This window comes from Sus scrofa, chromosome 9, assembly GCF_000003025.6.
Source record: "Sus scrofa isolate TJ Tabasco breed Duroc chromosome 9, Sscrofa11.1, whole genome shotgun sequence".
Classification (NCBI taxonomy): Eukaryota; Metazoa; Chordata; class Mammalia; order Artiodactyla; family Suidae; genus Sus; species Sus scrofa.
The window spans coordinates 88858053-89101845 of record NC_010451.4 but is presented as its reverse complement, the minus strand read 5'-3'; the positions used below and the strand labels follow the sequence as shown (position 1 = coordinate 89101845).

At 35.3% G+C, this 243793-nt stretch overlaps 1 protein-coding gene and 1 long non-coding RNA gene across 5 annotated transcripts in view; both read left to right on the top strand.

Annotated features, from left to right (window-relative positions):
- On the top strand, positions 297-214505 carry LOC110255482. The gene is made up of 4 exons (XR_002335851.1): positions 297-640; positions 79688-79800; positions 191920-192003; positions 213852-214505. It is a non-coding gene; the product is annotated as an uncharacterized LOC110255482 (long non-coding RNA).
- TMEM196 (transmembrane protein 196) overlaps positions 243576-243793 on the top strand; it is a 60176-nt gene continuing 59958 nt past the window's right edge. For 2 of the 4 annotated variants that reach the window (XM_021063413.1, XM_021063414.1), the window contains exon 1: positions 243576-243793. This exon is cut by the window's right edge. The gene's annotated coding sequence lies outside the window, so the exon portion shown is untranslated. The other 2 variants (XM_021063416.1, XM_021063415.1) reach the window with 1 other exon arrangement.

Below are 243793 nucleotides of genomic sequence, written 5' to 3'. Positions count from 1 at the left end.
ATGTATCTTTTTGAATGAAAGTTTTGTCTGGATGTATGCCCAGAAGTAGGATTGTTGAATCATATGGTAGTTCTATATTTAGTTTTCTGAGGTGCCTCCATACTGTTTTCCATAGTGGTTGTAGCAATCTACATTCCTACCACAGTGTAGGAGGGTTCCCTTTTCTCCTCACCCCCTCCAGAATTTCTTATATGTAGAATTAATGATAGCCATTCTGACGGGTTAGAGGTGATACCTCACTGAAATTTTGATTTGTATTTTTCTAATAACTAGCAGTGCTGAACATTTTTTCAAACAATAAGAGCTTAATCTCCAAAATATGCAAACAACTCATACAACTCAATAGCAAAAAACAAACAACCCAATTGAAAAATGGGCAGAAGTCCTAAAAAGACATTTCTCCAAAGAAGACATACAGATTTTTCAAATCTTTAGAGCAGATCACCTCCACCTGATAGCTTATCAAAGGAGTGGTGAGGGGCGTGCCCCTTGCTAGTTTCCTTGGTAATTAATGAGCCAACCTGACGTCCATTGCGCCGAAAGTAGTAACCTCCCCTTCCCTCCGGTGAAGACTTCAGCCTTGCCTAGTCCTGCTCTCCAGTCATCTACAGCACCGGCTCCAGGATATTGCTTCAGGCAGGTAAGTTCCCCTCATTCCTTAAACGATTGACGTCTCTGTCACTAACCTGGGGCTCTTTCTTCAGTCTTGAAGCAGGGTGCAAGTATAAGGCTTGCAGGCCTATGAGGTGTAGCCCAACATTATTCATATAATATTTTTGAGAGAAAGAGATCTTAAGTGAAAATTAGGTTGAATGCTATTTGTAATGTGATTCTGGTTGGTTAAAATTAACCTCCAAATGAATATAGTAATTTTTTTTGGTAAGAAGCAAGATGTAGAAGTCATAGGATGTTGAGAAATGTTAACATTGATGACTTCAAGAAAATGGAATAGGAAATATTTAATAGAGGAAATTTTCATTTTTTGTGATATCTTTATAATTTTTCTTTTGCAACAAGGAGCATATCTTATAACCATATGAATAACCTTAAAGCAAGTCAGTGCTATACTGGGAGAGTACTTGTAGGAATCACCTGAGAAAGATCTACTCAGTATGAAAACAAAAAGGGTGGATTTCTGGATGTGAGTAGAATGGGGGTAATCTAAAATAACAGCTGTGGGGAGTTCCTGCTGTCACAAAGTGGGTTAAAAATCTGACTGCAGAAGCTCTGGTCCCTTCAGAGGTATGGGTTTCCTGCCTGGCTGACAGCAGGTTAAAGGATCCGTAGTTGTCACAGCTGTGGTGTAGGCATCAAATGTGGCTTAGATTCAATCCCTGGCCCAGGAATTTCTATATGCCACAGGTGCAGCCACAAGAAAAGAAAAATATAAAATAAAATAACTGGTGGAATACTAAATTGCTTTTGAAGGGGGAAAAGACTAAGGTGAAAGTGAATGGGATGAGCCTTTAAAAATTCTCAATCTATACTCATGTCTCTTGTTCATTAGTAGCCAGTAACTTTGGACTAAGAATTTTGAGCATAATACAAAACAAATTGTAGATTATCTCAGGGTTGAGGATGAACAGGGTGGGTCAGGAAGTTAGAAGGTCATAGAGTATTGATGAAAGTATGATTGATTTCGTTCTGCATGGAGGTGCAGACTGAATAGAGAGACAAGAAAAGCATTAAACAATAAGCTAGGAAAATAGGCAAGGAGCAGTACTTAATGGTAATAGAGAATATGTTTAATAAGAGTGAGAATAAAATGAATAGGAACAGTGGTTATCTTTTGTTTGTTTGAGATAATCCCAGTAAAATTACAAATAAGGTCCTCTTTGACTCTCAAAAGTGTCCTTTTCTGCAAAATAATTAAAAAAAAGACTGGGGAATAAAAGGATCATGAAGTATAGTTAGCAACACGGTGTGGGGGTGGGGGGGATCTCACCTGATTAGGAGGAAGAAGAAGGTGGGGGGATCTCAGCTCATAATGTCCACTTTGAGACAGTAATCACCCACATAAAGGTGGTTTACACTAACTTTTGTGCAGTGGAGATTGACAAATGGGGTGTTTACCCTAGTTATTTTAGACCGTATTTCTCAAACTCTGAGATTATCTTCAAAATTCATGAGATTTTGAGAATTTTCTCAGGCACTTAAAATGTCAGAACAATGGGTCCCGTCCCTTCAAAACATTTTGGAACCATCTGATAAGGGAATCTGCATAAGCCAATAAACATCTCTTCACCTTGATGTTCCATCGTTTATCTTACAAAATACTGCCATTGTCTTTGCTCTCCTGTTGTCCCATAAAATACTATATATCTGGATGTTGTAGTCCATAGTATGTGGTGATTTAAACATTGTGGGTAAATGAAAAACAAAGTATTTGAATTTAAACCAAATGTGATAGTAAGCTTTCCATTTAGAATGGCAAGGGTAAGAATTTTAGCTCTGGCAAGTGGCACAGGGGCAAGAAAATGACTAGTGCTTAAAAATGTTACTTCATTTTTTCTTAATTGTGTTTTTTGAATTATGTTTTAACTGGTTGTATTCATTTATTTAGCATTCTCAATTTTTCTTTCTATAATGGGTATTGAATGCCTATAATGGGTATTAAATGCTATAATGTTTAATGCTAACACCACCATTTGATTTTAAAATCAAAATTATACACAAGAAAAGTTATTCCTGAAAGAGGGACAGTAAACTCATCATTACATATCATTTCATATATTTGATTTTAAACAAATTTTCAAAGTGACATTGAACATTTTTCATCTTGCCTCCTAGTTTTATAAAATAATTAACATCAGTTTGTTTTAGACTGTTTACTTTTAAGAGACTACAAAGACTATGAAAAAAAATTTTTTTTCCAGACTCAAGACAGTAGTGTTTCTTAATTTAGAACCTACATGCTGAAATTTACCTGGAAAAAAAAGGATATTTTATGCAAGTTTATCAGTATATTAGTTTTCTACTGCTATGTAACAATTTATCAGAAATTTAGTAACTTAAAACAACATCGATATATTATCTCACATATTTTGAACTTCAGAAGTCTGTGCACAGAGTGGCTGAGTTCTCTTCTATGGTCTCACAGAATTGCGTTCAAGGTCTCAGCCAGGTTGCCTTCTTATCTGGAGCTTGGGGTCCTTTTCCAAGCTCATTCATATTACCCACAGATTTTGTTTCCTTGCAGGTATATGTTGAAGCCCTCCCTCCTTGCTAGCTATTGCCAGGGAACTTCTTATAGCAACTATAGACTGCTCTGAGGTCCTTGCCACATGGTTGCATCCATCCTCTCTTACTCAACACAGAAGCTGGTTTCTTTGAAGCTGCAATGAAAAATCTTTCTCACTCTGAATTTCTTCCTTCAGAAGGGAGAGGGTCTCTTTTAAAGGCTCTCTTGCTTAGGTCTGGTTCACCCAGGGTAGTCTCTCTTTTGATCACCTCAAAGTAATTAAGTTGGGACCTTACCTGATCTGAAAAGTCCCTTCACTTTTATGACAAAGCATAATTATTTTGTTGTGTTATCTTGTCAATCAGATAATGGAATTGCATGGTATTCGGTGCCTCCCACACTTAGGGGACTGGAGTGTTATACTAGGAGTGTACACTAGAGGGTGGCAATCTTAGGTGCCTTCTCAGAACTCTGCCTACCGTCATTCAGGTTGAACATACTGAATCTGTTTTTGTAGCAAGTGATAAGTACATGAAAAATCAAATTGAATATGTGTGATGAGATTCCTTGTTTGTCTTTCACTTTTTTATTTTTAATAATTCACAATTGAAAACATGTTTTTCCTGTTTTATATCACATATGAAGAAATAATCTTTTCAACTTTTAGTCCATATGGAATTTAGACAGAAAAAAATATCCTATGGGGGACTTATTAACTTATGGTCATAGTTCTTTTATTTTGTTGTGGAATATTTAAGAATGGCAAAGCAAAAATTACTGCCATTTATTTTTCAGTTATAAGGAAGGACTCTGCAAATATGATATAAATTGGAAGTTTAACATTTCCTATTTAGACTCCTAAAAAAACAGACACTGTGCCATTAGATAAAAAGTGAATATGTGAAAAAAAATTAATTTTAGCATTTTTAACTAGTGCACCATTTTCACCATTATTTCTGCTTTGGTCATATTTGTTTACTTGTTAAATTTTAGGTATTTCTGTCAAAAACATGTTTCTATGGAACTTAGCATTTATAATACTACTGGGAAAATGGTTAGAATTAGCATAGAAATGAAAATCAGCTAAATTGTTTAGAAATGTGTATCAGTTAATAATTTCCCTGAAAAAATAACTATTTTACTTCTAAAAATTATCGGTTTGACCATCAATAGAGAACAAGTAAGGTAACAACCTCTGCTTTTATTTTGAATTTATTATTTCTAAGGAGAATGTATTTTTCCTTTTTAAAGAATTGTAATTATCTGGAACACTTTAGGTTTATGGTCAATTGCTATATTTATCAGGGGGTCCTAATGTCTTAGGTACCTCAAAAAGCATAGCAGGAGAAAATGGCTTGCCTGAAGGAGTTCGTTTTGCTCATAGAGTCCAAGGAACTGAAGGGGGTGGGTGGAAAGAGCGAGACATGAAGGAGGAAAATCCATTCCAAGAGCATGTTACTGAGCTGATCACATCTCTGGACAACTGAAATTTCACTATACTATGGCCCTTTTAAGGTCCTATGTATAATGCTCCTCAAAATTGTCTGCCTAAGGAATAAAAGGTGTTTATTCTCTAGCTCTATCCCATTAGCAGTCAAGTATTCTCTCATAGGGTTTAAATTGCCTTGCCTTTCCTGATTTGTGGATGCACCAGAATGGCCCAGCAAGTCAAATACATCCCACATGGTGGTGGTAGAGAAGCATGGGGGCAGGAAGTGAGCCACTTGGGGATATAACTGAAGTGAGATGCCATCAAATTATACCCACTTACAATTGATAGTTTAGAAAGAGTTAGTAACACTGGTAGAATCTTTGGTTGTGTACCCAGTTTTGTGACTTCTATACTATAAAATGGGTTCCTTGATTTGAGGCAATGTTATATGGGAATCCATGCTAGTAAAGTAAGCTTCCCATGTTGATGCTGTTGGACCCACTAGAAGCAGGGAAGGAAAACTAGAGCGAGATCAGGTGTCAGCTCCATTAAGGAGGATTTCCTGTGCCTTCTGGGGTTAGCATATTTCCATAGTATTTTATTCCTAGTGTCAATGCAAGAATTGGTTGTAGACCTCAGGATTCCCTTGATTATTTTAATATACAGTAACTAAGTAATCAAAGGAACTTCAAGGCCTCATCAGTGCTAGAACAGTCTCACATTAGAGACTGACAGATGGCATGCTCACATTCTTCAACACTGAAGGCATTCATTTAATAGAGGAAATTGAGAGTTGGAGAATTTGTAGAAGGAAATTCTGCAAAGCTGGTTGGTGTTTATCTTTGTGACTACATTGCCATGACCTCACCAGAGCCATTAAGTGAGGGAAACAATAATTATTTAATTAACCACAGCTGCTAAAGTTGAGTCACCTTCAGCTTCTATGTATTAGAGAAAAACATGCCCCTTTACTACATAAAAGTTTATGGGAATTCACTCTACGTTTATTCATTAAAATTTTAGTAGGTGTTCCACTATGTGCTGATAGATGCAAACTTACATGTGGGGACACACCAGTGAATCAGAGAGATATGGCCCCTGCTCTCAGGGAGCAATCTGCTTATGAGGGAGGTATATGTGATTAGGTGATCATTTGCAGTGTGGATGGTTTTGTTTTTTTAAAGGATGTGGTGTGTTTACAATAATTTAGGGTGTATGTATAAGATAAGTATTGACCTTAGTGAATAGCTCATTGGACTGATGATCTTCCAAACTCTGATTATTGCTATCCAAAACAACATATATCTTTCAAGTATTCTTTGAAAGGAAATATATGTCATTTCATGTCATCAGTAAAAGAGGTGTAGGAATGAGAGTATGTGAAATAACTGTTGGATGTTGGACTGCCTTGTCTGGTATTCTGACTTTGATTTTTTTTACCATTTCTTTGTCTTTTTGCTATACCTTCTGGAACAATTCCTGACGTTGTCTTCCAAATATACACCTATTGACTTTTTCATTTCTATACTCATACTAATTCTTAAGAATTCTTACTTGTCTCTTTTATTAAAGCAACCTGAATTAATTTAAGTAATAACTTTTCATATCTTTTCCATATGGTTTCATATGTGAACAATATCAAAGTTTTCTTGTCACTGTTTTTTCCAAATTGTTTTTGTCCCCCTTTTGATTGCTTAAACCACCATACTCCACTTTAAATGTATCTCTTCTCTGAAAGGTCAGTCAAGACTTGGCATTGTGCTCATGGATTAGAGTGCGAGACATAAAATTGACTGGAATTCCCATTTGATTTAAGTTGCCCTCTAAGTTTATCTGAATGGGTTGTTCCTGAGAAACCTCTAGGGTCAACATGTTGAGACAGTGAGATTGTTCAGGGTTCTGTGTCTGCAATTTTGGCAGCCAACTGAAGAGGAAGGCCTGGGGATGTTTCTGCCTTCAATGCTGAGAATGTCAGTGGTCACTTAATCTTCATGTTCCAGAAATATATCCTCGGAAGTCTTCCTAGGGCTCCCAATACAGAGACGTTCTTTTTCTCCTGGGCCAGAGACTAAACCTCCAGACTTTTGCTGGGGATATACGTCAGTTCCCCTGAGGTGTGGTGTTGAGAGGGACTCAACTTCACAGACAGTATTCACTGTAGTCCCTTGAGTCATTACCCATTTTCACACTTACTGCTGCTGTCACTGTGCTTCTTGAAATACAAATTATGTTGGTTCTTTGTTTTCCTTACTGCCAGCTTTAATTTTGGCCTTCTTTGAATGTGCTAAGCCAGTTATTCTTGTGAATCAGAAAAGTGTTTTCTCTAAAAGGACACAGGTCTTCCTTGATGAGGGTAGAGTGAAGAGCTGGATTTTATATCCCACTGGCTCTCATCCCAGCCTTATATAGTAGCCATTGTCAGCACAGGCCCATCTGCTGTTTATACCTCATCCTTGTAAATTTTTACTTTTTAAAACTTTCCTTTGCAAATGCTTAAATGAGTATGTGTGTTTTCTGGAGGAAGCTAAATTACATATATTAATTCAATCTGTTATGATAACCCAGAAAAGGCATTTAGAAATTTTAAAAGTCATATAGATAGAATATTCTGGAAACATTATCTCAACAGATCTGTTCAGAGATTTGTATTCTACCTCTGTGGCTAAATACTATTATCTGGTCAGAATTCTTAAGACAGATCCTGTAGCAACTGAGGTCAGAATATTGCTGCATAAGCAACTCTAAAGAACATACTATTTGCAAAGCCAATTCAAAACCACATACTTGGCTTGAATCAGATAATATTAAAGCTTAGATGTCAACTCAGATAAGCTTGATATTTCAAACTAATTAAGGAGTCGTACAGATTGCACATAAATATATTGCTCAGCATATCCTGCATGGCTCAGTGATTGCAGAGCATTATTCATCTCACTTGGTGACCTCCAATTGGGGTGAAAACAGATTTCTTTCTTCTCAATCATGGAAGCCAGGAGCTATTTACTTTTAAGCTAAGATTTTGCACATTCAAGCTCTTCTAATGGGTTGGAATTAGTACTATCATGAGGGACTCAACTTTTTCTTTGCCGTGAAAGTGTAGGCAGGAATGAATAACATAGATTATCAGAATCTAGGATTGTGTTTTAAACAGAAAATCTATAGATGACACAATTCTTTTCTTTCTCATTTATTCCCTCTCCATCTCTCGTTGTGTCTCTTTCTCTTTTTTTTTCTCATTTTATTTTGTTTCTTCAGATTAGAGAATGCTTTGACGACAACTTTCTCTGCCTATATCCAATAAGTGACATTACCTATGCCCACCTCTACAGTAGCCAACTCCCGTACACAAACTATATAAAGCTGATTTCCTGCTCTAGTAGCACATTACATTTCAGTGCTCACTCTTCTTTAGAAAAACTTGCCTATCTATTTGATGAACTCTATGGGCCCTTTTCTGAGCACAGCAACCAAATAGAATTTTCTAAAGTATGATTTAGATTTGTTTCATTTTCTCTTGAAAACTTTTATAGTTCCTTATCGCCTGTCCATTAAGGTTTATAGTCATTAGCTTAGCTGCTACAGCTCTCTGAATTTGTCTTCAGTATAGCTCTACCACTTAACAGTCTACATTTCCACAAAATCAGATGACTTTGTTTCTTTAAAAATGTAAATTTCCTTAGTTTCTTAGGTTCGCCCTTAACCAATCTCTCCATCTGTGAATTTTTTTCTTCTTTGTCCCTACCTTTATCTGTTAAATTTTATCCATCAATGAAATCTCAGATCAAGGGTCACATCTTAATCCAAACTAGTCTTCTTACTTGATGAACTTTGCAACATTAAATTTGATCTCATGTGAAATATATTTATGTAATGTCCCTTACTCAACTTCAGTCACTTTAGACAAATTAAAAAAAAATCCTCTTGGCAAATAGTAGATACTGAGTAATTCCTTCCTGAATGAGTGTCATACTGAGTCTTTCAGATATTTTTATCAGTTAGATTTATAATAGATTATGTTTGGATAAAGAAAAAATAATTTATATGGGAAATTTTATTGATTTCTATAATTGAAAGGTTTAAATGGGCATGTACATTGCTTCTTCCTGATGATTATGAGATATTTTGTGAATTGGCTGAGTTTCCTTTGTGCCCTAATATCGGCCAAATTTTTATAAATATTCCACATGTGTAATATTTTTCTTTGCTGGAAATGAGAGTTTTATTTAAAGAATATTTTGTTGAAGAACTGCTATATACCAGGCACTGTTTTGGGCCGTAAGAAATACAGTGTTATATAAACACATTATAATGCAATGTCACAGCATATTAATCCATCTATCAATGGACATTTAGGTTGTTTCCATGTCTTGGCTATTGTGAATATTGCTGCAATGAACATAGAGTTGCATGTATCTTTTTGAATTATAGTTTTGTCCAGATAGATGCCCAGGAGTGGGATTGCTGAATCATATAGTAGTTCTATATTTAGTTTTTTGAAGAACCTCCATACTGTTTTCCAGTGGATGTACCAATTTACATTCCCACAAAGAATGTAGGAACATTTTCTTTGTTCCACACCCTCTTCAGGATTTGATATTTATAGACTTAATAATAGCCATTGTGACCAGTGTGATAGGGTGCCTCATTGTACTTTTGACTTGGATTTTTCTAAAAATTAGTAATATTGAATATCTTTTCATGTGCCTGTTGGCCATCTGTATGTCTTCTTTAGAGAAATGTTTGTTTAGGTCTTCTGTATACTTTGGAGATTAAGCCCTCATGGATTGCATTGTTTGCAAAAATTTCTCCCATTCTGGGTTTTTTTTTTTTTTTTCATTTTGTTTATGGTTTCCTTTGCTGTGCAAAACCTTTTGAGTTTAATTAGGTCCTGTTTGTTTATTTTTGTTTTTATTGTCATTATTCTAGGAAATGGATCAAATAAGACATTGCTGCAATTTATGTCAAAGAGCATTTACCTGTTTTTCTCTAGAAGTTTTATAGTATCTGTCCTTACTTTTATGTCTTTGATCCATTTTTAGTTTATTTTTGTGTATGATGTTATTAACCGTTCTAATTTCATTCTTTTACATTTAGCTGTCCAGTTTTCCCAGCACTGTTTATCAAAGAGACTGTCTTTCCTCCCTTGTTTTTTCTTAGCTCCTTTGTCATACATCAGTTGACCACAGATGCTTGGGTTTATTCCTAAGCTTTCTATCCTTTCCCACTGATCTATATTTCTGTTTTGTGACCATACCATACTGTTTAGATTACTGTAGCTTTGTAGTATAGTCTGAAGTTAGGAAGCCTGATTCCTCCAGTTCCACTTTTCTTTTTCAGTATTGCTTTGGATATCTACTCAGCCATGAAAAAAGAATGAAATAATGGCATTTGCAGCAACAGGGATACAACTAGAGATTATTGTACTAAGTAAAGTAAGGCAGAAAGAAAAAGACAATATAATATATGAATTACCTATGTGGAATCTAAAATATGGCACAAATGAATCTATCTACAAAACCAAAACAGACTCACAGACATAGAATTAGTGGTTACCAATGAGGACAGGGGAGGAAGTGCAATGGATTGGGAGTTTGGGGTTAGTAGATGTAAACTATTACATTTAGAAAGGATAAGCAACAAGATCCTGTTGTATAGCATAGGGAACTAAATTCAGTCTCTTGGGATAGAACATGATGAAAGGTGAAAAGATGAATCTATGATTAGGTCACTTTGCTATACAGCAGAAATTGGCACAGCTTTGTAAATCAACTATACTTTAATAAAAATAATAATGTAATGTCACATCAAAAGCAGTTTTAAAGAAGTGTTATAGAAAGTGTTCAGGTAAGACTTCTGAAGAGATTTTTAAGAATAAATCTAAATATAATGAGAGCAAGGTATGTTATAATGTGGGAGAATATCATTCAGACAGAGAAACCAACCATAACCACAGCCTTGAGAGTGAGAATGAGCTTGGAATACATGGCTACAAGTGATTAATCAAGGAGATTGGGAGGAGTCAGATATAAGGATGCAAGGTCATGTAGCATCTTGTTTGCTGTGTAAAATAATTTGTATTTTACTTTGAATGAGTTGGAAGCCATTGGGTGGTTTGTGTAGGTATGTAGTATGCTTTAATCATAGGGGCCAGACACTGGGAGATTAGCTGGAAGGTGATTTTTAGTCTTCTAGATAAAATATGATGAGGTCTTGGGTTAGGGAGAAGGCACTGAATGTGGTCAAAAGTGTTCAGATTCAGGAGATATTTGGAAGTTATAGATGAGCAGAATTATTCTGATGGTTGTACATGGATATGTTGTAAATAGAGGACTGAAGCATGACTCAGAGGTTAGGATCGGAGGTCTAAACATTTTAGGAAAATGTGTTACCACTTAATGAGCTAACGGAAAGAGCCAGTTACTAATAAAAAAAAAAAAGAATCTGCTCTCAGATCTTTCTTTTTAAATGATTGATTTTAGGACTTTTTATTTGTCTTTGATACACTAGGTTTAACAATGATGGGCATAGGTATAGATGTGGAGATTTTTTGTTTTTTATTGAGCTATAGTTCATTTACAATGTTAGTTTTGGGTATAAAACAAAGTGATTCAGTTATGCATACATGTATATCTGTTTTTTTCAGATTCTGTGTTTATAGATCTTTTTTAATTTACCCTTTTCAGATTATCTTGTCTGCTTTATTAAAACTTTTGTAATTATTATTCTGGAAAGTTCTTTTGAAAGATAGCCATTATTGTTATTTTCTCCTTCTAAAATTCTTGCTGCATATATGGACCTTCTCTACCTTTTCTCCAAGCTTTTAAAAATAATGAATCTTTGACCTGATTATTGTTATTTTTAACCACTTTATCAATTTATAAATTTTTCTTTGGTTGTATCTAATCAGTTACTTTTTGGGAGTTCAACTTGTTTCTGTAAATCTGCTCATTCCTTGTCTCTCTTACTATATCCTTTGATTCATTATGGTATGCACTTTGTCCTTTACTCTCTAATGTACATAAAATAATATATAACTTTGAGATTTTTTCTATGATATCCAGTTCTTTCAGTTCTCTCATACTTCGATCTCACTCTTATTAGGACTCCCTCTTCCTCTTCCTTCTTCTTTGTCTTTTGTGATTGTGAATTCTTCCCCAGAAGGGAATATTTTTTCATATCTTTTTTCCATGTGCCTTAAGCCATGGAGTTGTATCTATACAGATGTTTTTCTGCTATAGGGGCTCACTAGTCTAGAACTGGTTTTTATACTAATTTCTCAATTTGAGTTTTACATACCATCCATATAACCAATTCTACTCATGCATATGATGGAAGCTTGGGGTTTTGATTTATCTAGATGACTGTCCTTTGAACTACAGCCTTGAGTAGAAGAAAAACTTCCCATTGGTTTTTTAGGGCCAGGAGTTCAAGTTTTTCTTGGAAGAGACAGTAAGTTCTTTAGCACCTAGCATCATGAGTTTCATTTCACCTTCAATGGAATTACAATCCTGTCCCAAGAGCTATAACCTGTGTTCGTTCAGGGTAATGTATTAAAGGATATTGCAATGCCAAATTCTACCCACCCACTTCTATCACTTGAGTTCCCAACATATTCCTGACACACAGCATGTATTATTCTCCTTTCCAGTTTAGACATTCATTTAATTTTATTGTTGTTGATATATGCTGTCCAGCATTTCCAGTATTTTTAGCAAGAGGGATTCATCCTTGTCAACATAGAGCACTACGTTGCCAAAAGTCAGAAACAACTTAATGATTACCACATGTCAGGCAGAGTATTCAGGAGGGCTCTTCAACACCCTGAAACACTGGAAAATATGTGTTAATCCACAGGCCCTTAGACTAACATCAGATTACATTTGTAGGTTGGTCTAGTGCTGGGTATGCTAATGTTCCCCTGAGAATGAAGTACAAACCAAATGAGCATCAAAAGTGTAACAGAAGTGAAGGGAAGAAATATACCTCATCTTGGTGTTAATAGCTTCATCAAATACAACACCAGGAACAAAAGAATTTCCCTAAAGACACAGGTGGTTCTTAAAAACAGCAATCATTCTTTATAAATCAAGGAAGAGTATGTATCTTCTTAAAACCTTCACTTACTTGTTCTTCATAAGATTGCTAACATTCTTGAAAGGAAACAGATTGTCTTTTCTGTGTTTTATGTGAATATCAAATAGTAACTAATTTTTGAGGTTGTATAAATTAGTTTGCAGTCTATTCCCATCAAAAGTCCTCCTCAAAAAAATAGTATCTGAATGATTAAATGAATTTCTTTCTTAATTGCCCCTTCTGTATAAATCACATAGTACCATTTTAGTAAAAACAGATCTGTTTCTCAGACTTTATAAGTCCAGGCATTCCTAGTCTCTTGAGTTCATGTATATTCCTCCCTGATTGAGTAGATGGGAAGGGAAACATATATCTCAGGCCCCACCCTGAGTTGGGCACTTCACAAACATGATTTTATTTAATCTTCACAACCACCATGTTACTCACTTTCAGTGGAAATGAGGAAATGAATTTCATAGAGATCGAATACTGTTCCCAATATCTGTGAATTATCTGGCAGATGAGCAGAGCTAGGACTTAAGCCCCATACTAATACCATGGTCTTAGGAAGCATCTAAAACAAGAGAAATACAAAACACGTTTATATAATCAGACTTTTCTAGGTCATTTCTAGGAAAAATATGGATGAACCTAGAACCAGAATTTAAACATCTTAACTACAGCATGTCTCATTTCCCTTAATTTCTACTTTAAATAAATGGTAGTACCTTTTGAAATTTATTTTGATTTCCATGAATTGCTCCAGAAATATCAAATCCATAAAATCTTTTTTTTAGGTATTCTAACCCTAAAATTCAAGTAGATACTTTTTTCCTTTTCCTTGTACATGTATATTCATTTGTCCGTATTTCAAAGTGAGAGTTTTATAGGGCTAATCATAGGTGACTATTTGAGCTATGTAAGTATTTTAATTGGTTTAATATTTTCCTTAATATCCTGAGATAGAGTAGTAATAAAAAATAACTTTCTATCTCATAGTAACTACTGATTTACTTTGCAATATTATGCACAACACATTTTCCAGGGACTGTACATTTATTGTCTCAACACACGAGTGATACATTAGACAATTTTCACTTCTCAGCCAAAGTTCTGCAGTTAGATAATTTTCCAAAGTTACTCTGATGATCAATGGAGACTGCAACAACCTGATCTATCTGACTCCAAAATCTAAGTTAGTGCTACTATAGTATACCTATGAAATACTCTTGGTGGAGGGAGTTCCCGTCTAGGCGCAGTGGAAATGAATCCAACTAGGAACCATGAGGTTGCAGGTTCGATCCCTGGCCTCTCTCAGTGGGTTAAGGATCTGGTGTTGCTGTGGCTGTGTCTGTGGCCAGCGGCTACAGCTCTGATTAGACCCCTACCCTAGGAACCTCCATATGCCATAGGTGCAGCCCTTAAAAAACAAACAAACAAAAAAAAACAACAAAAAAAGGAAAACGCTTGGTGAGAACACTTCTATTTTAATACGGTTCAGTCTCTATCTCAGAGATTATTCTGCTCCTATAGGTTTTCTTGAACCTGAATAAAATACAGATGCAATCCTGATTAATATTTAATACAAACCCACAGGGAAAAGTAGGTGGTGTTACTGCTTTCTACCTGTGTGTTGCCAGTGTAATCTAATTCTACTTTGCCTTTTTTTGTTGTGCTGCCTTTGTGGAGGAGAAAATGTTCCTTTGTTACTGGAAGCCATTACTGGAGTGTATGTTATGTATCATATAAAATAATAGTAAAGCCATTCTTTTTTTTTTAAAAAAAAATAGTGCATTAAAAAAAAAAAAAAATGGGAGTTCCTGTCGTGCCTCAGTGGAAGTGAACCTGACTAGGCACTGTGAGGTTGTGGGTTCTATCCCTGGCCTCGCTTCTTGGGTTAAGGATCCAGTGTTGCTGTGAACTGTCGTGTAGATCACAGATGAGGCTCGGATCTGGCATTGGTGTGGCTATGGTGTAGGCTACCAGCTGTAGCTCCAATTAGACCTCCAGCCTGGGAACCTCCGTAAGCTGCGGGTATGGCCCTAAAAAGGAAAAAAATAAATAAAAAATTGTGCATTTTATTTTGTTTTATTTAAATTTTGAGGTGTACAGCATATAATCAGTGTCTATGTGTATACCTGCAGAGTGATTATCAGCACAAATCTAGTTACTGTTTATTACCATATGGTTAACCTCTCCCATTTTGCTCACCCCCACCCCCTTCCTTTTTGGTAACCCCTAATCTAGTCTCCGTATTTTAGAGTTTGTTTTGTTTTGTTTTGTTTGTTCATTTGGTTTTTTGTTTGTATGTTTAGATTCCACATGTAAGTAAAAATGTACAGAATTACCTTTCGCTGCCTGGTTTATTTCACTTACCATAAGTAAATAACCTCAAGGGTAAAGCCGTCCCTTTAAGAGGCATCTCTTGACAGTGCTTATTTGGTGTTACTCATGTTTCCAATACCTTTTTTCACTGAATTAATGTTTGCCACCCAAATTTTCAGAGTTACACACAAAGAGACTTTAAAAATTTTAAATTTAAGTAAGGTTGGTAAAACAATGTTTTCTCATTGTATCAACTTGCCCTGCTCTTACATTTTGTTTTGTACCTTTTCCTTTCACCATTGTAAAGGTAAATTAATTACATCAGAATTTTCTATGCATATCTTTCTAAAATTATATATTTAATTGTCAATGTTCAAAGTCAAAATATTCCTTAGTTTTTTTATATATATAATGATTTTTATTTTTTTCCATTATAGCTGGTTTATAGTGTTCTGTCAATTTTCTACTGTACAGCATGGTGACCCAGTTACACATACATGTATACATTCTTTTTTCTCACATTATCATGCTCCATCATAAGTGACTAGACATAGTTCCCAGTGCTACATAGCAGGATCTCTTTGCTAATCTATTCCAAAGGCAATAGTCTGCATCTATTAACCTCAAGCTCCCCATCCACCCTGCTCCCTCCCCCTCCCACTTGGCAACCACAAGTCTATTCTCCAAGTCCCCGATTTTCTTTTCTGTGGAAAGGTTCATTTGTGCCGTGTATTAGATTCCAGATATAAGTGATACATATATTTTTAAAATAGCACCTCAACCATTGTAAATTTCTTTTCTTAGCACTACTAGGACTTTTATTCACAGGTATAATCAGACAAAGTTTAACTTGGTGGGGTTTTTTACTAAATCCAGCAGAAAGCACATATTTTAATATTTAACAGAACTATTATTTTATTGTATTTATTTATTTTTGTCTTTTTTCTTTCTATGGCTGCTCCCGAGGCATATGGAGGTTCCCAGGCCAGGGGTCCAATTGGAGCTGTAGCCTACACCACAGCTCACGGCAATGCCAGATCCTTAACCCACTAAGCAAGGCCAGGGATTGAACCCACATCCTCATGGATGCTAGTCAGGTTCGTTTACCACTGAGCCACAATGGGAACTCCAAAAGTATTATTTAAAGAAGAGGAGGCCTACCTATTTTGCTGTAGTTAAAAGTAATATAACTAATAATTAAGCTCATACAAAAGGGATAGTTTTTTGTCTATGTAGCACTGAAACAATAAATTTTAAACACATTATGGATTTCTCTCCTCTCCAAGACTAAAGAGATTTTCTTTCTGAGCTACAGATTGTTTGATTTCCTTTTATTGATACTTTTAATTTTCTATACACCCTAAACCCTACCTGACACTTTTTTTTTTCTTTTTAGCCTTGCTTTTTTGCATGTGGTCTTTGGACTTCATTAGCATTCTAAGTGCATAGGTATACACAAAATAGTCTGCAATAGCTCACAGACTCTTTTTTTTTTCCTTTTTTTTTTTTTTTTTGCATTTTGTTTTTTTTAATTTTTTTTTTTTTTTTTTTCCCACTGTACAGCAAGGGGGTCAGGTTATCCTTACATGTATACATTACAATTACATTTTTTCCTCCACCCTTTCTTCTGTTGCAACATGAGTATCTAGACATAGTTCTCAATGCTACTCAGCAGGATCTCCTTGGAAATCTATTCTAAGTTGTGTCTGATAAGCCCAAGCTCCCGATCCCTCCCACTCCCTCCCCCTCCCATCAGGCAGCCACAAGTCTCTTCTCCAAGTCCATAATTTTCTTTTCTGAGGAGATGTTCATTTGTGCTGGATATTAGATTCCAGTTATAAGTGATATCATATGGTATTTGTCTTTGTCTTTCTGGCTCATTTCACTCAGGATGAGAGTCTCTAGTTCCATCCATGTTGCTGCAAATGGCATTATGTCATTCTTTTTTTATGGCTGAGTATATATTGTGTATATATACGACATCTTCCGAATCCAATCATCTGTCGATGGACATTTGGATTGTTTCCATGTCCTGGCTATTGTGAATAGTGCTGCAATGAACATGCGGGTGCATGTGTCTCTTTTAAGTAGAGTTTTGTCCGGATAGATGCCCAAGAGTGGGATTGCGGAGTCATATGGAAGTTCTATGTATAGATTTCTAAGGTATCTCCAAACTGTTCTCCATAGTGGCTGTACCAGTTTACATTCCCACCAACCGTGCAGGAGGGTTCCCTTTTCTCCACAGCCCCTCCAGCACTTGTTATTTGTGGATTTCTTAATGATGGCCATTCTGACTGGTGTGAGGTGGTATCTCATGGTAGTTTTGATTTGCATTTCTCTTATAATCAGCGATGTTGAGCATTTTTTCATTGTTGGCCATCTGTGTATCTTCTTTGGAGAAATGTCTATTCAGGTCTTACCCATTTTTCCATTGATTGATTGGCTTTTTTACTGTTGGGTTGTATAAGTTGTTTATATATTCTAGAGATTAAGCCCTTATCGGTTGCATCATTTGAAACTATTTTCTCCAATTCTGTAAGTTGTCTTTTTGTTTTCTTTTTGGTTTCCTTTGCTGTGCAAAACTTTTCAGTTTGATGAGGTCCCATGGGTTTATTTTTGCTCTAATTTCTATTGCTTTGGGAGACTGAGCTGAGAAAATATTCATGATGTTGATGTCAGAGAGTGTTTTGCCTATGTTTTCTTCTAGGAGTTTGATGGTGTCCTGTCGTATATTTAAGTCTTTCAGCCATTTGGAGTTTATGTTTGTGCATGGTGTGAGGGTGTGTTCTAGTTTCATTGCTTTGCATGCAGCTGTCCAGGTTTCCCAGCAATGCTTGCTGAATAGACTTTCTTTTTCCCATTTTATGTTCTTGACTCCCTTGTCAAAGATTAACTGACCCTAGGTGTCAGGGTTTATTTCCGGTTCTCTATTCTGTTTCATTGGTCTGTCTGTCTGTTTTGATGACTGTGGCTTTGTAGTATTTCTTGAAGTCTGGGAGAGTTATGCCTCCTGCTTGGTTTTTGTTTCTCAGGATTGCTTTGGCGATTCTGGGTCTTTTGTGGTTCCATATAAATGTTTGGATTGTTTGTTCTAGTTCTGTGAAAAATGTCATGGGTAATTTGATAGGGATTGCATTGAATCTGTAGATTGCTTTGGGTAGGATGGCCATTTTCACAATATTGATTTTCCCAATCCAGGAACATGGAATATCTTTCCATTTCTTTACATCTTCTTTGATTTCTTTGATTAAGGTTTTATAGTTCTCGGCATATAGGTCCTTTACCTCCTTGGTCAGGTGTATTCCGAGATAATTGATTTTGTGTGGTGCAATTTTAAAAGGTATCGTATTTTTGTATTCCTTTTCTAATGTTTCATTGCTGGTATACAGAAATGCAGCTGACTTCTGAATGTTAATCTTATATCCTGCCACTTTGCTGAATTTATTAATCAGTTCAAGGAGTTTTGGGGTTGAGTCCTTAGGGTTTTCTAGGTATAGAATCATGTCATCTGCATACAGTGACAGTTTGATCTCTTCTCTTCCTATATGGATGCCTTTGATTTCTTTTGTTTGTCTAATTGCTGTGGCTAGGACTTCCAAAACTATGTTGAAGAGCAGTGGTGAGAGTGGGCATCCCTGTCTTGTTCCAGATTTGAGTGAGAAGGCTTTCAGTTTTTCCCCATTGAGGATTATATTTGCTGTGGGTTTATCATAAATGGCTTTGATTATATTCAGGAATGTTCCCTCTATACCCAGTTTGGCGAGGGTCTTGATCATGAATGGATGTTGGACTTTGTCAAATGCTTTTTCTGCGTCTATTGAGATGATCATGATTTTTGACTTTTTTTTTTGTTAATGTGGTGTATGATGCTGATTGATTTGCGTATGTTGAAGCATCCTTGTGAACCTGGGATGAACCCAACCTGGTCATGGTGTATAATTTTTTTGGTATGTTGTTGGATTCGGTTGGCTAAGATTTTGTTGAGAATTTTTGCATCTATATTCATCAATGATATTGGGCGATAGTTTTCTTTTTTGGTGGCATCTCTGTCTGGTTTTGGAATGAGGGTGATGGTGGCCTCATAGAATGTCTTTGGGAGTATTCCTTCTTCTTCAACCTTTTGAAAGAGTTTAAGGAGGATGGGCACCAATTCCTCTTTATATGTTTGATAAAATTCACCTGTGAAGCCATCTGGTCTTGGACTTTTATTTGTAGGGAGTGATCTTATGACCTCTTCAATTTCATTTCTAGTGATCGGTCTGTTCATTTGGTCTGTTTCTGCTTGATTCAGTTTTGGCAAGCTGTAAGATTCTAGAAAATTGTCCATTTCTTCCAGATTGTCAAACTTGTTGCCTTATAGTTGTTCATAGTATTCTCTTATGGTTTTTTGTATTTCTGCTGTATCCGTTGTAATTTCTCCTTTTTTATTTATAATTTTGGTGATTTGGGTTCTTTCTCTCCTCTTTTTAGTGAGTCTGGCCAGGGGTTTATCAATTTTGTTCACCTTTTCAAAGAACCAGCTCTTGGTTTTATTAATTTTCTCTATTGTTTTTTGAGTCTCTATTTTATTGATTTCTTCTTTGATCTTTATAATTTCCTTCCTTCTGCTGACTTTAGGACTTTTTTGTTCTTCTTTTTCTAATTCATTTAGGTGGAGGGTTAAGTTGTCAATTTGGGATCTTTCTTCTTTTTTGAGAAAGGCCTGTATTGCTATAAATTTCCCTCTGAGCACTGCTTTCGCAGCATCCCATAGATTTTGAGAGGTTGTGTCTTCATTATCATTTGTTTCAAGGTAGTTTTTAATTTCCGTCTTGATTTCCTCATTGACCCATTGGTTTTTTAGTAGCATGTTTAGTCTCCATGTAGTAGGTTTTTTCTCTTTGCTTTTCCCATGGTTGATTTCTAATTTCATGGCATTGTGGTCAGAGAAGATACTTGAGATAATTTCTATGCTCCTAAATTTATTGAGATTCGCTTTGTGTCCCAATATGTGGTCGATTCTTGAGAATGTTCCATGAGCATTTGAGAAGAATGTGTATTCTGATTTTTTTGGATGTAGTGTCCTGAAGATATCAATTAAGTCTAACTTTTCTATTGTTTCCTTTAGGATCTCTGTTGCTTTATTGGTTTTCTGAGCTCACAGATTCTTGATATTTAAAATGCTATTAGTCAATTTGGACAAAGCTAGTTGAAATATGGTATTATGTCCAAGAAAATTTGATGTTTTTAATCTCCTTAGTGACAGAGGTCTTTGTGTCTCTGAATAGCTTTTATTGAGGACTCTTTTATTAAAAAATACTTGATTCTCTGAACAGTAAATATTCAATGGATAGTCAGTAGGTTAAAAGTCTCAAATACTCTTTTGTTTTTGAGGAAAGTGAAACCATATTTAAATTGTTGTGGGAGCCATCAGTAGAATCTGGCTCACCAGCAGGAACTTACATGTGTTAAAATTCAAGCACTTCTGTCACTTACCTGTACATTGGAGAAAAATCTTACAAGGATTTATCGCTATTAATACCAACAGATGAAGTTACTTTATAGTATTGCCAAAGCACAAAGCAAGTAGGATTTCTTTACATTACTTATTATGTAATTTATGAGTTTCTAGGCTTACTTATTAAAAAAACACAAAAGGGTTTATTTGTCAAAGTGATTTTTTTTATTATATTCTTGATCCAGACTTAGTTTGAAGACTATTATTTCTAACAACGTCACTGAGATTTTATGAGAGAGATGCACTTCCCCATTGTTATTATTTCAAAATAAAAGAGATTGTTAAGGATTTTCAATGACGGTTCTTTTCTGTAAAATTAGCACATACCTGATGAGGTTATTTAGCAATGAACAGAAGTCGTTTAAAAATATCCATCTAAGGAAGAAGATGGGGGAGGGTGTTGATCACTATTTTATTTTCTAAGAGATACACTACCAGAGACAGTGTGCTTTGTAGAGCAAAGGTGAATATTGTGATGATGAAATAAATAAATCTCTTCAATATTGGTGAATAGTTTGCCATTCTATTTAATACAAGTACTTTTGTGAGTTTCATTAGAGTGACCCAATCTCTGAAAGACTGATAAATAGGAATCCACATACCTTGAATTCATTATACTACAAAGCAGAATTAGACCTTGGTTATTTTATCAAGATAACACAGCCTGCAAAGACAACCTGTGTAAAGTGACAAGGCTGCTGCTGCCAATTATATCTCTGTTTCATCTCTCCAACTATGCCAACACAAGATAACAAGTTAAATTATATCATACCAAATAATTTCTCCAAGCCATGTATGAGGAAAAGTACTTAAAAATAGAAGAAAATCAGGTAGGAGTAATAAATATAATGATGAAAATAATAGTAACAGAATAATAACATATTTGTGAATGACTGGGTACAAACCATTTTATTTTAAGTGCTTTATATATATTATTAATTATGTATTTTAATTAATAATTATAATTAATCTCAAGTGGATGATGTTATTTCCCATGTTTTATCATCATAAAACATAGATGACGAATCTGAGATACAAATAGGCACAGTAATTGCCCAAGGTCACACAGCTACTATGGGGTAGAATTAAGATAAAAAGTTTCTGTTCCAGGGAACATGACCTTAGAAACTATGCTTTACTGGCTGAGGAGTGGAGCTGAGATTTCAGAATCTATCTATAATTCACCCCCACCTGGGAAATTAATTACATGGATCACAGAGATCAAAAAATACACAACATCATAGAGAAAAATGATAAATAAACATCAATAAATTGGTGTCCATTGACAGATGATTGACTTGGAAGATGTGGTATATAAACACAATGGAATACTATTCAGCCATAAAAAGGAACGAAATAATGCCATTTGCAGCAACAGGGATGGAACTAGAGACTCTTCATACTGAGTGAAGTAAGCCAGAAAGAGAAAGACAAATACCATATGAAATCACTCATATCTGGAATCTAATATACAGCATACAAATGAATCTTTCCACAGAAAAGAAAATCATGGACTTGAAGAATAGACTTGCGGTTGCCAAGGTGCAGAGAGAGGGAATGGGAGGGATGGGGAGCTTGGGGTTAACGAATGCAAACTATTGCTTTTGGAATGGATTAACAATGAGATCCTGCTGTGTGGCACTGAGAACTATGTCTAGATACTTAAAACAGAGCATGATAATGGGAGAAAAAATTATGTGTATGTGTATGTGTGTGTAACTGGGTCCCCATGGTGAACAGTGGAAAAAAAATTGTGTTGGGGGGAAATAACAATAAAAAAATATATATATATTGGTAAATAACTGTCAATCTATGTAACAACTCAGATTAGCAAGCAAAAACTGCCTGGAATGCTGTGTTGAAAAAGATTATGAACCCAAGTTTAGACTAGTAAAAAATAGTACCGTGGTCAGTTAGTGACATCTCCCAGAAAAGGGGTCAGAGGAGTGTCCTTAATTAATCATATCTGTAGAATAGAGGGAAAGTTGGAAACTGTATCAACCATGGTGAATGAAATGAGTACCTATTTTTTAAATTTATTTTATTATTCATTTATTTATTTTTTGTCTTTTTGTCTATTTCTAGGGACACTCCTGCGGCATATGGAGGTGCCCAGGCTAGGGGTCTAATCAGAACTGTAGCCGCCGGCCTACGCCAGGGCCATAGCAACGGGGGATGCAAGCCACGTCTGCGACCATCACCACAGCTCACTGCAATGCTGGATCCTTAACCCACTGAGCAAGGCCAGGGATCGAACCCACAACCTCATGATTCCTAGTCAAATTCATTAACCACTGCACCATGAGGGGAACTCCTATTTTTTTTCCAGGCTACCATTATTTTATTATTATTAGTAGTAGTAGTAGTAGTATTTTAAATAGTTATTTCCCCAATACAACTTTTTTTTCTACTGAACAGCATGACCCAGTTACACATACATGTACACATTCTATTTTTGCACATTATGCTCCATCATAAGTAACTAGTTAATTGCAAGGGGTTTCTCAAGTGAAAATTCTTTTATTGAGTTGTGCATTGGTAGGGCAGTGATGGTGAAGGATTTATTTTCTTAGACCACAGGTAATTTATTTAACTGAATAGAAGAGTAGCCTATGCAAATTTGTTGTGTTAGTCAGTAAAATGTTAATTTCTAGATGCTTTTTATAAGTGGCCACATAGAGGCAGCCTTCTAATTTACCATCCTGAATGAGGTTGCAGGTCATCTTCTGAAGTTAAGCAGAGCATTTGTGGCCTATGCATGATGACCTAGTGCTTGCTTACCACTAAATCAGAAATTTCTCACTTTACTGATGAGTTAAGTGATTTGCTAATTTACTTAATTGATTTGCTAATGATTCATTATTGTTGTGGATCCTATCTATCTACCTATTGGTTCATCATATATTTTTATGGATAAGTGCATATACAGCAATCCCTATTCCATGGCACTTCTGAAACACAGGTGGGTACATGTTGTCAGGCCCTTTGTTAGGGCCCAGTACCCTACTTGGTAATGATTCTTCAAAGCTCTTAGCTATGCTCTCAAGGCTTCATCATCTGAGTCATTTTTCCTTTTCTATTAGAAATGATAGATGCGGAGTTCCCGACGTGGCGCAGTGGTTAACGAATCCGACTAGGAGCCATGAGGTTGCGGGTTCGGTCCCTGCCCTTGCTCAGTGGGTTAACGATCCGGCGTTGCCATGAGCTGTGGTGTAGGCTGCAGCCGCGGCTCGGATCCCGCGTTGCTGTGGCTCTGGCGTAGGCCGGTGGCTACAGCTCCGATTGGACCCCTAGCCTGGGAATCTCCATATGCCGCGGGAGTGGCCCAAGAAATAGCAAAAAAAAAAAAAAAAAAGATATATGCTTACAGTTAAGTAGGATAGCTGTTCTTTGCCCTCTAAGTCTGAGCTCTCTAGGACATGTTTTAATTTTGAACTATCTCTTTCCCTTTTAGTCCTAGCCCTCCAAACTTCTAGTAATGTTATTTTTTTATAAATGTTATTTTTTAAATAAAAAATGATCTTAATAGAAATTCAACAATATACATCATAGACATGTCTATATTTTTACCACTGTATCTTCACGCATTAAAATATATGCTCAAGGAAAGTCAGTGGTATCCTTAAATATGTTACTATAGGATCTGCATTATGCATACTATAGAAGATTAGAAAGAAAAATTTAAAAATCTAAATATTCAACAATAAGAGATTAGTTAATTACCATGTAGCTGTATTAAAAATAATTGAAACATTAAAATCATGCATTCTGAGAACACTTGAGCATATGTAGAAAAGCTCACAAAATAGCTAATGAAAAATCAAATTCACATGATTTGGCATAAGATAAACATATATGGAGTTCCTGTCATGGCTCAGTGGTTAACGAATCCGACTAGGAACCATAAAGTTGCGATTTTGATCCCCGGCCTTGCTCACTGGTTTAAGGATCTGGCATTGGTGTGGGCTGTGGTGTAGGTTGCAGACACCGCTCGAATCCCAAGTTGCTGTGGCTGTGGTGTAGGCCAGCGGCTACAGCTCAGATTAGACCCCTAGCCTGGGAACCTCCATGTGCCGGGGGAGTGGCCCTAGAAATAGCAAAAAGACAAAAAAAAAAAAAAAAAAAAAAAAAAAAAAAGATAAACATATAAGCACTGAAAAGAATTAGAAGGCTATTTATCCAATGTTGAGTGGTTATGTTTTTTTCTAATTTTTCTGCAAGAAACATGGATTACTTTGATAATGAAAGTGTTAACAATACTATGCAATGTTTCAGTCATGTGGTAGGTCCTCATTTAATGTAATCAATTAATGTCATTTTTTAAAAGGAATAGAAATTGTGACTCTGACCTTGCTAACAATGTAGCAAGACTAGAGTAATTTAGGGTTACGACTGATCAGGGTGTGGTTCCACTAGACTATAGGAAAGTAGAAAATGAAAGAAATTTGGTACCTGCTTTATAAAACAGTTGTAAGTAAATAAGAAATGAAAAAGAATTTTTATTTTGACTCTTGAAACATAAAATTCGTGAAAGAGCTTTGCACTTAGTAGAAAGTCTAAGGTTTACAAACAAAAGAAATAAAAGATATCTGAATTGGAAAAAGTAAAACTGCCACTGTTTGCAGATGATATGATACTATATATGGAAAACCCTAAGGATTCCATGCAAAAACTAATTGAACTGATCAACAAATTTAGCCAAGTAGCAGGATACAAGACTAACATTCAGAAATCAACTGCATTTCTGCATACTAACAATGAAATATTAGAAAAGGAATACAAAAATACAATACCTTTTAAAATCACATGCCCACTAATTTAATACCTAGGAATAAACCTGACCAAGGAGGTAAAAGACTTATATGCTGAGAACTATAAAACATTAATCAAGGAAATTAAAGAGGATTCAAAGAAATGAAAAGATAGTCCATGGTCCTGGGATGGAAAAAAAAAAAAATGATAGAAATGGCCATACTACTCAAAGCAATCTACAGATTCAATGCAGTCTTTATCAAATTACCCATGACATTTTTCACAGAATTAGAACAAACAATCCAAAAATTTATATGGAACCACAGAAGACCAGAATTGCCAAAGCAATCCTGAGGAACAAAAACTAAGCAGGAGGCATAACTATCCCAGATTTCAGGCAATATTACAAAGCTATAGTAATCAAGACAGTGCGGTACGGGCACCAAAACAGACATACAGACCAATGGAACAGAATAGAGAACCCAGAAATAAACCCAGACACCTATGGTCAATTAATCTTCACAAAGGAGGGAAGTACATAAAATGGGAATAGCTGGGAAACCTGGACAGCTGCATGGAAATCAATGAAAGTAGAACACATCCTCACACAGTGCACAAAAACAAACTCAATATGGCTTAAAGACTTAAATGTAAGACAAGGCACCATAATTCCTAGAAGAGAACACAGGCAAACATTCTCTGACATCAACCTTACAAATGTTTTCTCAGGTCAGTTTCCCAAAGCTACAGAAATAAAAGCAAAAATAAACCAATGGGACATAATCAAACTGACAAGCTTTTGCACAGTGAGGGAAACCCATTTAAAAAACCCAAAAAGACAACTTAGAGAATGGGAGAAAGAAGTTTCAAACAATGCAACTGGCAAGGGCTTAATCTCTAAAATATACAAACTACTACTACAATGCAACACCAAAAAAAAAAAAAAAAAAAAAAACAAAGTATGGGCAAAAGACCTAAATAGACATTTCTTCAAAGAAGATAAACAGATGGCCAACAGGCACAGGAAAAAATGCTCAACATCACTATTTATTAGTAGTTTTGATTTGCATTTATCTATGAGGTACCACCTCACACTGGTCAGAATGCCCATCATTAATAAGTCAGCAACAAATGCTGGAGAGGGTGTGGAGAAAAGGGTACCCTCCCACACTGTTGGTAGGAATTTAAATTGCTACAACCACTATGGAAAACAGTATGAAGGTACCTTAGAAAATTAAATATAGAAGTACCATAAGACCCAGGAATTCCACTCTTGGGCATTATATCCAGACAAAACTTTCCTTGAAAAAGACACATGTACCTGTATGTTCATTGCAGCACTGTTCACAATGGCCAAGACATAGAAACAACCTAAATGTCCATTGAGAAATGAAGGGATTAAGAAGATGTGGTACATATACACAATACTACGCATCCATAGAAAGAAGAAAATAATGCCATTTGCAGCAATATGGATGGAACTAGAGACTCTCATACTAAGTGAAATAAGTCAGAAAGAGAAAAACAAATACCATATGATATCACATATGTGGAATCTAATCTAATCTGCCAATGGCCCTTTCCACAGAAAAGGAAATCATGGGCTTGGAGATTAGACTTGTGGTTGCCAAGGGGGAGGGGAAGGGGGAGGGAGTGGGATGGAATGAGAGCTTGGGGTTAATAGATGCAAACTATTGCATTTGGAGTGAATAAGCAATGAGATCCTGCTGTATAGCACAGGGAACTATGTCTAATCACTTGTGATGGAACATGTTGGAGGATAAGGTGAGAAAAAGAATGTATATATGTGACTGGGTCACTTTGCTTTACAGTAGAAATTTGAGAGAACACTGTGAACCAACTATAATGGAAAAAAATTAAAATCATTTAAAAAAAAGTCTAGGGTTTGGAAAATGACTTTAGAAATATAAAGTTGAAAAATAGCATTAGAATATTAGGAAAAATATTTTTTTCCTTATCTGAAACATTGGGACAAAAACAATGATTATAATGTGTGTTGAAAATGCATCTGCTTTGTATAAAATCAGCCTTGGTACTAACCTCCAGTAAGGTTCACAACAAATCAATTAGTCCCTGATCATCCTGGCAGCACTGCCAAGTATCATTAGTGCTGGAAGCCATAAGCAGCCACTGAGGACATGCCCATAGTTACTTCCTGGAAGTCTTAGTTTTCAGTCTGTGGAATAGAGCTGGTGCTGACTGCACATTATAACACAAGTAATTATTCATCAAAACTTGTCTTGCTGCAAGCGATTCATTCCTCTCACCACAGATGTCCCCCACCCTGACCTAGAGCAAGCAGCAAGAGTGTTGGCAAGCAGCAGGCTGCCATGGTGAGACTGCATTTAAGAGGTTTTCATACCCTTGGTTTCAGAGCACTTTCTCATATGAATTAACCCTTGAAGTCCTAGAAGGTGAATACCATCTCATCCTTACTTGTGCTTTAGTCCCTGAAGTTATATAAAGCACATTTCTTTTTGTGAATAAACTCTGCTTTGCCCAATTTAAAATTCTTCCTTTTTATCTCTTTTATGCAATTACCGTTTTTTGTTTTCTTTTTTTTCTTTTTCCATAGCTGGAGTAGGAAAATGGGAGTGTCAGTTCCATGACTATCACTCTGACAAAACCACATGCTGGAGAGAACACATTCATTAACATCTATTATGTGCAAGTATGGTGCTAGGCATTGTGGAGGATAAACATATAACCCTTATCACATCAGCCTCAGGAAAATCAAGCATTAAAGTAACAACCAGAGAAGCGTTTGATTCCAGTCCTCCGTTTTGCTAACACAATTTTAATGTCCCTGATCTCCTCACCCTGTTTAGTTTAACATCTTCTAATGTGAAGGTCTGGTAAAAGAATCCTGATTAAGGACCCCATCAACATCATCCAAGTAAAATCCTGTTAAAAATGGTCTTCCATTTTTTTCCTGGCACATCTTTGTCCTGTTCATCCAGGACAAAGGACCCAATAGTTCCTTCACAATTACTCCAAAGTTCCTGGATTCCCTCATGCTATTAGAACTGTTGGACATCCCAGAGGTTCTAAGATGCTTAAACTGATTAATCTCAACTGTAACCCTTAAAAAGGAAGATGATGGACAGATGTGGTCTCTGCTTTCAAGGAATTTGTAATCTTACCATGTATGCTGGCAGTGGTAATACATAACAGCATCCCATATAATTCTTTTGACATTTAGAGGTTTAAGACTAGACACTTTATTTATATTAAGTCATTCAGTCCTCTTGATGAGCATATAAGATAGTAATTGTCCTCCCCCCCAGTTTTATTGAGATATAATTGACACATAACATTATGTAAGTTTAAGATGTATAATATGATTATTTGATACACACATATTGAGAAGTGATTGCCACTATAAGGTTACTTAATACATTCTTCACATCATATATTATCCATTTTGCTGTGGTAGTGGTGTGGGAACATCTATATCTCATGTAATTCTATTGCCAGATTTTTTGTGAATTGATGAGCTGTGAGATAGACCCTAAGTTCCATCAGGACCTGTAAGGGAACATGATCTCTACCTTGTGGTCCTTGCTTAGGCAACTTTTCTTAGTGATATTAATAGTTAATACTTTTGAGCACTTAACTGCAGGCACTGTTGACATGTGTTGTCATGTAAAACACTTTTTTGCATGTATTTAGTCATTTTGTACCCACAATAGCCATATTTTTATCATCTTTTGAAAGATACTTTTGGTGGGTGTGGGTAATCACTGCAATCATGAAAGGCTACTGGGCTTCCAGTAATGGTGTGTTTTGATCTGGATGCTGATGGCACACATGTTTTCACTTTCCGAAATTAATCTAGCTGATGAAAATTATATGTATATTTTCATCATTCACGTTCACACAGGAAAAAAGTAGCAGAAGCTACTTTTTCAAACCCAGATGTTCCAATTTGAAAACACATTTTAACTATTATAGTAAACAACCACATTTGGTATTCCATTTCTAGAATGTATATTCATCAAAATATTAGTCCTTTAGCATGCTCTTTGAAAAAGGTTCTGTGAATACATAAGTTTGAGAAATATTGCATATACCCTGTGTGGAATTCAGGGCACATTTTAACATGATTAAAGCTTATATATAAATAATGCATGGAGAAAAACAGTTTAACTTTGTATAACACAACTTTTCCAATCATTTTTGCCCCGAAACACTTTTCACCACATAGTTCTTTAACATGCTGCTGAAAAAGACTTTCAAAAAATCCACTTTGTGAAATAATGTCTTGGGAAAGGCAATATAAGAAAAAAAATGATGTCTCTGAAAAAGTATCAGTGATAAAATGGTTTTATAAATCAGGAATTTGAGAGAAGTTTCTATGTTATGTTTAAGTAAACATGATAGGAATATCACCTGAATAGGCTTTTTATTTTTCTCTATCTCTATTCCCATCTGTAATTCATCTTGTCTTTATGAAAAGTTGCTTGGAATATTTTATGTTGGTCTGTCTACACAGAGAAGGTAAACCTTGTTTAAAGAAGAAAAACATACATTTAGAAACGTATGTATATCATATGTGTCAGCTAAATTAATTTCAGAAGATGAACACTTGTGCCATCAGTATCCCAGATCAAAACACAGAGCATTACTGGGACTGCATAAGCTTCTTTTGCTTCTCATGACCACTCACATGCACCAGGGGTGTATACTATACTGACCTCTTTTTACACAGGTTGGTTTTTCTTCTGTTTCGGTTGGTTGGTTTCTTTTTGTTGTTGTTGTCTTTTTGTCTTTTCCAGGGCCGCACCCACGGCATATGGAGGTTCCCAGTCTAGGGGTCTAATCAGAGCTGTTGCTGCCAGCTTACACCAGAGCCACAGCAACGCTAGATCCATGCCACATCTGCAACCACAGCTTACGGCAACGCTGGATCCTTAACCCATTGAGCAAAGCCAGGGATCGAACCTGAAACCTCCTGGTTCCTAGTCAGATATGTTAACCACTGAGCCACGACGGGAACTCTGTTGGTTTCTTTACTGCTTCATTGAGGTATAATTGATAGCTATTATGTTTCATATATTTAAAGTCTATTTTTGTGAATTTTGACATGTGTATCACACACAATCAAGATAATGAATATAGCCACCAATTTTCCTTCTGAACTTTGTAATTCCCCATCCTCAAGTAACCACTGGTCTGCTTTCTGTCACTCTAGATTAGCTTGCATCTTCTAGAATCTTACATGAATGGAACCATACCTATGTATCTTTTCCTTTGGAGGGGTGTTGTTTATTTCATTCTGCATAAGTATTTTGAGATTCTTTCATTTTAATTTGTGCATTAGCAGTTGTTTCCTTTTTACTGCTTAATAGTAAAAATGAATTGAATGGATATATATCACAATTTGCTTATCTATTCACTTGTTGATGGCGATTTAGATTGTTTGGGGGGCATTACAAATAAGGTTTCTCTGAACACTTGCATACAAGATTTTGTGCATGGGTTTTCATACCCTCTGGTGAATACTTAGGAGTGATTTGACTGGGTCACATGGTTAGCATGTATTGAAATTTTTCAGAAACACGCCAAACTGTTTTCAAAAGTGGACATGCCAACATATGTTTCCACCAGTAGATATAGAGTTCCAGTTGTTCCATGTCCTCAACAACAATTCATATGGTTAGTTTTTCTTTTTAGCCATTTTAATGAGTGTGTAGTGATACCATATTGACGTTTTAATTTTTAATTTATTGTTTTGTGTGTGTGTGTGTCCATACATGAAACATATGGAAGTTCCTGGATCAGGGATTGAATGTGAGCTGCAGCTGTGACCTATGCCACAGCTATGGCAAGGCCAGATCCTTAACCAGCTGCTCCACAGTGGGAACTTGCATTTTCTTTCTTTCTTTTTTTTGTGCTGTTTTTTGCTTTTTCGTGCTGCACCTGTGGCACATGGAAGTTCGCTGGCTAGGGATCACTTCAGAGCTACTGGGGCTGGCCTACACCACAGCCACAGCAATGCCAGATCTGAGTCACATCTCCTACCTATACCACAGTTCACGGCAACACCAGATCCTAAAGCCACTGAGCGAGTGAGGCCAGGGATCAAACCTGCATCCTCATGGGTACTAGTGGAGTTTGATACTGCTGAGCCACAATGGGAACTTCCTGAATTTTCTTAATAGCATCTTCTCAGATGCTTATTTGCCATCTTTACATCTTTGGTGAAATGTCTGTTCAAATATTCTTCTCTTTTTGGGAGTTCCCTTCTTGGCTCAGTGGTTAACAAACCCGACTAGGATGCATGAGGACAAAGGTTCAGTCCCTGGCCTCATTCAGTGGGTTAAGGATCCAGCGTTGCTGTGAGGTATGGTGTATGTCGGAGACTTGGCTTGGATTTGGTGTTGTTGTGGCTGTGGTGTAGGCCAGCAGCTGTGGCTCTGATTCGACCTATAGCCTAGAAACTTCCATATGCTGCAGGTGCAGCCCTAAAAACAAGTAAATAAATAAATAAAATTCTTCCCTTTTTATTTTTTTATGTTTTTCATTTTTGGTTTCCCCATGGCATATCAAGTTCCCAGGCCAGGGATCAGATCTGAGCCACAGCTGTGACCTAAGCTATAGCAGCAGCAACACTGGATCCTTAACCCATTGTGCTGGGCCAGGAATTTTTTTTTTTAATCTTTTAAGGGCTGAACTTGCGGCAAATGGAGGTTCCCAGGCTAGGGGTAGAAGTGGAGCTGTAGTTGCCAGCCTACACCACAGCCACAGCAATGCAGGATCCAAGCCGCATCTGGGACCTACACCACACCTCACAGCAATGCCAGATCCTTTAACCCACTGAGCAAGGCCAGGGATCTAATCTGCATCCTCATAGATACTAGTCAGATTCCTTTCCACTGAACCACAAAGGGAACTCCAGGGCTAGGGACTGAACCCTTTCCTCTAATTCCTAAGATGCTGCCAATGCCATTGCACCACAGAAGGAACTCCTCAGACATTCTTCCCTTTTTAAATTGAATTGTTCATTACCTTATTTTTGAGACTTGAAACTATCTATTTTAGACACAAGCTCTTAGCTTAGTTGGGATCAGTTTTAGAATTGTTTTCTTCCAACCTATGGCCTACCCATATTTCTGTTTTATAACAGTATTTTTGGAAAGCAAATGCTTTTAATTTTTAGTGGGATCTATGATAAAATTATGATTATTTTTTGTTTGTGGTAGAGTCAATTTTTTCATTTGGTTTTGTGTTTTTGTGTGTGTGCGTGTCTGTGTGTGTGTGTTTAATACAAAGGTATTCAATTGCACTATTACCGTTTGTTGAAAAGACTTCTTTCTTCCGTTGAATTGTCTTTTGTAAAAAGTCAAATGACCATATGTGGTATTGATTTATTTCTGGGCTTTCTATTATTTTCCGTTATCTATTTGTCTATCTTTCCACTAAAAAATTATCCAAATTACTCTAACTTTCTAGTAATTATTGAAATTGGGTAGTGTACTTCCTTGAGAGTTAAGTACAGCATTCGAGGTGATTCACAATAGGAAGTAGCTGAGGCAGGATTCAAACCGAGATGATCTAATTGGTGAGCCCATATTTTAACTGTATTCTTTTACAAAGTTGTTTTGAGATCCTTTAAATTTACTTTAAAATTTCAGTACCAGCCTGTCAATTTCTTTTTAAAAAAAGGCATTCTGAGATTTTGATTGAGACTGTACTAGAGTTATAGATCAATTTGGGGAAGAATATATGTCTTAAAAATATTGAGTCTTCTAATTCAGATACTCAGTGTATTTCTCCATTTATTGAAATCTTTAGTTTATTGCAGCACATTTTTATAGATTTTAGTGTTTAGGTCTTATACATCTACCAAATGTATGCCTAAGAATTTTATATTTTGATGCGACTGTAAATGGAGTTTTAAAATTTCAAGTTCCTGTTATTCATTGGTAGTATAACATAAATATTGTCTGATTGATAAGGCATATTATTTTCTGAAACATCAGAGAACTCGTCACTAGTATCTGGCCTGTCTTTTGTAATATTAAATACTTTAAAAATATGTTGCAAAGGAAAAAATACAAAAAAGCTCACTGTGTTAAGACCATCTGCAAATCATTGTTGTGTTCACTCATTCATATTTCTTTTTTTTAATATAATGATTTTTTATTTTTTCCCATTATAGATGGTTTACAGTGTTCTGTCAATTTTCTACTATACAGCATGGTGCCCAGTTACACATACATGTATACATTGTTTTTTCTCACATTATCATGCTCCTAGTGCTAAATAGCAGGATCTCATTGCTAATCTATTCCAAAGGCGATAGTCCGTATCTATTAACCCCAAGTTCCCAATCCATCCCACTCCCTCCTCCTCCCCCTTGGCAACCACAAGTCTAATCTCCAAGCCCATGATTTTGTTTTCTGTGGAAAGGTTCATTTGTGCCAAATAATAGATTCCAGATGTGTGATATCATATGAGATTTGTCTTTCTCTTTCTGACTCACTTCACTCAGTATGAGAGTGTCTAGTTCCGTCCATGTTGTTGCAAACTCATTCATATTTCATTCCTTTATTCTTTCCCATTGAAGGAAAAGTTTTAAATATTCTTAGGTTTTCAAGAAACTTAAGCTCAGAGGTGAAGAGAATTTCTGTGAAAAGAAAGCTTCAATAAAAAGACCATTCTTTGGCTTTGAATTTAAGCTTACTATTGACCACACACAGATGGTTCAAACCAGGCTATTGAAACCGTGAACTATAGGTTTATTTACTTGAGTTTACTAACTGATGGAAAATCTTTCCAGTTAGCATTGGAAATGTTTTAGTAAAATTTTAACATTTTCATCTATTCTATAAAGTTTTTTTTTTTTTTTTTTTTTTTTTTTTTTGGTCTTTTGTTGTTGTTGCTATTTCTTGGGCCGCTCCCGCGGCATATGGAGGTTCCTAGGCTAGGGGTCGAATCGGAGCTGTAGCCACCGGCCTACGCCAGAGCCACAGCAACGCGGGATCCGAGCCGCGTCTGCAACCTACACCACAGCTCACAGCAACGCCGGATGGTTAACCCACTGAGCAAGGGCAGGGACCGAACCCACAACCTCATGGTTCCTAGTCGGATTCGTTAACCACTGCGCCATGACAGGAACTCCAGAGAAAGATTTCCTTTTTTTTTTTTTTTTTTTTTTTTTTTTGTCTTCTAGGGCCGCTCCCGTGGCATATGGACCTCCCAGGCCAGGGGTCTAATTGAGCCGTAGCCACAAGCCTACTCCAGAGCCACAGCAACGCAGGATCCGAGCTGCGTCTGCAAACTATACCGCAGCTCAGGGCAACGCCAGATCCTTAACCCACTGAGCAAGGGCAGGAATCGAACCCACAACCTCATGGTTCCTAGTCGGATTCGTTAACCACTGCACCACGACAGGAACTCCTAAAGTTCTTAATATAAATATTTTAGCAATATTAAATTCTCAGTCTCTTTTCTCCAATGCACACGCACGTGCACGCACACACACACACACACACACACACCCAAATGGCCAAAAATGTACATATTTTGAAGTCTTAAGCCTCAAAGTGACTATCTTTGAAGAAGTGGTCTTTTGGAGGTAATTAAGGTTAAACGAGGTCATAACAGTGAGGCACTAATCCTTATAGGAAAAAGAAGAGAGCTCCTTCTTGTTCTCTTTCTCTCCAATTACATAACTCTGAGGAAAGGCTATGTGAACCCACAGCTAGAAAGTGGCCATCTATAAGCCAAGAAATGAGCTCTCCCCAAAATGGATCATCTTGGCATCCTGATCTTAAACTTTGAAACTCCAGAACTGTGAAAAAAATTTTTTTGTTATTTAAGTTACCCAGTGTGTGGTATTTTGTTATGGCAGTTTCAGTAGATGAAGGTACAAGCCAAATCTAATCACAGTTCCTGTAGCTTCCCTTGTTTTATGGTTGCCTGATTTGCTGCATGAAGTGGAATGTGCTGATGACTCTGGCAGATTTCAGATTCACTTACAGGTAGCTCATTCTGATGATCCTGCTGTTTTCTCACTGCTATACTACTGGGTGTATTGCTGTTATTACCACAGGCCCATCAAATTGCAATTCATTCAGTAGTTTATTAAATGACATCTCTTCCTAGAGTGTTAAAATAAGCAACCCCTCTTAAAATAAGACATTTTAAAAGAAATAAACATTTATTTTATCATAGTTTTAGATTTGTAGAAAAGTTATCAAGTTAATACAGAGTTTTTAGAAGCTCAGTGCCCTTTCCCCTTTTGTTAGGATCTTACATTAGTATGATACATTTATCACACCTAACAAACCCATATTGATACCCTGTTATTATCTGAAGTCTATACTTCATCCCCATTTCTTTAGTTTTTACCTAACATTCTTTTTCCATCCCCGGATTCTATCTAGGATAGACAGCATGTGACATTAAGTTGTCTCACCTCCTCAGGCTTTTCTTAGCTGTGACAGTTTCTCAGATTTGCCTTTGTTTGTGATGACCTTGACTGATTTGAAGAGTATTAGAAATGTATTTTGTAGAATGTTCCTTAATTCTCATGTTGAGGTTGAAGTTATGGGTTTAGAGGGGAAAGCCTCAGAGGTAAAGTGCCATCTTCATTCCAACATATAGAGGGTGAATGTTATCAGTACCTATCACCTGAGTAAGATTGTGTTTGCCAGGCTTTTCCACTGTGAAGTCACTCTTTTTTTCCTCCATTTCAGACTGTATATAAAAGTCACTAAGACAACCTACACTTATGTGAGGGGTATTATATTCCACCTTTTGATGGGTATATGTGAAAAAAATATTTGGACTTCATCTATATGGGAGATTTGCCAATTTCCCCCATTTACTTATTTATTCAATCATTTATTTATATCAAAAGTATGGACACTTGTATATTACTTTCTACATTGGGCTATAATTCAATAGTAGTCAGTTGTTTTATGTTTTACTGAGGTATATTTGATGTACAATATTATATCAATTTCAGGTAAACATCTTAGTGATTCACAATTTTTAAATGTTATATTCTATTTATAGTTATTTTAAAATATTGGCCATAGTCCCCATGTTGAACCTGCCCCACAGCAGCCACGAGAGCCACTGCTGTGACAACACCAGATCCTTAACCTACTGTGTCATAAGAGAACTCGAGTAATTCTTAATCCCGTACTCTTATATTGCCTCTTCCCCGTCCCTCTCCCCAATGGTAACCTCTAGTTGGTTTTCCATATCAATGATTCTGTTTCTTTTGGTTATATTTACTAGTTTATTTATGGATTATACATGTAAGTAATATTATACACTACTTATTGTTCTGACTTCTTTCATTCAGCACAATACCCTCCAAGTCGATCCCTTTTGTTGCAGATGGCAAAATTTTACTCCCTTTATGACTGAGTAGTAATCCATTGTGTGTGTGTATCTATATTTATATACCACATCTTTTATAGCCATTCATCTGTTGATGAACATTTAGGTTGCTTCCATATCTTGGCAGTTGTAAATAATACTGCTATGTATGTATCTTTCAGATGAATGCCTTTTGCTTTTTTTTGGATATACACACAGGAGTAGAATTGCTGGGTCATTTTGGTAGTTCTATTTTTATTTCTTTGAGAAACCTCAATTCTGTTTTCTGCATTTACTGCATCAGTTTATGTTCCCACCAACAGTGCGCTCTTTCTCTTTTCTCCATATCCGTACCAGCATTTGTTATTTGATGATAGCTGTTCTGACAAGTGTGAAGTGTTACTTTACTGTGGTTTTGGTTTGCATTTCTTTGAGGACAAATGCTAAGCATCTTTGCATATGTGCTTTTTGGCCATCTGCATGTACTCTTTTGAAAAATATCTATTCAGATCTGCCCATTTTTAATCAGGTTGTTTGTTTTTTGGATGTAGAGTTGTATCAGCTATTTGCACATGTTTTGGATATTAACTCCTTATGGGTCATGCCATTTGCCAAGGTTTTCTGCCATTCAGTATGACTTATTTCCATTTTGTTGATGGTTTATTTAACTAGGTCCAAATATTTATTTGATTATTTCTTATAAACAAGTTTTTATTTTTATTTTTTTGGCCACATTCACAGTATGTGGAAATTATCATACCAGGGATCAAACCTGCACTCTAATTGCAACCTGCACCACAGCTCTGGCAATGCTGAGTCCTTAACCTGCTGTGCCACATGGGAACTTCCTGCTTACTTATTATTTGCATTTATTTCCTTTGCTTTAGGAGACAGATCTGAAAAAATTATTGCTATGGTTTATGTCAAAGGGTGTTCTATGTTTTCTTCTAGGAATTTTATGATTTCTGTTCTTACATTTAAGTCTTTAATCCATTTTGAGTTTATTTTTGTATAAGGTATTATAGGATGTTCTAGTTTTGTTCTTTTACATGTAGCTGTCCAGTTTTCATAGCACCACTTATTGAGGAGACTGTCTTTATCCACTGCACATTCTTGCTTCCTTTGTCATGGAGTAATTGACCATATAAGTGTGAGTTTCTTTCTGGGCTCTCTATTCTGTTGCTTTGATCTATGTATCTATTTTTGTGCTAATACCATACTGTTTTGATGATTGTAGATTATAATATAATGTGAAATCAAGCAGCTTTATATCTCCTATTTTGTTCTTCTTTCTTAAGATTGCCTATTCAGTGTCTTTTGTGTTCTAGTGGGGCCTAGGGCATCCCAGGGCTGATGCCTACTTCCTGGTGAATGAGACTCCCCAGGACTACTGCAATTACAATGGAGTGCAGGATCACATCTGACAGCTAGCTGAAGGGTTCCCAGGAGTCCTGGGTTAGAGTCTGCCCACTCATGGATGAGACCTAGTCTTGGCCCCTCTAGTGGGTAAGGCCAGATCATAGGTGGATAGGGGACCTGACTTGCTGGTGGTTAGGGCCGTTTCCCTTGCCAGCTAGCTGCCTGTCCTCAGGCATCCCAGGACTGGTGCTGATCAGCTGGGGAGTGGGTGTTCCAAAATTGTGCTTACCAGCAATAGTGTCCTCCTGAACTCCGCAAAATGCTTAATTCTAGCATCTGTGTCCCCTGGGTGAGTTTCAATTGATGACTGCATCTCTGGGAGGCTCTCCAAGATCATCAAGTGGGTCTGACCCAGGGTCTTTTCAAATTGCTGTTTCTACCCTGGGTCTCAGAGTGTATGACATTCTGTGTGTGCGCTTGAAGAGTGGAATCTGTATTTTCCATCCTGGCTTTCCTAAAAGTAAGCTCCACTGGTCTCCAAAGCTAGGGAGCCCAATGTAGGGCTTCGATCCTGCAATTTTTGGGGAGAACCTCTGCAATTATAATTATCTTACCATTCATGGGTAATATGCCTGGAGGTATGCATTTTGTCTACACCAGATCTTTACCCCTCCTACCCATCTTGTTTGGTTCCTTCTTTATTTCTTTAGGTATAGAAGACCTCTTCTGCTAGTCTTCATGTTGCTCTCATGGATAGTTTCTGTGGGAGGAGGTGAGCTCAGAGTCTTCTTACTCTGCCATCTTTGTCACTCCCCCAAACAAGGCATTATTTTGCTAAGAAATTATAGTGAATAGCTAATAGCATTTGGATTAAGAAGAAATGGATAAAACAAGATAGAGAATTCTATCATTAATGTTTGTTACTTTCAATTGATTGCTTAAGTGTCTGAATTTCTGGGCCTTATTCAGTTGCTTCTAATATTTTTGTTTCTTTGTTTCCCAATACATTTTGAACCTCAGTTCATTTTTATGAGAGAAGTAAACAATCAAGATTCTTCTCATGGAAATTCTTTTAAGTAATGCAAGCTAAGTAATAGAGCCACTGGAGCTGCCCATGACAATTTTTTGTTTGTTTGTTTTTGTCCTTTTTAGGGCCTCACCAGTGGCATATGGAGGTTCCCAGGCTAGGGGTCTAATCAGAGCTGTTGCTGCCAGCCTACGCCACAGCCAAAGCAACGCCAGATCCGAGCCACATCTGCGACCTACACCACAGCTCACAGCAATACCAGATCCTTAACCCACTGAGCGAGGCCAGGGATCGAACCCGCAACCTCAGGGTTCCTAGTGGGATTCGTTTCTGCTGTGCCACGATGGGAACTCTGACAATTCTTTAAATTTATTAATAGTGTCTTCCAATATAAAATTCCTGAGTAACTTGTCCATGTAGTACTTTGAAAGTCTGATGCTCCTGTGAATGCTCGCCTCTGTTCATTAATGAGAAAAATTGCATTATACTGTTTAGTTGGTACAACTGAGTAAGTCAATGCACTTTAAGTATTAGCAGACTTCCATTTGCTCATATTTCCAGGGAGATGGGTACTCTTCATAAAAACCATATTGATCAGGTATCCAAGCTGGAGTATTATTTCAAAAAGATGAGGGCTTTTTTATGGATAATAAATTCATAAATATTTGCATTGATCTGAAAGACTAACTTTTTAAAAATAATATTAAGCTATTACAGAAAATTGAGAAAGTAAAAAGGGAGAAAACCATCTCAATTGTGAAACATTCTAGTGAAAGAGTTACATTTAGTTTATTTCCTCCCAAAATTTTAATGTACATAATCTTAATACACTGTTATAACTAGATTGATGATTAATTAATGCAAGTTTAACAGGAATAAAGATTTATTACATAATTATAGGTATTTGGTTCTCTTTGCACTATGCTTCTCACAATATTAGCAAAAGGCCTTTGAAAAGACTTTTAAAATTTTTATTTATTTTTGTCTTTTTAGGGCCACATCTGCAACATATGGAGATTCCCAGGCTAGGGGTCCAATCAGAGCTGTAGCTGCCGGCCTATACCACAGCCAAGCAACACAGGATCTGAGCCACATCTGCCATCTACACCACAGCTCATGGCAACACCAGATGCTTAACCCCCTGAGTAAGGCCAGGGATTGAACCTGAGTCCTCATGTATGCTAGTCAGATTCATTTCTGCTGATCTATGATGGGAACTCTCCAGACCTTTTAAAAAATAATTAAAAATAATATTTTAAATAGTTCTTTAGGATAAAACAACTTCTCCTTATATTTCAACACTCCCCTCACCCTGCCCTTACTTACTGACAATGTGCCAAGTTAGACTGCAGCTACATGAAAAATAAGCATTGAGATAAGAAATGAAATATTTAAGTAATTGTGACGTTCTCTCTAAGCTTCCAGATGTTCAATTTTCTGTAAAGAAACTGTAATGTGATTGAATTTTCCACTTGACATCTGGCTGTTTTGCTACCACAGACCTATTCTCTTGGCTAATTATGTGAAATGTTCATTTCTTATCATAATTCTTTAGAGTAATGTTAAAATGACAGCAATGAAACAAATTGTCTCTTCCATGTATCAGTCAGGGCACAGATAAAATAATGTTTGAAAATAAATATTTAAGAGATTTAAGTGTAAATTTAGTATGCTTTTGTCCTTTTCCAGCTGTGCGAGATATGAACCTCATTACCTTATTTGTTGATACATGCTTGGATTGACAATTAAAAGTCATGATGCAACCACTAAAATATTTTAATATTTATTCCATGGGTAGCTCCTGGTGAATGGTATTCTTTGACTTGAAAAAGAATGCAATACCATGGATTCTAACTTAGCTGTCGAAATATCAAATGTTCTCCAAGGATCAGGGTAAGAAATAGTGAAGATTTTAGTGGGCTCAGTGAAGCACAAAGGAACTCTTTGGGAGAGTCTGGGACTGAACTAAGTTCCCAAATTCTCTACCATAAAATTTTTTTTTAAAAAAGATAGAAAATAAGAAAATAAGCCCAAGAACTGAAATATGTTCAGGTACTATTCTGTTTTAATGCTTTAAATTTAGTCTAACATCCATTTTTTTTATGGAAAAGGAGGCTGAGGTCCAGTTTATAATGCTAAAGAACAGCCTACAAAAAACTAGAACCCAGCAATTCTGATCCCTAATCCAGCATTCTCTCCACTCCCATTACTTTTCTTTTATGCTGTTTACAGTGTATTCATGTATTCCTTCACAGATTTTTCAGATTATTTCACAGAATTATTGAATTATCAATAATATTACCTTTAAGTAATAGTAATATAGACATGAGTTCAGATAGTCTATTTTTTAAAAATTACCATGTTATTTTTACATAATATGATTATTGCAAGCAAAAATTTTGAAGTATGATTCAATTAAAGACCAAAATCCATCATTTTGATGTTGTGTGACCATGGAAAAATGAGTCGCTTAACCTCTGTGAACCTTAGGAAAAATAAAAGCACTCCTTCTGAGGGTCATGAGAAATAAATGAGATGATGTCCATGAGGTACTTAACTCAATGCCTCGAAGGATACTAAATACTCAATAAATATTGGTAGGTATGGTTACATTATAGTAACTATCAACATAGAACTATTGTTTTAGGAATTAATTATCTATACTCTTATTTCTCAACATCTCTATTTTCTCTGCTATTTTAGATTTGGAAAATAGATTTATTCATCATTTGATATGTGCTAGGCATTTATTTAGATACTGGGTTTAATGTAAGAAGATACACAAAGTCCATGCTGTCACAACATGTGTAGCTTAGTGAAAGAAATACAGTAAATTACATGTGAGAAGGGAAGAAGCAAATGAGAGGGTCGGGAGAAGAAAGGAGGGAAGGGAAGAAGGATGAAGTGTTGATGCTTCTTTTTTATTAAAATTTTTATTATAGTTGATTTACAATGTTCTGTCTCTTTACGTAGATTTATTCCTAGGTATTTTATTCTTTTTTGTATGATGGTAACGGGATGGTTTCCCTAATTTCTCTTTCTGATCTTTTATTATTAGTGTATAGAAATGCAATGGATTTCTGTGTATTAATTTTGTATCCTGCAACTTTACCGAATTCATTGCTGAACTCTTAAGATTTTTCCGGTAGTGTCTTTAGTTTTTTCTAGATATGGTGTCATGTCATCTGCAAACAGTGATACTTCTTTTCCAATTTGGATTCCTTTTATTTCTTTTTCTTCTCTGATTGCCATGGCTAGACTTCCAAAACTATGCTGAATAACACTGGTGAAAGTAAACATCCTTGTCTTATTCCTGATCTTAGTGGGAATTCTTTGATCTTTTCACTGTTGAGAATGATGTCAGCTGTGTGTCACAAACAGCTTTTGAGGTAGTTCCCCCTCTATTCCCTCTATCTGGAGAGTTTTTATCAGGAATGGATGTTGAAAAAGCTTTTTATGCATATATTGAGATGATAATATGGTTTTTATTTTTCAGTTTGTTGATGTGGTGTATCCCATTGATAGATTTTCAGATATTGAAGAATCCTTTGATAAATCTTACTTAATCATAATGTATGATCTTTTTAATATATATTTGGATGCAGTTTGCTAATATTTTGTTGAGAATTTTTGCATATATATTCACTAGGATATTGGCTTGTAATTTTCTTTTTTTTTGTGGTATCTTTGTCTGGCTTTGGTATCAGAGTGATGGTGGCTTCATAGAATGAACTTGGGAGTGTTCCTTCCTCTGCAATGTTTTGGAAGAGTTTCAGAAGGATAGGTGTTAACTCTTCTCTGAACGTGTGATAGAATTCAGCTGTGAAGTTGTGGGTCCTGGACTTTTGTTTTTTGAAAGTTTTTTAGTCACATACTCAATTTCACTGTCAATTTCTGCTTCTTTGGCTGTTAGTAGTTGCCTTATATATTGTAGTGATCCTATGTCAGATGCATATGCATTTGCAATTGTTATATATTCTTCTTGGGTTGAGCCTTATGTCCTTCTTTGTCACTTGTGACCTTTATTTGAAAGTCTATTTTGTCTGATATGAGTATTTCTACTTCTGTTTTTCTGTAATTTCCCTTTGCATGTAGTATCTTCTTCCATCCCCTCACTTTCTTTCTCTCTTTCTTTTGATTTTTAGGGCCACACTTGTGCCATATGGAAGTTCCCAGGCTAGGGGTCAAATCGGAGTTACAGCTGCTTTCCTACGCCACAGCCATAGTAACGCAGGATCCAAGCTGCATCTGTGACCTACACCACACCTCACGGCAATGCTGGAGCCCTGACACACTGAGTGAGGTCAGGGATTGAACATGCATCCTCATGGATACTACTTAGATTCCTTTCCGCTGTGCTACAACAGGAACTCCCATCCTTTCACTCTCAGTTCATATGTGTCCTTAGATCTGTAGTGGGTCTCTTGTGAACACCATAAATATGGGTCTTGTTTTTGTATCCATTCAGCCAGTCTGTGTCTTTTAGTTGCAGCATTTAATCTGCTTACATTCAATGTAATTGTGGATAGGTCCTTACTTTCATTGTGTACTTGTGTACATATTGTCATTTTCTTAATTTTTTGCATTATTATTTTGGGTCTTATTTCTTTCCTTGCTCTTTTGTTGTTTTCTTTTGTGAGTTGCTGACCATATTTAATGTTATATTTGGCTTGCTTTTTCTTTTTTATGTGTGTGTCCATTATAGTGATTTGATTTGTGATTCCCATTGTATTTTGATATAACCATCTATATGTGTGCAGACTTGTTTCTGGTTGTTGGTCTCTTAATTTCAAATGCATTTTCAATGTTCTGCATTTGTCCTCTCCTCTTGTCATGCTTGCTGATTTTGATATCATATTTGTCAATGGGTGATTTCCTACTTTTATATTATCTTTGCCTTTACCAGTGAGCTCTTTCTTTTGTAATATTCTTGTTTCTACTCATGGCTTTTCCTTTTCGGCTTAGAGAACTTCTTTTAGTAGTTGGTGTCAAGCTGGTTTAGAGATTCTGAATTCTCTGAGCTTTTGCTTATTTGAAAAGCTTTTGATTGCTCCATCAAATCTGAATGAGAGCTTTTCTGAGTAGAGTATTCTTGGTCTAGATTTCTCCTCTTTATCACCTCAAATACATCTTGCCACTCCCTTCTGGCTTGCAGAGTTTCTACTGAAAAATCAGCTGTTATCCTTATAGTGGTTCCCTTGTATGTGATTTGTTGCTTTTCCCTTGTGGTTTTTAATATTTTTTCTTTGTATTTAATTTTTGACAATTTGATTAGTATGTGTCTCTCTGTGTTTCTTCTTGGGTTTGTTTTGTATGGAATTCTCTGTGCTTCCTCAATTTAAGTGAGTGTTTCCTTTTCCATATTAGGGAAACTTTCAGCTATAATGTTTTCAAATATTTTCTCTGGCTCTCTCTCTCTCTTCTTCTTCTGGAACCCCATGATGTGAATGTTGGCATGTTTAATGTTGTCCCAGAGGTCTCTTAGACACTTCTCAGTTCTTTTCATTGTTTTTCTTTATTCTTTTCTATGGCAGTGATTTCCATCTCTCTGTCTTCCACCTCACTTATTCATCTTCTGCCTCCATTAACTTGCCATTGGTTCCCTTTAGTGTATTTTTTTTCATTTCAGATATTGTGCTATTCATCTTGCTCTTGAAATCCTCTAGCTCTTTGTTAAACATTTCTTTTAAGATCCATGTCTTCATTCTTTTTCCAAGACATTAGGTCATCTTTATTATCATCACTCTGAATTCTTTTTCAGGAAGATTGCCTATCTCCTCATCATTTAGTGGATTTTGTGTGTCTTTGTCTTGTTACTTTGTCTGAAAGCTACTTCTTTGTTGTCTCATAATGCCTACCTTTCTCTTTATTGTCCCCTTGACAGCAGGTATGTAGATGCAGCAGCAGGTGCCCAGTCCTGAAGTTCTCAGGAGTGGTAGAAGTTCATGTGTACCCAGAGCATGGGTTGGGAGCAGCAGTATCACACTCCCCTTTTTGGAGCTGGGTGGCTGCTAGGGATGGTGTCTGTGAGGCAGGTTTTGCTTTTATAGTATGCAGAGACAGCAGTGGTTCCTCCAACCCCTCCTGTTATCAGATACCTTTCAGCACTATTTCCTATAGCTTGCAATGTCAGTATTTGCTCCTACAGCCCCTCCCTTTGTGGGTCTGTTTGGTTTCAACTTGTTTGGGGCCCTCTGTGCTTCCTGCATCTTGATATCTTTTTCCTTTAGATTTGGAAATTTCTCAGCCATAATTTCTTCAAATATGTTTTCAATCCCCTTTTCTTTTTCTTCTCCTTTTGAATCCCTATTATGTATAGATTGGCCCCCTTTATATTATCCTATAGATCTCATATTGACCTCATCTTTTTCATTTGGTTTTCTGTCTGCTATCCTGATGGGGTGATTTCCAGTATTCTGTCTTCCAAGTCACCAATTAATTTCTCTACCTTATTCATTCTGCTCTTCAGTGACTTTAACTCAGCTTGCATCTCTGCAAATGAATTTTTTAATTTTTCTTAGCGCCTAACTATTTTATAGTTCCTTTCTAAAGTAATCTGCATTACTGTTTTATCTACTCTTAATTCTTCAATTTCTTGGTGTCAGCCTGCAGAGGTCTATTTCATTGTTGGCTCCTCCAGGGGAATTCTATTGTTCTCATAACTGGTAATGGCTCCTGAACTTCTTCATTTTGCTTATTTTTCTTATTCTGTGAATTTAGGGAATTTAGAGAAAACAACTTCTGTAGTCTTGAGGGCTTTTTATATGTGAGAATGCCCCTGGGTAGTTCATGAGGGCTTACTGTTTCGTGTGTGTGTGTGTGTGTGTGTGAGAGAGAGAGAGAGAGAGAGAGAGAGAGAGAGAGAGAGAGAGAGAGCGAGCGAGCTGCTTTTGGTTTGGATGCTTGCTGTCTCTTTCCTCAATGTATGCAGACAGTTATTCCATTGATAAGAGGTGTGTTTGTGTACAGTCTGCACATGCTTTCAGGGAGATAGAAGCACTGGGAAAGTCCTGTAGCCAGTGCCTGGTTTCTGGGCCCTTGACAGTGGTAAGGACCTGAAAGGAGGTGGCATAGGCTGTTCCTGGTTGCAGGGCCCTGGGAAGTGGCAGTGAATAGCAGGCTGATATAGGTAGTGCCCAGAGCCTTTGGCAATGGCAACATCAGGGTGTGTGCATTCCTAGGGGATTGGGAGTAATGATGGATGGCTCTAGGTTTCAGTGCCCTTCTCTGCAAGTATCCTTGAGATGACTGGGGCAGCATGTTGCCTGTTCATGAACCCCTAGTACTGGCCATGCCCACTTCTGGAGTATTAGATGGCTGTCACAGTTTGCTCCTTGCTGCCTGTAGCCCACACAAGAAGCACTCTACTGTCCGAGAGGCCAGTGCACACAAAGATATTCCTACGGTGGTCCTGCCCCTCTTCCTCTCGCCCTCCTCAACAATAGCACCTTGCTTCTCCTGTGGTCTCAGTCCTCCTCCCATGCTCCCTTAACTGTGTTACTCTGCTCCCTAGCCTGTGGTTTGCTGCTCCCTAGACCCTCAGACTGTCTCCACACAGCCAACCCTAGTCTTCTCCCTGGAACTGACCTCTATCTAGAGTCTGACTCTCAGTGCCCAGCCCCCTCACAAGTGTCTCAGGCTATGGTGTCTGGGGGTGGTGGTATCAATGTTTTGTGTAGCTCTCTCTCTGCTTTCCATGCTTCAGTTCAGTTGCTGTGCTTTTCTCTGAGGTTTTGAGGTTCCTGCTGTGAAGTGGCTGATCTCCCCATTAATTAGGTGGCCTCCCAGAGTGGCGATTCCTTTCCTCTTTCACTGCTCCCTCTCAGAGTTCTGGTCCCATCCTTATTCCTTTTTTTCCTCTTCTCTTTCTCTCTCTTTTTTTCTACCCAGTTACATGGATGGTTTCTTGCCATTTTTGGAGTTTTAACGTCCTCTTCCAGCATTCAGTAGATGTTCTGTGCGAAATCAATTCACATATCAATTTTTTTTAATGTGTTTGTGGGAGAAGGTGAGTGCCACATCTTACTCCTTTGCTATCTTTTTTTTTTTTTTTTTTTGTCTTTTTGCCATTTCTTGGGCCGCTCTTGTGGCACATGGAGGTTCCCAGGCTAGGGGTCCAATTGGAGCTGTAGCCACCAGCCTATGCCAGAGCCACAGCAACACAGGATCCAAGCCGCGTCTGCAACCTTCACCACAGCTCATGGCAACGCCGGGTCCTTAACCCACTGAGCAAGGCCAGGGATCAAACCCACAACCTCATGGTTCCTAGTCAGATTAGTTAACCACTGCACCACAATGGGAGCTCCTCCTTTGCTATCTTTTTTTTTCTTTTTTTCTTTTGTGATATTTACTTTTTTTTTTTTTCTTTTTCTTTTTTTGTCTTCTTGCTATTTCTTGGGCCGCTCCTGCGGCATATGGAGGTTCCCAGGCTAGGGGTCGAATCGGAGCCGTAGCCACCAGCCTACGCCAGAGCCACAGCAACGCTGGATCCGAGCCGCATCTGCGACCTGCACCACAGTTCACGGCAACGCCGGATCCCCAACCCACTGAGCAAGGGCAGGGATCGAACCCTCAACCTCATGGTTCCTAGTCAGACTCGTTAACCACTGCGCCACAATGGGAACTCCCTCCTTTGCTATCTTGATCCTACTTCTCTGTTGATGCTTCTTTTGATGAAAAGGAATGATCTGGAAAGTTCATGGTAGGTCCAAAGTTGAAGAATTATAAAGTCTCAAGTATGAACCAGTTAGAATAGTCAAGAAATGAAATGAAGCTCAGTGAGCCTGGAGCTAAACAAAGCAGGAGATGAGAGGTCAAAGATGAAGTCATAGAGGGAATCAGGGACTAAAATATGTAGAGCTATAAGCCATGACAAAAAAAGTTCTACATTTTTCAAAATGTGAATAAAAGGTATTAAAGTGATTTGAATAGGGAAATGTTTTGTTCTGACCTTTTTTTAAAATATGTTTACTCTGACACCTGAGTGGTAGTTGTAGAAGGGAAGAATAGAAAAAGCAAACAATTAGAAATATATTGCAGGGTGTCCCATTGTGGTGCAGTGGAAACTAACCTGAGTAGTATCCATGAGGATGCAGGTTTGACCCCTGGACTCCCTCAGTGGATTAAGGATCAGGCATTGTATTGAGCTCTGGTGCAGGTTGCAGATGAAGATCAGATTCCACATTGCTGTGGTTGTGGTGTTGGCCAGGAGCTGTAGCTCTGATTTGACCTCTAGCCTGGGAACTTCCATATGCCACAGGTGTGGCCCTAAAAAAACAAAACAAAACAAAAAGAAAAGAAAAGAAAAAAAGAAATGTATTTCATTAACTGAGGCTGGAGATAATGGCAGCCTGGACTAATATCGGATATAGTAAGACGTGATAGAACTCAGAAGGTATTTTGAAGGCAGAGCCAATATGATGTGCTGATGTGTTGAAAGGATACAAGGAAAAGCAAGGAATCAGATTCATGTCATGAACTGCAGTAAATGCATTGATTTGGGGAAGAGGAGCTAGAAGGGAAAATGAAGAGTTCTACTCTGTCCTTGGTTGTTTGAAGTGCTTATTAAGCACCCAAGGGGAAACATGGCATGGGCAGAGTTTGGTGGAGAAATGAGGCTGAGATTTCTTTGGGAAGCATCAGCATATAGGTCTGGATGAGGTCATCTGGGGATGAGTATAGAGACAGCAAAGTTGAGAACTGTCCTCTGGCGCATTCCATAACTGTGAGATTCAGAAAAGAAGGTTAAGAAAGGGAGTCCATATTTTTCTCTCTGGCAAAATGAAACAACATTGTGTATTGCTTAATTTTTTTGGCCTTCTACCCTGGCTGGTTATTTCATACTAATTATTACTTCTAATTGCAGACTTTGCTTTTTTTGAGTCATTATTTACTTCTGGCCCTGTAATTGTGCGATAGGATTCAGTGAAATTGATTTTAAGCCATTATGTTCTCCAATGTATAGGGAATTTACTGGTGAAAGTGTACAAGACAATAGTCATACTCTTGCCAGACTATTTTATTCCCTGAGGCTGAATAGAAATCAAGGTAATTACTTTACAATTAATGGAAAATGATATAATCAAAACCTACTTAGGGGGATAATTTAAGTAAAGAGCTTTATGTGACATCTTTCGGTGAAATGAAGATTTCCCATGAGAAGGAAAAATGTCTTCAGTAGCAGAATGAATATAAATATTAATATTAATAGCTGGCAGCAGTAGAACATTCTCTCTTTAGGAAAATACCCAGAAAAGTTACATGAGTAGAATGTGAGACCATGAGAAGAAGAGTAGGAGAAAGGCCAGGAAACAAAAGAGATAGCTAAGCTCAACTGCATAAGAAATGCATAGGTTAAATACCTAAATATAAGACCGGATATCATAAAACTCACAGTGGAAAACATAGGCAGAACACCCTCTGATATCAACTGCAGTAATATCTTCTCAGATCCGTCTCCTAGAGTCATGAAAATAAAAACAAAAATAAACAAATGGAACATATCTAAACTTAAAAGTTTTTGCATAGCAAAGGAATCCATAAACAACAAAAAGACAACCAACAGAATGGGAGAAAATATTTTCCAATCATTCAACTGACAAGGGATTAATCTCCAAAATAAACAAACAACTCCTGCAGGCTCAGTATTAAAAAAAAAACCAAAAAACCCAATCAAAAAATGGGCAGAAGATCTTAAGAGACATTTCCCCAAAGAACACATATAGATGGCCAAAAAAACAAATGAAAAGATGCTCAACAACACTAATTATTATAGAAATGCAAATCAAAACTATTAGGAGGTACCACCTCACACCAGTCCGAATGGTCATCATAGAAAACGGCTATCATCAAAAAGTCTACAAATAATAGGAGTTCCTATTGTGGGTTCAGAACCCAACTAGTATCTATGGGGACGTAGGTTCAATCTCTGGCATTGCTTGGTGGATTAAGGATCCAGCTTTGTTGCAGGCTGTGTGGAGTAGATCACAGATGCAGCATGGATTTGGCATTGCCGTGGCTGTGGCCTAGGCCAGAGCAGCTGCAGCTCTAATTCATCCCCTATCCTGGGAACATCCATATGCTGCAGGTGAAGTCCTAAAAAGCTAAAAACAAAACAAAATAAAACACCAAAAAATAAAAACAGAACAAAACAAACTACAAACCAAAAATGTTGGCAAGGGTGTGGAGAAAAGGGAACTCTCTTACACTATTGGTGGGAATGTACACTGGTACAAACACTATGGAAAGCAATATGAAGTTTTCACAAAAATCTAAAAATTGAACTACCACATGAGCCAGCAATCCCACTCCTGACATTTATCCAGAGGAAACCATAATTTGAAAAGACACATGCAGCAACATGGATGGACCTAGAAATTATCATACAAAATGAACTTAGTGAAAGACAAACAGAAGATATCACTTATATGTGGACTCTAAAAAAGGATACAAATGAACTTATTTTAGGGACAGAAAAAGTCTCACAGACTTTGAGGACAAACTTATGGTTACCTAAGGTGGCAGGTGGTGGGGGGAAGGATGGACTGGATGTTTGAGCCTGGCATATGCTTACTCTGGTATATGGAATGATTGGTCAACTGGAAACTGCCATATTCTGTGATGGTCTGTTTGGGAAAAAGATCTGAAAAAGAGTTGTTGTGTGTACATGTATAACTGAATCACTTTGTTGTATAGCAGAAATTATCACAACATTGTAAATCAACTATACTTCAATAAAACTTTTAAAAAATGAAGAAAATAAGAAATGCACAGATACAAGGAGCAGAGAATTATGAGAAAAATATCCCATACCTGGGCAACATTTTGTGGTTGTCCAAGAAGTTTAGAAGCAACTATGTCTAATGATTATTGTTAAATTATTGTTGCTGTAGCCATTTAAGTGCCTTTTAATTTAACCCCCAAGCCTTCATCAAAGTGTGCTACACATACAATGCCTTCTGTAAGTGTTTTTGTATGTTGTGTCTGAATGTGTTTCTTATTTTTTTTAATGTGCAAAACAAGGTAAAGTGATGAGGTTAAATCCAAAATAGATGATAACAAATTCAAAACTTAGCATGGAAAACAAAATTCGTTAGGGTTATAAGTGGGAGCCAGAAATGGATAGAAGGCATAAATCTCTACCTCCATCTTTTTTTCTTCTCTTACCCATTTTAAAAATTAAAGTATATTTGATTTATAAAGTGCCAATTTCTGTTTTAAAGCAAAGTGACCCAATCATACATATAAATACATTCCCTTTATTATATTATCTTCCATTATAATCTATCCCAAGAAAAAAACTTGATATAGTTCCTTGTGCTATACAGTAGGATCTCATTTCTTGTCCATTCTTCCTCCATCTTCTTGTTTTTGAAACTACAGATATATTGGTAAGGATTTAACTAGGTATAGTTAATTGAGAATTAAATTATAATATAATTAAATTGAAGATTTGAACCAATCTTGGCTAATCCTTAGAAGCAGAGTATATTATAATTGTTGGTTTGTGATTTTTTATAAATTGTGCTGCCTGGACCTAGTTTTTGAGGCACTGGCTAGGGGCAGATCAGTTCCCCTTTTTGAGCAGTCAGTTAAGCACATACCTAAACCACTTCCCTTAACTGGCTTTCACACTCCAGATTACTCTGCACTCTTCCTTATGCTCCATGGCCAAGTACCAGACAGCTGGAGCCCCCAGAAACCTAGCCCTGCCATCCCACTTGGCTTACATAAGCTGCCTCTACAGCTCCAGGTTGCTGCTATCCTTTCCCTACAACACTTTGTGTGGTCCTTTCTTCTGGAACTAAGTAACAAGAGTTCTGACTTTCATCCATCCATGTGTCAGTGTGTTGTGGCCCACCGTCAAAAAAGAATCTTTAATTCTTACAAAATTCAAAGAAGTATCAGCTTGATACCTTGAATTTACTTCAAAATTTTAGAAATGTATACGTATTCCCTACTATATGGATGGCATTGATTTGGTGACCCTAAATAGCACATCTTTCTACAGGCTGTGTAAGAATCTTGTTAAGGGAGTTTTCTAACTGCAGTTCCAACCTAAACCACTTGAATCAGAGTCTCCAGAGAGTACAAAGTGAGAACAATGTTGTTAAGTTTTTCAGGTGACGCAGTGCACATGCTGATAGAGCAGAATGTAGATGATAAAAGATAGTGCCTCACCTTTAGGGATTTAAATTCTAGATTTCAATCCCAGATCTGCTTTTTACTACCATACTACATGGTGCAAGTTATTTAGCCTTTTTTGAGATTCAGAGTTCTGGTCTGTAAAATGAGAATAGTAACTTGCTGAATTAGTGTGATGATTAAATGAGCAGTTGTCTAAAACTACGCAGTAATATGCCCAGAGCTTGAAATATAGCAGCTATTATTAGCATTACTTAGAGAAAGCAAACACTAGAAAAAATATTTCGTGCAATGAGGGTCAGGAAAGCAGACATTTACAAACTGTGAAAATAGAAGGTAGTAATAGTAATATCCTTCAATACTTAAAAGTTTATAAGGTCCAGATATGTTCAACAGATTTTCCCCACCAAAAAGCATAGATATTAATTCAGCATGTAATCCTAAACATTTAATTCATGAGTATGGTGCCTCTGCTTATTTATTAGTACGTTTTCATCAAAGATCCACTGATGTGTTTTATTTCTGTTGCTTTACCAGCAGTTTTGACAGTCTACCTGATGGAAACTTTTCTTTGCCTGTGTTAATTACACAGTTGTGACGCATCAAGAGCAACTCTTTTTTCTCACATTCTCTCACAATTTTTTTTTTCTCTGCCGTCTTTATTTTCATCATTTAAAAAGATAAGAAAAAAGAATGTATACATGTGTGTGTGACTGGGTCACCTTGCTGTACAGTAGAAAATTGATATAACACTGTAAACCAGTTATAATGGAAAAAAAATGAAAATCATTATAAAAGTAAAAAATAAAAAGCACGTCACGGAGTTCCTGCTGTGACTGCAGTAACTCTAGTCACTGCAGAGGCGCAAGTTCGATCCCCAGCCCATTGCAGTGGGTTAAAGGATCTGGTGTTGCCACAGCTGCAGTTCCAATTCAATCTCAGCCCAGGAACTTTATGCTGCTAAAAAAAAAAAAAAAAAAAAAACAAAAACAAAAACAAAAAAACACATCACACAATCAAGGAGTGGCTAATCTCAAGTGACAAATGTTAAGTAATTACTAAGCAAGTTTTAGATAAAACATATACTTGGGACCCGCTGGAACAATTGGTAATGAAGTCACATCCAAATATGTATACTTTCTGGGCTGGTATACATGACACTAAGTTTTCTATACTTGCTCATTTGGCTACAAATTGTACAAAGGAAGGATTCTATTTTCTATTAGTTTTTATAAATGGTGACAGCCAACCTGTCTTGATATTAAGCACAACTCTCTCTTAGCTTTGAAAACATAATTAAGCTATAACGTTCTGCTTGAAGTTACCCACATTGCTCAAAACCACAACTATTAGTTTTTTTAAGTGGTGACAGCCAACCTGTCTTGATATTAAACATAAATTCTTTTTAGCTTTGAAAACATAATAAAGCTATAATGTTTTGCTTCAGAGTAATTGCTCTAAACTACAATTGCTGCCAGCACTCCCTATTTGCCCTTCCTTATTGCAAAAAGAAAAGGAAAGAAAAGACGCAAATTTAATGTTTTTTATTAAGATTATTGCTCTTTCTTTACTATTCCGTGGCTGGACAATTAGGTGCAAGTTATTAGCTTCTCTGAGTCCCTGTATTCATTTATAAGATAATGGCAATACTTGCTTCAAAGATAAGATCAAATAAATAGATGTATGTAAAAACTAATATGAACTTTCTAACATAACACACATTCATTACTATTTTATATGTAGTGCATGCATTTTGTGTAAGACTCAAAATGTTTAACTAGTCTAATCTTCCTGACATCTTCCATCACTTCCATTCAGACACAAATTGACCCAGTGTTCTCATCTTCTGCCCCTAGCCCCATACTGTTAGGGTCCTTATAGGTCACTGGCATTTGTTCACTCTACAGGGATGGAAGATTATCCAAGGAAAATTAGAGGGTATACTCTCCAAGTTCTCCATCTCTCAGGGGAGCACAAGGAAGGGCTGAATTCTTTGCATACCAAGCAGTCAGAGGTACTGTGAAGTTAGCAAAAGCTATTTTCTGTCAGTGTACTTGGATTCCTCCCAGGCCCAGTGATGGTAGTCCAACCTTGAATTGGGAGATCTACATTTTAATTTCAGCCCACCATGCGCAAAGAAATTTTAGTCATGTTATTTAAATTCCCTTTTCCTCAGTTCCAGCAGATTGCAAGTAAAGACGCTCATCCTACTCCTGGCCTGCCTCACAGAGACTCTATGAGAAATTTTTCTCATAGGCACAGACTGCTGTACAGTTGAGAGAGAGAGATTACTTTCATCTTATGAGCCCAGGTATTACAATTTAAGGCTCAGGACCATGTTTGAACCTCAGGTCATAATGTCAGTATATAGAGAGCAATTGTCTGTTTTCCTCACAAGGACACTTTCCTGGGATCCTTTTTATTCTTTTTAGGGCCTCACCCACAGCATATGGAAGTTCCAAGTCTAGAATTCTAATCAGACAGCAACACCAGATTCAAGCCATGTCTGCAACCCACACGACAGCTCACAGCGATGCCGGATCTATAACCTACTGAATGAGGCCAGGAAGTGAACCCACGTCCTCCTGGATACTAGTTGGGTTCATTACCACTGCCACAATGGGAACTCCTTTTATTATGCTAGTATCCAGCAATTGCAAAAATTTTATTTTTCTAGTTTTTTCTCAAGAAGATGGATCTATTTTGAAGGTCGCATCTTTAAAGAAGTTTATCAATTCACAAAACTTTTCCTTAGAACTGGCACAAACCCAGTGAAATGCTGACCCAGCTATCTTCTCCTCAGACAAGTTATCTCCTGTCTTTGCCTCAACTACTAGGGTGTAAAAACTTGGAGAAGGAACTAGAGCAGCATCATGACCTCACCCTCAGTTAAAATGGCAAATACATTTCTATTCAGAACTAAAAACAGTCACTTTAAATACCATTCAAGTGCAAACATTTATGGAGCCCTTCTTTGGTGCCAAAGATCTAAAAATGATTAAAATGTGGCTCCTGTCCTCTTTCAGTTAACAGTCAAAATAATTTCAGCAAATTATTTTGTGTACCTGGAATCTGGACTGATGTCCTTAATGAAGAAGCTTTTAAGAAATTAAGTAGGTTTCTGTCTTTAATACTATTGTGAATAAAAATCAGGAAAAGAAAGACTATGCAAATGGCACATTTTTGTGAATCTCCAACATATCTCTGATGATAGATACTGTAATAAACTCAGGAGACTCTGTAAGTTTTTTGCAGCATGGGTTCATATTTTATGGCCTTTAATTCCCATTCAGTGTATAAAGATCACAAATAGACACAAATAGGGTCAATATAATTCTGAAAAAAAAATTCCTTCAAAAGCAATAAAGCAGTAAAAGTCATGAAATGTATGGGATCAAATATGCAAAAAGTAAAATGCAATTATTGTGATGAAGAACAGGCTTGTTTTTCAGGAAGATAGTACAATCTTCTGCTTTATTGTGAAGGATTTCTAAAGTGGAAATGATTTCAACTAGATATTTAAATGATGAACAGAGAGCAGTAAATAAGCACTCTGGGTAAAGTATGACACTTTGGGATAATCACTTATTTTGGATTCTTCTCCATCTTCTTTGAGGTAGTTGTAAAGAAATAAAGTATTGTAAACTCACAAGGACAGAGAACAAAGAAAATGGGTGATAACATTTTGTGAAATGGAAAACTCAAAACAGAAAGCAGAGAGCTACAGAGAAGGCCACTAGAGAGAGGCAAGAAGATTAATTCTGCCTAACTGCCGTGAGACTCCCCAGTTAGAAGCTTTAGATAGCACAGAAGTTAGGGGTAAACTATAGGTCTGAGATCAGAATGATTGAAGGATATGGTGAATGTATAGTTTATTGAACATATTAGGATGCTCTTGAGCATAAAAGAGTGAATTATTAGCTATTAAACCATAAGTAACATACATTAGGGCTGTCCTAGACAGTAACACATTTATCCCACATTGACGTATTGGTTCAAATCTTGTCTCATTTGTTAAATGGAATTATATTCCTTCTCAAATTGATTTGTAGGGGTTTTTATAGGCAATGTTTTTGACTGATGGTGTTTTGCACAACTTCCCCTACTTAATGACTTACCATCTAATTCTTAGAGTACTCTATAAGGAACAGAAATTCTTCTTCTTCTGTTTTGTCTTGTTTTTTTTTTTTCCCTTTCTTGACCACCCCATGGCATATGGAGTTCCTGGGCCAGGGACCCGTATCCTTAACCCACTGTGCTGGGGATCAAACCTGTGTCTCAGTGCTCCAGAAATGCTGCCAATCCTGTTGCGCACAGCAGGAATTCCAGGAATAGAAATTCTTAATTTCAATATTGTTGAATGTGCTCATTTTCTCCTTTCATATTAACATTTTTGTGCCTTCTTTAAGAAATCTTCCTCTAAATAAGATAATGAAGATATTTGTTTATATTCTTTTCTAAAACTATAAGCCTAACTTTCGTATTTAAGTCCTTAATCCACTTGAAGTTAATTTTGTGTATGATATGAGATAGAGGCAAATTACATATACTTTTTTAATATTCATGTCACAACATCATTTTTCGGAAAGCTTGTGTTTGCTTATTAATTCTCATAAGTCAAGGGCCTATATATAAGCAATGGCTTTGTTTCTAGCCTTTTTAAACTTTATTTTAATTAATTTTATTTTTTCCTAGGTCTTTCATCTACATGCAACAATAACATGATGAATTTATTTATTTAATTTTTTTTATTAAGGTATGGTTGTTTTACAATGTTGTGCCAATTTCTACAGAGTAGCAAAGTGACTCAGTTATACATATATAGATTTTCTATCCTAGAATCCTGGATATTATTCCCTGTGCTATAAGGTAGGATCTTGTTGTTTATTCATTCTAAATGTAATAGTTTGCATCTCCTAAACAAACTCCCAATGCATCTCTCTCTTCCCCCTTCTTCTTGGCAACCACAAGGCTATTCTCTATGTTTGTGAATCTATTTCTGTTTCATCAATACGTTCATTTGTGTGATATTTTAGATTCCACATACAAATGATATCCTATGATGCCTGTGTTTCTCTTTCTGACTTACTTTGCTTAGTATGATAATCTCTAGTTGCATCCATGTTGCTGTGAATGGCATTATTTCATTCTTTTTTAATGGCTGAGTAATATTCCATTTATATACATACTACAACTTCTTAATCCATTTGATGAATTTATTTTTTGAATAGTTTTTTAAAAATTACTTACTAAAGCAGGTTTTCTCACTTGATTCTTCTTCAAGAGGGTCATGGATCCAATTGACTCTGCATTTTATTATACTTTTTATATTTCCACAAACATTTCTTGAATTTTGATAAGAATTGAATCTATAAGTCAAACTAAGAGAAGTGCCATTTTTGCAACAATGTGTTTTCCAATGATCAATTGATGAATTTTCTATTTATTTAGATTTTCTTTATTTTCTCTTAAAGTTTTATAATTTTTGCCATACAGATCTTGCCTATTTTCTTAGGATATTTTTAACACTATTTCAAATGTTATTTTCATTTTCTAAGTGTTTGTTCCTGGTGGATATTTGTATATTTGATTTTGATTATTTAGTTTTGAATCCAGCAATCTTGATAAATTTTTATGAAGGCTAATCATATATCTGCAGATTCTTCTGGATTTTCTTTTACACAATCATGTAACCAGGAAATAATGAAAGTTTTATTTCATTTCAAATTCTTATGTTTTTCATTGCTTTTTTGATTTACTGCTTCCTCTGTGTAGCATCTCCAGCACAGTACTGCACAGGAGAGAGTGGGCATTTTTGTCTTGGCCCCTATCTTAAAAAGGGCAGCTTTTAGTGTTTCAACATCAATTCTGAGGGTTGCTCTGAATTATAGTGCAGATATCCTTTATCAAATAAGTGAATTTTTCTTTCTTTTCTCTCTAGTGTCTAAGCATGATGAACATCTACTGAAACAACTCTATGATTATATTTTCTCCTTCAACATCTTTTTGTGTCAAAATACATTCAATTATTTTCTAATATGATCTAATGTTTTTAATATTAAAGTTCTGTTTCTCTGGGATAAACACAATTTTTTCTTGATAGCTTGTCCTTCCTACATAGTACTGAGATCTTGGCTTAGGAGTTTTATCAGCCATAAAAAAAGATGAAATACTGCCATTTTCAGCAATACGGATGGACCTAGAGAATATTATACTTAGTGAAGTAAGTCAAAGACAATATTATATGATATCACTTATATCTAAAAAATAATGCAAATGAATATATATGCAAAACAGAAACAGACTCACAGATTTAGAAAACAAAATTATGGTTACCAAAGGGGAAAGAGAGGGGAAGGAGGGGGCAAATTAGGAGTATAGGATTAACAGATACAAACTACTATACATAAAGTAAGGAATAAGAATTTACTGTATAGCACAGGGAACTATATTCAGTATCATATAATAACATAGTGGAAAATAATACATACACACACACACACAACTAAATCACTTTGCTGTACACCTGAAACTAACACAACATTGTAAGTCAAATCAGCTATACTTCCTTAAAGAAGGTGAATTTGTCCTCTAATTTTCCTTTTTTAAATTGTGTTTTTTAATATCAAGGTTATCTTAGCCTCATAAAATGAATTGAAATGTGTTATATTTTTTTCTTCTCTGGAAGTGTTTAAGTAGGGTCAAAATTATTTCTTCTCTGAATGTCTATTTTAACTTTGCAGTAAAGCCATATCTAGTCTTGGCATTTTCTTTGTGGGAAGACACTAAACCACTAAGTCTTTTTCTTTTATGTTAGTGGGAGTTTTTATATTTACTATTTCTCATTTTTTTCTAGAAGTTTGAAAAATACAAACACTTTTACTAATAGCCTCTTCATATTTATTTAATATTTACCCCATCCTGACATTGGCTATTGGTAATTTTCTTTTTCCTTGACTTATTTAAGATTTACCAATGTTATTAGTCTTTTCACAGGACCAGCTTCTGGCTTTGTTGTGTCTCTACATTCTGTGGTTTGTTTGTTTTTTTTTTTTCACATATTTCATTAATTTATGCTGTTTTTGTTTCTCTTTCCTGCTTTGCAGTTTCTGTTGGTATTTGGGGCTTATTCTACTCTCATTCTACTAACATCTGAAGTGAATTCTTAGTTATATAATTTCAATCTTTCTGATTTTTAAAAATATATGCATTTAAGGCTATGAATTTTTCTCCAAGTATTAACTTTAATCTCCTTTAACAATTTTCTTATACTGTATTATATTTGTCTTGTTATTCAGTTTATGGTACTCTATCTTCTAATTTCCATTATAACTTTTTCTGCTGTGTAATGGGTTATTTAAAAGTATATTTTTAAATTTCCAATTTAATTTTAATGCCTTGAAAATTTATTTAGCTTAATTCTATTGTGGTAAGAGAATGTGTTTCTGTCTCTGGTTAACTTCTGTGTCTTTTTCTCAGTCATCTCTCCTTCCTCCTGTTCTTTTGATTCATCATGTGTCATTCTTCTTTTGTACCTGCCAGTTCATAAGTCTCTTTTCTTTTTTTGTTTGAACTGTTGCTAAATATCTCCATTACCATCGTTATTTTATTTATTGTATATTTTTCTAGAACATCTGCTTGATAATTCTTTAAATCTGCAATGTCACTTATAATTTTTTGTTCCCTGCACTTATTTTCAGGTCAACTATGTTCACCATATTTAATGATATAAACACTTTTCTTTATATCATTAAATGTGATAAATGTAGTTTTTAACATATATGCTTATAACTTTAATGTATAACATCACATGGATGTGATTTTTGCCTGTCTTATTTTCAGCTGGTGTATATGTATAAGAAAGCAAGGTATATTAGCAAGTGATGGAATAATGGTTTTATATCAGTGTTATACTTAATTAGGTGGACTAGGAGAAATGGACTATGCTCTAGTAAATATTCTTGAGTCTTCAGTCAATTAACACCACAAAATGTATTTCTCATTCATTCTTGTAAACTTCTATTGATTTAAGAGAATTCCCAGGCCAGCTACCCCCCAGCTAATCAGAGAACCCACGAGTATATGTTTTTTTGTGTGTTTATTTTTGTTTTTTACATGGCAAATGGAAGTCTTCAGATTTGATTAGTTAAGGATCTTGATAGAGAAAGATTTTACTGTATTATTTGGATGTGCCAAGTGTAAGTGAAAGATAGTGCAGGAGAATCAGATTAAAAAGAGACTGAAGATGCTATGCTGATGGTTTTGAAGATGGAAAGAGTTACCAGCCAAGGTATCTAGGTACCTTCTGGAAACTGTAACAGGCAAGGAAATGAATTGTCCCGTAGAAATTTCAGAAGGAATATAGCCCTGCTAAAACCTGGATTTTACCTTGGGAAATCATTTTGGACTTCTCAGCTTGAAAATTATAAATCTGTGTGGTTCTATGCAATTAAATTTATAGTAATTTGTTGAAGTAGCAAGAGAAAACCAAATACAGTATTAGTGTATTGACAAACTAATTCATGTGTCCCTAGTAAATCGAATGAATTGGATTTTGTTATGCTTTGTTTTTAATCCAGTCTAGTAATTTTTGTCTTTTAATTTGATTATTTAGTCAATTTATATTTGATATCATTGATAGAATTGGGTGTAAATAAACCACCTTGCAATTTGTACTCTAATAATCTGATCTATCATCTCTCCCCGTATTTCTCCTTGCCTGCTTTATTAATCTAGAATGATTATTATTTTCTTTTATTTCCTGATTACCTTTTTAGTCATAAACATTGTATTATCATTTCAGTGGTTACCCGAAATGTTATAATATACACATATATTTTATTCCATTGAACTTCAGATTGGTGCTTTTAGGGCAAATTTGAGGACCCTAGAAGTTTAACTCCGTGTACCCCTACTTCACTTTTTTTTTTTCAATTTTTGTCTGCATGTTCTCTTTCTATATATTTTATATACCCCACAAAGTGCTATTATTACTGTTGTTATTGGTGTTTTAAACAGCATTTATTTATATTTACCTATATTTTACCCTCTTCACTCTTTTTTTACAGTTCTCTGTTTCTATGTGGGGTCATTTTCCTTCAGTATAAAGCCTTGAATTCAGAGTTTGTCATAGTGTATATGTGCTGGTAAAGAATTCTCTAGCCTTTTGTGTATGTGTGTGTGTGTGTGTTTGAAATTTCTCTTTTTTCCTCTGGAAGGCAAAACAAAAGCAGTAAGTAATTTATTAACATCGGAGAAATAAAAAGCAGTTAAAGAATTAAATGGAATCAATGTCCAGCATTGGCTTACCTGTGAGCATTATCTGTAAGTTATAATAATATGAAAACTGAATATTTAGTTTCTATATATTTGCCTGTTTGGTGAATGCTGAAAGTGGGGTGTATTGGAACTCAATATTTTCAGTAGTAGAAAGGAGGATGATATCATATTCCATTATAGATAGTCAAAAATTTTATTTAAAACTGGAAAATTAAAACACAGTATATGGGCATAAATTTGAAAATCATAAGACAGCTGAAAAAAGGGCCAAGATATTTGAATATTGCTGCTGCTATAGAGAGAGATTTGGTTGGAAGTTGGGAGAGAAAATGGCTATTTCTCCATATAAGCCCAATGGCCTATTTAAATTTCTAAATTGCATTCATGTGCTATTTGACAAAAATAAAAAGTAAAAGGTAAGTTTCCTTCTGAAGACTCATTTTTAGATAATATATAAAACTTCCAACAAAACATATTTGCACAAATTTGGAATAGGACAAAACTACCAGAGTAAAAACGAGACTGTCGTCAGAAAAGGGACTTATGGAGGTATCATTTCAGGCATTGCTGAAGCAAGCATTTTAGAAAGATTTATTTCTAGTATACATTTTAATGGAGATTATTACCTGTGCCTGTAGTCACAGCTAACATGGTAAAAGTGGAAAGTATACAGTCACTGTCTGAGAAATATCACTAAAGTGAGGATGCCATAAAATTAAGTAATTTGAAGAAAAGAAGACTGAAGGGACACTCCCTATTATATATGAACCAGATAATGGCAAATGCGTAGATATAAAAATAAAGCATCAAGAACTATTCTAATGAACAAAGGAGTTGGTTTGGATTTTTTAAGAAAAAGTAATAGTGAATTGATATGGGGCGTGTAAGCAGAAGGTACACTTTTACAGTATGATTGTCAGATATGACGAGTAAGTAGGTTCCATAGATGAGGAAAGAAAAACTAGTTTGTCCTTTTTAGGTTTTTGGTATTATTGCTATCATTGATTTAATATTCAAACAAAATGTCAAAATAAAACTAAGCCTCATCATGTGGACTTCCTTCTAGGTACAAATTGTGGCATAGTCCCTAATGACCAAACTTTTGGATCTGCTATTAATTTTCTTTATATTTATCCATAAATCCTTCTGAAAAATGAAATAACATCACATGAGAAAATTCTTTTTTTTCTTTTTGCTTTTTAGGTCTGCCCTCGCGGATACGGAGGTTCTCAGGCTAGAGGTCTAATCAGACCTATATCTGCCGGCCTACACCACAGCCACAGCAGTGCAGGATCTGAGCCACATGTGCAACCTACACCATAGCTCAGGGCACCACTGGCTCCTTACCTCATTGACTGAGGCCAGGGCTCGAACCTGAAACCTCATGGTTACTAGTCAGATTCCTTTCCTCTGCGCCACAATGGGAACTCACACATGTGAAAATTCTTAAGGGATAGTTAAGGGCAGTACATATAGAAGACATGCAATAAGTACAAATGCATAAGACAGACATTTTGTTGGTCAGATCATTGACATGATGTACATTTTAGACTTTGTTGGAGCATAGAAAGATCTGTGGCTATATGGAGTGTGGATAAAACTCTTGACCATGTAATTTTGGGGGACAATTTCTCTAAACCTTGATTTCTCACCTGTAGAAATAATGAAAAATATTTTGGGATTTTAATGAGTTTTAAAAGCACATTTATCTGTAACACATGTGTCATACTAATATAAAATGTTAATAATAGGGGATGCTGAGTGTGTGCGCCATATATGGAAAGTCTCTATACCTCCTCAATTTTTCTGAAAACCTTAAAGTGTTCTAAAAAATGAAGTCTATTTTTAAAAAGCACATATATAGCATTTGGAAGAAATTTTATCAAAAGAATGATTAAATGAGAACATATTTAAAATATCTAATAGAATGTTTGGCACATAGAATACCATGCTCAATAAATGTTATTTCCTTTTCTTTTGTCCTTAAGATATCAGGAAATTGATCTGCCATGTGCACATTAATCTCCATGCTTATTCAGCCTTCCTTCTTATTCTGTCTATTTTTTTTTAACCATTTGATTCACATTAATTCATCCCAACACACATCATTTTTTGGGTTCCTCATTTTGGACAACCTTCAAACAGCGATTTCTCTAACAGGGCATCTAGATCACTTTTCAAGTCTCACTTTTCTGTTTGTTAGAGTCTTTTAATAAAACACCTTGAAAAACCCATACTTCATCAATTTCTTTGAACATTTACCCTAATATTTCACTAAGGTACTAAGAAACAATAAATTATTAAAAATCCCCTGAATATCCTGTACAACCCAGATTTTTTACTCATTTAACTGAATGCTCACTATAAGACTAAATGAAATTTAGGCAAACAACAAACTTGTATTCATTCAAAAAAGAAAGGCAACATTTTCCAGTGTCAAGAGTGATGGTGATAATTTGCATGTCCTAAATGATAATTTGATTGTGCAGAAGTGCTTGTTGTTTTAGGACTTGACAAGAGCCTTCAAGTAGATCACAGCATGAGACTTCCTTTGCTTGGGGGCCACTTATCAGTCTTAGTCTCCTCTGTTTATTAGATGCCTTGTAGATATTTGTAAATTGATATTATAAATCATAAAACATGGCTAATTAGCAACATTAATATTGCCCATATTAGAAAACTATAAGGAATGATAAGTGAAATTTCCAGTGGAGCCCCCCTAATAAAATTTGGAGCATAACGAGTTCCCACTGTGGTTCAGTGGGTTAAGAGAACAATTAGTGTCCATGAGGATGCAGGTTTGATCCCTGGCCTCGTTCAGTGGGTTAAGTAAGTATCCAGTGTTGCCACAAGCTGCAGTGAAGTTCACAGATGTGGCTTGGATTTCTTGTTGCTGTGGCTGGGGGATAGGCTGGCTGCTGCAGCTCTGATTCTACCCCTAGCCTGGGAACTTCCATATGCTGTATGTATGGCCCTAAGAGAAAAAAAGCATTTTAAGTAAGAAGCATAAGTTTAAACAAAGCTGTTTGTTTGATGATGTATACAGTTATTCTTTCTCCTCAACACCCTTATGCCCCTCACTACTACCACGAAAAATTGAGAAAAAAAAAGAAAAATTTAAATACCTTTAGGCATGTATATATCTCTATTTTTTTACTCCAGGCAATGAAAAATGTTATGAACATGCCTTAATTTACACTGCTTGGAACTAATTGGAAGTAAAATATGACAGTGTAAGAAATGCAGTAAATACAGTTCACAGGAACAGATAGAAAAGAGGAGAAAGGAAAATAGAAGTTGTCCAGATTTTAGATAAATCAGTGACTTCCTCTTATGTATAGCTGTATACCCCATCTTGGTTCTGTTTCTCAGGAGAACCCTGACTCTCACAGTTGTTAAGCTGCAATGGATACAGGTTCATAGTCTAGGGATATGAAATGTGAGTGTTTCTCTAGGGTATCATTTCCTTCATTATCACAAGGAATTACAAGGGTAATTCATAGGGAGAGTTTATAACTGTACTTTCTTATACCATTTGGAATTTTGTTTTAAAACACAACTAATCTGTTCTTTTGTAATAATATATATATATATGTATAATAAATATATGTAAAATATATATCAGCTTCCAAAGTGTTGGAAAGAAGCCATAGGGAAATATATTGACAGTCCCTCCTGATAATAATAATTTTATATTTTTCAAAATATTTCATATACATTATCTTCATTTATGCATCTAATATTGTAGTGAAACATTCAGTTAAGTATAAATAACCCCCTTGAAATTCAGAAAGATTGTGTGACCTGCTCAAGGTAACCTGGGTAGATAGGCAGATTATATGCTATGAGAGAACACCAAAAAAATTTTTTTTACAATTTTAGGAGACTTGGGTTTCTAGGCTTGTTGTATAATTTAGTGTTTATTCTTAAACAAATGACTTTATCACATGAATCCTCAGTCTACTGCGCAAGGAAAAAAAATCTCTGCATAATCTAATAGTATTGTTATGAAAATAAAATGAGAAAGTAACTCTCTGCAATGAATTAGATGGGCTGCTCAGTTTTTAGTCTAGGTATTTAATGGTTAATTTAGAAATGAAATTTCTTAAAATCAATAAACTGACATTATTTCTTATGATCCTCCCTTTACTTCAAACATTTGGTCAGAACTGTAGCAAAATGTCAAAATAAGAATAATAGTCTAAGCATCCTGTTACTTCGATCTACCAGAGCCACACAACAGGAAAACCGAGATGAAAACACTAGAGACAAACTGGAGCACCATTAAAAATGATCAATGCCTTCAGAAACCTCTTGTTCCATAAGGCATTCTTTTGAATATGAGCCACAATTTCTCAACAAAGGAGGAAGAGATTTGTGGTTTTTTGTTATTGTTGTTCAGTGCTTTATGTCAGATAACCTGCAAATGCACTGCATGCATTGTCTCATTTCATCTCTGCAGTAACCTCTAGAAGTGATATATTATCCCCATTTTATCATAAAGATATTGAGGCCCAAAAATGTTAAACAGAGGACTTGGGTCACATATCAGGTGGGAAGAATTTAAACTCTGATTTGTGCCCTAATCATAGCTCAAAGGACCAAACAATCAAAACATTTGCCAGGTCTCTGATGTTATTCAACATATTCCTTTGTAAAAGAGTTATTTTTAATAACCATAGTTTTGTTGACCTTTGCCAAAAAAACGTCCCTGCTATCTTTTAAGGGCAATCAGTTCCTGAATGATACAAGCAATGGAAATTTTAGTACAGTTGGTAAGACAACCTCATGATGATTTGTAGCATCAGCCCTATGTTTCCAAAAATAGAGCTCAGTGAAGCCACACAATCTTTGGCTGACACGGCAGAGAGTAAAAGTCATTGCACCCCAGGGCTTCTAGATGGTCATCCCATTTGTTACATATTCTTATGGATCTCCACATTCCCTTTACAAGAGGGGGCCACCATTGCCCTCTTCATCACAGGCATTACCTTTGATTTTTTAAAAAAGAAAAGAAATAAATAAAGTGCCTGTAGACTGCTAAGCCCAAGGAAGTTATTTGGGAAAGCATTTTCATCTCTAGAAGAAAAATAAAATCTCTCCTGGAGGGAAATATCCAGTAGAAGTGACATTTTCAACATCTGCAACTCTGTGGGATGATCACTGTTGACTGCATTTTCTGTCCGAAAGAGTTTGATATAATGCAGGCGATGGATTTGTTTAGCTGTTCTCTTGAAAAGTGCTTATCTTAGAGTTTGGGTTCTAAAGAAATAATTGAATAGGCAAGCGAATGCACCAAACTTCTGAGGTGTCAGATTGATTTGCTGAGGAAATAAACTGAAGTCTTTAACTGTAGAGACAGCACAGGTCAAGAGGGATGTAAGGGGAGCAGTTTCTATCTCTCCTTCTTCCCGCCCTTGGATGCCTTCTCTTTGAATATGGGCTTAAGTGCTAAATAGAAATAGCAAAAGATATTAAGGTTTCATACTCAGTTACTTCACTGGTGTTTTATAGCTGAAAATAGCAAGGAATCATGCTGGGTTTCAAGGAAGTAAATATCTGTAAATGTCAGTCCAGTGGGAGGGAGATTTGTTTTTTCTGCCTATCGAGTGGATAGTGTTTTCCTTAACATCTGCAAAGGCACTCTAGATTTGCTCAATTTATTATACACAAATCAGTTTAAAATAATTCCACAAAATTTCCAACCCTCAATAACTTCCAATCTCTATGAGGCAGGGTAGTAGGATTTCTGTATAAGGGTCTATTTTTAACTTTTCAAATGCTTCAAAAGATGATCCATCTCTGGGGAATGGGGATGTGATACAGACTCTGCAACCGTTGGTGCCACTCTCATTACATAGTATAACCAAGTGGGATTTCAAAAGTGACTTCCAAAGTATCATTATAAGGACATTTATGTCTGACCAGATGGATCAAGATGTCAGATTCCCATGGCCTTTTCATTAATTCAAACAAAAGTAAGCCCTTCTTTAAGATTTTGAAATGTTCAGCTTCTTTTCTACTAAAATGTTGACTTTTGGACTAGAAAGTGATTGAAGTAAAGTTATGTCTTATTTACAATGTTGTGCAAAAAGAATAAGCAAAATGAAAAATCTCATTCAAAAGTATTTTGTGGTTTATTAAATAAAACAATACATTGTTAACAAAAGCAAGGAAAAGAATATCATGCCTTAGGAATTAAGAAATTTATTTATTAACTTATTCATGCCACAAATACCTTCAGATATCTGTTAGGTGCCAGACTCTGTGCTAGGCTCCATCAAGCCCAAAAGGCAAATGCCCTTCCTATTAAACTTGTGATCTAAGGTTATTTACCCTGAGAACCAGAACTACCATATAATAGGACCTCAGTTATATGTCCTTAACCACAATCAAAATCTGTACTTCAATGATACCATATATTTGATAAAATCAGGTATACACACTAAGTTGACTTTTTGGTGATCTGTGAAAATGACCTTATCTAAGTTAACGATTAAATAATTGAATATATACTCATATAACAGAATTTTAGCAGAAACATAAAGAAGGGTCAAGTAATAGGACAAATTGAGTTGAACATTTCAATTGGAGTAGAAAGCAGGAGAAGGGGGCCAGTATAAACTTGGTAGGTAGCTGGGCTAGATAGGATTGACTTGTGTTTATCTCATTAAATTGGGCTGATATCCTAAAATCTCTGGAATTTGCAAAATAGTTTGGGGTTTTAAAGGAGAGGAAACTTGCTGAATATGGGATAAGAGGGATATATGTTCAAAGCCTGTATACATCCCCTCTCACCCCCCACCACAAAAAAGAAAGAAAGAAAGAAATTATAGCCTGAGCAAAAACTAAATCTTGACATGGACTGAAAAGTATTACTATTAGAGGTATACTAGGAATATCTACTTCTGTCTTCCTAACAATCCATATTAGTTATGGCCCATAAACAATTATTTTAGTTATGTTCACAGCAAACACTGATGATCTGTCACGATAATCATTCTTCTGAATCTTTCTCAATGTCCTGGAAATATGCACCTGAAATCATCTGGGAGGTCAGGAAAAGTTTCACTGTAGTGACATTTAAATTTCAATCTGAAGAAAATTTGTTAGCTGAGAAATGGGAATTACAAGAGTATATCCTGGGTATTTAGAATAATTCTACTTTTGTTTGCATAGTTTTCAAGGTGAAAGGATATTCCAAATAGGAAAGGCTGGAGAGATCCACTTAAAATTCCTGTTGTCCTTATCTAGAGTGTAGCATTTTGTAATGTGCATTTATCTGACATTTGCTAACATGATTTATAAAAGGAAGGACAGAGCTAAAATTCCAAAATATGTGGTAGCAATTAAATGTTAGTTGTGACACCTTCCCAAATCAATTACTTCATAAATATTCATTTTAAGAAATATTGTAATGACAATTCTTAGGACTCTTTACACAGACTGAGGTTGGTAATAGTATCTATTCTTAGCACAGTTTTTAAAAGTCACCATTTATATAGTGTGTGACCACTATTGCCTTCTAAATTAAATCTGCTGAGAGAACTTTTAAATACACATTTTCACTTACGAATCTTAAGTTTAAAGACAGGATGCTAGAACCAGAAAAAACTTCAAGAAACCGCTTATTGTCTATTTAATCCTTCCTGTTTTCTTCTTCAATATTACCACTAAAGCTCACCTTTGTTTTAAGCCATTGGATTGATAGTCACCATTTTAATGAACACTGAAAAATAATTCCATAGTGTATAGATTTTATGGTATTTTTTAAATGAAACACTGCAACCACATTTATTTAAATATAAACCTTTAAATACATTTACTATAACTTAGTATGTAGATATGATTAAAAAATAGATGATCAGATAGGCAACAACAAAAAAGATAACAGAAAGCAAAAAAAGATAACAGTGTGTTTGAGTAAATGTTTAAGGGACTCCGTAGGTATTCTAACCAATATTTAATTTTAATCTAACCTCTTATCTACCCATGTGACAAGTGACACCTCAATTTCTTTCTTCAAAAAAATGAGACAGTACCCATTTCAATGTTTTGTTGTAAGGACTCAATCATTAGCAAAATGCCTAGCACAAAGGTCACAATTAAAGGTCATGTGGTTAAACCATAAGATAAATTTGAATTGCTCTGGCCCTCTCTTCCATTACCGCCTCCAAACTTGTGAAGCAAATGATCACCTACTAAGAACCTCACACAGAATCTTCTCCTGCTCTGCTCTGCAGTCATTTTTCATACCGTTCAACTTACCTACTCAGGACTGCAGGTAGAAATCTCATGTATTAAAAAAATTTCCTTCAGCATTTCTACTTTTTCCCAGCCGTCTTTGAAGCTTTCTTACCTCTTAGATAAAACTAGTTTTCCAGTTTTTTATTTTTTTCTTTGTAATAACCAACAGAGCTCTTGCTTCTAATTATCCTGACTCATGGGGAAAAGAAAGCCTCCTCTTTGCTCCCTATGGCAATGTTTAGCTCACTGCTTTCCACCATTTCTTTGCAATATCCCCTGGGATGAAATTGACATGATTTGTTCATCTGCTTTTCCTACTTTATTTTATACTGTGAAATTCAGGGACCTTTTCTGTACTCTTTAATGTTCCTATCTTAGTGTTTTGGTTTACTGTCATTCTGCTCTATGATTTCAAAGGCTGTATGATAATCAATTAATACATATCTGCCTTACAAATAACCAAATCTTCTTACACTTTGTTTTTTATTTGTTTCTGAATATTACTAGAAAATTTTCAGAAACACAATGGCAGAGATGGGCTGTCCATTCCTCAGCCATTTTTTTCTCTTCTTGGGCATGTAGGCATATGATATTTTATAGCTTCCCTTACTGTATGAGCACATGTCTGAATTTTGGCCAATGAAGTGAGTGGTACATGCCAGGTATGGGGCTGTATATTATTCTGCATGCTTTTACCCAACCATCCATTTAATAGTGATGAACACATAAAAATCAGAAGCCAAGAAAACAGAACTATAAAATAGAAGGTGCCTGGAATTTTAAATCACTGTTTAGAGGGGAGGCACTTACTAATTGGGATTTGGGTTTTATGTGAGTGAGCAACAGTCTTCTAATGCTTGTGCTTTGTTCATTTGGGGGGTTACAGTAGCTCAATTACAGTAGCTGGTATTACTTTAACTAATCCACATACCAATTGATTACATGAATATATTATGCAAAATTACATAAGAATGGACTGATATTTAGAGGCCATTTATTCATTTTTAATTTATTCCTGCTTTATTGACTTTTGGACCTTTGTTTTGGAAATTAGTGATGAATCTTTGTGAGGACAAGGTGGATAGAGAAATTCAAGAGGAAAGAACAGTATGTGCAACAAATGGAGAATTAAATTGATGGGTATTCAAAAAATCACACATAGTAGAGTGGAAGAAACTGGTAGGATATAAAGTTGTAGTGATAGTTTGTGGCAAGATCATGAAGAGTCTTTTATGGTAGGCAAACAGTTGGTAATGTGGTAATCAGAGTCAAGGGAAATGACTCAATTGTGTGCCCAAGTACTTTCTGTTCACTTTTATTACCACATTGCTCACATTATATCATTTTTTATGTCAAACATTACTTTCTGAGATTTAACTCTGATATCTCAGTGGTTCTAAATTGACTAGAGAATGAATTCAAAATCTTTACTTGAGTTGCCCTGGTTTCTGTTTCAAGCCTGCTTCACAGCTATTATTCTAGGACTGGTTTTTTCAACTTCCTTGGCATTATTCATATTTTCAGCTGAACAAAATATTTGTTGTAGGGGGGTTCTCCTGTAGATTGTAGATGTTTAGCAGCAACTTTGGCCTCTATATGCTAGATGATAGTAGCATTCTGCCTGACTTGTGATAATAAATTGTCTCTAGATATTGTCAAATGCCCCTTGGAGACAAAATCACCCTCAGTTGAGAAAAACTGACCTAGGTGTCTTATAACTATATTTTTGGGGACTCTTATCATTTACTTTTTGTAGGGGATCTTTTTTGTTCCTTGGATCCCTGGTTTTCTTCTTTCTTGGTTATCTCTTCATCTTAGTTGATTATATCTTCCTGCAGCTTTCTGAGATAGACTGCATGCATGGTAAAAGTATTGCAAATTCTCATGTCTTTAACTTGGGCTATTCTACATTTAATAGCTTGATTGGATATACAATTCTTAGTTGAAAATCAGATTCTCTGAGAATTTTGAAGGCATTCCTCCACTGTGTGCTAATCTCCAGAAGCCTTCCTGAGTATAGGCTCTTTTTACTCCTCGTGAGAAGGTTCTAGAATTTACTCTTTGTCCCCATGTGTTCTAAAATTTCACAGTGATATGCTTTTGTGTAGGTCTTAGGTAACCTTTTTGCTGAGCACTTGATGACCTGCCACCAATGCAAAAATTCATGTGCCTCAACTTGGAAAAAGCATTTTGTCTGACAGTTTTATAAGTCATCTTATTTCACCTTTTTTTTTTCTGAAATTCTAAATGTTTGGTGGTTAAAGTCCTGGAATTATATTCTAGTCTTTTCTATTCCTTTTTTTCCTGCCTTTTGAGAGGTTTCTTCAACTTTGTCCCTAACCTTTCTATGGTTTTCATCCAATTAACTGCTATAATTTCACTTTCCAAGATTTTGTCTGTGGATGACAGTCTAAGAAAGTTACCTCATATTTTCATTTTATGAGTATAATAACCCTAACCTACCTAAAGATCTAAAGTGCCAGGGTTTGTTTGTTTGTCTGTTTTAGTCTTCTGTTTCTTTGCTGAAATCCTTTTGTTCTTTATGTTTGCTTCAGTCTTTATTCTTATAGTTAGAGGCTTTCTTCAAATGCCTGATTCTATATGACTTTCTGTTTAGACTTATGAAATAGATATTAAAAATTTATTGAAGGTATATGTTGGTAGGTGGGTCTTGTCCATTGGTGGGACCAACTGTGCGGTGCTTAATTTGGTTTTATTGGGAGATCCACATTTGTCAGTATCTGCTATTCTAAACTTGTACCTTCCACAGGGAATATCATTCATCCTCCTGCGTAGGATGTATCAGCCCGCCTATAAGTATTCTTAGAGCCAAGTGGAGAAAGGTATCCAGGTTTCAATGATAATTATTGAATATCCTTATTTTCCCTAGCAATGTTCAGTATCCCTGAGTCCACCACGTTAGAGAAGGGGAGTGATCTGACTGCAAATGTTTGAAAAGATGATCTGAGGAAACTAATGATTTCTTCGATGGTTAACCAATTCTCTTGATTTTCACTCCACCAAATACCCTCAGTTGCCAAAGAACCTGGCTGATGTTTTCAATTCCTGTTCCTTACTGTGATTCTATGACAAAATATCCTACCTCTGTTATTTTCCTAACTGACAGTATAGTTTGCAGCTTTAATAAACTAAGCTCAGTACCACATATAGAATGTTGGATAATGGCTCCACAAGATAGTCAAGACTTAATCCATGGAACCAGGAAGTATAACTTTACATGGCAAAAGAGGGCATCAAAGATGTGATTAAGTTAAAGATCCTGAGATGGGGAAATTATTCTGGATTATTCAGGTGGCCCCTAAATGTAATCACAAGTATTCTTATAAGAGAGTCTGTGGGAGACTTGGCCACAGAAGAGGGAAAATTTAATGTGACAATGGAAACAGAGATTTTGCTGCTAGCTTTGAAGATGGAGGAGCCATGAGACAAAGAATACAAGGAAGGCAGCTCTAGAACCTGGAAAAGGGAAGAGATTTTTGTTGAAAATCTTTGTACCAGCACTTTGGTTTAGGCTAGTGAAACTGTTATAGATTTCTGATCTTTAGAATTATGAGAATAAGTGTGTGCTGTTTTAGCCATCACATTTGTATTTATTGTTCCAAGCAGTCGTCAGAAACAAATACACCTGCTTCCTAGTTTGCAAAACTGTGTTGTCATTTCCTTCTGACATTGTCCTTATCCTTGTGTGCTCCATCCTTTCAATCTTTCTTATCCCTTTTGTGGGATTTTGGTAAAAGAAATACTTAACACCTTTTAAATACTCTATGTATTTTTGTATAAGTTTTTTTTTCCTTTAGAGGTGTCCAGATAATGCCCTATGTATATAATTCATTGAAAATGATTGTTGAATAATAAATGTACATTTTTGTTTGCATTTTTGTGGGTTTCTAAGTTTCTTTAAATGAACTTTGGCTGTTTATGTGCCAAGTGTCTTAGCATTCAAACAAACAGATGTAATAGAGGAGGTAGACATAATTAAATAGAAAAACTATCAGAACTAAGACAAGAATGCTATAATTTTCAATGATATCCAACGTGGTTTTGGAATTAGTTAATGCAATTAGGCAAGAAACATGAAACAACTGGTATAAACATTGGAAAAATAAAAATTATCTCTCTATACTAACATTATGACCATATAACTAGAATACTTAAAATTCCACACTAGTAAATAATAATAGCAAAATACTAAAATTACAAAAAATGATCTCTGCAAAGTCAGATGGACATAGATTGCCAACTTTGAATGATCAGATATACAGAATATAAAATAAAATAAATACACCCAATGAGTTTGGAAATAAGAGTGAGTATTTGAAAAATAATTTTAAAAAAAATAAATAAAGGTCTATAGGAGTTCCCCTCATGGCGCAGCAGTTAATGAATCCGACCAGGAACCATGAGATTGAGGTTTTGATCCCTGGCCTTGCTCAGTGGGTTAAAGATCCAGCATTGCCGTGAGCTGTGGTGTAAGCTGTGGTGTAAGTTACATTTGCGGCTTGGATCCGATGTTTCTGTGGCTGTGGCATAGGCCGGTGGCTACAGCTCGGATTGGACCCCTAGCCTGGGAACCTCCATATGCCCCGGGAGTGGCCCAAGAAATGGCAAAATGACAAAATAAATAAAAAATAAATAAATAAAGGTCTATCAAAATGAGTTAGGGGAAAAATCAGCTAAATATACCAGAAAGGAATAGAGCATTGAAATTAGAAACTTAGTTAAGATGGTATTCTTGCTTAGGTATAACTGAGGAAACAATTAGTGAACTGATATCTGAAGAGATTACATAGAAATATCAGACAAATAAGATTGAAAATCTGAAAGAGAAGTTAAGTGACGTAAAGGATTGAGTGAAAACCTCTATCTCTAATATTCTAAACAGACAGATGAAGGGGAGAAAAGAGAAGCTTCATTAGAAGAGAAAAATGCTGATGTTTTGTAGAATTTATGAAAGACAAATTATATTTAGAATGTCCAATGAATCCCTAAACATGAAAAGCTAATCCAGAGAAGAACAAATCAGATAAATGTAAATCAAAATTAAAATGACATACTATTATACCTACCAAATTGTTAAAAAAAGTAAAATCTTGAATGTTCCAAGTGTTGGTAAGACAGAAGCAATGAGAACACTCATCAACAGCTGGTAAACTTTAAGTTGATATGGCTATTCTGGAAAGAAGTTGGGCAGTAGCAATAAAAATTAAAACTGTATGGATAGTTTGGCTTCAAAATCCTCCTTTTGGAATCTAATCTACAGGAGTGAAAGCACCAATATGCAATGTTCATATGCAATGTTATTTCAATGTTCTGTATAGAGACAGAAATTGAAGGAAGAAGAGAAGAAAAGAAGAGAAGGAAAGTATGTGATGACTGAAACATGGGTATAATATGGTTCCATTTATGTGAAGATTCATGAATTCATACAAATGCATCACGAGATTCATGAAAAGACTGTCACAAATATTGATGCTGATTATCTCAGGGGGTTGGAATTCCTTTATGTTTTATTCTTTTATGTATTATTTAATGTTTGTTAATAAGCATGCATTATAAAAGCATAGAATAAAAATAATAAAAGCTACTTTTTTTTTTCTTGTGGAAAAATAAGGACAAAAAGGAGAATATTTTATCAGGCCTAATGCTTTTTTGCTATGATGATGTGAAACAAGTTTAATTTTATTCAACCCTTTATATAATTAAAATTGGATCTAATCTTATAAAATGAGTAGTAAAACTTTAATTCGATTAATAAATACACAGTCATGAATCACCTTTCAAGGGCAAAAAGAATAGAGACAAAATTTTTAAAATAGTTCAGCATACCTAGTGATGGCTTTACTTATTTGGCAAAGAGGCAGCTACTTGATAACAAAGGTTATAATCACATTCCTTGGCATCCACAAAGTCATTGATACATTGATTCATCAGTTCAAATTTAAGGTTCATTACAACATAAGTGCCGTAAGTGCAAAGTTTTCGCTTGTTCTTGGTCTTTTGCCTGGTATCTAACACAGTGGCTGCCTCATCTAAAAGCTCAATCAATATTCACTAAAAGAGTGAATGTATTCATTCATTCATGGAAGACAATTTTTGTGCTTTTGTTATTTTGTTTTTTAATAACCATTCTAAATTCCTCCTACAATATATATTTAGTAATTTTAACATTCAGAGGATCTAAAAATAAATATTAGAGTAATAATAACAAATACTAATTTAATATTTCAAGACTTGTTCTAAAAGCTTTATGTATATTCATTCATTTAATCCTCTCAGCCAATATTACCCCCATTTTACAGATTGTAATACTGAAGCACTTAATTTATCTAGGGTTCCACAGCTACTGACTTGCACCTGCAAGGTTTAAGTTCAGGTGGACTAGTTCCAGAGTCAAGCTTTTCCTACAGTCATGTACCTCATCTCTGACAATATAGAAATGTCAACTATTAGATGAACTCATTCATAATTGATATACTTTGTTTTTATTTTCCCTGCTAAGATTTGTTTCATTCCTACATAGCACCAGAGATGTGCAGTACATGGAGGTGGTTGGCTTGAGTTGGGTATAGAACAGATGTGAACAATATGGCATGCAAACCAGATTGGTAAAGATAATTAACAAGAGAAAAACCAAATGGTGCTATAAATCTAGGGAGAAAAGGGGCAAAGACCAGAGCAGAAGGCCAGAGGCAGGAGTGAGGACAGATTTGGGAGGACAGATTTGGAAAGACAAGGATTGACCATGGTCAGGAGGAGTAAGCAGACATGCAGGCCCATGTACACATAAATGCAAACCAGAATAATGAGAAAGAGTTTAGCCAGGGAAAACTGCTGGGACTTAAGTGTCGGTTCTGGGTAACAGCAAGAATCAGAACAGCAGGAGTTTGGCAACATACTACTATTGGAAAATGATGTGAAACCTTGTGTGTTTTTTAAAAAAATGCTTTGAAAACATTTTAAACACTCAAAAGTAAAAAGGTTAGTATGATGTACTCTGATGAACTCGTTGCTCAGCTTCAGCTTTCTACCATTCTTGTTCGTTTCCTCTCCCACACCTACACATATGTGTGCTCTCTCTCACATACACACACACACACATGGAAGCAGAATAGATTGTTACAGCACTAAGAAACATCATAAATGTCCTTCTCTTAATACCATAATCATCAATAAATTGCCTTGTTAGTAAAAATAAATTTAAATGATTATTTTTTTCTGGCTTCATAACCCTGTACTCTCTGGATATGTCATGAATTTTATGTTTAGCTTGTTCCCAGTTTTTAAAGTAAATAAAAGTTCTGCCTTGATGTATAAGTATATAGTATGTACACACACACAAATGTACAATATGTATACATACATATCATAAAGCATTTACATTCTTGCACACATATACACGAGACATATATGTAATATTTTATATATATAATGTTTGTACATGATTCTAATTATGTCCTTGAATGAACTGTTAGACATGAAATTTCTGAGTCAAAGAGGAAGTCTTTTTAAATGTCATCAAGTAATATTCCAGAAATTTCCTACTCTTTTACACTCTTACCAGCAGTGTATAGATACACATAACCTTTCATTGCTTCAGTAATACTGAATAATTGAAATTCTTTGAAATGTTTTCAAATTTATTATTTTAAGAGGTCTCATTGTATAGATGTATAATTCTTTAAATATTACTAATATTAGATATTTTAATGTTTAAGGGCCAAGAGACACTTGCCAGCACAAATGACGAATGTATCTAAAAGGCTGATTTCATAAACTAAGCATTTCTTTTTGTTTCATATCTCGATTAACCTTATATGTGTATTTTTCTAGACATACTTCACAAAAAAATCTGCATTCCAAAAATAGTATATGTAATAGTTTATTTAATTTTCTGAGATGGTATGGATTGCTTTAAAGGAGATTGCCATTAAATTAGATTAACTGTATTCAGCATTCAATTCCAAAATCATTGAGTTTATATCCATTAAGTATGAATTTGCCCCCAAATTCATTTTTTTTGCTCTGTATTATTGTCACTTCATAATTGGCTTTTTTCCACTTAGGAAGATTTAGTTTTAAGTAGGTTAGATAATGCTTTGATAGCTTACGAAAACTTAAAAACCAGTCACTGGAGCACTAAGTAAATTGCATCTATATATAACCTCATTTCAAAAAATAAAACTATGTGATAGTAAAATAAAGTATGTAAAATATCATTTGGTCTAAGGTTTGTGTTTTTATATTTTCAAAGATCATTTTTCTGTGACTGTTAATGCTTTATGTGTTGAGAAGCTTTGCTATCAGTGTCATTTGTTAGAGCAGATTCAGCATGCTCAAATGTTTTCCTGAATAATAAAAGTGCCAAAAATAGAATGTAGCAATGAAAGTCAACAGAGAGGGAGTGATGGAAAGAGGGAAGCCAGGCAAGTTGTTTTGTATTTTGCATAACTGAAGAGCCAGATGGTTTAACTGGATCTTTATTTTCAGAACCGCCCACTGCAGGATTTTAACTAAGTCTCAAGTCAAATACAGTACTGCCAAATAGAGTTTAACAGTGTCTAGACCAGAGCCCATTACCTTATCCAGGCATTCCCAGGTTCCTTATTCTGTGATGCTGCCAGACATATCTACCATCCACATTTTTTTTTTCTGGAAATCTGCCCTCTTTATACTGGTTTAGAACCAATTTTGCTTAAAATTATCTACCTCTTGCAGGTAGAGATGAGATAAAGGGATAGATATGGTACGTGCTCAGGAAATGTTCAAGATTCTGCTTTTGACTTTTCTCAACTAATCTCATCTAGTGTGAAGTTGGCAGTAATATTTAATTATCTTATCCAGTTGGCATTTTTATTCCATTTTGCAGTATCTTATAAAGACCATCTTGCTCATCAAAGAGAAGGAAGAAAATTGATCCAAGATGTAAAACACACGCTAGTGACATATTTCACTGTTCAATTTCAGGGAATATTTGCTCTAATTTTTTTTTAATGATCAATTTTATAAAGCAGTAACCTAAAGTAAAACATAAATTTTGTAAAACAGATTATTTGTAAAACATTTACTTTCTTGCTGATGTCTTTTTAAATTCTTCACTTGATACTCCAAAAGAATTCAATTGTCCCTCTCCTAGTTTTGAAAATTTGTGCTATTTCTGTTTCTCGTTTTCTGCATCCCTTCATTCTTATCTTTAACATGTTTAAATTCTGGCAAAGAATCGGAAGCTAAATGGCCAAATTCCTCAGGAAAGGCTGTGCTTTTGGTATTTCCTGACCAACAATAAACATGTTGGACCATGAGTCTAGCCAGAAAAAACAAAGAGCTGTTGAAAATGATCCAGTCCAATTTTGTAGGTCTGGTCTGGAGAGGGATTCTGAGCCTTAGGTTAATATTCAAACTTTAGTGTATTTATTAGAATGAGAGCAAGTCTGCTAGGGCCTGTTCATCATCACTTAAACCCAGAGAGATGACTGGTGAAATATATGTATAATTTCATTCTAGTTGGCTAACACTGAATGTTTTTATGAGGTTGAGTCACTTTTCTAAAGAATTTTGCAATAAACCAGTTCTATGTCAGACTGTCATGAAGGAATTGACTTTGGCATTTGCTCTTTTGAGCTTCTATCTATTTGCATATCTCCTTTAAGGAATCTGGCTTGGATTTGCCCTACTAGCTTTCTCGTTTTCACTGTTTTATACTCCATTGGCTGCTTGAGTCCCTGGCCCAGATGGGAGAATCAGACAGCACTCCCCTGCTCTGGCCTCCCCATCAAGTACCTTCCAATGTAGCCAACTCCCCCCTGGAATACAACAACAACTACAACAACATTGAAAATGTCAGGCTTGGAATAAATTTGCAGACTCAATTCAGGATTGCATCGAAAGAAACAAAGCTGCCATTAACAAATTATTCTCTGTTCTATTACACTTAAGGATGAGAAGAATGTATAAAGGGGCTTAGACTGATCATGTTTATCATTTTACATACAGGAAGGAGATCCCTTGAGCCAGAGATATTGGTGTGCCTAAATGATAAAGCAATTAGCTTTTGGCTTTTGAGTATCAGCCCTGGCACTACACTGGATAGTCCCATTGAACAGAAGGTAAGTGTGACAGTTTCATCTCCAGATAATTCAGCCCTGAATTATCTTTTAAGCAGTTTTTAGTCCTACATATTCAGAAAAAGGATATTCCAAACTTATATTTAGCTATATGTAACTTTTAGGAGGAGCAATAGTGAAAAATCAAGTGGGGTGTCCCTGGGTTACAAATTTTCCAGTTAAGAAATTAAGTTGTGAAGAAACAAAATCAAGTTCACATGCCACTTTCACCACATACTAGCTGTGCAACTTTGGCCAAATTAACCTCTCATCATTTCAATGTATTTGTTGACAAATGAGTATAACAGTAGCATTTAATTCTTGTATTAAAATAATCCATATGAAAACTCAGGAGCATGCCCTTCTTAAGTGCTATGTAGGGAATCACTAAGTTTTAGTAGAATTGGTAGGGTGGGGGAAGTGGAATAAATCATAATTACCTTATTTTATTCTACCATCTCAGTCTCCATGTGCCTCCTGGTTTCATTAGACACACATGAATTGTCAAGAGTGAGTAGTGAATGTCTTAACTTGAATCTTTCATTCTAACTCAGCTTTGTTGAGAATACTTTAAACTTCTATGTAACACCTCAGAGTGCTAATAAATATTTCAAGTGCTTGCCTTTTTTTGGAGCTTGTGAGTATTTGGTGAACATGTGCTTTTTTCTTTTTTTGTCCCCCCCGCCCCCAGAATGTGTTTTCCCCTTCTATGGGATCAATTGCATGCTTATTGTTATGTCATTTTCTTTATTCTTTTCCTGTCTCTTTCTCCTTTCTTAATTCTCTCATGAAAATTTAATTTCCTCTTTCTCCTCAGAATCATATACCTTCATCTTTCCTTTCCAATATAATTCTATGCATTATATTTAAAATTTTTCATTTTTGCAATAAATCTTATTAAACATTTCTTAATTATCTTGATTGTCTTTTTGACAATGGCTGTTAGCTAGGAAAAAAGTTCTTATTCTCAAAGGGAAAAAGACAGCATTACTCACAAACTACAGACCAATGACTTTATCTCAGCAAGATTCTAGAGTGAATTTTAATTGTATAGTTTTTGAGCACCTAAAGAAAAAAATGATTGTAAAGAATCAGCATTTATTCATTTAGAACAAGTTATGATGGGTATGGTTTATTTCTTTCCTTGATAGGATTACTAAACAGATGCTCAGATAAGCATGACATATATATAGGCTTCATTATATATATATGTAGAAAGTGATGTAGAAAGATTTCTTAAAGTGTTCTTTTTAAAAGAAATACTGCATTTTTAAAAAGCAGTTTTAGGTTTACAATAAAATTGAGAAGGTGGTACAGGATTTCTCATTTACCCATGCCTATACACATAAATATCCTTCTCACCTTATCGCTATTACTCACTAGAATGATACATGTTTTTATCAAGGATGAACCTACACTGACAAATCATAATCCCTCAGTGAATAGTTTACTTTACAATTCACTCTTGGTGTCCTACAGTCTGTGGGTTTGGGCAAGAATACAATAATATGTATCCATAATTATACATCATACAAAGCATTTTCATTGCCCTAAAATTTCTCTGTGTTCTGGTTATTGATCTCCACTGCGTCCCTCTACCCTCTGGCAGTTCCCCACTGGCAAACATTAATCTTTTTATCTCCACAATTTTGACTTTTCCAGAATGTTATATAATTGGAAACATACAATATTTTTTTTTAGATTGGCCTCTTTCACTTAGTAATATGTGGCATTTCATAGCATGATAGGTCATTTCTTTTTAGTGCTGACTAATATTCCATTGTTTGGTATACCACAGTTTATTCATCCATTCAGGTTGCTTCCCAGTTTAGACAGTTATGAGTAAAGCTGCTATAAACATCTGTGTGCAGCTTTTTGTGTGAACATCAGTTTCTAATTCTTTTGGGTAAATAACAGATTATGATTGCAGAATCATATGGTAACAATGTGTTTTACCTTTTTTTCCTTTTTTATTTTAATTTTTTAATTTTTTTATTACTCAATAAATTTATTACATTTATAGTTGTACAATGATCATCACAATCCAATTTTATAGGATTACTTTTGAAAGAAAACTTTCAAATGTCTTCTGAAATGATGTGCCATTGTGCATTCCTGCCAGCATTATGTGAAAGTTCCCATTGCTCCACATCCTTGTCAGCATTTGGTACTGTCAGTGTACTGGAATTTGGTCATTCTATTAGATATATAGCATTATCTCATTTTAATTTTTTCTGGTGACTTATGATGTGGATATTCTTCTCATATGCTTATTTGTGTACCTTTTTTGGTGAGCAATTTGTTAAGGTCTTTGGCCTATTTTTAAGTGGATTGTTTTGATTTTGTTGAATTTTAGGATTTCTTTATATATTTTAGATAACAGTTTTTATCACATGTATCCTTTGCAATTTTCTCCCAAACTGTGGCTTATCTTTTAATTATTTTGATTTTTTTTTCACAGAGCAGAAATTTTACATGTTAATGAAATTAAAATTATCAGTTAATTTCTTTCATGGATTGTATCTTTGGTGTTTTATCTAAAAAGTCATCACAATAACTAAGGTCATCTAAGTTTTCTACTATGTTATCTTCTAGGAATTAGATATTTTTGTGTTTTGCAGTTAGGTCTATGATCCACTTTCAGTTAATTTTTGCTAAGGGTTTAAGATCTGTGTCTAGATTTTTTTTTCCATGTGGCTTTCCAGTTGATCCAGCATCTTTTGTTGAAGAGACTATCTTTGCTCCATTGTATTATTACCTTTGCTCTTTTGTCAAGGACCAGTTGACTATTTTATGTGGGTACATATCTGGGCTCTCTATTCTTTCCATTAATATATTTGTCTATTCTTTCTTCATTATCACACTGTCTTGAATACTGTAGTTTTATAATAAGTCTTGAAATCAAATAGTATCAGTCCTACAGTTTTGTTCTTCAATGCTGTGTTGACTGTTCTTGGTCTTTTGCCTCTCCATCTAAACTTTAGAATTAGTTTATAGATATTAAAAAGTAATTCAGATTATTTATAAATAATTGGAAAATAAAACCAGAGGATAATGTAAAGTTGAAATCTTTAAAATAACTTGAGACAAATTCATAAATCTTTCTGAACCTTGAATAAATTCTGTAAGATTGCAACGTAAAAAGCCAACACACAAAAGCCTATTGTGTTTCTATACATCAGAAATGAAAACAAAAACAAAAAGGAAATTATGAAAACAATCTCATTTACAATAGCAAACAAAGGAATAAAATTCCTAGAGATAAATTTAACTAAGGTAGCGAATGTTGTACAATGAAAACTACCAATTATTGGCATGTGAACTGGAATTGGGCACTTGCCATCACTTGCCATCAGCTTCTACATGGATTAAATCATGAGCCACTGCAGCTGCTGATCCATAGCACCCCCTGAGCAGAGTTCAAGGTGGAAATTAAGAGTGAAGCACTCTGTGCTCTGGGAATACTGGAAGAACAGGTCTTCAGATAGTCCGATTTTTTTTTTTTTTTTTTGGAGAAGATTTTATGTGTCCAATTCTTGCATCTCCTCATATCTATAAAACCACTAAAATGCTTCATAATGATGTCTGCTCCTCTTGACTAGTAGTAATCTTCACGAGACCACCAGCAAACTTTTGTAAAATGTGTGCATGGCTGCATGCAGTTCCCTCTCACCTTTATCAAGTACACCAATATTATTTCTGCCTGCCTCTTTGGGGCAGTATTTTAGAGCTATCTGAAATAGTGCCACCTGGGCTTAGTTAAGTTGACAAAACAAAGGATGCCACAGTCTTCTGGTATTGCAGCCACCTCCAAGGGTGAGCTGGTGAGCCCTGAGGGAACTCAGCAAAGAAACAAAGAATACCTGCCATCTATCTAGCAGCCTTCAGAATGCAGCCACTCCTAAGGTCAGTCCCTGAGGATACTGGCCCCAATAACTGAGGTGCATATCACAGTGATTACAGTCAGCCCAGACCTCTTTTTTTTTTTTTCCTTTTCTTTTCTTTTTTTTTTTTAGTCCAGACCTCTTTTGTTCCTACTATCTGCCCTCTGTTGCAAAAACTCCTGTATATCTTAGCTCTCCCCTTGCCTCCTCTGAGCAGATTTTCTCAGACTTCCCTGTGATGCTGTTCCTAATTTTGCACCCAAACTTAAAATTTAACCCTCATCTTTTTAAGTTGTGGATTTTTTAAGTTGATAGTGGTATGAAATTTTAAAAGATTTAAATAAATGGAAAATTATTTCATATTCATGAATATGAAGAGCTAATATCATCATAATGGCAATATTACCCCAAATATTATACAGATGCATTGTAATCCTTAATAAAATTATAACAGTTTTTGTTGACGAAATGGAAAAAATGATTTTCAAATTATAAGAAATTGCAAGGAGTCTGGAATAGCCAAAACAATCAGGAAAAATAACAAAGTTGGGAGACTCACACTTAACAGTTTCAAAAGTTACTACAAATAGAGTAGAGTTGGGGGCCAAGAAATAAACCTAACATCTATGCTCAACTTATTTTTCATAAGTTTCAGGATTATCAGTGGTTAAAGATATTTCTTCAATACGTGATGCTGGGGCAACTCTATATTTACATAGAAAACAATGAAGTTGGGTCCTTACCTCACACCACATGAAAAATTTACTCAAAAAATTCACTAAGCTAAATATAAGTAATAAATTTATAAAACTCTTGTAAGAAAAAAATAGGGGTAAATCTTCATGGCCTTGCATTTAGTAATGAATTCTTATACATGATAACAAAGGCAATGAAAGTAAAAAATTTAGATTTTATCAAAATTAAAAACTTTTGCACAAAAAGGGTACTGTCAAGAAAATAAAAGAACAAACTTACATAATATTGTAAATAAACTATACTTAAATAAAATGTTGTTTGTTTTGGGAAAAATAGAAAGTAAAAACATAACCTACAGAATGAGGTAAAATATTTGCAGACATTCATATATCTGATAATGGTCAAGTATCCAAAATATCTAAAGACCTCCTACAACAACACAACAACAAAAAATCAAACAATCCAATTAACAAATGGGAAAATAAATAGACATTTATCCAAATAGGATATAGGGAATTCCCATTGTGTCTCAGAGGGTTATGAACCCAACTGGTATCCATGAAGATTCTAGTTCCTCACCCAGTGGGTTAAGGATCAGGTGTTCCCACGATGTTGCAGACATAGCTTGGATCCTACTTGCTGTGGCTGTGGCCTATGCCAGCAGTTGCAGCTCCAATTTGACCCTAACCTGGGAACTTACATGTGCTGCAAGTGCAGCCAGAAAAAAGAAAAAAGAAAAGAATCAGGAGTTCCCGTCATCGCTCAGTGGAAACGAATCTGACTAATATCCATGAGGATATGGGTTCGATCCCTGGTCCTGCTCAGTGGGTTAAAGATCTAACATTGCCATGAGCTGTGGTGTAGGTCACAGATATGCCTAGGATCCAGCATGCTATGGCTATGGTTTAGGCCAATAGCTGTAGCTCCAATTTGACCCCTAGCCCAGAAACATCCATATGCTGTGGGTGCAGCCCTAAACAGGAAAAAAAAAAAAAAAAAAAAAAAAGCTATAGATGGCCATTAAGCAAATGAAAAGCTAGGCAACATCATTAGTCATCAAAGAAGTGCAAATCAAACTCATTATAAGATATTATTTCACATGCACCTGGATGGCTATAATAAGTAAAAGAAACATAACACATGTTGACAAGGATGTGGGGAATTGGAAACCTGAACATTGATTATGGATGTATAAAGTGATTCATCTGTGGAAAACAGTTTTATGTTTCCTCAGGAAGTTAAATACAGAATAACCATATCATCCAGCATATTCCACATCTGGATATATACCTAAAAAGAGTGTTAAAAAGTACTCAAACAAGATTTTGAACGTGAAAGTGCATAGCAATGTCATTCACAATAGCAGAAATGTTGGAAGCAACCCCAATGTCTGTCAATGGATGGATGGGGGGAAAATATGGTATATGTCTATCTCAACAGAATGGAATCTTACTCAGTTGTAAAAAAAAAAAAAAGTACTGATACATTGTACAATGTGGATATATCGAGAAAATACTAAGCTAAATGAAAGAATTGAGACAGAAAAAGTCAAACATGTAGGATTCCACTTACATGAAATGTTCAGAATAGATAAATCTGTATAAAAACAGTGAGTAGATTGGTGGTTGCCAAAGTCTGGAATGGGAGAGAAGGGTCAAATGAGGAATAATTGCAGATATTTATAAGGTTTTATTTTGGAGTAATGGAAACATTTTGGAACCAGAGAGAGATGGTGGTTGCACATTGTGGATGCACTCAATGCTACTGAATTGTTCATTTTAAAACAGCTAATTTTATGTTACGTAAACTTCACTTCAATAAAAAAATAAAATTAAACTAAAAAAATGGAGTTATAGTTGTCCCTCAGTATCTTTGGGACACTGGTTTCAGGAAATCCCTTCGATACCAAAATCCAAGGATGCTCCAGTCCCTTATGTAAAATGGCTTAGTATTTGCATATAGCCTCTGCACATCCCATATACTTTAAATCATCTGTAGATTATTATTATACCTAATACTATGGTATTGAATATGAGAATGTGGAACCCCTGAATTCAGAGAACCAACTGTGTACTCATTTCATTGTTACATTAGGATTTCCATTACAATACTGAATGGAATTGGTGAGTGGGATGTTACTGCCTTTTTCCTAATATGAAGGGGGCAAGCATCCAATGTCCCATCATTAAGTATCATGTTAGCTATAGGTATTTTGTAGAAGTTCTTTCTCAAGTTAATATTCCTAGTCTCCAGAGAGGTATTTTTTTTAAAATAAATTTCTCAAATTTTTTCCTTTATTAATTAATATAATCACGTAGATTTCTTTTTAGCCTGCTGATATAGTAGGTTATATTGATAGAGTTTCAAATGTTAAATGAGCTTTCATACCTGGAATAAATCCTGGTCATAGTGTAAAACTCTTTTTATACATTATTGGACTCAACTTGGTAATACTCCATTGAAGAATTTTGCATCTATATTCATAAGAAATATTGATCTACTGTTTTCCTTTATCATAATATCTTTATCTAGTTTTGGTATTGGGATAATTCTGACCTGACAAAATGAATGAGGGTGTATTTACTGTGCTTTTACTTTCTGGAAGATATTTTTTAGATTTGGTATCATTTTGCCATAAATGTTTGATAGAATTCATCAGTGAAACTGTGTGGACTTTTGCTTCCTTTTTTCTAGGTTAATAATTATTGATTAATATTTAATAGATGTAGGCCAGTTAAGATTATTTCTTCTTGTGTGTTTTAGTAGTTTCTGTCTCAAGGAATTGGTGTATTTCATCTAAATTATTAAGCTTTTGGACATAGATTTCTTCATAGTTTCTGTTTATTATTATTTTAATTTCCATGGATCAGTAAAAATGGCCACCTCTTTAATTTCCATCATTTTTAGGTTGTGTCTTCACTGCTTTTTTTCTTGGTTATTCTAGCTAAAGTTTTTCCAATTTTATTAGTATTTTCAAAAACCAGTTTTTGGATTCATTGTGTTTCTTCCCTGTTTTCCTATTTTCAATTCTATTGGTTTCTATTCTGATTTTCAATATGAACTTCCCTCTGCTTTCTTTATTTTAATCTTTCTTCTCTAGTTTCCTAAGGAAGAGTTAAGATTTTTAAAAGTTTAGATCTTAATTCATTATATATCCTTCTAAGCACTACTTTTGCTATACCCCACCATTTTTGATGTTGTATTTCATTTTTCAATTAAAAATGCTTTGAAATTCAATTAAAATGTTTTAAAAATTTCTCTTGAGTCTTCTTTGACTCATGTTGCTTGTTGTTTCTTTAACAATAGTTTGTGGTTCTTCCAGCTAACTTTCTGTTATCAATTTCCATTTTATTATCATCTGAGAAAAAACTTTGTCTGTTACCTATTTTTAAACATTTGTTAGGGTATGTTTTATGGCCCCAAATATGATCTATTTCAATGAATACTCCATGTTCACTTGAAACAAATGTATATCCTGCTATTTTTTAATGGTGTGTTCTGTAAATGTCAATTATGTAGAGTTGACTGATAGTGGTGTTCAGATCATTTGTATCCTTACTGATTTTCTGCCTGCTTGATATATCAATTACTGACAAAGGGGCTTTGAAATGACTTTAATCATGGATTTGTCTATTTCTATATTCAATTCTATCAGTTACAGCCTCATATTTTTGACACTTATGTTCTAGGGTGAATACAGAGTTAGGATTATTTTGTCTATTTGGAAAATTGACACTTTTGTTATCATAAAATGCCCCGATTTATCCCTAATAATATTTATTATTCTGAAATCTGTTTTGCTTGAAATTAATATGGCTACTTCAGCTTGCTTTTGATTACTGTTAATCTTCATAGTTTTTCTTTCTCCTTCACTTTCTCATTAACTTGAATATCTACATTTCAAGTGGTACTACAGCAGACAATATATGATTGAGTTTTTGGTTTTTTTTAAATTCACTGTGACAATATGTCTTTTCATTGGTGTATTTAGGTCATTTACATTTAAAGTGATTATTGATAGAGCTGGATGTTTGTAACTGTTTTCTCCCTGATGCATTTGTTACTTGTTTCTCCCCTTTGCCATTTTTATGCCTTCCCTTATTTCAAGTGAGAATTTAATATAATTCCATTTTATTTCTTCTCGTAGTGTATCAGTTATACTTTAAAATTTTAAAAATTGTCCTACAGTATACAATATGCATTTTAAATAATCTAAGTCTATTTTCAAATAATACTGTACCCAGTGACATGCAGTGCAGTTACCTTATAACAGAATATTTCCAATTCTTTCCCCTGACCATTATAATACTATGTCATTTATTTAACTTACCCATGTTCTGAAATCACCCAACACATATTATTTTTGCTTTAATCAATAATTACCTTTAAATAAATTATAAATAATAAACATGTAACATTTTATTTTACTCTTTATTCTTTCTCTGATGTCCTGTATTTATGTAGATCCAGTTTTCTAACACATATCCTTTTGCATCTGCCTGAATTACTTATTTTAACATTTCTTGCAAGAATGTATTTGTGATGAATTCCTTTTTTTAAAATTTAAAAAATTTTTTTTGTCTATTCTAGGGCCGAACCTGTGGCATATGGAGGTTTCCAGGCTAGGGGTCTAATCAGAGCTGTAGCCACTGGCCTACGCCAGAGCCACAGCAATGCGGGATCTGAGCCATGTCTGCAACCTACACCACAGCTCACGGCAATGCCGGATCCTTAACCCACTGAGTGAGGCCAGGGATCGAACCCGCAACCTCATGGTTCCTAGTCGGATTTGTTAACCACTGAGCCATGACGGGAACTCCTTGTGATGAATTTCATTTTTGGAGGGGTGCATTTTTGAAGGATAATTTCACTGATAGAAAATTCCACATTGTTGTTTTTCTTCAACACTTGAAATATTTCACTTTACCCTCTTGCTGCTTATATAGTTTCTTATAAGTTGATGTTATTCTTGTCCATGTTCCTTTGTAGGTAATGTGGCTTTTGTTTTCTGTCTTCTCTTTCTCTTTGTTTTTGTTTTCTTGCAGTTTGAATCCAACATGCATTGGTATGTGCAGTTTAATGTCTGCAATTAATTTGGGGAAGTTATTGGTCATTATTAATTCATGTCTTTCTTCTGCTTCATCTAGAGTTTCTTCTAATTCTAATTTTATGTATTCCAATTACATAAAAACTTTAAGTATTGGCCCACAGTTTTTGGATCTTGTGTTACATTTATTTCTTTCTACTTTGTCTTCACATTTCAGTTTAAGACATTTCTATCTTCAATTTCACAGGTTCTTTTCTCAGCTACATTAAATCTACTGATGAACCCATTGGAGGCATTATTGTTTATTTTAATGTTACATTTTGATCATTTCTTAGTGCTTCCATCTCTTTACTAAAATTATCCATCTATTCTTTCATGTTGTCTACTTTTTAACATAAAATTTCTTACTATATTAATCTCAGTTATTTTTAATGACTTGTCTAATAATTCCAAAGTCTATGTCATATCTAAGTCTGGCTTTGATGATTGATTTATTTCATTGCCTTCTAATATATCTTGTAACTTTAGATTTAAGGCAGTGTATGTCATATTCAATAATTCAAACTTATAAATAAACTTTAATATAAGGCTTTATGTTAATCTGTTTAGTAGTTGGGCTATGTTTAAAGTTTTCTGTAAATATAGGTTCCAGAGACTTCTAGTGCCTCTTTTGTTCTTGTTTTTATTTCTTCCTCTGGATATTAGGATTTCCTAAATAATCTCCCTCACAGAGAGTCTGTGTCATACAGCTCTTTAAGCTATAAGCCACTGGATCCCTGTTATTTCGTGTTAAGGTCTAAAAGCAGGGAAACATTTCATAATCTTATGATTAAGTCACAGTCTTTTAGTAGTCTGTGTTTCAGGGATGCAACCTTCATGAGTATTTCTCCAATAGTATAGCTTTTCCTTCTTGCCTCCTATCCCTTTCCCAGCTACAAAATTTCCTGATTCCTGTTGATTACATTTTGTTTTGTTTTGTGTTCCCAGTAGGTAAGACAAGAAGACTGGAGGGCTTGAGTGGGAAAAATTTCCTTTCTCCTGCTGGAATCAGTTCTGGAAAAGTGCTTTTCCTTATATATTAGACTAGGCAGTTTTTATGAAGAAGTTTCCGAGTTAATTTTAAAATAATAAACCTACTTTTTCTTTTTTCTAACCCCTGTTCTATTTAAGAACCATGAGGATATAGTTCCTGTACTGTCACCATGACAATCTGGTGGGATTCCTGGAAGCAAACAAAACATTTGGAACCCTTTAAGACTGAACCCCAGGAGCTTTTCATTCTTAAGCTAGTCTACACTCAGTCTCCCATGATGTGTCAAGATTACCATATAAGAGTTCTTACTAGGTCATTATTCCAGTGCTTTCTGTACCAGGTCTTTGCCTCTCTAGATATACGCTTTACTGATTTTGAGGTGGTAGTTTGCCCTGCAAACTGTGTTCTGTTGAATCAAAAAACAGAATCATTGATTATCTGTTGATTATCTATTTATCCAGTGTTTTCCTGTTTGTCAGTATGGTAACTTTAAGTCCTTTTCATATTGGATGTGAGACAAGTCCCTAAAACTCATGTTAAAAGAAGTTATAATACACATGCAATATAAACATTAGAAAATATACTAGCTAATTAAATACAAATTAAAACGATGAGATGCCATTTTGATTAATAAAAAGCAAGTTGCAAAATATGAGTAATGTGATTTTAATATTGAAAAAAGATATGTGTATGAACAAATATTTTTTGTACAAGAAAGTCTGTTTCTCTTAAAGAACTAAACATTGAACCTGAGAAGAATTTTTGGATCAGGTTCCCACTTCATGACATGTAAGATAAGTAGCCAATGGCTGGTACTAGCTTCCAGAATTAATAAAACTATCAGCTTGGTATTTGGCCAAAATCAGTCAAAACAACATTTCCCAACTGTAGCATACTACAATTTTTTATTTTGATATTTGTTGCAAATGATAATAAAAATACTTTATAGGTTCAAGAGTTCAAATAAAGTGCAATTCAGTAATGAACTATGTCAATCACAGCACAGGTTATAAATGGTGGGAACCTAATCATTTTTACCTCAAATGTGAAAAAATATGGAGGGTTTTTGTGAATCTCCACAAAGTAATAGCAGGCCATAAATTCTTTTATTTCCTCTACATTTTATATCAACTTATTGGGTGACTTTTTTGTTAATAAATATGAAAAGGGAAAATTTTCTGGATCAGAAAGGGGCCATGCCCTGTAACCCAAAGCACAGATTATAACCTCATCATTAATTTTACCTCCCACTCTCAATCCTAGTATTGATTGGTGCAGGATGATTGGTATCTCTGAAACCTGAGGAAAATTTTGAGTGTGATAGCAGCTTTTAATATCAGGGATAGCCCTCTGGATCATACTAAATTCAAGAACTAAAATGACACTTGAAGAATTTCTGAAATCTATTTTTTAAAGGTTTATTTTGTGAAAAATCTTTCATACCGAAAGCAGTCTAGAAGTCGGGAGAAAGGAACAATATTGGTTGAGAAATAAAAACATTTGTTCAGTCTCAAATTGTTCCTTTTTTATTAGCCCAATCTTCATGTTGCACAATTTAAATTAGTGGAATAGGTAACTGGTAGAAAGCAAAGACTTTGAGGGAATATTACACAAATTGGGTAAATTCAGAGATAGCTCTATCTCCAAATAACTAGTATATGAAATTGTTTGTGGGAAAGGTAGAGACAAAGTTGTCATCACAGGTTCCTTCTTGTTATTTACTTAGCACCATTTGGCAAGATGACCACTCCCTTCATTTTAAAACTTTCTTCTTATGGCTTATGCAATACCCCATTCTCCCATTTTTCTCCAATATCATCAGTTGCTCAGTTTAAATTTTCTCCTCAGGCTCTTTCTCTGTTTCCATACCATTTTCTGTTCTGGATGCATACACTTTACCTCAGCACGTCCCAAAGTTTTCAGTTCTCTTTGTGCCATGTCATCATTACCTACTTCTCTGTCTCTCACTTTCTAAAAAGCATCAGACTTGTGTTTTTGAGATGAGTACCTAGTGATTTGTGAAAACTTTACATGGAACTCTTGATTTCTTAGAATCCTAAATCTTCTCTTCTCACAGTATTCCACATCTCAGTCTATGGCATCACTCGTGTTAACTTAAGTCTCAAATCAGAGAGTCATCTATTATTCCTCTCTTTTCTTCATCTAATTATTCAGCTTGTCCTTTAGATCTAATTTTATATTATGTGAAAAACTCATCAGTTCTCTCTGTTTACACTATATATTCCCAGTATTGTACAAATTATGATTCCTTCTATGTGGATTATAGCACTTGCCTTTTAATTGGTCTCCCTACTTCTGTTATATCTCTGCAGTAATATTACCCATAGAACAGCCAGAGTGATATTTTTAAAACACAAATTGTATTTTGTCAATCCCTGGCTTAAAACTCTCCAGTGTCTTACTGTTTTACCATTTATTACTACACTTATTCCTCTGACTTACAAATCCTTAAGTATATGGGTCTTCAACTACCCCTGTAAATTTACCATTCTTCCCCTTTAGGTACACAGGCCTCCTCTCTGCTGCTTGAGCTCAGAGGCTTGCTTCTACAGGTTGATGAGCTTTATATGAAATAGTCTTTTACTATTGATGACTATTGGAAAACCTCCCTTTCATCCTTAAAATTTCAGTTTATACGTTACCTCCTCAATGAGGCCATCCCTTACCGCCCAAACCAAGGTAATCATTTTGTCTAATCCTATCATGTCACCTGTTTTAGTTAGCTGCTTAGCTTTTTTACTATATGATAAATGGTTTCATGAGAGCAAAGAATCTATCTGTCTTGGTCACTGCTGAGTGTTTAAAGAACAAAAGTCTCTAGTTATAGAAGTTGTTCAATAAATCCTTGCTTTATAAAGCAGGGAGGGGCAAAGTGAATTCATTGAACAATCTGTAAGGGCTCTAGAGATAAGGGGAGGACATATGACAAAGATGGAGAGGTTAGAGTAGAAAGCTGAAATTTTTGCATACTTCTCAGTTTAGCTGAAACCTAGCCCTTTGTACAGTTAACATTTCTTCTTAAGTGCGACATTCTGTTCTCACTCTAATCTCTTTCCATCCACACCCCTCCATTTTAATTTCTCTACCAAAATAACTCAGTTTTATATTTCTAGCCAAGGTCTCTCACCTGTTCTCCAAGTATTTATATGCAAATACTTACTAGGTATTTCTTCTTGAATATCTCAAACTCACTTCAGATCCAGCATGTCCCGAATATATTTATGACCTTTTCCTCTCTAATCTGATTGTCTTCCTATGACTGATATCACTCTATGCAAGGCTCCATCCAGAAATATTTCTTGAAATTATATCCTTACACCTAAAATCCGGTCTAACAGGTAAATCTTGCTTACTTGTCCTAAATATATCCTGATTTTCCATTCTAGCCTCACCTTTTCCTCTTTAAATGAAACAGCTCAAATTAATAGAGCACTTACTATGTGCCAGCGCTCCCCTCAGAGACTTTTATTTACTTATCCAATTAATCCTCTCAAATATTCTGTGAAGTAGATTCTGTCATTATTTCCATTTTACAGATAAGGAATCTTGTCACAAGGAGTTTATGTAAGTTGTTTGAAAGGAGTAAAGCTAGGTATAAATCTGAGCAGTTTGGAGCTAGAATCCATGTGTTTAAACATGACGGTCCCTAAGTCTAAGAACCTGGTTACCTTCAGCCTTGACATGCAGTCATCTTTTATAGGATGTACCATCACTGGCTCCAGCTTGTGTAGCTTGGATTTCCGATCTCCAGCCTTGTTAATGTTTTCAAGATACTTAGTCTCTTCATTTCAACTTATTGTTTAAAACATGTTAATAGTTTCCATTGCTTTTGAAATGAATGTTCTTATCATTACTGTCAGTATTTTCCCCTTGATGAATCCTGGGCCCTCCTGACTAGATCAAACCCCCTATGGTGTGTGTTGTTAGCTCATGATCCCAGCCTCCTCTGAGTTCACCTGCACCTCCAGCAGACAGTTTCTGTGCACATGATCTCCTCCCACCTCAAGTGCTTGCATCCTACTATTTCTCTGCTTAAGGGCTTACTTGGATGCCAATAGCAAAACCCTGGAGTTGCCTTGAATTTAGTTTTCCAAGGCAAACCTCAACCAGTGAGAAGCAGTGATTGATTGATAAATACCCCAGTTCCCCCATATTAGTGAGACACCCTGATATGTGTTCTACAGAACTCTTTCATGTAAAGGATCTCTAACGGAAATGAGTTTTACTTATCCACATGTAGTTCATTCATGAAAGCATTCTTCTTTTTTTTTTTTTTTTAAAGTGGCATCTGTGGCATATGGAAGTTCCCAGGCCAGGGGTCAAATCAGAGGTTCAGCTGCCAGCCTACACCATAGCCACAGCCATGCCAAATCCGAGCTGCATCTACCGCCTACATTGCAGCTTGCAGGAGTGCTGGACCCTTAACCCATTGAGCAAGGCCAGGGATCAAATCCTCATTCTTCTGGACACTGGTCGGGTTCTTAACCCATTGAGCCACAATGGGAGCTCCATAAAAGTGTTCTTTAATAATTTTTTTCCCTTCCCTCTGTCACTTTCTTTACTACCTTACTTGTGCTCTTGGGATCAGTTTGCACATAAACCACCTGCACTGAGCTCTTATCACAGGGTCAACTTTTGGAAACACCTGAAATATGGCATCTCCTTAGTTTACCCTTTCACACTACCATGTTCCTTTGCTTCACAGAATATTTAGAGCTTGTTCAGATGCACAGAAATAGGTCTAGAATAGTGTTCACCAAATGGTCATCTTTTGGAGGGTGGAATTTTTACTTTCAGAATTGCTTTTTTTTAATCCTTTTATAGGTACTATAATTTTAATAAAATCAGTGGCATAAAAATTTTTCCAGAGCCATAAAAAATTAATAAAATAATGTATTTTGTTTTTAACAGGAATTTCTATAGAATACTAACTTCTAATTTAAATAATCTTATTTGGCATGACATACTCATACACTTTATTTTTCATACACTGACTAAAGGAAATAGCTTCATCGTCCTTAGTAGTACGAACACTTAATTACAACAACCTAAAGAGAATCCCCTTCTTATGCTTTGTATGAAGTTTTGCTGAAGTGGAAATTGAAAAATGCAGGTGGCTAAAGATAGTATTTTGAATTTTTCTTAAAACAGATTTAAAGTGTCATTTGGTCTCTATTATGAAGTCTAAATTAAAAAGCAACTAATTATTTCGATGTCTGTATTTCTAGTTAAACCATTAACATTCTATAGCCACTTTTTTTTTGGTTGCTAAAAACAAACATTTTAGAGAGGAAGTAATGCAGCTATATTTAGGCAAAGTGGTATTGAAGTGTGGCCCACAGGCTAGTATGAGATTAATGGCTTTTCCTCCTTCTTAACAGAAGGTAAGGTAAAAATAGAAAATGGAAAGAATTGAATCTAAGTCAGTATGACCCCAACAGACACTCAAAATACTGTTATAGTTAAATTATCTACCTGGAAATAAGTTTTGTTTGCTGCTGATAATGCCATCACACATAAATCCCTGTTTTTTAATATAAAATCTTTAGAAGATAGGGTCCACTTATGCTTTAGAAAACAGATCTTTACAGATCACATATTTTTTTAAATGGTCTTTTAATCAATAGAAAGAAGAAGGCTTCTTTGGTTAAGAAAATGTTTCATTGAAGCCATGGAAAAACTTTGTTTTGACCCTAAAAGATTAATTTATAATAAATCACTAAAATTATTATATTATGGAAATATAAGTCCTAGAAGAACCTCTGGAGTCAGAAGATATGGGTCTAGTGATAAATCAAAGGCATTTTTCTTCTATTCAATGTTTAAAGATTAAAAATATTAATATTTTATGTTGGGAGGGTTTGGGGCAATGAAGACACTTGTGAATTGCCAGGGGCCTTTATGCAGCAGGAAAATCTTAATGTGCATCTTCTTCTACTTGAAAATATTTATCTTACAGAAGGGGCATGGAAAATACCCAAGACCTGGACATAAGAATGTTCTCATAGTATGACTTATTACAACTGGCATTTTTTCAAAAAGAAAATAACCCAAATGTACAATCACAGAGCAGGTAAACAATGATACATCTATATAAAGAAAGATTTGCTAGCCTTTAGAAATAATAAACAGTCATTGACAGAAAAATGTTCATGATCTATTGTTAAGTGAACAAATGTGTTCCCACATATATTAAGTGTGTTAAATGTACAGTCATGTTTAACAAGGACATATGTCTGCCTACTTGAATATGTAGACAAAATCTGAATGATAGAATACAATGGCCATTCTTTATCAGTAAGGGGTACATTACAAGATCCCCACTGGATGCCTGGAGCTGCAGATAGTTCGGAATCCTACATATACTTTGTTTTTTCTTGTACAATGAGGTGTTGTGTATAGAGCGTGGGGACATGAGACAAAGGGATGATTCATTTCCTAGGCAGGAGGAAGAAGGATGGCGTGATATTTCATCACACTCTTCAGAATGGCACAACATTTGGAACTTATGAATTTTTTATTTCTAAAATTTTCCATTTAATGTTTCAGACTTGGTTGACTATGTATAATTGAAATCAAGGAAAGCAAAACAGTAGATAAGGGAGATGGGGGGTGAATGTATACAAAATCGTAAATCATGATCAATTTAGTGTGATAAGATATTAGCATTCTTTTTTAACCTCTTTATTTTTACCTGTCTGTAATTTATAATGATAATTTATTACTTTTATGTAAAAGGAAAATAAAAATTACAAAATTAAGAAACAACTGCACTATTTATATTTGTGAGACATTGGACAAGTCAATTCCTTCTTTTTATATTACAGTGAAAATTAACAGAAAGGCAGCATATGTGAAAGCTTGGCAGAAATTAAGCATTTAATAAATCTTTGATAAATTTGACTTTCAGGGAACCTGACTTCTAGTAATGCCTCTGTCACAATTTAGGGACTTAACCTGGAGCATATTATTTAACTTCTTCATGTTTTATTTAACTTAATGGGTAATATTAAGGACCTATATTGATTTTAATGCTTCTGTTCCAGTCTTTATACTTTCTGGAGAATCTAGTATTAAAAAACTGGATGTAGCAATATTATTTTCAATCTGTTAAAAGTATGCATATTTAAAGATATGTTTATACAACTGGAGGAGGGAAAAAGTAAAGGATGGGCTTTTGTCAATCTGTAGAAACGTTTACCCTAAAATCAACAATACATCCCATCTAAAGCCCACCTGAGTATAATTCAGTGTAAAATATGGGAAAGCTAGGAGGAGAAAGGGAGATGAAGTAACAAGTTTGCTGGGACATCCTAGGAAAGAACCAGGCCAAGACAGGTCAACTATTGCAGCCACTTAAAAGGTGGCTGCCCTGCTGGCTACTTCCAAGGGTCCACTGTAATAATATTAAAGATTGACATTTCAAAGTTTAACCTTAATAATATTCAGAAACAAAAGTCAGTTTTGGCATTCCATGGTAAGATCCCAAGCAAGAGTCCCAAGGCAGCCACCCCAATTATTCTTGTCAAGGGATGGACAGGAAGGTTAACAATTAAAAATCTCCCAGCTTTGAGTAGCTTGGATATACTTTCTGTTCCTGGTTCCAAAATCCAAAATTTGGTCTGAAAAGGAAATAAAGGGAAATATATAGTCTCATCAGCCTCAAACATCTCCAGCTCTTTAGTATGAGCTAGATGAATACTATATCCTATTCAACATAAAATAATTTAAGTGAGAATAGAGACCTGGTGAAGGAGTATGGATATAACAGGAATATTATAGGACTTTCCAAGGGAGAAAGGTCATGGCTACCTCTAGTTGTGCCCAAATGAAATGTGAAGAGGAAGTGATGGTATAGTGAATGAAACATTCCTAAACTGGCAGTACAGAAACTTACTTGGTTTTTAGCCCTAGTTTTTCCACTAACTGTTCAACCTTACGTGAGTAATAGCACCTATATGAACTTTCATTTCCTTCTTTAGATAAAGAGACCTCACACTATGTATTAGTTTCTTATGGCTTCTGTAAAAAATATCACCAATTTGATGGCATAAAACTTTAGAAATGTAGTCTCACATAGTTGTGAAGGCCACAAGTTTGAGATCAGTTTTACTGGGTCAAAATTAAGTTAGCCAGAGACATACTCCTTTTGGAGGCGCTAGGGGAAAATCTGTTTCTTGCCTCTTCAGTTTCTGGTGGCTTCCAGCACTCCCAGGCTTGTGGGTACATGACTCTAATCTCTGCCTCCCCCTTCACCTTGACTTTTCGGGTGTGTTCCTGTGTGTATGGGGTGTGTGTGATGGAGTGTGGTGTGGTGTGATTCATGAAATTTTATTCTGTGTCCTTTTTATAAAGATAAGCATGAGGGAACTAAGGGCCCACCCAGATAATTGAGTAATCCTCCTGCCTGAAGTTCCTGAATTTAATCAGATCTGTGAAGATGGTTTATATAAAGTAACACTTACAGGAATTAGGACTTGGATATTTTCCAGGATGCCATGTTTGACCTACTATTACTGTTTGGTTGACAAGGTCCAGTTTTATAATTCACCAACTCTTTGGAAGAAGCACTTTGTTCTTTAGAAATTCACTGGAGTCCTAGTAACAGATTAAGAAATTAAAGAGGTTTTTCTGTTCCATTCTACTTTTCTTTCCACCCTAAACTATCTATTTCTGAAAAAAAGACATAAACGTTGGGTTTTGGTAAAATTTTAATTTACTCCTTTAGCTATATCAACGAATCTTTTAAAAAGGCATTCCAAAACCTCTTCTTGCAGAGGAAGCTTGTGTACACAGCCCATCAAGTATCTAAGTCAAAATAGTATTTATAAATTTTTTAATAATGAGTTTTTTTTTTTTTTTGCCACCTTTGCTACCAGATCTGAAAGTCATTAGAGTTCAAAAATCAGGAAAGGACCATGATATGTTTAATTTATTAGACCTCTAATATTAAATTAGCCCCCAAATTAGCCCTCTAATAACTGCTAAAATAAAAAAAATATTAGAATAAACTATGAAATTTAGACCTTATTTCAATTTCAAAAAAGAAGACAAATCCAGCGAATCAATAAAAATATTACCTTTTTAAAATTGGTAGATTATTTTCACAGGAGCTAAGAAAGAATAATAAATGGAAACTTGAGTTGCATAGTATAATTTCAATATCAGTTGTCCAAGGTCAAATGGAGGGATCTAGAACTCCTAGAAGAGATTTCCCGTGACTTTTCCGGACAACATGACAGATGGATGAGGTGGATTCAATGCAGATTCAGTAGAGCATTCAAAATTATAATGCAAAAGCACTAGGATTCCATTTATCATCCAACTGGGCTGTGAACTCAGGGTAAAAGAAGTAAGATCTGAGAATTATATTCACTCTTATACTTTGGAACTTTTAAAAGTGGTGAAAATGAAATATGAAATATTCTATCTAAATAGCATAGCATTACCCTCACCACAAATTTGGAATAATGAACCATTATTCTTATGGTAATTCTGGAGTGTGGTAAGGGGAGAAAAGCATCTAACATTCTCTTCCCTTCCACCCTCCCCCTGCCACAGGCTCTTTTTAAAGCCTTAACAATAAATATTCACTCATTTATTCATTCAGTATTTATAGAATGACAGCTCTACAAAATAGAAAAGACTGGGGATAATTTGACTTCATCTTTGTCCAGCAAATCAAGGTAGATGATAATAAAAATGACCACAGAACAGAGACAGGGTTGATTAAGTTTGCAAGGGAGGAGTTCCCATTGTGGGTCAGCAGTACCAAACCCGATTAGTATCCATGAAGATGCAGGTTCGATCCCTGGCCCTCCTCAGTGGGTTTAGGCTCCAGCATTGTTGTAAGCTGTGATATTGGTCACAGATGTGGCTCGGGTCCTTGGTTGCTGTGGCTGTGGTGTAGGCCAGCAGCTGCAGCTCTTATTCAACTCCTAACCTGGGAACTTCCATATGCTGCAGGTGCAGCCCTAAAAAGCAAAAGAAATAAAAAAATAAAATGAATAAAAGAGTTTACTGGGGAAAAGTAATTTATATGTATATGGGGCAAATGTCCCAAATAAGATGGGCTAGAATGTGAATAAGTAGAATAAGTACAGAGTTTGGAGATGTAGGGTAGCAAGGCAACACTATACTTCTTCCTTGAATACTGGAATTAAGGGGAAAAGGAGGGTGTATTATCAATGTTGAGGAATTTTGAAAATCTCACTCAAATGACTATTAAGTAAAATAAAATGTGAAATTGTCTACTGAACATAATAGAAAAGGAAATGTAATTGGTATTTAGAGAAACATAGGAATGACTTTAAACAGCATATAGTGGAATCAATGGACAATAGAAACATGGACAACAAAGCCACAACTTGCAAAAAAAAAAAGAATACTAGTAGTCATGAGGACACAACCTGAGAGTTTTAACAATGTAGTGGAAAATCGTAGGATCTTTAAAATAGAAAACATAACGGGTCAATGAATTAGAATAGATCAAGTATTAGAAATTTCCCACTATTAGGGATTGGAAAGGTTATAAACCTAAAGGTTTGCTAAAAGAAGAACAAATCAGGTGCAGTAATGTGGGTATCATTGTCAAAATGACTGGTTGTAGAACCTGTCCTAGGAGAGAAGGAGTTGAATGGGAAAAAAGAAGAGTAATAAGTAGAATAATAGCCTGGGAGACCAGGTTGAGGTTAAGTACCCAGTAATCATAATCAAAATAGTGACATTTGCAGTTGGTCAAAAACAAGAGAATAAGTGAGAATGTAAGTAGTTGCATTTGGAAAAGGGAACTGCAGAACTGGGAGGAGTTTTAAGTACAGCTTTTTCATTAAATAGTTTGAGACACTAAAGATAATGGAAACTCTGTGGCTAAGATAAGCAGATGTATTGGTGTTTAAAGCTTTTTAGAAGCTTCAGAATGATAGTTCTTACATTCACAATGAAAAGAAATGACGTCCTTCTGTATAGCACTGGGAACTAGTCTCAATCTCTTCTAATAGGTCATGATGGAAGATAACATGAGAAAATAATGCACATATGTGTGAATGGGTCACTTTGCTGTACAGCAGAAATTGACACAATATTGTAAATCAACTATACTTTAATAAAAAAATTTTTTAAAAGGAGAGGTGTTAACTCTTCTCTAAATGTTTGCATAAAATTTGCCTGTGAAGCCATCTGGTCCTAGATTTTTTTTTTTTTTGGAAGTTTTTTAATCACAGTTTCAATTTTAATATTTGTGATTTATCTATTCATATTTTCTATTTCTTCCTGGTTCAGTCTTGGAAGATTGTACCTTTCTAAGAATATGTCCATTTCTTCTAAGTTGTCTAATAAAATATTTTCATGGTAACAGTTGTAACTTCTCCTTTTTTGTTTCTGATTTTATTGATTTGAGTCCTCTCCCTTTTTTTCTTGGAGTCTGGCTGAAGACTTATCAATTGTGTTTATCTTATCAAAGAACCAGCTTTTAGTTTCATTGATCTTTTATATTCTCTCTCATTCTTTTCATCTTTCTCTCATTTATTTCTGCTCTGATCTTTATGGTTTCTTTCCTTCTACTAACTTTGAGTTTTGTTTGTTCTTCTCCCTCTAGTTTCTTTATGTGTAAGGTTAGATTGTTTATTTTGGATTTTTCTTGTTTCCTGAGGTGAAATTGTATTGCTATAAATTTCTCTCTCAAAACTACTCTTGCTGTATCCCATAGGTTTTGGATTGTTGTGTTTTTGTTGTATTTGCCTCTAGGTATTTTTTTTTATTTCCTCTTTTATTTCTTTAGTGATCATTCATTGTTCAACAGCATAAGAAACAAGGACATACTGTAGAGCACAGGGGAATCTACTCAATACTATATAATAAGCTACATGGGAAACTAATCTGAAAAGGAACGGATGCATGTACAACTGATTTTCTTTGCTGTGCACCTGAAACTAACATAAATTTGTAAGTCAACTATACTCCAATAAAATGGAAAAAAAAGAAAAAAATCACTGAGGTTAACAAAGGCCAGAGTTGAGAGAAATATGAAGTTGAAGAAATGTGAGAGAAATATGGCACTGAATTCATTGAAGATAGTGAAGAAAGAGATTTCATGGAGCTCAAAAGCCATTTGTAAACATTAGGCTAGAACAGGGAATTCATTCATCTATTCCACAAATACTTATTACCTACTCTGTGCATAGCACATTACAGTAGTGAACAAAAATATACAAAGTCCCTGCTCTCATAGAATATACATTCTAATTAGAGACACAATAAATAAATTAGCAAACAAAATAATGTGAGGTGGTGATAAGGCATATGAAGGACAATAAAACAGGGTATTATCCTGTGATACGTAAGCTTAGGGAAGGACTCAATACGGAATAACATTTGTCATTAGAGGTGAGACCTAATGGAAGAAAGCCAGGTTGATACCCATAGGAAGAGTGTTTCAGATAAATAAGAAAGCAAATATAAAAACCCAGGGGCATAAACATGATTGGAGCAGATATGAGTGACAATGAAGAGGCAAATGTCACTGGTATACAGAAGGCTTAGGGTTTGGAGGCAGGGGCAGAAGCAAGGGAGAGAGCAGAAGGAAGAGTATGTTGGGCTTTATAAGCCAAAATAGTGACTTTGGATTTTACTGTGGGCGAAATGGAAAGTTGGCAGTCTAATTAGTAGACTGTAGGAAGGGAAAGAGTGAACTAGGGAAATTATTAGGAAAGCAATTTAATAATCCATTGGCCAGTTTTGGTTGCTTGGCTACGGTGGCATGATGAAAATAATGAGAAGTCCTTGAAAACTGGGTACATATTACTGAGGGAATGGATGTAGGAGGGCGGAAGTGTTTAATGTTGACTCTAAGGTTTTTAACCCACATAAATTGCTACTATCCTGGAGGATACTGGAGGATACTGGAGGATGGGCAGTTTAGAGTGTGGAGAAAAATCACTAATTCAGTTTTGGTCATATTGTGTTTGAGATGTGACCAAAACAGCCTTAATATTCCCGTCAGGTTGACTAAACTTTAGACAGGCCCCTCACGTCCCTTTTAAAGGAGCATTTATTTTAGAAATACACAAAACTTCCTCTGCCCTTTTGAGATGCAAATATTTTATAATCCAGAAGTCTTTCTCAGGGACCTGGGATAAATCTCTTTGAAAGGTACTCATCAAGAAAGCACTCCTATCTGACAGTTTCTGTGGGAGAGTAGGAGCCCAACTGTGATAAGCACCAGTTACCAAAATTGCTGGCCTTGTCACACTGACCAGCCTCACACCAGTCCTTACCTACTCTCCTTCCTTTGGTTTCAACAGAATTGAGTCCAGTCTCTCTTCTCTTACGACAATAGTCTTGAATGAAGTCTTCCTTGCCTATTTTAATGTGATTTTTCTTTTATATATGTTTATTAGATATCTAAATCAAGGTATCAATATCTAAAGACATATAATTCTGATGCTCCAGGGTTAGAGGACTGAGTCCTGCAGTATTCCAATGCCTATAGATATGGGATATGGAAAGGAATAATCAAAGGAGATTGAGAAGGGACAGAGAGTTTGGTACTCTGAAAGTAAAGTACTGAAATTGTTACAAGTAACAGTAATCAACCCTATCAAATGATTCTGATTTATCCAACTGGATAACTGATAAATGACTACTTGATTATGTAATACAAAGGGTTTGTGTTCTCTTGACAAGAACAGCCCTGGCAGAGTGGCAGGTATATAAGTCTGAATGAAGTGGGAACAAAAGGGCCTGGGAGGAGAGGAAGGAGAAACTGACCTCAAAAACTCTTTTTTTGAAAAATGGTGCTTAAAAAAATCAGAGAAATGAAGCAGAAACTTCTAAGGGATGTAGAATCAAGGGAAAGTTTCTTTGAGATGGTGTGTATTTGTATACTAATAGAAATAAATCATTATAGAGAAAAGGATGATGAAGGAAAGAACATAGGCCACAGCAAAGACAGTGACCTTGAGTATACTGAAGTGAATGGATTCCAGTACTTAAGTGAATGGGTTGGACTTAGGAAAAAAAAGAGTAATTTTCTCCTTGACTTTTAGGCAGAGTATATGGGTATTGATATTGGCAGATATGGTGGCAGGAGCATCTAAAAGTTCTCTAATTGCTTCTACTTCAATGAGATCAGAAGCATACTCATTAGCTGACAATGTGATGGGGGAGAAGTTGGTGGGTGTTTAAGGGGAGAAAATTGTTTTTAACAATGAAGTTTAAGTATGACCATAGCTGAGGTGGTATGGAGGTAATATCACTGGAATAGTGAGGTCATGTATTTGAAGTAATACATTTTTGGATATTGAAATCACTAAGAAATATGAGAGGGATGGTCATAGACAGTAGGTAGGTGGGAACTAAAATTTCCAGGGAACTATAGTGAGCAAATCAGAGGCCTGTACATGGCTGCATCAGAAAGCATTACCAGGTGGTAAACTTGTTGAATAGCATCACATTCGTGGAAATGGGGAGTGTTAGGAAGAAGAGAGAGATCATCCATTGAAAAAGCAGTGAGTAGGAAGGATACCTTATCTTCAGGGTGCCCTTGACATATGAAGAGATATTGGAAAATATCTTTTCTGATAGATAATATATGACTTTCACCAAGGACTTGTTTTACAGTTATTATGTGGATTTATTCAATGTTCTGTGAAATGTTAAAATTTTTTATGGTACTTTGAAAATTAGTGGATATAAAAAACATCCAAGGAACTTGCTTTTAAACACGGATAGATACTAGGTAATCAACTTTAACACCATAAGTGATGCCTTGTTGATCGTATGTACCATTGCTATCTATGGTGTGATGAGAATGGCACCTTACCTTAGTGATCTCCTTTCCCCAAAACCATAACCACACTATAATTACTAGGAAAATGTCACACAAACTCAGTTGAGAACATATAGCAAAATGCCTGAAATTTTCCTCTGCCTCTTCCCAGTGAGTACGCCCTCCCTGAAGCAACAACTGATATGACTTCTACAACCACAAGTTAGCTGTAGTCTAGAAATCCATATAAATACATCACATAGTATGTATTTTTTTTGCATCAACTTCTTTCTCTCAGGAAAACATTTCTGAAATTTATATGTGTTAAGTATATAAGTTGATTGTTTCTTTTTATAGCTGAGTAGATCTCTATTGTGTGAATGTACTACAGTTTATTTAAAAATTCTTCTGTTGATTAAGAATTATTTTGGGGGGTTCCCACTGCAGCTTAGCAGTAACAAAACTGACTAGTATCCAGGAGGATGCAGGTCTGAACCCTGACCTCGCTCAGTGGGTTAAAGACTAGCGTTGCCATGAGCTGTGGTGTAGATCACAGATGGGGCTCAGATCTTGCATTGCTGGGGCTGTGGTGTAGGCCAGCAGCTGCAGTTCCAATTCAACCCCTGGCCTAGGATCTTCCGTATGCCACAGATATGGCCCTAAGTACACACACACACACACACACACACACACACACACACAATTATTTTTATTAACCACAGAAATGATTCTGATGCAGGTAGTCCACAGATAGCATTTTGAAAAACATTACCATACAAAATTTGAGAACCTTAATACACCTGCAAAATAATGTGTCAAGCCTGTCTCACTAGCCAGATAAAGCTGAACAGATAGCAGCTATACTCTCATAAAGAAAAAGCAAGCTATATTAGAATGTCCACACAGACAACAGAAAGAATTGGCAGTCTAAAATGTTCTAATTTGTCTTTAGTGAGGGGATAGTGTTGATTTGTTTATCAGCTTTCCGGGGCTGATGAGAACAAAAGATGAATGCAGGCAGTGTGTTTCCAATGAGGCAGTAAACATCACTGGCAAGAGCTGGGTTGGACTAACACCAATGACATGGTAACCTTTTGAGTTTCTGCAGCACTATGTATTAGACAGAGTATGCACACTGCACCGAGTGTTTATATGAATGATGTGGGAAAGGAAACAGCCTGATAAACTGTAGGGAAGAAAGAAAGGACAAACAGTTGGAAAGAATACACATCTGAATTCAAAAGACAGGAAGAAATAAGGAGTTAAGGATGCATACTTGTTACTCAGAACTCTCTAGGGTGCAATAATTGAGACTAAGAACACAAATAATATTCTGAGTAGGAAAAGAAGGCTGTTGCTGAAACTCTTGTTTAGAATGTGAACTATCACAGCAGTAAGCGTCTTCTGTTCCCATAGAGACCCAGATTCTCTCCATCCTGAGACTGACTAAGCATTTGGGACTATCTTCATCAGCTTCATGAGAAATTTAAGATTGAATTGAAATCTGTTTCGTAGTCTTTCCATACCCAGCAGCTACAGTTTTTCCCTTGTGTGTATTGTCTTGCTCACTCTCACTGTCTCTTTTTTCTCTTCTTTATTTGGCTGTTTCATCTTGTGTACATCCTTATAATTTTACATTTTCACTTTCTCAGTAGTATTTCTAAAGCTTATGTTAATATTCAAATGAAAATTACATTTAGCTTTTTGAAGTAGATTTGGGAAAACTAGGGAGTGCAAAAAAATCTAAGGCATCAGAGAAGTGATCTGTATGACTTTAAAATAACATTGGTCTCATACTGTAGCTTAGCAGCATGAATCTGAAATGGAGATACCTAGTAATTGACCTCAATCCCTAGGGAAAAACCTAAATGCCTTTTCCTAAATTTCACAACAGAGTCAGTTGATGAGAATCAGCCAGGAGTAGCCAGCCTTGCTTTCCAGAGTCAGTGATTTCATTTCATTAGCTGTTTACATTGGCTACAAAACACCCCTAAGATTATGTGCTCATTTAATGCTTGGCCTTGTTACACAGTAATAATTTGATTGCCTAATGGTTTATGGCTATTCCATATTCAGCCTGACTTTGTCACATTGGATTCAAGAGCAATTCCTACACAGCTGAAAATAAAATTCTCCAAATCCTAGAGTTTGTATAGAGGTAATTTTAATTACTGAAAAAAATAAGAATACTTTTTTCTTATTTTTAAGAATTGAGAACAATGTACTAAAGAATTGTGAACAATATCTAGAGTCAAATTTTTCAATGACTTCTCATTCAGCTCAACAAACTCGTCCTTCTTGGATATGCTTCTTTATGTCTACATGCACATTGTTACTGTGGCAATGGGTGTGTCAGGCTTAGGATTTCTTAAAATCTCTGACCATACAATGACTAGAAAGTAGGCCACAAGAATGCCTTACCTTGAGAGTTTGTTTTCTTTAGCCTCTATGCTGCATTTAGGGCATATTTCCTCCTGTGTTATAGCTGATTGAGGTTTGGTTAAAAGACTGTTATCTCATGCTTAAAAACGAAGAGTCAAAAGCCAGACTTGAGTTGGATTCAAATCTCTCTCTACTATTACCTCCTCAATTGCCCAGGGAAAGTTATTTAAGCTCTCTGTTTCCATTCTCTTCGTCTTTAAAACAGATCAAAATAATATACACAGAAGTTTTGAGGATTGGAACAGCAAGGGCCTTCACATGCTAGCCATGACCATTTTTGTTGCTTTAACTTTTTCTTTTTTTTTCTATCACTGCCATTTTAGCTGGCAGGATGCCTTTAGTGATTTTTGTCCTACTCAGAATGAATCCATTAAAACAAAGTAAACACATGTACACATCTCACGATTTACATAGAATTTACTGAAGCATTCTGGTGTTGCTCATGGCCATGGAAACGTTTACTAGATTTCTTACTACAACTCTTTGTAATATATCAATATTCGAGCCTCCATTTCACAAATGTGTGAAACTAGGGCCAGAGAGGTAATGCACATTGACCAAAGTTGCCAAACTGTTTACAAGAACTCTTTTCCTAGCCAGAATTTTCCATCCCTTTGGGGAAAGACTAATTCATGAAGAACCTAATAAAGAAAACTCTAAAAGAAAATAGCTAATTTGTTAGCATGATGTCCTTATAACCAGTTTTTATAATTTATTTCTGATACTGTAATGATGTCATTTGTATAATAAAATTTTTTGAGAAAAATAGTGCTATTTTCTAGTATCTTTAATGACACTAAAGGAGGTCAATTGATTCTCTGTTTCTTTTTCTCTTTGTTTATATGTTAGCTCAGGGTTGCTATAATAAAATACCATAGATGGTGTGGCTTAAACATGATTTTATTTCCTACAATTCTGGAAGCTGGGAATCTAAGATCAAGTTACAGCCTTCTTGAATTCCTCAGTGAGGTCTCTCTTTCTGCCTTACAGGTGGTCACCTTCTTGCCGTGACCCTAGCTGCCAGAGAGACAGAGGGAAACTGTCTGGTATTTCTTATATGGGCACTGACCCATCACAAAGGCCTACCCTCAGAACATCATATAAACTTAATTACCTCCCAGAGTACCGTCTCCAAATACCATCATATTGGGGGTTAGATTTTCAACATATGAATTTATTGTGAGGGGACACAATTCAATCTATAGCAGTGAGAAACAACAATAATTTGTGAAAGTTTTTCTAAAGCAAAAATATTGGATTTCTAATATAATCTATGTTTTAAGACTGGAAATACAGTATAAACATGAGCATCAATTTTACCTAGAGAGGTGTAATAAAAACTAAGCTTTTTGAATGTGAGACGTCTCAAAATGTTTGTTTCAAAGGGCAGACACATTTCTTATCAGACACAATCATCATAAAAGTTGGCAGGTGCCTAGATGACATTATATATCATGAGTTTCTTAAACTCCCTCTGTCTTTCTCAGAGTCAGTCAAATACCACTGTCTGAAAGTACCAATGTGAGGGTTAGGATTTCTTGGGGTTAATATTATGCCTTCCCAAAGATGCTTCTGCAGTGTGAATATGTTCCCTAGGAAGTACGAGATAGCAATTCCTAAGCACAGGAAATTTCTCCTTCACAAGAGAGAATCAGAAAAAAAGAGAACTAGAGAATGGGATACAATATTTCTAAGTTTGGAGATGCAGGGAGAAGAGAACGGCAGGGGCATGGTCCTAGGATGTCCTATTAGAATCCTGTGGTGGGCCAGGAATGGGATAGACTGAACGAAATCCTCCGAGTGCAGAATGGTGCCTAAAAGACATCAAGGGCCCCCTACTTATGTGGTTGTTAATTAATGCTTCACATATTAAAACAAAAATGATGACTACAGGGGAACCATCATAATATCCAAACTCCATGACTATTGATGTTTTTTTCAGACAAGCAAAACTTTAGACATGTGGAACTACAGTTCTCTTTAGCAGATAATTAAGAATGCAGCAATCAAATGAGGAGAAGCCTTAAAATTGAAAAGTATATACACTTTGGTTTTCTTAGAAGGAACTCTTGGGTTTATGTTTACTTTAAATGCTAAGCACCTTAAATGATATTTTATAATAACAATAATGAGAGTCTCTCTGTAAGTCTTAAACTGTTTCCAACAAAAAGAGGGCCTAATTAATTACAGCTCAGTTAATTTGCAATGAGTAATTTATAATTTAAAATGGACTTAACATGGGAAAATACTAAAAGTAAACGCCTCATATCAAATTTTGTTATTGTAAAATTGCTTCATAATTATAATTTCACCAGAAGTTATGTTATAGCATTAGCAAACTGGGGCATGAAATACTAAATAACAGCTGTAGGGATTTTGGTAACTTCCTAAACTCTTAGTAATCAACTATTCATAAAAATTATTTATAATGTCATGTTTATTATTATGTCACCAAGTAGTTAATATTTGAGCATGGTAATAACCTAACTGAAAAATGAATTTTCCAGTTAAAAATCAGAGCAGCAAAAATACCTTTTCAGTTAATAACAGTATTGCCCAATATCACAGATTGCAACCAGCTGAGAGTTCCTGTAAAGTGGAGTTTCTCAACCATGGGATTATTGACATTTTGTAGTGGGTCATCTTTTGCTGTGTGGGCAGTCTTATGATGCTAGGATTTTTAGTCCTTCTCTGGCCTCTTCCCACTAGATATTAAAAGCACCATCTTTTCAGTTGTGATGAAAAAATGTCTCCAGATACTGCCAAATGTCCCTCAGCATGGGCCAGGGGGAAGGGAGATGGGCCCTGGTTGAGAATCATTGTTATGAGGGAATAAATATTTCTGGTGAATGGTGAATGGCTTTAGCTTTTAGTGGTTGGTGGCCCAAGTATAAATTTAGGTTTTATGGACCCAAATCATACTTTTCCTGAAGTAATAGTTTCTCATCTGACTCATTCTAAACATAGGCTAGTAGAAAGCAATTTGCCCAGTTCTCAGGATTACTAACTTTGATGACTGGATGATTTAATGGTTCTGTAATTCATACTGTCTTTGTTGCTTGCTATATGCACACTTTAAAAAAATTTTAAAAATTTAAATGTTTTTTTCCTAAGCATCACAAAGGGTGACAGAGGCTGCGTGTTTACAACAAACATACAGAAACTTTAAAGGTGTTTTTTGTTTATATATCCAGGGTCTACCTCAATAAATAGGTGTATTTGTAAATCACAAGGAAAACTGAGAAATACCAGAGAATGCCTTTGCTTACATCTTCTTGGCACATTAGGCTCTTTTCTTTCGGGACCTCTTTCATTGACCCACCTTCTTCCTTTAATCTAATTCATTTTTTCTCAGGGGTGTATCGATGAAAACAAAAGCACATAGCCTTTCCACTTTTACTGAAGTTTCATTACACCGAAGATAAGGTCTAGAGGATCTGGGGATCTGGTGATGGATCTCTTTCTCTCTCCTCTCTTTCTCTCTCTCTCTCTCACACACACGTACACATTTCCTGTGGCAATGGAAAGCAAAGGTATACAAAATTTGCAAGAATAGGCTGAAAAATTTTTTAAAGTTTTTTTTTTAAATGACAAAGGAGAAAGCAGTAAGGAATTCTTCCTTTATTAACACTAACCAGATGTGAGTATACACAGTATGGCCAAATCAAGGAATAAATTTCTCCCAAAGAGACACTCTACTGGAATAGCATTACTCTTTGCATTTCCTATTTTTTTTTAAATTACCTATGTATTAGACTAAAACTTTTCACTATAGAGTTTTAATATATTGGGCTTTAAAGTTAGCAATAAATGAGGAATATACAGGTGGTGTAGATTGCTTGCAGACAATTACTTTAAAAATATAGTCTGTCAACAGTGAAAAAGCATGTGGGATTCTTTAAGGCCTTTTGTGGGACTGCTTATAGAACACCAGTAGTGGAGGAGTAGGAAGCAAAGCTGGAGAGAGAAATAAAATAATTTTTGAAAGCCTTCAAAGACATGCCTTGTGAGGAGATGCTCTTACTATGTATTTCACAATGAATCTTTCTAATTCCTTTCGGTCATTGCTCATAAAACTGACCAGCATGTTCAATGGTTTTTGGGTTAAAATTACTACCTTCACACACTTCCTACCATTCTTACCTAATTTGTGTGATAGTAAACTCCCTTAGAGAAGTTTCTTAGTTTCCCTTAGTAAGGGTATTACAATTTAACACATAAAGGTAAGATTTGAACAAAAGTCCTCTTGACACCAGCTAGTATCCATGAGGGTGTGGGTTCAATCTCTAATCTCACTCAGTGGGTTAATGATCTGGTATTGCTGTGAACTCTGGTGTAGACGGCAGACGTGGCTCAGATCCTGTGTTGCTGTGGTGAACCTGATTTTACCCTTTTGGAGCCAGAAAAAGGAGATATCTCATTATTTCTCAGAGAGAGAGGGAGTGGGTTGGGCATGCATGTTTGAGGAACTTCTCTCTCAGAGATTTATCATAACCAAATTTAAGCTTTTGCTTAGGAAATAGGACTGATTAATATTGTGCAGCTGAAATTCTAAATTTAATATATTAAAAAATAAAATAAAAGCTATTGAAAAAGAAAAGTAGGGAGTTCCTGTTGTGACTCATTGGGTTATGAACCCACTTAGTATCCATGAGAATGTGGGTTTGATCCCTAACCTCGCTCAGTGGGTTAATGATCTGGTATTGCCCGAACTGTGGTGTAGGTTGCAGATGTGGCTCAGATCCTGTGTTGCTGTGGTGTAGGCCAGCAGCTGAAGCTCTGATTTTACCCCTGGTCTGGGAACTTCCATATGCCACAGGTGCAGCCCTAAAAAAAGAAAAGAAAAGAAAAGCAATAAGAGGGCTATATATTATATTCTAAAGCTAGATATTGATACTATAAAGTTTATTAATTAATGTATAGTAATTAGTTACACCAATTAAAACAGTTTTGCTTGTAAATGAATAGATTAATGGAACCAAGTAGAAACTCCAGAGATCATTTTAAATATATCAAAATTTAGTCTATGTTAAAGGTAATACTTCAAATCAGGTTGAAAAGATTAAATTTAATAATTTGGGAAAATTGGATATTCATCAAGGAAAAAAGAAAGGAAAGGGCAAGATGGGGAAGGGTATTAAGAGGTACAAACTATTAAGTATGAAATAAATAAGATACAAGGATGTATTATACAGCACATGAATATAGTCAATATTTTATAATAAATTCAAATGGAGAATAAGCTATAAAAATATTAAATCACTATATTATACAGCTGAAGCTAATATAATATTATGACTCAACTATCCTTAACTAAAAGTAATAAGAAACCATAAAAGTATTTGAAGAAACCATGAAAGAATTGCTTCATAATTTTGAGTGAGAAAAGCCTGTCTAAATATGTGTTAACCCAGATATCATAAAAAAATTTTATGACAAATTCAGCTATCAAACAGGCATCCACACTTTCTCTTTCTTTCATGTCCACAAATCTTTATTCATAGAAAAATACACCAGAAAGAAGTAAAAACCCAGGGAAAACTGGTAAAAGTATTCACTACTAATACTAGACAGAGGGATAATTTCTTTATTGAAAACAAGAGCTCCTTGGAGTTCCTGCTGTGGTGCAACAAGATTGGCGATGTCTCTGCAGCACCAGGATGCAGGTTTGATCCCAGCCTGGCACAGGGGGTTAAAGGATCCAGCATTGCACAGCTGTGGCCTAGGTTGCAACTGCAGCTCAGATCTGATCACTAGCCCGGGAATTCCATATGCTGTGGGGCGGCCAAAAAAGTAGAATAAAATAAAATAAAAACAAGAGTTACTGTAATTGATAAGAAAAAGACCAACATATCCAATGGAGAAAAGAACACATTTCATAGGAAATAAAATGGGAGTGGTTCGTAAACATAAAAAAATATGCCCAACCTCACTCTTAGTAATGAAATTACAGTTTAAAACTCTATTGAAGTACCATTTTACTCTTTGGAAACTATTTTAAAACATGTTTGATCATGATTTTTTTTTTTTCCAGGATGTGGGGAAATATGAACTCTCATGGTAATGTAACTTGTTACAACCTCTGTGGAAAACCATTAGGCAATATCTATGAGAATTACAAACACATGTGGCCTTTGACCCAGAATTGCACTTCTGAAAAATATTAAGCATATAAACTTTGTGTACGCAAAGTTACTTGGGTACAAGATTATTTATTATAGTTTTGTACTTAAAAGCCAAAGATGGGAAAGAATCCAATGTGCATCAGGATGGGGCTGGTTGAAAATACTAGGTTGTGTCTGCTTCCATAGGAAAGAATGAGGAAGTTCTTTATGTGCTAACCTAAGTTAGTTTCCACAACCTAATGATAAAAGTTTGTGTGCGCAAATACACACTCACAAATATATTTATTCACATATTGTGCACACAAATTTATTCCAGAACTGTATGTCAACAACTGCAACTGATTAATACTTGTTGCCTCTGGATAGAAACTGGGTCCTCAGGGTCTGGTGAAAGAGGGAGATTTTTTTTTTTAATGAATTAATTAATTTATTTATTTTACTTTTTAGGGCCACACCCATGGAACATGGAAGTTCCCAGGCTAGGAGCCAGCCTACAGCACAGCCACTGCAATACAGGATTCGAGCCTCGTCTACAGTGTACACCATAGCTCATGGCAACACCAGATTCCTGACCCACTGAGCGAGGCCAGGGATTGAACCCACATCCTCACAGATACTAGTCAGCTTCTTTTCCATTGCACCATGATGGAAACTCCTGTTTTTTTCTTTTTTAAATTTAAACCGTTTTGTGCCATGTGAATGTATTAACTTTTAAAAAGTAAATTCTGAATTTTTTAAAAAATAATTTTAAATTGGGCTTCTGAAGATGTGAAAGCCCTTCAGAATCCACCATTGTTGAGGTGACTGTGGTAGCTCAGAGTCTTCCTGGCATAAGAACATTTTGTTGATCCGTCTTTGTCACTCTGAGATATTAAAGTCACTAAGTTACATTATCTGGCTCCGCTTGATTTAGTGCGTTCTGGAATTCTTTTTACACAAGCGTCTCACTTTCTTCAGATTTGATATTTCTGACTCAGATCTTCCTAGAAAGACCAATCTTGGCCCAGTTATTTACCATTATCCTTATAAGTCACTGCTTTTTTTGCTAGATCATATTTTCTATTGGTCAGTCTATTCCAATCTAAACTAAAAGATTTTGTATTTTACACATATCCTCTTAAAAATATTCAAGTGATACAGATAAAGCAGAATCTCAAAAGACATTCCTATCTGTCCACTTTTCAAATTCTAGCCTGCCAAATAGTCCGAGAAGACAGCTGAGAAGTCTTAGAAAATGACTGGCCATTTTCTTTGAATTTGGCAATTTTTAACAAAAGTCCGTGGTGACTATGAGATAAGCAGTACTAGTAATATCAGTAGGGGCCAAAGCTTGATTGGAATATTCAAAGACTTACTAATGTGTATTGTTTCTGAATGTTTAAAGTTCTTAAATCAGTTTTAAAGGTATTTACCTACTTTCCCACTTGTTGTAAGTAAATGTTGAGCTCTAAGACTCTATTCAGCCTTTAAGAAGCACATCTATTTTTTTTTCTCATGTGATTCTCAGGTATCCTCTGCCAATAAATTGACAATGAAATGTCTGATTCCTAGAGTACCATTGGCCAATGGGAAGAAACAGAGCGATTGATTCACTGGCATTGCTTTCTAAATAAAAATGCAAGATACTAATTTGACTGGTCTTATAAAAAGTAAAATTGTGCTATTATTTTATTAAAAAATTACTTTTGGGTCAAATATGTCTAGACTTTAATCAGTGTAGATGACAGAGTTACTTGGGTAATTCCTCTTAATTGGTGGGAGGTATATTTATTATAAATCCCCAGCCTGTTTCATCCCAATAAACTGCATCTGTGTATCTTGATTGAAATTGGAATGAGTGCAAAGGGATGACTGTGATGAGAGAGATAAACTGTTAGAAGCTATTAGCATTTATTATGACCATCCCTACACCCTGGCCAACAGATATTTTTGGAAAAACATAAATTGATGAATACAGGATCAGGCTGCCATGGTTTAATGAAACATATCATTTCTCTTTCCCTGCTGGTTTTATGTCATTGTGGAGGGAATTGTCTGGCAGAAACATCTGTTTATATCATGAAGCCATCCAAAGTAATCATGTGCAGCTTTTATGCATTTCTGCAGTAAGTCAGGTGAATAAGATTACTGAAAATTACACCAAAACACCAATGTCACCACAAATTTATGCTGAGTACCTCTTATGTTGCAGGCCTTGGGGACAAAATAGTGGGGCAAGAAAAGTCATAACAAAAAGAAGCTGACAGTTTAGGGCTATTGAAGAAATGATATTAGGACGGAATGAGGCCAACTCAGGGAAATCTTCAGACTTGCTTCAGGAAATCATGGAATAAATTCTTAGACAAACTGTGCATCTATCTGCTGCTCTACCTTTTCATCCTCAGCAAGCCTGGAGATGATTTTATATGAACCAAATTGCTGTTCATTTCCCAGTTCCAGTGTATGTCAATCAATCTCTCAGGTGCTATAGCAGGTGGAGAAGGAGCAAGCCTCCTTAGGTAGACCTCAGCTAATCCTAGAAGTAGAAGGGATTCTTCTGCACCTGTGTACTCAACCCACACCTAGATAACTTGGCATAACCTCAGCCTAAAACAGCCACTGGGTGCTGATGAAAATAGAATAGAAAAATGCTTGTTGCCGTTAGATACAAAGTCTATGGGAATAAAATCTTTAAGATGACATCGGACTTCAGACCTCATATCATACTGTCGACATCCCCTACAAACAAGTAAGCCCAGATCTCTATTCTGTGATTGGAAGTTGAAACATTAGGAGACCACAAGCAGAAATATTATGTGAATAGAAGCAATAAGGTATGCACTGGCAAAGGAAAAATCTTTCCTTTTTATTATCTGACTTAAAACTTCTTAAAATTGAAACATAGTGACTGACAGTCTGTCCAAACAAACTGAAATTAAATTAATTTTTTGCACAAAATATTGGGTGATGCACAGTCTTCCTGATACTGCTCTAAAAAGTCAGTCTAAGAAACCTCTCTAGATCTAGGGTGCTTCTCCTTCCTGAAAAGCAGAATAAGGACTGGTGAAATGCATTATGAAAGTAAATGGGTTCAATGTTTAAACTCATGTTTTAAAAAATAACATGAGAATTGTTTAAGTTTTTAAAATACTGACATATTTATATTTTTAAAGACTGTCACAAGCGTTCTATCAGATGAAGAGCTTTAAGGGGAAGTCAGCTTGCCTCAAGTTTATCTTTGTGTCTGTTCCCTCCCATCCTTATATCTCTGCCAAGGTGTCTCTTTCTCTTAGAAAAAGAGAGATCTTTTTCTGCTTGGGGGATCATATATAGATTTATGAAATGAATATTCCAATTGATCTAGTGCTTTAGAGATCCTCTCTAAAGTACTGGAGCAATTGGAATACCTAATTTTCAAATATATCTATAGTGCTGAAATTAGCTCACTTAATGTAATGGTCAGCACAAATTCTGAAACAGTTTTTGCATTGTGATTTTTTCCAATTGGTTTAGAGCTCTAGCTACCTTTCAAGAATCTTCTATGCTCAGTGTTCCTATAGACTGATTCCATCAAGCCACCATAGGGTAAATTTTGTCTTGAATGTACCTTCCGCTAATGTATCTAAATGCCCCATTCATCTTCCGTCTTTTTTAAAATTGGTTCCTTCTCAGCAATCTCCTGCACTTCCAGTGCTTCCAAGGTACTAATATTATGATTAATCCCAACAGTAAAGTTGTTCTAGCCATCTAGCAGGATGGCATATCAAAAAGTCATTGCTTGTATCACAGGCACCACCACCACTGTTCTTACACAAAGGTACCAAAGATTCAAGATGCTGATTCAGAGTCTATGAGATTATATATTATTGCAGGGAGAGAAACATAAAAAAGAAGTGTTTTCTAGGGTCCCTTTAAAAAAAATCTAATCTGCATTTGGTAAAGCACATCAGTTGTTTGTCTGGGGCTAGATGTTAGATGGTATGTTTGGGAAAGGGCACAAGAAACCCTTTGCAGTGATGCAAAAATTGTTTTTCCTGATTAGGTTGAGGTTACAGTGATGTATAAATTTGTTAAAAAATCAATTGAATGCACAAAGAGTGGTAAGTTTTATTGTCTATAAAGTATGCATTCAAAAAGTTGATTTAAGAAAAGAAATCCAGAAATATTACAGGTGTTAAAGAGATTAAACTATGTCATAAGAGTTTTGAGAATAAACATTAATGAGCCAACTGTGTCCACCCCAGCTCTAGAATGGCATAAATTGACTTCTGGCATAAGGGCAGTGGTGTTTCATGCATCAGACTGCAGAGCTAGTGAGACCTGCAGATTTTTAGGGCTGCTTGATTTTTGTCTGTTCCAAGTCTTGTTCTCCAGTCTCTTCACTCCTGTGAACTTCCTCATATGCAGCCACATCTTTCTAATTTTATCTTAATTTCATTATATCTTAATTCTGCCAGAGTCTGTGCCTGTTGCTTTCAAAAGAAGCATCCTGATTCTCGTGATAATTTACCTTAGAGAAAACATTATTTAGGACAGAGGCTTCAATAGTTAATGAGTTGCCAGATTCCCTCAACTTGGACATTCGTAAATACAAGAATTAATTAAATACTTTTAAGAATTGTGTTTTTGGGGAGTTGCCTTCATGGTTCAGTGGTTCACGAGCCTGGTTAGGATCCATGAGGATGTGGGTTCGATCCCTGGCATCGCTCAGTGGGTTAAGGATCCGGCGTTGCCCTGAGCTGTGGTGTAGGTTGCAGACGTGGCTCGGATCCCACGCTGCTGTGGCTGTGGTGTAGCTTGGCAGCTGCAGTTTGGATTCACCCCCTGGCCTGGGAACCTCCATATGCTGTAGGTGCGGCCCTAAGAAAGCCAAAAAGAAAAAAAAAATGTCTTTGTGTTATGTAGGGTAGAAAAAGAATTTTCAAGTCCCAGCTTTTGTTTTCAGTGCTTAGTAAAGTGTCTGGCAAATACAGTTGCTCAATATGTACTCGTGGACTCTAGAAATAAGCCAAAAATATTCCTGCTCAAAGGATATCAATAATCAATTAAAAAGGAACAGGAAATTTAAAACAGAGATGAAGAATTCTGGTCAATAACTTAATTTTTGAACAAAAAGAATTGTCAAATGAACCAAAGTTACAAAGCATTTGGACATTGTGTTTGTGATGATTTCTTTGTTTAACTTCGGGGAAGCAGTGGTGATAGTCATTGAATTCTTTCTCATCATCCCATTCTCTGCATTTCAGAATCATCGGGCCATTGTCACTGTTTGTATTTTGTAGGTGTAAGCAAAGCTAATTTAAGAAGGAAGCCATTATTCTCCCGAGGGTTTGGTTTTAATAAATGATATTTTTAATTTTTTAAAATCATTGTCTCCTGCCCAGACTCTTGGCTCCAAACCTGTGTGGTTATTCATCTTCAAACCTCCATTTCAGCACTGCTGACTCTGCATTCAACTATGCTGAGAAATAAGCTGCTTTGACATTTTGAGGCCTAAGGCTTCTTTTCTCTTTGCAGTAATTATGTAAGTTAGTTACATGAGGTTTTGTTTGCTCATACGGTTTCAAAGCAGATGGGTGAATTCTCAATTCAGCAGGATAGAAGGGCCCTCAAAACATTTAGCAGGATTTACTGGTTGAATTTTAACTACTTGTGCTTGGGGGCTGTGAGAACATATGATTCACAATCACAGATATCCAAATCTAGGTGGTGGACAATAGCAATTTCAAAACTAAAGCAAACCAAGAACTCATGGTTCTGTTCCTGATTTACATCAAAGCAAAACTATTTGTGCTCACCAGATGCAAGAAAAAACTCATTTCACTTTCACTGAAATTTATCAACCAGGAGATCCACAAAACTCCTTTTCTTTGCAATTGTTCTACTCTTGACACATTTGCAAGCAGTGGTAACTTTCACTCTGATTGTGTTCACCAAGGTTATCTCTCATCTTTGACTTTTCTTACTGCTTATATTCTATTGGCAATTAATTTGGTGTAGGAGTAATAGCTGCTGTAGACTTCATATCCTTTCTCTCACAAGATTTGTATTTAACCCATCTCTTGACAACACCATTTCATAACTCCTAGGAGTTAGGGACAGTTTTCTCTTCTGCAGTGCAGTCTATAGGGGACTGCAATAAATATACAACGGGATACCATAGATGTTTGCACAATCACTGTTCTTAGTAAGTGAAGAAAAAATGCACTGTAATCCCTTTCATCTTTCCTTCACTCTTAATTATAACAGGCACTAATGAGTTCTTATCATGGCTCAGACGGTTACAAACTTGGCTAGTATCCATGAGGATGTGGCATGCATTCCCGGCCTCGCTCAAAGGGTTAAGGATCCAATGTCTCCAAGAGCTCCGTTGTAGCCCAGCAGCTGCAGCTCTGATTCGACCCCCAGCCTGGGAGCAGGTTATATGCCACAGGTGCAGCCCTAAAAAACAAACAGACAGACAACAACAATGAAAAACCGAAAACAAATAAACAGGCACTAATAGGAGCGTGTTATCAATCCATTCATTCACCAGTGAAGTCGGCAATGAGATTTCCATTTAAGGTTTAATTTTGCTATCTGGATACTTGGTTGAAGTGAATCAGGACCATGCGGTGCCTACATGATTTGTAGCCACATTTGTGATCTGTGTTTTATTTTTTTTAACAATTAGGACATAAATTAAATGAGAGAATGTTTATGTCTGAAGTTAGCAAGATCCTATAGTTGGTGTCTTTAGAATGTTTCTGACAAATTTGTGTAATTAAAGATTGCCTTCCACAGGCAACAGCAGAGTAGATATAGAAGGAATATGTTGAGATGCTCAGAAAGTGCTATTACAAAGGTACCCTCAAAGAACAATTATCTTAGTATTCTGTAGGTCATTCATACAAATTTTGTAGATAACCTCTTGTAGATTCATTTTTTTTAAAGATTTAATATGAAAAAATTATCCCTATAAAAAGCAAAGATTAATGAGTTCCCTGGTGGCTCAGTGGGTTAATGATCTAACATTGTCACTGCTGTGCCTGGGGTCATTGCTGTGGCATGGGTTTGACCCCTGGCCCAGAAATTTCCTCATGCCATGGGCCAAAAAAAAGAAAAAGGCAAAGATTAATGAGGAAAATTGTATGAATTTCACAAATGGAAAATTTTCAGTTCTTAGCTCAATCAGCTTATTGTAATTATTTAACACAACTGACCATTCTCCTTTTTAATATATTCGGCCTCTGAGACACCACTATGCCAGTTTTCTCCTACATTAATGGTTACTTCTTAGTCTTCAGCACTTGCTTCACTTTCCCTTCCCAACTTCTATAATTTGAAATGTCCCAGGATTCAGTCCTTGAGAATCTCTTTCCTGTCTATACTTAACTCCCTTCATGATCACTAGTAACTACTTGGTTTTGAATACCATACGTGTGTTGATAGCATTCACGTTTCTTTCATAAACTCCAACCTCTTTTATGACCTTCAGCATTTTTATATTAAATTACTTACTAAAATTTACTTCTCTGATGTTCAACAAGTACCTCATCTGAAATCTACCCCACAATCAACTCTTGATTACCACATTTACCCCAAATCTGTAATCCCTCAGACTTCCTAATCTGCATAAATGCCACACTACCCTTTATTTTGTTATTGAAACAAAATCTTGGAATCACTCTTGACCCCTCCTTTTGTTTTAGAGCACACATTCAAATGATCAGTTCATCTTTGTTATTTTTCTAATTGAATAGCTTCTCATCTCCTCCAGGGCTAACACTGGAGTGCTAATCTGAACCACCATTACTTCCTACCCATTTGACAAAAATGGCTTGTTAGATGTTCACACTGCTTCCGTTCTTGCCCCCTGCTTCTCCATAGAGAGCCAGAGACCATTTTAATTAATTAATTAATTAATTTATTTATTTTGCCTTTTCTAGGGCCACTCCTGCAGCATATGGAGGTTCCCAGGCTAGGGGTCTAATCAGATCTGTAGCTGCCGGCCTATGCCTGAGCCACAGCAACGAGGGATCCGAGCTGCATCTGCAACCTACACCACAGCTCACGGCAATGCGAGATACTTAACCCACTGAGTGAGGCCAGGGATTGAACCCGCACCCTCATGGTTCCTAGTCGGATTTGTTAACCACTGAGCCAGGACGGGAACTACCCAGAGACTATTTTAAATAATGTGAACTGATGTTTCACTGCTCAAACCCCAAAAGTCTTCCAGTATTTCTTAGAACAAAATTCAAATTTACCATGTTTTTAATATACACACACACTGGACATTATCCATAACCACCTCATTTTTTCCTTCCTTCCTTCCCTCCTTCCTTTATTTCTCTCTCTCTCTTCCTTCCTTCCTTCCTTTTCTTTCTTTCTTTCTTTTTCTTCCTTTCTTTTTTCTTTTTTTGTCTTTTTAGGGCCACACTTGAGGCATATGGAGGTTCCCATGCTAGGGGTCAAATCGGAGCTGTGGCTGCCAGCCTACGCTACAACCACAGCAACGCCAGATCTGAGCCACGTATGCAACCTATACCACAGCTCATGGCAATGCTGGATCCTTAACCCACTGAGCAAGGCCAGGGATCAAACCTGCTTCCTCATGGCTGCTAGTCAGATTTGTTTCTGCTGAACCATGACAGGAGCTTCAGTAACCACCTCATATCTTACTGCTCTTCCTCTTTCTCATTTTACTCCAGCCTTCTTGAGCTTTCTTGAACTTGTCAAGAAGCTTCTCACCTGAGAGAGCCTTTGCTTTTTCTATTTCCTATGTCTAGAACACTTTGCCTCAGGTATTATTATGGGTTGTTTGCTCATTGCTTTTAGATTCTATTCAAGTGTCACCTCCTTGGAAGAGTATTCTTCAGCAACTCTATTTGAAATAACATCTACCACCCCATCGCTTTATCCCTTCACATTCCTTTGTATTTCTTCTTAACAATCGTCATTTCCTGGTACTTTATGCATGTTTATATATGTATATATTTAGTTATTTATGAATGTATTTTTGGCCTTTCATACTAGAATTTAACCTCTTTGAAGGCAAGGACATTATCAGTTTTGTTCATTTCTGTCCCCAGTGCCAAGTATTGTGCCTGACCTATAGTAGATACTGAATAAGTAATTGTCCGATGAATTAAATACAAAAAAAGGCAGTGAGACCTCCACAGTTACTGTCTGCTACGAAGAGCCTTCAAATGACCCTTCGGAAGTACTTTTCATGGTGAGTGAAGTGTCCTCTAGCCTTTAGCAGTGTCCTCACATTGTTAGCACCTGTTGAATCCACCCACCAGGAAGCGCAGTGTCTAATGAAAGAAACTTCCTCTGATAATGGAAATTTCATATATCTTCATTATTCATTATTGTAGCAACTAGCCACTGATTTAGCACTTGAAATATGGCTAGTGCAACTGAGAAATTGAATTTTTAATTAATTTTAATTTTTAAAATTTAAATCTAAATAACATTTGACTACCAAAGTGGACATATGATCTACCAAAGTAGGTCATAGGAGGCAAATGACTGCCTGCTTTAAGCAACCTTGGGCTGGGTCTTTTCCAGTAAATAGTAAATGAACCTAAATTCCCTGGTTCCATTATCTTATTTTTTTCCAGCTCGTGTGTGCTTAGCTCATACTAGCAATACAAAAGGAGAAAATAGAAAATATCTCTTTTTGAATGTGCTCAAAGCAGAAAGCCAGTTCCCCAGCATGAGAAAGCTGCTGCTGGCAGAAGGCTCCCTTGCAAATGGGGATTAGGCAAGAAAACACAGGGCACAATTGCTTTCAGTAGAGCCAGTCAGCAAAGCCAAGGGTTTTTGTAGATTCCCACTTAATTATACATTGCTTTCTTCCTCTAAAGCCAATGCTAATTTGAATCTCTGGATATGCATGCATTTACTGAACAACAAAAAAAGATATACAAAAATGAGTATTTTTTAACATCCTCCTTACAATAGTACATGGTTTCTGAAATTTGACACAATATAATTTAAAATACATGACCCTTACAACTAAAGGAGCTAATAATTATTTCACAAATAATCCAGTGCATCTCCTGATAAAAAATAAATTAAAAAATAGTATTAAAAACATGTACAATGGGAAAAGAGAAACCAATATCTACAGAACTTATTTTCATATAGAGTGAACACGGGGTAAAGAAAAGATATGGGGAGTTCCCGTTGTGGCGCAGTGGTTAACGAATCCGACTCGGAACCATGAGGTTGCGGGTTTGGTCCCTGCCCTTGCTCAGTGGGTTAGCGATTCGGCGTTGCCGCGAGCTGTGGTGTAGGTTGCAGACGCGGCTCGGATCCCGCGTTGCTGTGGCTCTGGCGTAGGCCAGTGGCTACAGCTCCGATTCGACCCCTAGCCTGGGAACCTCCATATGCCACGGGGAGCGGCCCAAGAAATAGCAACAACAACAACAACAAAAAGGCAAAAACAAAAAAAAAAAAGATATGACACATGCTTTTCTTTTAAGTCCTCTTCTTTGTCCATCCTCCTATAGCCTGATCTACCTTCTGAGGAAACAAATGAGCAGCTGTCCCAGACTGGTGGAATAAATGTCAAACATCCTAACTTTCTCCCTTTAAAGCAAGATAATCCACCATTTACCAGACGATACCCCTAAGTAAAGCAGGGTTTCTCAACCTTAGCACTATAGACAATTTGGGCTGAGTAATTTTTTGTTGTGGGAGTCTGTGCTGTGCATGGCAGGATATGTAGCAGCTACTAGCCTCCATCTAACAGACGCCAATAGCAGCCACTCTCTCACAGTGTGATTACCAAAAATGTCTCCAGGTATTGCCAAACATCCTCCTAGGGATCAAAATCACCCCAGGTTAAGAGGAGGACGTTACAACCTATTCTTTTCCTATGTTTATCTGGATCTTGACCTTTTAAGCTCATCTGTTCTCAACCCCATGTTATTCTCTTGCATCTGATATCATCTTTTCCTTTAACCGTTTGACCTTGGCATTCTCTTAGACTCAATTCTGAACTTGCCTACTGATGTCCCTGTGCCACATTGAACACCTTTGCCTCAGTATCTAACCAGTCCTTATACTGCAGGACCTATCCTTAGGATAGGCTTTCCTGATTTGTGCCTCTGACAGATTTGCCTGAGATAGGAAATACGGATTGCACAAGCCTCTGGGAGGAAAACGATCCAATTTCTGTTGACCTCAGTTCTAGTTTCAGCTTCTTTTTTTTTTTTTTTTTTTTTTTTTTTGTCTTTTTTGTTGTTGTTGTTGTTGCTATTTCTTGGGCCGCTCCCGCGGCATATGGAGGTTCCCAGGCTAGGGGTTGAATCGGAGCTGTAGCCACCGGCCTACGCCAGAGCCACAGCAACACGTGATCCGAGCCGCGTCTGCAACCTACACCACAGGTCGCGGCAACGCCGGATCGTTAACCACTGAGCAAGGGCAGGGACCGAACCCACAACCTCATGGTTCCTAGTCGGATTCGTTAACCACTGCGCCACGACGGGAACTCCGTAGTTTCAGCTTCTTAAATCACTTTATATTAGTTAAATAAATTCTAAGGACTCAGTTTACTTATCTTCAAAATGAAGTATTGATTTCTAGTCTAACTACCTCCAAAGTCTGCTGAGTCTAAATAAGATAACAAATATTAAAGTGCTTTGGAAAGATAGAAAACATTTTTCTGCAAATATAACTGAGTGCAATGGTAGCAATGTTCCTTATTCCATGAGGCTTATAGCAAGTCAAAGATAGATGAAGGCTGGTAGCTCTCAAACATATTCTCTATCAGGTAAAGTGAACCTGAGCTTGCTCCCATCTTTTCTCACAATGTGACAATGTGCCAGAATTTTATAGAATGGGAATTGTGATGCTTTCTTTTATTGCCTTGGCAGCACCAAACTAATCTGGCAACATTTAACTTATCAACCCAAGTACCAAGGTGAAATGGGGTTAGTGGGATACCTCAGGGAAAAAATATTTTGGTTGTCAACATAGCTCTCGCAAAGAAGTATGAGCTCCATACATGGTGATGGATTTTACATGACTGCAAACCCTCTCTCCTGACTTCTCCATTCCTTCAGCCCCTAAACAAGGAGGAACACTCCTATTTCCCCTCCTGGTCATGGGGTATAAAGTGGGGGATGTAGTAGAGACATCATCGGGCATATTCCAAGATGTGGTTCCAAGGTAACTACCTAAACAGACATAATAGATTTGCCTCTTGAGGGAATTCTACATCCTCACCTTTAAAGCAGCTCCACTAGACCCTTGTACACAATGTGTGTTTGGCGATGTGTGTATTTATATATGTGCCCACTCAGAATCAGGATTCCTTTCGGCATTTGGGGAATGCAGAATCCAGAATATCAAGTATTCCTAGAATATATTTGTGATTTTATTTTTAAAAAAATGGAAGAGGAGAAGGTGACTTCTATTTAAAGGTCTCTTTCCCCATGAATGATGTTGAGAAGTGCTTCCTAGAACCACTGCACATCAGAAGTAGAACTAGACATCTCCAGGCAAGAAACTGAAGAGACATGACTAGCAAAGCAAGACAAGTAAACTCCTCAAGCCCTATGTGAGCTTGCCAAAAGGCTAAGCCTTTATTTCAGGGTTGTTACCCCACCTTCTTTTACCCAACTTGGTAATGAAGAAACTATCTGCATAGTACTCAGACGAGTCATCCTTAGGAATGTGAACATTGAAGATAGCCAAGCAAGGGGAAATAGGTCAAAAGATATTGCACATAGTTAAAAATAGCCACCACAGAAAATGCCTTTGTATTTGGCATCACTCCTTCTCACATTCACTTTAATTGACCATTTGGCTCATTGTGCAAAGCAGAGAGCTTTTCACACCTCTGGGACATGGGGTTTATGGTCCGCTGCTGGCTGCCCCAAACCATGCGAACTGAAGAGCAAGGCAATTATTTCTACAATTGACACAAAATTTTTTTCTTTCATGTCAATAGCCTGTTTCCAATGAGAAAAAAATCACCCCCTCTCTGCTGATCAGTGTCTGTGGAAGAGCTATTCTCTGTTGAAGGCTCTCCTCCCTCCACTCCTTCTTGCGTGGTGTCAGATTATGTCACATGTCTAACCTTCCATTACACTCTCTGGCTGAGCCAACACAGCTGGATTCTCAGTCAACTATGAAGTTTAAATTGGTAACTCCAAATCTGTTCTATGAATTCCAGCAATAGCTGATTTGGCCAGAATTTCAAAATTATCTTCATGCTTGGGAGATTTTAAAAAGAAAGACAATTAACCAGTCTCAATGATTTACCTAAGAGAATGTACAAACCATCACATTCAACTCTTTTTTTTTTCTCCTGAAGAACGTTCCCATATATCTTTTTGTCCATTTGCATATTCCACAATTTATTGTAAGTACAGAGCCACAAACTTTGCCAATGGCTTAGGAAACTGTGTAACTATGTATTTATGACTAGACAAGTGCATAATGTGAACATACTGTTTTTTTAAAAATAATCTTTTTGGAGTTTTGAATTCAAGAAATAAGGAATTTTATTTTGCTTGTAGCAGAGCCATAAATCAGCATATGCTTAAGTAATCTGCAGGAAACAGCACTGTTTGGGGAAAATGATCTATCTATGATAACTAGTGAACAGACCTTATTAGGAACTAGGAGTTTGGGGGCTTTATATAAAGCATGTCAGAGAACATTCTGGCATTTGTCCAAAAGGATATACTGTTCTAAGGATAACTATGGGGTGTCAGTTGTTTTAAATTACTAAGCTCTCCCTCTGGACCCCTTCTCTGGAGATAACATTAGGCTATGGCCTCCGATCTTTGAAAACACATTTCATAGTATCTCTGTTCCTGGGTTGCTTTAGACCCCTGCATGGTTACCTGAGTACTAGTGAATCCCATGGAATTAGACAGTGTTACCCAGTCATAAGCAATTACTTAAATATCTTAAAGCAACAACTCCAAATGATGGAGATTTGAGGATTATCTGAGGAGAACTCTTGTAAAACTGATAATGGAATAGCACAATACAAGAAAGAAGCCATATGCTGGACTGTTAATTTTCTTGTTTGGAAAAGGGAATACCTTGAGGGTTTCATTAAAATTAGAACTTATATTTTTAAGGGATGAAAACAGTGTATAAATATAAATAATACTCTATTCCTCATGGTCAAAACAGATACCTTGTTTACAAGGCATTTCAGGATGAGTACACCACTAGGGATCCTAGAAAGTGTTGACTTTCCTTGTTATGTCCTCTTTCTTAGTCATTTTGCACATTTGCTGGTAATATCTGCTTAAATTTACCTGCTTATTTGTGAGTACCCTAAAAACAATTTTAACCTATTTTCCATCATAGTGACCTATTTTTCCAGGATTTAATAAAATTACATTTTATTTATACAGTAAGAAAAAAATGAAATAAGTAAGAAGACGTTAAGGAAATCATAAGGCGACCCAGAGAGTTAAAAAAAAATGATGAACTTTCAAATAGAATGTGATGAGCCTAATTTTTCAAAGAGATTGCAAATTTTTCATAGATTTTGCATCTTTTTATGAATTTGAAGTCATAAACTAATTGTATGAAAGCACTCTTCTTAGGATAATCCACCAGCTATTAGTGTCTTGGGAGGGAATGCTTCATCAGGGATGCTGTTTTAAGATTGACTGTATCATATTGGCTTAGAATATATAACTAATAAGGCTAAGGATTTGACTTGGTTGAACACTGCTTAGTCTGAAGGATTGAGAGTGAGGAGACTGAACTGAACTATATGAGAAAAATGAGATATTTGAGAGATGAAGTATGGTTTAGAAACAAATAAGCAACTAAGAATAATAGTACTGACATCAATAATTACGGTAATAGTTAATAGTACTAACTGCTTTGTGCTAGGCCACTATGCTAAGTTATTTAATTCTCATAATACTTTGTATGAATTAAGACCTTTTAGTATCCAAATTTTACCCATAAATGAGCTAAATTGTAGAATGTACTTAGTTTTGGACTTTGGGGACTTACTTAAATTTCTATAGGACATCTAAATGGAGACATCCAACAGGCATTTGGAATATAAGGTAGAAACTTAGGGGGAAAAATCTGGCCTGGATATAGAGTAATGGGAGCTATTGAATTAGAAATTATAATTCAGGTCACAGAAGTAAATGAGAGATAATTTCATGCCACTGGATGATAAAAGAAAATAGGATGGGAAATTAGATTTAGTTATTAATGACTATAATAAAAATCTATTTAGAAGAGATAAAGAGGTAAAAGCCATATTATGCTGGACTGCAAAATGAAGTATAGTCTTTTGAGATGTTTACCAACTAATAAAAGGAGAGAAATAAGTTAATGGCTCTTTGGTTTTAATACAATATCTGACTGTGGAAAGAGAGATGTCAAATAGACATTTAACTGATAGTATGTTTCAAGTGCCATCATTTCAATTTTCGTTAACCAAAGACCTTCATTAACTTTTGAAAGTGATAGAAGTACAGAATTAAAGAGCTGCTATTTAAAATTGTAGCTGATGCTTGCATCTGTCTCATGTTGGCTTAGGAAATAAATATCACTGAATAACCCCATGATGAAGTGAATTATTTGCAGACCTTGGATTCTTTTTACCCAGACCCTAGCCAAAACAGTTACGAATTCCCCAAATCAGATATTAACAACAAGTAGTGACAGATGGAAATTTGAAGAGCTATGCTTATTAGATGGAGATCATCACCCCAAAATCTCATTATTTATGATAAATTATCTCTTTGTTTGCTTTTGTTGAGTTTTATGACAGTCTCAATTTCAGTCATTTTGAGATTCAAGCACTAAGCAATACTATAATCATATTAGAAAATGATAATTCTTTCTCTGCTATCTAATAGACTCTAGCAGAGCAAAAAATAAACAGTAATTCAAAAAAAATTGGTAAGAAATTTTTGAAGAGAAACCAGCAAGAATTTTAAGGAGAGACTTCTAAAATTACATTTCAGTCAACAGTGGTAATGTAACTCTAAAGATATAAAATTTTGTGAAAGTGTTCTGGTTCAAGCTTGTTTTGTAATGGGCACTACCCTTCTGTTTTGCACAATCAGTTCTTTCATGGTTCTTTTGTAAATTAAAGTAATATAAGTTGCCATTGAAAGTATATAAGAGGGAAGAATATGGTCTACTGAATGGAGAAGCAAAAAAAATAATGAAGTAATATTAAATTTAGGAACCCAAGACTTTTTTTAGGATATTAAATACTCTTAATCCTATAATTTTTCTTAAAAAGAAAACTTTACAAAATTCATAAAAATCTCATAAAAAGTAGTTACCATAATCCAATTCATAAGCATCCTTTGCCCATCTAAAAACTACAGGAATATTTTTTTCAAAATCCTTTGATTTTTTTTTTTTTATATACCCACTGCTTCCATAATCAAGACACTTGAAAGTAATAAAACTGAAAGTTATTTCTACAGTTAGGCTTTTAAAAAGCTTTTCCATTCTTATCTAGCAATGCCAAATCATTTGACACTCTACGCACAGAGCCCATCAATTAGAGCTGTTAGCTGTGTGCAGAATGTAATATGTCAGCCAGGTTGAGTTTGATTCCAAAAATGAGCTACAGACTAGAGGTGATTGGCAATTTTTAGTTTTCCTTAAGTGTCAGTCCACACTTTAAATTATGGTGGGTTTTGTTTGTTAGTTTGTTTGTTTTTACACCACTGACAGACTCCACTTTTTACCTCAGTTTTTAGTACTAATGAAATCCTAGACTCAACCCTTGTGGATGAATTTTTTCTTTCCTGACCACCTAAATTTCATCTCTTTCTTTCTGGACACTTTTAAAAATTTTGTACCCTTCTTCAAAAGTTTTTGGTGTATCATTCCTACTCAATCAATACATATTTATAAGGTTTCTTCTAAATCTGGAAACTATAATAGTGTATCAAACAATCAAGGCCCTTGTCCCCATACTGCTTATAGTCTAGTGGAGAAGGTAGACAAAAACCAGCTTATTGCAGTAAAGGGTGATGATAAAAGGGAAACTGCAGGATATTGTTGACTGGCTGATTAGGATATTCCAAAGTATACCTCCTGGTAGAATCTGAAAGGAAAGGAGTCAACTAGGAAGAGGCAGATGGAGGGATAAGGAGAATATCTCAGGCAGAAGAAGAAATAACACATAAAAATACCCAAGGATGAGCCCCCCCCCAAAGTATATGTGTCTCTCTTCTCAACTAAATCGAGGTCTTGAGGGCAGGAGGACAAGAGCTACCTTATGCTTCTTTGTATCTCCCACACATTTTGGAACAATATCTCACACTTAATAAACCTAGCAGTTGTTTACTAACTGTTGTAGCATAAGACCACTTAGAATTGTAAAGGTGTGACAGTCAAGACTCTTTCCTTGAAACGATACTACAAAGCTACAGTAATCAAAATAATATGGTAGTGGCACAAAAATGTACACATAAATCAGTGGAACAGAATAGAGAGCCTAGGAATGAACCACACTTTTCTGGTCAATTAATCTATACCAAAGGAGTCAAGAATATGCAATGCAAAAGAAAGAGCTTTTTTTATAAATGGTTCTGGGAAACTGGACAGCTACAAGCAAAAGAATCAAACCAGACTACTTTCTCATATCATATGCAAAAATAAACTCAAGATGGATTAAAAACGTAAATATAAGACCTAAAACAATAAAACTTCTAGAAGAATACATAAGCAGTATGCTCTTTGACATCGGTGTTAAAAATATATACATTTTAATGTGTTTCCTCGGGGAAGGGAAACAAACACAAACTTAGACAAATGGAATTACATCAAACTAAAAAGCTTTTGCATGGCAAAGAAAACAATTAACTGAAAAGGCCACTGAAAAGTGCAAGAAGAAATTTGCAAATAATATACTTGATAAAAGGTTAATATCAAAAATATACAAAGAAATCATACAATTGAACATCAAAAACAACAACAGTAACCAAATTAAAAATGGACAGAAAACATGAATAGACATTTTCAAAAAGAAGATATACAGATGGCCAACAGATACATGAAAGATGCTCAACATCACTAATCATCAGAGAAACAAATCAAAACTACAACTTAGTATCACCTCTCACTTGTCAAAATGGCTATAATCATACAACATATAGTAAGTGTTGATAAGGATGTGGATAAAAGGGGAACCTTCATCAACTGTTAGTGAAATGTAAATTAGTGCAGCCACTATAGAAAACAGCATGGAAATTCCTTTAAAAAATGGATAATAAAGCTAACATATAATCCAGCAATTCCACTCAGAGATATTTATCTGAAAAAAGTGAAGACACTAATTCAAAAAGATATGCACCCTATATTTATTGTAGCATTTCTAACCGAGATGTGCGAGGAACCTAAGTGCCCATCTTAGTTGAATGGATAAAGATGTGGTATATATTACAGTATATACATTGTATATGTATGTATATGTACATAATACATATATGTGTCATAAATCTTACAACAATATGGATGGACTAAAAGATATCATACTAAGTGAAATAATTCAGAGAAAAATACTTTATGATTTCACCTATATATGCAATTAAAAAAAGAAATCAAAAAGGATAACAAAACCAACAATTATAAATATAGAAATGAGCAGGTCATTGCTAGAGGGGAGGAGGGTCAATGGAGGAGAGAAACAGGCCCAACCAAACTCTTATCTCTGAAATTATCGATATCTACACTTAGGCTGGTTCAGGCAAAAGAATGGAGAGGAAGTGACAAAAGAGGTCAGTACAAACTTGTAATCAAGTACCCACTAGAAAAAGTTAGAGGAGGCTGTGTGTGTGTATTTATGTAAACCTTTAAAACAATATTTTTGCTATTGCTAATAGATAGATATTCTAATTGCAACAGTGTAAAGCTAACCTCACAGACATAACAATAACAAACTGTCTTTGTCTCTTTGGGTTTACAGTAGGAATACATCTATGTTTCTAAAAGAATCTAGCGACTGCTGAAAAACTAGTACCACAGAGAAAAATATCAGTCAAGCTGATAGAAAAATCATTATTTAACAGAGATAGGAGACATATATGCTCACAAATAGAGATTTATCTTGAGCTATAGTATATGAGAGGGTATTTAAGGTGCTAAAAACATCTTCCACGAATTGTTCTTTGCATCTCAGCACAGACCTTGTGACAGGAGCCTTTTGTGAATGTAGCTGCTCATAAGGGAATAACTTGTTGTCAATGCTTAGCAACAAGACTCCTCAAATACCTTCTGCTGACAATGCCATCTGGCCCAGGATGTGTTGCCAACAAGACCTGTTAATCAGTGCTCATTAATTCTCTCTCTCCTGTATATCTGAAGTAGATTTTTGCTAGATTATTTTTTTTTCAATCCTAAATAAACCTTGGAGTTTTCTGCATTTGACTGTGTACTAGTTGTTCAATGTCCTATGCATTTTAAAAAGATATCCCTATGTAAAATATTTCATTTTAGTTTATTAACTCCATGAAAAACAGAGAACATTGAACTGGCATAGTCATGGATATAGTCTTTAAAATCATAGTAAATAGAATGTTGCAGTTAATACTTATCATGGGGTTTGCGTTGTATCTTAGCAGTAACAAATCTGACCAGTATCCATGAGGATGTGGGTTTGATCCCTGGCTCTGCTCAGTGGGTTAAGGATCTGCCGTTGCTGTGAGCTGTCATGTAGGTCACAGATGCAGCTTAGATCCTGTGTTGCTGTGGCTGTCACGCAGGCCAGCAGCTGTAGCTCCAGTTTGAACCCTATCCTGGGAACTTCCATATGCCATAGGTGTGGCCCTAAAAAGCCAAAAACAAACAAAAAAAACCCTCATTATTAATGACCTTAGTTAATATATCCTCTTGAGACAAATGTAATCAATTTAAATCTCTATTATATACTCATTATTAGACTATTGTATGGATAAGAAACAAGATCTCAGAGAAACTGAGAGACAACTTCAGAAGAACGGTAAGATAAAAGATTAGGACACAGTTTCTCACCTTGATTGTTTTTGGCTTATTTAATATTTTTTTCTGATCTTTTAAGAACAGAATAGAATAGAATCCTTTTATTTGGGCCTTTTAAAAATTAAAATGCATTTGAAGCAATATATATTCCTAAAAAGAAAAATTTGGCTATCTTCCATTGGATTTGGTAGAAAGTTATATTAATAAGTGCTGACTAACTTCTGTTATTTTCTGTAACAAATAACCCCCCCAAATTGTAATGATTTAAATATAAAGTTTTATTTATTTATTTCATATGGGCTTTGGATGACAGGTGCTTGGCTTCACATAGACATTAAGATAACTGTGTTTCTTTCATCTGAAACTTCATTTAGATCTTCCTGGGCCTAAAAGACTGTTTATTTTGAATTGAAGTATAGTTGATTTACAATGTTGTGTTAATTTATGCTGTACACCAAAGTGATCCAGTTACACATGTATTCTTTTTTTTAAAGTATTCTTTTCCATTGTGGTTTATGATAGGATATTGAATATAGTTCCCTGTGGTATACATTAGGACCTTGTTTATCCATTCTATATATAACAGCTTACATCTGCTAACCCCAGCCTCCCTCCTACTCCATTCCTCCCTCAACCCCCTCCCCCTTGGCAACCATAAGTCTGTTCTCTATGTCCATGAATCTGTTTCTCTTTCCTAGATAGGTCTATTTGTGTCATATTTTTGATTCCATGTATAAGTGATATAATGTTTGTCTTTTTAATTCTGACTTACTTCATTAGTATGATAATGTCATTCGTATGATAAGTCTGGTTGCATCCACATTCCTGAAAATGGCGTTATTTCATATTTTTTTATGGCTAAGTGGTATTCCATTGTATACATGTCTTGTACCTACTCTACCCATTCATCTACATTTTGGATGTTTAGGTTGTTTCCATGTCTTGGCTATTGTGAATAGTGCTGCTGTGAACATAGGGGTGCAGGTATCTTTTTGAATAATAGTTTTATCCAGATATATGGGATTGCTGGATTACATGGCAACTCTAGTGTTAGTTTTTTAAGGAATCCCCATACTATTTTCCATAGCAGCTGCACCAACTTAGATTTTCACCAACAGTGTAGGAATGTTCACTCCGAAAGACCATTTAGAATATAACAAAAATAATGAACTGAAGATTATACTCCTTTTTAAAAAACTTTTTAAAATTTAAGTATAGTTGATTTACAATGTGTAATTTATAATGTTACTATTGGTTATTATTTGGTTATTACAGGTTAATTGGTTATTACAGAATATTGAATATAGTTACCTGGTCTTTATTGTTGTTATTTATTTTATATATAGTAGCTTATATCTGCTAATCACAAATTCCTAATTTATCCCATCCCCACTTTGATAACAATACTTTTAAAACTCTACAAAATTTTCACACAAAAAAACTGAACATATTTTTAGGCATAGATCAAATTTCAACAATTTTAAAAGATTGATATCATAGAAAAACTTTTTTTCTACTATAACAAAATTAAGCTAGGAAATCTCAGATGGGTGAGCATCTTACATAGCTAGAAATTGTTAGACATTATAAGTAATCCATGGTCAAAAATGAAATAATATTTAAAAATTTTAAATGTTCTGAATTGAGAGGTAATGCAAATAATATGTGCCAAAATTGTAAATACAATAAAACATTTCTTCAATGAAATATAGAAATGTAAATGTTTTAAATAAGAACATTTCATTATTACTGAGCTAGTATCTAAAAATTTACAAAAGCTATGTAAACCTCAGAAAAATAGAAGAAAATAGTAGATCGACAACTTGAGTTATGACAGAAATTCAAGGTTGTTTTAACACTAAATAAATAAGACAAGACATTAGTAAGTCAAATAGAAAAATTATGATTTTCTTGATAATTCTAAAAAAGCATTTGCTGTAATTCACCATCAGTAAATGCCTTTTAGAAGTTTTATAAAATATATTTGCAAAAACTCTATGATAAACATCACAGTAAATGATAAAATTACAAATAATTTTCTTTAAGGGACAATTTAAGATATGATTTATCATTACTTCTATTCAACACTGGAGATTGTAGCTAACAAAGTAACATAACAAAAAGACATAGAAAGTCTAAACTACGAAAGAAAGAGACAAAACTGTTATTCTTAAAGACATAATTATATTTTAATATTATTAGATTTACTATGGGTGAGCAACTTTTCTAGATAAAATTAAATATAAAAATGTAATTCAATTTTCATACATTGATGTCATAAAACAATAATTTTAAATATTGAAATATTTCAAAACAACATAAAATATTTACAAAAAAATCAAAAATATAAAGTGTGATTTTGAGAGTAGAACCTTAAGGGAGAAAAATATAGAATGTTATTGAACACATTAAAGAAGATAAAAATGAATGGACAGCAGTACAATGTTCATGTATTGACAGCTCAGCAGTATAAAGTTGCCAGTTCTCTTCAGTAATTTTTAGTGTTCGTGTGTGTATGTGTGAGTGTGCAGTCTGAAAAGAGATACTATTTTCATCTTCTAAGGCTATACAAACATCCTTGAAAAGATAGCATGCATCAACAGCTTTCAGAATGTGTGCAGAAACTGGTCTATGGAGAACTGTCTCCCAACGTAGGGAAATAAATGTTCTTGGACAACTCTCTAACAACATGCATAGAAACATGGCTGGACCCTCAGGTCACAAAAATATTCATATAAATTACTTTAAAGAACTAATTGTGAAGAGTAAAATTATTAAAAATTTAGAGAAAATATAGTATCATTATGAACTCAAATGTAAAGGATAGTTTAAACAAGATGCAAAAATCTGCAAATTATTATGTTGAACTATGTGAAATTATAGATATTCAATAATTTTTGGACAAGAGAAATGAAAAACTGTGGTCCTTAAAAACAACAAATATAATTTTGGGTTTAAACTAATATAAATGAAAAATATTGGTAAATTTGACTTCAATAAAATGAATAATTTTTGTTCCTCAACAACCACCATATGGAGAATTAAAAACAAGCTATAAACTGGAAACAAATATTTGTTATACATATGCAAACAAAGTTAAGTATCCAGCATGTATAAAGAATTGCTCTAAATCATTAAAGGGAAAATTTACAATAGAAAATCAAGCAGAGACTTGAATGGGAAAGGAAAACCAGTGGTTAATGTCCATATGAAAAGATGCTCAACCTCATTAGCAATCAAGGGACTGGGTATCTAAACAACAATGAATTGTTTACACTCACTAGACTGGTAAAAATTTAAGTCTGTTTATATGGAGGGGAGGCTACTATGTGAAGTAATGAGAGTCGCCATATACTGGCTAGTAGAAGGGTACATCAATGCAGTCACTCTAATTATCACTACTAGATAAATGATAGTATACTGATACAACAAAATACTATATAGTAGTGACATAAACTTCAATTTCACACCTCACAATTGATGGAACTCATAAAACTTTTGCATAATATTATGTGAAAGAAGTAAGTCTGAGTGGAATAATAAAATCTGATTGCACTTATATAAAAGTAAAAAGTAATCAAAATAAAAAAATATATATATTGCCTGAGGAAACATACTTCAGTAGTGACACTATGCATTTTTTTTTAAAATCAAGGGGATGATTAATAAAACTTCTGGAGTGTCCCTGTGGAGGAGGCAAACGAGGAAGAGGTATGATGAAGAACCCAAGGGGACTTCTCAGCTTGAAGGAATGTTCTATTTTTTCATTCAGCTAGTGAATGCACAGATTTACATTTTTATTATTTCAGGGTTTTCATGGTTTATATATTCTTCAGGCCGTATTTTATCAAAAAAAAATTTAAGTTCAAAAGGGCTTGATCTACTAGTTAAATGGTCAGCTTCAAGATCCCACAAAGGGCTAAGTAATCCCATCACTGACCTATGAATATTTCAGCAAGCAGTGAGGTAGTAAACATTTTTTAAAATCTTAACTATGAAGCCCCTTGAAAATAAGAACCAAGAAGCAATTCTCTGTCAGAAAATATGAAGTGTCTTAGTCACTATACAAATTAACCAAAGAGAAGATGAGGATACTACATACAGTGTTTGGCTAGTCAGCTCCTACTTATCTTAGGGGTCCCTCACCAAGAGAGCCTGATTTTCTCCTCTATATGTTTTCTTCTTTATTTCCAATGTTTGACTCAAATAGAGTCTATGGTTCAGTGAGCTAAGAGGGAGAGCCTGCAGTTCAGGATGTGGTTGCCATGGCAGTGGTGTGTTCTGGACTCCAAGCAAGTGAAAGTTCAGTACTTCAGACTATACATCCCCTCTTCTACCTGTGAGGCTATTAACATAAACTACTTCTCAAGATTCCCAGGCTTAAGAAGTCACTGGGAGCAAAGGAAAAAGAGCAGAACTGAAAATCAAGTCTTGGTCTTAGTTCACAAATTGCTCATGGTTTGCTTTGAGAAGACATTCATCTTCTCTGGGCTTCAGCTTCCTTATCAGTAAAAAAAGAAAAAAAGAAAAAAAAATCCATTAGCTTACATGATCTCTTTCCCTGCTCTAGGGATTTTGAAATAGTTCTCTGAAGTCTTAGCTAATCTCATATGGACTATGGGGGCACATGGCAGGATATAAAACTATTTAGAGTTCTTCAAAACTATGCTGATCCAAAACTGTTCAGGCAACTTTATTAATATAAAATGTTAAAGCCAGAACTGGGTTTTGAGCAAACCCCTCCTCCTGTGTTTTATCACATTTGAAAATTCAAAACCAGGTTGTTTATTTGTTTGTTTTTAATTGCTATCCCCTTCTGGGAAAGGACAGACTTTGAGAGAGAATAAGACCAGCTGTTCTACTGCTGTGTGACTAATCCTAACAGTATTTGCTGTTTCTGAGTAAATCTTTGCTGTTCCAAAGATGGGTACCTGAAGAAGGACAGCATAAATTTCTCTTTGTAGCCTTACCTTTTACAGTTTACACATGTCCCCAAAGATGTATTCAGACTCAATTTAATTTACATCCCCGTGGTGGAAGATATAGCAAGGCCTGTATGATTTTTATTCTCTTAAGAAAAAATAAATTTATTGGAACAACATTAGGAGATGCTTATAACAAAAAGAGAATTTTTAAAAAGGTAAACAACAATGCCCCCAAGCTGGAATCAGTTATTTACTTTAAAATGAAACCAAAATGTTTATTAGTAGGTTTGTTCCCTGTATAATACCACATCATTGAGTCAGAAGCTTGTCAAATTTCCATCAAGCCATCTTTTCTTCATGGAAACTCAGAAAAATGAGGATTGGGGAAAACCAGCTGACAATCATTAACCACAGCCTGCATTTTTTAAGCCTCTGCAATCCTAAATTATAGAACAAAGTAGAGATCATTTAATGTGTCAGCACCAATTTCCACTTTGTCCCTGACTTACTTTCCCAAAACATAGTTTGGCTTACAAAACATCCTATGAATTGTCATCAGACTCATGTAAGTTTTGGGTTAAAAGCCAAATCTAATTATTGAGAGTCAGAAAATAATCCGGTACTCAATTTTTCCTTATGTCATGTAGTAAAGTCTTCATTTCCTAGTCAATGACCTGTGATCTGTACCTCCTAAAACCCCCAGTTAATAATTACCCAGTTTCCACTGGGTAAGGGCAGTAAGGACCATAGCAAATAAGGATATTCTGTGTCTTTAAAACGCTCGGCTACATAACTTTCAATAAAGAAAAAGACCAATTTTTCATATACATACTATGTAATAGATGCCAATATATTTTGGATACAATCAGTTAAGTTAAAACAGGTTGTAGGACTTAGAAGAAAATTCAAAACATGGAAAACCTAATGGTGAAAGGATCAGATCTGAAATTCTTACTAGTGAGGTGTCTTAAAACAATAGAAAAGAAGACTTCATATTTTCCCCCTTTGGAGAGCATTTTACATAGAATTTATTTTATTTTAATATGCTTAAACCGTAAGAGGTTATATATTGTGTATATACCTTAATATAAAACATTTTTCATATATTTTCCAAGATATGCCTCCAGGGTTATATTTACCTTATATTAAAGCCATTTTGAGGTCTTCCACATTATGCAGGGCCCTTACACTGAATTTAATTTGAACAGGAAAGTTCCATTTAGACACAATGCTAACTTGAATCCTGAGCCTGATTGGATTAAATGTTAATTTTGCAGTTACAGAGTTCATCACAAATCCTGTGGGTTTTTTAATCTTTTAGGAAAAAAAAAAAAAAAAGGTGTGGAAGGATTTTAACAAAGATTGAATAATTATTCCTGAAGGATGACCTCACAATTAAGTGTTCAATGTTGCTGTAAGCTAGACTCTTAAAGATCATTTTCAAAATCAACACAAGACATACTTTACATATGGAGAGTGTAGGCAATGTAGCTATAGGCCCAGCTGACGTTTCACTTACATGCACCACTAAAGTTGAAGCAGTAGGCAAAATATGGAAATAATTCTGTGGCTCATAAATATCTATTGCTGACTTCCAGTCCTTCCCTAGCTCGTCCCCTAGGACCCTCTGAACCACCATATGACCCAGAAACAAAGGAGAGCATAGTACTTGGCTCAGAGAGGCCTTTGGAATTCTGTTTCAGCACTGTGGTCATTTATGTCCTTAGGGAGCATGAAATAACACTTGACAAATATTTTTATTACAACCTTTAGCTATAGAAAGATGAAACAAAGATGATGATGATGGTGGTGGTGGTATAGTTAGGTACTTGGAATATAAAACGTCCAGTGAGTGCATCAAGCATGAACTTGAAAGCTTCTGAATTTCACATAACTTAGAATGAGCATAATAGCCTCTTTAGAAAGGTGTTAGATGAATTCAGAAATGGCCTCACTGATTATTCATATTCCAAAGTTGAACCTGAATAAGAAAGCTTGAAATAAACTTGATTTATAAATGTAAAGAGTAGACAATTAATAGTTTAATTAAAATTAATGTTTCTAATCACTTATCCCAAATTTCTGAGATGAGTGATATTTTAGAATTCACACTTTATAAAGTACATATACTTTATATTATGTATCACTTGTAGCAGGGTCTGCAGAAAAACTCTGTATTCCAACAATCAACGTTTATGGAAATAAACTTATGAATTATAAAATCTTAGTTCCCATATCTTTATAGAATTTGGATAGTAATAAGGAATTGTAGAGTCATGTTTCATTTTATATAATGTGATTTAAAATATGTATATGTAAGTATATGAACTAATTAAATGTTACAAATAAACATTTGAGTATTTCATTTGAATTTCTAATGATTTTTATATCTATATAGGCCAGTATTTTTTTGGAAGGATTTTTTTTTCATTAGTAAACTAGAATGGTTGCTTTACATTTTTGTACATGTTTCTTACACATATCATTGAATCAACTTTTATCTTTGTACCTTCTATGTGCAAACAGTATTTGCACATAGAAACTGGGAAAATATACATGAATAAGGAATGATGATGTGTTTTAAGCTCCTGAGGTATACAGCCAGTATAATACCATGTGATAAGACTTTAAGAACAGATTCCCTGTACACTTGTACATATAATTTCATTCATATAGCATGAAAATAAAAGTTTAATGATTTCATTTAAATACAAAAACTATGAGCAGAGTCCTAGAAGGACTCCAGAAATAGTAATTACTCATTCTTCTTAAGAGAAGGTAATACTTGAAACATATCTTTAAGAATTGCATGAGAGCCCTCTTAAAAAATAAAAAATAAATAATAGCATTCTAGGAAGGGGAACAGCATGTGCAAAGGCAGGATATTCATAATCAGCTGTACTTCACTGAGACAAAATGAAATAAATAAGCAGACTGCCAGTTACTTCCACAGGAGGTTAAAAAGAAGGTTTATTTGCAATCATTAAAGAATTGCAGTCTGGAACCTGCAACCATAGGGGATCATGTGCAAGTCCTCACAGCCACAGCTGAGGGAAGATGTCTTTTACAGAGGAGGGGGGAGGGGAAGTAAACAGAGTCCTTGGCTTTTCATTGGCTGAGTTGGTGCCAGAAACTTAGTCTTTCTTCTTCCTGTTGGACTCTAACATTGCAGAGCGTGAGAGCTCCCCCTTCTGGTCTCCCAATTCTGTTTAATTAAGGTTTCTGTTTATTAGTTTTTTATCTGTGCTTGGAATAGCTGGGAAATCAGGGCCAGATACATATGAGTATGAGTACTTGGGAGCACAAAAAACTTTTTTCTAGATCCTCAGACCTTATTCATCTTATAGCTGAAAATATGTGTACTTTTACCAATCTCTTACTATTTCTCCTACCCTCCAGCCCCTGGCAACTACTTTTCTCCTCTATTTCTATGAGTTTGACTGTTTTTGTTCTTGTATTTTTTTAGATTTCACATATCAGTGACACTATGCATTTGTCTTTCTCTGTCTGGTTTATGTCACTTAGCATAATGCCCTAAATTTCATCTAGTTTTTCACAAATGCAGGATTATCTTCTTTCTCATGACTAAATAATATTCCATTGTATATGTACCCCAGATCTTCTTTATCCTGTTGGTAGACACTTACATTGTTGCCATTTCTTGGCTATTGTGAATAATGCTGCAATGCACATGGGAGTCCGGATATCTCTTCCAAATCCTATTTTCATTTCTTTGGCTATAAATGCCAAATGGGATTCCTGGGCTGCATAGTAGTTCTGTTTGTAATTTTTTGAGTAATGTCCACAATGTCTTCCATGGTGGCTGTATCAATTTACATTCCTACTGTCAGTGCACAAAGGTTCTCTTTTTTCCACATTTTTGCCAACATTTGTTATCTCATCTTTTTGATGACCGCCATTCTAACAAGTGTGAGTGGTATCTCATTGTGGATTGGATTTCCATTTCTCTGATGACTAAACACCTTTTCATGTACCTGTCAATTATTTTTCTTCTTTGGGAAAATGCTTATTCAGCTCCTCTTTCCATTATTTAATTAGATTGTCTGGTTTTGTTTTTTGCTATTAAGTTGTATGAGTTCTTTATATGTTTTATATATTAACCCCTTCTCAGATACATAATTTGAACATATCTTCTCCCATTCAATTTGTTGCCTTTTCTTTTTGTTGATGGATCTTTTTCTGCACTGAAGCTTTTAGTTTGATTTGTCCTACTTGTTTATTTTTGCTTTTGTTGCCTTTGTTTTTGGTGTCAGATCCAACAAAAGTCATTGCCAAGACTAGTTGTCAAGAAGCTTTTTCTCTATGTTTGCTTCTAGGAATTTTAAAGTTTCAGGCCTTACATTCAAGTCTTTAATCCACTTTGAATTAACTTTTGTGTGTAGTAAAATGTAGAGGTCTAGTTTCCTTCTTTGCATGTGGCTGTCCAGTTTCCCCAGCACTGTTTCTTGTCCTTTCCTCATTATATATACTTGGGTCCTTTGTCACAAATTCATTGGTTTTTGTCTCCTGGTTTTGAACTTTGTCCTTTAGGATCTCCACAAACCTATGTTGAGAGAGTAATGAGCTAAATTTCAACACATGCTTTTGCCATATTTCAAAGAACAAATTAATATTATAGCAAATAAATCCAGTACAGTCTTATTTTTATTGATTGAAATCTTTCTGGGATATATAGGAATGATTTCTCCATGTAACTCTCCAAGTGATTTTACATCCTATTTTAGTCTCTGTCATATATATATATATATGTATATATATATATATATACATATATATATATATGTATTTTTCAGGTTTGGCAAGCAGTCCCTAATTGCTTTTGCCACATATGTTAACTCAATTCCTAATTGCCTAAAAGGTTTCAGTTATGTAAAAACACATTTTAAAGGCAAAACATTATGGATAGGCAGACTGTTTATAGTCCTAGTTTATGCTTGGCAAAAACAAAAAGAAAAATCCCACACACTCTCAACCCAAACAATTTTGGCAGTGCATTTAAATACTGAAACTGTTCCACAAGCTAAAATAACAAAATTACAATTTGGCTTACTTCTAGAAATTTAACTATATTGTTATTTACATGCATGTACTACATAAATTCCCCCCCCCAAATAATTTAGAATTATCTTCATAGATTTTTTATGGGTTCTATATAATGTGAACTTGAAACAAGAGGTTATTACTAGCAAGCCACATGAACATGAAGCACCACATATGAGCATTGTCAATAGCAGTCACAGCTGTCATTGTGTTCTCTGTAGTGCCAACCTGTTACTGGCATTAATTTCATTGTGGGTTTTGAAACCAAAATAATTACTGAGGCTAAATTTTAGGAAATCAGAACAACAAAAATCTAGAAAAATGATCAATGCATGAGCAAAAAGGATACATATATCCTGATGTTCTTCGTGTACCTCAATGGAGAAGCGAATGTGTTACAGGGCCTGATAACTAAAAACTCATTTATATATATTTTTTAAATATGCTTTCATGGTGTATATTTTTTCTCCAATTCAAAGATAACAGAAAAGAAACATGATATTAATTTCTAAATGATTATAAGTCACAAAAGAGTAGTCCTTTACTTTTTTCTTTTAAAAATATAATTAAAGACAGCTTATGAGCAATCAGTGGACATATTTATAACAATAAAGAGAAAAAGAGAATGAGGAGGTTATTCAAGATTTTTACATGGCAGAAAGAGAAAGCACAAGTAGTTATCATATCTAGTCTTCTTAAAAATGAGCCAGCCTCAGTATAGAAATTCTAAGGGAGAATATTATGGGCAGTCTAGTATAAAATTATAAATAATTATATTAACTAGATCTTTAAAGAAGATGATCAGAAAGCTCTGACTAAGAAATTGGTATCTAAGATCATGTATATTCACAGAACATATTTTTAGAGTACACTGACCATGAAAAATCTGTTCTTGTTACTAATATAGACCATTCAGTAAAATAGCTATTGGCCAGGAACCAGAAAATTGCTCTAGGCTGCTAGTCTCCAAAATTATATCTACAAAATATGTGTGTCTAAGAAAAACCTTTTGCTATTCAGATCTATATAGCAAACTCCTACATATCCATGTGCCTTTTTTTTTTTTTTTTTTTTTTTTTTTTTTTTTTTTTTTTAGTATAACTCCTCTTTTCAACTTTAGCTTAATGGGACAAACACTGTTACCTAATTCCCCTGTAACTTTTGCCAGATCACTTTCTAGAGTTCAGTTCCAAAGTATTAACATGCAGAACCTCTGAGAGTTTCCATGGTAATTTTTGTTTGTTCCCCTCTGAATATACCACAGCCACTGATGCTCAACCATCCATCAGTTGATTCAGAAGACCCAACGCTCAGGGAGTCCCACTACCTTAAACCAGAGATACTTGATAAAGGTACTCAAAAAGCAAATTTGGGGACAAGATTTTTAAATAAAGGAATTTTACTTAACCCCCAGGAAAGTGATTTTTCATTTGGAGATAACTGTTTATTATGGGCCATGAAGAACCCATGGTCAGAAGCTATATCAATGTCTCATAATATATAATGTGTCATTATACATTATCAGAAATAATAAGTATATAAAAACAAATGAACAAATCCAACTTTAGGTCTACGGAATATACTCAAAGTCAGGGCTGTGGTTACAACTGACAGAAAATTAACTCAAACTAAATCAGAGACATTAATATAGCTTCTGACCATGGGTTCTTCATGACCCATAATAAACAGTTATCTCCAGATGATATATGGTCAGAGACACAGTGAATGATCAGAGAATTTAGAACCTATGGTATCCAAAGCAGACAAATCTATCTAGCAGCCAGCACAGTGCTGTCATACCACGGCCTTCCTTAAAATGGTAAACTCAAAGGATCCATATATATATATATATATATATATATATATATATATATACACACATATACATATAATCAAAATTTCCATCTTTCCTTCTTACAGTTATTTGAAACCTAAGATTGTCAATTTTAGGTTTGTTAGAATGGTCAGCAAACCCTGAATTCAGTTTAGCAGATTTACATGCATGCAACAGAGAGGAAAAAAGAGTATGGCCCACTAAACACATTAATTATTTTTCTTATATTGTATATTAAGAACTATCATAGGAAAACTGTGAATGGAAAATGCTCACTGTCCTCTTCTCGCTTCTCAGTATTTTTTAGAGTTCTTAGCTATTGATACAAATGACTAATTCTTTTTTTTTGTAGCCTTTAAAAAAATTTTTTAGCTAATTCTTTTAATTTTTTATTGAAGTATAGTTGATTTACAATTCCAATTTCTGCTGTACAGCAAAGTGAATGAAAGGCTAATTCTTAATAGTTGCTTCATTTTCCTTTGCATAAAATCTCTTTCCCCCAAACAATATGGACGCATTATGCCAAGAAATAATGACTCATAATGTTAATTCTTCTCCCTAGATTTCAAGAATTTCTGATTCAGTGGTCTTTTGAGTACCTAATTTGCCACCCTCCCTTTGGGTAATCATGAAATAGTTAAGGGATGTACCCTAAGCTTCTGCACATTGGTATCTTACAAGGGAGTGACTTATACCTTCTTGTGGACAGAGGGTGCTCTTTTTCAGCTCAAACAAATAGTAGGCAAATTACCTACTATTTTGGTAAGTAGCAGAAAGAAAGAGACAATCGAGGATATAAAAAGGGACATGGGATTGAGTGATAGAACAGGAAAACCTTCCCTAGAAATTCTTCCTTCCCCGTGAATAAAGGAGCAGACTTAGTGGACCATGGACTCCTCAGCCATCATTTAATAATTTCTCTGCATTTGGGGTGAAGTTGTAGGACCAATCAAGAATGATGATGCCCTACAGTTTTCAACATGAAAACATTCCACTGAAGACCACACAGGTCAGAATCCAAAGGCCACTGAGATGGGAAGCAAAAAAGATGAAAACGTTGAACTGAGCCACATGTGAATATTTCCTTATTCTATTTAGCCAAATTTTTTTTTGTCTTTTTGTCTTTTTGCCTTTTCTAGGGCCACTCCTGCAGCATATGGAGGTTCCCAGGCTAGGGGTCTAATTGGAGCTGTGGCCACCGGCCTATGCCAGAGCCACAGCAACATGGGATCTGAGCCGCATCTGCAACCTACACCACAGCTCACAGCAATGCTAGATCCTTAACCCACTGAGCAAGGCCAGGGATCGAACCCACAACCTCATGGTTCCTAGTTGGATCCGTTAACCACTGTGCCATGACAGGAACTCCTACTTAGCTAATTTTTTTAAACCAATTCATATACAGAAAGAATTAAACATTTGCATGAAAGCACTTCTAAATATCCATTTTTATTTTTCTTGTATATGTTATATTTATGATGTGGTAAGCTATGCAATTCTAAATCTACGATTTAGAGGGATAAATAGGACTAAATGAGTGTTTTTGTTGCTTTTACAAAATCTCAAGTTGTGGAAACTTCAGGTACTGATATTTATAGTCTTGCTTTATTTTGTTTTTTTGGCTCTTGTCATTGCTTTTCAGTTGAGTATGTTCCCAGTTTACAAGTGCTATCAAAGTTCTGTTATCCAGAATGGACATCCCAGGCAAGCAACCTCCCCCCACCCTCAGCAAAATGTTGCCTTAAATCATTTACTTCTAAGTGGTTCTTCATTATAGACACACAAGCTGAAGGAACAAAATTTAATTTGGGGATATCTGGAGCACTGAGGAAGCAAGGAGCTATTCCACAAATGGCTAAATCTTTTTTTTTTTTTTTTTTGTAGTTTCCTAGGAGAACAATTCCCTCCTTCCTCTGAAACAGAATAAAAATAATCAATTTGTATGCCCCAACTTTAATACTCTTAGCTGATTAAATAGAATACTTATTTCCCTTTATGAGAAACATAAAAAGTACATAAAAACAAATGAACAAATCCAACTTTAGGTTTATGGAATATACTTATAGTCAGGGCTCTGGTTGCAACTGACAGAAAATCAACTCAAACTAAATCAGAGAAATAGGAAAATATATTGCTTCTTGCAACCAAACTGCAGGAATTGCTGGCTAAAACTAACCTCAAGGTCAATCAGAACCAGGGACTAGAATCCAGGAGGATTGTCTCTGCAGCCTTTAATTTCTGCTTCCCTTTGTGGGTTGCAATTTTTCTCACACAGTTGGAACAGCTGCCAACAAATCCAGATTCATATATTCATATACTCATATATGGACAAAGACTAAACTCATCTTAAGTGTTCCCAAGTTTAAAACTACCTAGGAAAGGATCTGATTAGTCTAACTTCGGACAGGCATCCATACCTGGATCAACCAACCATGGCCATAGCTGAAGGGTCTGAAAATGGGACCACACACTTTTGAATCATATTGTCAGCAGGAACATTTCTCAGAAGGAGGGTGGGAAAATGATAATAATGCCCACTACAGGTTATTTTGTTCCATACATGAAAAATGCTCCATATGTTTCAAAAAGTTTTTTAAGGTAAAGTTTTTTTAGCAAACTAACAAACCAAGAATTGTAAACTTAGGAAATTCTGTCTGTCTGGATGCTAAGTATTTGTAGTTATGTGTATGTGATTCTGTATCGTGTGTGTGTGTGTGTGTGTGTGTGTGTGTGTGTGTGACGGATGAATGATAGGAATAAGGTGAAAGACAGGGTGAAGAAAAGGGGATAGATGGGGAGAGAAGATCAATAATGTCATTAAAGAAAGCCCATATTCAGCATAGCCTAGTACTATAAATGTTGAGGAATCATAGGTATGTTATTACTTACTGAGAAATAGATCATTAGGCAGAATGGAGTTCAAGCAGATTATGCTAGTAAATGGAATAAGTTCCATTATGAGGTGATGAAACATAAGTACAGATTTCAGTTAATATCTTGCAGTAGTAAGGCACAGTCCAAAACAAAATATTTTAACATGAGTTCATTCATTTGTAGTGTTTCCATTGGACTTTTATGCTTAAAATAAAAGTATATCATGGTTTAGAGGTCACTGAAGACTATACTTTCATAATTATTTTATAGTTCTAGAAGAGAAATGGATTCTAAATGTGCTGTCTCGATTTTAAAAATAGTACTTTCCTGAACATATTATCGGTGCTTCTCTACACCCCTGCCCGAGCACAAAAGATTTAAAATATAGTTTTCTCCCAGTTTAATTATTGTCTGATTGGCCTCAGCATGCAAAACATTGTATCAAACACTGTGTATAGTTCCTGCAATGGAAGTTTATAAACTACTTGGCTAAAAAGAACCAACATGATATTCTCCTTTATTTTCTTTCCTGTCATCAAGTCTGGAAATAGAAATTTGAGACCTATGAGCATACTGATAACAACTGAAGAGACAGGAGTAATGAGATACCAAGGGAGATTTTGTAGATTGAAAATAAGGGAGCAAAAAACACCCAAAATATGGAAAGTGAACCCATCTAAGGTGCTTTCTTCAGAGACTAAGAAGGAACTGTCAGAGAGCTGAAAGGAATCCTTAAAATAGGTGTGTAAGGAAAATACAGTGAAGGAAGTTTCTTACAGCCAAGCGTAGTGAATTACACACAACGCTGCAGAGAAGGCTAATGAGAACAAAACTGTGTCCACTGAAATTAGCTTGGAAAATAAGGACAATGACCATAGAAAAGTAAAGGAAAGTGGCACCTACAGTAAACTAATCTATGACAAAGGAGGCAAGAATATACAATGGAGAAAAGATAGACCCTTCAATAAGTAGTGCAAAGAAAACTGGACAGCCACATGTAAAAGAATGAAATTAGAACATTTCCTAGCACCATATATGAAAATAAACACAAAATGCATTAAAGACATATATATAATACCAGATACTATAAAACTCCTAGAGGAAAACATAGGCCAAACACTCTGACCTAAACGACAGCAACACCTTCTCAGATCCACCTATTAGATTATTGACAATAAAAACAAAAATAAACAAATGGGACTTAATTGAACTTAAAAGTTTCTGCATGGCAAAGGAAACCCTAAATAAAATGAAAAGACAACCCACGGAATGGGAGAAAATATTTGCAAATGAATCGACCGACAAGGGATTAATCTCCAAAATTTATAAACAGCTTCTGCAGCTCAATACAAAAAAACAAAACAAAACAAAAAAAAACAACCCTGCGGAAGATCTAAACAGACAATTCTCCAAAGAAGACATACAGATGACCAAAATACACATGAAAAGATGTTCAACATCACTCATTATTAGAGAAATGCAAATCAAAACCACTATGAGGTACCACTTTACACTGGCCAGAATGGACATCATCAAAAAGTCTGTAAACAATAAGTGCTGGAGAGGGTGTGGAGAAAAAGGAACCCTATTACACTGTTGGTGGGCATATAAATTGGTGCAACCACTTTGGAAAACAGTAGGGAGATTCCGCAGAAAACTAAAAATAAAATTACCATTTGATCCAGCAGTCCCACTCCCGGCCACCTATCCAGAGGAAACCATGACTCAAAAATATACATGTACTCCAATGTTCATTGCAGCACTGTTTTCAATAGTCAAGACATAGAAACAACCTAAATGTCCATCAACAGAGGAGTAGATCAAGAAGATGTGGTACATATATACAGTGCGATTAAAAGCCATTAAAAGGAAAGAAATAACAGCATTTGCAGCAACATGGATGGACCTAGAAATTATCATGCTAAGTGAAGTCAGTCAGACAATGAGACACCCCAACACCAAATGCTATCACTTACATGTGGAATCTAAAAAAATGACACAATGAAATTCTTTGCAGAACGGATACTGACTCAGACTTTGAAAAACATGGTTTCCAAATGAGACAGGTTGGGGGTTGGGCGGATACACTGAGAGTTTGGTATGGAAATGCTATCAAATTTGGTTGTGATGATTGTTGTACATCTATAAATATAATAAAATTCATTGAGTAATTAAAATAAAATAAAATAATAGGAAAATAAAGTAAAGAGGAGTGGGATTGCAGCTTAGTTCCAGAGGACTGAACAAAGCTGAAGCAGTGAATGTAAGCTATGCTGTATTGAGTATCTTGGTTGTGAGTAGAAGGGAACTGAGAGAGCAGACATTGGAAGGGAATGTAAGCATGAGGGAGGTACATCTTAAAACATGAAGATACAGGAGAATAAAGAGACGAATAACAGCTCAAGGACCTTGAAGAGGTGGAAAGAATGGCATAAAGAGGATGGAGGCAGGGAGGACCTGGGCTTAAAATGAAGTAGGGAGACAACTTTCTGAGAGAAGGAAGACAAGAATGTAGGAATGAGGGAAGTGACATACATTTGTTAGTATTTGAAAATAAGTAAATTCAGACATAAGCATCTCAAATTTTAAAGGAGAAAAATAAATTTTAAAAATAAAATAAATTTTAAAGTTAAAATAAGATTATCTTAACTATGAGAGGGAAGAGAAATTTAGTGTCAGTTGGTGATATGTTTGTTTCATACTCATTGTGGACAATAAGAGAAGAATCTATTTGTCTGCCTTCCTGTATGTCTTTTGACCTTATAATCGCCCTGAGTGCCCAGCTGACATTGTTTGGGAATGGAAGATTGAAATTATTATTTATGATTGAAATGATACCCATACCCCATAGGTACTAAGTTTGAAATGGAAGTGAATAATAATAACAAATGAAGGAAGAGAGAAGAGAGAAGAAATTTAAGGCATTGTTAATGTTGAAAATCTATAAAACAGGTAATAAATATTAGGCACTAAAGTAGAAAACATTAGGAGTTCCCATCATGGCGCAGCAGAAATGAATCCAACTAGGAACCATGAGACTGTAGGTTCGATCCCTGGCCTTGCTCAGTGAGTTAAGGATCCGGCATTGCCATGAGTTGTGTGGTGTAGGTTGCAGACATGGCTGAGATCCTGCGTTGCTATAGCTGTGGTGTAGGTTGGCAGCTGTAGCTCTGATTCAACCCCTAGCCTGGGAACGTCCATATACCACAGGTGCCAGCCCTAAAAAAAGAAAAAAAAAGTATAAAACATTAGAGCTTGTTTCATAATAACAACAAGGTTGAAGATGTTTCTATAATGAGAATGACTAAAATCCAGTAAGGATAAAAATAACTGGAATCTCAGATCAAGAAGCTTTGAGGTTAAAATTTCAGCTGGGTCAAGTGCATGAATGTTGAAGTTGCCTAATGCAACCTACAGAAGAAAGGGGAGAAAGAGTGTAAGGCAGATATCAAAGTCCTTGGAGATTAGGAAGCATGAGATTGCTGTAGATGGCAATAATAAGGAAGAGTAGTGAGTGAGAGAGAGAGGTATTGCTTAGGGGATTAGTCTCTCAAAGAGGAAAGGTTTTGCATGAGAGAGAAAAATTATTGAGCTGGAAGTGCTAACAAAAAGAAGTGGGAGCTGGAAGACTTGGTACAATATCTGGGCTCCCTAGGAAGTGAGAGGATATTGAGAGGGCTCTTGGGTAGAAGATGAGCCAGGTTTGAACAAGGCAAAGAGATGGAAAGAGTAAGAATGCTAGGAATAGTTTTTATTTTTATTTTAAATTTACTTTTGTAATGGTATGAGGATACCCAAGACATAAAATGCTTGAAAGAAAATCAGCACACACATACATTCTCACTAAGCATTTTTGGTGGGAGTGGAATTTTTCTCTCAAGCATTTTGCTCAATCTCTCTAACAGGTGTGATCTTTCCCCACCTAGTAGTATCTCAACGTTTTGTTGGGGCTTCGTTTATTAATCAAACATTGTATTAGGATTTTCCGATCACGTATAATGAAAAAATCATTATATTTTATAGAATTTTTAAACAGTTACATGCTCCTCAATGTCAAAACTAGTTTATTTATCTTTACATCTCACAACACTTAACAGAGTTTCCTGCATAGTTGTAGACACTCAATAATTCCTTACCAATTTAGTTGAAAGCACATTTATGCAAATAATTTTAGAATATATGCAGAGGCAATTATTAACAAATATCAGTCCCTAATAAACTTAAAAGCTTTTTCATAGTAAACAAAACCATTAACAAAACAAAAAGACAACCTAATAAATGGGAGAAAATACTTGTAAATGATATGACTGATAAGGGGTAAGTATCTAACATATACAAATAGCTCATACAGCTCAATATCAAAAAATAAACAACCCGATTAAGAAACAAGCAGAACTTAATAGACATTTTTCCAAAGAAGAAATGCAGATGGCCAAAAGGCACATGTAAATATGGTCAACACTGATTCATCACAGAAATGCAAATTAAAACCTCAGTGAGATATAATCTCACATCTGTCAGAATGGCTATCATCAAAAAGAACACAAATAACAAATGTTGGCAAGGTTATGGAGAAAAGGGAACTTCATACACTGTCAGAGGGAGTGTAAATTAGTGCAGCCACTGTGTAAAACAATATGGAGGTTTCTCCAAAAACTAAAAATGGAAGAACCATATGATTTAGCAGTTCTAATTCTGGACATATTTCCAAAACAAAAATAAAAACACTGATTCAAAAAGATACATGTACACTATGTTCATAACAGCATTATTATGTCCAAGATATGGAAGAAACATAAGTATCCATCAATATATTAAGTGTCCATCAATATATGAATGGATAAGGAAGATGTTATAGATATATAGATAGATAGATACGGGTATATAGATACATAGATATGTGAAGGAATACTACTCAGACATAAAAAAGAATGAAAATTTTCCATTTGCAGCAATATGGATGGACTTGGAAGGTATTATGCTAAGTGAAATCAGTCATACAGAAAAAGACAAATGGTGAGTGATACCATTTATATGTGGAATCTGAAAAGTAAAACAAATTAGGGAATATAGCAAAGAAGAAAGAACAAACTAGTGGTTACCAGTGGGGAGAGAGGAGGAGAACAGCATTGTAGGGCTGGGGGATTAAGAGTTAAAAACTATACTGTATAAAATAAGCTACAAAGATATATTGTACAACACAGGGAGTATAGCCAATATTTCATAACTATAAATGAGAGTAACCTTGTAAAATTGCAAATCACTATTTGTACATCAACTATACATCAATTTTAAAAAAAAGAACATTAAAAAAAATAAAGAATAGAAGTAGTCATCCTTAGTCTTCCTTAGAAATAGGCACCTCCATTTAAAAGAGGAATCTGGCCATTCAGAACAGAGACTATTTTTCTCAACCATATGACCATGTAATTAAGTTCTGGCCAAAAGAGGAGTTCCCCGTCATGGCGCAGCAGAAACTAATCCAACTAGGAACCATAAGGTTGCGGGTTCAATCCCTGGCCTCCTTAAGTGAATTACAGATCCAGCGTTGCTGTGAACTGTGGTGTAGTTTGCAGATGTGGCTTGGATCTGGCGTTACTGTGGCTATGGCGTAGGCCGGCTGCCATAGCTCTGATTAGACCCCTAGCCTAGGAACCTCCATATGCTGCAACTGTGGCCCTAAAAACAAGCGCACGTGCACACACACACACACACACACACACACACACAGACATACATAGACATGCGCGCGTGCACACACACACACACACACACACACACCCCCTATGTTCTGGCCAAAAGAAATCAAGCAAAAATTTCTCATGAAAATTCTAGGAAGTTTCCTTAAAAGGAGAGGGCTTACCCTTCTCTGTTTCTTCTTTTTCCTCCTGGCTCAAATGTGGATGTGATGACTTGAGCTCAAACAGGTTTTATCAGTCATAGAGTAACACATGTGAACTGTGTGAGAAGCCAGGTAGAAGGAGTAACCATTTGCAGAACTGCCATACTACTCCCTGTGTGCATTTCAGGAATTTTCTTACAGTAGTTGCAGCTAAATACCACCCTTATCATGGATAACTTTGTGTTTATCTAGCTTAAGTGTAGTTTTAATTTTAAAAAATCAATTTTCAGGCTAATCTGTACAGCTTTTCATCAAGATTTCAGTATACAGCTTTGTTATAGAAGTAACATCTATGGCGAATTATTTCTCTCTTCCTGATGTGAAAAAGTGCCCTGTGACTTGTTGCTTCAGTAGTTTTCACTCTTGTGTTTGGGACAAAAACTCTTCTCTTACAAATTATTTGCAGCAAAATTGAAATTATAAAATCAACTGTGGAGTCCCATTCAAATTTAAGCTCTGGGAAGCTAATCAAAAATAAGAAAGCAATAGGAATAAGCTTAAAACAAAAAAGAAAGAAAAGAAAATCCTTGAGTATTCCCCCGCCCCCAGGATGATCAAACTTACTCCTTTAACACTGAGTTTTTTCCTTTTAAGTATTTACGTTTGAAGTTCCAACCATAGTGCAGTAGGTTAAGAATCTGACTGCAGCCGCTCTAGTCACTGAGGAGGTGCAAGTTCAATCCCACTCCAGTGCAGTGTGTTAAAGCATCCAGCATTGCTGCAGCTGTGGCTCAGGTCACAGCTGTGGCTGGGATTTAATCACTGACCTGGGAATTTCAGTATGCCATGGCTACAATGATAAAAAGAAAAAAAAATTTACCTTGGATTTACAAAACCTTATATACTTATTTACCATTAGCATAGCTTTCTATATTCTCAAACACATTAGACAAGGGAATTTATTAACACTCTTGCTATGCTTGTGTAGGGAATTATTAACTCTCTTGATTTGCCTATGAAGTAGGCAAATATTCTCCTATTTCAAAAAGCCTGGAGAAGTCAGACACCTTCCTTAGTGGAACTGGAGTGGCTGCTAGTAGGGTCAGGGCTGTGGCTGGCTTGTGTTGGTCATCTATTATTATGTAACTACTAATCCAAAGCTTAGAACTTAAAACAGCAATATTTTTATTGTTTCTCATGACTATGGGTCAGGAATCAGACAGGACACTGCAGGCATGGTAAGTCTTTGCTCCACACAATGTCTGCTGAGGCACTAACACCCCAAATGGCTTCTTAGCTCGTATATCTGGTGTCTCCCTAGGATGGTTCAAATACTTTAGGGCTGACTGGGACATTTCAACTGGAGTATTATGTCTAGGGCCTCAGTTCTCGATGTCAGCTGAGCCAACTTCCATGTAATCTTGTCACAGTAGGTAGAATTCTTACATGATGGCTCAGCAGCCACAAACCACAAAAGCAGAAGCTACCGGGTCTCTTCAAGGCTTAAGCCAGAAACTGGCAATAATCACTTCTACCATAGTCTTCTAGTTTTAGCAAGCCACAGCCCCAAACCAAATGCAAGGGACGGAGGCTATACAAGTGCATGGATTTAAGATGTGTTTCATTAGGGGCCACTGCTAGTGTTGCCAGATAAAATATAAATATAATTTAGTTAACTTTGAATTTCAGACAAATAACAGGAATTGTTTTGGTATAAATATGTTCCATGCAGTATGTAGAACACACCTATTCTGAAACATTATTCCTATTAATCTAAATTCAGGTATAACTGAATATCCTGAATTTTTATTAACTAAATCTCCCAATCCTAGATTCTACTAATGTAACAGACTATCAGTGAATATAAACTGATATCTCTCTAGGAGCACATTCATAATGTATAGCTTAATGAGACCTTTAGCCAGCCCCACCTGTATCTCCCAGTTCATTCAGTGTGTATACAGGTACTTTATGAGTTCAATAAAAGTGATCATAGTAGTCAGAGGAATTACTCAATGAAATGGGGTTTAGCTACTGGGAAGAAAGCTGATGCTCTCAAAAAAACATAAAGAAACTGGAAAGATAGTTTAATATATGTTTCATACCTGGATTCTTCTTTTTTGCTTATGCCCACTAATTATTTTTCTGGCAGCTTTAGCACAGGAAACTATACTCAGTATCTTGTAATAACCTAAATAGAAAAGAATGTAAAAAAATATATATATATGTATGTATGTATAACCGAATCACTTTTCTGTACACCTGAAATTAATGCAACATCAATCAACTATGTTTCAATAACATTTTTTAAAAAAGAAAATAGGAAATCTTTTTTTTAAAAAAACACTGGCTATTGGAGAGTTCCCATTGTGGCTCACCCGGTTAAGAACCCAGCTACTATTCATGAGAATGCAGGTTTGATCCCTAGCCTTGCTCACTGGGTTAAGGATCCAGCGTTGCCGTGAACTGTGGTGTGGGTCTCAGACGCGGCTTGGATCCTGTGCTGCTGTGGCTGTGGTGTAGGCCAGCTCGGATGAAACCCCTACCCTGAACCAAGAAAGAAAGAAAGAAAGAAGGAAGGAAGGAAGGAGAAAAGAAAGGAGAAAAAAAAGAAAGAAAAGAAGAGAGAAAGAATTGGCTATTTGGCCCTATGTACATGAATGACCCACCTTGAGCAGTACAATCTCCCTTATAAACATGGAGCCTCCCCATCACTCAAAGAATTTGGGAGTAGGAACATACTGCTGTGTTGTATTTGATTATGAAGGGATTCTTTGTGAATCTTTCTGTTTGTTAAAGACACGATCTCCCAAAGATAGTAATGAAAACAATTTAAGTGTAATGATAAAAGAAGTTAGAGAATTTTTGATAGCAGTGGGTTCTGAAAGATTAGCTGACCCAGCTATATGATTTTACTAATGAGAAAAATATCACTCAAAGAAATTCAGGGACTTTTCCAAAATCATAGCAACACTAAGACCAGAAGGCAGGGCATCTTCAACAAAGTGCTCCATTCTTACTATCACTGTTACAGTATTTACTCACTGAAATCAACACTACTATAAGGACTTTTGTTTTAATGGCTATATATTTTGTGCCTTCATAGAAAATATCTGAGAAACACTCCTGAAACCCTTGTGTACATAATTTTGCATTCCTTTAAGGTACTTTGTCATAAGGTTTAGGTTTGAAGCTTGTGGCTTTAGATAAATTTTCTAGCCAAGGTTGAATTTAACAAGAAGAGCATATAGCGATCTGTTTCCACAATGGTGTTTCATTGTAAATATGTGCTAATTTTTATTTAACCAAGCTCCTCTTGATGATCATTTAGGTTTTTCGAATCTTTTGCTGTTAAATATATTGTTTTACATAAGTGGAAATATATTAACAGTTAAATTCTGAGAAAGAGAATGTACTCTAGTAATTTAACCTGCTGAACTTGATTTTTGGAATACTTGAATACTCAAGGAATTAATAACTGTAATTAGTGATGATGCTGATTTTTTTTTGGCCTCTTTTAGGGCCGCACCCAAGGCGTATGGAAGTTCCACAGCCACAGCAATGCCAGATCCAAGGCATGTCTGCAACTTACACCACAGATCATGGCAACACTGGATCCTTAACCCACTGAGTGAGGCCAGGGATTGAACCCGTTTCCTCATGGATACTAGTTGGGTTCATTACCACTGAGCCACAGCAGGATTTCCTGATGATGATTATTAATTGCCAGTTTTTCCACTTGAAATGTAAAATGATCTATTGTTTCAATTCTTTTCTCCTTGGAAATATGAAACATTTAAACACATTTCTTGTTTGAAAAACGGCCAACAGTGATGGTACAAAGACACATTAGTTTCAGAACTGATTTAGGATAGCAACTCATTCAGTTCTCAGCTCCGATTAAGTGACTTTTATATGACATAGCAGTTAAAATCAATTTAAGAGCTTCCTGGAATACCATTTAGAGCAAGTATGCAGACATCTTCTTATTTAAAACCTGGAACACTGACAAACTCCAGCAGACTGGGTCTCATAGGCATTGAAACTGTGGGAACATGCACAGTTAGCAGTAGATCTGCTTTTCATTTTCTAGATTCTTAACCATGGTATAACCATGAATACAATGTATCTATATGCTTAGTTGAATCTATTTATTAAAATAAAGCTTTGGATTAACTGGGGATTTCAGTTAAGTGTTCTTTCCTTCTTTAATTAAAAATCTAATTTGTCTTTATTATAGCCATATTTGCCAAGTATTTTACAAAATGAGGAAAATAATAAAAGAGGACAGGTTAGCATATGTTGTCACATTTTAGAAATTTAAAAGTATTTAACCACAGATAAATAAATTTTTTGAAAAACTAGATTTCAGCATTATTTTCTTCAAATAATTAACTCATCCTTTTAATATAAATGTATTTACTTTTAAAAGAAATGGCCTAGTTGCTTCATGTGCTTTTCAATTGCATGCCTTTTTTTTTTTTAACTAAAGGAAAGGAAATATCATTAGCCATAACTTTGAACTGTATCCCAGTTCAAACAGCATTCTCTAAAGCTTTGTTTTATTAAGAGTATCTCATAGAACATCAGCCTGAAGAGATGCTTATGTAAAAAAGAGACGTTTCTGGGACTAAATGCGTTTGAGGAACTGCTCATCATAATGAAATCATGGAAACTCTTAGATTTGAACTTCTTACAATTTTGCAGCTGATGGCTTTTACATCTGATGCAAGATTTATACTTCGAGGACCATTATCTATAGGCTTCCTTCTCAGAAAGGTACTAGACTCCTAGATGCTCCATGGAAACAAGTACCATTTAACTAGCTAAGAAAAGAAATCTTGGTATAGTGTGGAAGCGATGGATCAGAGACAGAGGTGCTGGTCTCCTGCGCCAGACAGTTATTATCTATAGAATCTGAGCTCATTATTTCTATCATGCTCGAAGAAGGTCTGTTCTCCATTCATAAGTCCTGGCAAAATAGGATTGGAAGAAAGGTTTCCACTATGTCATAGTCACAGCTTCAGTTTATGAGTCTCAGTCTCTCATAAACCATGGGAGGGGTAAGTTGTTTGCCAACAATAAATTGAGGTGGAAAAATTGGGTTAGAGGCCAGGTTTTTACTTTGTGCTTTTACCTGTTGGCTTTGAGCTCCTGATTATGTCTCATAGCCATAGGCTAAGGTATCTTGGTTAGTCTAATATCCAATTCTCCTAAATGATGCATCTCATGGTAGTACAATCCTGTTGGATGCAATACTTGGGTATGGGACTGTGCACCCCACAAACATCAAAGGGATAAATATAATCCAACTGTGCATAAAATAAGAAAATTAATGAACATGTCAAAAGTTGAGGACAAGTTCAAACCCACCATGTTTTCCCTTCACTATGAAGTTAGAATAGAAAAGAAGTTAATTAGATGGAGTTGTTCCCAGGGCAGTCAGCAACCAACTGATCCTATAATCTGAGAGCCATTTGATAATTCAGATCATAATTTAAACATTTTATTTTTCTAAAAGCACTTGTCTCCTACATAAATTAAGCATTAAAGACATGATTTCATTTACCAATAACATATATGATATTACCCAAATAGAATATAAAATTTTCTATGCAATTGTGTTGATCAAACAGCTATGTTTCACATGACCAATATATCCTGTGGAATATTAATGAACCAAAAATGTTGAACTGTTGTCTCCTGCATGGAGGATAGGTAAGATATCTTTTCAAGATTTTTGGTGTCACTCTTGCCTTCCCTTGCCTAATTATTGTAGTAATCATCCTTCAGTGTTTCTGACAGTTCTTTTAGCAGCTATAATCTCAGATCCTATGTGTTGATATGGTTTAAGTTGGTCAAGAAGTAGAATGTAGTGTCCAACCCTTAGATTAGGAGAGCTGATTTGATTGAGTCATTCCAAGTAGGACTCTCAGAGAGAGAGTTGACTTTTGTTTTAATATTCATAGAACTGTACATAAATGTTCATTTTACTGTATAATAATTTAATAGGTATATAGAGTATCACTTTTTTCTTCCTGCCTTTTATATGATTTATTATTTTTATTGACTTATTGTAATGGATAAAACTTGCAATACAATTAAAAATTTTTTTAAATTTTTATTGTCTTTTGAGGGCTGCACCTGCAGCATATGGAGGTTCCCACACTAGGGGTCTAATTGGAGCTGTTGCAGTGTTGTGATAATTTCTGCTATACAACAAAGTGATTCAGTTATACATGTACACACATCCATTCTCTTTCATAATATTTTCCCACATAGATTATCACAGAATATTGGGTAGAGTTCTCTGTGAGATACAGCAAGTTCCTTTGGCCAGTCATTTCATATACCTCATTGTGCATATGCCAGTCCCAAACCCCCAGTCCATCCCTAACCTGCCACCTGTCCCCTTTGGTAACCATAAGTTTTTCAAAGTCTGTGAGTCTCTTTTGCAAATAAGTTCAGTTGTATCCTTTTTTTAGTTTTTAATTTTTTAATTATTTATTTATTTATTACTTGTTTGTTGGTTTGTTTTTGCTTTTTAGGGCCACACCCGTGGCATATGGAAGTTTCCAGGCTGGGGTTGAATTGTAGCTGCCATTGCTGGCCTAAACCACAGCCACAGCAATGCCGGATCCTTAACCCACTGAGCAAGGTCAGGGATCAAACCTGCATCCTCATGGATACTAGTCAGGTTTGCAACATACTGAGCCACAATAGGAACTTCCTGTATCTTTTTTTAGATTCCACATATAAATGATATCATATGATGTTTGTCTTTTACTTAGTAAGATAATCTCTAGATCCATCTGTGTTGCTGCAAAAGGCACGATTTCATTCTTTTTATGGCTGAGTAGTGTTTCATCATATATATTGTATGTACCACATCTTCTTTATTGATTCCTTTGTCAGTGGATATTTGGGTTGCCTCCATGTCTTGGCTATTGCACGTAGTGCTGCAATGCACATCAGATGCATGTATCTTTTTGAATTATGGTTTTCTCCAGATTGATACCCAAGAGTGGGATTGCTGCATCATATGGTAGTTCTATTTTTAGTTTTTTTAAGAACCTCCATATTGTTCTACCTAGTAGTTGCACCAATTTACAATCCCACCAACAGTATAGGAGTGTTCCCTTTTCTCTATACCCTCTTCAGCATCTATTGTTTGTAGACTTTTTGATGATGGCCATTCTGGCTGGTGTATGGTGTCACCTCACAGAGGTTTTGATTTGCATTTATCTAATAGTTAGTGATGTTGAGCATCTTTTCATGTGCTTTTTGGGCTATTTGTATGTCTTCTTTGCAGAAATGTATATTTAGATCTTCTGCCCATTTTTTGATTGGGTTGTTTATTTTTTTTTTTTGATATTGCACTGCATGAGTTGTTTGTTTAGGAGTTCCCACTGTGGCACATCAGGTTAACACTGGCATTGTCCCTGAGTTTGTTTGTATATTTTGGATATTAATCCCTTGTCAGTTGCATCATTTGCAAATATTTTTTCCCATTCTGTGGGTTATCTTTTCATTTTGTTTATGATTTACTTTTCTGTGCAAAAACTTTTAAGTTTAATTAGGTCCCATTTTTTTATTTTTTTTTTATTTTCATAACTATCAGAGGTGGATCTAAGAAGATATTGCTTTGGTTTATGTCTGAGCGCATTCTGCCAATGTTTAATAGTATCCAATCTTATATTCAGGTCTTTAATCCATTTTGAGTTTATTTTTTTGTGTATGGTGTTCAGTAAGTGGTGCTGGGAAAGCTGGACAGCTACATGTAAGAGACACAAATGAATACTTTTTTTTAAATCTAGGAATGATAATATAGATTTTCCAAAATAAAAAATATAATTTTAAAGCAAAAAAAAAGTATCATGGGTCGGATATATTGATCCAGAAATAATTAATGAAAAATTGCATCCAGAGTTAAACTAGATGGTCTAACATTAACAAAAATACCAGAATTATTAATCATTATAGAAAATAAGACATTATAGAAAGTGATAAATAAAAATGATTAGAAAGATGAGAGTGAAATAGAAAGACTATACCCAACTAAAAATACTGTATCCAGAGGACACTATGCAAAAAAAAAATGAGAGGATTTAGACAAATAATGATGATTATGATGAAGAAGAGGAAGTGGAAAAAAAGGTGAGTGTTCCTTGGAGTAAAAATAATCTGGATTTCAAAGTGGAAAACCATCAAATTCATAAGAATAGGACAGTTGCCAGGTGATAGTTGTGTCAGGGCCAATTGCAACTCTACTTTGGTGGGCATTTGTATATAAACACACTAACTATTTTAAATATTATATAGAATCAAGATGATTATATAGAATACAAGATGTCCAGTAATCATGATAGGTGAATTTAGTCATTGGGAAAAAAAAATATTGGGAGAATCTATAACAAAAAGGAACATCTATTATCTTTACCGAATTGAACTGAGATTATTAATAATTCAGTAATAGTACATAATTTATGTTGATAAAATATTAATTTTAATAAACTGCTTACTATAATATGCTACATATAATATCATGATCATGGGAAGCATAGTATTTATAAACTGGGAAATGGTCATTAGCACTAGAAAAATTACAATAGGCAAAAGTCACAATACATTTCTTAAGAATGATTTGATTATTCACAAAAGGAAAAAACCCTCAACCATTAAGCAGAGAAGAATGGAAATGTCCATTCTAAAAGTCAAAAAGGAAGTTGAAATTGTGCCATCTGTTCACTGTTGTAAAAATAAATTCTTACTTGGGAATCCTTATATAACAAGAAAATTCTAATATTTTAATGCATACAAATGGATGAAAGAATATTATAGAGTCAAGCATATGTTAAAATTTTTCTTGCCTCTGATGTCTATACCAAAGTATTGTGACTTCAAATTAGACGAATAACCTTAAATAAAAATGGATCCTGGTGTTCACAGCTGGGGCTATTATGATTCAGGCTTGAACTATATTGACCAATTGGGTTTTTTATCAAAAAGGTGACTAACATGATGCAGTGGGTTAAGGATCTGTCATTGTCACTGTAGCGACTTGAGTCACTGGTCTAGGAACTTCACTGCAGGCATGACCAAAAAAAGGTGACTAACTTAATAGCTTAGTACTCTCTGTTAGAAAAATCAACACATGCCATTTATAATGCCTAAATAACCATTAAGTTCTTAACTGGCTCTACTTCTGTTAATTTCATTTTTGTATTTTTATTTTTTGTACTTACAGGGAATATTTATTTATTTATTATTAGAGTATAGTTGATTTACAATGTTTCTTCAAGTTCTGCTGTACAGCAAAGTGACTCAATCACACACATTTCCCTGTGTTGTACAGTAGGGCCCCATTGCCCATCCATTCCAAATATAACAGTTTGCATCCAAAAAAAACCCCAAAAGGCCCATCCAGCTCATTCCCTTCCCCTTCGCCCCTCCCAGAACCCCAAGTCTGCTCTCCTTGGCTATGATCTGTTTCTGTTTTTTAGATAGGCTCATTTGTTCTATATTTTAGATTACACAAACAAGTGATATCATATGATGTTTGTCTTTTTCTTTCTGGCTTACTTCAGTATGAGAGTCTCTAGTTCCATCCATGTTGCTGCAAATGGCATTAGTTTGTCTTTTTAATGGCTGAGTAAAATTTCATTATATATGTAGCACATCTCCTTAAGCCATTTGTTTGCTGATGGACATTTAAGTTGTTTTCATGTCTTGGCTATTGTCAATAGTGCTGCGATGAGGGTAGGGGTACATGTATATTTTTCAATGAAAGTTTTGTCTGGATATATGCCCAAGAGTAGGATTGTTGGATCATATGGTAGTTCTAATTTAGTTTTCTGAAGTACCTCCATGCTGTTTTCCATAATGGTTGTACCAATTTACATTCCTACCAACAGTGAAAGAGGGTACCTTTTTCTCCACACCCTCTCCAGCATTTGTTATTTGTTGACTTAAGGATGGCCATTCTGACCAGTATGAGGTGGTACCTTGCTGTAGTTTTGATTTTCATTTCTCTAATAATTTATTGGCGATAAGGCCAGATACTATCAAACTCCTACAGGAAAACATAGGCAGAAAAATCTTTGACATAAATCACAGCAACATCTTGTTTGATCCACCTCCTAGAATAATGACAAAAAAGACACACGTAAACCAATGGGACCTAATTAAACTCAAAAGCTTTTGCTCAGCAAAGGAAACTATTTAAAAAATGAAAAGCCAACCCACAGAATAGGAGAAGATCTTTGCAAATGATGCGAGAGACAAGGGCCTAATCTCCAGAATATACAAACAACTCATGCAATTCATCAACAACGACAACAACAAAAAACAAACATCCCAAATGAAAAATAGGCAGAAGACCTGAATAGACATTTCTCCTAAAAAGAGGTATGGATGCCCTAAAGGCATTAAAAAATATTTCTGTTAATTTTAGAACTCAAGCAACAATCATACAATGGGCCAAATTAGAACGATAACAAGTGGTTCCACAGAATACCTGAAATATATGAAAATGTAAAGGAGATTTCTTACATTTGCATCATGAGATTGCTACTGTTTGAGACAGGTTTTGCTGAGTTCTGATTAATTATGAAGTTTTCACTCTGGTCTGAATTCATAAATGGCCAAGAAAAAGAGTCCACTTCTTGGATAGAGAGCTTTGCTTACAGCAAAAGGCAAAAAAAGGGCAAAGCTGATTCCTTTGTCAATGGGTCAAAACCAAAAGAATTCTGATAGGTAATAAGACTAAGAATATATAATAAGGAATTATTATTTTTTGCAATGAGGCCTGGATTCTAAAACATAAAATAGAAGCAGCTATTACTTATAACAATTATAACCCGATACAAGTAATTCAGATTTATTACATTTATCTGTGACAAAATTGGGGGAAGCCATTATTGATACTTCAGAGGTAGCAATGACTTACCCACAATTTATGGAGACAGATCATGAATGCCATGTTAACGGAGATTGGGGTAACCAAAATGAGATAATATGGAAATTTTACTTCTCACATATTTCCAATAAAATAAGAATCATTCAGAGATGTAATGGGATCCTAAAGAAAAGGTAAAGAAAAGGTAAAGAAACTACCTGAAATTTAATGATTAATCAAGTTGGTGAAACAAACCAAACCAAAAAAAACCAGAATGAAAGTAATAATTATACACGTGGTCCTTTTGTAATCACTTTCTATGAATGACACTGTAAGATAACCTCAAAGCAAGCATCTCCCTGCCCCTAAGAAAGGTAAAATCTGGGTTAAGGCAGAAGGAGAGTACCTATTTTCAGGGGAGATAATAGCTAAAAGTATTCCCAACATCAATTGAGTCAAAAATAGAAGAAAACAATCTGACTCAAACTAAAATGTGTTACTTTAGTCTTGACAATTTCATGAAGACATATGGAAAACCGTAATATTTCTTATTATCCCACTTCTAACAATGTTTTCCCATGTTGTTTTCACTACCTGTAGTACTTTTATACTGTTGCAAGCACTCCTACTCTTACCATTGTTTCTGCTCTCTCTGATGTTACTGAATCAGTTTTTTTAATTTTAATTGAATTATGATTGATTTACAATATCACATTAGTTTCCGGTGTGCAGCAGAGTGACCCAATATTTTTTTACAAATTATACCATTAAAAGTTATTACAAGATAACGTGAACATGGGTGAGCAGACACAAAATTGGTTCAGTAATAATTTTGATGGTCTTATAAAAACATTTTTGAATTTGTTTTTTAAATTATTTGATAATAGTATAAATGATTAGAATTAAATTTTTGTCTTGACCCTATAACTATAGTGTTCTTAAGTTTGCTTTTTAATTGTAGTAATAGATTTCTTAGGATTTAAAAATAAATAATCATGACATGTGTATAAAGGTAGTTTTACTTTTGCCTATCCAATTTTTTGAATTTTATTTTCTTTGGTCTGTTTCCTTTTTATTATTTTTTCATTGCATTAACTAGAACCATCAGAACAGTGCTGAACAAAAGAGATCAAAATGGGTAACATTTTCTTTTTCCCAAGTTTACCAAGAAAGCATTCAATATTTTACCGTAAATTAAGATGTTAGCTATAGTTTTATACATAGATGCTTTTCATAAGAATAAGGACATTTCTTCCTATTGCTAGTTTGCTGAGAGTTTTTAACATAAATAAGTGCTGAAATTTGTTATAAGATTTCTTAGTACTCATGGAAAGGATTATAGCATTTTTCTATTTATTTCTTTAATATGGTAAATTATGGTGGTTGATTTTACAGCGTGAAGTTGAACTGGCATTGTAACAAAAAACTCATTTGCTTATAGTGTGTATTCTTTGAATCAATTTTTCTATATTTTGTATGTGAAATATTCTTATCCTGCTGTTCTCTCTTTCTTGTCTTTTTTTATTTTATATTTTCTATGGACACACCCGTGGCATATGAAATTTCATGGGCCAAGGACAAAATCTGAGCTATATCTGCAACCTATGCCACAGCTAAAGCAATGCCAGATCCTTAATCCACTGCGCCAAGCTTGAGATCAAACCTGTGCTGTCACAGAGGCAATACTGGATCCTTAGCCCACTGCACCACAGCAGGAAATCCCCTGCCTTTCTTCTGTATCAAGTGATTTTTTGAAATTTTATTTTAATTCCTATACTTACTTTTGAGATAAATATTCTTTCTCTAAGGATTACAATATGATTATAACTTATTACAGTCCAATTGGATTTGATATAGTACAACATAAAGTATTATTTTTGGCATAGAATTGAAAATTGAATTAGTTATATATGTCAAATATTCTATAATTTTTTATTTCAATGACTCTACTTTTAAAAAATTTATCAGAAAAAGCATTGTGTTTTATGATTAATACATTTATCATTTCATGTCCACTTCATTGCTTCCTGTACCTCAGAGTTTTCATTTCATTTTAGCTCACTTCACCCTGTTTGCCATTTATCTCAGAGTCTCTTTCTATACATTGCTTTTCTTTTAACTATAGGTAGTATGTTCCTATTTCTTTGCAAGTCTAGTAATATTTATTAATTGTTGGACTGTTTGTTTTGGTGTTAGAAAAGAAATATTACTGGTGAATTACCTTGAATACATAGCACTTTAGCCTTATTTTTTTTAAACGAGTCTTTGATTTTGTCCTTAGTCAAAAAATTTTTTTGACTAAAAGTTTCATCCTTAGATAATTTTTTAGTCCTGTTTACAGTATTTAGTGTGAAATTCTGACTTTCTGTAGTTTCAGTGGAAGTCATGAAATGTATAAAACAAGACTCAGATGATATATTCTAGTCCTCTTACAATTGACAGAAACTAAGATGCCTGCTTAGCTTCTTCACATGTCCAGGTTTTTTTTTTTTTTTTTTTTTTTTCCATTAGACTGCTTGGAATTTTCCTTGTGCGTTCAAAGATCAGCCAAGGATTTGAGGAAAATGTACATGCTGAGTTGGAGAATTGTCCCTCTGGTACTTTCCTTCTCAGGATATCAGCCTTCAATTTACAGCTCATCTAGTAGCCCAAGTTCTGTTCTCTCACACGTCAACCTGATAAAACAGCAGATTTCTGCTTAAATTATAGCTCCTTTGTACCCTATGAGTTGGGAATTGCCTTCAAGGAAGTCATCCGACTCAGTGGTCATTTATTCTTTCAAAGGTTGAAATCTACTGTGATTGCTGCCTACCTTTGGTCATTCTAAAATGTCTTCAACTTGGTTTATATATTATTTTGTGGTAATAATTATTTTCAGGAGAGTTAGCCTTATATAAACTACTTACCTTTACTAAAATCTGAACTCATTTTTCTCTCCAATGACATCTCTCCTTTGCCTTCTAGCATCGAAATTTCCTTTAAATCTGAATCCAGGTAAATGTTAGTTAGCCCCCATCATAGTTAACTTGTCTTTTGGCCTTGACTTCAAAAGGATTCTCTCTTTTTTTATATGCAAGGAAACTGATTTGATATCTCTTGGCACATATCGCCACATAGCCATTCATTCATTCTACTGATACTTGTTACCTACCATGTGCAAGCTATTAAAAAATTGCTGAGGATACAGCAGTGAACAAAACAACACAATTATATTACAATAGAAGACCTGTTTTATAGTGAGAAGGACAAAAATAGGCAAAAAAGTGTAAATGATCTTAGAAATAATTAAGTATAAGGAGAAAAATAATATGGAGAAAAATAAATTGGAGAAGGATATTTTGGAATATGTTTTAATATTTCTTTTACCTTTTTTTTACTGTCACTGTCACTTTATAAATACATCATAACTGATAATAATTCACAATAGTATGCTATTTCTTTTTTATGTTTATCTAAAAGAATCTTAATTTACCAGTAACATCAAACATATATATCCTTCACTGCTGTGCTGTTTGGGTGTTTTATGAAGGGTTTTATTTTAGAGTAATATAACTGCCTTCCACAGAAATTTTTATCCCATGACTTTTAGGAAAGTTGATATTTCATATTTTATATTCTTCAATCCATGCATGAATATTCATCAGTATTTCTTGAACAAAATTCCCATGCTTGAATCTACATTTTTTTACTGTGCTAAAAAAGTCTGCTTTTTTTAAAACAACAAATAAGATGGTTCTGTTCCATGCTTACAATGAAACAAAGTGAAATTTCCAACCAAGTAGAAACAACTACTTCCAAAGTTACCAGGACTGACTGATGCATGAATATTAATGGTCACATATCAGTTTTAAAAGAATGCCATAAAGAAATTTTCTTTGGCTTTGGGATAGACCACATGTTTGCATGTCTCTGTGTGTTTGTGTGCATGTGTTTAGCGCATTTTCCAACTCAGCTTTCTTTTTGCTTTATGTTGAGTTAACGCTGATATGTATGAAATTTCACAGGGTCAAAATTAATTTTACATTGGGATAAGTAAGATTACCTTACTCTTAGTGATGAATAGTGTATTGATTGCTGTAGTTTTCATTTTGTAGTCTCAAATCAGCCTTTCCTTCCATCTGCCTCATTTTTTCTATTCAACATTTCTTTATTTTAAAATAACTTTTAAAACAGGAATTCTCTGGAAAATCAATATTGTATCTGGGACTTCTATGTAGGCTACTGCTTCTTTTGTTTTTTCTATCTCCAGACAAAAAAAAAAGTCATAGTTCTGTCACTATCTCTCAGGCTAGTGTCCACATTATACTGGAAACAACATGGTCAGTGCAGCCAAACATCTGGTAAATTCAGACACACCATGATTCTAAAAGATAGCTGTTCTGTTCATTGGTTATATAGACGAAGCTGTAACTGAAATGTAAAGCTGTAGATGTAATTCTGTCCGCACGAAGTCTGACTCAGTCTGAGCTTGAGCTGGTTAGGAGCACAGACCTGTTAGCACAGGGGTTCCAGTTCCAATAGCTTACTAATGGTCTTTGCTGGTTTATCTCTACCACAATGCCCTGAAACTAACGGGGAGTCTTTAATCCTATTCTTTTGTTTGTTTCAGTTTTTAAAGTGATGGATGAAGATAAGAATGTAAGGTCTTCTGAACCTGAAAATCACAGTATCATAGAATATTAAAGCAGGAGTAAAACCGATGTTCATCTTTTTCCAAACTTTTATCAGTGGATCTCTAGCTTTTGCCAAGGTTTGTCTCAGAGGCTAATAGGTTTGTGTGCGTGATCATGATGGTTGGGTGTAGGTGTGACTCAAGGATGCTTGATAGACTGTATTTTTTGCCTCTCTTGGGGTCACAAACCCCTACACATAGATATGTAGACCCATTTCATATACCATTTCTTCTTTTATCAGTTTTATTTAGAGGATTTCCATAAGAGATTATTTTTGAGAAAGTTTCTTCTCCTAAGAAAATATTTTAGCCCCAGTGATTTGGTTCAGATCTGTCATTTTATAGGCTGTGATACTGAGAATCACAGGAATATGACTTTCCCAGGGTCATGATGCTATTTAATGTTCACACTACATCTTCCAATACTGAAGAAAACTCACTAAGTCTCTGAACCAAATCACAAGGACTTTCTGGGGCACAGATATCTCTATAAATAGGAAAACCAAAGAAAAGCTGAAGATGTTCATTTAAGTCATATGCTTACTGCAGTGTTAGAAATTGTTCTTGTTACCTGTTCAAGTGCCATTAAACACTCATTTCATTAGGTCTCAATACTCATTGATCCATTCATTATGAAAAGGTTGATTTCATATATTTCATATATATACCCTGTGCCAGATGTTGAGGACATAAATATGAGGAAAAAAAGGAGTTTCTGTCATGGCTCAGCAGAAACGAATCTGACTAGTATCCATGAGGACACAGGTTAGATCCCCGGCCTCTCTCAGCGGCTCCGGGATCCAACATTGCCATGAGCTGTGGTGTAGGCTGCAGATGCTGCTCAGATACTGCACTCTGTGGGCTATGGCGTAGGCCAGTGGCTACAGCTCCAATGTGACCCCTAGCCTGGGAACCTTCATGCGTCTTGGGTGCAGCTCAAAAATAAATAAATAGGGGGGGAAAAAGACATAGTATCTACCTTTGTAGAGCTTACAAGTCACATAGCTGTGATTCTAAGTGTCTAAAATCTGTAAAATGACAGCTGTGAACTAAATCATTGGTACTAAAATATTTTCTTAGCAGAAGATAAACTGATAAATAAAATTATATGCATATGTACTTTAGGGCAAACAATTTTGTATTGTAATTCAAACTGATAAAATTAGCTATTATTTCTTGAAAGTTAGGGACTATATCAAGCTATTTAAGATACATATGTTATCATTCTACAAGATAGGTATTATTTCCATTTTACAGGCACTTAGAGTGTCAAGTAATATATCCAAGACCATACAGCTAATTAAATGCTACATCCAGGTGTGAAATTCAGGTTGGTCCACTAAACTCTCATCTGGGTGTAAGGGAATTTCTGTCTTTAAGAATCTCCAATAAAAATTCTTTATAAAGGGAACATTTTAGTTTTTAATTGACACATTAGGGAAGGTAAGGGGAAGGTATAAATGGTTGCAGTGTTATATCAGGATTTGAACATTAAAAAAAGATAATACGAATATTATAAATATAAAACATTGTACCAAATTCATATTTTACCAGAAAATTGTGCATTAAAAAGCAAAGTTTCTGTTAATAATTAAATGTCTTTCAAATATGTCAAAGTATGTAACATGTAAATCTGTAATGAACGAAGCTCCTAATTTCAACTTCTGGAAATTAAATATAAATGATAAATCTTTGCTCCACAAATACATTAAATCTTCTGGAGATGCTGTACATATTTGCAAGCTGTAGTTAAATCATGGCCCTTTGAACACATATGACACTTTTATTTCCCTTTGCTGTCATTTCTTTGTGTTCAATATTCTTAACAGGAAACAATTATGGATGAATTAGTTAAATGTTTATCCCCAGACACCTAAAAAAACTCCTAGGTCTATAAATATGAAGACTCTAGCAGACAACGAGAAAGAAAAATATATTTTAAGGACTGATGAGAGGATTTTCTAGATTCCTTTTTTATTCTTTAAACTTCATCCAAAAACAACTTAATATAAAATTAAGATGACATTAACCTAGCCTCTGAATTTTCTTAATAATTTTGCTTTTGTAAAGATTATAAGTCCATCTTCCACACAACCTTAATATATTTACTATGATAATTGATACAATTTATATTTTATAGTTATACTTTTTATTCATTTGAAATAACATTTTTATTATCAGTGATGTGATATTAAAACTGAGGTCTCCAGAGTTCCCTCTGTGACTCAGCAGTTGACCTGGCTAGGATCCATGAGCATGTGGGTACGATCCCTGACTTTGCGCCATAGGTTAAGGATTCGGCATTGCCCTGAGCTGTGGTGAAGGTCATAGATGTGGCTTGGATCCCTCATTGCTGTGGCTGTGGCATAGGCCAGCGACTGCAACTCCAATTTGAACCCTAGCCTGGGAACCTCCATATGCCATGGGTGTGGCCCTAAAAAAAAAAAATTACTGAGGTCTCAGTTATACACCTGGTAATACTTTATTTCATCTAATCTATGACTGACTATAAACAAATTCTTTGTTGCTAAAAAAGAAACACTGTTGCTTCAACTATAATTCTGTATCTCTCAGCATTTTATATTACTCTAAAAAACTATTTTGGGAGTTCCTGCTATCACACAGTGGTTTAAAAATCTGACTACAGCAGCTCAGGTCGCTGCAGAGATTTGATCCCTGGCCTAGGGCAGTAGATTCAAGGATTTGCTGTGCAGCTGATTCATCCCTGGCCTGGGAACTTCCATAGGCCACAATCTTTTTAATGACATTTAAAGTGTCAATTAAATTTAACATACGTAGTGCTGAGAGTGTTAATAATTATTTAAAATTTCATCAGTATGAACAGTTTTGACCAAATTCGTGACGTGCAAGGACATGACAGCAAATTTTTTAAATTATGGTTGATTTACAATGCTGTGTTAATTTCAGTAATACAGCAAAGTGATTGTTAAATATTTTTATAGTATTTCCTATTACAATTTATTTCAAGATGTTGAATATAGCTCCCCACATTGTACAGTAAATCCCTGTTGCCTGTCTGTTTTATGTATGGTAGTTTGCATCTGTTAATCCCATACACTTAATTTGTCCCTCCTTGCTTCCCTTTCTCATTTGTTAGCCCTATGTTTGTATTCTGTGTTTGTGAGTCTATTTCTATTTTGTATATACACTCATTTGCATTATTTTTTAGATTCCACATATAAGTGATATATAATATTTGTCTTTGACACTTCACCTAATATGGCATTCTCTAGGTCCATTAATGTTGCTTCAAATAGCAATATTTCAGTCTTCATTATAGCTGAGTAATATTCCTCTGCATGCACGTGTGTGTGTGTGTGTGTGTCTTCTAGAGCCAATCTTTTGTTAATGGGCACTTGAACTGTTTCCATGTCTTGGCTATTGTAAATAATTCTGCAATGAAAATTATGGTGTGTGTCTCTTTTTGAATTAGAGTTTCCATCTTTTCTGGACATATACTCAGAAATAGGATTATGGATCATATCTATTTTTAGTTTTTTAAGGAATCTCCATACTATTATCCATAGTGGCTGCACCCAATTTGCATTTCCCACCAACAGTGTAGGAGGGTTCCCTTTTCTCCATATCCTCTCCAGCATTTATCATTTGTACAGTTTTTGTGGTGACCATTCTTACCAATGTGAGGTGATATTTCATTGTGGTTTTGATTTGCATTTCTCTAATAATTAGCAATGTTTTCATGTGCTTATTGTCAACAAATGTCTATTTGGGTCTTCTGACCCTTTTTTGTTTGGGTTGTTTGAATTTTTTTGGTATTGAGTTTTGTGAGCTGTTTGTATATTTTGGGTATTAACCTCTTGTTGGTTGTATTGTTGGCAAATATTTTATACCATTCAGTAGGTTGTCTTTTGTTTTGTTTATGATTTCTTTTGCTGTTCAAAAGTTTTTAGCTTTGATTAAGTCCCATTTGATTATTATTATTTTTATTTCTTTTGTCTTGGGATATTGATCTAAGAAAATATTGCTAAAATTTATATCTAAGAATGCTTTGCCTCTGTTCTCTTCTAGGAATTTTATGGTATCATGTCTTATATTTAGGTCTTTAAACCATTTTGAGTTTAATTTTGTATATGGTATGAAGGAGTATTCTGATTTCATTAATTTACATTAGCTGTCCAGATTTCACACCACTTGGTGAAGAGACTGTCTTGCTTCTTTTGTTAATGATTAATTGACCATAGGTGCCTTGGTTTTTTTCTGGCCTCTGTATCCTGATCCATTGATCTACTGTTTGTTTTTATACTAATGCCAGACTTTTTTGATTACTATAGCTTTATAGTATCATCTGAAGTCTAGAAGGGTTATGCCACTAGCTTTGTTCTTTTTCCTCATGATTGTTTTGTTGTTTATGGGTCTTTTGTGTTTCCACATAAATTTTTGGATTATTCTAGTTCTGCAAAAAATGCATGACAACAATTTTAAGATGCAGTAAACTCTGTTTCCTAGATGGATTTCAGAGCTGCTATATGGGTGGGAGGGCAAGTATATCTTAGAATCAATTAAACAAGATAATGAATCATTATATTTTCAAGTAGACTATAGCTAAATAAAAGATTTATTAGTAAAATAGAGTACTTATACAATCTCTGACAATGAAAAGGAATTAATTTTTGATGCTCCTAAAATAATTTCCAGAAACAAGTATAAAAATCCCTGTCATAAACAAAGCACCCATAAAATTTTGTTCTTAGTAATACTGATTATCCAACAGGATTCTCCTGATGCTGCATGATATCATAAAGCAAAGTTAATGGAAGGATCACAAATTTGGGGATCACAAATAGCTGGCATAAAATACCGCTTCATGTGTAACAAAGAAAATATTAATTAAACTCTGATATTCACCATTTTCATTTTTAAAATGTGTGGCAACACCTCTTCTGTGAGTATTACAGATAATATAAGGCCTTTGCACAGTACCTAATACATCGTGGGCACTTAATTTATTTCTAAGGCTAATGTTAGGAGGAGTCCTTTGCCAATGAATAGGAAAAGTTATGAAGGCTTTTCGATTTTTGAATTTGTAATGAATTGTACTTTTACTTTTTTCATCTTAATTTATATTCTCTACTTCCTCAAACTTATTCAAATTCTAATCCAAAAAGATCACCCTCTTAAAAGGAGGGACACAGAGTTTAACCCTACTTAGCAGACTCTAGTTTTGACTGTTACCTCCAAGCCTGTGCAGCTGTACAAAAGCATAAGCATAAGCATAACGCCTTGGTGTCCTGCCCATAGTGTATGTGGGAAGTACAAGAACAAAACAGGTCTGCAATTTTAGTGTCACAGTTCACAATGCAGGGATTCAGAAAAAGCTTTTCCCCCAACCTCCCAAAGCAGATATGTTTGGCCCTCCATATTCACAGGTTACACATCCATGGATTCAACTAACTGTGGAACAAAAATAATTGAAAAAGAAAAGTTCAGAAAGTTCCAAGAAGCAAAATTTGACCTTGCCATGTGCTGGCAACTATTATGTATCATTTTCATTGCATTATGTATTGTAAGTAATATATAGATGATTTAGATATGTATCAGAAGCTTAATTAGGTCTCGTTTGTTTATTTTTGTTTTTATTGTCATTACTCTAGGAGGTAGTTCTGAGAAGATATTGCTGTAGTTTATGTCAGAGAGTGTTCAGCCTATGTTTTCCTCTAAGAGTTTTGGAATATCCAGTCTTATATTTAGGTCTTTAGTCCATTTTGAGTTTATTTTTGTGGATTGTGTTAGGGAGTGTTCTAATTCCATTCTTTAAATGTAGCTGTCCTATTTTCCCAACACCACTTATTGAAGGGACTGTCTTTTCTCCATTGTATTTTCTTGCCTCCTTTGTCAAAGATTAGTTGACCGTAGGTGCATCGATTTAATTCTAGGCTTTCTGTCCTCTTCCACTGATCTATATTTCTGTTTTTGTGCCAGCACCATACTGTTTTGATGACTTTAGCTTTGTAGTATAGCCTGCAGTCAGGAAGCCTGATTCTCCAGCTCCACTTTTCTTTCTCAGAATGGCTTTGGCTATTCTAGGTGTTTTGTGTTTCCAAACAAACTTTAAAATATTTTGTTCTGGAGTTCCCGTCGTGGTGCAGTGGTTAATGAATCTGACTAGGAACCTTGAGGTTGTGGGTTTGGTCCCTGCCCTTGCTCAGTGGGTTGACAATGTGGCGTTGCTGTGAGCTGTGGTGTAGGTTGCAGACGCGGCTCAGGTTCCACGTTGCTGTGGCTCTGGCATAGGCTGGCGGCTACAGCTCCAATTAGACCCCTAGCCTGGGAACCTCCATATGCCGTGGGAGCGGCCCAAGAAATAGCAAAAAAGACAAAAAAATATATATATTTTTTGTTCTATTTCTGTGAAAAATTCCATTGGTAATTTGATAAGGATTGTGGTGAATCTGTAGATTGCTTTTGGCAGTATAGTCATTTTGACAATATTCAGTCCTCCAGTGTGAGAGTGTGGTATATCATCATCTTTGATTTCTTTCATTAGTGTCTTATAGTTTTCAGAGTACAGGTATTTTGTCCTCTAGGCAGGTTTATTCCTAAGTATTTTATTCTTTTTGATGTGATGGTAAATGGGATTGTTTCCCTCATTTCTCTTTCTGATATTTCATTGTTAGAATATATAGATGCAATTTCTGTGTATTAATATGGTATCCTGCAACTTTACCAGATCCATTGATGAGCTCTAACAGTTTTCAGGTAGCATCTTTAGGGTTTTCTAGGTATAGTATCATGTCATCTGCAAACAGTGATAGTTTTACTTCTTCCTTTCCAGTTTGGATTCCTTTTATTTCTTTTCCTTCTCTAACTGCCATGGCTAGGACTTCCAAACTAAGTTGAGTAGAAGTGGTGAGAGGTGACATCCTTATTTTATTCCTGATCTCAGTGGGTTTTCTTCCAGACTTTCACCACTGGGAATTATGTTAACTATGGGTTTGTCATTTATGGCCTTTATTATGTTGAGGTAGTTTCCTACTATGCCCCATTTCTGGAGGGTTTTATGAGAAAAGGGTGTTGGATTTTGTCAAAAGCTTTTTCTGCTTCTATTGAGGGGATCATATGGTTTTTATCCTTCAGTTTGTTAATGTGTGGTGTATCACACCAATTGATTTGCAGATATTGAAATATCCTTGGATCCCTGGGATAAATCCCACTTGATCATGGTGTACCATCCTTTTAATGTTTTGCTGGATTTGGTTTGCTGGTATTTTGTTGAGGATTTTTGCTATGTTTATCTGTGATATTGGCCTTTAATTTTCTTTTTTCATGGTATCTTTGTGGTGATATCTTTCTTGGTATCAGGGAGATGGAAACCTCATAAAATGAGTTTGGGAATGTTCCTTCCTTTCCAGTCTTTTGGAATAGTTTCAGAAGTATAGATGTTAGTTCTTCACTAAATTTTTGAGAGAATTAGCATGTGAAGCCATCTGGTCCTGGAATTTTGTTTGTGGGAAGTTTTTAAATCAGAGTTTCAATTTCAGTACTTGTGATTGGAATGTTTGTCTTTTCTAGTCTCTTGGTTTAGTCTTGGAAGATTGTACTTTTCTAAGAATTTGTCCATTTCTTCTAGGTTGCCCGTTTTATTACCATATGGTTGCTTATAGTAGTCTCTTATGATCCTTTGTATTTCTGTGATGTCCATTGTAACTTCTCCTTTTTCATTTCTAATTTTATTGACTTGAGTAATGACAGTGAAAACAAAAGTAAACAAATGGAACCTAATTAAACTTTAAAATTTTGTACAGCAAAGGAAACCTTAAACAAAACGAAAAGACAAACCCCAGAATTGGAGAAAATATTTGCAAATGAAACAACTGACAAGAGATTTATCTCCAAAATATATAGACACCTGCAGCTCAATACCAAAAATACAATCAACCCTATCAAAAAATGGGCAGTATGGAGATTCCTCAAAAAAAAAAACAAAAATAGGACTACCATATCATCTAGCAATCCCACTCCTGGGTATTTATCCAGAGAAAAACCATGACTCGAAAAGATACATGTACCCCAATGTTCATTGCAGCACTATACTCAAGAGTCAAGACCCAGAAGCCACCTAAATGTCCATCGACAGAGGAGTGGGTAAAGAAGATATGGTACATATACACAATGGAATATTACTCATCCATTAAAAGGAAAGAAATAATGGTATTTGCAGCAACATGGATGGACCTAGAAATTATCATGCTAAATGAAGTTAGTCAGACAGTGAGACACAAATATTATATGTTATCACTTGTATGTGGAATCTAAAAAAAGGATACAATGAACTTCTTTGCAAAACAGAAACTGACTCACAGCCTTTGAAAACCTTATGGTTACCAAAGGAGAGAGATTGGCAAGAAGGAATGGGCTGGGGGTCTGTGATGGAAATATTGTAAAATAAAATAAAATTCATTGAGTTAAAAAAATAAAATACATGAAAAGTTGTGTGTAGACTGCATGAAAATATTATGCCATTTTATGTAAGAAACTTGAGCTTTCTCAGATTTAGGTACCTGAGGGGGTCCTTATAGCAATCCCCCACAGATACCAAGGGATGACTATACATTTTGACACTCTTGTTTGTTCAAATTTTACATGCATTTTATAAATTCTTTTTTCAACACCTTAAACTTATACAGTACAACATGTCGATTCTATCTCAGTAAAATTGGAAGAAAAAAATGTATGGAAAGTCAGGATTTGGAATTAATTTTCGTCTCTTTATTCCCTCCTTTTAATGATTTCTCACAACATTATCCTGTAGTAGTTTGTAATCTGTAGGAAATTCGATTTAAATGTAGCCATGCAGTTCCTTACAACTCCATCAGAGAATGAGCCATGACAATACTATGGACGTAGCCTTTGTGGCACACAATCTCACAAATTGGTGTCTGAGATAATCTACCTCATACATAAATACATGAAGTAGTGTTGGTTTGTTGGACAATATTTTCTCTTCTTCCTAAGCACACAGATAGATAACATCTAGTCTTGATCCCATACAGACAAGACCATAAGTCAGAATTCTAACCTGTGCAATGGGAATTGAGGTGATGGGTATATCTCTTAAGCCATAAAATCTCCCTCACGATCACCCTTGCTCTTTCCCTGTCCACTGGCTTAAAGATGATCAGGATGAATGTGAAAACAACATGATGAATATGGTAGGGCCTAAGATGGACAAATCCTCAATCTCTGAACTGTCACATAAAGAAAAATTGCTCTGAGATCAGCAATACATCAGAATTTTGTACAAGTGCAATGTAAACTTCTATTTGAGATATTATACTTTTTTACATTTATGCATCGTTAAAGGAAATGTTGTGTCATTTTGGTAAATTGTCTACCTACAATTAAATATTTTATACTTGAACCTACTAGCACTGGTAAAAGACATTGTTCTATTTCAGGTGTCATTCTGTGGCTAAAAAAACAGATGAAAATCATAAATGGTGTATGAGTGGCATTGGTTAATACTATTGTGTATATAATAAAGTTCCAGGTTGTGAGCCTTAGAGCATGCATCTCAAACCAAATGTACATTTGAATAAATGAAGGATTTTGTTAAAATCAAATTCTGATTTGGTAGATTTGGGATAAGTCTTGAGATTCTGCATTTTTAATAAGTTCTCAGGTGTCCCCAATGCTGTTGGCCTGCAAATTACACTAAATGTAAGAAGCAGGGCTCTTTTCCTCAATGGATCTGCAATCTCTAGTATTCTCTACATGTTTAACTCTTCTGGTCAGGTCTGCTCTTTTGCTATGGATTGAATTATGTCCCCCACAAAGATATGTTGCTGACCTAGCACTGGTATCTGTGAGTGTGACCATATATGGAAATAAGGTCCTTGCAGATGTAATCAAGTTAAAATGAGGCTATTAGGGTGCACCCTAAGCCACACAACTGGTGCCCTTATAAGAAGAGAGAAGCTTGGCCACAAAAACTCACAGGGAGAACACCAAATGAAGAGAGGTGAATACTGGAGTGAGACATGTACAAACCATGGAATGCTGAAAATTGCTGGCTGTCCCCAGAAGCTAAGAGAGAAGCATGGGACAAATTCTCTCTCAGAGTTCTCAGATGGAACCAACCCTGCTAATGCCTTGGTTTTGGACTTGCAGCTTTCAGAACCACTTAACAAATTTCTGTTGTTTTGAGTCAACTAGTTCTGAAATACTTTGTTTTGACAGACCTAGGAAATTTATACTCCCTGTAGGCTGCACTGTCACATCGCCGTGATATTTAGCATAATGCTTATCTACGAGAGAATAAAAGTGGATTGATGAATATCTTTTTTCCTTTTCAAATAGTAAAGAAATTTAAAATGATTCATATCCTCTCATTGCCCACATAAAAGTTTTTTTTTAATCAGTGAATCATTGATTACCTAGCTGTCAAGAATGTTTAACTTCTTTGTGCAAATTAAGCCAAGAAGTCTTTGTGGGAGTTTTTTTTCTCTTTTTTTTTTTTTTTTCTGATGTACAGCTTACCTAGTGTATTTTCTATCTGATTACCTCCTTTTCATGGAAAATAGCAAAATGACCTAAAACTGCCCCAGAGACTACAGAACTGCTGATATAGTTATGCTTTGAAAAACTGGGCCCTCAAATTAGTTTTTCTCAGATTCTCAAATTATAAAAAATATTAAGTATATTTCCCCCTTTTTTGGTAATGAGTCACAGTGGATGTCAGTTCACTGACTCTATTCCTATTCTAGTCCTGCTCTTTCCCAGAGTGCTTCACACAGATATAGCTAGGCAAAGAAGGATGAGATAATTTTTTTCTCTGTCAGTCATATGAAAGAAAATTATTGTCCACTTCTCTATAGAAAGGAGGACATTTGGTGGAATTAAATAACGAATCCTAGGTAATATAGCATTAAGAATATGTTTCCCTTTATTGTCCAAATAACCATCCTGGAGGGAAGATGATAACATTTTCACAATTTAAATGCAGATGAATAATTGCAACATCGAAAGTAGTATTTGTTGTTTTATTGTTCTGGTAAAGTGCCTTTCACCAAATACTTTATCTAATTAAACATATTAACACTGATAAAAGACATCATTTTATTTCAAGTGCCCCTTTGCCGCTAGGGGAAAAACAAGGAGAAAAAATAGGAAATGGTGTGCCTGTGGGAATAGATCATGCCAAGGAAGAACAAGAAACCAAGTTCAACCTAATTTACAGATGCTGGGTGCTACTGCTCTTTGGTGAATATATTTAACTCAAAGCATTTTCCCCTGGATTTTCCTGTAATGAAGAATGTTGGTATAAAGTGTGGCACAACACATTGCTCCTGAATTGGCTTGGTTTGTGCTATGGATGCTCTGCAGCATCCTTTCTGAATGGAGACACTCATTCCCTAAGATTCTGGGAATTTTGGTCGCTCATGGCTCTCAGCTGAGTCCTTCTGATGGAGTTACTTCATCTAAGGCCACACCCACTCTTGGGAGTGTTGAAGAGGCAGTCTGTATCCATGACTGGTTGATGTAGGGGTATCAAGGCCCAATCCCTCTGTATCAAGGTGAGACAACTCTCAAACACCATCAGAGCTCCACAGCTCCCTATGGGTTTTTTCAAGACCTTGGTTATAATTGTCCCACAATTCACCTTCTATCCTGTCTTCTTCACTCACTGACTGATGTTGATTCCAAGAATGCTCCTGACAAAAATCTCAGAATCTCAATCCATTTTTCAGGTAACCAACTTTCAACAGCTTATAATTTCAAACAACATGAGAAAAATAGTTAAGGATACTGAATAGTTATGGCGAATATTGGTTCTGGTAGAGATACTGAACACTGATTTTGAAGGACTGTGATACATGATCTAATATGTATATTAGATTAAAATAAAGATCTCGGAGTTCCCGTCGTGGCGCAGTGGTTAACGAATCCGACTAGGAACCATGAGGTTGCGGGTTCGGTCCCTGCCCTTGCTCAGTGGGTTAACGATCCGGCGTTGCCTTGAGCTGTGGTGTAGGTTGCAGACGCGGCTGGGATCCCGCGTTGCTGTGGCTCTGGCGTAGGCCAGTGACTACAGCTCCGATTCAACCCCTAGCCTGGGAACCTCCATATGCCGCGGGAGCGGCCCAAAGAAATAGCAAAAAGACCAAATAAATAAATAAATAAATAAGTAAATAAAATAAAATAAAGATCTCCCCATAGATACCCATGTCCAAATCCCTGGAACCTGTGACTATGTTACCTTACCTGTCAAAAGGGACTTTGGGAGCTGTGATTACCATCAGGCTCTCCAGATGGGAAAATTAGACTGGGTTATCTGAATAGTTCCAATGTAATCACAAGGGGCTTTAAAAGTGGTGAAACAATGGAGTTCCCATCGTGGTGCAGTGGTTAACAAATCTGACTAGGAGCCATGAGGTTGCGAGTTCGATCCCTGGCCTCACTCAGTGGGTTAAGGATCCGGAGTTGCTGTGAGCTGTGGTGTAGGTTGCAGACACGGCTCGGATCCCACATTGCTGTGGCTCTGGCATAGGCCAGCAGCTATGGCTCTGATTCGACCCCTAGCCTGGGAACCTCCATATGCTGCAGGAGCAGCCCAAGAAAAGGCAAAAAGACAAAAAAAAAAAAAAAAAAAAAAAAAAAAAAGTAGTGAAACGAAGCAGAAGAAATCAAAGGAAAATATGTGACAATGGAAACAAGGTTAGAATGATAAATATGAGATGGTCTCAAACCACTGCTGCTGGCTTTTAAGATGGAGAAAGGGAGCTGCAAGCCCAAAGAATGAAGGGTAGCCTCTAGAAACTGGAGAGTTGGAGCCTATAGACTACAGAAAGAAATGTAGCTGACACTTTGATTTTAGGACTTTTAACCCAAAGAACTGTGAGTTAATAAATGTGTTGTTTTAAGCTACCAAGTTTGTGGTCTTTTGTTAGAGCAGCAATAGAAATGTAATACAGGATATTTCCTGTGCACGTTCAACTTTATAAACTGTAAAATCAATGTCATCATTTTATGAACACTAACATTGGATTAAATGGGCTGCCAGGGGTACTGAACTTACTCTGAGTCCATTCTTCACTGTGTGCTCCATTTTGGTGATCACATTTTATCCTCAACCCTCCATGCTCATAGTGTGATTTATGGCCAGCTAGCCCATACCTGGGATGTATCTTGACAAAAACCAGATTCAGAACACTATTGTGTTTGGATGACAGTGTCAGGTGTCTCCCTAGGACAGTCTTTGCAGTTTTTGGACCTAGGTCCAAATCCCAGCACCGTAATTACTAACTGTGTAGTCATAGGCAATTGCCCAACTCATCTGAGCCATCTTCTCTCATCTATCAAATTGCAGTAACATATAACTTACAGAGTTGTTATGAATATTAAATTACATCATGTTCTTACATGTTATCTGGCACAGAATAGACACTTAATAAACATTAGTTATCTATTCTATTTATTCAAGAAATATTTTGTGAGCCCCTACTGTGTGCTAAGAATTGTTTTTCCAAGTTGCTTAATCATCACATAGACATAGAGCTGAAATTGGTCTTCAAATTTTGAGAATCCCTAGGTCACAGGTATAACACTTATTGCTGTATGCAAAATTAATATGTATTTAATGTTTAACAAATTAATTAATTCACTAACAAATGACTTTGATCACTTTTATTTGGTGTGAACTAGCTTCACGTTATCCAGTAGAGGTGTGTAAAAAATACCTTGCACCAGCCCAAGACATATAAACCGCCCACAGAATAGCTAAAGAAATAGCATTTTCCTTAGAACTCTTTTAAAAATGTGATTGTAGTAAACTTTATTGAAAATGGAGGAGAAAACTTCAGAGCATTTGAAGTTATGACCAAATATGTATTTTTACCCTTAGGTTATTTGACTAGAACAGCATATGCACGTTCAGTATTTCATTAAAGAGCACATTCCTGCTCAGAGACATAACAGATATATTTGCAGTGAAAGAATTTTATTTATTTTCCTAATATGAACTCAGCCAGAACCACATGGAGAAAGACCAAAAGATTTATTACCTTTAAAATCCATTCATCTAGCTTTGAAAGACTTTTCTCCAAATACCAATTGAAATGATTTTATTACTTTCAATTCTTATTGAAGTGCTTATAGTTAAAGTCTTCAAAGAGACAATTATCAAAATGTAAGACAAATAGGAGTATAACTATATAGGTTCAATAAATCAAATGCAAAGACATATCTTTTATTAATCATTTTTTAAAAAATAAAAGGAAAGTTATAGGAACTATTTTGTGAAATCCAAAGAGCTATTATAAGAGTGAATTTAAGTTTAGTGTTTTATTATAAGTAAACTTTTACACATCCATTTATTTCATTTATAGGGAAAAGTCCCAATGAAATCAAACACAAAGGAGGAAGGAAATAGTAGGAAATGTTTTCTTTAGTGGGCTTGTATTATGATGGTTAAAGTCTCTAGTCTTCATGGAGAATAGATGCCATCAATAGATTTGAATATAGTTAAAATAATTCCGTAGATATTTCATCAGACTCCAAAACCAATTCCACAATCCTGTACCATTAAGACTAATGTGAAATCACTTACAAAATTACCAGGAGAATTGAAGGAGCCTTCAAAAATATGCTAGTAGAAACATCATTTTGTAGAAAAGGAAATTGAAGTCTGAAGAGATATACTTTAATCCAATTAATGAGCCACCCAAAATTAAAAGATCCAATGTTTAGTTGTAGAACCTTGCTTTTGAGCCCTAGTATGTGGTATAATTCTATCAACACCTCATTCAACAGGCTTTGTTCAAAGTGCCTTTGACTAGTTTCCAAGATCTAGTTCACATTCAACAGAGATTTTCTTCTCAAGTTTCCTAGGAATGTATCCAAATATTTTGAAAGTAATTCTAAATAAATGTAACAAAATGTTTCCAAGTCAAGTTAGTATTGTCTAGAGAAAGTACTATCCAATAAAAATATTTTCTAATAGGTACTTTGAAAAAGCAAAAAGAAACAGATGAATAAATTTTAGTAATATTTATTTAACTCTACATATCAATCCTTTCATCATGTAATCAATGTTAAAATTAATTGGATATTTTAAACTCTTGTTTTCATACTCAGTTTTCAAAATCAGTGTGGATTTTACATATACAGCACATATCATTTGGACTAGACATGTTTCAACTGCTCAATACCCAATTGTGGCGTGTGGCTACCATATTAGACCATATGGATCTAGAGTGATGACCATTATTCAATTCTGTATTAAAGTTAAACTACTTGAGTCTAATTTACTACTGAATAAATAATTTGATTGGCAATTTTGGATTCCATAAGTATTAGGAACTTTTCTCATATTCTGGACTTCATATTACATGTATATTGGATTTCTCTTCTTTTTCTCTCTTTTTTTTTTTTTTTTCCTTTTATTTATCTCCCTCTTATTTTCTGCTGAGTTCTGGGGGAATTCCTTTAACTGCTGTTCTAATTCATTGGCTTAATTTTCCATGGGATCTCATCAGTTCTTTAGTGTCTCCATTGAATTTTTTTCCATTGCCATCTGGTCCTGGACTTTTATTTGTAGGGAGTGATTTTATGACATCTTCAATTTCATTTCTAGTGATCGGTCTGTTCAGTTGGTCTGTTTCTACTTGATTCAGTTTTGGCAGGCTGTAAGATTCTAGAAAATTGTCCATTTCTTCCAGATTGTCAAACTTGTTGCCATATAGTTGTTCATAGTATTCTCTTATGGTTTTTTGTATTTCCGCTGTATCTGTTGTGATTTCTCCTTTTTCATTTATAATTTTGGTTATTTGGGTTCTTTCTCTCCTCTTTTTAGTGAGTCTGGCCAGGGGTGTGTCAATTTTGTTCACCTTTTCAAAGAACCAGCTCTTGGTTTTATTAATTTTCTCTATTTTTTTTTTTTTTTGTCTTTTGTCTTTTTTGTTGTTGTTGTTGTTGTTATTGTTGCTATTTCTTGGGCCGCTCCTGCAGCATATGGAGGTTCCCAGGCTAGGGGTTGAATCGGAGCTGTAGCCACCGGCCTACGCCAGAGCCACAGCAACGCGGGATCCCAGCCGCGTCTGCAACCTACACCACAGCTCACGGCAACACCAGATCGTTAACCCACTGAGCAAGGGCAGGGACAGAACCCGCAACCTCATGGTTCCTAGTCGGATTCGTTAACCACTGAGCCACGACGGGAACTCCTCTATTGTTTTTTGAGTCTCTATTTTATTGATTTCTTCTTTGATCATTATGATTTCCTTCCTTCTGCTGACATTAGGACTTTTTTCTTCTTCTTTTTCTAATTCGTTTAGGTGGAGGGTTAAGTTGTCAATTTGGGATCTTTCTTCTTTTGTGAGAAAGGCCTGTATTGCTATAAATTTCCCTCTGAGCACTGCTTTCGCAGCATCCCATAGATTTTGAGAGGTTGTGTCTTCATTATCATTTGTTTCAAGGTAGTTTTTAATTTCCTTCTTGATTTCCTCATTGACCCATTGGTTTTTTAGTAGCATGTTGTTTAGTCTCCATGTAGTAGGTTTTTTCTCTTTCCTTTTCCCATGGTTGATTTCTAATTTCATGGCATTGTGGTCAGAGAAGATACTTGAGATAATTTCTATGCTCCTAAATTTATTGAGATTCGCTTTGTGTCCCAACATGTGGTTGATTCTTGAGAATGTTCCATGAGCATTTGGGAAGAATGTGTATTCTGATTTTTTTGGATGTAGTGTCCTGAAGATATCAGTTAAGACTAACTTTTCTATTGTTTCCTTTAGGATCTCTGTTGCTTTATTGGTTTTCTGTCTAGAGGATCTGTCCATTGATGTGAGGGGGGTATTAAGTTCTCCTACTATGATTGTATTCTCATCAATATCTCCCTTTATGTCTGTTAATATTTGTTGTATGTATCTGGGTGCTCCTGTATTTGGGGCATATATGTTGACGATAGTAACATCCTCTCCTTGGATGGATCCCTTAATCATTAAATAGTGTCCTTCTTTATCTTTCTTTGTGTCTTTTGTTTTAAAGTCTATTTTGTCTGATATGAGTGTTGTGACTCCTGCTTTTCTGTCATGTCTATTGGCGTGAAATATTTTTCCCCACCCTTTCACTTTCAATCTGAATTTTATCAAACATATAAAGAGGAAGTGGTGCCCATCCTCCTTAAACTCTTTCAAAAGGTTGAAGAAGAAGGAATACTCCCAAAGACATTCTATGAGGCCACCATCACCCTCATTCCAAAACCAGACAGAGATACCACCAAAAAAGAAAACTATCGCCCAATATCATTGATGAATATAGATGCAAAAATTCTCAACAAAATCTTAGCCAACCGAATCCAACAACATACCAAAAAAATTATACACCATGACCAGGTTGGGTTCATCCCAGGTTCACAAGGATGGTTCAACATATGCAAATCAATCAGCATCATACACCACATTAACAAAAAAAAAGTCAAAAATCATATGATCATCAATAGACGCAGAAAAAGCATTTGACAAAGTCCAACATCCATTCATGATCAAGACCCTCGCCAAAGTGGGTATAGAGGGAACATTCCTGAATATAATCAAAGCCATTTATGATAAACCCACAGCAAATATAATCCTCAATGGGGAAAAACTGAAAGCCTTCTCACTCAAATCTGGAACAAGACAGGGATGCCCACTCTCACCACTGCTCTTCAACATAGTTTTGGAAGTCCTAGCCACAGCAATTAGACAAACAAAAGAAATAAAATGCATCCATATAGGAGGAGAAGAGATAAAACTGTCACTGTATGCAGATGACATGATACTATACCTAGAAAACCCTAAGGACTCAACCGCAAAACTCCTTGAACTGATTAATAAATTGAGCAAAGTAGCAGGCTATAAGATTAACATTCAGAAGTCAGCTGCATTTCTGTATACCAGCAATGAAACATTAGAAAAGGAATACAAAAATACGATACCTTTTTTAATTGCACCTCACAAAATCAAACACCTCGGAATACACCTGACCAAGGAGGTAAAGGACCTATATGCCGAGAACTATAAAACCTTAATCAAAGAAATCAAAGAAGATGTAAAGAAATGGAAAGATAGTCCATGTTCCTGGATTGGGAAAATCAATATTGTAAAAATGGCCATACTACCCAAAGCAATCTACAGATTCAATGCAATCCCTATCAAATTACCCATGACATTTTTCACAGAACTAGAACAAACAATCCAAACATTTATATGGAACCACAAAAGACCCAGAATCGCCAAAGCAATCCTGAGAAACAAAAACCAAGCAGGAGGCATCACTCTCCCAGACTTTAAGAAATACTACAAAGCCACAGTCATCAAAACAGTGTGGTACTGGTATCAAAACAGACAGACAGACCAATGGAACAGAATAGAGAACCGGAAATAAACCCTGACACCTAGGGTCAGTTAATCTTTGACAAGGGAGGCAAGAACATAAAATGGGAAAAAGAAAGTCTATTCAGCAAGCATTGCTGGGAAACCTGGACAGCTGCATGCAAAGCAATGAAACTAGCACACACCCTCACACCATGCACAAACATAAACTCCAAATGGCTGAAAGACTTAAATATACGACAGGACACCACAAACTCCTAGAAGAAAACATAGGCAAAACACTCTCTGACATCAACATCATGAATATTTTCTCAGGTCAGTCTCCCAAAGCAATAGAAATTAGAGCAAAAATAAACCCATGGGACCTCATCAAACTGAAAAGCTTTTGCACAGCAAAGGAAACCCAAAAGAAAACAAAAAGACAACTTTCAGAATGGGAGAAAACAGTTTCAAATGATGCAACCAACAAGGGCTTAATCTCTAGAATATATAAGCTACTTATACAACTCAACAGCAAAAAAACCAATCAATCAATGGAAAAATGGGCAAAAGACCTGAATAGACATTTCTCCAAAGAAGATATACAGATGGCCAACACACACATGAAAAAATGCTCAACATCGCTGATTATAAGAGAAATGCAAATCAAAACTACCATGAGATACCACCTCACACCAGTCAGAATGGCCATCATTAATAAATCCACAAATAACAAGTGCTGGAGGGGCTGTGGAGAAAAGGGAACCCTCCTGCACGGCTGGTGGGAATGTAAACTGGTACAGCCACTATGGAGAACGGTTTGGAGATACCTTAGAAATCTATACATAGAACTTCCATATGACCCCGCAATCCCACTCTTGGGCATCTATCCGGACAAAACTCTACTTAAAAGAGACACATGCACCCGCATGTTCATTGCAGCACTATTCACAATAGCCAGGACATGGAAACAACCCAAATGTCCATCGACAGATGACTGGATCCGGAAGAGGTGGTATATATACACAATGGAATACTACTCAGCCATAAAAAACGATGACATAATGCCACTTGCAGCAACATGGATGGAACTAGAGACTCTCATCCTGAGTGAAATGAGCCAGAAAGACAAAGACAAATACCACATGATATCACTTATAACTGGAATCTAATATCCAGCACAAATGAACATCTCCTCAGAAAAGAAAATCATGGACTTGGAGAAGAGACTTGTGGCTGCCTGATGGGAGGGGGAGGGAGTGGGAGGGATCGGGAGCTTGGGCTTATCAGACACAACTTAGAATAGATTTCCAAGGAGATCCTGCTGAATAGCATTGAGAACTTTCTCTAGATACTCATGTTGCAACAGAACAAAGGGTGGGAAATAAAAATGTAAGTGTAATGTATACATGTAAGGATAAGCTGACCCCCTTGCTGTACAGTGGGAAAATAAAAAAAGTATAAAAAAAAATCCACAATTAAAAAAAAAAAATGAGAACACACCAGTACTTGAACAAAAAAAAAAAAAAAGAATTTTTTTTCCGTTGCAACTAGATAGATGTCATTTACTGCTAAAATAATAATTCCTTTAATGTACATGCACTTTAAACATAATGAAGACAGAAAGTAAGAATTTGTTTTTTAAATTCCATTTTCAAGAAAACAAGCAGTTCTAAATTACACATAACCATGATGGATTAATCAACAACTACTGAACAAATCTACTGTGTTTCTGCACCATAAGAACAAGTTTCAATATTTCCATTTCAAAGACATGAATTAAACAGTCTGTCATGCTAATTTGTATTTTTAAAAATCCTAATATTTCCATTCAAATAAAGGATGTGACATATTTTCAATGGTAGATAAGATTAAAGGGCAAAAAAAGAAGATGGACAGAGTTTCTACAGAGTTTTGATAGTCCTATAATTTAACAGTAACTAATAATAACCTAGATGATAATCTTGAAATCACACATCTGCAAAGTTATTGCCATACATCTTAGAGGTTTTATAGGTTTTGAATTTTACTTTTCATCATAAGAATATCTACAAATAGGAAATTCCTAGATAAAGAGTCCATTCTTTTTCTCACTCTTTTATTTCACTTTTTTTTTCCAGCTGTTCCTGCAGCATATGGAATCTGAGCTGCTATGCCACAGCTTCAGCAATGGTGGATCCTTAACCCACTGCACTGGGCCAGGATGGAACAGGCAACGCCATAGAGAGAAGCCAGATCATTAACCCACTGTGCCACAGGGGGAACTCCAAGATCTATTTTTTTATTGAAAGTTAAATTAATTTTAACTTTATATAATAAAAATTTCAAATTTGCCACCAATGAAAGATTCAAGATGAATTTTGGAAATACTGTATTAGTTACTTTATTTTGGAGAAAAGTTTAAAAATGAATATCCTGAGTTTGCTTAAGTTACTTTAAAATGTGTCCTCCCATTCATGTCATGATACATCTGAGACCAGGTTCTCTACTGTGAAGAGTACTGCAATGAAACACAGAAACATCTTCCCCCTCAGTAACGTTATCATAAATTCATTTATATAGGCTAATTTTTTTAATTTTATGATTTTTATTTTTTTCCATTATAGTTGATTTACATTGTTCTGTCAATTTCTACTGTACAGCAAAGTGAATCAGCCATACATACATATACATATATATATCCATACATCCATCATCCATATATATTTATATATATAGTTCCCTGTGCTATACAGCAGGATTTCATTGTTTCCCCACTCCAAATGCAATAGTTTGCTTCTATTAACCCCAGACTCCCAGTCCATCCCACTCCCTTCCCCTTCCCTTTGGCAACCACAAGTTTCTTCTCCAAGTCCATGACTTTCTTTTCTGTGGAAATGTTCATTTGTTCTGTATGTTAGATTCCAGACATAAGTGATATCATAAGGTATTTTTCTTTCTCTTTCTGACTTCAATTAATATGTGAGTCTCTAGTTCCATCCGTGTTGCTGCAAAGGTGTTATTTTGCCATTTGAATGTGATTATTTTCATTTTCAACTGAGGCACTATTTCTTGATCTTAGATGACTCTCTTTGATAGATGTAATTTACCCTTCAGTCTCCCTGATATTATAGAGTTTCTATTAATCTTCTGTCTTTGAATTTATTTCATTTGATTACTCAGAATACATTTCCCTTCTTTTATACTATGCAATTTTTGTATAATATTATATTGGTAATTTATTTTTAAGTGCTGTGGCAAAAAAATTTAAGCACATGTGTGAAAGTACAGATAGTTAGGGTTTGAAGCAACTAAGCACATGGCTTCTCTAGCACGTGATTTCAAATAATACCTAAAAGTACAGCAGAGGGACCATCACAGTAAAGATGGCTAGGAATTAGTTTGATGAATTTTAGTGACATTCAAGATATGTAGGTCATCAGAATGGTAACACATCTCTGGCATGAATAATATGTAAATATCCAGTTTGCCCAGGTACTGAACATCTTTGGAGTAAAACATGTTATCTAGAAGTCTATGTGATACAAAGTCTGAGTTACAAAGAGGACCGTGTGGTCAAACTCAGTTACAAACTAGGCTGATTCTGCTGTCAGATGTGTTTGCATTCTTGTAAGTGTGACAGAAAATACATTCATCCCAAAGTCTGCAAGAATATATATGATGTTTGGTACTTTCCCGTTACTAAATATGGTCCATTTGGCATATTTGGTTTAAACTTACTTTTGTTTTTAACAGACTGCCTGATAACCAGATGCCACACAGTGCATACTCAACTTGATCTCCAGAGGCCGCCAGTTGTTGAACAGCCAACTGGATCAGGTCAGTTTCAAATAATAGATTTAGTCTTTTATCCTATCGCTTTCTTAATCCTCATGAAGAAAATTTGGTAAGCTTGTTACTGTCATATAAGTACCCACTAGATGTTATGCGGGTTTTTGTTAAATCATAGCTCTTATTTAAAGAGAAAGAGGAAACTTTGTCCTCTCTCTGGTTTTATTTGGTAGTTTGTATTACTTGTGAGGTGTAGAGAAGGAGTATATAGTTGGGACAGCTAAGAAGCAAAGGAAGATACCTGTGATGGCAGCCTGGAGAGCCTGAGCTTCTCTGATTGGCTTGCCTGGTTCTGTAATAGTGTTCCTGATGCAAACGGGCATTCCTCTTCCAGGACAGGGGCAGTCTCTACAACCTGAGATGTGATCAGGATTGGCTGGTCCACCACATCCTGTTTGGTTCTCTCACTATTTTCTCCTACGTGTCTTGGGGACCTCTTCATACAGCAATGGCTGCTTGGTGCTCCACAATTTAGGAATCAGAGAGAGACAAGCAGACTCTAACGATCACATGGTAATGTCCATTCTGTGAAAAAAGGGCAAGAAAAGATTTGTAAAGCCTTGATATGACAAACTACTTTCCAGTGTCATTTCGATGTTGCCTTTTCCTATCACCTTACATTCCAACCAGATTCCATTAAATGAGGAGGTCAAAGTGTATAACTTTCCTGTTCTCTTGCCCTCCTCTAGTCTTCATCCTTGACCTACAAATACAGCATTATATTTGAGATGACCCAGGATTATACCAGTTCTACAGATCCCAGGGCATGGGTTCCTACAGAAAGTCATAATAAAACATATGTAACTCCATTCCAGCCACCTTCTAAGGTATAACTGAGATAGCAGAAACATTCTAAAATGTTTACTAGGCTACCATAAAGGAACATCACTAAAGAAATATAGGGCCATTCACAGAAAATATTCATCTTAAAAACAAAATGGAAAATTAGATCATTCCTTTGGAAAAAAAAACACGAAGGATTTATATTTTGTACTTGCATCTACGTGTTTGCTAAGTCACTCCAATAATATTTTAATATTAAGCATCTTTATAATCTATAGTTTATCTTCATCATTTCAGGCCTTCAAAGTTTTCATTGTTTCCTATATTTTGAAATATGATAGCTATTCTTTTATTTCATATTTATATAATAAATATAAAGGAATTTATGAAAGGGGAAAGTTCAGTGTTAAATGGAATTAAAATCCTAATTTGAAAAACATGCTAGAGAACATTCACAATTCTTGACTTTTTCATCAATTCCAATTTCAAATATTTGTTGTATGTATAATGACTTTACTTTTTTCTTTCTCTGCTCTGGGAGGAAATCTGGAAATATTTTCATATTATGAAGTCTTAGATTTGCTCTTTCATTTGATTCTCAGAAAATATCTGCATTCTCACTATATGCCCAATGTACAGAATTCTTTAAAGGCATTGTTTTTCTTCAGGCATGCATTTAATAGTATGAAAACTGCTTGATTACTAAAAAGACTCGACTCAGAAAAGAAAGTGATTTCTTCACATGTCTATGGTTTCATTTGTAAAAGGCTGAAAATGTGTACACCCTATGCACAAAGAATAGCCTGACACATAATCTTCTATTTACTCAATGCAGTTTCTTCTATTGAATCTGTGGATTCTGATAGGATCAAATTGTTTTCCCCTATGATGATCTTATAATGAGGATGCTGTATAGTTGGAAGAGTAATTGAAAAGATCTAGGAGTCTCTGAAAATATGTAAAAAAAATAAAATTCTCCGAAATAACTTTATATTCTAGATGAAAATAAAAACAAATTTTAATGCTATTTTTTTGCTCAAAATATTTTAAAGCATTGTATTTAAGGCCCACTGAAAGATGATCTGTTTGAAAGCTATTTGCAGAGATTACAGCAACAGAAGCAAAAGCACATAGTTTGGGTAGAAGGAACATGGATATCAAAAAGACTTCTGTCAGGAAGAATATTCTGAACCCTGATGGTTCTCCCTTCCAATTATACAGCAGATACAGTATCAATAAAATCCTGCAATGAAATTCAAGCGCTGTACTCAGCTGACAGTTTTTTCTGTTGCTTTTTCTTTTAGCAAATTAGATCTTCCATGAGCTATCTATTGTGTAAAAGACTTGCATTTATGTGAGAGGGATTTTCCCTCTTCTATAGTATAATGTTATTGTATGTGATCAGCTAACTTCTCCTTCTATTTTTTTTTTTTCTCACTTTTTAGCACTGCATCCATGGTATATGAAGGTTCCCAGGCTAGGGGTCCAATCAGAGCTACAGCAGCCTACCCCACAGCCATAGCAACATCAGATCCAAGCTGTGTCTGTGACCTACACCACAGCCCACAGCAATGCCAGATCCTTAACCCACTGAACAAGGCCAGGGATCGAACCTGCAACCTCATGGTTCCTAGTGGGATTCGTTTCTGCTGTGCCACGATAGGAACTCCTTGAATCTCTTTCTTATGACAAGGTATGACCATTGACATTCAAAATCAAATACCTAGGTGTTACATTTCAGATAACTTCAGAACAAGCTTGAAATATGAGAACTATAGTAAAACTATCTGAAGGATGATGACTCAATAGAGGCACAAATAAGGCAGAAATAGATGAACAAATATTATTGATATTTCACCCAAGTAAAACAAAAGGAAAAGACATTAAGATAAACTCAGCAGAAGATGAATAGATATTTCCCTTCAATCTAAGTATGTAATTATTCTAGAACTGTAGGTATATAAACTATATGCTATTTCTTCATTTAATGTTATATATGCCAAAATACTCAAACTCAGTAAGTGAGGAAATTTATTGAAATGGTTTTTAGCTCTAGTTTTAGGTTGAAGGGTCAAATGTAAAAGAAACAAATTAACAAAGAATTTATTAAAAAAATATATATAAGCATTTACAGGTGTAATGAAATTAACCTGTGTCCTCCATCTACACATGAAGAGTGACTACATAAAACTATAGCATAGTGACACTAATTAAGAAGTCCTTAATTAGTTAATAAAATTTAATTAAGCTTGACATTTTATTTTTGTTACTATGAAAAGAAAGAAATAAAATATCTGATAGATAATTTTAATCACAAGGTTTGATACCAAAGGGAGCATGAAATTAATCAATGCAATTAAATTGAGCACTCTGCTCAGTTGAGGTTTGAAATGGTACTGGACTTTGAGACTGATTTTATTATCATTTAGGCTTATATTTGTTAAATTACATGATGATAATTATGTATTTGAGAATGTGAAAATTTTTCAACCAAAATTATGTAAAGGGTAAACACATGGGCTTATAGCTGAAAAGTACCAGGAACTATTTCTCCCTTAACCTTTTCTTTTTTATCCAGCTTGATCATCTATCTGAGGAAAAGCTCTCGAAAAGCTATTTAGTAAGTAATAAAGTATCCCCCTCCAAAGTGCATAGTCCCAAGGGATTTAGAAATGTGGTCCTACGGATTAGAAAGAATTTACTTAGGAGGGAAGTTATAAATGATTAAAGCACACTACTGCAACAAATTATATCAGGGATTTCACAAAGGCATTCTATTTAATTCCCTAAATACTACAGCATTAAAGCCTAGAGTATGATGTTACCAAAAAGATTATATTATTAAAAAAGTCGGGTAAAACCCAGTTACCAGTGAGAGGATTACATTGATGTTTTAAAAGATAGCTGGTTTGTTCAATATTATTAACAATAATAGAAAGTAATCAGAAGAGAGAGTATCTGTTTGATGCTTTCTGTCTGATTAATAAATGGAATAGAGAGCAAAGGAAAACGTTTATCTTGTACAACTGGAAAAATATCAGTTGTATTTTGAATTCGCCAAATGATGTAATTTACACACACACACACACACACACATATCCTCTTATTAACTCATTCACAGAGACTAGTTAAATGATGTCTGAAAATTAGTTCTAGTGTGAATATGTCAGCTCTATTGAATTTTAATCCTAGCATAGAGAGGAATCATTTCCAGAAAAATAAAATAATTTTAATATAAAATTCCTTGCACTTTTAGAATTTGATAAGCCGAAAAGATGGAATTTGGATTCTTCAGCAATTCATCTTATTCAGATAAATCCAAACTTCTTTAAAATACTAAATGGTTTTTTTTTTTTGTCCTTTTTGCCATTTCTTGGGCTGCTCCTGCGGCATATGGAGGTTCCCATGCTAGGAGTCTAATCAGAGCTGTAGCTGCCAGCCTACACCAGAGCCATAGCAACATGAGATCCGAGCCGCATCTGCAACTGACACCACAGCTCACAGCAATGCCGGATCCTTAACCCACTGAGCAAGGCCAGGGATTGAACCAGCAACCTCATGGTTCCTAGTCAGATTTGTTAACACTGGGCCAGGACTGGAACTCCAATACTAAATGATTTTAATATGGGAACCAGCCTAAACATGTTTTGACTTTTGATATCTGAAACTTGTTATATCAGTCTTGACTACAGAAAATAAGCAAAGTGCAAGGGATGTACTTGAAAATTAGGACATTATAAAGAGAACAAAACTGTATTTAGTCTATTAAAGCAGATTATCAAAAAAATTAACTTAAAAAATTTTTTTGTAAAATTTTCAAACAATACAAAGCTTAATATTCCATAAGGAACACACTCAACCAAACCTGGTTATAATCTCATATTGTATTAAAAAAAATTGGAATTCCCAAATACTCCAGAGATGGGACTCTGCTTTGCTGTTATGTGTCATAGATTTGGAAAAGTTTCTGACAAGAATGTGAATGTCAAGGGAATGGGCTCTTTATTTTCATTTTCATGCTGATTGATAAAAAGACATGAGTTGAGTCATATTTGTTAAGTAACAAAGATCCTCCTTTATTTTTCTTTTCTTCAATGCCTAGAGCTTGGTAACAGGTGCTTTAAAAACATTTTTAAATTAAAAAGGTAGAAAAAGTTTCTATTTCTCATTACTCTGGAGTAATAACCCAAACAACCACTACAACAAAAGTCATCCTACTTCATCCCAGATCACAGTGATGATACCTGTGTAACAGCAGAAGACATTACTGGCTTCAGCTGGGTTTGTACATGAGAATAATCTATATATTCCTAATGACACTTCAAATTAAAAAAAAAAAAACCCACCCTTCTATGGCGGTGTAGAAATGTACTTGAATGTGGTTATTGTACCTCACTCCATTATCACAGTTTATGCCTGTCTTCAGCCTTAATCCTATTGATGAGCTCAGGAATGCTTGGATTATCATTTGTATTTTCATATCATCAGATGGATTTTCATATTATATCATCTGTATTTTCATGCCATGAAATCAAGTCAATATAGCTAACTCTACTTTTCCTTTTAAATCAAAAGTTGAATTCTCCTTGATATTTGTACATCTGACCAATATCAATTGTATATTCCTTGAGATCAATAGTGTACCATGTTTGGTATATTCAAAAGAAAACACATTAACTCCTCTTCTCCCCTACTCTAACTCACACCTAATAGTCTTTCAATATAGTTTTTCTTGTTAGTTACAAAATACTTTAAAGTAAGTAATTGTTGTCCTTTACCATTTTTCCTTCTTGTTTGGTAACCCATCATTGAATATACTGAGTGGCAAAGTGTTCAGATAAAGTACTCTTCCCAGGCACCTTTGCTGCTAGGTTTGACCATGTTACTAAATTCTGGTGAGAGATATGTGCACATGTTGCTAGGTGGGTATTCTATGGGCCTTTTTAAATGTGCTCATTTTGGCTCATTCACTTTCTACTCCCTGCCTGGTATATGAAAATAATAATAATAATTAAATAAATAATAATGCAACCATCTTGGACAATGCAAATCCTAATGAAGAAAAAAAAAACAGATAGTGGAGCAGTAGGTTGAAGTAGCCTGGGTCTCTGTTAATACTACATTGCTGTCATCTAGGCCTAGAATGCTTCCTACACACTTGACTCATAGCAGAAAGAACTAAACTACTACTTATTTTGACCGCTATTATTTCTGGTATCTGTTACAAACAGTAGAAGGCAATTTATTACTAACATAGTACACAAAGTTCCCAAGAGTCCTTCTAGAATTTCTTTCTCCAACCCAACAGTCAGTTAATCACTAAGTCCTGTCAGTTTAATTTCTTAAATTGATTTCAAATTTTCTGCTTTCTCTGTATTTCCACTTTCATTCCTTTAGTTCAAACACTTGTCATCCAGCATGGTACCACATCAGCTGACTCTAACTCATCTGCCTTGCTTCCCTAGGGCATATCATCCCTACTGTTGCCAGAGTGTTCTCTCTGAAATGATGATCTCATCATAATTTTCTCTTCTCCCCCTAATGTTCAAATACCTTAGATGACTAATTTCCAACAAGATAATTTTTTAGTGTGCCAAAAAATATGAATCTTGAAAATTGGCCTTGTCTCTGGTCTTAGGCTCTAGCAATACCAAAACACTGGTTGTTCCCTGAATACCCCTTCTATGCCTTGTCATTGCTGTTTAGTCTGTGGAATGCCTGTTCTCAGACTATTGACTCTGAGACTCTTATTCAGCAATTTGAAACATGTTTAAGTTTCTCTTTGAAGATTTCCTGACTCTCTGACTTGTTAAACACAATCTTCATTCTGTAAAATTCATTGTACACAATTCTACAGTTGAATATCACACTATATTGTTTATTGTTTATTTATTGTTGTAAATGAAACATGCCTGTTTCATTTACAAGAGACAGACAGAATGTATTATTCATATTCTTGCCTGTATTTACAGTTTCTGTCTTTGTACCTAGGATATAGTCAGACAGCCCACTCATGAAGTATTTAAGGAATTTGGATTGTAGTGTGGCTCCTTTTCTGGGATACTGTTAGTTAACAATTAACAAATCCCCAAGAGATGATGGCATCATCATCATGACTTCCAAGTAGAAATCAAAATCATCGAGATTATTATCTACATTAAATGGTCATTATGATTATTTTGTAGCAAGCTACTGTTGTGATAGGGCTAAGAGCTGGGGTTTTGGAAAGTCAAAAGAAAAACAGGTGGTGGCATAATGGTGTAAAGACCATTTTGTTACTGTAAATGGTAGCCAGCAACATTGACAACTTTGCAAGTAAATAGAACAACTGATTATGAGTTAAAATTTTACTGAAATTCTTCTCTGTTGAACTTCATTAAAGAGAAGTTATCATTCAGTTCTGTTCTCATAGGTTTATTTCTTCTCCATATCATTTGGTTGTGGTTATTTTATCATTCAGGCCCAACTAATAGAGAACAATCATTTACATGTTTCAAAATTCAGCTAATTTAGCCACTTCTTTACCTACTTAAACATCTTAGATGTTTAGAAAAAAACTTAAAACAAGCTTTACTGTTCTGAAATAGTTACAGCCCCTTTCTCAGACGTGTTATTTTTATTTATTTATTTTAAATTTATTTTTATTGAAGCATAATTGACTTACAGTGTGTGACATAAAAACTTTGCTGTATGCATAAAATATTCTTTTTCATATTATTTTTTCTTATAGGTTATAACAAGATATTGCGTATAGTTCCTTCTGCTATACAATGTGTCCTTGTTCATTATCTATTTTATATATAATGTTGCGTATATGTTAATCTCAAATTCCTAATTTATCTTTCCCTCCAGACATATTTTTAAAAACTGTTTTAAGAGAGTAAGTTGGTTTAGATACATTAGGTAAGATCTTTGGCATTCAAGCTTCAGAATTTAGAGGTTAGTAGAAAAGTAATTACTTTCTGTTAATACTTTACTCATTAGAATTGGGTATTTGATTTGATTCCCCCATTCTAATCTATGATAATCACTAACAGAGTGGCCCAATTTTGAAAACAACCCATTTTTTTCACAATACTATTGGTGTCCTCTCTGCATGCTATCAGACCACCAAATATTTTAATTTGGAAGCTTAGTCAACAAATAACCTTGCTAAACTGATCCACTCATAACACTGGCCTTTCAGAAATGCTGCTGTGACTCGACTCTGATGTAGTTAAAGTCAAATAAAACATTATTTCTTCCACCTTCAAAGACTCCAATCTATCCATGTACTTTTTATTATAAATAAGATAGATATCTTAAGTCTATAGATATACATGTTTTACATTTGATAGAATTTTGTTCCCTCTGTGCCTCAAATATTGGCTTTAATAGCACTAAAATTGCTGGTAGAGAAAAAAATTCCAGTCTTACTCCCCAAAGAAAATGAAATTTAAGTAAATGTGTAAGAGGATTATTTGATATTACAGGATATTTGAAGCTGCTTTTTAACCAGATGCCATGGCAGTTTCCCAGCTGAATTTTAAGTTACTTTCCCAGGGTCATAGAACAAGTATTAGAGGTAGGATTCACTCCTAGGTGAGTTGGCTCTTGGGTCTCCACATAAATCACTTTTTGCTGTAATGTCTCCAATATCCATTGATATTTTAAAAACCATGTTCACTTCGATTCAAAATGGTTCAACAAAGTTTATAGAGCCCTTACTATGATTTAATCAGACCCGAGATGCCTGACTCTGTAGACATCAAATTTGAATAGGGAGAAACAATGGACAATAGATTAAATAATAAATTAATGATAATAAATAGGAAAGCTTCCCTTTTATAAGATTGTAGGCAATCTATGGGGAAAAACCAAAAAAAAAAAAAAAAAACAGGTGTGAAGATACTGAAATATTTTGGAATGGATTATTCCTGAATTGTTTCTTATTTGTTAAGCTGTAACCCCTGGAGGCGTTTACTTTATCCACCAGAGAATAGTTTTTATACAGTTTATATAGATAATATACAATGAAGTCTTACAGTATTCACTCATTTCCAAAGTTATTTAGGTTAAGGATTTTTTTCTCCTACCTTTCAGTGAGGTTATGCCATATATTGTGTTTAATTAGATTTTTAATATCACAGTCTACATTCCATACTGGGATTTGATTTCCCAAATTATTTTCATTTAAAACAATTTTTACCCCAAAATACATGTTTTCTGCTATAGAGTTCTATGAGTTTTGACAGATGCACAATGTCATGTAGCCATCACTACAGTATCATACAAAATACATTTTCCCTGCAACTTATGGGCAAGGTTCCTACTGGAATCCAGGATGCAGTCAGTAGGAACACATCCCTTTAGTACATGATCTCTTCTTGGTTCTTGAGCCTGACAGCTTTCAGAATGAAACATACTATCAGTTCTCCTAGTTTTAGGCCTTTGGACTCAGACTTGACCTAAACTTTTGTTGTCCTGAGCTTGCCAGCTGCACATATAGGGACTTCTCAGCTCTGTACTTGTGTGAACCAGTTCTACCTTCTGCTATATATTCTTCTGAATATGTTCACATATATATTCATATATATTTTCATGTATATTCATATATATATATCCTATTGAGATACTGTTTTTTTTCTGGAGAGCCCTAACTACTAATACAATAGTTTATTTCTTTTTGTATTTATTTTCTATTTGGAGATCTCCAGTGGCACAGTGGGTTAAGGATCTGGCATTGTCACTGCAGCGGCTTGGGTCACTACTGTGACATGGGTTTGATCCCTGACCTAGGTGCTTCCATATGTCATGGGTATGGCCAAAACAAAAAATTTATGGTTTATGTTCTGTTGCATGGATGTACCCATTTGCTTAGCCTTTCACTTATTGAAGAACACCTTGGTTGCTCCCAGCTTTTAGCAATTGTGAATAAAGCTGCCATATGTAGGTTTCTGGGTAGAAATAAGTTTTCATCCTGTTTGAGTAAAGATATCTTGGAGCTCAATTGCTGGATTGTGTGCAAATGCTATGTTTAGCTTCCTAAGAAACTGTCTTCTGAGGTGGCTATACAATTTTGCATTCCCACCAGCAATGAATGAACTCTCTGCATCTTCACTTCATTTGGTGTCAATTTTTTGTATTTAATCATTCCATTAGGTGTCTGGAGGCATCTCATTGTTGTTTTAATTTACATTTCCTTAAAAACAAAATATAGTGAGAATTTTTTTAATATAATGAATTTTATTTTTTCCATTATAGCTGGTTTACAGTGTTCAGTCAATTTTCTACTGTATAGCATGGAAACCCAGTTACACATACATGTATATATTCTATTTTCTCACAATTGTCATGCTCCGTCATAAGTGACTAGACAAAGTTCCCAGTACTACACAGCAGGATCTCATTGCTAATCCATTCCCAAGGCAATAGTCTGCATCTATTAACCCTAAGCTCCCAATCTATCCCACTCTCTCCCCCTCCCCCTTGGCAACCACAAGTCTATTCTCCAACTCCATGATTTTTTTTCCTGTGGAAAGCTTCATTTTTTTAAATCATTTATTTACATATATATTTTTTCTACTATACAGCATGGTGACCCATTTACACATACATGTATACATTCTTTTTTCTCACATTGCGTGTTCATTTGTGCCCTATGTTAGATTCCATATATAAGTGATATCACATGGTATTTGTCTTTCTCCTCAGTATGAGAGTCTCTAGTTTCATCCTTGTTGTTGAAAATGGAATTATTTTGTTCTTTTTATGGCTGAGTAGTAGTACCTTGTTTATATATATATATCACATATTCCTAATCCAATCATCTGTCAATGGACATTTGGGTTGTTTTCATGTCATGGCTATTGCTAATAGTGCTATAATGACATGCGGGTACATGTGTCTTTTTCAAGTAAAGTTTTGTCTAGATATATGCCCAAGAGTGGGATTGCTGGGTCATATGGTAATGATATGTATGGTTTTCTAAGGAACCTCCACACTGTTCTCCATAGTGGTTGTTCAGCTTACATTCCCACCAAGAGTGCAAGAGGGTTCCCTTTTCTCCACACATCCCCCACCCTAGCATTTGTTATTTGTGGACTTCTTAATGATGGCCATTCTGACTGGTGTGAGGTGGTATCTCATGGTAGTTTTGATTTGAATTTCTCTTAATAATCACTGGTGTTGAGCATTTTTTCATGTGCTTGTTGGACATATGTATATCTGCCTTGGAGAGATGTCTATTCAGGTCCTTTGCCCATTTTTCCATTTGGTTTTTGGCTTTTTTGCTGTTGAGTTGTATAAGTTGTTTGCATATTTTAGAGATTAAGCCCTTGTTAGTTACATCATTTGAAACTATTTTCTCCCATTCTGTAAGTTGTCTTTGTTTTCTTTTTGGTTTCCTTTGCTATGCAAAAGCTTGTCACTTTGATTAGGTCTCATTGGTATATTTTTGCCTTTATTTCTGTTGCTTTGGGAGACTGACCTGAGGAAACATTCATAAGGTTGATGTCAGAGAATATTCTGCCTGTGTTCTCTTCTAGGAGTTTGATGGTGTCTTGTCTTATACTTAAGTCTTTAAGCCATTTTGAGTTTGTATTTGTGCATGGTGTGAGGGTGTGTTCTAGTTTCATTGATTTGCATGCAGCTGTCCAGGTTTCCCAGCAATACTTGCTGAATAGACTTTCTTTTTCCCACTTTATGTTCTTGCCTCCTTTGTCAAAGATTAATTGACCATAGGTGTCAGAGTTTATTTCTGGGTTCTCTATTCTTTTCCGTTGGTCTGTCTCTCTGTTCCGGTACCAGGACCACTGTCTTGATGACTGTGGCTTTGAAATAATGCCTGAAGTCTGAGAGAGTAATGCCTCCTGCTTGGTTTTTGTTCCTAAAACAATTGCTAAAGCAATTCTGGGTCTTTTGTGGTTCCTTATAAATGTTTGGATTGTTTGTTCTAGTTCTATGAAAAGTTGCATGGGTTATTTGATAGGGATTGCATTGAATCTGTAGATTGCTTTGGGTAGTATGGCCATTTTTACAATATTAATTTTTCCAACCTAGGAGCATGTAATATCTTTCCATTTCTTTACATCTTCTTTAATTTCCTTGATTAATGAAGGCCATAAAGAAAACAAAGAAGACACTATTTAATGGTTAAAGGATCCATTCAAGAAGAAGATATTACAATCATCAATATATATGCCCCTAATTTAGGAGCGCCCAGATACCTACAACAAATACTAACAGACATAAAAGGAGAAATTGATGGGAATATAATCATTGTAGGAGACTTTAACACTCCACCCACATCAATGGACAGATCCTCTAGACTGAAAATCAATAAGGAGACAGAGATCCTAACTGACACAATAGAAAAGTTAGACTTAATTGACATTTTCAGGACATTATATCCAAAAAAATCAGAATATACATTCTCCTCATGTGCACATAAAACATTTTCAAGAATCGATCACATATTGGGGCGCAAAACTAACCTCAACAAATTTAAGAGTGTATAAATCATTTTTTCTTATACTTATTTGCCATTTATTTTTTTAGCGAGATCTTTGATTAGATCTTTGGGTTATTTGTTTCCTTATTGTTGGGTTTTAAGAGTTCTTTGTATATCTTGAATACAAGTCCTTTATCAGATATATGATATGCAAATATTTTGATGTCATATTACACATGAAGTTTCCTGTCTTTTTTTGTAACATATTTTTTGAAAAGTTAAACTCCTAGTTTCCAGGTGTGTAATAGTTTGAAGCAGCGAAGAAGCAACAGCACTGAGATCTCAGTGAACCTGCTGACAGTAACTTTCTGGAAGTAATTTCTAACAAAGGATGAGAGTTCTGGTTCAAGACTCAAATGATGCAGCTGATCAGCCGCCTAGTGGTTTCATTTCTACAATGTTATTATATCACCAAGTGCATAGGGGACAGTGATTCCTGGTCAAGTAAAGTCAGATAGCACAGTAGGGGAAGGACGTTATAATCCATCATCGGCCCTGGAGGAGAAGAAAAGGGCCTTTTCTGCTGATTCGGAATCATTCCAGTGGTAGATGATGAATAGAGAAGTCATTTGGATGTTATAATAGTGAAAATCCTGGCAATGGGTCAGAAATGTATCATCTTAAATACTTCAGTGGGAAAAACATACAGCCTTAGAGTCTCACTTTAAGCCTTAAATAAAATTTAATCTTCCTATTCTTAAGAAATAAATGAGATAATAATTTAGTGAGCCTCAAAACTAGCATGAAGAAATAAATCTCCAATAAGATAGGGATCCTTCTTTACTATCTCCATTCCTTAACTAGAATATGCTGCAAGGAACACAGTATTATGAAGTGTGTCTAAAGAAAATTGAAAGTCAGTCAATATAAACAGCTAGAATGCCAAAGACTCAATTGACAACTTAAAAATCCTAATTAATGTGCCCCCAAATGCAGCTGAGCTAGCCAGATCTTAATGAGACACATGTGATTCCTAGTCAGCATGCACGTGGCGTAAGTTTTCCCCCAAATGTCCAAGTCCAAGCGTTCAAGGCCAAATGAGCAAATATGAAGTCTTCAGCAAATTTTTTGTCTGGGATCTGCCTGCTGTCCCATTAAGATTTCAATTTACCTTGTCCCTTCTTGACTGCCATTCACCAGCACTTCTTAAATTAGATGTTAACAAAGTTTTCTTAGTACAGCAGAACTATTGTGGTGAATAGAAAAAAGAGAATGCAAATATGCGGATTTTAGAAACTAATTTTCAGACTTGCCAGTCAGGTATCCAACTCCCAGAAAGGTAGCAACCATCTCCACACCTGGATGTCATTAAACTTTCATACCACTTTTTATGCCAAGGTGGAATCTGAGCTGAACTTGGACAATCAAGATCTAGCAACCACCTGGGAAAACATTGCTGAAAAAGTAAATTTTGGAAATTTTGCTCTCTAAGTTTATACCAGTATCTTTTCACATAAGTGAAAAAAAGAACACTGCCTGTTGCCACTGCTTAACTGACAACATTTTTAATTCAGTAAGAGGAGGTAGTTTCTACCATTTTTTTTAAGAAATGAAGTCTTTAATGAAGTGAAAATTAAATAATCTTATGAACTTGATCACAATAAGCATGAAAAATTCTATATAAAGAGCACCTCCTATGGGCTGGGCAGGAACAGTGTCCTTGATGGGTGTTTCAAGTTTATTGACAAGACTTGCCTGGGGGAAAAAAAAAAGGAATGTATATAAATTAGTGTTTACTTTCTAGTTTCCCTCTCACAGTCTCTGTATGACAGTGTTTGTAATTGGGAAAAAAAATTACTTCCTCCAGGGAGGTAATCTTGAAGGGAAGCAAGTATAGCCTGTTCAATAAAGTACATTCAAATTAAACAATTATAAATTTGGAAAAAATAACTCTTACTATTTTAAATGCAAACAGTAATATTCAACAAGACAAATCTTATGCCCTTCACAAGGGGATACATCAAAATTTCCTAGGGGAAAAACATATTTTTATATTATAATAGTATGTAGCCAAGGTCTTAAAAAGGTTTAAAATAATTTATCACAAGGTATGACTATTTTTAAATGGCTTTTAAAAATAGACATATCACATTTAACTTATGTTCAAGGACTTCAGAGTTTTCAAAGGACCATCACCTAAATGTTACCATCACAGTGTTGTTTAAAACATTCAGAAATTTTCATCTGGCAAAGTGTAATGTAACTAATAAGCAAGATGAGAAAATCCAACTCTTTCCTTTATAGCTGTATATACCTATGACCCATTTTTGCATAACTTTGCACAACCATTTATTTGGCCCCACAGCATTCTCTGTTTACCAAATCATCTTTTATTTAATATAGTAGTTTATTAAGAACTTGAAAAGCCTACAAAATGCAAACCCTTGTTCCCTAAGAAGTTTCTGTTCATCTTGGTAGTTTAAATTATTCTGAGAGAGTTTATGGGGAACATGAGTGAATATTCCATTAATGGATGGAAATCTTCTTCCATTAAGGAAAGCTAGATGAGCATGCCAAAGGCTCTGAAGACTTTTCAAAAAAAAAATTCCCAAATGGTTTTAGGAAATGACATCATTCCAGTAAGTGCATTGTCCTTCAAAGGCAAAATTTTCTTGAATCTATGAATTGTTACAAGTTTATCCTTCTAAGATATCCACAGTGTGGTCACTTATGTTATAGTTTATGGCATGCTATTTCTGGCTAGCCTGCTGTTTACCTCTTTTCTCTCTGCCAGAAAACTTTTGGACCTAGCTCATCATCCCCACAGGGATGACACTTTTATATGATTTTTGCCACCTGTCCTCTGTCTGGCCTTCTTCCTTAGCTCCACAGAAATGAGAGATTACCTACCACTCCCCAAATCCCCCATTATTTAGTATTTCTGAGAGCATTAGGGTTAGTTACTATGAGCAATGCCTACCATCCATCGAATCGCAAGTAATATAGCAACTAGATAATAATTGCTAAGTACACACCATCTTCCTGAGTGTATCATGTTGCCTGGAGGTAGAAAAAGAGGAAGTAACTCTGATGATTTTCTCAGTTAAGCATTTGTATTCAATACAGAAAAACTTTTGACACTGAAGATCATAAAACCCTGAAAGTGTAATAGGTTTTTCCAGAAGACAGATAAGTTAGAGTTATGAGACTTATGTTTTCTTATTATTATCTCCTTTTACCAACTAGGAAAGATTCAGTTAACCTTACTTCTGCTTATCAATGAGGCTAAACATATTTTGGATCCTTACTGTAGAGTTAAGGATCAGGGAGAGGGAGAGAATGAGGGATGTGTTTTTTTTAACTCCAAAATACTATCAGACATCCCCATTGATCTTCAAGATTAGAAACAATATAGTGCACACTCTAAAATAAAAACAGTGCTACATCCGAATTTGAAAAAGTTTATGGTTTTTAATATACACTCTTGGGGCATGTAATTTATCATTTGTTATTTAAATTATAGCATTAATGAATTCAAGTCATAAACTGAAATTGATTTTTAATTCATTCCTCTAAAGAATATTGTCAATTACCTAAAATATTTGTGTATTTTGTTTACACAGAAAATGAGTGTTTATTTCTAGATGTGTTTTATAACATCAACTTTTATATATTAAAAAAGTTTTATCTTTTTCTATTTCTTAGCTTAAAAATAAAGCTTTTATATTTCATAGACTTTTAAAGATAATAACACATCCTGAATTATTGCTAGCATCCTCTCTTCTAATTAAACATATTTGTGGTAACAATTTTGATAGATATTCATAGTGTTATAGAGCCACCTTCAGAGCATTGACTCTTAATTAGAAATTTAAGACTCTAAAAACCACTCCCTAGGTTTAGATTTAAAATAAATCAGACACATACAACACACTATTTATTCTGAAGCATTTAAAAATTAATCACTATATGGTCAATATAACATATTCTAAGAACATCAGCTAATTAAATTTAAATTCTAGAGCAAGAGATATTTGATATTTAAAAATTCGTATCACCATAAACATCTTCAGATTATTATCAGTTAACAGAATATTATTATTTAGTTTTTGAAATATGCATGATTATTAGTTTCAGTTCAGTTAGACTGTTAATTTCTACTTCAAGAGGATAAATGGGAAAAAATGTTTATAAAGTTGAAACTGTAAAACTCAGTTAAAAATAAAGATATCTGTAGTAAGAACTTAATAGTAATATAATTCTGTTGATAATAAAAACAAGAATGGTAATAATTTACCATTATTTTAATTAACTATTTTCTTACTGGTGGTATATTTTAATAAATAAGATACCAAATATAGTGAATATCTTGCAGATCATGCTTCATTTCACCTCTCAAGAATTAACTGATGCCCACTCCATTTTCTTGAAGGTATTTTTATCTTGCTTTATAGAATCTCTGTATCCTCCTCATTTTCCTCTTGAATTTCTGGAGATTGCTCAGTGTTCTTTGCTGTCACTGCTTCTTCTGCCATTCTTTTACATATTGACAATTCTCTGGATTCTTTCCAGCCAGGGCCCTCTCTCTCACTGGGTTTATTAGCCATTTATAAGTCTTCAACTGTCATCTATATGACTCCCAAATCAAAATTCCCACCCCCAAATGTAGGTCTGACTACCCACCATCTACTTACTTGAGTGTTCCATAGCAATTCAAAATCAACACATCCCAAGCCAGCAAATCTTGTACTCCAGTTTGCAGTGGTCAAGGCACTGACACATGCATTGTATTTAATTCCTTTGTCTTCCCCTTACACATCAACTGTTTCCAAAATACATTGATTATAACACCTAAACATAAGAATCCATTCCCCATTTCCATCATCAAAGATACCATCCTAGTCATAGGAAGCCAATATTTCTCGGCAGAGTTTCCATAGTATCTTCCTACATGAGCTCCCTGCATCTAATATAATATTACAAAATTAAACTACATAGTCACCAAACTCTCCAAATGGAAATCTCAGCTTGTTCCCCTCATTCTTGAGCTTCTTTAACTACCTTTGCATAGAGTCCTGAAGTCTAAGGGCCTTCATGTTCTCACCTCTGCTTACTTCTCTGGCCTTCATTTCCTAATTCATTGTTTACTTGTTTATTTTTGAGTTTTTCCAGATTTACTGAAATATAATTGAAATATAACATTGTGTAAGTTTTAAGTGGTACAATATGATGATTTGATACTTGTTTATACTGCAAAATTATTACACAATAAGGTTAGTTAGCATACCCATCACCTCACATAATCATATTTTTTGTGTACATGGTGAAAATATTTAAAATCTACTCTTCCAGCAACTTACAAGTGTATAATACAGTATTGTTAACTGCAGTCACCATGCTGTACACTAGATCCCCAGAACTTATTCATCTCATAAACTGGAAGTATGTACCCTGCAGTCAACATCTCTCCATTCCCTCCAACCCCAGCATCTGGTAACTACCCCTCTACTGTCTGTTTCTGTGAGTTTGATTATTTGTTTTTATTCTTATTATTATTTTCAGATCCCACACATAAGTGAGTGAGATCATTACAGTATATGCCTTTCTCTGACTTATTTCACTTAGTAAAATGCCTTTGAGATCCATAATGGCTTGAATGCTCCTTTCTTTTATGGCTGAATAACATTCCGTCGTCTGTATGTACTACAGTTTATGAATCCATTCACTCACTGGACGACATCTTGGCTGGCTTCCAAGTTTTGACAATTATGAATAAAGCTGCTATAAACATTTGTATGCAGGCTTTTCTGTGGACATAAGTTTTCATCTCCTTTGGGTAAATATCAAGGAACACAATTGCTGGGTCATATGTATGGCAAGAGCATCTATAGTTTTGTAAGTAACTGACAAAGTCCTTTCCAAAATGAACATACCATTCCCACCAGCAGTGAATAAGACTTCCTGTTGCTCCACATTCTAGCAGCATTTAGTATGTCAATGTTCTGGATTTTGGCCATTCTAATATATGTAATAGAATAGTTCATTTTATATTTTATAAAAGATGCCTCTTCTCATTTGATAATAATGCATAAGTAATAAACTAAATGTGTAGATAGCAACAAAGGGAATTCTGCCTGAAATGAGGCTTGAAATTTTTAAATAAATCAAAATAACAAAGTATGTGTTAGTGTGAGTACTCTATATTTTCATAAATTTTCAGATTGACACATCAAATGTAAAAGTGTAATTTGACTGCATTAGAGGGATAATGAACCACTTGTCCACTTTATGGACAATGATTGTCCCTTAAATACATCTATACATATTCGAACATCAATTTTTTATCACAAACTAAAAGTATGTGAAGAAAAGCAATACAGGAAATATTAACAGATTTTGAAAAAATATTTTTAAAGAAAACTTGGAATTTTCAAAATTTTAAGTTATTTCTTAAAATACTGAGAAAGGTCTTACTCCCAGTATTACAAAAGAGAAAACCAAATTTCAGCCAAACTAATCAAGGACTTGAAAATCCCTCAATACCAGTTTAATTCAGGTGATATTTAAAAGTCAATATTTCTCTTTAAGATTCTATGTCATATAATAACCTATATGGGAAAAGAATATGAAAAAGAATGGATACATGTGTATGTATAACTGATTTACTTTGAAATCAGTTATTCAAAGTAAATCAGTGTACTTGAAACTAACACAACTCTATAAGTCAACTATACTCCAACAAAATTTATTTTAGATTTTTTTTAAAAATGAAAAAATGATTCCATGGCATAGAAATTCCACCCACTCTCCAACAAGATAGAATCCATATTTATTGCATGTTCTAAGGGAAACAGGTGACCTCAAAGTCCTAGAAATAAAGTTAAAATGATAATGGATACAGCATATACAATGAAACCGAGATAAATTATTTGTTCCATTTTTGTTTATTTTATTGAATCCAGACTCTGATAGAAATTGTATGAGTACAATGGTGACTCAGCTACAGTTCTTCTCTTCTAGGTACTAATAATGTCCACAGAGAAGTACAAAATACTTAAATATAATCTAATTTTTAAAATAACAAGTGTCATCAGAGGGATACAGGTAAAGCATTAGATTAATTTAAAACAGGATTACTTCTTGCAGAAAGCCTTTGTAAATGAGGGCTCATAAGCAGGGCCTTTAAAGTATGGCTTAGATACAGACAGATTATGAAAAAGTTCTATTAGGGAAAAGAAACAACTTGAGCAAAGGAAAAGGAATACAAGTGTGAAAGTATAGGATATAAATAGAAAAGGGCAAAAAGTTCAGTTTATTTAGACCATAGAATAATTGAAATGCTATAGTAGACAATGCTTGAAAATATATGTTGGGTCCAGTTTTTAGAGGACCTTGAATAGCATTGTAAGTGAAGTTCTTTAATTCAGGTGACTAAAATACAAATTATATAATGAAGTTGATTGAGAGCTACCATTAAGATTAGATGAAAATACACTAGTTCAGATCAGTATAAAGACCAGTTCTCTTTTAAATATATAGCATTCCTCTTCAGAGAAGCATCAAAGATTAATGCTTTTCAAGCCAGCATTAGCAAGGGCATGGAATATTTGCACAACCCTTTATTCTCATTTTCGGTTTATCTTCGTTTACTGAAATAAGAATGTATCACCTTCAATTATTTGACATTTATTCGCTTGTAAGAAAAATTTGTTTATATGCCCATGCCAAATTTTCTGTTTTTCACAAAAAATACTTTCAACTATTAATATTATTAGAAGTGTTATTCATTGAGTGTCTGTAATATCGCAGACACTATGACAAGCCTATTACAATATATCATGTCATTTATGTCTCATAACAAGTCTACTACAAATATAATATTATTGTACTAATTTTACACTTAATAAATCTAAGGATCTGTTTCATTGTGTTATAACTAACATATTAAGAGAGATAAGATTTGAACACAGGACATTTTGACTCCAAAATAAGCATAGTCTATTTACTATAACAGTGATTGAAAATTCAGTAAATTCAACTTCTGCTTTTTTCTTGCATAAAAAAACTATACATTTTATTAGTCTGGATTGCATTTTCCAGTACATTCTGTTATTTAAACTTCCATATTAAAGATCTTAGACGAAATTTCCTTTTTTCCCCTTTTTCCCTTTTTTCCACACATATAAGGATCTATTCCTCCAGAATCAGTACCTCATATGAATTTGTGGTTGCTAGAGGAAGTGTTCAAAATACTTACTGATATAGCATGGCAACAACCAGTTAGAACAGACCACTGAGCACTTAGGCTCAGGCATAAACAAACATAATGGCAGCTCTGATACCAACCAGCTGAAATACATCTCTTGTCCATTTCCCACTGCAATTGATAAACTATATTGCCATCCAAATTCCCAATTGACTATGTACAATTGTACTGGCTGTCATAACAAATTTTGACTCTTAAAGGATTCATGCAAGGAATAGTGTAGGGACTTTGAAGAGATCTACACTTTATGCTCCCTGCATCCTCAAGTAATCCCTCACCTCTTAGTCTGTTTTCTCCAGTAGAAACAGGGATCGCAACACCTACCCTTCAGATACTTATAAGGATGAAATTAATGTATGTCCAGGGACTCATAGCTGCTGACACAGAGAGGCACAATCCTGGATGCTAGTCTTTACTCCTGATAGTCCCTGCACTGGTTCTCCTCTTTCTGTTTCTCCAGCTTCTACTTCTTTTGTGGGCTGATGTAAAGAAATGCTCCAAAGGGGAAAAGATCTCTGTTCCAAAATAAAGAGATAGGCAATATGTTTTATTTGTAATTCTTTTGTATTAACCTTATTCTAAATTCTGTTTTCTGCTCTTACCTAAACTTAGCAGTCATGGCTGGTTTTCATCATATTTATATACCTGAAACCTCGAGGGGAAAAAATGGGCCAAAGTGTCTCCAGACAATAATTCAGGACCCTTTGGTCTTATAAAATTAAACCTGCAGTAGAATTCTCCTTAAAGACCTTTCTTCATAAGCCCCAGCCCTTAAATGATCATTCTCAAAGGATCTGCTCTTAGTCATCTTTTGCTTGCTTTGTACACTTATTCTCACCTATAACTTCAAGTTACATCTCCCGGTTCAACGCACCCCTCTTCTGAGATCCACATCTGAGTTTTGCTTTACTATTTATCACATCTTGAATATCTAAACAGTGTTATTTCGACCTCTTCAAAACTGTATGTCACATCCCCTACCAAATCTTGTTTTTAATACCCACCTAGTTAGCAAAATCAGAAACCTGGGAATCACAAGAATTTCTCTATATGTTGTCATCACTATCCCCAGATAAGACTTATTTGTTTCACATTTATCATTTATTCACACATTTATTTATCAAGTTATTCAATGTGTATATACTGAGTGGCTCTTATGCTCTAGATACACTGAGGAAAATAAGAAAGAAAAATGGGTTTGGTCCCTGCCCTCCTGGAGGAAAAGGGAAGAATCAAGGTGGATGACTTAATGATTTTTATGAGACTGAAACTGGAGAAATGTGTGATTTGTGCAGCACTCTAGTCTTCCTTTTGTTGTAGTTCATTGTTTATATGCCTTTCTTTTCCTCCTTTCAGGCTTGTAAAGGAAGGAACCATGTGTCATTCATCTCAGCAGAGTGCCTTTCACCTAATCATGATTAATAAATGTTTATTGAATTAAAAGAGTGAGATGGAGTAAATGCTGAAGTGAAATGATGACCAGATATGATAAATAATCTCCTCTGAGATACACATACACAAATTTTCCACTTCATGTGTTTAAAAGCAGTTAAAACTTGTTAATAATCTATTCTGCTGTGCTTTTAAGCATACATGAATGGTGTAAAGCAAAGGTTTAATGACAATATTTCACTGAGGAAAAGTCAAGGACAGTGAGACAAAATACTCCTTGAATCACCACATGGTTTGGGAAAGAAGAAATACTCCCTCTCAATATTCAAACACTTCCTTAACTGGGTTATTAGTAATGGATCCTCTCCCTTATGATGTGTTATGGATTTATCCCTAAAAGAAATCACAGTCATCCAGTAGCTGAGAACAAGGCCAAGACCTCTGTGGATCCCACAATAATAGCCTTCTAGAAGCATTGCTTCCCACACAATGGAAAGAAGCTATTTTGTTTCTAGTCACAACAGGGTAGGACTGTTATTTGCCCAAGCATAAGGCTCAAGTCTGACTCTAGGAAAGAATGAATAATGAGATAAGAGAATTACTTCTCCATTCTTTGCACCTGACAGGATATATTATTATTATATTTTTAAATATGATCTATCAGTATGGACAAAGAGTTGAAATAATGCCAACGGAAAAAAATAATGGGTGTATTCCATTTCAGATCACTGCTGATTTGTAAACTGTTCTGTAATCTGCTTATCGCTTTCTGCACTGGTATAAAAATAGCATGTTCAGTGTGTTTTCCCTCCTAAGGATACTGGGGAGGAGCTCAGTGAAAGTGAAGAGAATAGAATGAGTGATGAAATGTTTACCATGAAATTTCAGGTCAACAAATAATGTGATATTTCCACACTTGACTAATTCACATTTCTTAAGAGCTATTTTTAAATCTGTTCCTCCTTCTCTATTGAATTTTCCTGTGTTCAAGGGAGTCTGACGCATACAGAAAACATTTGTATTGACATTTCTAAAACAAATTTACTCATTCATTTGATAAAGTATTTCTGATTCATATCTACACTCTTGGTATGTAGTAACACTACTTTGCTTATATATTAGTTGACTACTCTTTCTTGTACTATGCTTAGAAACTTATGATTGCTTGTTTAGGAGAGAATAGTGTTCATACATGCTTCCTCTAAAGAAGGAACAGCTTAAGCAAGACGCATCTTAAAAACATGCAGAGTAAAATATGTCAGAAATAGAAAGACATATACTGTATGATCTCACATGTAGAATCTGAAACAAACTCAAAGATACAGGGAATAGATTGTGATTGCTAGAAGCAGAGGCTGTGGAAAGGAGGTGGGCAAAGTGGGTGAAGGTGGTAAAAAGGTAAAAATTTCCAGTTTTTAGACAAATAAATGAGTTCTGGTGATGTAATAGATAGCATGGTGACTGTAGCCAATAATACTGTGTTGTATATTTGAAAGTTGCTGAAGAATAGATCTTAGAAGTTCTTATCACAATATAAAATAATGTGTGACTATATATAGTAATGAATGTGAGCTAAACATATTGTGGTAATCAGTTTGCAATATATACATATATCAAAGCAGTATGTTGTACATCTAAAACTAATTTGGTATTACATTACAGTTAAATAACAATTTAAAAAAACTCAGATCTCATCTACTCTACTGAAATAATAATTATACCTAATGGATGTAAATGTGGATATTTACTATCAAATCCAAATCTAAGTCATATCCTTAAAAATTCAAGAGCCCCAATTTTGTATAGTCTTGTAAATTTGAATAAATTAGAGCCTCAGTGTATAAATTAGCTCCATTTCCTTCATCTGAGCTCCAAATAATTCAAATTAGCTAGTACTCATTTGTTAAGCTTTCATTTCTATTGGGAAATTTCTAAAGGCATATTGTCAGAAAAGGCAGGGTTGTAAATCAGAAATTAATCATGTGCAGATAGAAATCTAAGATTGTATTTTATAATGATAATTGGATCAATTAAAAATATAAATCTGCCAAACCAATTGTTTATTATTGTTCATTGGTCATATAGATAAACCACCACAGTAATAGTTTCCCTCTTTTCAACCATTTATTTCTTCTTTATATGGGTATAATCCAAATCTCTTTACTATAAAAAATGAAACAAAACAAAGATGCATGTTTAGATTTTGAGTAGATATCAAAATATGCCTTGAATCACCATCTGGTTTGGTAAATTATTGTCTGACCAGCATCAATAATCTCTACCCCATGTCTGGTAACTTCAGTTTTCCTTTGAAGAACCATTCCTCTCCATTCTCAGTCTCTGTGGTCATAATCAGACTGACCTCATCCATTATCTGCATTGGCTAAGCAGAGTAACTATGATTTGTCCAAAATGTGCACAGGATACAGCTTGAACTTGAGTCCCACCTTAAACTTTCACTGATTGGAAGAGGCATCTCTTTCTCCTGCTATTTCTAAACTTCTTGAAAATAAGTGGATTTTCCAAGGCCATTGCTAGGGAGATCTAATCTGAAAAAGAGAACCAGTCCAAAAGAATGTAGAACTCAAATGTGGAAAAAGAGCTATTTCCCCAAAATCATTGTTGAGTTCCTAGATATACCTGTGACCAGAACTGCAGAAAACTATATAACACTGATGAAAAAAATCACACATGCAAATAAATGAAAAGACATTCCGTGATCATGGACTGAAAGATTCAACTGATTTGAAGATTCAACTGATTCAAAATGTTTCCACACAAAAGCCTGCACATAAATATTTATAAGAGTATTGTTTATGATTTCTAAGAGGTAGATGAATAGATAAACTGGTACAACTGTACAATGGAAGATTCTCTGATAAAAGAAATGAGCTGTCAAGACATGAAAAGACATGTTTTTTCACATAAATGTGTGATACATTTATATATGTAACATATTGTATATTATAATATCATTATATAAAATTACATATATATTATAATTTTAATATGTTTATCATGCTTAGCACAGTGCTTGGCTCATGATTGTTACTCAGAGGATGATAGTGGTGGTGGTAGGAGTCATAATTGAGCACATAATCAGTGATAGTAATTATTTAATAATAACAGTAAAAGATAGGTACTGTAGAATCACATTGGAAACCCATTGGGCAGTATCTATCAAAGCTGAATATTTTTACAACCTATGCTCCAGCAATTCTGTCCCCAGGAGGTGTAAACTTGTGTGTTTTATCTCTGAAATATGTACCTATTTCACCAAATTGTGTATATTAAAATGTTCATAATGGTACTATTTTTTATTATTTTAATTTTTTAATTTTTTTTTTTTTAGGGCTGTACCCATGGCATATGGAAGTTCCTAAGATAGGGGTCAAATCACAGCCACATCTGTGACCTACACCACAGCTCACAGCAATGCTGGATCCTTAACTCACTGAGCAGGGACAGAAATCGAATTCCATGTCCTCAAGGATTCTAGTCAATTTTGTTATCGCTGAGCCACAGTGGGAACTCCCATCATAGTACTATTTCCAATAGCCCAGATCTAGAAATTTCTAAATTCCTATCAACAATAGAGGGGGTAAATAACTTGTATATTTGCAGTTTATGGAATAGCATGCAGCAATAAAATAATGATATAGAACTACATATAAGAATATGGAAGAATTTTATGAATATAATGTTAAGCCAAAAAAGCCAAATATAAGAGAGTATAATATATACTTCTACTGATACAAAATACAAAAGCAGGAACAAAATGCGTGCTGTTAGAAGTCAGGATTCTGGTTACTTTTGGAGTGTTGTGGGGTGAACGGTTACTAGACATGGCATAGGGGAGCTTCTGAGGTTTTGGTCTGAGTGTTGGTTACATGTGTATTCAGATTCCTAAACCCAGCCAGTTTATACACTTAATGTACACTTTTCTCTGTGTATTATACAACAAAAAAAGTTAAAAACATTGAAGACATTCTGATGTCATGTAAAGGTCACTGCGTTTATGGAAGCTGCCAGTAACTAGCTATAAGAGCCTGAGCTACTTGACTTCTAAAACAGAATTTATCCATTTATAATATATCACAGGGTTATTGCGAGGATTAATACAATTAAAGTATGTGCAAACATCACAAAGGCACTCAACTGGTATAAACCGTGCCTATCTACGTAAGATTTCAGACTGCTGAATTGTCAGTATCAGTGATGTGGTGAAATGAATGATATATTATTCATTTTCAATTAATTTCTATATTCTTTATCCAGAGAATGATTGCCTCAAGCTCAGTCATCAAGGGGTGCTGTTTTTATGAGCTTGTGTCACATAGCATGACTGCCAAGTGGACATAAAATGGAAAAAGATAAAATTTGCTTTCTCACAGTGTCAAAGGATGCCAGTGCTATTTTAGGCAGTGTGTCATGGTGAGAGGATTATTATCACTTTGAACATGACTGTGTTAAAGTTACACCTGGAAAACTCTTCTTTTTTTCCTTTTGGTACCTCAGGAGCTTCCAGCAGTAGGCCAATTGTGGGAAACCTAGGAACCATGAAGTTGCATACCTGTAAGAAAAATTTTTAAAAGAAAGATAATTGGTAAAAAATGCATCTAGTTTTGCTTTGTCAGTGAGAATGAACATAAGAGGTCATCAATATGGGAAAGGTATAAATTTTAAAATAAGGGTAAATGATTACAGTCAAGTGTAAGAAGTTATATCTGTGAATAATAGGATATCATTGTTAAAGGAAAAATTTAGATTAAACACCAGAAAGAAGAGTATCAACTATGGAATAGTCATTTAAAAGAGGTAATGTGAACACCATTTCTCAAGACAGTCCATCAAAAGCAGGCTATGCAGCCAGAGGATAAGTTGCAGGGAATATTACTTCGCTAATGAGTTAGTTTAGTTTAGCATCTAAAATACTGAAATTGGTCTCATTTAAAAATACATTACAAGGAGTTCGCACTGTGGCTCAGTGGGTTAAGAACCCAACATTGTCCCCGTAGGATGCAGGTTTGATCCCTGGCCACGTTCAGTGAGTTAAGGATCCAGTGTTGCCACAAGCTGCTGTGTAGGTCACAGATGTGGCTGGAATCTGGTGTTGCTGTGGCTGTGATATGGGCCAGCAGCCGCAGCTCCAATTTGACCCCTAGCCTGGGAACTTTCTTATGCTGCATATGTGGCCATAAAAAGAAAAATAAATAATTAAAAATACACTAAGAGATGCCTGATTTTGGATATACATATTTTTGGCCTTTAACTTGTCTTGCTATCAATTGTTTATCTCCAAGTGGGTAGAAAAGAAAGATAAAAGATCTATATTATAGAGTATGTTAATGTGTCTCTGTCATGTCATTAAAACCAATGATTTTTTAAAGTTTTGAGTGGGAAAAAAAAGCACAGGTTTTTCCGTTCTATTCTCAGCTCATGAAACAAGGCTTATAGGCAGGCAGTAAATATTTTTTGGATAAATGATGAAAAGATTGAACATAGGGGAAAATACATATACCTAAATTAGTTTCAGTATTTAAATAGAAAATGGACAAATTATTAGGACCTGCCAAATCCAATTTTCAGCACCATATTGAATCCTAGATTCTGTTAGGTTATTTAAGTGCCTGAAATAAGTTCAATCCTTATATATTTAGAAATCCATTATTTAGTCTTTTCTTATTCCTTAAATCTCTTTGAAGGTCAAAGAAAAGTACAGTACAGTATTAAATTTCCCTTGTAGAAATAAAAATACACTAACAATTTCTAATTCTACCAAGCTCTACTTACCAAAATTTTTGTAAATATTATTGACCATATAGAATAATAATAAAAAACCATACTAGGTGAAATGGACAAGTTATTGTCTTGCTGGGACAAGGAAGGAAATCATGGAGGAAATCTGTTTTTCTTTTCTTTTTTTTTTTTTTTTTTGTATTTTTTAGGGCTGCACCTTCAGCATATGGAGGTTCCCAGGCTAGGGGTCAAATTGGAGCTGTTAGCTGCCGCCCTGCACCATAGCCACAGCAACACTGGATCCAAGCCACGTCTACAACCTAAACCACAACTCAGGCAATGTTGAATCCTTAACCCACTGAGGGAGGCCAGAGATTGAACCCACATCCTTATTGATACTAGTTGGGTTCATTAACCACTGAGCCACGATGGAGACTCCCTGTTTTTCTAAATCTCCTCCTGTAATTGAATGTCATGCATATATTGCAAAATATGATCATAAGAATCTAAGACCAATCAATGCCTTATGGGACAATTAAATTCTCATAAAAGGAACATTAGTTCACTCTTTTGGGTCTTCTGGTTTATAAGTTGTCCATTTGTAAAATAGGTATAAAATTTCTCCTCGAAAGTTATATGAGAAACATCACATTGTGCTTTGTTTTGTCTTTTTATTTATTTATTTTTTTCAGGGCCGCACCTGTGGCATATGGAAGTTCCCAGGCTAGGGGTGGAATCCAAGCTGCAGGTGATGGCCTATGCCACAGCCACAGCAACACAGGATACAAGCCATGTCTACAAACTATACCACAGCTCACAACACCACCAGATCCTTAACATGCTGAGAGAAGCCGGGGATCAAACCTGCATCCACACCGGTACTAGTCAGGTTCGTTACTGCTGAGCAACAAGGGGGACTCCATCACACTGTGTTTTAATTCAAATACTTTGACTTAAATCGCTATTTAAATAGTTTCTAATAAAAGTCATTATGATGAAGGGCCACGGAGACATTTTTGTTTTGCCTAAGAATTGTTGAATAATATTTCAAGAGATCATACACAATCCATAAGGTTGAAAAATTGGGGGGCCTTTGTTCATCATGGTCCACTCTGAGAAGGTCATTGTCCAAATCAACCCTGTTCAACCATGGGTCCCCTTTAAGTCCAAAGCCTTAAATATTTTATCATATGAATTAACTTCTCTCCTATGCTTCTAGGATGGTACTGACTATAATACATCCCTGGGAGAACTGATAAAAATATTCAATTTTGTATTAAGCTTGACTTTCTTGTAGAACCTTGGCTGGGAAAGGGTGATCTAAATCCATGTTATCCATTTTAAGCCTACTGCTTGACTACTTACAGCATTCATTCATCTCAGCCACTTTTTAGCCTTTTGGGGCCCATGTACCAGCAATCACGCATAGCAGTTCCATCAGCTGTTTTTCCACCTCCCAGGACCCTTCATGAGAATAAGGACCAGATTTCATAACTCACAGAGAAATTACTTCTTGCACTGTTCCTGATCCTGGCAAAAATCCATTCTTCCCCAATCTCTCTTCAACCCTTCCAAGAGTTCTCCAGTTCTTCCCCCTACCAAAACAGAGACTCTTGGCTCTCTATAAGAATAAAGGAAGTCTCAAAATCAATTTGCTCTTTTGAAGGAGAAAATAGAAATTACCTCTTATTCTTTTTTGAAGCACGTAAGAAACTATAGTGCAAGATAATTTCTCAGTCTGTTTAGACATGTCAACTGGCTCCATGCTCTTAGCCCTTAACTGTTCCTTCCTCATGTACAGTATTTCCTGAGCTTCACAACCTTCCGCAAGTCATGAAAAATAGAGGAAATTATGGGAAATACATGGACCATTGGAGAAAAATGGAGAGCATTTGGGGACATCTCTCTTGGATTTGATTTTAAAAATTACACTTCCTTTTTGTGGCATATTTATGATTTAAAATCATGTAAAGTATGGGGAAATATTTTGAATTTGTATAAAATTTATAGATATAACCTAGAAACAATTTTTTTTTTGTTAAAAAACTACTTGTAACTACTTGCTGTTAACTCGCTAGATTTTAGCCACTCAGAAAGCACTCAATGTTCCTTTCTGCCCTTTTCCTATTATTCTTCTCTGGTCTTTCCTTGAGTTCACGTGCTCACTTTATTCATGTTTCTCTGAGCATGTGTCACCTCCTGGACACTATCTAAACTACCCGTCTCACTTCGTTCCTATACCTTGACTTAATCTTCTTCACTATCTGAAATTATGTCATATAATTATTTGTTGACTTTGTTGTGTGAATCCCCCACAAAACGTAAACTGTTTTAGGACGGATATTCTGTCTTATTATGGAGTATCATCCACAATGGCTAAAATAGTGTCTGGTACATAGAAAGCACTTAATCATTATTAGCTATTATTCATCTTCAGTATTATCTTGTGAATCAGCATTACCCTGACTTTTTGCTCAGATAATGTTTCCAGAGACTGAGCCCATACAGAGAATCTCAAGTCCAGATCTAGTGCGTGGATGAGAGTAAACTAATTAGAATATTTCAGAATGAAAGTTAATAAAACTTTTAAAACTATCATGTAATATCTCTATTCCTAATGTAAGACCCTCAAGAAAAAGTTTGACTTTTTTTTTTTTGCTATTTTAGGGCATATGGAGTTTCCAAGGCTAGGGGTCAAATCAGAGCTACAGCTGCTGGCCTATGCCACAGCCACAGTAACACCAGATCCAAGCCACGTCTGTGACCTACAGCGCAGCTCATGGCAACTCCAGATCCTTAACCCAATGAGCAAGGCCAGGGATCAAACCCGTATCCTCATGGATCCTAGTCAGGTTTGTTAACCACTGAGCCAAAAAGGAAACTCCAGCTTGACCTACTTCTTTAAATCTACTTTTATAAACAGTGTCAATGTGACTGTCCAGCAAATCAATAAACTTGAAAATTTTAGTTCCTGTTGGCTGTGTACAGAGTTCTGAACTGAGCCATTCCTAGGTTATTGAGAAAATGTAAAAACTACTTTTATTCCTCAAGATTTTTCTAATTAAAGATACAGGAAGTGATATAAAATAATAATTTTACTGGTGTCTAAGTTGCCTGAAAAATGAATGGGATTTTGATATTTCTTATTTATTCCCAATAGTTGGTATACTTGCTGACAGGGTATAGCGTTAACTGAGCAGAAATGGTTTTCTTTCTGCAGAAACTTTATGCTTATTCAACCCCTGTGGTATATGATCTACTACACTTATGGTCTGTCACTGGAAGAATAAGCCCTTTCATATTATTGGTTTTCCATATTTCCTTATCATTCCTTAAGGGCAGAGGAATACTTTTCTTTAAAGTTTAAATATTTTTTCTTTAAAAAATCTTCTTAGGGAGTTCCAGTTTTGACTAATTGGTAACAAAGCTGACTAGTATCCACGAGGACACAGGTTCAATCCCTGGCCTCGCTCAGTGGATTAAGGATCTGGGATGGCTGTGAGCTGTGGTGTAGGTTGCAGATGCAGCTTGGATCCCACATGGCTGTGGCGTAAGCCAGCAGCTACAGTTCTGATTCATCCCCTAGCCTGGGAACTTACATATGCTGTGGTTGTGGTACTAAAAAAATGACAAAAATAAATAAATAATCTTTTTAAAATTTGTGATTTATTCCTTGGCTTCTAGAGCTGGGAATATTTAATGTAATAGAACTTTGCTTTCCAGACATTATCATTACTAACTGAAATTTCTAAATTAAATTTTCATATAATGATGTTCTCTGGAGATATTGAGATTCATATGCATTTTCCCACTCATGTTAAGTGACCTGAGACTGCTTTGCTTTTTAGTTCCTGTTTCTTATTGTATGACTTTTTCTAATTAAAAATTAATACAAGTATTTTGTTCCCAATTCAAAAAGTACAGAAAGCATAAAGGAGAAAATAATAAACATCTAAAACATTACACTGCTAAAAAAAAAAGATTGTGTAATTCCTTACAGTGTTCCTTTTGTTTTTAAAGAAAATTATATATTTTTTATATTTAAAAGAAAAAATTCAATTATGTGATTTTTAAACTATAATTTCAAATCATATTTATAGCTGGGTAATGTATGATTTTAAAATACAGTTTCAAGGAGTTCCCGTCATGGCTCAGTGGTTAAAGAACCAGACTCACATTCATGAGGACACGGGATTGATCCTTGGCCTTGCTCAGTGAGTTAAGGATCTGGCATTGCTGTGAGCTGTGGTGTAGGTCGCAGATGCAGCTGGGATCCCGCTTTGCTGTGGCTGTGGCGTAGGGTGGCATCTAGAGCTTCCATTCAACTCCTAGCCTAGGAACTTCTATATGCCATAGGTGTGGCCCTAAAAAGACAAAAAAAAATTTAATATAATTTCAATCATGAATTATTCTATCATAATGACAACTTTTTAAATTTTTTAATGTTTTTACTTAATTTTATTGGAATGTAGTTGACTTACAATGTTATTAGTTTCAAGTATAGAACAAAGTGAATCAATCAGTCATGGATATAAATATATCTATTCCTTTTCCATATAGGTTATTACAAACTATTGAGTGGGTCGTTCTGTGCTATATAGTGGGTTCTTGTTAATCATCTATTTTGTACAGTAGTGTGTATATGTTATTCTCACCCTCCCATTTCTTCCCTCCCCTCAACAGTTTCACCTTTGGTAACCATAAGACTGGTTTTGAAATCTGTGAGTTTGTTTCTGTTTTATAAGTAAGTTCTTTTGTATCATTTTTATTAGATTCCACATGTAAGTGATATCATATATTTATCTTTCTCTTGTCTAACTTACTTCACTCAGTATGATAATTTCTACTTCACTATGAGATTTTAATTGGAAAATTAGGCTGATTTTTAACTTTTTCTCTATAATAATACTATTGTTAACATTCTTATATGTAAATCCTTTTTATCATTGATGAGTATTTTGAGTAAAGGTTAATTTACTAAGGTTAATTTGCAAATGTTAAATTACTAAATCAAAGTATATAAACATTTTTAATACTCGATATATATTGTTAAATATCTTTTAAAGTATTGTACCCATTTATGTTTCCACAGTATTGATGAGAATAACCATTTAACTTTACTCCAATTACACTAATTATAATTTTAAAATAAATTTTTGCCAGTCCAATAGAAGAATTAATGACCAATTGAATATTTTTTTTTTTACTATTGAATCTGAATGTTTTTAACTAATCATTTGTAATATTTTGTTTCATATTGCCTGTTCATACACTGTTAACTTTTCAATCAGGTTATTTTCTTTTTGGTTTAAAATCTCAATTTACATGTGGAGACTAAAACTTTATCATAAATGTTTCAAATTTTTTCCCAGTAATTTTAATTTTTTTTAAAATTTTTTTTCCTGCTGTACAGCATGGGGATCAAGTTACACTTACATGTACACATTTTTTCTTCCCACCCTTTGTTCTGTTGCAATATGAGTGTCTAGACATCGTTCTCAATGCTACTCAGCAGGATCTCCTTGTAAATCTATTCTAAGTTGTATCTGATAATCCCAAGCTCCTGATCCCTCCCTCTCCCATCCGGCAGCCACAACTCTATTCTCCAAGTCCATGATTTTCTTTTCTGTGGAGATGTTCATTTGTGCTGGATATTAGATTCCAGTTATAAGTGATAGCATATGGTATTTGTCTTTGTCTTTATGACTCATTTCACTCAGTACGAGAGTCTCTAGTTCCATCCATGTTGCTGCAAATGGCATTATGTCATCCTTTTTTATGGCTGAGTAGTATTCCATTGTGTATATATACCACATCTTCCAAATCCAATCATCTGTCAATGGACATTTGGGTTTTTTTCATGTCCTGGCTATTGTGAATAGTGTTGCAATGAACATGCGGGTGCACGTGTCTCTTTTAAGTAGAGTTTTGTCTGGATAGATGCCCAAGAGTGGGATTGCAGGGTCATATGGAAGTTCTATGTATAGATTTCTAAGGTATCTCCATAGTGGCTGTACCAGTTTACATTCCCACCAACAGTGCGGGAGGGTTCCCTTTTATCCACAACCCCTCCAGCACTTGTTACTTGTGGACTTATTAATGATGGCCATTCTGACTGGTGTGAGGTGGTATCTTGTGGTAGTTTTAATTTGCATTTCTCTTATAATCAGGGATGTTGAGCATTTTTCCATGTGTTTGCTGGCCATCTGTATATCTTCCTTGGAGAACAGGTCTATTCTATTTTATGTTCTTGCCTCCCTTGTCAAAGATTAGTTGACCATAGCTGTCAGGGTTTATTTCCGGGTTCTCTATTCTGTTCCATTGGTCTGTCTGTCTGTTTTGATACCAGTACCACACTGTTTTGATGACTGTGGCTTTGTAATATTTCTTGAAGTCTGGGAAAGTTATGCCCCCTTCTTGGTTTTTGTTTCTCAGGATTGCTTTGGCAATTCTGGGTCTTATTTGGTTCCACATAAATGTTTGGATTGTTTGTTCTAGTTCTGTGGAAAATGTCATGGGTAATTTGATAGGGATTGCATTGAATCTGTAGGTCACTTTGGGTAGTATGGCCATTTTTAAAATATTGATTTTTCCAATCCATGAACATGGAATATCTTTCCCTTTCTTTACATCTTCTTTAATTTCTTTGATTAAAGTTTTATAGTTCTTGGCATATAAGTCCTTTACCTCCTTGGGCAGGTGTATTCTGAGGTATTTAATATTTTGAGGTGCAATTTTAAAGGGTATTGTATTTTTGTATTCCTTTTCTAATATTTCAGTAATTTTAATTTTGTCCTAAATAAATCAGTGAAGGAACCAAGGAAAGGCAGTCACTATGCTGACCTGATTTTTTATAATTAAATATAAATAGTTGAATAAGTTGAAGTGAATCGTCTTAGAAAAGCAACATCTTATCTCGGTTTTTCATCAGTTCCTTTTTCTTTTCATTTTTTTACATATTCATTAAAGAGATATTTATCAAGTATTTGTTCAGTAAATTTACAAGATAGTGTCAACCCAAAATACAGCAAATAAACATTGACGCAGTGAAATGTATATCCAAATCTCTAGAATACCTAAGAGGAGGCCTTGGCCAGATGCCCTAGTTCTAAGATAGCTGAACTACACAGGATTCTGTTAAAAGAAAAATTCCTGTTATAACCACAAATCCCTCAATTGGGGAAAAATAAAACGATAAAAACTATAGTCTTGTGCCTACCCAGGAATTATTCAGATAAGCATGTATTTTGAGGAAATATGAAAAGCTAAAAAGTGGAGCATATGTAAGATGATGAAACTTTGAGTGACAGGCAACTGGAAATACAGACGGCAGAAAACCAAGAGGCATAAATGAGCAGAGGTTTGCCAAAGACATTAGAAATGACATTTTTAGAAATCTTCAGAACAAGAATGAGGCCAAAATAGGCCCACTGCTTGAGGACTTGGGGATGTAATTCTGGAAGGAATAGCTAATGCATGCAATGACAGAAAGAGGCTCAAAAAGATCTCAGTAGTAAAGAATGAAGGGACAAAGCTAACGAGGTGAAATTAGACAGTGGTAAACAAATCAACCTGCCCTTATGTTACAAAAATCAAGTGTACAAGATTGGGCAAAGAGAACAGTCTACAGGAAAAATACTCTGGGTTTTTCACTGATTGAAGACAATAGATGCAAACTATTGCATTTGGAGTGGATAAGCAATGATGGAGGATAATATGAGAAAAAGAATATATATATGTATAGCTGGGTCACTTTGCTGTACAGGAGAAATTGATAGAACACTGTAAATCAACTATAATGGGAAAAATAAAAATCATATTTTAAAAAGTTCATAAAATAAAAAAAAAGTAAACTCAGTATGAATTGGTGGTTTAGAGTGTGGCCCAAAATATAGGGCACATTTACAAAAATACAGAAGATAATTACCCTCCAGTACTTGGCCCTTATCAGAATATAACTTGTACTTTACACAGTTGTAACTGGTTTTACTTTAGAGAAATAGGAACAAATTAAGACTCACTATTATCAATTACCTGAACTATTTTTTTATTTTATTTTACTTTATTTTGTTTTATTTTATTTTGTCTTTTTAGGGCTGCACTCATGGCATATGGAAGTTCCCAGGCTAGGGATTGAACTGGAGTTGCAGCTGCAGGCCTGCACCACAGCCACAGCAATACTGTAACCAAGCCACATCTGTGACCTACACCCAGCTTGTGGCAACACTGGATCCTTAGGCTACTGAGTGAGGCCAGGAATCAAACCCACATCCTCAGACAGTATGTCAGGTTCTTAACCCACTGAGCTACAATTGGAACTCCCATTTTTATATGATCTTTAATGGACTTCAAATTTTCTCCTTCAATGTTGATCTTAACACAACGCATGGAAATTATAAACCATATGAACAACCGTGATAACAAAAATAGTCTTTACTTGTTCTCTGTTGTTCCAGAAGGTAGAACTCAGTACTGTGGATAGAATTAAAAAAAAATGTAGATGTTGGTCTAATATTCAGACTTTTTAAATGAAATGTGTTCCTAGTCACTGGAAGAGTCGAAGAAGAGGTCAGGAATTTAAATATAGGATGAAATCTAACCAGAAGGATTCTCATGCTCTATCAACTCTACCATTCCATCCTAACCCACTTTTCATATTTGTTAATTTAACCAATAGCTTGTTCTCATCAATTTGTCTCTGAAATAATTATATAAATGATTGCTCAATTAACAAATGCATGAAAATTATTATTAAATATCTTAAGACTCATTTTTAAAGTGTTTAAGAGAGTATCAGAAATCAGAAATAAGTATGAAAACTTTATTTCTGGCAGCAAAAATTTGGGTGGGACACTGAATTTTACTGAACATCAATAGCCAAGCACCTGGTTCTTTTTATGGTAGAAATTAAGTTTCAACAGATATTATCCCTGGTTTATAATTTAGAACAGTTGAATGATAGTTTTGCTTGTTTCTTCTACATATTTGCTGATTTTTTCCTCTCTACTTGTTCTATCAATTAAATATGAAAAATCTCCAAATGTGGTAGAATTTTTCATTTCTCTTTTAAATTCTGTCAATTTTGCCTCATGTGTTTTAACACTCTGTTATTGGGATTTTTTTACATTTATGGTTGTTATGCTTTTGTATTAATTAATCCATTGCTCTTTTCAAAAAAAAAATAACTATGCCAAAACTTAATGGTTTGAAACATATCTTGTCTCACAGTTCTGGAAATTGGGTATCTAAGTGCATCTTAGATGGATCTTTACTTACATTTATGTTGTTGGCGAGGTTTGCAGTCATCTCATAGCTCATATGATCAAGGATCTGCTTCCAAGCTTACTCATGTTGTTGGCAGGATTCAGTCTCTCCTCCTATTGTTGGGCTAAAAGTACTAATTCCTTATTAACTGTTGCTCTGAGGCTGCCCTCAATTCCTTGCCTTGTGTGCCTCCAAATGTCATCAGCATACTTTCTTAAAAATACACAGAGAAAGCAATAAGATGACCATAAAATGGTAATGAGAGTCGTTTGTAACCTAATTACAGAGGTGACATTCCATCACTTTTTACCAAATTCTGTTAGATAGAAATAAGTCACTAGATCTAGTCCACATTCAAGGGGAGAATATTATACACGGATTTGATTATCAGTAGGCAGAAATCACTGTAAGACATTGTAAGAAGCTAACTACCATAACCTGTGTGTTAATCACTTTTTCCTTTTATTATGTCCGTTTATATCTCTTTATATGTCCGTTTTATTTGGGAGTATATTTTATCTTTAATTGATATAGGAGTAGATATTTTTTTATTTGGGAGTATGTTTTTTTGGGGGGAGTATCTTTCATCTTTTATTAATTGTAAAATATGGAATATCTTTTTCCCTCCATTCTCTGTGTTTTTTTCTTTAAAGTGTGTATCTTGTATACAACATATGGTTGAGTCTCTTGCTTTTCTTTTGTTCTTTCTGACAGTCTTTGCCTTTTAGTTGTAATTTTGTTCCATTAATATTTAGTACACTTAATTATTAATATCACTTGATACTTGTGTGCCATTTTATTTTTTGATTTCTACTTGTCTCAGCTGTGTTTTGTTTCTGAGTTTTGCCTTCCCTGCTTTTTTAAAAAACAGTTTTTAGAATTCCATTTCATTTTCCTATTTGACTTTTTAATTATGTAGCTCTGCTTAGTTTTTTGTTTGTTTGTTTTTTGTTTTTTGTTTTTTGTTTTGTCCTTTTTTGCCATTTCTTGTGATTTCTTGCAGTTCAAGTGTAAAGGACATGAATTTTTAGTTTTCTTTGATCTGAGTATATTTATTTTGCCTTTATTTTAAAGGACATTTTAGCTGTATATAGATAGACTTCTGGATTGATTTATTTTTTTCTTTAAGCCCTTGATATCAGCTTTCCACTGTCTTCTGGTTTCTATGGTTTCTGATGAGAAGTCATTGATTCTGACACATATGCCATTTTCTCCTGTTGCTTTTAAGAGATGTTTTTTATCTTGGGATTTCAACAATTTGACATTAACTTGTGCTTTGTTCTTAGCATCTTTATGTTTTCTCTGCTTTGTGTTGATTTAGAATCTCAAATTTGTGAATTTCCCTGTTTCATAAATTTGTAAAATTTTACCCACTGTATTTTTAAAATTTTTCTGTCAAATTCTCTTTCCCCTTCTTCTATTCCCGTTATACCTATATTTGAGCATTTGACATCATTTAACAGGTTCCTGCATCACTACTCATTTTTAAATATTTATATTGTTTATTATAACTATTATAATTAGTAATTTTTATTTATCTATATTAAAATGAACTTACTTTTCTCTATGTTAATTGAGCTAAGTCCTGTCAATTATTTGCTTCCAAAAATTGTATTTTTAACTTCTATAATTTCCATTTTAAATTGATTTTATCTTTTCTGAAGTTTTCCATTTCTCTACTGAAATATTTATTGGTCGAAAAAATGTTGTCTTTTAGTTCATTGGGGATAATTTTAAGTATTGTCTTAAAATTTCTATGTGTTATTTCCATCACCTAATTTATTTTCTGGTCAGACTTGCTTTTTCATTTTTTGATTCTTCATATGTTGGATAATTTTATTATATCTAGGGTTAAGGATATTAAGTTTTAAAGATTCTGGACTCTGTTATTTTTCTTCAGTAAGCATTATTTCTTTGTTTCAGCTGTTTTTTGTTTTGTTTTTGTTTTTGTTTCTGGCTGTGCTAGAACTGTAAACTATGTTTCTTAGATGGCAGCTCTGGTTTCAGTGCATTTTTGGGGTCTGTTTGAGACTAAACTTGAGAACAAATTTTGTTTACAGTTATATGTATATGTACCATTATTATGTTCAGCCTTTATATAGATCCAAGTTTTCTTTTGGTGTATTTTGATTCTGCTTGATTGTTAATCTGAAAGATCTGTTTCCCTTTCACTTTTTAAGGTATTTTTGCTGGGAATATAATTCTACATTAATAGTTTTTTCTGTTTGTTTCAAAGTTTCAGTACTTTTAAGTTGTCATTCATCTGTCCTCTGGATTGAGTAACTTTAGGTGAGAAGTCTGTAATTTTTGCTTCTTTTCTTCCATTCATAAATGTGTCCTTTTTCCCTCTGACTGCTTTTAATTTTTTTTTTTCCTTTTTATGTCTGTGCCTAAGGCATATGGAAGTTCCTGGGCTAGAGGTTGAATCAGAGCTGCAGATGTAGGCCTCAGCCACAGCCACAGCCACAGCAACAGTAGATCTGAGTCACATCTGCCACTTATGCTACAGCTTGCAGCAATGCCAGATCCTTAACCCACTGAGCAAGGCCAGGGATAGAACCTCCATCCTTACATTGGCTTCTTAACCCACTGAGACACAGTGGGAACTCCCACCTTTAATTTTTAATCCTTATCACTGGTTTCTAGTGATTTGATTGTGGTATGCCTTGTTGTTTATTCTACTTGCAGTTTGTTGAGCTTCTTGGATATATAGGTTTGTAGTTTTAACCAATTCTAGAAAATAATTGGCCATTTTTACTTGAAATATTTTTACCTACCTTTTCTTCTAGAACTTATATTATGTCCATATATCACTTCCTGAATTTTTCTACAGATCATTGAATTTCAGTCTTTTTTTCCCTCTGTGATTTAATTTGTACTGAGATCTTTCTCTGTGTAATTTTAATTTCTATTGCTGTGTCTTAAGTCACTAATATTTTCTTTGGTGTCTTATCTGCTAATAATCTCAGATGTACTGTTTTTCATTTCAGATTTACAATTTATCATCTGTAGAAATTATATTTTGTTTTTTTTATAAATTCAATTTATTACATTAATGTTTTTTTCTCTTCATCTAATATTTATAATAGAGGTCTTCAAGTGTTATCTAATTCCATCATCTCTGATATTCTAGTTATGGATCTCGTTTTCCTGGTTCTTCATATATCAGGTGTTAATTGGATATATAATTTGTGAGCTTTACATTGTTGAGTGATAGTTTTTGTCATCTTCTTTAAGGTGTATGAGACTTTGTTAAGTTACTTACCAAACAGATTGATCTTTTAGAGGCCTGTTTTAAAGAATTTTTAGGTAAGGTATAAAGTTGCTTTTACTCCGTCCATAGTTTAGTCCCACTACTTATGTGCGCTACATCTGTTTATCCACCAAAGGCTGAGTGTTCAATAAGAAACCTTGTCAGCTATTATGAACCTGAAATTTTTCCCAGACATCTTGTAAGCTTCAGATTTTAGTTTTCTGGTCATTCCATTTCTAGCCTTGTGGAGTTGTACATCATGATATGTATGGCTCACACTTAACAACAGACCCAAGTGAGCCCTGTAGCGATTTATGGAACCCTTTCTTCATTAAACACCCTCCTCTCTATTATTCTGTCCTGAAAATTCTGGCAACCTCAGCCTTCAAGAACTCTGCTGTTTGGGAGTTCCTGCTGTGGTACGGTGGGTTAAGAATCCACTACAGTGGCTCAGGTCACTGCGGAGGTGTGAGTTCGATCCCAGCCTGGTATCAGTGTAAGTCAAATCTCAGAAACTTCCATATGCTGTTGGTAAGGCCATTAAAAAAAAGAACTCTGCTGTTTGTCCCACAATTTCTTAAGACTACTGTGCTCTGCTTGGTACCCCTCTCCTTTTTTTTTTTTTTTTTCTTTTTAGGACCACACCTGTGACATATGGAGGTTCCTAGGCTAAGGGTCAAATTGGAGCTGCAGCTGCCAGCCTACGCCACAGCCACAGCAATGCAGTATCCAAGCCACATCTTCCTACGCAGCTTGCAGAAACACTAGTTCCTTAATCCACTGAGCAAGGCCAGGGATGGAACCCGCATCCTCATGGATACTAGTCAGATTCTTAACCCGCTGAACCACAAGGTGAATTCTGGCATCTCTCTTCCTGTAACATGGTATGTTAGATGCCTATGGTCAAAAGATTAGATTTGCATATATTGTATATAGTGGGAGGGTAAATCCAGACCTCATTACTCCATAAAAGCAAGGAGTACAAATAGACTATTAAAAACAGAAATCTTTGTAAAATACATAATTTGGGATTTTCACATGCTTAAGAGTCATTAAAAATCAAAAGACAAGTCCCCGAGAGGGGGCCAGGGGATGCCTGGGTGGGGGCTGGGCACCGAGACCTCACCTCCAAAGGTTAGTCCCCGAGAGGGAGCCGGGGGACGCCTGGGTGGGGGCTGGGCACCGAGACCTCACCTCCGAAGGTTAGTCCCTGAGAAAGGGCCGGGGGATGCCGCCTGGGTGGGGGCTGGGCACCGAGACCTCAGCTCCAGAGGTTAGTCCCCGGACTGGGGGGGCAGGGCAGAGCAGAAACTGCTTGGGAGGTCTAGAAACCATTTGACGGGGCAGAGACTGCCTGGGAGACTAGAAAACAAAGCTGTCGCAGAGGAAGGGAATAATACTCTAGGAGCGGGGAAGTGGAAAGCCGCATCAGAGGGAACCTGGGAGAAGAGCCTGGTCTGCGCCCGTGCTGGGGAGGGGAGAGAAGAAGGGGTGGGTCCCCATAGAATACCCCCCACGCCACAGCAAGCTTACAGGCCCGCTAGCTAGCTGAAAGCTGTGCTTCCCAGTGCATCTCCTCCCCCCACCACCAACACCCCTACGCTCTCACCGGACCTGGGGCTGCCTGCCATCCAGGTGGGCTGGCCTCAAAAATTGCCTGAAGCCTACAACCGCAGGGGCTGTCCCTGCACAGGCCTCCTTGCCCTTTGGAGGGGCTACACTTTCGCAGAGCAGCACCAAACACCACCAGCCCCCGAGAAAAGGCCTGCAGCCCAGAAAAGTTAGAACAAGCTTAGCCAGGCTGTGAATAGATTGGCCTAATTCTCGGACGGTTTTTCTGAGTTGGGTTGCCCCGGGGAGGAGCCTCTTAGGTTTCCAAGGCCCTGCTACCCACACAAGCCCCCAGGGGATGCTCTAGTGGATCAGCTGCATAGGACTGCCAGCTCCAGGCAGGACTCCCTGCAGCCCAGAAAAGTTGCAACAAGCCTGGCCGAGTCGGGAAAAGATCTCAGACAGTTTTTCTGAGTCGGGCTGCCCTGGGGAGGAGCCTCTTGGGTCTCCAACGGCCCTGCTACCCGCCCAAGCCCCCAGGGGGTGCCCCACTCCCGTGAAATAACTGCTCAGCACCACCAGCCCCCTGGAAGAGCCCCTGCAGCCCAGAAAAGCTGCAACAAGCTCAGCCAGACTGTGAAAAGATCCGCCTACATTCTCAGGCTGTCCTTCTGAGTTGGGCTGCCCTAGGGAAGAGTCTCTTAGGTTCTCAGTGACCCAGATAGATGCTCCAGCCCCCAGGGGGTGCTGCACTCCTGAGGAGCAGCTGCCCAATACCGCCAACCCCCTGCAAGAACCCTGCAGCCTAAAAACACCAGAGCAAGCTCTGCATGACCAAGTGAAATCTGCTACCATCATGGTGTGGACCTCCCAGTCCTGTCTGCCCTCAGGAAGTCCTCCTTTGTTTCAAAGAAACACTGTTAGCCCCATCAACACTCCAGAAAAGCCACACTGCCTCAAAAAAGATTGACCAACAACGCCAGCCCTCAGGAAATATTCCACGGCAGTGACAAGGCAAACACTGCCCGATAACGGAGAGTACAACTCCCTCAGGAGAAAGAAAACAACAAGCAAGATGAAGAAGCTGAGAAACCACCCCCAGTCAAACCAACAGGAGAACTCACCTAAAACAGTCAACAATGAAACAGATCTCTGCAGTCTGACAGACCTGGAGTTCAAAAGAGAAATAGTGAAAATACTGAAGGAATTAAGAGAAGATATGAACAGTAATGCAGATACCCTCAGAAAGGAACTAGAAAATATAAGGAGGAGCCAAGAAAAACTAGAACATTCATTTGCAGAGATGCAAACTGAACTAGGGGCAGTAAAAACCAGAATGAATAATGCAGAAGAACGAATCAGTGATATGGAAGATAGAATAATGGAAATCACTCAATCCGGTCAACAGACAGAAAACCGAATCAAAAAACTGGAAAGCAATATAAGAGACCTATGGGATAATATAAAGCGGGCCAATCTACACATAATAGGAATTCCAGAAGGAGTAGAAAAAATAAGGGGATGGAAAATATATTTGAAGAAATTATCGCTGGAAACTTCCCAAATCTAAAGGATACTGGATTCAAGATACAAGAAGCACAGAGGGCCCCAAACAAACTGAACCCAAACAGACCCACACCAAGACACATCATAATAAAAATGGCAAAAGTTAGTGATAAAGAGAGGATCCTAAAGGCAGCAAGAGAAAAACAGAATGTTACCTACAAGGGAACCCCCATAAGAATATCAGCTGATTTCTCTACAGAAACACTACAGGCCAGGAGGGAATGGCAAGAGATATTTAAAGTGCTCAAAGGAAAAAATATGCAACCTAGAATACTCTATCCAGCAAGAATATCATTTAAAATAGAAGGGGAAATAAAAATGTTTCCCAACAAACAAAAACTTAAAGAATACAGCAACACAAACCCAGGTTAAAGGAAATATTGAGAGGGCTTCTCTAAACCAAAAAGAAAGTAAAAAAAAAAAAAGAAGAAGAAGAAGAGGAAGAACTAGGACTGAGGAAACCACAATCAGAGAGCAGTCACTCAAATAAGCCAGCATACAGATTTAATCATGAACATGCTTCAAACAAAATAAAATTAAAAAGAAAAAAATAAAAAAGAGTCATCAAAACCATAAAATGTGGGCAAGGGATGTTAGGAAGTAAATAACCCTTTTTGTTTGTTTGTATGTTTCATTCTTAATTTTAATATAATAATGAAGTGTTTGAACTTACAGGACCATCAGGCTAAAACACACAATTATGGGAAGGGGTTGGCATACTTAAAAAACAGGGCAACCACAAGCCAAAACCAAATATTGCATTTGCAAAAAAATGAAAAAAAAATACACTCAAGCAGATAATAACAGGAGGCCATCCAAAAAAAAAAAAAAAAAAAAAAAAGAAAGGAAGAATGGAGAACCATAGAATCGACTGGAACACAAGGTTCAAATGGCAATAAATAATCATCTATCAATTATCACCTTAAATGTCAATGGGCTGGATGCCCCAATCAAAAGACACAGAGTGGCTGAGTGGATAAAAAGGCAAAAACCTTCAATATGCTGCCTACAAGAAACTCACCTTAGGAAAAAAGATAGATATAGATTGAAAGTGAAAGGGTGGGGAAAAATATTTCATGCCAATAGGCATGACAGAAAAGCAGGAGTCGCAACGCTCATACATATCAGACAAAATAGACTTTAAAACAAAAGACATAAAGAAAGACAAAGAAGGACACTTTAATGATTAAGGGATCCATCCAAGGAGAAGATGTTACTATCGTCAACATATATGCCCCAAATACAGGAGCACCCAGATACATACAACAAATATTAACAGACATAAAGGGAGATATTGATGAGAATACAATCATAGTAGGAGAACTTAATACCCCCCTCACATCAATGGACAGATCCTCTAGACAGAAAACCAATAAAGCAACAGAGATCCTAAAGGAAACAATAGAAAAGTTAGACTTAACTGATATCTTCAGGACACTACATCCAAAAAAATCAGAATACACATTCTTCCCAAATGCTCATGGAACATTCTCAAGAATCAACCACATGTTGGGACACAAAGCGAATCTCAATAAATTTAGGAGCATAGAAATTATCTCAAGTAGCTTCTCTGACCACAATGCCATGAAATTAGAAATCAACCATGGGAAAAGGAAAGAGAAAAAACCTACTACATGGAGACTAAACAACATGCTACTAAAAAACCAATGGGTCAATGAGGAAATCAAGAAGGAAATTAAAAACTACCTTGAAACAAATGATAATGAAGGCACAACCTCTCAAAATCTATGGGATGCTGTGAAAGCAGTGCTCAGAGGGAAATTTATAGCAATACAGGCCTTTCTCACAAAAGAAGAAAGATTCCAAATTGACAACTTAACCCTCCACCTAAAGGAATTAGAAAAAGAACAAAAAAGGCCTAAAGTCTGCAGAAGTAAGGAAATTATAAAGATCAAAGAAGAAATCAATAAAATAGAGATTCAAAAAACAATAGAGAAAATTAATAAAACCAAGAGCTGGTTCTTTGAAAAGGTGAACAAAATTGACAAACCCCTGGCCAGACTCACTAAAAAGAGGAGAGAAAGAACCCAAATCACCAAAATTATAAATGAAAAATGAGAAATCACAACGGATACAGCAGAAATACAAAAAACCATAAGAGAATACTATGAACAACTATATGGCAACAAGTTTGTCAATCTGGAAGAAATGGACAATTTTCTAGAATCTTACAGCCTGCCAAAACTGAATCAAGTAGAAACAGACCAAATGAACAGACCGATCACTAGAAATGAAATTGAAGAGGTCATAAAATCATTCCCTACAAATAAAAGTCCAGGGCCAGATGGCTTCACAGGTGAATTTTATCAAACATATAAAGAGGAATTGGTGCCCATCCTCCTTAAACTCTTTCAAAAGGTTGAAGAAGAAGGAATACTCCCAAAGACATTCTATGAGGCCACCATCACCCTCATTCCAAAACCAGACAGAGATACCACCAAAAAAGACAACTATCGCCCAATATCATTGATGAATATAGATGCAAAAATTCTCAACAAAATCTTAGCCAACCGAATCCAACAACATACCAAAAAAATTATACACCATGACCAGGTTGGGTTCATCCCAGGTTCACAAGGATGGTTCAACATATGCAAATCAATCAGCATCATACACCACATTAACAAAAAAAAAGTCAAAAATCATATGATCATCTCAATAGACACAGAAAAAGCATTTGACAAAGTCCAACATCCATTCATGATCAAGACCCTCGCCAAAGTGGGTATAGAGGGAACATTCCTGAATATAATCAAAGCCATTTATGATAAACCCACAGCAAATATAATCCTCAATGGGGAAAAACTGAAAGCCTTCTCACTCAAATCTGGAACAAGACAGGGATGCCCACTCTCACCACTGCTCTTCAACATAGTTTTGGAAGTCCTAGCCACAGCAATTAGACAAACAAAAGAAATCAAAGGCATCCATATAGGAAGAGAAGAGATCAAACTGTCACTGTATGCAGATGACATGATACTATACCTAGAAAACCCTAAGGACTCAACCGCAAAACACCTTGAACTGATTAATAAATTCAGCAAAGTAGCAGGCTATAAGATTAACATTCAGAAGTCAGCTGCATTTCTGTATACCAGCAATGAAACATTAGAAAAGGAATACAAAAATACGATACCTTTTAAAATTGCACCTCACAAAATCAAACACCTCGGAATACACCTGACCAAGGAGGTAAAGGACCTATATGCCGAGAACTATAAAACCTTAATCAAAGAAATCAAAGAAGATGTAAAGAAATGGAAAGATAGTCCATGTTCCTGGATTGGGAAAATCAATATTGTAAAAGTGGCCATACTACCCAAAGCAATCTACAGATTCAATGCAATCCCTATCAAATTACCCATGACATTTTTCACAGAACTAGAACAAACAATCCAAACATTTATATGGAACCACAAAAGACCCAGAATTACCAAAGCAATCCTGAGAAACAAAAACCAAGCAGGAGGCCATCACTCTCCCAGACTTCAAGAAATACTACAAAGCCACAGTCATCAAAACAGTGTGGTACTGGTATCAAAACAGACAGACAGACCAATGGAACAGAATAGAGAATCTGGAAATAAACCCTGACACCTAGGGTCAGTTAATCTTTGACAAGGGAGGCAAGAACATAAAATGGGAAAAAGAAAGTCTATTCAGCAAGCATTGCTGGGAAACCTGGACAGCTGCATGCAAAGCAATGAAACTAGCACACACCCTCACACCATGCACAAACATAAACTCCAAATGGCTGAAAGACTTAAATATACGACAGGACACCACAAACTCCTAGAAGAAAACATAGGCAAAACACTCTCTGACATCAACATCATGAATATTTTCTCAGGTCAGTCTCCCAAAGCAATAGAAATTAGAGCAAAAATAAACCCATGGGACCTCATCAAACTGAAAAGCTTTTGCACAGCAAAGGAAACCCAAAAGAAAACAAAAAGACAACTTTCAGAATGGGAGAAAACAGTTTCAAATGATGCAACCAACAAGGGCTTAATCTCTAGAATATATAAGCTACTTATACAACTCAACAGCAAAAAAACCAATCAATCAATGGAAAAATGGGCAAAAGACCTGAATAGACATTTCTCCAAAGAAGATATACAGATGGCCAACACACACATGAAAAAATGCTCAACATCGCTGATTATAAGAGAAATGCAAATCAAAACTACCATGAGATACCACCTCACACCAGTCAGAATGGCCATCATTAAGAAATCCACAAGTAACAAGTGCTGGAGGGGCTGTGGAGAAAAGGGAACCCTCCTGCACTGCTGGTGGGAATGTAAACTGGTACAGCCACTATGGAGAACAGTTTGGAGATACCTTAGAAATCTATACATAGAACTTCCATATGACCCCGCAATCCCACTCTTGGGCATCTATCCGGACAAAACTCTACTTAAAAGAGACACATGCACCCGCATGTTCATTGCAGCACTATTCACAATAGCCAGGACATGGAAACAACCCAAATGTCCATCGACAGATGACTGGATCCGGAAGAGGTGGTATATATACACAATGGAATACTACTCAGCCATAAAAAACAATGACATAATGCCATTTGCAGCAACATGGATGGAACTAGAGACTCTCATCCTGAGTGAAATGAGCCAGAAAGACAAAGACAAATACCACATGATATCACTTATAACTGGAATCTAATATCCAGCACAAATGAACATCTCAGAAAAGAAAATCATGGACTTGGAGAAGAGACTTGTGGTTGCCTGATGGGAAGGGGAGGGAGTGGGAGGGATCGGGAGCTTGGGCTTATCAGACACAACTTAGAATAGATTTCCAAGGAGATCCTGCTGAATAGCATTGAGAACTATGTCTAGATACTCATGTTGCAACAGAAGAAAGGGTGGGGGAAAAACTGTAATGGTAATGTATATATGTAAGCATAACCTGACCCCCTTGCTGTACAGTGGGAAAAAAAAAATTAAAACGTTCTGCCTCAAAAAAAAAAAAAAAGAAAGAAAGAAAGAATAGATTTACAAGGAGATCCTGCTGAGTTAGCATTGAGAACTATGTCTAGATACTCATGTTGCAACAGAACAAAGGGTGGGGGAAAAAATGTAATTGTAATGTACACATGTAAGGATAACCTGACCCCCTTGCTGTACATTGGGAAAATAAAATAAAATAAAATAAAATAAATCAAAAGACAGTTCAGACATAAATGGAAAATTGTGATAAATACAGTTCTAAGTACTATATTTTCTTTAATTTTCATAAGCACTAATGATACTATTAGATAATGACTTCTGAGCAATACTATCATTAGAAGACAAAAAAGGCAAAAGATAAATTCAGGTGTAATTATTTCTTCTTCTTGAGCTTTAAATAAGGCAAAAAAGTGTTTTTTGTAACCTCCTTGCTAAGTCTTAGGTACAATCATTTCTATCCACACTGACAAGAGTATTAAAATATTAAACAGACTCGTACCACTTACTAGTAAATAGTTTGTAACAATTTTGTGATTTTTCTTTTCTTTTATCTTCTATACTACTCTAGTCATTCAGTCCACTGTCCAAGGTCACCATATAAATTTAGTTTTTAATAGCTTGAACACTTTCAATCAAATATTGGATTTCTTCTTGCGGTGTGGTGGGTTAAGAATCTGACTACAGTGACTTGAGTTGCTGCAGAAGCATGGGTTCAATCCACAACCCCACACAGTGGGTTAAAGGATCCAGCATTGCTGTAGCTGTGATGTAGGTTGCAGCTGTGGCTTGGATTCAGACCCTGGCCTGGGAACTATCATATGCTTATGGTTATGGATGTGGCCATTAAAAAAAAAAACAAAACAAAACTCAAGATTAACCATTTAAAAATTTTGAGCTTTTCACTTACTAACCTTATGTTGGTGACTGAATTGATTATTTCATCAACTTACTTGGTTATATAAAGACAGGTGGTATTTGTTTACCAACTCCTGAATTTTCCTATATCTGTGTATTAAAATTTCTACATATGGCATAAGGAATATAGTCAATAATATTGTAATAACTTTGTATGGTGACAGATGATTATTAAACTTGTGGTGATCAATTCATAATGTATATAAATGTTTATGTTGTACACCTAAACAATGTATGTTAACTATACTTCAATATAAAAAATTCTATAAATCTTATTTGAGTAAAAATGTACAGAAGATCTCAGAACTCTCATACACTTATTGGAACTTAGATTCTTAAAGCAATTATGCAGGCTATTTTTCTGATTAGCTAGTAAGTTTAATAAGAATTATTTTGAGATTAGCTACACATTCATATTCACTGTATCCTATATAAACCAGCAGGTGGCAAACTTGAGATTTTTTTTTATACTATTGCTCCTATTGAAGAAGTGCAAGTATTGAACCATGTATCTATCAGAGGATCTCATGAATAGCTTTTTTGGTGCACCATGGCATAATAAAAATTAAATCCTCTCATTATAGAGCTACTCATATTTGGACAGCAGTGTAATTTATTTTTCTCTTGATTTATTGTTTTATATTAATTCTTTCTCTAATAAATAAATTTGAGAGGTAGAGGATTCTAATTTGAACCCACTATTTTTGCTATGATTTCCATGGTTAAGAGTAAAATTCAGCGGTCCTACATTAACCTGGGGGTGGAGATATTTTCATCATTTAAAAGGACCTGCAAATTACACTTTGTCCTAGACAAAGTAATGTAAGATTCTTTTGCAAGTTTTAACAACACTGATTTTCATGTTTTTAAATACAAAACTAATTTTTTTTTGTGGGGATGATTGTTTTATTTTATTCCTATAAATGCTTCTCTTTTAGCATGACTCATTGACTGTCATTTATAAGTGAGGATAGATTTAATTTTTATATATACATTTGATTTTCACAAACTGAAAATTGATAATATTTGGGCATATGATTCAGCTTTTGAGTATTTAAAAAAAACATGTTTCTAACCATTACATTCAAAGGTGAAAGTTCAATCATAATACATGGTTTACTCATTTCTTTCTCACTGTGAAATTTATTCATTGTTAAGAATACCTCTGTGTTCTCTAAAAATTAATTTCCCTTCCTATATATACTCTTTTATATGGGTGTATCAACTAATCTATTTTAACAATTACTATAGCTTTCTCTTTTCAATGGGGAAGAATTTTTTTTAAAAAGACAAACAAAAAGTTAGGCAACATAGATACTTCATTATTGCTACACATAAATTGGATCATTTAAATGACTTTTGCAAGGTTTAAATAAAATAAAACACTCTTCATTAAAGCCAAAAACTATTTGAAGGATTCTGATGATTGGCTGTTTCATGGACTGAGTTTTCAAAAAGTGGAAAGTAAATTCACTAATTACTGAAAATAAATATTTAAGTTCTCCAAATAACACCATAAGTGAAGACTCTTTAAGACTTATTAAGACTCTAATAATTTATAGTTTTATTTTCCTTGATTTTTTATTTTTAAGGGAAGAAGTCTCAATTTTTTTAAATACGTAATATAAATAGATCATCAGAAAAGTGAATTATACTATATAATTGAATTTTAACTATGAAACAAGTCTTGAATCAAATTTAAGAAAACTGAAATTGACACTTAGAGATTGTATATCACTTAACTTTAGTTTCTCGTCACTCGGGTTCTTCTTAAAAAAGAGAAAATGTTTCTAATGGGAGATAACTGCACTGGTCTAGTCTGCATACATTCAGAGGTAAATCCTCTGCTCTTTCACAATGTGTCCTAACCCAATCCGCCTTTCTTCTGTTTTCCTTCACCTCCAAATTCCCCAGAAGCCAGTTTTTTTTGGAAAGATGTCCCACCAACACTTTCACATACCCCTACTCCCTGGATCTTCCTGATGGGAAGTGGGGGTATATGAAGGTGTTGGGAACACCTTGGGATGTTTCATGAAGTAAAATCAGGGACATGAAAATGGGGTTCATACTGTGTGATTCCCAGACTTATAGAGTCCCATGTCATCAGAATACAGTAAAAAATCACCTGAGCCATGGCTGGCCCTTGCCCTAATGATTCTGATAAGGGCAGACTGTCATAAACAGCTTTGCAATGAGCCAGATTTTTGTTTTAATAACAATGCCCTTTACAATGTATTACTTAAATGTACAGAGCTCCTAAATTTGAGTGAAAACACACCTCCCAGGTGTGTGGTCTGCTGACGCTAGGCAAAACATGTAGGTAAGCTGCTGGCTGAGGAGGAACCTTGGCTACTTCCCCATAGGAGGCAAGCCCCAGCCAGTTGTGTATTCCCCACCATCAGATACTGAATGTGATAGGTCATGACAGTGGGGAGTGAACAGCTCCTTAAATCAGGCTTGAGTGTAGCTCTTCTAGAGAGAGTTCTTCTGTGATGGTCCTTCGGAATCCTAGTGAATTTAAGAGTCTGTCCTTTCTCCATCCCCCCTGCTCTCTGTCTTTCTTTACCCACGGTACCCCCACCCTACCCCCTTGTAGACGCAGAAGAAAGTTTTTACCCAGGATG